At 40.5% G+C, this 288,358-nt stretch overlaps 7 protein-coding genes across 15 annotated transcripts in view; 4 read left to right on the top strand and 3 right to left on the bottom strand.

The window, feature by feature from the left end:
- The window catches only part of slc37a2 (solute carrier family 37 member 2), a 12,454-nt gene extending 6,943 nt beyond the window's left edge, over window positions 1-5,511 (top strand). For both annotated transcript variants that reach the window (XM_076101235.1, XM_076101237.1), the window contains 11 exons: window positions 244-281; window positions 456-590; window positions 1,302-1,392; window positions 1,505-1,567; window positions 2,476-2,561; window positions 3,024-3,072; window positions 3,501-3,574; window positions 4,075-4,153; window positions 4,636-4,733; window positions 4,889-4,953; window positions 5,251-5,511. In XM_076101235.1, coding sequence (XP_075957350.1) covers window positions 244-281; window positions 456-590; window positions 1,302-1,392; window positions 1,505-1,567; window positions 2,476-2,561; window positions 3,024-3,072; window positions 3,501-3,574; window positions 4,075-4,153; window positions 4,636-4,733; window positions 4,889-4,953; window positions 5,251-5,266 — 794 coding nt within the window. In that variant the 3' untranslated portion in view covers window positions 5,267-5,511. The remainder of the gene's footprint in view (window positions 1-243; window positions 282-455; window positions 591-1,301; window positions 1,393-1,504; window positions 1,568-2,475; window positions 2,562-3,023; window positions 3,073-3,500; window positions 3,575-4,074; window positions 4,154-4,635; window positions 4,734-4,888; window positions 4,954-5,250) is intronic.
- A 5,872-nt stretch (window positions 5,512-11,383) lies between these two features.
- Window positions 11,384-19,266, bottom strand: LOC142959955 (sodium- and chloride-dependent GABA transporter 2-like). The gene is made up of 12 exons (XM_076101479.1): window positions 19,080-19,266; window positions 18,178-18,336; window positions 17,722-17,862; window positions 17,402-17,489; window positions 16,709-16,841; window positions 15,668-15,802; window positions 15,481-15,584; window positions 14,842-14,970; window positions 13,062-13,189; window positions 12,776-12,876; window positions 12,229-12,399; window positions 11,384-11,503 (listed from the first exon to the last, which is right to left on the bottom strand). Exons 1-12 carry the CDS (start codon window positions 19,264-19,266, stop codon window positions 11,384-11,386), a joined length of 1,596 nt encoding a protein of 531 aa, XP_075957594.1.
- Window positions 19,267-28,063: 8,797 nt separating this feature from the next.
- Window positions 28,064-41,785, top strand: jakmip2 (janus kinase and microtubule interacting protein 2). 3 transcript variants are annotated; one of them, XM_076101737.1, is made up of 22 exons: window positions 28,064-28,192; window positions 29,583-29,837; window positions 30,152-30,394; window positions 30,804-31,013; window positions 31,816-31,914; window positions 32,067-32,213; window positions 32,348-32,488; window positions 33,368-33,424; window positions 33,686-33,808; window positions 33,978-34,106; window positions 35,012-35,095; window positions 35,537-35,599; window positions 36,037-36,135; window positions 36,719-36,820; window positions 37,070-37,123; window positions 37,211-37,276; window positions 37,374-37,442; window positions 37,855-37,932; window positions 38,254-38,304; window positions 38,999-39,151; window positions 39,239-39,304; window positions 41,132-41,785. In XM_076101737.1, the coding sequence occupies exons 1-22, from the start codon at window positions 28,064-28,066 to the stop codon at window positions 41,318-41,320; spliced, it is 2,607 nt and encodes an 868-aa protein (XP_075957852.1). In that variant the 3' UTR covers window positions 41,321-41,785. The 3 variants fall into 3 exon arrangements, with proteins under 3 accessions (XP_075957852.1, XP_075957853.1, XP_075957854.1); XM_076101738.1 differs by lacking the exon at window positions 41,132-41,785 and adding an exon at window positions 39,660-39,710; XM_076101739.1 differs by lacking the exons at window positions 35,537-35,599; window positions 41,132-41,785 and adding an exon at window positions 39,660-39,710.
- Window positions 41,786-48,699: 6,914 nt separating this feature from the next.
- On the top strand, window positions 48,700-82,735 carry dpysl3 (dihydropyrimidinase like 3). Of its 5 annotated transcripts, none has more exons than XM_076101826.1 (14): window positions 48,700-49,050; window positions 64,740-64,828; window positions 66,494-66,678; window positions 68,284-68,448; window positions 68,570-68,631; window positions 69,869-69,949; window positions 71,217-71,285; window positions 72,262-72,382; window positions 73,583-73,739; window positions 74,057-74,198; window positions 75,978-76,148; window positions 78,770-78,949; window positions 79,976-80,129; window positions 82,641-82,735. In XM_076101826.1, exons 1-14 carry the CDS (start codon window positions 48,700-48,702, stop codon window positions 82,733-82,735), a joined length of 2,022 nt encoding a protein of 673 aa, XP_075957941.1. The 5 variants fall into 5 exon arrangements, with proteins under 5 accessions (XP_075957941.1, XP_075957940.1, XP_075957945.1 ...); XM_076101825.1 differs by having other exon boundaries at window positions 79,976-80,147; XM_076101830.1 differs by lacking the exon at window positions 48,700-49,050 and adding an exon at window positions 54,874-54,912.
- A 6,952-nt stretch (window positions 82,736-89,687) lies between these two features.
- stk32a (serine/threonine kinase 32A) lies at window positions 89,688-139,095 on the bottom strand. 2 transcript variants are annotated; one of them, XM_076102248.1, is made up of 11 exons: window positions 139,044-139,095; window positions 134,302-134,357; window positions 132,519-132,670; window positions 120,910-121,083; window positions 110,005-110,042; window positions 105,611-105,700; window positions 103,337-103,440; window positions 100,847-100,963; window positions 99,586-99,711; window positions 97,719-97,847; window positions 90,173-90,241 (listed from the first exon to the last, which is right to left on the bottom strand). In XM_076102248.1, exons 1-11 carry the CDS (start codon window positions 139,093-139,095, stop codon window positions 90,173-90,175), a joined length of 1,107 nt encoding a protein of 368 aa, XP_075958363.1. The 2 variants fall into 2 exon arrangements, with proteins under 2 accessions (XP_075958362.1, XP_075958363.1); XM_076102247.1 differs by lacking the exons at window positions 134,302-134,357; window positions 139,044-139,095 and adding an exon at window positions 89,688-89,835 and having other exon boundaries at window positions 90,177-90,241; window positions 132,519-132,652.
- Window positions 139,096-146,166: 7,071 nt separating this feature from the next.
- stk10 (serine/threonine kinase 10) lies at window positions 146,167-181,918 on the top strand. The gene is made up of 20 exons (XM_076102431.1): window positions 146,167-146,628; window positions 155,971-156,135; window positions 161,579-161,627; window positions 162,286-162,435; window positions 164,577-164,649; window positions 166,473-166,667; window positions 167,263-167,344; window positions 170,917-171,051; window positions 172,498-172,821; window positions 172,905-173,318; window positions 175,509-175,633; window positions 176,413-176,536; window positions 177,037-177,216; window positions 177,369-177,461; window positions 177,682-177,811; window positions 178,213-178,337; window positions 178,610-178,798; window positions 178,876-179,001; window positions 179,146-179,259; window positions 180,148-181,918. The coding sequence occupies exons 1-20, from the start codon at window positions 146,470-146,472 to the stop codon at window positions 180,286-180,288; spliced, it is 3,093 nt and encodes a 1,030-aa protein (XP_075958546.1). The 5' UTR covers window positions 146,167-146,469; the 3' UTR covers window positions 180,289-181,918.
- A 596-nt stretch (window positions 181,919-182,514) lies between these two features.
- sh3pxd2b (SH3 and PX domains 2B) lies at window positions 182,515-216,792 on the bottom strand. The gene is made up of 13 exons (XM_076102432.1): window positions 216,406-216,792; window positions 213,586-213,666; window positions 205,883-205,958; window positions 199,958-200,034; window positions 195,880-195,971; window positions 191,461-191,486; window positions 189,402-189,533; window positions 188,946-189,047; window positions 186,658-186,775; window positions 186,237-186,445; window positions 186,088-186,134; window positions 185,832-185,957; window positions 182,515-185,696 (listed from the first exon to the last, which is right to left on the bottom strand). Exons 1-13 carry the CDS (start codon window positions 216,475-216,477, stop codon window positions 184,161-184,163), a joined length of 2,694 nt encoding a protein of 897 aa, XP_075958547.1. The 5' UTR covers window positions 216,478-216,792; the 3' UTR covers window positions 182,515-184,160.
- Between the last annotated feature and the right edge of the window lie 71,566 nt (window positions 216,793-288,358).

The following is a 288,358-nucleotide window of genomic DNA, read 5'->3' as shown; positions in this document are numbered from 1 at the left end:
TGGGGTGTTTAACCGAGCTACAGTACAATTACCTTGTTCAAAGCTGAGTGAACTCTAGCTCTGTGTGGCAAAATATTTACAATAGAGATTTAAAAGATTGGTTATTAATTTCATCCCTCTGTACGGACTTAGGTGTGAGAATTTGTCATATTTACATGTTGTATCTTGTTGTCTTAAGATTACATCTCTTGTCAAACCTAAACGTTGCTTTTATGTTTGCATATTTTTCTCTCTCTTATTCAGAACCTGAACACGTCAACTGCACTTCTCCTCAGCACTATGTGAGTAAAAGCAACAAACTTCCATCTACCTAATTCATTTTCATACAAATAATAAACTTAGTTGCATAACACCAGAAATGCAACACAAACTCAAAAGTATTTTGCTTCGAGTGCTCTCTCTACCAATCCTATAACAAGACTGCTTGAACTCATGCATATTCTTTGTGTTTTCAGAGTGAAAAGGAGGGCGACGAGACGGAGTCTGTCACGAATAATGACATTGCCTACGGTTCCATCACCGCTGATCCTGCGGAGGTTGTTGTGGAGCACACAAAGGCCATCAGCTTCAGTGGCGCTCTCCGTATACCTGTGAGCGGAGACAACTCTTTTTAACCATCCAAATGTCTTTTCATGTCTTTATTTGTATCGCAGGATGACCACAGCTCCAATTGGCTTAATATTTGCTCAGGCGCTGGAAGCTTCAATGAGTCCAAACTGATAGAAAGGAAGTTTGCTCACTTGGATTCTTACAGTGTTTCACTTTATTTTGAGCTTTCAGTCAAACAGTTATGCAGCCGTTGTTTCGTCCAGTGAAAAAAATCAACAGCAGATCTTCTTTACGGCAGTATTGCGGACTCTGTGTAAAAGGTGGAGGTGTAAATCACAAGTTTCATCCCGATATGATATTATATTGAGTCTTTGTACAACGATACAATATCTGCTCACAGTCTGCCGTGGTACAATTTTGATTAGAAACAACATCATATTCCAATTTAACCCAATCAGTTACATTTATATCAACTCACATAAAGCAACTTAAAAAAAAGAAAGTTGGTGACACAGACGTGCCATTGGAACTTTCAAAATTAAGGCGTATCTTAAAGATGATGTGTATTGATGTTTTCAGTTTGCATCGATGATAATGGATCGTTAATCATTGAATGGATATAACGACACCCCAAGGATACACCCCTAGTGAAAGAGACGAGACAGAGTAGGAGGGGAGGCAGTTGATTGTGAATTATAGCACTGCAACAATTAAGGCATTTTAAGATGATGATGTTTTAATGTCTCACTCAGGGAGTGGTGGAGTTCTCTCTCTGCCTGCTGTTCGCCAAGCTGGTCAGCTACACTTTCCTGTACTGGCTTCCTCTGTACATCTCCAACGTTGGTCAGTACTTACACACATACTTTATTATTTTCCAATGAGGAGAATATCAGACTTCATACTTTGTAGTTTTATCCGCATAAATTAAAGTTGATTAATTTTTTTAAATTTTCAGCACACTTTGACGCAAAAGAGGCAGGAGACATGTCGACATTGTTTGATGTAGGAGGAATCGTGGGTAAGCGTTAAGCCTCGACTGATCGGTCGTATGATTTGATCTGACAGGATTTCTTTTTCCAACATGTTTATGACAAAAGAAATAGAAAGATATACGTCAAATACAAAATATATGATGGAAATACATCTTGGCACTGTACTTTTGGTCTTCTCGGGAAGCAAATAAAGGCCTTAATAAACTTAATAACTTTAATCACAACTGAAAGATTTAAATATATATCATTGTGAAATTAAATCATTGAAATAGTTTACAATGCCGTCTATCTGAATTTGCTTGGTTTCAATCCCCCTCCGGACAGATTCATTCAATCCAGACTTGATTGCTCATCCTTAATAACTCAAATGTTGAAGTGCACATTTTTTAAATTTTATTTAGATGTTTGGATTTTTCAGCAACCATGTTTTTATTTTGTTGGCAGTTTGAGCACCTTGAATATAGTTTTTAGGATATTGCACACTTTAATTTTCTCTGTGAATTACTTTTTAAAATGAAATTGGAACCACATGAATTCAGATGTTTTTTTTAAAGTAAAATATAAATTAGGTATAACACTAAAGTATAATATCAATGGCGTAGATTCCTTTGTATTTAACCCGTGTGCATCCTTTTAATACAGTTGCTCTGGGATACGTCAATGATGAGCAACAACATTGATTTTGATGTATTGCATCAAACATTGCAGTGCTCCATGATACAGCAGCAATGCCCCTAGTGGACACCAGGAAGATAACATGGATTTGCACCATAGGGAAAATATGAGAAAATGGCTTCATCTGGTGGAAAATAGTAAATACTACAATTTTGAAGCCAGTGCATTTGTCCGTCAGGGTCTGAGTGTCTGTATTTTGGCTTAACCGTTTATTAGAACTTTATTTTACTTTTTACTTGAATGCGCTGTGTGTCAACAGGAGGCATCATGGCGGGCCTCGTGTCTGACTACACAGGTGGGCAAGCGACAACTTGCTGCGTCATGTTGCTCACTGCTGCCCCAATGGTGAGTGTCATCTAATAAATCTAATTATTTTCATGACGGCACGTTCGCAGTTATACGCTACAGTTCAAAAGTTTGTGTTCTCCGGCCACAAAAGCTTGATTGTGTCCAGTCAGATATCTGAGCGGGCTACTCTATATGTTTGAATGCAACACTGAGAGGCCATGGACTAAATGGAAGTTTCAATAATCGAATTCTCCTTCTTTTTGTGCTAAAACTATTTCAAGTGTAAATAATACATTTGGTGTCTGAATGATACTATTTTCATTTCTGTTAAAATAGTTATTATTGAAGGAAAGAAGAACAACACCAGTATAACAGCCGATTCCAAACTCTTCAATGGTAGTCTAATGTAATGTAATGTAATGCTAGTGTGTGTGTGGATATAGCTGATAAAGGAAGAAAAAAGGACATACAAGCAGTAGACTGATATATGAACGTTGTTTTGTTTTGTTCATGTTCCAGCTTTACCTCTATAATTATATTGGACAAAGGAGCATCGGTACTACAGTCGGTAAGACACATTTGTTTTTTTCTCGCTAGAATGAGCCAAAGTTGAAAACCAAAACCGTGTTGGATTTTTAGGAAGAAATGTATCATGCAAATGTGCGTTGGCAGTACAGTTAAGGGTGCATTTCACCCGTTGCAGGTGCAAAATCCTTATGTGAATTAGCCTCAGAGTCTTTGGTTGCTGTGCTTGTGATGTTCGCAGCAGTCGAAGTTGGATCATCCTCTCCTTTACATTAACTTGACAGTCATTTCATTTCATTCATTCACCTTCACCACACCTGTCTGATGTGAATCTGAACTGAGTGCAGAGTAGTCCTGTTTAAATATACAAAAGTCGTCAGTCATCAGAAATGACTATGAAAGTCTTTCTATTTATATACAGTGTAGTTACTCTTTCATAACTGTTTGTTTTTTGCATTTTACCATATGTAGGTATGCTGCTATTATGTGGAGGCCTGGTGAACGGACCATACGCCCTCATCACTACTGCTGTATCTGCTGACCTGGTAAGACCTGAAGCATCATGGGAAACCCCCTGTTTTATGCCCCCGTCGTCTGTCAACAAATCATCCGGCTAAGGCACGTCTGTTATGAAATAAACACAGTTTGAGGATCCTGACGACATGTAGTGGACATAGATTAAACATTTAAACCATGTTTTCTCTACTTACATTATCTCTTTTCACTGTTGGAATGTAAGTACAGTTACTCAAGTCCCGAACTACTAGGTACTTGTATGTCCATTTTATGCTACCATATACTTCTACTTCACTATTGTACTGTTTGCTCCGCTACATTTATCTGGCAGCTTTAATTACTTTGCAGTACATTGAGTAATTAATATGAGCTCCACCTACTACAGCTGCAACATTAAGGTGGTGAGCACAATATTGCATCAATAATAATCCAGGAGTTTTACTTGTAACAGAGTATTTGTACATTGTTTTTTTTTACTCAAGTGAAAGATCTGAGTACATCTCTCACCACTGTGTCTTTGTTGCAACAGGGAACACATGAGAGTCTGAGAGGAAACTCCAGGGCGTTGTCAACAGTGACGGCAATTATTGACGGGACTGGTTCAATAGGTATGTATGTATGGAGAGCTCTTTTAAAGCTGCTGGGGACCCAGGCCGTATTGCTGGGCCCGCTGGAGGGAAGGGAGGCACGGGAGAACCAGGACTGAGCGGGGTACATAGTCAGACCTCTGCTGCAGTAAAATGAAATGTTCTCGAGAGGGAATTTGGTGTTCGGAAACACTACCACTTTTGTCCACAAGGATCACCAAAATCAACACAAAATGAAAATTCCTTGTAGTAGCTTTAGATTGAAATGTACAATTGAAAAGGAAACTGAACATAAAGTATAAAAGATAATTTTAACAAGAATGAAATATAAAGATTATTCAATCATCTTTGTTTTCCCACCTTCCTCCCTTCTTTTTGCATTTAACATTTCAGCACATTTCAGCACTTTTTAATGTTTTCTGGTAAAAAGGTCCAAAAGGTTGAAACTTTTTCATGTGCCATATTAAAAGAAACTGTCAGTGATATTGGTGTGTTCTCTATAGGAGCTGCGGTGGGTCCTCTGTTAGCTGGTGTGATCTCTCCCACCGGCTGGAACAACGTCTTCTACATGCTCATCACTGCCGACCTCTTAGCCTGTCTGGTCAGAAACACCTTTCTATCTATTGACTGACTTCTTTAATCTCTTACACTACAATATTAGGCTTAAAATGATCTGAGATCTTTTTGTCATTACTGCTTATTCCAGTCCAGTAACAGACACCCTGACTGACACACTGTTTGTTTGTCTGTCTTCAGTTTTTGTCCAGGCTCGTTTACAAAGAAGCTCATGGTTGGTGTCGACGTATCCCCCGAGCCAGAGGGTGAGTTTAACCACCAGTAGGGCTGCACAATTAATCGTATATTAGACAGAGATGCACCGACACCGATACTGATATTGGATATTAGTCCGACACTAACTCAACTAGCTGGATTTGGGAATTGGTGAGAACTGGTCGATTTGGTACAGGATACCATTGTTTTTTTAAATAACAATTCAGTACATTTGTATGTATGTATTTATTTGTAGCATTTTGTTTTACAAAGTTACATTCATAGGGTTATTGTATTTGATTGCATTTTAAATGTCGAATAGTAATTTTCCAATCTTTTTATTCCAGGTACAAAGAGATCTGAAATACTCACACAATCAAACTGGGAACCAAACAGAGAAAAGAGGGAGACGATGCTGAAACTGACCTGAACTGATCTGAATGGAAACCAGTGGAGGATTCAAGGCAATACAACTGATGATCGAAGCCTTCTTCTTATTGTAAAACAGAGAGAAATATGTTTTTATGGAGACATCACTTTTTTTTATGACTGATCTACTCATTCTAACTTGTTTTAATATTCTTTTATCATTAAACGTGTACATACTGTGTGCATTTTCTTAATTTACGTCTCCTTAGTTACTTACAATACAGTTTGGTAGTACCTGCTGCTGCCAGATTTTACATTTTGTATGGTATTTAATAATTAACGAGTGTTGAATTGTGATCCATCTTTGAAATAGTTCAGTTCAACATTCTGGGAAACAAGATCCAATTTTGTTGAGGAGATTCTTCTCATGTAAAATATTGCAGGTCTGAAAAAAATGTTTAAAAAGTCAGCAGCACTGTTATGCAAAATTAGGAATATCTAGCATAATGCTGTGCTTAAAATGGGACGGGTGTCGGCTCATCACAGGGTTGACGGTTCGATTCTCAGCTCCTCTCTCTCATTGTCAACAACTATAAAGGTAGTGAATGACAATAATAAGAATATAGTAAAACACTGTTGCAGCTAGTAGGACAGTGAGAACGCACACCTCAACTCACAATGTCATTGAAAGTGAAATAATATGTCTATCCGCCCTGTGATTTGGATCTGCTCTGATGTGATTCGGTTTCTTTGTGTCCCATGCTACTCCCTTTTTTTCTTTTTTTTTTAAATTCTGCTGACAAACGAACCAAATCAGATAAAAACAAACAAAACCTCCACAGTGCAGTACATAGCGAACAGCTAGGCTAGATACTTCAAGGCAGATCATGTATGAAATGCAAGGAAAAAGAACGAAAGGAAGTAAATAGATTTGTGTCACTTTCTCATCACCCACGTGAATATTGTTATATCAAGTGCCAGTGAAATATATCATTCAAAATTCTTGATGGTTTTCTCTAGCTGGTCTCCATAAGTATGGAACTGTTTGTGTCACTACATCAGTGTACTACAGCACTGTTAGTAATGAGCAGACATGAGTCCCCGTTTCAGCAGTCTGACTCCCTATTAAGGAGTTTAAATTACCTCCAGCAATAATGCACTCAATTGCACACTTTCTTCCTGCAAGAAGAATCTTAATCAAGTCAATACTAAGGACACCCTTTGTTTTCTGTTGATGTCATTTTGGTCCACGATGCAGCTTTGGTCCTACATGAAAACGACCAGGATGTTTCATTATATTCCCTCATCCTCCACAAGGGGGTGTGCTCTTTCTACTATCCGCTATGTAATTCCTTCAGTACCTCAAACACTAACCAAATGACATGAGAGAGACACTAAAGATAAACAGTGCTGTCTTTATTAAGATTATTAATGTAAGTACAAATAGCAATACCACAACATTATGTACTCCAGAACAAGCAAGCTAAAGTCTGAATTAAAAATGTTACTCAAATAACAGTACTGAAGTAGAAGCAACAAAATCTACTTAAAGTATCAAAAGTAGGATGGTTTATTTTTATGACAGAAACTCTTTTGTTCTTAATTTATTTACAATTGACAGATAGATCATTTTTATATTAGATTGGAGCTTCAACAATGACACGTGCAATAAATGCACACACAAAAGACACTTTCACAAAGCTGGAACTGATTTAGTCAAACAATCATGAAAAGAAAACCGGCTTATGGACACATATTTACTGCTCTCTTGCATGTGGCCAACCCACAGAGGGTGTTTTTTTTTCAGTTATTCTATATGATTAGAGCTTTGTTCAGTTTGAAGTTGGGATGAGTCATTCTGGGAGTTATGTGAGGTTACCCAACTCTATTGAGAGATGTTATTGGTATGAACTGATTCACCTTTAACAAGTGCAATAAAGAGTCGAGGAGAATTGTTGCTGTCTCTACATGCAAAATTACGTCAATACCTTCTATGGCAATCTGTCATTTTGTGAAATGAGATTTCAGCAGAGGAGGGGAGTCCCCTTAAATCAAGCCTCTCTTAATATGATATTATTTTCTGTTTATCATGTACGTTTAACCAGAACGACGCAAGGCGCAGCTGTTTGTTCTGATGGGAGGAGGGAACCCTCGTCTCCTGCTGAAAAACCATGAAGGAGTGACAGCCCCCACATCAGACGATTGTTATCCTGTCAAACAAGGAGATTAAAAGATTAAGGAGCTGGCTAACCCAGGGTGACACGAGAAGAAATAAATTAAATAATAATAATTACTACGGAGTATAAAAAAGAATACTTATTATCCTTATTAGAGCAGAAAATGTGTACTTTCAACATATAGAGTTGTTTTTAAAAACAACTCCATGTACTTTTTGTGTCCAGTATTCACTCTACTGTGTGCTTACACACGTGGACATTTTAGTTTTTTCAGTGCATGGTGGGAAGAAGTGGTTGAACCTGTCACTGCCAGGGTCAACCAGAGAACAGATGACAGCACAGGCCTCGCATTAGACACAGCAGACTGACTACAGGTAATGTATTACATGCTCCAAAATTTACATTAATCATTACATCATGTCCAATATTATACAGAAATCTGATATCCATTATTTTATATGGACATAAGATAATACTATTCACACTCATGATAATGAAAAGGATATATACAACATGTTTGAAGAACATTGTGTGTCAAAAGATATGCAAAAAAGACAACAACATTCAGACCTCTAAGTAATGTCTTCATTAACAACATGAGAAGAACAAAAGCACTTACTCTGCCTTTGAGATTTGTTTACTCACCCCAATGGAGGTGAACAGAATTTGGTGTGTGGTGTTCAAAGCATGACAGATTACATTTGAAAACATTCTACCTTCTACCAACCTCCTCAATTTCACTTTCCAGACATGTTATAGTTAACCCAACACAATCCTTACTTTCTCCTCATTTAAAACAACCAACCACATGCTTCCTTGACTCATTTGCAAGGATAAACGAGGAGTGAATGAGATGCAGGTTGAAGGTCCAAGGTCCAGGAAGGGCCGATGACAGAAATGGCAACAGGTGTGTCGGTGGGAGGAGAGCAGGACTGACAGGAGAGTCTGAAGGCATTTGGTGGATGGTTAGAGGATGGCAGGTCCGGGGATTGAGAGGAGGGTTCGTGGCCTGGGGGAAGTGAGCTGGAGACGGAGACAGCGAGCAAGGACCATCTGTCCCTTGCTGCACATGTAAACAAGAACATTAATTGCGCTATTATCACATTCAAGTTACTAAAAAGCTAAATATATCTTTCTTTGTTTGTTGAGATGATATCTATTGCTCTATTAAATAAATGTAATATTTTTTGCTAAGACACAAATGCAGATGTGTGTTTTTTTGCCAATCCTTTGAGGTTGGCAAACTCTGACTGGGCACAGATGCAATGATTGATGATAATTATAAGTGATGACTGACTCAATCAAATATCATTTAAGTTTATTACAAACAGGCCAAAAATGTTTGTCATGTTTAATGTAACGCTATCAACAAGAGTTCACCAAATGCTTCATCTGTCTTCTTCAACTTATATTCAGCCTTGCAGGCAAATTCCTTCCCAACACCTCACTCAAACGCAATACTGGCCATAGCTGAAAAGTACAGTTAAAAAAAATAGAAGTTTGGTGGGTTCAAGGTTCGGATTTCTTTGTGAGCAGGACATTTTTTTTGCACACTCTGGCTCCATATGTATCTTTATTATGAGGATGTTTCGTCCCTCAGGCCTTAATGCTTATACGTCAATATTGTCAAATTTAAACATGTTTTGAGTTGCTCTAGAGGTCACATTTTTTCAGTTTTGATATAAACTCCACACTCATCTCTCTCACACATTTCTTCACACCTACTTTGCACAGTTTTAATTTTGCAACATTATCGCCTATTTAATGTGATTGCTGTTGACGTGACTGCTTCGCTTCCACCCAGGGGGACTGTGGGCTTGGTAAGTTTACAAAGTAAGTAGAACTACTGGAGCTGGAATGTACCGGGTGTCATGGGGACACGATTGGGTAACTTGGGGTCATGAACGGATTGGGGGGGAGGAGCAGCACCAACGAAAGAGCAAGGTGGGTGTTAATGTATTGCTCCGTTGACGTTTTAATTGGCATTTAGTTCTCGCACACACCCTTTCCAAAAGGTGTTAATCTTTTCTTGTCCCCTGGAGCTATACTGAACTTAATGAAAACTGACATCAGTTTTGATTTAGTTTATGTCATGCTATGTAGACAGACTTTTATGGCCAGGTACAAATTTACAGTATATTAAAACATAAAGATGAAATGATGGACACATACTTTCACTAAATGTTAATTGTATGTTAACAGTAAATTTGTTTTTTTGCATAAATGATGTCTGTACGTATTAAAAATAGTAATTTTCAAGGTATAGTGACCTTAGGTAGAGAACTTGAATGATCCCAGCCAGCAGATAATACAGATAATACTATTATATTTATAGACATGAGATGATCAACCTGGCAGAAGTGAATGGTATCCCTGTGAAGACCACAATTACATACCCAGGTGTTGTCATTGTGCTGTCAAGGTGTTGACAACTTTGCAGTAACTTCAACTTAAGCCCTGCATGTAATTGAACAAAATACAACAAAAAAAAAAAAAATATATCATTATGTTGTTGATCTTTTATTGATTTGTAGAGTTCTAATGTATAAAGCTGAGAGAATATCCACATATTTCTATGTCTCCTTCTCTTTGGAAATATACAAAAGTTTGATAAGATCTTCCCTCATTACACGTGTACAGCATTACACAAGGAGAACGGAGTACGGTGAAGCACATATTATTACACAAAGGCAAATTGTTTTGGTCACTGTCGCTTGTGACTTCAGGGTATCCCATGCATTCCCATATGCTGCAACGATAATGCAAGAGTCGTCGCCTGGTTAGTGTTTCTAATTGTGCAACGACAAGCGCTACAAGATCAACGCCATACAATAAATCCATTGTGCATGTGTTTTAAGTCACTGGTATGTGCTTATGTGCATGGGATTTAAGTATGTACACACTGAGTACAGCGTTAACCTTTCCTTTTTCAGCTCTGAACTTGCATACCATACAATAATGACTAGGGTTGGGTCACAGGGTTGGCGGTTCAATCCCCACCTTCTCTTCTCCATGAAGTGTCCATGAGGAAATGCTGACTCACTGTCACACGGTATTCTGGGGCACTTGAATAAGAACTAAGTCATAGTTAATGCTCAATGACAACTGTGCTTTTCCTGCTAAGTCACGAAGGTTAATGCTCTTTCATTGATAGCAAAAATACTTCAACACCATTGTAGAAATTAATCGGTTGCATGTACCTTTTATATGACATAAAAAAAAACGTAATCATTTTCACCATCTGCCATCCTTTTTAAAAATTTGTTTATCCATCGTTTGCATGCTGTACAAACCTACAGTTACAATATTGTATATCAAGGTGAAATAACCTAAATGTGTTGTTGTAAGGCACTTACCATAGTTTAAAGAGGTTATATAAAAGCGTGTGTATAGCATTATATAGGGTGCATACATTCCACATGATATTTAGATCCAAATATACTGCAGCACTACACAGGATAAGGTTATCTAAGCATATGTGTAGGCTTAAATGGTGGATCTGTTGTACCTCGGAATGAATTGCAGCTGCAAAACCTTTCACAAGCCAAGTCCTGTTCTTTAGAAACAAAATCCATCTTTATAAAATGTTACCGTTTCAATATTCCTGCCTAATAATATTGAAAAACAATTGATATGAAAAACGTACAGGTAGACCAACAACTTTGTTGTGGTGATAAGGCCAGTGCCTTTATCTATCAAGCATCTTAGAGGGAAATTTTGGATTAAAGTGAAAGATAATAATCTATATTATTCAACTTGACTCCTATTCTTAAACTGAAGAACTAAAGCTATTTGTCAAATTTTTTCTGTCAAAGTTGGTTAAGAGTAGTCTGTCAGCGTCTTTGCTGGCTACAGAAACAAAGGCAAAAGACATGTTTGGGAATGACTTCACAATGTCGCATTACTCATGACGGAGTACTACAGTTTATGCTCCCTAAGTGAGATCCCCATTTTGGGATAGAGGTTTGAGTTCTGTGACGGCAGTGGGCTCCATTGTGGGAAAACATTTTTGATTCAGGTTAAGGTCCACAGGCTGGCAGAGCAACAAGAACCGCTGAGGAAAAAAACAAAACAGATTCAAGAGTGAAGTGAAATTCAGTTGAGCTGAGGATAAAACACATCGTGTTCTTCATTACTTTGTGCATACCAGGAGGGATTCTTTACACTATTTCTCCTTTATGTCAGTATGATGATAGTGTTCGGTAAAATTAGTCTACCTTTTAAAACAATTTTGCACATCATTTATCATTTTTATAGATTTCTTCTGTATAATTAAGTTGCACATTTGAATATTATTGTTGATGCATTAATATAAACAAATCACTTTAATGTTGCAGCTGATAAAGGTGGTGCTAATTTACTTTATGAGTGAATTTTCATGAATTTCCCCACAGGACACAATGTTTTATCTTAATCTATAATATTGACCTATATCATCATTTATTTGTTGATTATATTTTGTATTGTTAATCTAAATCAGCAAAGTAACAAGTAACCAAAAAAAATCAAAAAAATGTAGTGGAGTAAAAAAGTACAATATTTGCCTCTGAAGTGAAGTTGCAGAACTGGAAATACTCAAGTGCAAGTACCTCAAAATTGTACTTAACTACTTGAAAATATGTTTTCTACAAACTGTTCTTAAATAATAGGTTCTGCCAACAAACGCAGAATAACCATAATCTATATCAGAGGTTGAAGGATTTACCAAACATCAGTGAGAGCAAAATTTGCAAAAAAGTACTTTTATAATTCAGAGTGAAGCATGAGGAGTATATTCACCTGTCGGAGAGTGCCTTTTGCCTGCATCATTTTGTATACCATAAACAGAGGGATGAGGGAGAGGGCGACAGTGGCTATGAGCCAACCCAAGATGTTAGCCCAGAGTGGATAAACATAAGTGTTACTGAACTTCAGCGGGGTGTATTTGACGATAGAGAAGATGAAGGTGCCCTGGGATTAGAGGAGACAAAGTGGATTAGTGTTGAATTTACTAAGTCTGTACTAACGTAACTGTGGAACTCAAAAAGACAAAATTAACCTCTAACCTGTGAAGTTCTGCTGGGAGGAATTGCTAATTAAATTAAAGGTTCAAAAGAGGATAAGGTAAAATGAGCGCTTTACATACAAGATAAAGATTCCACATTTATTATTTATGCGTGTGTTCTCAGCTATGTGCATTGCCTGAGATTTATCTGCACATAATTCTCGCTGTGGTTGGTTCTTCCTTTTCTCTCATGAACTCGTATCACATACATCTAACAGAACAGTTGGAAGACAGATAGCAACATACATGAAACACCCGTGAACGAAAGCACTGAACTCTTACAAAACAGAAGAAAGGAGTGATGTAGCGCCAGCAGTACTTCATCAAAGGGTACGGACGATAACCGATCATGTCGGTGATGTTACCATAGAACCGGTCAGCACCTTTCGGAAGAAAAAAAAAGACATTAGGTTAATCTCGTCTTTAGGGGAATTTCTCTGCATATCAAATGTCCATACCGTGTTTTTTTTGCCCTGTTGACATACTTTGTAAAACAAGTTTCTTATAATCCGAGTTTCGTCAAGAGGATAAAGACTTTGTGTGGTTGGTTGTGTCGTCTCTGACTTACCGTACACCCAGGCAATGCTGATAGACTGGAAGAGTGAGAGGATGAGCAGGGTGGTTCCACTGCAGACATGATGGTCCAACAGATGGAGCAGGTACATCCCTCCCTGAACACAAGGGCATAGGTAACCGCTACAACAGCAGTATTGTTGTCGTTCAATGTGAGTGTGAAACACCCGCTGCACTAATGTGAGCTGAAGCTCTTATGTATCATGTAGGTAGGTTTAACGTGCGAGAGATTCATTTGTTTAACGCAGCAACATCAGAAACTGGCAAGAAAGAGCATGCTCAGACTTTCCTGAAAGCCCTCTGGCAGAGCGACAGGGGGAGGCTGGATTACAGAGTTTTCTTTGTGTAAGTACCTTGGGTGTCTATTCGAAAGTATTGAGAGTATTAATTGAGTCTCATGATGTCTGATGACTCGCTTCAATGAACAAAAAGTACTCTACATGCAAAACGTGCTTGTCTTCTTTTGAATCAATTACCACCACGGGGCCAAGTTAATACAGGGAGGCAGTGCTATTTCACTGTTGTCTTGCATTCACGCTGAGTTTCACAATTGGTGAAAAGTTGTAGTTTTCCAATTCTTTAAAAGTTTTATTAAAAAAGATCCATAATAAGTGACAGTATTTAAGCTCGATTGAGTTCACGCTTAAATTGAAACTAATTCCAATCTTTCTTAAATGTTGTAGCATTGTGACCAGACAGTGAAATATATTATTTAGATATAGAACACTGGATTCAGCATGGGGGGGACAATATATATAGATTCAAAGGAATAGAAATGAATTAACGCTTATTAGCTTTCTTGCCAAGAGCGAGATGTCCCTTAAATATGAAGCTTGAGCCAGTAGCTAGTTAGCTTAGCTTAGCATAAAGACACTGCCTCCAGACCACGAAATAGTCCAGCACATAATCCCCCATAAAAAACACAAATGTATGTTTTTACACATGTGAAATATAATGTGTTGAATTGTGCACTTTAGAGGTGCTGGTGAATATCATAGGTAGGACAGAGCCCTATTTCCAGTTGGTGTTTATATCCTCTTTTCAGTCACTTTATGTTACTTGGATTGACTTATATTTGTTCGTTTTTAATCGTTTTATGCACTAACTTTCTCTGCTCTGCTTTTTGTAAGTTTCTGAAGCACATTAATTCATTGTTAGAAAACATTAGGAAATTTGAATGTTTATCATATGACTGAATTTGAAGACCTGATGATAGCACTAGATGAAAAGTCAATCCCAAAATGAGTTAAAATTCATCCTTAAGGGGACAGGAATGTGTGTACCAAATGCCATGGCAATCATTTAGTATATGTTGAGATATTTCATGCTGCATTCACGTAATATTGGCAGCCTAGAGTATAAAATATGACATTTTGAGAAAGTGTAAGTCACTGCAACTAGAGGTCCTTGAGCATGCAGCCGTAACTGGTAAGAAAAAGTGAGGCTCAAACTCACTTAGTCACGGACGCACACGGTCACATACAGAATACATAACCTCTCCCAAGGCGTACGACTGGAGGAGATAACAAACTCTGTATAGCTCTTATAAAACTAGCTGAATTGTTTGCATTCGTGTTAATATTGGATTTTATTCTGATGCAACGGCCTGGTGCATTTGCAAATGTCTGCACGTACGCTGACAGTTGAGGCTTAAAGGAATCCTCTTGGACAATTTATTTGCACCAAGAGGTGACGTCGCTCTCTGATTTTCTGGATGCCAGCAGCAAAGCCAGTCTGTCTGCTCACTATTTAGTTGAATTTTGCGCAGTCAGTACTTGCCTGATTGAGCTACTTCGGAAATATCCACCCCTTGTTCTTTGGTCATGAAACCCAAAATAGAGAAAATGGCGAAGCCTGACACAATGCTGGTGGCACTGTTCAGTAGACACAAGTAGAAACAGTCCCTGAAAGAACAATGAATACAGTTCAAAAAATGCGTAAGGAGTGGATGCTGATTTTACTAGCTAATGTTAAACCTGATCATCAGATGGTTTATATCCTTTGGAAGACATTTCACGTACTCCTCCTATTGTGTTCATTCCTTTTATGGTGTCTGGTTTTAAGTGTTCATAAAGCATAAATTATGTCCAGATGATGTGGAACATCTTTAACCAACTTCATTCCTAGTCATTATTACAAGTTCTACACTTATTTTTGGAATTTCAGGTGTATAGACCTGAAATAATACCACTTGCTTTTCAGAAGAAGAAATACAATTCACATGTTATTTCGACTAAAGTTAAGACCAGAGGAAACAAAACTAACTGATATGATTTTATTAAAAAAGAACCATCATAACAACGCATTTCTAAATGAACATTTACTTCAAAAATGTAAATTGCCCCAAAAACAGGTGTGGGGAGTGTTGGGTGTTTTACATCTCGTTGAACATGATACAGGCTCACAGCACTTACTTGTAACAGTCGTTCTTGTAGGTGTTGTAACTCCCAAGAGAGGTTAGGAATCCAAGGCCGATGGTATAGGAGAAGAAGATCTGAGTGCCAGCATCCATCCACAGCTGAAAGGTTTTTTTGTGCATGATGACTCTGTAGGGAAAACACTCCCGTGGTTCTGCTCCAAAGGTCCCATGTGTGTTCTTACCTGGGGATCTGAAAGGCGGGCGATGTCAGGGTAGAGGTAGTAAATGATCCCGTCCATTGCTCCCGGTAGTGTTACACCACGTATGAGCAAAACAAACAGCATAGCAAAGGGAAAAGTGGCTGTAAAGAAAGCTGCCTGAAAGGAAAAATATAAACAAAGACACTTATAGCCAGTTTGCACCATCCTGTGTAATGGATCAGCAACATCTGGAGGGATTTAGTTATGTTAGACATCGTGGCTTAATAAATGACTTTGGTTATCAAAGTTGCTGATCAATTTTCCACCAATCCACAAATCAATTAATGGACTAATTGTTTCAGCACTCCTGGGGTATATTGATCTTGAAACAATCACTTCCCAACATATGAATGTAGATGAGTTCAAGCCTAGTTAATTGGATAATAGGCAGCTAAATCTTGTAGTTTATAATGTAGCATCTGCTTTTGAACCAATACATTATTTAGTAAGAAATGCAAAACTTGGATTATTGCAGTGTACTAAGTGTGTATTCGCTTCAGCCACTGTAAACCCCCCACGACACAGCTCCCAGGCTCACAGGGATGCACAAACCCCTCCACCATAAAAAGGTGGTGATAATGTAACAACTGCGAGTAGTGGGAAATAAAAATGCTGATGTAATAACCTGCCTACAATGTCATGAAAACACATATATGTAATATCTTTTACCATACAACGTACTACATTTTGTGATTATTAACAATGATTTCAGTTGCATTTTTTACCCACAAACATGGATTTGTACATCTTAAATTGCACACTGCAGAGACCTGGTATCAGTTGATGCCAGGGGGGCTGCAGCTGTGAAAGGCATTGTAACCAACATAACTGTTTATGGTGGGAATCCATTAAACCAGTGAGGGATAATGTCCTATTGAAGTAGATGTGTAGATGTCAGATTTAACAATAACTTTAAAATAACTTGACATTGAGTTTTAAATAACTTGAAATTCATAACAAAAACTTAATTTATACCAGTGTATAGGGGAGATTTGTACGTTGTTTAGTCTTAAAGGAGCTAACCTTTCCGGTTGACTTGATGCCCTTCCAAATGCAAAAGTAGCAGATGACCCAGGTCAGGATGAGACACAAGACCAGCTCCCACCTCAAGCTACCGACCTCCTCGATACCACCAGAGATTTTCAAAACCCGGCGCCTGAACAGAGAAGGTGCAAAGGGAGCGGTGTTTGTGAGAGGGAGAGCAAAACATGTAATTACAGGTGTAAGGGAAGGATTAGAGGGAGACTGGAAAATGAAGCACCAGCACGAGATGGTGGATGAGTGACAGAAAGGAACAGGAGAGAAAACCAGAGGTGGCCTGTGGTGGAGGTAAAAAAAAACCCACAGCAAGTGTTCTCTTGGATGTATATGGTCGGAAAAATACGATAAAGTGCCCACTAAAGGACCTCTTTCAAGTTGAGAAGTATGATAAAGTGCACTATTAGATGCCTCAATGGTAGCTAAAACGTGCCCTTCCACAAAACGTGATGTAGCGCCTTTCATAGATGCCCTTCTAGTGGCAAAAATATTTGAAAACGTTCTGCAAGCTGGTGCACTTTTTTTTTTTGCCACCCCTGTCCCTCCAGACCAGTGGCAGACTCAGGCTGTCTGACTATTGAGAAAAGAGAAAGAGAGCGGAGAAGAAAGAAACGGAAGGGATTTGAAAGAAATAATTTGCATTCAATTCAACTTGTTTGAGTTTGACAACATGCTTACTGCCAGAACTCCACAACAGGAAGAGTAGTATTCTGTCTGGACGTCATGCTGAGGCTCAGATTTGGATGGTTGATGTCCAGACATGAGTCTAGTATAAAAAACAAAAGGCTGCGAATAAAAAAAATGCTTACTTTCAAAGTTAAAGGTAAACTTAAAACATGGCTTGTTGTTGTACATAACGAAAAGAGTAATCAATTCCGTACTTTCAACATCTCCGCAAAGAGGAAAGTCTTCATACTAATTTTGAGGTTAATTTTATAAACTACATTTTTCACCTACAGGTGTCTGAAGCCCTCGCCAAAAGTTGGAGGTCAGCCTACCTGTGTTCCAGTCGTGTCCACATGTGGCCCAAGGCAAATCCGCGCTGAAGGACGAGAACAGGTAAAAGAATGCCCATGCAATGATGACAATATATGAGGTGGCACTGAATATGATGATCAATTGACTGGCATAGCCCATGCCTGAAAAAAAAAATACAAGTGAGTTTGGCGCACAGATATTCTGTTTTTACACTCAACACCGTCTTTTGGGTACAGAGTGACCTGTGCAAAACGTGAATAACTTCGAAAATAAACATTATGCTATTATATAAAAGACAAAGCACAATTTACCGTATTTGCTCCAAGACAATCGGGTGACAAAGGATATGGTTAAAAAAGACTTCGCGCGTAATTACGCGCGCCGTTTACATAAGTGTCCGCTTAACAATATAACAAGCCACTTGACAAATAGGACGACAATGTTTGCGAAGGAGAAAAAACAAACATTGTATTTACCTTGAAAAAGCGGACAAATCCTTCTCCAGCACGTGACACTCCCCTGACTTGTGTATTGTCCTAAGGCAGTCTCAAGGAAGAACAAGGGGATTCCGCATGTAATCATGAACAAGGTGTATGGTATGAAGAACACACCTGCAAAAAAATATTTTTTACTTCCTAATGCACCGAGAAATATATATGTATAGTGTGTCTATTATTATTATTTTATATAAATGGAAACAGGTTCCTGTTTCAGTATCATGTGCACATAATGCCTATAAAAGCTGATATTAAGAGGCGTGTTGCTTTACCAAAGCTATTCTTCAAACTTCACAATAGAGAAGCGTATAGTAGGGTTAGCATAATTTAAACTTCAATCTTAGACTATAGAGGGCCCAAAGAGAAATGGATTCAAAAAATATGTACAGCTCAGCTGCACTTTTGTGGTTCAGTAAGGATCGAGAGTCACTTACACTTTTGTGGACTGGAAAACCAATTCAAAAAAGTTCCAACAGTATTCTGCCCTGTCACACAACACTGTGGGGTCATCGATTAAAGGGAAGTCTAAATAGTTTCATTCTTCTTTTGGTGCTGTAAAAATTACATTTAGTTTTGAATGTGTCATTTAAAAAAAACAAAAAACAACTAAGATAAAGTAGTCATTATTGAAGGAAAGAGGAAAAATATATAAGGTGATTCCAAACTTTTGTGAATTATTTCACTAAAACTACATCGGACAACTATACCTTTATAATGAAATGAAAATTAAAGACAGTGTTGCAAATAAAACATTACAAACGTTGCAGAGACGTTCTCCAAAAGAAAAATATGAAAAAAAAGAGCCGACAACACAACATATTCCGTTGCAGGAACATTTTAATGTTGTAATAGACACGTTGCAATGTTTCCCTTTAACATACGCAGAACCCCAGAAGAAACGTTCTGGAGACTAATTACGCGTTTCCCGTCAAGATAGGTGGGTCTGTGTGCTGACGGACTGCGGCTGCACAGGAGCCGGCTGAGCTGGAAACCAGTGAGCTCATTCGGGCTGCTTATGGAAGAGGGCGGGGCTCCCAGCATCATCACCACCGGCCATCGCTGCTTCATTGTACGGGGGCTGCTGCTGATGCTGCGACCGTAGCGAAAAGGACGGGTTTTTTTTTCTCCCTTTAAAAAAAAAGAAGAAAAAAAGCATGTCATGGACACGGTTTCACGGCGATTAGGACTCCACGCGCGACGAGAATCGATTTCGAGGTACGGTAAGGAGAGATGTTTGTAAATACGGCCGTCGGTAGGTTTAACATTGTCTGCACTGGGAGTTACTGGGACTAGCAGGCCCGGTGGTTGGTTCATCTCAGCAGCTGTGCGAGATGCATATTGGGCTCGGGTTTTTTATTCCGCTGGAACCCAAACATGTAACACTGCAGCAACACATACCATCATCGTGTAAAATAGCACAAACAAGAAAAACGAGCCCCCCCCCCTTTTTTTTTGAGCGTGTAGCATCGACTCAGCCTGCATGTCGGAAGTGGCAGAGCTTGGCCTGCACGAGCAAGCCCTCCGAAGATGACGAGGATAGAGCTTGTGTAGGCTATTTTTTTAAATGATTTTTGTTATCGCCGTGGAGGCGCCATCGTGCACACGACGGATGCTCACGCTGCATCGAGCATCATCTCCGTGTCTGTATTTTCTGCGGCTGGTGGGGCTTATGGTAGCCGTGGGCCTGGCTACTTGTTGTGCGGTGAAGCTCCCAGCTGTTGGTGATTGCGCTCCAGGTAAAGCCTGGTGCGCATTGTGCTTCTCCACATCAGGCCTGCGCGCGGTATGGTTTGCAGGAGGTGCATTTTGTTTCTGCTTGACAGGTCATCACACATTACTGGCCATGTTTTTTTTTTTTTTTTGAAAGGATGCTGCAGTGATGCATGCTAGTCCACAGTGGTGAGCTGGCAGGGGCCTCCAGACTGAGGCACAAGGGTCTGCAGCCTGCAACTGCCTGAGGGTGTTACACTAACCTGATTTATCACACATCACCCCCGCTGGGAAGGCATTTGTCCCACTACTGTTTTAGGGTCAGCACAGATGCAGGCTAAAGGGACTGCCCTCAAGTTAATAGTTTATAGATTGACTTACATAAGAGTTCAATAGCACACATCGATGGAGCAATGTGAAACAAGAGGATACAATTTTAAAAAACGACCGGGATAAAGTTAGATGGATCATTTTGAACGGGAACGGGAGCTCAATTGTCACAATAGTGACCCTGATTCAGTCGGGCAGTTTGATTCCCATATGGCAATGATGTTTCTCTTCCCTTTCGTTGGAGATGTCGTGTTAATGTTGCTCCACAAAATTGTCACAGTTCGATTAGATCTTGAACTATGGCATTAATCTTTTAGTGGTCCTCTGTGATGGCCAGATGAGCACATGTGTCAGTGTTTATTCTGTATCTACCGGCTATCAAGTGTTTTTGCATTGCTATATATTGTCATACAATTCCATATATGCCACTTCATCTGTTACTGCTTATCTACCATCAGTGGACAATCTCCCTCATGTAATCGGTTGTTACATGATTTACATTTGCACTTTACTGCACTCCTTCCTTAATTAGTAGAGCCTTGTTTGTACGCTGTGTTGATATTTTGACCTGAGACGGATGGATGAGAAGTCGTTTTGTTGCCTGAACCAAAAAGCAGTTGACGTGACCTTAAAAACAAGCAGGAGAGTTCTGTTTGATGACACTTTGAACCAACTTATGTCACAACCAGACCCCAGACTGATTAAACTTAAGTTGCTCATTGACATTGGGGCTGTGTCGGGGCCAGTCTGACTTACTTTTGCACACTCGTCTTGCGTAACCTGGATTAGTAAAAAAAAAAAGTTTCCTAGAAATGTAAGATTTTGATTGCTGGAAAAAACAAACAGTAAAATAGATGAAGTCCCTGCAGGTTGAGCAGTTATGGACAGATCTTTCTGGTATATAAGGGAAAGTTTGGATGTAAATTCATGTTAATTATTCAGTGTTAATATGATCATATCATATATTTTTTGATAACGGTTTTGATAGAGTCAAAGGTTGGTATAAAACAATATTGTTATGTTTGCATCATGCAGAGTCATTTACTGTAGGATTTATTAGACTGTCTGAGTTTCCAGTTTTTATGTAATACATCAAATCATAATCAGATTACATATTAAGAGATACTTTGCCTTTGGACTTTTTTTCCTCAAAATCTTCCCAACCCTCACTCTTCTTAAAAAATAAAAGCTCTGCAGCCACATTTGTTGAATTTAAAATGAGTTTAAATTAATGATAGTTTGTCTTTGATAAACATGATCTCATTATTGAGGGTTTGTCGAGTGAGTCATTGACGTTAATCTTGTAAACAATCAAAAATACTGGATGGAAGATGCATCGTTTCTCTTTTTTTTTTATCCTGCTGATCAATTCTGACCAACATTTTGTCAACTGCTTCACTAAAGAGCTACTTATGTCTTGCCTGGCGGCGTGTATCCTCAACACAGTTCTAGAAGGCTTATGGAAGCTCCAAATATGATCCCCAAAAGCAGCCAAAGCTTATCCTAAACCTTTGATACTTACCCTAACCCAAGGCAAAGTATGGCTTGTACAATAGTTTGAGTGGATAGTGGATGACAGATGGCTGGTCCTGATATAAACAAATGTTGGGTCTTGGTTGAAAGGATTATTTTGGGAATGAAAAACTACAGAAACAAATAGCCTCTTGTTTATGGGCAGAAATAAAGATGTGCACTTTTGTCAAATCTAAACTATCTGCTGAAAGTGACCATTTCATGGCAGAACATGGTAGCTGCCTCTTTCCTTTTTTTATGACAAAATAAATTGAATGGTAGTGAATGAGCCCGATTTGGCAAAACTGATATGATATTGCTAAATGTAGCATTGGCATAAAGTCCAAATTATCATAAAAATGATTTAGTCTTTGAAAAAGAGCTAACGTTTGTCATTAACACCCAACAAAAAAGCCTCCATGGCTTCTACCGTAAGATCCTAGGGGTCCATCAGACTAAAGCCGACAGGCAGCAGCACGGCTTGCTTTTCTCAGAGTACCCTGCTTCACTCTGTCTGGAAAATCCAGCGCCAACACCCAAAATCAATGACTAAGGAGTCAAAAGTGGGTCATGGTTCCAGTTCTGTTTGATGTGGAAGATAATCATCATTGAACTCTGCAGTTCCATTGTGCTTTTGTCTTTCATCTTTTGGATTGCAATTTCACCGTATCACTGCTCTAATCAATCTACTTTCTAGCAGCAGTAAGTAGGTGTTTTCAGTGAAAAAAGCTCTGATGACACCCAATGGCAGACGGACCGAGTTAGCGACTAGCTGCTGCGGAATGTCAAATATCTAGCAGCTTGAGACTCAATTATTTATTCTCAGAAGTTAATTGAAACTAAAACAGAGCAAAAGGGAGAGCAGGTATTGGTCTTGTATTGTTCAGGTGGCCAAACACATGACTCAATGTGAATGATAATGGTCCTTAGTTTTAGCTATAGTTGTATAAGTAGGCAACTGTTTGCCATCATGTTAGCTATATCAACTTACCAAGGCGATAATATGCAGCAGCAGCTGTTTCCAGTGAGGAAGATGCTACCTGTCCAGCACCAAATGGCAGATGGACAAAGTTAGCGACTAGCGTTTAGCATCTGAAAGAGCCAAATATTTCCCTGAGGAGTTGGTTGAGACCAAAACAGAACTAAAAAGCCTGGTTATTATTGGACTTTTATCAGTAGTACAATGACTCCAAATGAATGCTAATGTTGCTACGTGTCTGATGGATGTGTAGGCAACTGTTTGCTAACAATCTTTTCAGATAGTAACATGTCAACTTTTTAAGAGCTTGCTCCCAGTGACCACAGGGAAACAGGCATCTCTACTGCAGACATGCAGCTAACTTAGTCATACCAAGAAATAAAGACACGGTTGCGTATACAACAGTCAAGTCAAAGTGTGTAAATCATAATAGTTCAGCGTTCAAGCCCCTTTATGATTTCTGAAAACCATGCAGGTAATGAATGCATTGTTTTGCAAAAGTTCCCATTTTAGGGCAATTTAAATTATTACAAGTGACGACGGTGTTGTGCATTATCTGCTTGACCGGCTCGCTAGTTCTTAGAGGAATAACGTAACCAGCTTTTGCAAGATCCAGTTCTTCAAACCCTTTCTGGCACGACAGGAGCAATTTCATTAACTTGTCTCAGTCTTTGAGATTTCTTCAAAGTCCATATAAATTGAGTTCTGTCAGATGGTGCCATTTCTTCCTGGAGAACTGTAAAAATAGGAATATGACTTTTTTTACTACTACAATTCATCATTGTCTTAGTGTCTGATTATATGTTTGCTGCACATGTTTAGTTGCTAAATGTTTGCAACCTCTAAAAGGAAGATACAGTCTATTAAACTGCAAAGAACATTATTGCAGTGTGCCTAATATGTGGCTGAGGTTGATCAAGCTCAGCTTGCAATGTAAGATGCTTTAAATCCTTTCTTTCAAAAAGAGATATCTCCTGCTATAACTTCCTGTGTCGAGATTAAATCTCTTCACATGCACAGTCTGATGAGTGAAGAGAGGGAGTGATAAACGGTGAAAGTAATACATTTAAAATAGAAATGGAATTAAAAATAGGTTAGATAGACAATTGAGGCAACATCCTCTGGCTGTGTTACGTTCATTTGACTAGCCAGCGGATTATTTCACGGTGCAGGCTGAAAATGGAATATGACGGTAATAGGATTGACTCAGGCTCACAGCAAATTCATTTCTAGTTTCTCCCTTCAGAGCAGTACCAGGCTGCTGCGGATAGTTTGTAGGTTAATATAGTATTAGTAGTCATCTGTGTTGTGGTTGGCTTCGCATGATGGTGGTGTATTGAGATGGTTGTGTATCAGTGAATCATCACTTTTTCTATGCTAATTTTTGTACATATTGTTGCGTAGCTTGACCAGCCACAATGCAAATGAAAATACAATAATAATAACAAAATATAATATGACTGTGACTAACAATTAATTTCATTATTTTTTAATTCGCCAATGACTTTCTCAATCGAAAATGTCATCCAATCAAACGCGACCTTGGGCGACTAGCTATCGACACCAGTCATTTAAAACCACTCTTCACCATTTGTGGATCATAGTAGCTGAAGTAGCATTATGGAGAGATAAGAATAGATTTGCGTTTTGCATTTTTAGCAGTCCAATCAGATTTAAATCCATCTCGTAACTGTACAGAGCTGAAATATATTCCATTTCACAATGAAATAGGTCACAGTACAGAAGTTAAACACGCTCTAACATTCGTCTCACTAGGACTTTGAGCAGTTGTTAATGGATTTTCAACATTTATGAAGCAATTGTTACTAAAAAAGAAATGACAAATACCAGCCAAAGGGCTTTTTCACAGCCTTTTCCAGAATTACTAGATGAATTCTCAACCAATAAGAAACCATTAGTTATATATTTTATACCCTTTATAAACGGCGCCTTACATCAGAAAGTGGTACCAAATAATAATTTGTAAAAACTGATCATGTATTTTTAGAATTAGATAGTTGTATAGTATTTTATGTATAAAAAATTAAATTGGAATACCTACAATTTAAAAAGAAAACTGAATTATGGTACTACATCAGCACCAGTATTGAGCAACTAAAGTCACTCTCCTGTATGATAGCTTTAGCTATTTGCTAAACCTCCTCTTCATGGAAGGTTTGCTTTGCGTGTTAAAATATGAAACCAAATGTATATTTACAGGCAGTCAGGTGGGAGTGCTGAGTGAAACACATGATTAAAGCACTTCTCTCTGGACTCATGCCAATGCTGTCACCATATTCATTATTTAGAAAGGCCTGGCTATCCCTTTCCGGATACTTTTAAGTTTCCTGACTAGATAAATCCCCCCCCCCCCCCCCCCTTTCTTCCATGTAGCTATTTATATATGGTTTCCTCTATGTCCTTTATTCCTCTACACTACATAGGCCCTTGTGAGGCTGACGTGTTTTGCGTCCTGGTAAATGATGAGCTATAATATTGTGTTCAACCATTTGAGTAAGTATGAAAAACACATTTGTTCCATAGAGAATGCATCAGTCTTTCTTATTATTTGATGCTATGCAAATCTACGACAGCATTAGGAGAAAAAAAGATGCAAAATAGCAGATTCGTAGCATTAATAAAGCATCAAACAACTATTCGTAACGTAAAGACATATTGTAGTAATGTCTGTCATTAACATCGTAAATAATGTTCAACATTGTTACTTTGCTCTTTTTATTCCGCATAATGTGCTGACAACTACAGCAGCCTGTTTACAGTCACTGGTCCAGTGATATTCATCAATACTTCCTTGAACAACCTCCATTAGTGATGCTTTAAAAAGTCCCCCATGACGCTGCAGCATGATGAGCCTGTGTGTACTATATGTGATGTTCATTTCTAATCGGAACCTTAAAATCTTCTAAGCTATGTTATGTCATCCCTCCTCAGATTATGACGGACACCATCCAACTCCTTCTGAGTCGTCATGGCTGTGCATGACTGTGCACGTTCATATGCACGTGCACTTTTGTGGCTAGTAAATCAAAAGTATACAGTAATATAACCCGTCATACTTAAGACACTGAAAACAGAGTCACACTTTGGGAAAATTGGGAGATTAGCATGCAAAATCATTTCTGATTTTAAATATTACAGCACACACACTGTATTTGTTGTGTGTGCAAATTCCTCAAACAAATGGGATAAAGCAATGAGCCTTTTTACAGTGTTAGACATTCAAGTGGTGTGGAAGTAGACAGTTACTACAAACGAAGTCATTTAGATTTGACATTCAGTCAGTCTACCAGCAGCACTCTCAGCATTTATGTGAATTGAATCAATTGCATGACTCTAATGACAACGTAATGAATGTCATAATGTGCACAAATGTGTATCTGCAAGAGCCTTAATACAGAGTCTTATGAGTTTGAGTTTTCTTAATATATTTGTTCCTTAGCTGGGTTCATATGCAGTTGTTGATTTATAGAAGAATTCCTTTGAATTACTTCTTAATTTAATTTCCCCTCTAGTTACTATCAATTTACACAGTCCTTTCCAGGAACCCTTTCTAGAAATTATATCAATTCCTTTCTTGAAAACTATTGTGAATTCATGGGGCATATAAAATACATCGTTACTGCTGTGAGCACACATTTATTGTTCCAAGCTGTACGTTTTTCCAGTGTTCGTTCTGTGAATCAGTTATCAGATCACAACCTGTTATTCAGAGATGATTACAATTCATGCAGATGAACTGTAGGTTGTGGTAAAGCATAATGTTGATGCCAAGTGTCAGTAGAGATCGGTTTGTCATTTTGTAATTAATCAATAGTAAAGTCACATTGTGTCTAATTACATTAGCTTAGTCAACCAGCAACAAAAGGATTTCTGGTTCGATCCATGACACGAGAGTGGCAGCAGCCTCTGCTCAAGAATGCATTGCCAACACAAGACAATCTAAATTGAATGGTGCAACACCAACTAACATAATAACATCCTCCATTTTTTCAATCATCAAGCATTATGTTGACTCAAAAAGTAAGTTTACTGTACGATGTGCATGTTATGTCTATTCCTGAGATTAAAGACACCATGTGATAACACATTTCTAATAACAGAATTATATGCCAATTAGATACACAGACATTTAAGATAGAACATTAGGTTATGCTATTTGTGCTGACTTAGTCGTTTTGATTACTTTTGACCCCATCCATTCATTCACTTACAAGCACATTAATTCTGTTATTAATGAGGTAAATCAACCATATAGGCTCTTTCTGCAGGCCACGCGCCACGATCTTGTACACATTTAATCTTCTTCCTCTTACACTGTTCCGATGACCAGCTTGAGCCTAAATGCCTTTCTGAATATATGTATTGTTATTTTGCATTGAAGAGCTTCACTTATTTACTTCACCCCCGGTTTTATTGGTCAAGCTAGCGGAATGGTTTTAGGTTTGACAATGTTTGTCGGTCGGTTGGTCCGGCACTTTGTTCCAGGCTGAAATATATCAGCAACTGTTTGCTGAATTGCTGTGAAATTGGGATGAGATTGGGTTCATGGTCTCCAGAGGGCCACTGTGGTGATCCCTTGACTTGTCCTCTGGCAACACCATGAGGTTGACATTTGTGGTTTTGAGTGAGCTTTCACTACAACTATTTAAACATTTTTACGATATATTTTACATTCCATCCGTTCTTCTTCCTCGTCAAAACCTTGTGCCCACATTCCCCAAAATGCAACTGCAATGCTGACAGGTCAGTCAGAGATTCAGGTGTGTTATGCTATCAGCGGCTAATGTAGCCTTGAGCTTCTAGCCTCAAGCAGAGCTGAGTAGAACATCCTGAACTAAGATGGTGAGCTTGGTGAACATTATACCTGTTAAACATCAGAAAACAATTTGAGCCTATTAGCATGCTGACATTAGCATATAACTCAAAGCACCGATGTGCCAAAGAACAGCCTTCCAGGGCCATGCTGGCTGCAGGCTTTTTGTTGTGTTCACATTTGGAATTATAACCGTCAATCTGCTTGTCATTCGTCGCATCAGTAATCTTTCACTATCACCTCTTCTCAACTCACCCTGACAAACACACCCATACGTGTGGAAGCTAGTCCGCACATACCAAAAGTCTCAAATTGTGTCACCTCTGCAGCCTGCACTATGTCTCATTCTGTCTTTCTTTGTCTCTCCTCCACACCCAAGCCCTTTTTTTCTGATAGGAGAATGAGGAAGAGGAGGAACTGGAAACCACTGGGAGCGCCTTGGGAAGTTTCTGTGAAGTCTCAATGAAAGCACTAGAAGAGCCTCTCTAGTATTCGACTCAATGGCCAAGAAAGGGCGTACGAAGAGCGAGAAGCCCGAAGCGCTCATCTCTGCCCTGCAGGCAGCCAATGAAGATCTCAGGTCCAAGTTGACTGACATTCAAATAGAGCTACACCAAGAAAAATGCAAGGTACTGTAGGCTACAACATCAAAATACATACATTTGTCCAGAATATTTCAAATATTGTAATTACAATTTAAGCTCAGTAGATTTAAACCTTGATGCTGCTCCAAAGTTTAAATCATACTGGCTTATAATCTTTTTTAGAAAGCTACTTAATAACTTGAGGTCCCAAAAAACTATGAAATTTAAAATGCAACCTTTACAGCAGCCTTTGGACACTACACGTTGCACAGAGTTAAGCTGGGTCTTGAACGTACATCTTGTGACTTGTGACACCATAAATTACATGCTTATTTTCAAGGCGTCCTTCATGTCAACAGTTCAGTTAATGGTTAAGCTCTTTAGGCTATTTGTGTACTGCATTGTACACTGTGCATCCATACAGTTAACTGTATAATGTCCCTAAAGGAGTTAATTCACAGCCACACTAAATAACACACTTGTAATGTTAAATATTGATGTTGTACAGACAGTAAAGCACATGTTGTACAGAACAGCATGTTTTGCTCAGTCCGCTGTATGTTACGTGTAGAAAGCTGTTAACATGTCACCTCACCTCACCTCACAAGAAGACACCTCTTTTACACTTGGTACATTATCATCGTCATTATCACAAACATTGTTTTGATTTTGTGCTTTGATTCATGGAAGTGAGTTATCCTCAGGGGAAATGATGATTTTTGGCCCTTTTTTAAAATGTTATTTGGACTTCACCGCACTGGGAAGTCTGCAAGTGCCGCAGGGCTGTCCAAATGCACAATTCATCAAGTCTACAAGGGGCCCCAAGCAAACTCTCTGCAGACTTTCAGAGAGTCTGCTTTGGGTGCAGACTTCACTAGACCATGCTGGGAAGATTACCCAGAGTTAGTGACGTTTGGATTAAGCCTTACTTGTAGAGGTTGTTGGAGGACAACACGGCTTGAGAGGAACACAGCAGGCATTACTCAGGGCTGATAAAATCATTTGGTCTTTGTTTTATTTCCAGTTAATGTCATAAAAATTTCAGTCAAACATTGGGTAGTAAAGGTACAGCATGAAGTATTAGATCTCGATCAAGAAAACTAAGCATGGTTGTAGTGTACACAGCATTTATTATTTTACCATTATTATTGAATGAAATATTATTATACCGGTAATTAGATATTTCCCAGATTCATTTAAATGCATGTTATTGCTTTGTCCAGGAAGTCATGTGAAAGTTGGTTCTCAAAAACACAACAAATATTAATAACCTTTTAACCACAACTAAATCCGTTAATCAAGGGAAATGAAAATAAAGATAAACCAGAGAGTCAAATCTTCAAAAACAATGACTGATGGCAACCTGCAGTTGTATGCTGGTCATGTAAAAATATTCTAATTCCTCTCTCATCCTCCTCTGCCACTCCTCTCAAAGGTGAGCAAACTGGAACGCGACAAGCTTCAGGAGGTGAAGCGGGTGCGAGAGCAGGAGCAGCACCGTCACACCGCCATGTTGACAGAGCAGCGGGCCAAGTGGCACGAGGAAAAGCAGAAGGAGCTCCAGGCTCTGAGGGAAAACCTAACACGACAGCATGAGCAGGAACTGGCCCGCCACGCCAAAATCAAGGACCAGGAGAACCAGAGGCTCAAAGCCGCACTGAGCGCCATGCGCGATGGCAGCGGAGAGAAGGTGAGGTCAACAGAGGGCAGTGAAGCTCGAGTATGATTCTGCAGTCGTGACACAGATATACAGTAATAAACAGATACTTTCCACCCAAATGAAATGTCGAAACAGCAGCTGTGGATGTAAACCAGGACAGAGCGGACAAGGCAGTCACCTTCACTGCTGAGAAAAAGCTCCAGATGGGGGGGAAGCACTAGAAATAAATTCTCATTACTCACCTTTTCGTCTCCCCAGATAATCTAAAAAAACAACCTTGTAAGGGTTGATGTACACAAGCTACATCAAAACCCTTCACCTCTCTCTCCATCCTGCGTCTTCAGGTGCGCACAGCATTGACCCTGGAAGCCAAGGAGGACGCACGCCGCTTCTTTGACCAGGAGCGAGTGAAGCTCCTGCAGGAGATAGTGGAGCTGAAGAGCACAAAGAAGCAGACCGATGAGGCTCTCAGCAACATGATCCAGTCCGACAAGATGAAGGCTGGCGACCTGCGGGTGGAGCACCAGCATCACCAGGAGCAGATCTCCAAGATCAAGTGGGACAGTGAGAAAGACATCCGCAGACTGGTAGGCACAGTCACTGCGACTAAATTCTTTACAACTGACACGATTGTGACCATCGTATTTTTATATCAAAATCCAATCACTTTTTTTTTTTCCAGTCCTCTGTACCTTTAAATCCCGCTACATTCTAAGGCCACTCACTTTTTAGCGGCCCAATCAAATGCAAAGGATTAGATTTAAATCCCTCTTGTAAATGTACACCGTTCAAATATTCGGTTTCACTGTGAAATACGTCACAGTACAGAAGTTAAAGACACTCTAACTCCCGTTTCACTGGGACTTTGATGGTATACTACTTGTGTACTACATTGTACACTGTGCATTCATACAAAAAAAACTCTTCACAAGAAGCGAGTAATGTCCTTTCAGCAATTTCTGAAACACACCATCACTTCCTCCTCCTTCCCTGTAGGTGGATGAAATCAAATCTAAAGAACGCACCATCTTTGGTCTGGAGAAGGAACTGGAGTCAACGGCGGGTTTCCTACAGAAGCTGCAGCTTCAGAAGGACGCGCTGGATGACCAACTGTTCCTCGTCAAGGAGATGGAGTGTGGCCTGGGGAGCCCGAAGAGAGAGATTCCAGGCAGAGCTGGAGATGGAGCTGAGCACTGTAGTAGCCCAGTAAGTAGAGAGGCTTATCAAGGAGAAGATCCACTCATATCAAACGTTAATATCAAATTATTTACTTGAGAGAAGAGAGAGCCTTCATACATCTTAAGCCCCATTTTTTTCCTTTGCTTTAGCCCTTGAAGCTAAAGCGCCAGTGTGCCGTGACTAGTTTTCTAACGCATGATTTGAGCAAAGGAGACTTGTGTAACCACATTTTAGCCATCACTCATATTTATCAAAGCAGCTCATGCTGACTTATGGCAGTCGGAATCCTGAACTAAAACTGAAAGCACAGCGTCATCTCAATCGTCGTATTGTCCCCTTACAGAGGAGCCATATGTACAAACGCTGAGCTTTGTCCTTGTGTGGACAGCTGGAGAGAATTGAGAGAGCAGACTCTGAAACGAGTGCATGCATGGTCTGGATTGCATGATTAAAGGTTGGTTAAAGCGTGTCAATTCATCAGCTGTCCCACTGTTAATGTGACCACTCATGGGATTAAGTTATAATGTCCATGAGATGTGAGCACATTACAATTAAAGTTTACAGATATGGTAATCATGTTGGCTTCTCGTGTGTGAAGTCCACTTCTTGGAACATGTTAGTAACGCTGAACTCCAACTTGATTTGGTAGTTTTGTTACAACTAATAGAATTACTGAACAAAATATTTAGTTGTTGCACTGTAGTTGTTGAAAGTGATGATGCAACATTCTTCATGGTATTATACTTAAATAATGTATTTTTTCCCCCCTAGTTTTTGATTGAATTAGTGAAATGATTGATAGTTTTTTTTGTTTATTTGTTTGTTTCAGGACTTGAGGAGAAACCAGAGGCGCCTTGCTGATCTCAACTCGACCATACGCAAATTAGAGGACCGCAACTCACTGCTGGTCGATGAGAGGAATGAACTGGTACGACCAAATTATTTCGTTAAAGATGGATCTCCTGCTCTGTCTTCCTTCTGTCACTTATCTTTTCCTCAAATCTCCCAGACTCAGTGTCCCCCTGTCCACCATCCTCATGTCGGTAACAATACATCCCTGTGTCCATTTCTCCCCACCAGCTGAAGCGAGTTCGGGAGACAGAGAAGCAGTGTAAGCCAATGCTGGACAAGAACAAGCTGCTGTGTAAGAGGAATGATGATTTGACTCAGACGATCCAGAAGCTGGAGGATAAACTCAAGAACCTGGCCAAGGAGAACCATGAGATGGTCAGCACAAAGTCACATTGTCATCATAAATAAGTGTAGTTTTTTTTTTGGGGGGGGCAATAGGGACAGACTGATTTATAGGTGGATATTGTAACTTTAGAGGACTTTCCTCTCTTTGTGCTGTTTGTCTGCAGAAGGAGAAGATCAGCTCCCATCCTCCGCTGAAGAAGCTGAAGTCTCTGAATGACCTGGACCAAGCACATGATGACCAGGAAATTGCCTTTCTCAAGCTTCAAGTCCTGGAGCAACAAAGCATGATTGATGAGCTGACGAGAGTATGTTGTTGTTTTTCATATAACGTGCAAATTATCCGGTTTTTGATCAGGCAGTTGGTCATGGTGTTTGATCCTCTTGTGGACATTGGATGCTTTTGTACCCTTCATAAAACACTGTAGTAAAATATACACAGTATAGTGTGAGACATCTTATTTCCATGTTTTTTTTGTTTGATTAATGTATAAAAAAGTGTAAGAATTGAAGTTTTTCAGATGATGGGCGACTGTGATGATGGGCGACTGTGGCTAAGTGGAGAGCAGGGCCGTCCTTCAATCAGAGGGTCGGCGGTTCGAGCTCCGCCTCCGCTAGTCCATGTCGATGTGTCCTTGAGCAAGACACTTAACCCCAAAGTTGCTCCCGTAGCTGTGCCTACGGTGTATGGATAGCATCTGAATTGTAAGTCGCTTTGGATAAAAGCGTCTGCTAAATGACTGTAATGTAATGATTAACCGTCTTAAAATTCGTAAAATTCAATTTTTGGATGTTATTTGCATACCAGTGATATTCTGCAGCCGAAGACAACCTGGACTATGAATTACCACCACTTTTGCTGTACCAACTAAATGTACAATGCACTTGTAACCAGGTACCCTGTGTAGCTTATTTTACAAATATGATATAGTAATATCCTTAATGATCAGACCGTAAACACAGAGCTCATGTTGGAGAACCACATGATAACCTCTAAGCTATTGACGTATGAAATTGGAGTTAGAAAAATCAACATCATATGATGCCTAACGTCTTTAGTGAACTGTGTGAAAGGTTGTGTTGTCATTGAGGTTGTTTTCTTTTATTTGATTTAAAAGAAGGAGAAGGAAAACAAGGATCATCTTACAGTGGTGGGTTGTCTTCTTTCCATTTGTCTGTTTTTCCAGGACCGAGAAAAACTACTGAGAAAGAAAAGGCATAAAAGAAGTTCGAGGCCAATAAAGGTAGAAATAATTATATGTGGTTCAATCTATTTATCTTTGAGTGTACTCCTTTTGGTTAATATTATATAATACCAGTAAACACATATTCAATGTTGATATCATTTTTCTAGGCTCTGATTGTGCCACAGAGGTGTGTTTAGCTGAAAACAATAATGGAAAAGGAAAAAGCTTTGATCTGATGTTAACAAGGCATATTGATTGTTGGACCTTTACCATCAGAAATTTCTAGACCTGTAAATCTTTCAACTTCTTCTTCTGCAGAGGCACATCGTAGTAGACACCTTCTTTGGGTATGATGAAGAGTCTATGGACTCAGAGACGTCTTCGGTGGCTTCGTTCCGGATGGACAGAACTCCTGCTACTCCAGATGAAGACCTGGAGGAGGTGAGGACTTGCCTCATATTCGTCACAGCAACTACATTTGCAATCGTGTCGACATGTTTTAAACTGTTCTGTTTTGATTCAATATCCGTTCAGCTACATCTGCAGAGGCATATACGGTCAAACAGTTCAGCCATAGACTCTGACCTCTAACCTGTGTGTGTCAAACAAGGGTCTAGCCAACGAGGAGTCGGAGCTGCGTTTCCGTCAGCTGACCAGGGAGTATCAGGCGTTACAGCGAGCCTATGCCCTGCTGCAGGAACAGAAAGGAGGTATTCTGGATGCTGAGATGGAGGCTAGGGTACATACACAGTGAGAAAATCACTGTTTTTTAAATTTTGTATTCCTGTCCAATCTATATTATTAACTCCTATTGAGTTTGTGTCAGTTTGTTATTGTTATTATTTGTTGTCTTGCACTGCGGCTCAAATTTCTGTGAGCTGGAGCAAGTTAGAGACATGAAACGTTGCCCAAGAACTGGAAATAATGTGCAAGTGCTTCACAGGAAATATCCAATTAAAAGATCATATAAGTTCTCCTGACTAGATTTTACACCTAAACCATAGGTCCGATTGCTACCAAAATGTCTGTGGTTCATCAGCACATAACTAGACCAAAGTCAACCACCATTTGGCCAATCATCACAAAACTTGCAGGATATGTCCACAAAAGTTTCATTCAGATCGATCATTAGGGACAGTAAATCAAAAACAGTTAGGTTAGGATATATCATCTGACAACAGTGAACCACGTTTGTAAAACTATTGTGAAATCGCTTCATATTTTCGATTTGGCGATTGGAAGTGGTTATCTTGTGTTTGTCATGTGTTTTGTCCTCATAAAGATACATTTTGAATTGATTATGTAAATTTGGTTAAAATTGGATCCGTGCTCTTCAGTTTCTTCCAAATACCATATTTCTCTGCGTATTAAATCCCCACGTGTACTTGAAGCTGCCAAAGGCTTAGAATCTGTAACGTTATCAGGGCTGTCCTGATAGAAATGATTAGTGTAAAAGTCTAATGTTGCGGGCAGGTTGATGGTACATTCACAGTCAGATCATAGGGCTGCTTTAAGGCTGTGGAATTGAGTATACATAAATATTTTTCCCCTGCAATACCGGCACAGACCCTATGGGTTCATGGACCCCCACTTGAGAAACAGTACCCTAGTGGCTAATGGAAGTCCTTGTTACTCATATTTCAGGCTCAGGAGCAGCTCCAAGCAGAAGTTCTCAGGTATAAAGCCAAAATAGAGGACTTGGAGAAGGAGCTGAACCTGAAGGGACAGGTAGGACACACAAGTACACGCGTGCATGAAGGCAAATTACATGTAGGGTGGTGGACAAAACAACAGGAATACCACATAATATATAATTATTAGCAGCACACACTGAAAAAATGATATATAAGAGGGCAGCTTGACAGAATAGGGCAGAATTACAATGTTCACTCTTTGAGTTGATACAGAGGACTGGGTTATGAAATGTGTTGTAATGTGTTGCATTTCAGTTCCTCATTAAGGGCAAAATATACAGCAAGAAAAAGATTGATGGAGAGACACAAAATGTTTATTTGTTATCTTTTAATTCAATGCCTTGGGGTTCCTCCTGTCCTCTAATGAAAGTAACACGTTGTTTCACTGCCACGCCATCACTGCAAATGTTGAGTTTATTGTTTTGCTTAACGGGGGATATCTGTCTATGCATTAAGTGTCTCTGTCCTCTGTCAGGACTCCAAATGGGTGGAGGAGAAGCAGCTCTTCTTACGAAGGAATCAGGAGCTATTAGACAAGGTTGGACTTTAACCGTAGTTTTATTTCCAATAATCAAACGGCGTCAGTCTTCCTTAAGATGTTTGTGATTGCACCGTTCAAAAAGTATCATTCAAAGAATTTTGATTTGTCAAAAATATATTTATGTCATTGTTTTTTCTCGTGATTAGTTTCTTTCTTCTGTGCACAGCACTGGTATTATTTTAAAGTAGCATTAAAATTCCCTGACAATCTATGATTTTTTTATCAGTTTGATTACACCTGCTACAGGTGGTACATTTGGTGTTTAGCATTGTTTAAAGCCTCACAGCTTTGAGGTACTTTCCTACAGTTATGCCTTGCCTAATTGCCACTGTATCAACAACATATTACATAACATACTGACTGTAGCTACAGTCTAAAGTTCCGGACAGCTGCCTCTTCCTGTCTAATTAATTCTGTCTCTCTTTGGTGTCCAGATGGAAAAGATGGAGTCAGACTGCAGTCGACTGCAGCAGGAACTGCAAGACTCCAAAGATCAGAATGAACTGTTAGAGTTCAGGATACTGGAGCTGGAGGTGAGTGACCTTTCCTTTGTTACAGTAGCTAAGTGGAAATCCTATCGAGCTAGCCATTCAGCCATGTGGACAAAATGCCCGCTAGTCTGTCAGTCAGGCCGATTATTAGCTGACAGTGGTCTTTGCTTTTCATCTGTGCTGCAGTGCAGATACTGACGGCAGCTTGGGAGGGCCTAAGCTGCCACCTAGTGATCAGAGAGGAGAACAGTTCGCTCAGATGTGCTCAGTACACTGGTACACTGTGATTTATCCCTAAATGATATTAAAGGCTGTCATGGCTGCTTCTTCAGAGTAGAAATTTGTCTGAAATATGGGTAGTCAGCATTTTCAAGGTTGAACAAAGCAAAAAGCAGCACCTACTTAAACTTAAACATCATCATTAAGAAATAAAAAGTGCACAAGTGGGAACAAGGATTGTTCAGGGAACTGTGTTGCTGTCTGAAGGGGACAGTCCAAAACAAGCCAGTGAAAGTGAAAATACAGTTTCATCCAGGTTTAAAACAGAGTCAAGAGAGACTCGTGATGAAAGTTTCAGTTATAGTTCATCCTTTGTATCATCTAATGTCTACTTTTGTTGTCGCAGGAGCGCGAGAGGAGGTCCCCTCCATTCAACCACCTGAGGATGCATCCTTTCTCTGAGGGAGTCAGTGCTCTGCAGATCTACTGTATGAAGGAGGGGGTCAAGGTACGCAGTGAGAGGGACTCGTCTGCTTTAATTATTGTAATTAATCATAAAAGCAAGAGATACCGCTGTGACAGATCCCACAATTCTTATGGCCACAGCAAACTACAGGCTGTGAAGATTCATGTTTTAATTGCATGCAGTGTCTTTTGTTTTAGTAAAGGTTTAATATCAATGGACTCTGAACATTTATAGTGTCAAGAAATAAAAATGAAAGCTAAAGGCCTTTTTTGTATTCTGTTTTCTTTACAGGACGTGTGCATACCTGATCTCATCAAACTTCTAGATATCCTGGGAGACAACGGGGTAATTCATTTGGAATTCACAAATCAACATATGATGCCAAAACAGACCCGTTATTAATAAAAGTTGTTTTTTTCCATTTTTGTATAGAATTTAAGAAATGAAGAGCAAGTGGCCATTATTCAGGCCAGCACTGTTTTGTCGCTAGCAGAAAAGGTACGTTTGGAAACCACATCATGGTTCTTCATACAACATGAAAACACACACAGAATAGTTGGTGCTGACTCAGGTTTTGCTGTTTGTTGCCCTCAAGTGGATTCAACAGATTGAGGGGACGGAGGCAGCGCTGCACCAGAAGATGATGGACCTGGAGATAGAGATGGTGAGTCAAAACAGTCCTGTGTTTTTTTACAGGATTTTACCTCTCTGATGTCATCAGTAGCCTCTGCTTCAATATAATATTACTTTTACTGGCTCACATCAGCTTTAGTCCAGTGTGATATGATTGAAGCACTTAGACCTTAGTTATAAAATATTGTATAATATAATTATAAGAAGTTTATTTTGTATAGCACCTTTCATAGTACACAATTTAAAAAGTGTTTTACAAAAATATGATATTATGAAAAGAAAAAAACAATAAAAAGAAAAGAAAACAATAAAAAATATCAGTAAAACAGATGTTAAAAACACACAACAGTTACACACACTGTGCAGCACAAGGTGACACAAAGGCCAGTTTAAATAAAGGAATAAAAAGTAACCACTGTCTCTGACCTGCTTGTTCTGCACAGGAGATGTTCTGTAAACAGAAAGGGTATCTAGAAGAGGAGCTGGACTACAGGAAACAGGCCATGGACCAGGCCTACTTGGTACGTGTGTGTTTGTGTATCCTGTATGCATCACTTTATAGGGACAAAATCTATTCACGGTCAGATTGTTGGAGGTCAATTCCTATATGGAGGAGACTCATATTCAGGTCCTCACAAGATTTCAAATTTATTTTCCAAGTTAAGACTTGGTTTTAGTGTTGTGGTTAGAATCGTGACATGCTTAGGTGAAGGTTTGGGGTTATGCATGTAGTAGTTATGGTTAGGGTTGAGCCTGCAAGGAATGTAGTAAAGTTAATACAAAGTTGTACATATTTTTGCGTGTCTGACCTAACAAGCAATCCTGTCTTTTCCTCTCTACAGCAAATCCAGGAGTTGGAAGCAACGTTATACAACGCCCTGCAGCAAGACAAGGTGCTTCCTGTCACCACATATTACTGACTTATTGTTATGAAAGCTATGGTCAATTTCAAACACAAACACAAATTGTTTTTTAACTTGTAAAACATCAGTGCGAGTATCTTAAGTACTAGAGGGGTGAAGTTAATGAAATCAAGACATCAATTTAAATATCAAGAAATGCGTCATAAAATGTTTTTATTAATGTCCTTTTGACGTACATCCTTGTGATTATGCACATCTGGAATATTGAGTCCACGTGACCAATTTATGAGGTTTATTGCAGATGAATTCTCGAATGATTATAGAAACTTTACAATCATAAACACAGATCAGAGAAACAGGCTTCCAGGAAACAGAACAGTCTTATTTCTTTAGAGCCTCTGCTGACACAAGGTGTGTTCACATAAGACCATTAGTACCCGAGATAACTGTGTTGAGAAGTGTTTTTATGCCGCAGACAGCAGCGGGCATTATGTTAACGGTCATCCGTTCTCGTGAACACTATATCTCAGGAACGCCTTCTTCAAGTTTGGCTCAAACATCCACCAGGCCACGAAGCTGAACTGATTAAATTTGGATTTTCTTTTTACCATAATTCAAGAATTTATATGCTATTTCTGACAATGTCCTATAAATGTCTAATAGGATAAAGTGGTGAAGTTTATTTTGGTGTCCACTGTGTCTGATGCCTGTCTTCTTCCCACAGGTGATAAAGTACGGCGAGCCTCTGGATGAACTTCAGAAGGACGAGCTGCGGTCGTCGGTGGAGAAGCTGAGGAGGCAGATGCTGAGGAAGAGCCGGGAGTACGACTGCCAGATCCTCCAGGAGAGGATGGAGCTGCTGCACCAGGCGCACCAGGTCCGTCTATGTCTGTACCGGTGATTTATGTGTTTTGTGTGTTTCATTTGAAATCTCTCTGACAGTTTTCTCTGTGAATATTTGCAGAGGATTCGTGACCTTGAAGACAAGACGGAAATCCAGAGGAGGCAGATTAAAGACCTGGAGGAAAAGGTAGACCATGTTTCATGTCTTTCTGTAAAAATAAAATAAAATACGTTCACTAATTAAGCTTGAACACAAACTGAAATGCCACCAAGTTCATACGTTTAAATGTCTTTGCTGATAGGCAGCCAAGATAATGGAATTGTGAAATCAATCTCAAATTTAATTTTGAGTGTATTTCTGTTCTATTTCTTCTCACATTATGTTCATGAAAGTACTCTTAAAATGAAATATGAAATTCTATTCTTACATTCTCTGTACAGTGAACTTCTGCTTCTGTCTCTGCTGTTACTAACATCTTGAGTGTGCCTCTAATCCTCTCACTTTCTTTGTCCCTTCTTCATCTCTTTCTGTCTCTCTCCAGTTTTTGTTTCTGTTCTTGTTCTTTTCTCTCGCCTTTATCCTTTGGCCTTGAAGTCTTTGGCGTGTCCTGTAGCAGAGGTGAGTCCTGAGGGCTTTGAGTAGAAAGTTCAGTCCACGTCCGTCTCTCTTCTGGACCTCGGTCAAATACTTTTCCATTAAAGCAGAACCTGCGCACCAAGTGTTTTGGCTTTGTAAAAGCTGGGAATACTCTGGCTGCAGAGCCTGACTCACAAATGCATTTCCTTAGCATTAGTAAGACTTCCTGATATGTGCTTATGACCTACAGAATATAAGCAGGTCATTTATTGTTATTTTTAAAAATAGTTTTAAAGTAATCTAATTTGGTATTTACTCATCATAACGATCAAATGAAACCAGATTTAAACAAAAACAGTCATTGTTTATCTGTAAATACTGCAAATCATCAAGTGAGAGATGTATTGATTGTACAATAAAGTCGACACAAACCATGTGTCAAAATACTCATCTTGGCCCGTACTTAATCCTCAGAATAACAGTGAATATGTAGTTGTTTTGAAAAGGAACAACAAACCGACTAAAAACTGTGCAATGGCGACATTTTGTGACAGTCTGCTCTTTTGTTGTTATCTCAATGTGACCACTGGGAGGATCCATGCTCTCCAGAAGCACAATTTATTTGACCCTGGTCTGCTCACTCTCCCTCCTACACATTTAGTAGCTTCACCTTGCATTCACTTTGAAATACTCAACTGTCATTCCTTCTTTATCTTTGCACTCTCAACATATTTCCACTGTGGCATTTCTGTTAACCTTCATGTTTTCTTTTCCTGTATTTCATCAGCACATCATCTTTACTTGTTGAAAGGTTTCCAGGCAGCTCAGAAAGCAAGCAGTGCCATCAACGTCATCATCTCTCCCTCTCTCTATTGCATTTGTTTGTTGTCACCTCTTGGCTTTTAACCCATGTTTCTACATGTGATTTTAAAATGATGCATACAGTCTTTGGTGGTTGAAAATGGTCTTGCAGGAAAATTCTGTCGTTTTTATTTCAGCCACTTGGGGGCAGCGCAACAAGCTTTGAGAACAACACGGGGAAGTTATTGTGTTATTGCTAATTTGTTTCACATCCAGCAGCTACAGAGGACCACTTGTTTTCGCCTTTTAGCTCTGGTTTGGTCTCCAACAACATCTGAGAAAAATATCTGGTGCTTTAGCATTCAGTCATGTCAACCCTTTGAAGGAACGTAAGACTGTAAAGTATGAAAACAGTATAGATTACCTCAGAGTATACTCTACCAATTAACTTCCAGTTGTTTTAAAGATTGTGGTTTGCTGAAGGATTTGCTGAAAAATTGCTAAATACTAGAATACTACAATATGAATTTTAAACCGAACAAAATCTGCAGTGTATGTTAAATTAAATTAGCTTTGTCACAGTACTTTTGACTCCTAACTCGTTGTGACCTCTCTCTCTCTCTCTCTGTCTCTCAGGTGGTGTGTCAGCTTGGAGATCTTGTTTGTGACTGCAGTGTTATTTATTTTCTGGACAAGTGTGGAACAAAGTGCGTAGCAGTGGCTGCTAGTGTCCTCACATCAGTGACTGCTGTCAGTATAGGTGGATGTGTCGTGTGTTGGCTGTGGACGTTCCACTTCAGATTTTATTCTTTTGTTTGTTTTTAAATGGGGCTGGGGTTCTCAGGATACTGCACAGGATGACGTTTTGTTTTTTTAAGAGCGGTGTTGGACATTAAATGTCTCTCCAAACAGCTGGGAGTATACTGCACCAGGCTGCAAGAATGACACACAATTAGTGAGACACTTCCAGTAGATGCAGAGACACAGACACACATATACCAACGTACACACAGTTTACAGACACGCATGCATATACAGACGCATGCAGATGCAAACACACTCACACACACATGCTTTGACAAATCCAAAACCAAAGCCTGGGAAATGTTCTCTCTGCCATGCAGGGTAATAATATGTCATTCACCAACATTTAGCCACCGCGGGAATACAAACGGAGAGAGCTACTGATAGACAACGAGACAAACAAGCCACCGGACCACAACTTCTCTCTTCTTCTCTTCTTTTTTTTCCAAAACCCGGAAGGACGTTCTTCATGAATGCAACCTCTTGGTGAATAGAGGCGAGCCAACTCAGGGGCCACGAGTGCAGAGGCCAGTACTGGTCTCAGGTCAGATTATTATGAGGAACACTATGGGACATGGCGAGTCACCGGGCTGGCCTGCCCTTGCTGTTTTCAGAATGGTGCTTACACACGCTGCTTGAACTCTCCAGAGGTTAAACCTGGGGAAAGGGCAGAGCTGCGCTGCAGAGGCTGGTGTGTAGAGACACTAAAAGGGGGATACAGGACACTCAGGTTGACGCGTCTTCACTGGACAAACATGACTTGCGAGGAGAGGTAAAAAGAGAACAAAAAAGATCACGGTGGGAAACGACAACGTGGATGTCCACAGATTGTCAAGCCACTTCTTCATTTATCTCAAAAACCAGCAGACTGTAAGAGCTTTACTCTCTGGTTATCTTTCTTTTTAAATTTGTTTTTTTACACCTCCTACCACCAAGATACTGTGTCCCAAGATTTCCACTGAACTACATGCTTATTCTGTACTGTAATATATACATTTGTTGATATGTACATGTCGCTGAAGTATTTTATTTAGTCTCCCCTTTTCATTTCTGTGAATAGTTGCAATTCTATTTTACTCTCTGAAGCAGCTTGAACAGTTGATGTAGTTTATAAATGACTAAAAAGGGTACGCATTGCTCTGTTATATTGTGGTGACGGCTGCAAAGATGAACTTTATTTCCTTGAAAATTATAAATGAAAAATCGCCTCCCTTTTCTTTTTTTTCTCCCTCTATCACACACATAATACTGTATTTATGAATCTTCTGTCTAATAAATGTTCTGCTCTGTTTGGCCAGCAGTGGGTGCTGGTTTCACCTGAGCGACTTTCCATTCACCCTTTAAAGTTACACAATCTTTTAACAAACTTGTAAATATTTTCAAACTTGCTTGCAAAATATCTTTATCAACTCTTGTCGGATGATTGACAAATTCAAATCTAGCAGTTGTGTCATCAGTACTTCCTTGATGCACAAAAAAATGGATACAATTTAAATTCAACAGTTGAATTTCATATGACGGAAAAGACGGAAACAATCATAACGCCACACATTTTTCTGTCCCAAGACCACTGCAGGTTCCCCTGTTTTTTTACTAACAAAAATGTCTTTGATACTAACAAGCCTCTTTCACAAAACACGACTTGCCACTTCCCCAAAATGAAACGGGAGAAAGTGAATGCAACATAACACCTGCTCTCCTGTCAAGCCAACTGCCCAGGCACTGCAATATTTACTAGTATAGGCCGTCCTTCTTCCCTATGTACCTGAGCTGGTGTATCGTCCACCATACCACCCCTCCATTCACAGGTCTAGTGGATCAAGGCATCTCATTACATAGCGGACAGTAACTATGACCCACTCCATTCACTTTACCAAGGGGAATGACTGAGACTATTTTTGTGCAGACTCAGCTAACTAGCAGTTGCCTTAAATGCATTCCCCCCCCCCCCCCTTTTTATCCGCTTGTATGTTCCTTTTTAGTGATTATTTTTTCAGGCGGTTGATATCATCATATAATGTTATGTATATATATCTTTTTTCTTTATTTCACAGAGGAGTTCTTTTTATCTTTACCCCATCTGTCTTCCAGCGAGACTTCAACCCTTCCTCCTAATTTTGTCTAGATTATTACAGAAACAGAAAAAAGGAGCAATGCTGTAAAAAATAAAACAAAACATGGCCTTGGACCTTAAAGAATAAATTGTCTTCTTTTTGCATCTTTATTGCAGGTATGCTTGGTAGGGGTTTTGTGTTGAAGGTGAGCATTTCTAACTATAGTTACTAGTTAAAGTTAAAGAATAATAGTAACGGTTTGAGACATTTTTCTCATTTAGTAATTTGTCATATCTACAATTTATTCTTTAAAGAAATATATTTTAAACTTTTTTAGCAAGTGGATTATTCATGAGCTTGTATTTCAAAAGTCTCAACACAAAGTCCACTTAGTAGCTTTCCTGGAGGTGTCAATCATATGACATGATCTTCAGCAGATGAAGTTGCACCGTGTTATTGTTTGTGTTGCATCTTATTGCTGACTCCTGTCATTGTCTATTAGTGGTTGTCATCGGTTGTCCCTAATGGGGCTCTGCTTTCTTCAGGTCAGGAAGAGGGAAACAGGCTATGAGCTCAGTATCTGTTATTCTTCCATCTGATGTGCGCTGGACACGTTTCACTCAATGCACAGAAATAGCAATAGCTAGTATTTACTGACACGGGTCAATAGTATTCTTCAACGCAAATGTCATTATTTTCTGTGATTCATTCATTCATTCATAAAAACATCTCAAACATACTAGGGCTCAGCGTTAAACATTTTAAGACTTGTGATACATTACGAGAATCATAAAACCTACACTGAAGCAGTGAAGGCTTCAGTAGTCTCACAAGCTTGTTTTTCTTTTCTGTAATGCAGGACACAGAGCTGGGTCAGTCCAGGATAACAGTCGGTCTTTTCACTTTAGTCCTGACTCTCCTTGCCAAGCCAGAAGAGAACAGGGGTCGAGCCAGGTTTTGAGTTTTAGAGCAGTCCAGCCAAAGTATGTCTGTTCTGAAAGCACTTCTATCTGTCCTCAGCACCCACACGGGTCACTCTCAGAGGTTAAAGTGTGCACTGAATATCTGCCTTTTCATTTTAAAACGCATCCTGTGAAAAGAGTTTGTGTGACATTTTTATTCTGCATGTTTCTCAGTTTCTAAACACATAATACCAAAAGACATTGATGTGTGTAAATAGAAATAGCTTCCTCTGCAGAACATCTACTGTAGATGCTTTTTCAGCACAGAACCTCAGCTAAAACCCTTTTGACACAACTCAGAAAAGGGTGGGCAGTTTAAAACCCATGTTTTATCTATATCGGTGCACTCAGTTGAATGCAACAACCACTGCTGTATTGTGTGATTTACTGAATACAACCCACAAATGGCCAACCCCTCGTCTATAAGCTAACGTAACAGACACTTCAATCAAACTCAAAAATAAGTGGCGATGTATGCAGGCAAAGATACATTAAACTCAATAAGCTAATGTACAGCTGTGTGTGTACGGCTCGTTCTGTTGGCTGTTAGAGGTTAGTCAAACGAAATATTTTTGCTGCAAGACAATGCAGGATTAGCAACAGACACTCACTCATGGACGCACGTGCACACGCATCCGTTAGCATGATCCTCCTGGCGGAGATGATTATGAGTCATATTAGATGACATGAAAACCCTTGTGTCATAGTTTGTTAGGAAAGCCAGCCTCGCTGTAAGGGATACACGATTGAAATGTCTGACAGTACATCCTTGGAGGCTCTTAACCTTATTTCAGCAGCAGCTGGTCGGCAGCCAAACCATCCCAGGCGGATGCAGCTGCCCAATCTGCTCTGTTCAGCTGCTTAGCAACATTGACTTCATGGCTCATGTTAGACTGGTGGCTCGCTTGGTTTCTTCTCATCTTTTTGAGCAAAAGTGAGAATAATGATGCATTTCCAGCATTGAGAGTAATAGCGCAAAGCAGCTGAAGTGTGTTTTCTCCTGCAGCTTTGACCTCTTGTTTTCCATTCCTTTATTATTTGGCTACATCAGGCAAGTCTTGAATGTAGGCCTTTGTCTTCGCTCTCTCCTGATCACCCTGTGCATGTTGCCAAAGGTTCACTCCTGCTGGTGACTGTGTGCTACTGCCCTACTCCTGCTCCCCACTGCTGTGAATAACAAGAGAAAGGTTTGCAGTCTGGGTTTCCCAGTTTCTAATAATATACAATAATAAATTAGTGTCATATAGAGGCCAGACAAAAATTAATAAAATGTGAGGGCATGTAGTTGTACCCTATTATTCAACTGGCAGACTGGTCTGTTGTGAGACTAAACATATTTATGGTTGTTTCCCTATAAGATAAATCTTTCTGTGTACCTATAACCAGGTGAAAAACTAATTATTTAGACAGACATACAATACTCAACACATAACAGATACATAGAAATAACACAGGAAGCAATGGGACCATCTGTGGACGGTAATCTTTTTGTCTTTAACAGTTGATAACAATACTTTCATTTCATTTCTGGAATTGGGTGCACCGATGCATGAGCTCACGTGGAACTTGTCAGACTTTATGCATTTCCTGTTTGAATTAACTCCTATCGACTTGCCTGTGGAACAGTGGCCCACTTACCTACTTCTTGAAAGGTCTCGCTCGCTCTTGCTGCCAAATCTATGAAGACTGGATTCGCCAAATCTCTGTGCTATCTGCCATCATTCCATCATGCCTAGATGCACATGCACTGAAAGCCAGTGGAATCGTTAGAGCTGTATAGTCTTATGGGGGACATTCATTCAACTAGCCGGCCTACCTTACATCCATTTTTAATATGTAGATGGGGGGTTGTCTCCTGCTTTCTTCCAGCATCGCTGCTGTAATTGCTTTAAAAGCCTCATTAGGTCGGAGCAATTTCCTCTTAGTGAGCATCTTGACCATTCATTCACTCAGAAGGTGCAATGCCAAATCTTTGGTCATTGTTGGCTAAAAAATACTAGACGACTTACCCTGAATACATTTTCTTGACTGAATGTTTTGTTTGTCTGGTTTGCAGCTATCATGACACCGCTGACACTGAGAACCAGACAGTGTGAGCTGATGGCTCCACTGCCTCCCAGTCGGTCTGCTCTGTCCAGACCACAGTAAAACAAACATTTGCACTAGCCTCCGAGCACTGTCCTTGTTCTCTCACGTAATATTTAACCCTTTTTCAAGTCATCCGAACTGGTTGGTGTCAGTGTATGACTGCGTAGCCAGCCAAAGCACAAAGTGTTGACATGTAGTGTAATGATGTCATGCAGTTCTCTGATGTTCTGACCTCCTTCTCTCAGCATGATTTACTGTCTAAACACAACACACTGGAGGAAAGAAGGACAGGACAGACAGCCCTAAAACACAGAAACTCTGTAAGTCAACATAGAAGTAAAGAGGCAGGGAATTTTAGCGGGCTCTTGGCATCTCCGCAAACCTTGATGCTTTAATCACATTCATGTTGGGGGAAATTTCTGCCAGCCCGTCAAGTTGCTGCGCTGGATGCCAACAGAGCCACAGGAACTGACAGTGGTATTCAGCAAGGAATGTGTGGAAATAGAGCTACTTATCATATTTTACTCAGCTTCAGTCCCCTGGAAAATATCCCCACTAAGCCATCCTTTCAGAACATAGTGCTTGATCACCCCCCCCCCTTTCCCATCTGCATCTCGTGTGCTTTCTCTGAACGTCAAAGAATCTGTAAAAACAGGCAATATCAGCCACTATGACACAAAATAACAACAACACATGTAATGCACAAAAGATCAGAAAAATAATGACATCTTCAAAGCAACTTACATTTGAACTAAAGGGGAAATGGTGTGCGATACTGTATTTATTTATAGCTTTAATTCCTTTCCTGCAAATTAGAATTTATGCCGGTTAGATGTTCCCCTTTGGCTTATAAAATACATTTTTGAAAGTTGAAGTTTGGTTGCCATGCATGGGCCTGCAGAAGCACGATAGGAAAGTCCTGGATGCCGGCTCAGACTGACGTTCCCCATGAAGTGGACCTCTGTCTGAAAACAACCAAGGCTTCATATCAGTTGCTGACAACCTGTTAGGCGAGAACTGAGGCTGTGGCCTCTGTGATTTCTCTATAGCCTATACGGTGGGACTGACCACTCGTACACATCTCTGTGGACTCACACAGGCACTTGATCTGAAGTTTGCTTGTTATTTCTAATCAAGCTGATGAAAATTCTCACCAAGCCTCAACCTCACAGTGAAACAAACGCATCCTCTTACTGTAGACTAAACTAAACTGCCATTATTCTTTCAACTTTTAATCCATATGCAATTTGAAGTGGGATTTAAACAGTACACAAGGTAAAAAATTTGAATTTTGATGTGATTCTACTTATGAAGGCTAGTAATCAGTGGTAACCTAGTATGGTTGAAGTAATTTTAATTTTAGTATTTTCTAGCTGGTTTGTACAGGAGCAAAATTCAGAGAAATACCGTGTTTCTCCTTTTGTTTTTAACCTTTATCAGTGGAAAGAGGTAGGGAATGTTCTGGAGGGATAATAACACAAACAAAAATACCCAGTGAGTATACTTTGACCCCACTCAAACTTGTGAAACGTGCTGATATATGGCCGTTACATAATTGCATTCCTGTTAACTCAGTGACGGTGTTGACTCCTGCTGACTCAGCAGTCTCTCAGTTTGAGACCCGCTGCCTGAAAGCTGCTCGTCTCTCCGCGCTGCTGACAAGATCCTGTCTCATTTGTGCTGGCACGTGAGTGAGTGAGTGAGTGATCCCCTCGGGTGGTGTCGTCGTGGAAGACCCAGACTAACACACACGCACGCGGAAACATCAGCTTTAGCCTGCTTTGAGTTAAAGTGCTTCCGCCTATAGCCAAGAGGTTTGAGCGGAGAGAGCAGGTGGAGATGTGGTTACATGCCAGGCGTCTTTAGTGGTGCTGAAAGGACAGCAACGAAGTGGACAGCTCCGGCCGCACCTTGGAAACTTGCGCTTCCTGCTGAGTGCGCACCTGAAGCCAATCAGTTGATTTCGATATCAGCTCGCAGATTATTGGAACTTCTGGACATTGGGCTACTTTAAGGACGAATACAATAGTTTAGCTTGTATCCAGCAAAAATAAACTACAACAGAAAGGAGAGGTTTCGGTATTCGCAGTAATCTGCCACCTCTAGCTTTAAGTGAACTCCTGTCTGCCTGTCAGCTCAGGCTTCTCCACAACACACACACACACACACACACACACACACACACACACACACACACACACACACACACACACACACACACACACACACACACACACCACTACCACTTCAGCACTAGTTTAACCGTCTTTCTCGGTCACTTGTGCAGCGCTCCACCATGGCGGAGCGCAGGGGAAACCGGGACAGGGCAGAGGACGACCTGCCGGTTTATCTCGCCCGACCCGGCACGGCCGACCAGGTGCCTCGGCAGAAACACGGCGGCTTGTTTTGCAGCGTCGAGGGCGCATTTGAGAGTAAAACAATAGACTTTGATGCCCTGAGCGTTGGCCAGAGGGGCTCCCGCACCCCGAGGACCGCCAGACGAGAGACCGGTCCGGAGGCGCAGAGCCCGGCGAGTGACAACACGATCTTCCCTGGTGTGGACAGGCGAGGAGGCAACGTCTCTCCTCGGGTTGAGATCAGGACCAGCGGCGGCAAAGAAGTGCTGCAGGACCTGGGAGATGAAAAGGTAAGAAGACTGCTACTTAGCAGACTGATGCAGTAGGCTAAATGACAGGAGTGGTTCCTACTGTCACTATTGTGACTGTTGTACTTTTTCTCTTCTGGTACCAACCTTTGTTTTTTTTTAAAGTGTGGTGTTCAATGCTTTACTGCTGAGCAAAATAGTTAATTAGTAATATTAGAGAATAATATTAAAGTCAATGAAAGATGGAGAAGTAGGACTGTACAGTCTTGCAACCTTTTGAAAGAGCAAAAACACAGTGTACACAGTGCCTTCCAAAATGGCTGGGAAATGAGACAGTGTTACCATCCACTGCCAACTTTCATCAAAATGTGTTTGGCTTGTATAATTCTTAAACTCTTGAAGATTACTGCAGGACAATTCAGCCAACGTATATACACATTATACTGAGGGGAAAATGTGTTGCCCACAAATGTAGCAACATATTGACAACACCTAGGCCCATTAGAGCAACAAGCTAAAATGTAAGACAGTGACATAAGCTAGAAAGGTACAGAAAGAAATCATCATATAGCAATGACATCCAAGTTTGTATTTTATTGCGATGCATGCATAGAGAAGGTGATATTATTTACACACCAAATGCAACTGAGAAATATGAGCATGTCCTCTCTTTAAAACCTGCAGTATATGTGCAGTATAAAAAAGAACAAAAAGGTTTCTGTAGCATTTACATCTTAGTGGCGTACTGTATGTTTGTAAAAACAAATTCAGAACAGCTTAGAAACAGCTGGTGCATCTGGCTACCAAAGGAATGCAATCAAACTTGAAACATGGCGTGTAAACAACACGAGAGCAGATTGGCACAATAGATACAGGTTGTTGTACTGAAACAAAAATCCAACTTTTTAAACTTTAACCTTCCACTTTATTGAATACACCACTTTAGACTGTTGTTCGAGGTTTTTGATATGTTGCATAAAGCCAAAATGTGTTTGACGTTTTGTTTTCCTTCATTTTGAGTGAAGGGTTTCCGACTTGTTCAGAATGTTGCCATTTTGTATCCAGCTGGCTGGAACGGTCTTCTTTAGGTGATGCTAGTTATGTTCCATGGTGGTTGTGGCTGTTTCGAAGGAACTGCATGGTTTGTAGGGTGTGCTTTTTACAAGTAGTAATAGCAGATGTAATGGTAAGGAGCAGTAGTCAGTAGTATCATTAGTAGTAACACATGCTCAGTATCTAAACTAATAATGTTCAGTGTGGGTCAGTAGTGTTGTAACATGTTAAATACTGGAAACATATATACTGGATAGGAAAAGCACAGGTATTGATTATTGTTGATTATTGATTATTGTATTCAAATGCCCCAGTAAGTCATGACAGTGTGACCTGGACCTTTGAAACTGAAGCAGCAAAATGGAATCCAACCATCAATAATTGTAATCTTTGCTCCTGTGCTTTTCCTTCTGTGACATGTCAAAATGTCTTCTTAAAAAGACAAGGTTTAAAATGTTATTTATTCCTGCAGAAAACACATTTCACAATCCTTCCGTGTTGAAATCAAGAGTAAAACAATTTTTTTAAGCGGTTCAAGGCCGTAAACTTTGTGTGGAGACACTTTTAATAAAGATAATAGTTCAAAGTACGACAATGCCAAACCTAACCTCCACTTGTCATCATTACACCAGTTGTGACTATGACATTTGTATCTTATTCCAAAAGTGTAGGTTTTAGGAGTTTTTCGGCAATTCTTTTGAATAAGGAATAATAAGTATGGGCTATGAAGCAAGCATTAAGTATTTACTACACACGCTTTGAAAGGGCACTTGTTTTGAGCAGGAAAGTTATGTTCTTCTAAAGTCAGACTGAGATCACTGTCTGGGCACCAAAAATGATGATTCGTGTCTTTCTGGCTCTGGCACACACACTCTCACAGTTTTGGCTCAGAGGGAACTGACATAAAAAGAGAGACATCAATTACAAAGATCATCAATCTTTTTTGTTGAATGCTTAAATACTCTTTCATGCATGATGCAAGTTAATGTTTCTAAAACTTGAATACTGCTTGCTCCAAGTCTAACCACATAAGCAAAACAAGCCTGCTGCTGTTTCTGCTGCAGGGGCAGATCTGCTATCGCCCTCTGTTGTCTCCCACCGTTGATTCATTGGAGACACAGCTGCAAACAAAAGAGTGACAGAGCTCCTGTGAGACAACAAGGCTAATTCTAGGGGACTGATTGAAGCCACGAGACTGTTTATTTGAGAATATTGACACATGATCTAAAGTAGAAATGACAAATGTTTTTTTGTCTATTTAGTTTGAAGGGTTTGTCCTCATCATTTACACCTCAGTGATTCCTGTGCTCATATTGATTCACCAGCCTGACAGAAGACAGTTTGGAAACTGGGCTGTGCACGCACCCTACCCGACCTATTTGAATCCTTACATCACCCCCCCCCCCCCCCCCCCCCCCCGAGGTTTGATACTGAACTGCAATATTGCACCTCCTGAGGGACCAGATGATTCAGCTGAAATCAACAGACGTAGTTAGACTGTGCACATTTTCTGCTTTGTTTGGAAACTGTTTGATGACATCAGACTGACAACAGAGTCAGGACATGCTTACTCTTCTGACATTATAGTCTGGATGCTAATTTGGCTTAACATGAATCTCTTTTTGCAAACTAATGACAAGTGGAAAAGATGACCGTTTTTGATGTCCGACAAGAGTGTCTCTTTTTCCGAGTTTCAAGTTCACCAGTTTCAATTTAAAGTTAGTTGACACTAATCAGCTGTAGTTGTTATGTTTGTTCATTGTTTGTGTTAATGTGTGGTTATTTTATGGCTTTGGTCGAATAATTTAGATATTCAATAAGCTTGTGTTGACGTTGTAGTAATCAGGTGACAACCTCTAGTCCTGAAAAGTGAAGCCAATGCTGAAGTGCCTTTAGGTTGCATTTCTTCTGACAGCCAGCAAGGGGTGACAAAGAAAATGAACTTCCCACTTGATTTATTACTACCTCAGTAAACATTTTACACAGGAGTTTATGGTCTCATCACTAGTTTTTCACAAGTCTTCTTCAATACAGCTTGATCTTCATTTAGTAAATGATGGTCCCATTAAGAGTAAAATAGACAATAAAGCAAGGTATGCTTTAGGGCGTGGCTACCTTGAGATAACTTATTTTATGATTCAACGCTAAATAAATTCATTGCATTTATTGGTGGTAATAAACAATAACTATCATGACTGTTTCCTTCTGTCTGGTCAACTGATAAGTTCGATCAGCTGCTAATGGACTGAAGAGTGGGGAGTGGTTAGCCAGGGTCCCAGGGGAGCTGGTTGGGGATGGGGATTGGGGGGGGGGGGGGGAGATAACATCCCCTTTGTTATCCTGCAGGATGGCGGTCAGACGGGGAGGAGCCCTTTATACACTTACATTCACGCTGAACCACTCAAACAGTAAACCACATACGCATTGACACATTGAAACTTGCCCATACACATCTATACATGTGAGCCACAATAATACGTTATGTAGGCATCCTTCGAGGTAATTATTAAAGCTGCAGTAGTTAAAACATTACCTTGTAATCCTGATTCACAGAAAGAATCTGGAAGAGAAGAGAGCATCAGTAGTTTAAGGTCCACCAATTTTACACATAATGGTCAGTTTTGGAGTACTGCTCAGCCTGTAAAAACAGTTATTACAATGTGTTCTGTTTGGAGGAGCTTTGTCTGGTCTGAGAAAATAACCCTGATGATGTCATTGTGATGCCAAAATAGCGCAGTGAGAAGCTGCACTTACCATTGTCACTTACTAAGTTATCTGGCATCCTTGCAGTGATCACTTGTAAGTAAACACGACCATGCTAATGAGTATAGGTGAGAAATGCCATTTAATATGATTGCAGGGTATTGAAGGGAATGCTTATCAGTTCTCTCTTCCATTTGGGGCCACCTAGGTGCTTCTTCTGCCGGTGCAGCTTTGATGTCTTTTCTGCATCCTTGATCTGTCTGCCCCCTGTCTGTCTATCAGTGTCAGCTGGTTAATGCGGTCTGCAGTGGTAGCAGGTCTGCGAACTTGATGTGAGTTGTTGATGCATTCTCCAAGGTCTGGGAATGCTGAGGTAATGCCTTACTGCCTCACGGCCATGAAAGGACATGTCAGCATGCAGGCGCTGCGTCGTCATGCTGCCAAAAGCAGGAGGAAAACAATCAGTGGCAATTAATTGACATGAAAAATAGATCAACTTTTGAAACATAGCTTCTCCCAATATATATAATGTATGATTGTAGAGTAAAGTTCAGGGTGAGAGGGTATGGCAAACACACGTTTGCACACACACTTAAAGCATCAACACAAAGAGATATTTTATATAATGAAACCTAAAAAAAAGACAAATTATTCAATATCTCGTTTACAAAACAAATCATTTAAAATCTTTTTAATAAACACTTTTTATAAGCCTAAAGATATGAGATGAATCACAAATAAAATTATTTTTCAATAGAGTAATACAAAAGGGGATGTTTCATAGCTCAAATATATTTAACTACGACTATCTATCTTTCTTGAAAACAATGAAAACTAAACGAGAGTACGGTTTTCTAGATGATGGTTGTAGTACACACACACACACACACACACACACACACACACACACACACACACACACACACACACACAGACAGGCACACCCTCACATGCATGTCTCTAAACCTCATTATGGGTGCATTAGTGCTGAGGAGGGGAGTGGTGGAGGAAACGGCCGGTGGAGTGCAGGGGATCCACTTTAGGTCCAAACAATAGAGACACATGGCTGGGTGGGGACAAGCAGAGGGTGTGTGTGTGTGTGTGTCGTGGTGAGTAGACATATGGGGTGTGCAATGTGGTGGGCAGTCTCTGTGACAGCTGCTACACCATTTTGCGCCTCCTCTGTGTGCACAAAAACAAAATCTATAGGTAATTATGTGTAAAGATTTACATTACTACTTGAATCTTATATTTTTATATAACATTTCTATTCAAACAAAAAAAAGTGATCCTGAATTTATAAGGAGTTATGTACATGTTGTTTAAAGAGATGTGCTTGTGTTGATGAAAAATGACATCTGGACATTTTTAGATTTTTATGTATTTCTTATTTTCTTCTGTTTTTATTCAAACATTTTCCAATTTCAAAATCCCCTTTACAAATGTATTTATTTTTCTTAAAAGTCTATTCATTTAGTTTATGGCTGTATGTTGAACAGTATTACATTGAAACAGTAGGATTTTTAAGCAGCCATTTAATTTTAGGACCTAATAATAATAATGATACCGAGTATAATGATGGTGATTTCTAACCTGCACGGTGAAGGGAGTCCTGCTTTCTATTCAATCAATTATTATTGTCCTACTACTCTGATCAGTTCACTGCTTAGGGACCGTGGCTGTGAAACACAGATGCAGATTAGACCACAAAATGCTGCATTTGAAACCAGACAGTTCAGATTAATTTGCTGTTTCGGCAAGAAAAACATCTGATTGGTAAATTTGTTGTCATATGTGCAAGAAAAAAGAAAGAGGTGCGACAGCTCAGTAATGCAGACAACTGGCTGCAGGCTGTTCAGCAGCTGCTCCGCTGCGCCCTCCGGTGGAAAGATTGTGTCATCGCTTCTTTCCAATTTGAGCCGATCGAGGGAGGGGCCGGGCGACTGAGCCACAGACGCTCCTGTAGCTCTCTGCGAGGCACTTTACATCGCACTGACAGAGTGGCGACCATTCCCTGACTCTCCCATCCAGGCGAGGGCCGCTGCAGCATCCGAGAGGGAATACCGTCTTTTCAAAGCTTGAATTTTAAAGGTGGAATCGTACGAAAACATGTCTTACCAAGGAAAAAAGAACATCCCAAAGATCACAGTGAGTAAAACAGTTATTTATGCTTCATTGGCTTTGGGAACTTCTGATGCCTTCTGTTGCAACAAAAAAATAAAATCGCTGCGTTAGTGCTTCGCGCTGCCGTTTCACAGCGATGTGTCAGAAACATAAAAAGCAGCCACCAGCGAGACTCGAGGCGTGTCAATTTTTCTTTGTATTGACTGCTGGAAGTCGTTGGAAAAAATACGCACTATGAAATGGCATGACTGTCTGTTATAGTGACGGCGAGGCAGGGAGATGAGGCGTTTTCTTAAAGGTGTCCTGCATCTTCTTTGTTGCGCGGCTCCATGCGTGTCGCGAGCCGGCTCGCCCATAAAGAGAAATCACTGTAATGTTGTGTGTAATCGATGTGAGTTTATGGTGCCCGATCGTTCTTAATTATTATTAATAAATGTAGTTTGGTGGCATATCATTATGATATTGCATTTATGTGCTATATGCTATATCGATTCTCCCTACATAATATTTACATTTAGCAATAAATAAATAAAGAGATACCCATCATTTCGTGCGCGTGAAGCGATTCAAATCACGTTTTAGCCATTTTAACAAGGAAGGCCCTTTTTTCTGTTAAGGAGATTATTTGGGGCCTAATTCATCACTTGAATGGGAGGCTATTGATCAGTGACGTTAGTCTACCTTTCAAAGAGCTTCACTCGCCATTTTGATGAACAATGTTTTAGTGACACACTTCAAAGTATCACAATGATACTATAACCTAATTATATAGTCCCGCGGATATTTGTTGGCAAACAATTGCACAAAAAGGTAGACAGAGTAGCGTAAATTGATTTGCAATTCTTGTGCATGAGCTCATTATTTAAAAAAAAGGGCCGTTTTTTGTATTTTAATGTGAAGAATGGAAATGTGCCCCTGCACACTAGAGACATGGGCTACTGTTCATGTTGCAGGCTGGTGCAGAGGAGAGCGAGGGGAGTAAAAAGAGAGAGGGGGGGGGGGATACACACCCATTTGTGATGAGCTGTGATTAGCTGGCCTTGTAGTGGGGCGCTTGTATTCCTGCATCATGGGAGGGAGAAAGATTCAGACTCCAGGCAGAGCATCAAGGGGTGGAGGTTGGGGGCAGGCCGGTGTTACTCAGCCAGCCAGCTGGGTGCTGGTTTGTGATACTACTGCAGAGAAACCTCTCCCTCTCCTTCTGTGTGTGTGTGTGTGTGTGTGTGTGTGTGTGTGTGTGTGTGTGTGTGTGTGTGTGTGTGTGTGTGTGTGTGTGTGTGTGTGTGTGTGTGTGAGTGTGTGAGTCTGAAACGCCTGCCTTCCAGTTTTCATTGTTGCAGCTCAGGCTGCAGTCAGGGGTGTGTTGCTCGGCTGTGGGAGACACAGCCTTTGTCTCGTCTCCTCAGCTGATATTACACCAAATGGTTTTTTTCTGGGGGTACGACCGCGTAGAGGTCTTGTCTGTATTCTGAGCATACTATACGCACATTACTCTTTAAGTAGGCCATGTCTCTATAATATACTAAACTGGGGCAGAATTTTCCATGGCATGTTTTACACAGTCATTATAGGAATGAAAATGTTCATGTGACCAACCCCTCAACCACCAAGGTTGGGTCCTTTTTTTTTCTTTAACCTTCTTCTATAGTGGAATTTTGGGGTGTCAAATCTCATAAGATGTGATATTTATGTCCAAACACACATGTCACTAGACATAATCAGCAAGTGATGCTGCAGCAGAGAGCACTAGGCTCACCAAGAAAAGATCTGTCTCCTCTCTTCATAGTTTGACACTGAGGCGAGAAATCACAGACGAGAAAAATGCACAACATAAGTCAGTTTGATGGCCTCAAGATACATGCAATCTGGGTACAGGAGTTACATTTTTCAGTTGGAGATTGTTGTAATCCTGAAAGAAAAGCTCCATTGAGTGGTAACCAACATGTTAACTAGACTGACATTCAGCTGTTGCCACAGTAAAGTATCTCACTGATGTCCTTGACCAAGAGCAGAGATAATGTGGCGTCACACCGCTTTAGTTCACAGGAGACTTATTCATTGGCTTTCAAACATGATGTAATGAACAAGTACAGTTTTTACACTGCTTTACCCCTCAAATCAGTATTTTACTCTCAACATATCAAGGTAGTCCAGTATTTTTTCTCTCCAACAGATTGAAGTTATGCTACTTTAATTCCTTGCTGATTTGGCGACACCTGTGGTTACTTTTGGTAATGACAAGAGTGTTTTTATACAACAGGATGGTATTCAGTTCAAAATGATTCCTTTATCAACCACTTGGATTTGAATCCGAAACATGATCTTTACCCACAAGTTGTTTTTGAGCCTAAACCTAACCAAACATGAATCATACCGCTGCCACATCATAAAACAGAATTTATACTTCAGCAGTGATTTCTAACGTGGTTTTGAGGGTACTGACGAATGATGTCATCAGATAACAGTTCTATGTGTCGTTCTGGAGGGTATGGACAGAAAAACGTATTTTGCCGTTTAATTAGTTCGACTTGTTGAAAAACAATACCTGTATCCACCACTGGGGGCAGCGAACACACTACAAGCTTCTACTCAAAAACACAACAGCAAAACGAGCTCATCTGTTTACAGTGCCCCCAAACAAACTGAAAGGATTTGATCGGGTCACATTGAGAACAAAGTCATAAGTAATACTCAATTAACAACTAAATTACATCTACGTTACATCCAGTAGCCTACATGCATTCATCCGTTTCCTGTGAATCTCTTTTGCGTCAAAACACAATTTGAATGCTGCACAGGAAGGCGGACTCTGCCAGTAACAGTGAAAACACCTATATAGAGGGGCTATAACACAACGCAAACACATTTAATGGCTACAGCTGAGAAAAGTCCGTAATAGTATCCATAATGGAGTTTGATACATTGAGCATTTTAAGAATTAGAAATGTCATTCTGCAAACCTGAAGACATATATACTGTAGTAGTGGTATATTGTCAGTGACATTTGCGAGAGAGAGAGAGAAACTCAATACCAGTCTTTTGACCATAAAATGTGAACCACATCTAGGTTTTAAGAGGTGGTTCTGGAAAGCGGCAGCTTGCTCTCTTACTTTAACTTTGTAAAAAATCAACACTCTACCACTATTTCATAAAAGAAAAACCATACTAAAACTTGAACAGAGTCATCAGCTCGTTGAATGGACTAACATCTCCCCAGTAAGTTTTGAAGTCTTAAATGATTTAGCGTACATATCTGCTCATAACCCTCCTCCCCTCCCAGACTCTCCTTCTGTATTTCCATCCCGGCCCGTTCTATTCCAGCTGTTGCCTTGCGTCCGCTCTCTGCCAGAGTGGCTCCGTCAGATTTCTAGGCGTGGTCCTTCCCTTCCCTCAGACCCGCTCACAGCAGCCTCAGTGTTGTTCCAGGCTGGTCCATGTCATCAGTAATCCCCTCCAGCTGTAATGGGCGTCTGTGGGCACGGCCCCTAGGAAATGAAACCCCGTCGACGGACCACAAAACCGGGCTCCGCCAGAACCATGAGTGTGCCATCACCATGCAGGCTGCAGCAGAGCGGGCTCAAGTGCAAACAAAATACCCCGTGGCCACCCAGGCGTTGCCGTGCGACTCACCATGGCGACCGACATACAGTTGTGACGGCAGGGAAACACAACCGCTGTTTGGTTTGTCGTGCGGGGATGTGATTCGACACACACCTCAGTCACACACCAACACCTCTCAGACCTCTTGACTGAGACACTTTATAATTGTCTGGCTCAATCAGATCCATATTTTGGGGCTTTTGTCTTTTTGTTTGTGTCGCCGTGGTAACATTGTTGCACTACTCCGGCCTATCACAATATCAGCTTTCAAGACGTGCCGGGTCTTTGTTTGTACGACCGCGGCTGGCGGGAGTCTTCCGCAATTGATTGAGATTGATAGGTCTCATTGTTTTCACTTTTGCAGAATGTGAAAGAAAAATCCCTGTGCAGCTTTGGGGTTTAGGGTAAATATTTTTTTGCGTTGCTAGGCAACAAGGCTGAAGCAGAGGCACACTCAGGATGACTTCCCTCTTCCACTGGTCCCTGCCTGCCTCCCTCCTGCTCTCTCCCGCACACAAGGATCTCCCTCACAGCTAATGGAGGTCTCCTCTAATGGCCTGTTTCATAGACGTGTACCATCCCGACTTAATAAGCATGGAGGAGGGGCTGGCAGTCATTTGCATCCCTGTTTATGAGGAAAAAATAGTTGTCAGTGCATATCAGCGTAGTAGTACAAGAATAACATCCTGTCGTCTATTTTCGATTACTGCCGCGGCCTTGTGTAACAGAAAATGACAGCTTCCCGTGCAGCGAGAGGTGCTTTATTGTTGGTGCTTTGTTTCTCCCAAGAGTTGAATGACGAGATATTTTTTTCCACCTGAACTTTACTCTACGTCGTTGCCAGATGTTTTAATTTATGAGCTTGTCAGCTCTAGAGGGAGGATGCGGAAGGTAAAATTAGATTAATGACTTTTTTCCCCAATGACTTCAGATTTAAATTAAAATGCATCAGAACAGTAAAGCAACTGGAAGCACTCAGTTTCCTAAACCGTGCATATTTCTAGCATCAGTTTAGATTAATGACAGACATTAGTATACGTCTCTTTGATCGCAGCAACTCGGATAGGAGCTTTTTATAAACATTTGTGGTTGACCTCAGTTGTGATTGCGTGATGTGTGTTTCAGCTAATCCTCCTCCAACTGTCGGAATTGGTGGAAACACCAAATCCTCTACTGTTTACCCAGCACACGCTGTTTACAGTCACGCATGCAATCCCATATAAACAAGTACACTGATGGAAGTGAAGATGAAGAAGAAACATTTGTGGAGGTTGGAGCCAAACAGTTGTTTGCTTAAATTGTTTGCCCCAAGAGCAAGGCATCGCTTTTATTGGATCTACGGTGAAACATCATTTAATTTTTAGATATTTTATTTATTTCTCTCTCCAGCTGTAACGGTTGTGTTGGTTTGACCTCTTCATTTTTACCACACAGTTTATCTTTATAGGCCAGTACCCGCTAAGCTTAGTGCACTAATCTTAGTGAATTTATCCTCATGTGTTATTTTAACATGACTCAGACATCTTAATGATGTATGTGATAATGTTGAATCGTTGATCATTTATTTAGTATTTAGATCCAGATCAATGTGTTGTTACACCCCTAGTGTGTACACGGCTAGTTAGCCACCTATAGCTAGTTAGCTACAGCTAATATCCGTCGATATATTGGCTGTTTCTTGGCGAATAAACACAGACTGCACAAACTACAATGACTACATTGTGCAGCTCATCCAGTGAGATTATTTTTCCCTTCCAAAAACTGGGCGCTGTAACAGAGACATGATTGACAAACGAGGACATGGTCAGTGACCCTGGAAGGTCAGAGCAAATCAGGATCAACAGCATTATTGCTGCCTTGAATGAAAATGCAAAACTGTTGAGATAGTATGAATCTTTGTGGTCTAATATCATTTTTTTCATGTCTTTTCACAGCTGCCATTTTGACATTTCATTGCAGGGTGAACAAACAAAGGTGTAATGAATAGCCTTTATTATGGCGGCTTTACATTTACGTTGGCCCGGGCCTTGGTATTGTGAAAGCTGGAATGACTGTGACACACTAAATAAAATGGGACCTCAATTAATTCGATTCATTACGCCTGTGTTTACCCTGCTATGTCAAAATGGCTGTTATGAAAAGGGCATATTATGTTACTAGATTAAAATTGAGACATGTTTAAAGTAGATTAGTAATGTCTAAAGGAACTCTCTAAAGAAACCTGGTTGGGTATGAGATTTGAGACGATTGAAGCATGTTGTGTCATAGCTTTAAATCAAAGCTTTCAGATTATAAGATTTGAGCGTAACAATTTGTAGCAAAGACTTTCTTTTGTTGGAATTTATTTTACATGTAGGCAGGATGCCTGAATTGAAGAATGCCACACAGTGTACCAACTATTTCACTGAATGTCTTTAAAAAGAGATAGATATACAAAGACTGTTCAGTCTGGTTGAATCTCCACATGCTCTGCTGCTGTTCTTCTACACTGTAGCTGCTTATTCTGGGAAACCCAGAAAAAAAAAAAAATCACTATTTTTGGTCAATGTCTGGTCAATAGGTTTGTCCCGGTTTGAGAGTCGCCTCTGCCAGTCCAAACCAGAATCATAGAATCTCTGAATGGATCAAAGTCTTTTTTTTCCTCCAATCCCAGTGCTCAGATTAGGGCAGAGCTGTGTAAAACAAGTTCTTTCACAGGATTGAATACTTCAAAATGCAAGAACAGAAATTGTTATCTAACGTTCCGTAAAAAGCCAGCTATTAGCATAGGATGGACACTTAATGCAATTCTGATCAGTCTCATCTGAACGTCTGAACATCTTAAAACAAGGTAGAGATTCCATTGATTTAAGTGGTTGAAATCAATATCCAAAAAGGATTCAGGAGGAAGTGTGGGCAAGAATCCGTTTAAATCAAAATCCATTGTGGTTAAAACAGCAGCAATAGAGAAAGCAGTAGCAAGGCTTCAGTATCCGTGGTCAGATCCGACATGGAGGTAGAAAACAGGCAAAATTACAAAACAAAGTTGAATTTCATTCTTGCCATTCAATCGTCAGGCCTGCAACAAAAATTCAGAAAGCATTTTGATTGATTGTTCAATATGTGGATGGTGTGGTCCCATTAATGTTGTAACAAATGGTTCGGGTTAGACCCGTTACCAGCATCATAAACAGCGCAGATGGTTTTAACTCACACAAGATTTTGAATTCTGATGCATCATTTGTTATAATTTGAAATCGTAAAAACATAATGAACTGAGTTGATGGGAGGACTTCATTGCTATGATTGGCAATAATACCACTCGCAGGAAAAACACGTTTTTCCATGTGTCACACCCCTCTATTGTCCCTCTTTTCCTTTTATTAATAGTCAAAATAATGCAGAAATGCTGAGATTTTTTTGTTGTTGAAAATGACAGAATCATGGATAAATTCTGAAACAATAAACAGTCTTTTGGCACACATTGACTGCTCAACCGTTGCCATATTGGGAAACGGCATGCTGCCACTTGTTAAATTTTGCATTAAATGTTGGAAGTGTCCTATTGCTGTAGGTGGTCGAATGAGCTCTGGGAAATGTTGCCATCTGTCATAGATTCCATCAGAAAAAGCCACAATAAATGCTCTGACGGCTTTTAGATTTATGAAGTGAGATTAACAAGTGTTAAAAAAGAAGAAAAAACGATGTGTCGTCACAGTTTGGTCACCCATAATTCTTAACAGTTAACATCTAATTTTGCACTGACTAGAAATAACTGAAGTCGAGTCTCAAATACAGTCCACAGTCATAGTAATACATTATGTATGTCACTAGCAGATGCATTAACTGAAATGGAATACTGAAACCAGCTGACTGACAGTTGCTGGGTTGTGATGGAAATGCTATTGATTGTCAAATGATTGCATGTTGTTAAAGGCCAGTGGGGAGAGTGGGCAGAAACAGACAAAGGGGAATATGAGTGTGTGTGTGTGTGTGTGTGTGTGTGTGTGTGTGTGTGTGTGAGAGAGAGAAAGAGAGAGAGACTGCTGAAGCACTTCAGTAAGGCACACATGCATGAGGACACACCTCTCACTGCAGTATTATAAATCAAATAAAACATCTTTATTAGTCTGATGCAGTCGATGCAGTCTTTGATTTTTTTTTTTCAAAATAAATATTCAACTTACAGTTATGAATGTGAGAAAAACAAAAAATCCTTAAATTTAAGAAGCTGGAAACGTGAGCGTTTGGTGTATGACTCCATCACTCTTAAATGTAGGCGGTTTCTTCCAAGTATTGTCAACGCAATTTATTGCAGTTGAGGAGAAAGGAGAGGAACAAGCTTGACAGATGCAGTAGTGCTACTCGGTCTGCCTCGCGATGCCTCTTAGAATTAAGAAATGTTCACACCTCTGTAAGGTGCTGACTTTGATTATTTCCAAAGCATCCATTTTATCCACAGAACTGTATTACAGTCATCCCAATAATCTCTGAGCTACTGAGCCACAGATTTGCCGACAGAGCCGACAGCTCCAGCTGCTGATGACTGCGTGTTGTAATGCGTTGCTTCAGGGTGTGGTTTCCAGGGAAAGCTCTGGGCTCTGTTTCACACCACTCCATCACCACCTAAATCACATACACACAAACACAAAGACACAAGCACACACACACATTGCGTGTGATTATGAGCTCAGCAGATATTGAGCTTGTATCATCTGAGATGCATACAGAACGGTATTATTCTCTTTTTTTCCTCCTTTTTTTTCTGTTGTGTGAGGGAGTGGCTGCACTTCATTATAGTGATGCAACACTGGGTTCACCGCCAGGGCTGTAAATCTCTGCACACATGTGCTGTCGGGAAAATATGGAAGCAGGGCGAATAACTGAGAATGTTATAGCATGTGAATGTATTTTAGAATCCATGCTGTTTAGAATACAACCTAATATTATTGATTTAGAAAGAAAATAAGTCGTTATGTCATAGAATTTGACTTTTTCGTTTCTCCAGAAACTCCAGATTGGTCCTCTTTTTTTAGATACTGCTCATGATGGGCTGTAACTTATGATTATTTTCATCATTGATGAATAGATTTCTCATTTAATATATTTGATATACAGTTTATCTGTTACTTGTTTTGTCCCCAAAATAGCAGAAAACCTCATAACATTTAACCTAAAAAGCCATAACAGAGAGTTGCTGCGTATCAGACGTTTCAGCCTTCGTCTTAATGTGGCCAGTCGATTAACCGCCATCTCAAGCAGTTTGCCCACAGATTCCCAAAGCAGCTGCACAGTTGTCCTTTTTACCAACTAACAAACTCCCCTCTATCCATGTAGACCTCCACCGGGTTCGACAGTCATGAAGTAGTCAGCTAAACCATGCGCCCAGTCTCCCATCCTCTCTAGTCTTTCTTCCTGCAGTCAACCGTCGCCATTACAACGCCCTGTCAGTCCGTGGTGCAGCGGCAGCAGATTTGATGGCAACGCCCAGATGCCGATGGCGTTTTTGGTCCATGGGATAAATGGATTAAACTGAGAAAAAAACATCCACAGTTGTTGCGTAATGAAATCTGGATAAACATGGTTTTAGATGTTAATCCATGATCAGTCCTTAAAAGCAGCTTCAGTTCTGCGACCAGCAGCAAAATGTCAGCCTCTCAAATGTTATCATCATGAGCGGTCATTCTAATGCAGGGGAATATAAGTTACAGTGAACGCTGCCCTGTCTTCCTGCAGGAATACCTTCTCCTGAAATTCAATTCTTCATATTCATCATTTTATTCATTATCAAACTGGCACTCCCCGATTCAGTTTTTGCACCAGTTTACTACAATTACTGCACATTTTCCATTGAGGAAACAGTGCTAGATAGTCCTCGCTTTAATTTGCTGGACTCATTTAACAACGATGTCAAGAAAATGTCATTGCAAATAGGGGTCCACTTGCATGAGACCACAGGGAGAGGTCCCTAGCTAAACTGTATGTGGTGTGTTTACATGGGACAAGACTGACAAACATGCCCTTTCTCTTCCTTGCCATGAATGAACGAATGAATGAGACATTGTTCATCTCCTCTGGTTGAAAGAAGAAGGAAATGATCCAAGTAAAGAGAAATAGAACAGCATTGTCCAGCTCTAAATATACAGAAGAAATGATCTGGCTTAGTAGATCATCCTCTAATGAAGCTTGCTTACTTGAAAATGTTTCAAGCCAAACTGCATCTAATCATAACGATCTATTTCTTCTTGTCCCTCCCATCCCTCTCTCTACAGAGCGACAGGCTTCTGATCAAAGGAGGGAGGATCGTGAATGACGACCAGTCCTTCCATGCCGATATCTACTTGGAGGATGGCGTCATTAAGTAAGTCCTCCGCTGTCCTCCTTTCTGCTCTGCTCTTATTCATTTCCATTTGCTTCCATCCCCCACTCGCTCCTCATCCATTTCCTGTCTTTCACTCAAGTTGTACAGCATGTAGCTCATCTGTAGCCTCTCCCTCATGTTAAAGCATATGTAGAAATATACACATTTTTCTCAACATGTGAAGTAATCTGGATTACATTTGATGGGTCGGCTAGGTCAAATTTGTGAAAATGTTAAAGGGGAATTCGGATTCCTTATTGCCATATTTTTGTCCATTTTGACTTTTCTCCCTGTCGTTCTCAAAATTTGGGACATCTGCAAGAATGACTCATCTGTGCAAGGAGCACGAGCCTCCAGCTTTCCAAAAGCTTCAGTGTCACAGAGATAATCTTAATCTGCCTGACCGAACGTAAAGTAAAAGTAAATGCAGAAACTAATCCACTAGAAATCCTTACTGTAATGTATATAGTCCATGTTTCTCAAATATCCAGTATAAATAACAGATCTTTTTTCATTGCATGTAGTTGCAATGGACAAAAATCAGAGAATAAAGAATCTTAATGGTCTCAAATGTTCCCTATAAGATTTGATTAATTATTAATTTGTTTCATTATGATTATAATCCGTAGAAGAAGGGCAGGTGACAGGTTAAAGGAAATGTTTTGAGCTTGAGACAGGTGACGCTAGGAGGTAAAATAGGTTGCATCACTCTTTGTGACACAGGAAAACGTAAAGTCAAGTGCATTTATTGCAGTGCAAAGCAACCCAAACTAACTACAGCAGTCTAATTATAAATGAGTGGTATGGAAACTTCAATCAATAAATGCATGAGCACAAGCTGCTTTATCATGCACACTGTGTCCTACTGGCGGACCTGAACCAAAAACAGAGCCTTTGTTCCATTGGATCAAAGACAAGCTGTGGTGATAGCAGCCAGTCTCGTCCTCTAGTATGAGGATGTCTTCGTCCCACTAGACAAGGCGAGGGTGTGTGAATTCCTCCTTCTGTGTCTCCCTGAATCAGCCGGTCCCCTCCGTCACTCTCTCTCCTCCCCGTCCTGTTCTCACTTGGTTTTCCAGTTATAGGCTCTTTGTCCCCCCTTGTCCCTTAGTGAGGCAGCTCAGAGAGAGGCACCCATGGAAAGCCTGGTGTTGCATAATAAACACCCTGCCGGACCATTGGGCTACTGGCAAACTCACAGAGACACTGGCTTCTGCCTGCCTCTCTGTCCGTCTGGCATGTCCCCTCTATAAAGTCTGAACAACAGGGTTTTTCTTTTAGCAGGGGTGAAGTGTTGATGAGTTGGCATGGTGACAATGTGCTGCTTCAAGCGTGGCTGACGTTGTTCTGGGGGCCAGTTTAAAGTTAAAAACATTTGCTTATGATTTAAATGTTCAAGAAAAATGTCTACTGATATCAAATTGTGACTTGACATGTTTATAAATCAGCCACCTCCTGCCCATCGGTGTTTGGGAATTGCTTGCTTTATTCATTTGTTATCTTGATTTACTTGAAAGTATATCAGCGTGATTTAAATCAGATTCACTTAATTGGCACATAGCCCAAATAGTTATAGGCCCAGTAATGTTCTGCTGTCGAAACATCTTTTATGAATGCAACATCACATCATCATACAATTATGACAACATCTACTTCCCTCGACAGGCAGATCGGCGACAACCTGATCGTGCCCGGTGGGGTGAAGACCGTCGAGGCCAACGGGAAGATGGTGATTCCCGGTGGCATCGACATCCACACCCACTTCCAGATGCCGTACCGGGGAACCACGACCGTGGATGACTTTGCTCAGGGAACAAAGGCTGCGCTTGCCGGGGGCACGACCATGATCGGTAAGGGCTGTAGGAAAGCTTGCTCACACAGTCCAGCTGAGTTTGAGATAGAGACGGTAGCTAAAAAGAGGGGAAAAAAGAAGGCCGAGACCTGAACAAAGGAAGAGAAAAAAAAGAGACGGGAAGCGGTTCTGGTCTGTTTTTGGGTAGCTCTCCAAAAGAGGACCATACAAAAGACTGAGTTTAAAGGGGTAGGATCAGGAGGGGGGGTGTATACAGCACCAGTGTCTGTCTGCATGTTCCTTGTCTATGTACAGCATGGGGGTATACATGTGCTTCATGTAGCTGACAGACCAGACGCTATCACAGCTAACAGCTGGTGGGTACCACAGTCTCATTAATACCATTAACTTCTTTTGAGCTGGCTGCTACGCTGCCAGTGTGGCGCTGTGTTCAAACGGAGGCATTCACGAACAGACCTGCTACTGTAGTAAACTCTATCCATGGGCTCCGTTCATTGAGGGATTATATTCCAGTGGGTGATGTGTTGGAGAGAGCATGAAAACATGCACTGTGTTTGGTATCTTACTGTATATGTCTGTCTCCACTGATGATGTTGTGTTGGTGTGAAGGTGAACACAAAAGTAGTTCAGATGGTTTACATAATAAACAACAGTACGGTTTTTATTTCTGACTGCCGTTTCCAGCTCGATGCTATTAACATGCAAAGACCAGATAAGCAGATTGGCACATCTTTAATGAGATAAAGACGTCAGTCAGCTGGTGAGCCAGCAGGCGGTCTTATGTTATTACAGCTGAGTAAGATGAAGCAGGATCATTTGTGCTGTCCTGTTGTGTACAATGAGGATTTACTATTTATAATTTTAGTGAAAACAGAAATCTACCTTAGGCAAGCAAAAAGGCAAGCATGTACTCTCTGTTTAGTATACAATCTAAATAATAGAAAAATTCACACATTTTAAACGTTGTCTTTTGTTATATTTGTGATTTCAGGTGCTTGAGCATAATCTTGCTTATCGAATTTGATGATGATCTAAATTATATGTTATATATTATTATATAAAATAAAAATATATTCACAGTTATGCTTCAGCGGGGAGGTTTGCATGTGTGGGACTATTCTTACTTACATTTCCACTAAATCTTACTGGCAATATACTAAAAGCTGTAACACAAGAACTTTAATGTTTCAGCCACCAAAAGTGTGGGTGGTCCCATCATGAAAAATGCCTTGTGTGCCAAACTCTGATCGTGGTTACATAACCAAAAAAACAACAAAAGTCTGAAAATATCCACTGTTGAAATGGCCCCCAAATTTATCAAGGACACCCGCACCCAGACAAAGATGCTGAAAATGTAATCTGACAAGGTCGGCCCCCACTGGCTGAGCACTGCAGGAACTCAGACAGACAGCTGATTATGCAAGATAAAGAATACAGGGAGAAAGTTGAAACCAGCAGACAAATCCTGACATCACCCCGTCTGTCACACACTCTTAACACTTCTTTGTCTTTCCAATCATTTCATTTCCACTGCCACCTCTCCTTTCTGCATCCATCTCCCTTCTCTCCTAAAACCCTTTTCTCCATACAAACTTCTCTTCTCCTTCCCTCATCCCTCCGTCCTCTCTCCTCTACCGTCCAGTGGACCATGTGATCCCAGAACCCGGCTGCAGCCTGATGGAGGCCTATGCCCAGTGGAGGCAGTGGGCTGATGAGAAGACCTGTTGCGACTACTCCCTCCACGTGGACATCACCCACTGGAACGACAGCGTAAAGCAGGAGGTGGATACCCTCATCAAGGAGAAAGGTAGGCTGTGACATCGTAACAGAACATCTCACCATTTTTATATCCGTCTTTGATCTTTTTTAGGAAGGTTTCAGTATCATTGCTCATGTTTTCTTCCGTATGTTGTTTTTCTTTGTTACAGGTGTGAACTCGTTCCAGGTCTACATGGCTTACAAGGACTATTACCAGATGAGCAACAGTGAGGTACACAAACTTTAGCATAGTGTACACTTTAAACTAAATTTAAAGCAGCAAAGAGATAGGGGGGCAAAATCGACAGTTCTTTTTTTCAGTTAGCTGCATCCTTTTTTTTTAATGTTTGGTAGGCAACCACCAAATGAGTGCTTACGCTTAACACAAACCACCACAAACGCTACCCTATAGTTAATAATATAGTTTGAATAAATGAAAAACAACTCACCAGAAATCTCAAGTACCGCACTAATTTGCCTCCAGGCCTGCTGTCCCTGTTCCGATCATGGTTACTAAGGTTGGTTAACTCATGTAGCTCCAGTCAAAACAACAACCAGGCAAAACAACAACCACAAAAAACACTACTGACGACGAAAGCTTTTCCGCTCTGAGTTGAATTCCTTAAAATGGAATTGGGTTGTGGCCAGTATGAACAGCAATGACCACGCCCACTTTGGAGACAAGAAGTGTATACCATTTCAAACCATTGATGGAGCTTGTTATGCATCTTATCTTTGTTATAGAGCATCTCTGGCTGCACTCAGTGTTTCACTCAGTAAGTGATTTAGATATTATTATCTTATTTAGGTAATCGAATAAAAGCAATTACAATTATTTTAAATCAGTCACTGCTGACTTGCACAACAGCAGTGTCTAAACAGTAAGTAAATGCTGACCTTTGGTTTGCCTTCACTTTAATACACAAAATATCCAACTTACTGTTACATTTTTTAGAAAGAATGAATCTTTTCTTCTCCCGCGACACACCCTGTCCTTATGTAACCTGTAGCCCGTCATGCACAGCGTAGTGAGTTCATACTGTAAGTAGAGCTGGTAAATGTAGAAAAACAAAGTCTAAGTCCAGACGATGTGAGGTGAGACTCTTCGTGTTTCTCATGCACAGCCATAGCTAATTTGGTCGCTCAGAGGAGCACATGAGGCAACTGAAATAGTCCAGCTTGAAAACTGATGTCATGCAGCTCACTAAGGAAATGTGGTGCAGCAACATAACAGCAACTGCAGGTCATCCCACAAGAGTTTAACCATTTCTGGAGACCACACACAATAATTGCAGCGTGTCGTAGTAGAGATCATGCAAATTGCGGACTTCTTGTAAACTGCGGCTTGAGGATGACCCCCAGGATAAAAAAGAAGCGTCTGATTCTTGTGTAAACAGCCATGCAGGATTTTAAACATACAAACAGTGCCACTGTGACTTCTCACCGTTTTCTGTGTCTTTCTCCTCCAGCTCTATGATGTTTTTTCCTTCCTGGCGGAGAGGGGAGGCATCGCTGAGGTCCATGCTGAAAATGGCGAGATCATCGCTGAGGTAAAGATAAATAAACGGACAGATGCAGCTCTTCTTCACATTTCCCCCCTGCCTCATACTCGTCACTGCCCTCTCTTTAATGACTTGTCTCGTGGCCAACTCTGCGATTTGTTTTGGTTTCGTGTGATTTATGTCAGTTTAGTTCACTTCATGTCGCCGGTCTGGTCGAGCCTTATCGCCGTGCATCTCCACTACCTACAGACTAAACACGCTGTCACTGATGAGATGGAGAATGTGTTTCCTGTAGGACCGTAATGTGTGGGTGTAGTTTACACAAATGAAAGTGAATGACCTGTAATAGTTGGTGGATTGAGGGGGTTGGTATTAGTCTGCAGACCATGCCTGGATTCTGTCACTGTGTGTGTGTGTGTGTGTGTGTGTGTGTGTGTGTGTGTGTGTGTGTGTGTGTGTGTGTGTGTGTGTGTGTGTGTGTGTGTGTGTGTGTGTGTGTGTGTGTGTGTGTGTGTGTGTGTGTGTGTGTGTGTGTTGGATCTGATTCATTACAAATCCCAGATCTCCAATCCAGTCTTAAACTACAACTTTGATGGAGTCTGATTCCCTGAACCCCAGATTATGTCATGTCCTGATTTTACTTCAGAGCTCATGAGATAGAGAGGCATTGTTTAGACCAGTGTGTGGATTTTAGTGCTGGTGCAGAGGAGATGTTGTAACCAAGCAACAACCACCATGGATACGTGCTGAAACCATCACGAAAGTGTCTCAAGCTGCAGTTCCTCTTATGACCACTAGATGCTTGCTTGAGGAAAACTTAAACTTCAATTTTCTCTCCAGAAATACATAAAGAAACAAACATGAAGTGCAAAAAATTCAATAATATCCTTCCTCACAAAGTGTAAGTCTTATGTTGACTCAAAGTGGTCAAATTCTGAGAATAAAACTAACTAACTAATTCGCTATTAAGAAAATATGGTAATTAAATATGTCTTTTTTTGGGGAAGCATGCCATCATATAGCATCCATGGTGACATGACAGACGCTATGCCTAAGTGTCTCCATGCAAAGGGTCGACTCTGCACTTACTGCGACACAAAAGAGCAGCCTCTACAGTCCTCTGTGTGTGGCCTGACCCACATGATAAAACTGCTTCTCATATCATTCGCACAGGCAGAGAGAAACAGAAACAGAATATCATTTTGGAGTGTGAACAAAACTTTACATCAATCCGACCACACAAATCACTGAACACTCAGAAATAGTATCACGCCTCTGAGCTAAGCAGTCAACTCTTTGCGTGTTTGTTCAACAGGAGCAGGCCCGCATGCTGGCGATGGGTATCACCGGACCGGAGGGACACGTGCTGAGCAGGCCAGAAGAGGTATAACCCACACACACATCTATACACTGATTACAATAATTAACATTTTGAAATAGCCAAGTACATTTGTTTAGATACAAAGCCTTTTCATTGAGATATTGGCTGTTTTAATGTGTTTTAGTGCCGGTTTTTTATTTTACGAGGATCATACACACACTCACATTGTCCACAATGACGTTCTTGGACTGCTCTTGACACACATTGTTCTTGTTACACACATGTGGTTTCAGACACATACGAGGCGTTGGGGGAAAACTCCCTCGTTCCGCCAATTGTTGGCGCAAATGTTCCTTTAACAAACAGTGAATGAAAGCCACGCTCTCAACTCAGCAACTTGTCAGCCTTTAGCGTCACTGAGATTTTCCACTCTGTGGTGCAGCGCGGTGGAGTTGTCCCACCAGTCTCATTGTGTCATGCAGTCAAGTGGCGTCTTAAGGATCAAAAGCTCGGTTACATGATTTAATTGAGCAGAGACAAAGTTGGATTAGTGCTTTATCAGTGTCTGGTGTCCTGTTTGGTTTTAATGTATTGGTTATTGGACCCAGGTTGAGCTTGTAGACGAGAGCACAATAATCAGCTGAAGTGTTTGCACATGAAGAAGACAGTCGACACATCTGGAAGCATACACTGGCATCTCGTTAACCATTTAGGAAGTTGTTTGTTCTTTCACAAAATATTTTAGCAATTTAATAATCACCAATGGGTAACAAAAAACAATTAAGTAAATGAGCATGTGGCACTCTTTTCTGACCTCACCAAAGTTTATTTAGCATCTGTTTGCTAATCTCATGAATTTACTTTTATCTACCCTAACTCGATGTAATCCATTTTATGATTTATCAGCCTCCACATAATTCAAATAATGCGGTTCCGAAAATACATAGTTTGCTGTGGTTTACATATTTGAAGGTTATTTGAGAAAATCCTCATGGCAAAAACATTCCAAGTCCACCACAATGTCCTGTCCCCTCTGTAGCTGGAGGCAGAGGCGGTGTTTCGTGCCATCACCATCGCCAGCCAGACCAACTGTCCTCTCTATGTGACCCGAGTCATGAGCAAGAGTGCCGCTGACATCATCTCACAGGCAAGGAAAAAAGGTAAAGAGCAGCATTTAGACGTCTCCGCACAATGCAGAATATCTTAAACGATGTGTTTGTATCTAATGAGCGATTGTACTGTACTTAGATGTTAGTTTGTTTTTTTACATGCTATTTACATAAGAAATGTACCTTATCCTATGTACCTTATCCTACTATGTGATGTGAATAACAGCACATGTTTACATCTTATACAATTCTTTACAATACAATTACATGGATTTATTGTTCAGTTTAATTTTTGTGAAATTATAATGGTGTATCTAGGGGAAAAAAGAGATTAGATCTGAATCTTAGAAATTTCTTCTTTTTTTGCTTTGAATTTTTATTTGATATTTTACTTCTGCTCATTGGTTGCCATCTTTCTCTCTGATTTCTGAGACGTTTGAAATGCACATACCAGCACTACACCTATGCCCTTATAAGATGATTTTACTGTCCGTCCTGAAGCTGCTGATGTACACAGAGTCTCTGCTTGACATAGTGAAAAAAGAGGCTCTTCTCAGAGGAATTTTCAGATTTGTCATTCAGGTTTCTTCTGTGGTTCAGCTGTCACACAGCCCATTCCTCACAGTCCCAAGAAAGAGCAGAGGTGAACCGAGGGGCTGTCTGGCTGCGATGGAATGCGAAATATACAATTTTTGAGAATGGAACAGGAAAACGGGGAGAGGGCAGAGAAGAAGAATGTGTGTTTGGATGTCTTTGGCAAAAGGCCACATGAGGTTTAAACAGGCTGACCTCAGAAAGACTTGCAGTCTTGTACACCATTTAGGGGCCTTTATGGGCTTGACACCTTTGTTTGGAACTATTCCCGAGCATATTTCCTGACATTTAAACAAGGAAGGACATCCAACGGTGATTTGTGAGAGCAAAGGACCATGCAGAAACACAAAAATGTTAGTGGCAGGAATTGAACTCTTAACTCATCATGCATGGAAGAACAAGCTCAACTACAATTGACTCAACATAAACATTTGCTCATTTCCAAGGGTGATGTTTGGTTTATTTAGAGATTAGGCATGATTCCTCTGCTGCAAACAGATGAATTACCAAAGCTCTTAGTGGGATTTAAACTGCTGACATATCAATCAAGCTTCATCGATGCAACTGTTGATTGCCAAGAACCACTAAAATTAATCAATTTGATACGCTTTACATTTGATACTCTGAACAGAATTTTTATTGTTATTTCTTTCCCAGGAAATATTGTGTTTGGGGAGCCAATCACAGCCAGCCTGGGGACTGATGGGACACATTACTGGAGCAAGAATTGGGCTAAGGCAGCTTCCTTTGTAACATCACCTCCTCTCAGCCCTGATCCCACCACTCCAGACTATCTGAACACAATGCTGTCCAGGTACGTATCACTGCACCTCCCTCTGGTTGAGTTGTTTATCATCAGACAATCAGACTATAATCGAACTAGTATAAATTAGATTAATGTGTTCTGGTGTGCTTCGTCTGGTAATTGAGTTTGAGCGTCATCTGGAAACAGGAAACACCACCAAATGTTTGTGCTTTAGGCATATTTTAACTCACAGTCCTTGTTTTGTTTTGTTGTGCAAGTCCTGCTAAAGTAAATATACGTCTTTACTTGTGATTCACAGCTTGTACTATGCTGTGCTGGTATAATTCCATGATAACTCTGTATTTTCATGTTTCTTTGTCCCCCAGCGGAGACCTGAGTGTGACTGGCAGCGCTCACTGTACCTTCAGCGTGGCCCAGAAGGCGATTGGCAAGGATGACTTCACTCAGATCCCAGAAGGTCTTAACGGAGTGGAGGAGAGGATGACCCTCATCTGGGATAAAGCTGTGGTGAGGACTACGTTTTTGAACCAAATAAAAAAACTGTACAAAGAAGCAAATTTATCTTTTTCGTTTTGAGAGCTACCACTTCTATGAAAGGAAATCGCTTTTTTTGCCTGATGGCATTGTAAACGTCAATATTGTTGTGACCTTTATTTAGCAAATTCTGTATGTTGTCTTAGACCCAGATGGAAAGGAAACATCGGACTTCTGCAGAAGTTTAAAACAGACTACATTTTTGCATTTGAAATGGCTCTAAAAGGCTCTTGTTGTCTGGCTCCCTCCTTTTGTTTGTCTTTCACTATTTTTCTCTAAATTATTCTCTTCGGTTATTACTCTCTCTCTCTTTAACTCTCTCAAGCTTTATTTCACTGTCTTGATGTCACTGTCTCTGCGTTGCTTTGTCATTTCCTTTTCTATCTCCACATCTGTCCTTTCCTTCACCCTTGGATACAGCACTCTGCCCTCATTTTTCTCCCTTCCTTCTCTCTCGTTATCACTACATCAGTGTACTGCTAACAGACACACAGCATGTAGCTTTCGACAGCTGTGGACTGCTGGGCTGCCTGTAAAAAGTCGACGGGCTTTTAATAAGTTACACGGAATCTATTTCCTTTGGGTAGTTACTTAAAGCCCAAGCTCACACCATACTTGACTGGACTGAGTTAAGCTTCCTGCAGTGCTGGTAGCTGTATTTTAAAAGGTATTTAGCAATTTCCCCATTTTCCAGTCTTTATGCTAAGCTAAGCTAGTCGCCTCCTGACAACAGTTTATGGACTAAGGATACAACATTCCTTGAATATCTTGCTCATAGTATCTGATTGATTGATATCAATGATTTTGACAAAAACACACCTCAAGACGACAAGGTGTTCAGTACAGTTCTTTATTGTCCCACTGGGGGGAGTTTGGCTCGCAGCAGAGCACAGATAAACAGTGACAGTACACACATAACAGCACAACAATAAAGACTATACAAATATGTTTAAAAAGGTGATGGTTAAAAAATAGAATTGGATAAAATGAACTGCTACGGTGCTCAGTAACGATTGCTTTTGTGCAAATTATGCATGTTTATTGCACTGGAGACAAAGGAAAATGTACATTTATTGCACGTTGCCCGGGAAAACTTTTAGTTTGGACATTCAAAGACATTCTGTAGTTTGTAGTCAGAGAGTAGCAGGTCAATCGCTTCATTCTCCATGCTGTCATCTCTCTCACATCTCTCTTACGCTGTTGTTCTGTCTATGCACGGTAAACAATCGATTCAATTGGCTCAATCGAGTGAAGCTATTGCCGTATTAACTGGATTAGCTGTCGTGAAAAGAACATCACTCTGTGGAGATCATTATTTAGTCTCATTCATTTATCAGGAATTGGTCACAGGCCCAGATTGATCCGGCACTCGGTCCGGACCAGAACAGAGGATGCAAAGTAAATCATCTCTGTGTTGCTTCAGTGGAAGATAGGCACTGTTTTGATACAGTGCCATTAACCCTGACCCTTTCGGGAAATTCACAATGCTAATATCAACATTAAAAAGTAAAGTGGCAACTCCTCTGTTGGTTCAATAGGCAAATTGCACTGGGTCTAGTAATCCCTCAACCCAAAAGGAGAATGTCATCTTAATGTGATCCAGCCAGACCTACACATATCCACAAAGTGAATCCATCTATATCTAGGAGCAGAACATATTTCCCTACGAGATGAAGGGCACCATTGTATCCTGTAACCAATCTTTTTTGACAAATGCTTACTATTCCCCGTTTATGCTCGTTCGCCCCCCAGACTACAGGTAAGATGGACGAGAACATGTTTGTGGCAGTCACCAGCACCAATGCCGCTAAGATCCTGAACCTGTACCCTCGTAAGGGTCGGATCGCCGTGGGCTCTGATGCTGACCTGGTCATCTGGGACACAGACTCCATCCGCACCATCACTGCCAAGACACACAACTCGGTAAGAACGGTGTGCACCCGTCAAAGGTCGTGCTTTTTTTTTTTGTTTCAGTCAAATTCAACTCATAACTTTCTGCGGCTCAGCCTAGTTTGAGTTTGAGAGTTGAGTTTAGAGTGCATACATGTAGAGGGGAGTACCAACAATGACGGGACTCTTTCTTGAGTAATGTCTGTGCTGTTATTGTTACAGTAACCCTGATGGCATCCATCCATATGCTCTGTGGTGCAAACATGTGATTTGCTGTATATATAAAAGCGATACGTGTCCACATCTGTGTGTGTGTATGTGTGCAAAATACAGAGAGAGAGAGAGAGAGAGAGAGAGAGAGAGAGAGAGAGAGAGAGAGAGAGAGAGAGAGAGAGAGAGAGAGAGAGAGAGAGAGAGAGAGAGAGAGAGAGAGAGAGAGCACATTTTTGAACAGTTTCCAGGGAGTTCTCAGTTCCTCTGAACGGAAATGAAGTCTCAGTGGATGTTCAGCACTACTAATAATCTCATGCTGTACTTATCACACGACCAGCTCTCACTGTTAAGTTGAGCCTCACTAAATCCATAGAACTCTCAGCAATGACCGGAGTTATGATCAGGAAACAAAATGGATTATTAAAATGTACAAACATTATGTCAGTGCTGCAAACATTGTCCAAAACAGTCCAACTGCAGTTAATCAACAACAAAGATATGAGCTGTATAATCAAGAGGTATTTCCTTTATCTACATATGACATTTGCTTGAACACATCATCTGAACATTTTTTTCATGATTGGACAACCACCTCCATCCTCTGCAATTACAATCCACATTGCTTCTCCTTCACTCAGATTTTGTTGCGATTTGGGATCTGTTGCCTGCTGGCGCTGCTTTCTTTTTAAAAGCACATCACAGTGAACATTATGCAATTCATCAAACAAGTGAAGCTATATTAGAAATATGTGAAACTGTATTATGCAATAGCAGATTTTTTTTGTACTCACTCTGCGGGTCAAAGACAAAGGCCACACACACATTTGACACATTTACATAATGAGGTTCCTACCATTAAGCAGACATTAGAAGATCCCAGAGAGCCCACTCGGCAGCAGAGGAAGTCTCTCCACAGGAAATTAGGGCTTTACTGACCTATAACAAATCCTGCGTATATACAGAAATACAGGAAAGACTTAATTTACTAACAACATGTGTGAGTTGGTTTCCGTAAGCTTGTAGATTTTATTTTGCCTTGCTAAAAGACTTAATGGCGGCTGTTTAGTAGGAGAGACGGAACATTGTCTCTGTCTCCAGATGGAGGAATGGAAAGAGACGGAGAGAACTGGACTGATAATACGCCTTCTCCAAATGTGGAGTACATCCACTGAGGATCCTTGGGTTCTTACGTAATGATGTCACCTTTTCATTTCCTGCTGGCCGTCCTTTCCAGATAAATCAGAGGAGAGCAGAAGAGCAGAGGACGGCAGCTCCCAGTTCCAATAAATCCACCTTAATGGATAGTCTGAGGCCAGGCCAAACAGCAGCGGCACTGTTTACCAGCACACAGTGTTGGTGAATGCGTTGCCCTGCAGAGTAAATAGGATTTACACTGTGCTGTGTCTAAGTTTGTCAACACAAAAATACATAGATGGTAATAAGGATATTCTGACACATAAACAAGAACAGGCAGCAACACACACACACACACTCCGAGACACACTCTGTTCAGTCATGACATCATGTTTGGCATGCAGTAAGTCTTAGTTATGTCCTGTTCAGGCCTGAATTTGGACGGCAGCAGAAAACAGGACCGTGTGCAGAGGAAACTAGGAACAATGGAGTAAGGGGAGGGGGCCATCACAGATCCCAAACATGTCGAGCAAAGAAAATTGGCACAAAAAGGGAAATTGGACGAGGGTGAATAGGGCACAATAATCTTGGGATCACATAAAACAAGCAAGAATGGGTGAGGGGGAGAAAGACAAGAGGATAAAAACAGACAGAAGGAAGGATAAATGAACGAAGGAGACAGACAACTGGAAAGAGAGTGAGAAGAACAGAGGCCTTAAACACCAGCTGGATGATGGCAGCTGTTTGTACATGCCAAACAAAAAGTGTAAGAATCAAGGTGATGAATGATAAAGAATGGGAGAAAGCGAGTGTGGGATTCAGAGAGAGTAGAGGAGAAAGAGGCTTTATGCCTCCACTTCCTGTCTCTACATCCATCCTCTCACAGCTCCCCCTGTTATTGTTGTTGTCTCCCTCATCTCCTCCATTCCTTCATCAGTCCTTTAAGGGAAGGTTACAGGAGGTTTTATTTTGTTGGGGGGGTTTTCTCTCAAATGAGATGAATCGGATTTAAAAAGTCAGGCTTGTTTTGCAGAATGCTCTATTGAGGGCTTAACAGGATATGATTCTTCTTCTGTGTGTTTGTATGTGTTTGTGAGAGCATATATAGTGTATGCATATGTATCTTAATATGATTGTGGTTCACATTTACTCAACATTTGTATTACTGTCAATTTATCTGCTCTTCTAGTTTTCGCATGATTGATCTACATATTTCTATAACTTCTTAACTTCTTTGTGCTAATGTATTCTGTTCTATTGCATAGCTTTTGTCCTAAGTATCTAATAGATTTATTTGTGTGCTTTAGGCTGCTGAGTACAACGTCTTTGAGGGCATGGAGCTGCGTGGAGCCCCACACGTGGTGGTTTGCCAGGGGAAGATTGTTCTGGAAGATGGGAACATGCATGTCATCTCTGGTGTGGGCCGCTTTATTCCCTGCTCTCCCTTCCCCGACTTTGCCTACAAGCGTATTAAAGCCAGGAAGCAGGTAAATACTGGTTCTACTTCTGCCCAGCCTACCATTTACACTTCATACAGCAATAAAAAAAATAAGCGAAGATGGAAGGTAGGAGTCAAGATCTATTGGATTGGACGTTAGAAAAGTTAGGGCTGAAATAGAAGTTTTAATGGTGGGGAGAAAAAAGGGCGGGAAGGATGGAGGCAGTGAAGTAGGATGTGGGGGAGATACAGTAAGTCTGACATCAGCCTCCAAGGTTCAGCCTCAGAGCGCTGGCTGCAAAATGTGCACGCAGTGAGGGTGGTCGAGGCTTTGTCGTCATGGTTTTAAAGATGATACGGTGAGTTTGGATGTGTATGACTTTCCAGGGACCTACCACATACAGTAGAAGAGTCTACAGTTACAATAAGTTACTGTAGTCCCACAAGAGCTCTAACTCACTGTCCAGTAGCTGTACCTCATCAAGGAATAAAAAAAGGTAATTCCTATCTCCTTCAAAGTATTAAGAGTTGACCCCATTCGACCATTTGATTTACAACAGTTTAAACTCAAAGCAGACCCTGCCGTCTGCTCTCTTGCCTTCTTATCTCATGGGCCAAAAATCTCATTGTTCAACAATTTCCTAATTTGCAGCTGGCTGGTGATGAGAACATGTAGCTGCAGTAACAGTGCACTGTTTGTCTTGGTAGACGCTTTATTCGTTCACAGATGTCTCTTTTTAACTCTTCACAGAGTTTCCAAGAGTCCTCTGAGTCATGCCACTGACAGACAGACTGACAGACAATGGCTTGTTCACAACTTGCTGTAAAATGGTTTTGCTTACTTGTGTTTGTATGTCTGTTTGTGTTTGTATGTGTAAATCTGGAACTGGTTCTCGGCAGGAAAAAGGCTCTCTGAAAAATGCATATATAATTCAGACACAAAACAACCGTATAATGCAAAACAGTTGTGGACTTGGTAACATTAAATCTGTCTGTGATACCAAACACCATAATGTCTGCTTCTTTTTTAATTCTCCCCTCGCCGCCGTCATCTCTGCTCTTGTTTGTCCCATAGCTGGCGGTCCTGAGGGCAGTACCCAGGGGAATGTACGACGGCCCCGTGTCTGAATTCTCCATATCCCGTGGTGGCACCCCCTCTGCCTCAGCGCGTACCTCTCCCACCAAACAGCCTGTCAGAAACCTGCACCAGTCTGGATTTAGTCTAACAGGTAACCCTGCACAATGCAGTGAGCTCAGCTTCCTAATACAAACCCCACCCCTCTATCACCCAGCCCTTCATCTGTTTATGGTCTGTATTGATTTATACTGTATGGAGACACATCAGAGACACATGCATGTGCATCAGTCCATCCACCATCACGGCCCCCTTTTATTTCAACTGAGCTACAACATGCTGTGAATGAGTCATGTGATTTATTTTTGCATGTTGCTCTGAATGATCCCTTGGCGATAAGCTTCAAGCCTGTGAAGTAACCTAATAATCTCCCGTTATCCTGTTTCATGCTTTATGATGTGCAAAGTATGGCATGCGTTTGTCTGCAGTATACCAGGCTCCTTTCGAAAAAAGGGCAATTTGTCTGTTAATGCATGTCATTAAGTTGCCCACGTAAGCTCCTTTTGAGTTTTAATGAGCCAGAGCGCAGACGGCATGAAGTTAAATTTGTGTACGCAACCAGGTAGCTGTTTTGTGGTTTACCATGAAGTCAACATTACCCCAAATTGAAACCATACAAACTTTACTTTTGACCCATACGCATCTAGGATGGTAACTTTATTTACATTTTTAGATGAATTAGCATTCGAGATATGAGCTCAGTATTTCTGTATTATGTACATTGTAGTAAGCAAATCATGGCTTCTATTCTCCTGCTTTCACATGTATTTTGCACTACTCAACATCTTATTTCCTAACTCGGTTAAATCATTCTCTGTCATGACTCATCTCTAAGAAATGCACCTTAAATCCCTTTCTCCCGCTGAATTACTCTCTTACAGTATCTCACGCCTCTCAAATACAATCTTTTTTTATTGCTCTTTAGGACACTGTGACCTCTAACTACAGCCTTTTAGTAATGTCAAGCTACATAGTTTCAAGTGTTTTCCACAGTTACACTTGCTCTTAGTCACGCTGGATATGCATTTTGGCTCAAGGCCTAAAACGCACAGCGTACAAGATTTCAGTCCAGGCGTCTGGACATGGTCTAGTAAGAAAGCCTATCTAATGTGAGAGATCACAACACTATGTATTCACACTCGACATCTGTTCGATTATGCAGAGCTGCTGAGTGACAGTCTGTTTATGCCCATATGTAAGGCATTGGATTAGCTTTGATTTACAAAACAAATGTGAGAAATTGTTTCTGTTATGCTGCCAAACAGTGAAACTTTGTGCACATGGTAAAATCGTGAATCGGATAGTCGGTGTTTCCATCCATTCCTGACGGAGTGAATATGTCCATGTAAATCAATGAGAGCGACCCCTTTTTTTTACCTGGACAGCACACAGCTGTTCTCACAGGGGTATTGGCTGTATTTGTGAATGCATGTAGTATTTTCAAATAGTGGATAAATCATTTTTAAACTCCACAGATTGGTGTTTAGTTGGTTTTATTGAGCAACCTGTCTTTACAAGAGTAGGTTATGTGTGATACCTCATCGATGAAATACGACGGTGACCTCCGCCGGAAAGAATTTCCACATTTGAGTACATCAATTTAGAGGGGAGTAAGGCTGCTCTTGGTTTCCCAGGCTTTGTAATGTTTCTTTGTGTTTTCGTGTGTATGCGTGCGTATACAGTACGTGTATGTACTCTCAGAATGAGTCAATCTATTTTAGTTTTTCCAGGGCCACCACCTGCAGAGTGTATTTACTTGTCTGGAATGAGATGGGAAGGATTGTTTGCTTAGATACCGTGTATCATAGTCTGACATCCCTCTACTTTCCATTTATATGCTCGCTGTTAATTTGTTGCAGCGGAGGCCCTGGCTCATCCTTTGGAAACACGGTGCTTTATGACAAACTGTCGCTTCTTTTGTTAATGTTTCAGTAGCACTCATACAGGGCATGGTCTGCTGAAATATGAATCACCCTGTCGTCTCAGTGGCAGGTACATATATCATAGACAATGTGTCCTGGAAAGTAATAATGCGAGCGTATGACAGCAGGTATTTGTGTCCTGTGATGAAGTCTGAAAGGATTGACAAATGGGACAAATTCTAGTTTTAAGAGCAGACAGAACCTAAAGTAAAGTACATGCTAACCAACGATAACACTTTATGAGGATTTGGAGGTTTTATGCATGAGCTCCACTTTGCCATACACATTAAATTCACTTATTTTGTCCCATTGAAGGCTCACTTATGGAGTGTTCTACAGTGCACCATTCATTAATTAGCAGGTGGGGATATTAATACATAATTAGAGACTAGCATTACAAAGGTGTGTATCTGTAAATCCATGTCTTTTCTCCATTTCTTACCATTGGGTTTTCTGCAAAGAGAAGATAATATTGATTTGCAGCATTTTCTTGAATTTTAAATCGTACTGTTGCATCTGAAGCGATTTGGTCTGATTTGTAAGTCTTTTAAACGTCTCTCTATAATTCTCTCTTTGCCCTGGTTTTCAATTTGGCCCCTTTTTTCACCCTTGATCTTTCTTCCGACTGCCTCTTTGCTCTTCCATGTAATTCACTTTCTGTCTCTCCTTTCCTCTCTGTCCAGGCCCCTCCATCCCAGATGATCTCCCTATCAGGCCTGCTGGCCGGCGTATCGTAGTGCCCCCTGGTGGTCGTTCCAACATCACATCCCTCAGTTAAACAGCAGGAAGACGAGGGGGTGCGTCCAGAAGACGACAGCAGCCAGAGTGCAGGAGTGAGGGTGGGAGGAAGGGAAGGAGGGAGGGAAAGGGGGAGGGAGGGAGGAGCAGATGCAGAGGACCATGATTAGTTAAAAGAGCCAAACACTGAATCCTCATGCCTTACCTGTCACAACGCTACCATGCTCAGATGAGAACAGCATCCCTTTTCCTGGGGAGTTTGTTTTGAAGTGGTTTAGAATCGCCACTAAAAGATACCAACAAAGCACAATACACATGACCAGTCTTTAGCTTCACTTCTTCTCAGTATAGAATACACCACACTACAGTGAGAACATTTTCACTCTGTTATTTGGCAATGGGAAACTACACCAGTAAAACTGCATACCATCACATACAAACAAACTCTGCTCTCAAAGGAAAATGGATAGCGCTTTTCTCAGATTGATGCGATGGTTCTTTCACCCTGTTTGGCTTTCAATGTCACCCCCTTTTCAGTAGCCTGCTTCCTCCATAGTCAGCAACACTAGATCCCACATTAGCCATGTTTTATCATGCAGTACCATTGATTAGCTCTAGATGGCATTGTATATACGGTAGATGTAATGTAGCGTTGTGAGTGATGTTTGTTGCAGCCCGTTTGGGTTTACTGGACCAAGTAAAAGGTATTTATCAAATCTCAGAGCAGGAGTGCAGTTGGACACGGAGCTGCATGGGCCACAACATCATGGGTGACGTGATCCATGATCCTTTTGCCACCCCCTCTCCTCTGAGGTGCTTGATGAATACCATCCCCATGTTGTATTGATTGGCTAATTATTGATGTTATTAAAGGAAGACAGACACATGAATAGAAAGGGTTTTAGCATTCTGTATCTCCCAATTTTAAAAAAAAATGTCCTGCACTCCATCATGGCTGTATTGAACGTTGTAAGAAACCGTCCTTTGCATTTGCTTCTAGCTTATTGGCTGCTAAATGTGCTCATCCTAAAATCATCTTGAAAGCGAAAAAGAGGGGGAAAAATATTAACAAAAAAAAAAAAGCTGTTCAGAAGAAGTACAAATACACTCCCTTGAGGGCAATGAAGAAAACCAGATGCAATTAAATGAATAAGTGACAAACACCTGCTTTCAAATAACAGCACTTCACCTCTTGCTTGACTTTTTCATTCCTGACTAACTGGGCTCTCGTTTTAGAACAAGAGGAAGACCATCATTCCCTTGTCATCCCTACATAGCCCATAATGCCATTCTGACCAATGCTAATTCAACACCAGCCTGAATATAACCATGGGCCCAAGTTAGTTTACGTGAATCACTCTGGATCTGAATGTTCTGAGGGGGGCTTAGAGCTCTTTATTTCTCTGCTGTATTCTGGCAACGCAGAGGATCGCGGTGCAGTAAGGGAAGTGTTTTATTTGGTTGCTGTGGGGCAGAGTCTGGAGCAGGAACGAGTGGTGGTTTGTTGTATTTATGTTAGTTTGACAACCTTTGTTATTGTTTTTAATGTTGATTCTTTTTTACTGTTTTATCAAAACCCAGAGATGGCAGGTAAAAAAATAAGGTGTGTTGTGGAGGTATGATTTGTTTCCTGAATAAACATGAGTTGCAACTGACTGACTGGGATCTCTTTTTTTCATTGAGAAGTATGCACTAAAGGTGGACATAAGAAAATGAACGGTTATAAAAATGGTCTTAATTAATGAGAAAGAGACCTAAGTTACAGAGAGTGTAAAAGTAGGCTACAATTATTTTATGGTAATCAAATCTGACCTTCCTCATGAATTAACGTCGCACATTTTTACAATTTGCATTAGCATTACATTCACATTTTAGATTAAAAACGGCTTCATCGGGTTGAATTTTCTTTATGAATTTTTGAATTTGTACCTGTGATTCTTTTCTAATGCAGATATAATTTGCAAAAGCAACCCTGTCATTATAAGGGCAACGCCATGTACAGTATTCTGAACATATCCAGGTGAGCTTTACATGTTGAGTGTCTACTTACTTTGTTTTAAACACCATTATTTATTTCTCAATAAACCAGAATTGCTTAAAACCCCAGGGCACTATATATCAGTATCCACATCTTTGCTGGCTGTTTATACGCCTAGAGTTTCCACTTTATTGGACACTATATCTTTCCTTTTATATGAGTATGAACTGCCCATTTATTCAGACAGTGAGTCATCGTGGCGGTGACTGACTGTGTAAACAATTCAGACAGAGTTGAGGGGTTCAAGTTGGATGAACAACATGCGTAATAGAAGCATGAGGTTTGATTTACACCAGCATCTCTGGGAGACTTGACCTACTATCACAGAAAGAAAAAGTATATATTTACTGTATATATATATATAAATATTCTCCTTGCTCTGCATGTCAGATCTGTAACAATTCTAAAATGAAAAACGATACCAAGATAAATATTGAGTTTAACAAATAAACATTGTTACCACTGGATCAACAGCTCATGCCCCACAGCTAAAGTCTATATGCTCCTCTTCTGATGTAATCCATCTCGTGGCCACCAGGGGCAGCGCTGAGCGACACTACGCAGCTCTAAAGTGTAGTAGATCACCTGCAATCAATTAACTAAATGCTGACTATTTCACCTGGCCAGCGGTTGGTTCTCTTTTTTTATTTGTTCAGTTAGAGGCTTCCTTCAGGCAGCCCGAACCTGTGACAAGTCCTTCAAAAAGTTCAGATATAAATGTCAAACTAGCTTTTTTGCTCCCTGACTGCTACGTCAACATTTGGTGACACCATTAACATGATCACACACACTCATGTTTATTATGAAAGAACAAACGCAAATCCCACCAATAGAGGAGGAGTTCCACTTTTAGGTAATTTTTTTCCCCATAATTACAGAGTTGCTGTGTTTGAGATAAAGGGAGATAGTTTGGCTGGCTGCTAACATTTTCATGGCATGCAAATGCTGCAGATGCTATAACTACGAATAAGAATTTGAATAAGAGTATGAATTTGCCTCAGAATGTTTAATTCTAACCAGTTAAATTTCAAGTACAAGTACTGTAGGGTTAGACTGCAGGTAATTTAGGTGTTTGTTTTTTTTGTTAATATTGCAGAGAGGGATGGTAAAAGAAGAAAACTGTCAAAAGACATTGCAGTCAACTTTAAAGAACCACAAACACACAAATGGCAGTTTGGGTGAATGTCAAAACTCCAGCAGGACATAAAGGTAAGTCTCACCTCTTCCCCTGTTGTAAGGATAAACATTAGGGCTGTTCCTGCATCACAGACTGATCATATTTGCAGGCTGTCGTGGATCCAAACTTTGCCAATTTAAATGATTGGTAAGGAAAGTGCACTTCATGAAAATAATTAATCACATTAATGACACTCGCACTGTGTGGTCAAACTAATAGGATGACTAAAGTACAGTCCCATTGTGTTCCCTAGCCGTGGGAGTTACACACACATTTACCCTCACTGTGCGGTCCAACAGTAAAAGTGCTGCAGGGTCCCTCATGCATTGTTTAATGGTGAGTCTAATGACATCATAGCAATCATGCCAAGTGGCATTGATGACGATCGTAAAATGCACACTAGGTGTGGAACAAGAGATGTCAGCAACCTCAGTCTAAACTGGGGTGGTGTGTGTGTGTGTGGTGCTTGTTGGTGTTGTAGGTAACACAATGAGAAAGTGTATGCCTGTGATGAGAAAACATTTCCGGAGAGGATAATGTAGATTAGTTGCTATCCAGTCTGTGTGTGAGTAGATAACAATATATTTTGTTAACATTCATGTGATAAACCGAGGTTTGCTGCTTTTATCATTGGGGATTCCACATAGCATATTGGGGAAGCATTGATCAACTGAAAATCTCCCTCCGATCTGCCATTAATGTGGAGATGTGCTGCCTCAGCTCATCTCCACTGTGGAGGAGAGAAGGGGCCGTGCCTTCTAGATGACCTAGGGAAGTGGTGGACACAAATGTGTTCACTGTGGATGTGTGTGGGAGAGAAAGAGTGAGAATAGGAAAAGCACATCAGCATTATCACAACAGCATTTCAGATGCTGAGGGTGCGTTGTCAAGGAAAAGCTCTGTGACCCATTGGGAAAAAAAAGAGTTAAGAGACTATTTTGTCAAATCAGACCTGATTTGTGTGAAGATAAACAACAGCCATTGTAGTTGGAGACTCATCCTTGTGGCTTAGTTATATCTTTACATATTATTTTAACCATGGGTGTTCATACCAAGTCCATCTACCCCTCTGTCGGTTACTAACTGCACTACTCGTCAGTTAACACTAGGGGGCAGCATAATATTTAGGATAGTGGAGAGCAACCTGCACATTAAATACACATCATATATGCAAGTTTTATTTAGGGTAAAATACCTTTTAGCCCGATGATTTAACATTGTTTTTAGATCTTTCCACTTTCCTGATTTTGCTTAATTGCTTTCACTACTGATGTCATTCCATGTCCCATTTTACTTATAATGCTTATTCAATAAAATATGGTAATTCAGAAAGACGTGCAGTGAAATAAAGCACAAGACATAGTCATATTGGTTCAGAAAAAGAAAGTCATTTTTTTAAGGCACACCTTAATAGTTTGCAACTCCATCACATTTGAATACAATAAACACAAAGTGACAACTGAAGGACAACAAAACCTTAATTGGAATGAAATTCACAGGTGAGGAACAAATCTGTTCCCAGACTTAATGTCTTTTTAGGTTGGTAAGTTTTGTTGAACATTTGTATTACCTGGGTAAAATGCTATTTGTCAATTATTATTTAAATGTTTACTTTTTGAATCAGCCACATCATATGATTATATCACAATAAACCCAACTCATCTGGTACCTCCTATATATGGACAAAGTAAGATAATCATTCACAAATATAATTTACCCCGACTATACCCAGGATCTGTTTAACTATCCCACTATATCTCACAACTTATACAGGAAACCACCTTTGGATCTGTAAATTTACATCAATGACAACAACAACAACAACAACACAAAGTTAAGTCAAAACCAGTTGTACGAATTTCCAATAGAAAAGTGCCAACAGTAATGAACTGAATAGAGTGAAATCTATTTTAAATATTATAACAAGCATCATAGACTTGAAAGGATTGAGTTGTATTGCACATAGATAAGATCGAGGTCAATAGGACGACTAGACATTAGTAGAAATGACATTTACTTTCTGATTTTGAAAAAAAGCTCAGGTTTTTCCTACCTACGTTAGAACAGTTTGCGGGATAGAGCTGTGTGCCATATCTACGTTATAAGGCATCCCTCTGAAACTTCAGAGGCAGGTGTGGTTTCTTAGACATATAGTTTCAGACAAATCTTAAAATATATTTAAATCGTATAAATAAGGGGGTAATGTCTGGCCTGTTTTTTTTTCTGGTAAACAACATTGAATGTGAAAATCAATATTACGATTTTTTCCCCACTGTGTTATTCAGTTGGTGCTAAATTACTGTTGAATACCATCTGCGCAACAACGTTGTCGCAGAACGTATTATTCTATGGGAGCAATTCATTTCGAATACAAATTTACAGACTTATCTGGTGGCATATGTAATTGGTTGTATTCAACACAAAAGAAGAAGGGCACGAACATTATTTGACAAAAAAACTAATTTCAGTGCATACAGCAACTGAAAATAAATCTTATCTAGGACTCAGCTTAATCCTTGTCTATAAAAACATCCCTAAGGGAATAAGTGTTCACTCACAGCTTTAGATTTTTTTTGTCTCTCTGTGCATAAATGCTACAGTTGATGAAGAAGCATGTGCAAAGCAAAGTTCAATGCAAAACATATAACACCTACCGTCTACCTTTTTCTATGTTTTCATAGCTATAAAACTTTATTTAAAGACCCCGCTGGTCATTTGCAGATTGATCAGTAATCTTGTGGTTGTGCCCGGAGCTTTCAACCACACCGGGTGGCCTTAATTCAGCCACTTCATACAACTTCCAATCTCAAGAATGGACCTCCAAGATTAACCTTAAAACCAGTGTTTGTCAAATGCATTTCAAATTTCAGTTTTGACTCAATAGTAACTTAAAGCGTACACAAGGGAAAATAAAACTTGCAGTTGCTTATCTGCAGTAGGGACATTGTACAAAATGTTGCAATCCTACCGTCTTTGTTAGCTCGACTAGCTAAGCTAAGCATAATGACCGCTACCGCCGTGTATCTGCTGCTATGTTAAAGTGAGCCATTCACGCCCAAGCCTACAGTTCAGCTCTTCATTTTCTATCTTAGAGGAAACTGTGGTTGCGTTCTTAAAATAAAAGGCCTCATTATACCGTAGTAACCCCTCCGTTTGAATATGTTGTACTCTTAGTGTCATGCTCAAGTCATGTGGATCACACGGGACAAAGATGTCCACCCTCATGCCAATTATTGTCGAGTCCATTTCCATAGCTGGAGAACCATTGTGCTGAAATAGCTGTAATTAACCAGAAAATGCACGGCTGACAATAGACAACTGAGTGTCCCGCCCAGGTCAGCAGCAGTACATACAGCTTTCAGCCAATGCTAACCACGTCAGACTTTATTACTGTAACAGCTGAGCAGGTGTGGCATTGTCTCCTTTTTTTTTCTTTTTTGGCAGGGGAGTGACCTCCTTTCCACTTCAGCACGCTGCCCAGAGTAGAGGTTGAGCAGACCGTAGAGCACCAGAGTGATGTAAAGGAGCATGATATGAGTGACACTCTGCTGAGAGTCAAAAAAAAAACCTCGGCCTGGCACGACTGCTGCTCCGGGAGTCCATTTCACTCCTGCAGGTCCGCAGATCTCGATGTGGTTTTCGTGGGTCGAACGGTGACACACAAGTACGTGTTGTGGTGCGGGGAACATTGAAGACGAGTGCCTGTGCTGATAGAACAATAAGTGTCTTTGTGTAAATTGCTGATCTACAAGCTGTGGGCAGGTGCAAGTGGTAAGGGACTACGTTTGGGATGTCGGGTCCCCAGACCTATCCCGATAAGTAGGCAGCCGGTTCAACGTTGTTGTTCTGTCCGTCCTCTATTGCCTTGTTCTTCTCACTCATGGACAGCTCAGAGGAGTCTGAGTCCACCACTGCTTTCTTTGACCTGGTGAGTAAAGAACGTCATCATTAGGACACACTATTGACATTTTATCATTTTACCTTAACCTCTTGCCTCTGATGGCCAAGGATAGTAGCTAATAATAGTTTCTATTTTTCATCATTTTAACTTTGAGATGGCCAAAGTTAGCTGTTTTTACAGACATTTAAGAATTTACTGTGGCATTTGGCAAGGATGTTTTTTTTTAACTTTAAATTTTGCTGCAGTTTAAAAAATACAATAATAATATTGATTTTATCCACTGACACTATATTGCAACTTATTTCACAATGAGATGAACAGTATTGGTTGTACAGAAGGTGTGGCAGGTATCGGAGGTTCCTTACTTTTCTCTGTTGAAGACAATGAAGTCTCTCTGGACATTATCCAATCTCTGCTGCAACTGACCGTTCTGGAGGAGAGACAACCAAACACAGACCTTCAGTAACTCAACTGCTGGCAATCCTGAAAAAGCGATAACATAATCTGGGCCGATCATTAGTCTTTATCAATCCCATCTACAGAATTGATTACATTTAATGTACACACAGTTATTTTGGTGTCACTGGTGGGAGACGGGCAGTAGACTGCACTCACTACTTTCCTCATACTTATTCTCTTTTAATAAGATGCCAGAAGAGGAATTTGCCCTAAATTTAGAGCAGGGGTTCTTAACCTTTTTGACCTCGGGGCCCAACTTTTCAATTACAAAGTGTCCCGGGGCCCATTCAAATATTAACACTATTAGTTTAACTAATTGATCTCACTCTTGGTTTGATTTGTATTCAATAACTATATTGTTACCTGTTCAACTCCACCCCTATTTTGGTGCAAAACCGCCTAAAATGACATACCCAAATTAAAATGGCTGTAGCTTCTGAACCACTGTGACTATATGCATCAAAAGTGTCAGAAAACCTGTAGGTCATATAGAAACAGAGCAGTGGGCCTTTGGAGTCAGTAAAAATTGAAGATTTTTGTCCGCATAAAATAAAAAAGTATCTTTCAGTATAAATAACTGCCTGTGGCTGTATCTGCACAGGTAAATGACAGTATATGGCTGTAACTACACTATCAGTGAACAACTGCCTCAAATTTGAAGAAGATTGGACAAAGTATGACGATTCTACAGTGTTTCTTCCATGAAGAGATCCAGGCGGAGCTCTAAAAGGATATTCGGAGACCCAAATGGACACATGGTAACCAAATGATATTCTGACACACTGAAGGTGTTTCTCCCTTTATATTTTGATATTATATTATTTTCCTTTTATTTTTAGCCTTTGCAAATTGCAAAAACTATATATATATGGTCGAAGATGTGGTATGTAAGTAGCAGACTTACTGTGCGTAATGGCTGCGACTGAGCGCACGATCGAGTATGAGGGTAGCTCAGTTACGCAAGGTTATACGCTGGTTGACGGCTTATAGAAGAGGAAGATAAGGTTTGTACTTTAAGTAATAGCGTTTTCTGAAGCTACTAGCTCCATGGTAACATCCGCTAGCACATTGTTGTGTCTGTAATGTGTCTTTTTCCGTCGAAATGCTGCAAGATCCGACTTGCAGCGGTTATGGCGACTTTGTACAGTGTGTGTTTGGGCTCCTTTTGTGAAAAATCCATAAGAAATGAAAGAAAATCGATGATTTCTTTGCAAAGATGAGGGTTTTGGGCATGCTGGGATACGAAACACGGCCATGTTTTGTGACGTAGTTTGCGCAAGCAAGCCGTAGGAACGGAACGGAAGGGGAGGGGATAGAGGACGCCGGTGTCCTCGCGGAGTTGAACAGGCAAAACCCTTGTCAAATAAATGAGATGATACAATGTGATGATCACAAAGACATTTATTTGTCATGTGTATGTAAACCTGCATACACAACAAGAAGCCCAACAGGCTTTCCCACGAGCGTTGGATGTTCGTCGCTAGGTGTCGCTTTATTTTAGTGGTTAAATCGTGTAATGTTTATGATTCATTAAATGATTTAACACTGCTGCCCTCTAGTGGTTAAATCGTGTAATGTTTATGATTCATTAAATGATTTAACACTGCTGCCCTCTAGTGGTTAAATCGTGTAATGTTTATGATTCATTAAATGATTTAACACTGCTGCCCTCTAGTGGTTAAATCGTGTAATGTTTATGATTCATTAAATGATTTAACACTGCTGCCCTCTAGTGGTTAAATCGTGTAATGTTTATGATTCATTAAATGATTTAACACTGCTGCCCTCTAGTGGTTAAATCATATAATGTTTATGATTCATTAAATGATGTAACACTGATGTAACACTGCTCCGGTCTGTCTTTGTTCATCCTGCATCGCTCTGTTCTGTTCTTTAATGTAACGTTACTGGAGCGACGGAGCCTCTCCCAGCTGTTAGCAGACTGTTGTGCTAGCAAGCAGGCTCGCTCGCGAGCTGTACCCAGCATGCAGTTCGGCGGTGAAATTTTATAAATGTACAATTATTAGTGTTACAAATTGTTTATGTGTCACAGACTGTTGTGTGCTGTTGTGTTTTTCTCTGCTAAAGAGCATTAGTTGAGGGTTGTTAATTGTTGTGTTATAAAGTTATGACCATGACTAGGGTTCCCTCTCAATACATATAAGACAACTAGCGCTGACCGCTGTGCATTAGCAGCAAAGAATACATTTAGCTGCCTGTTGAAAGCAGACAGCAGTTGTTTTTGCTATGCACCGGCCGTGGGCCCCATGGTTAAGAATCACTGCTTTAGAGGACACTTGTGCTCTGATCTCTCCACCTGCTCCACGCACTCATACATATTTGGCCCACTTAATCATGTGAGAGCATCTGGCTCTGTCATGGCAGACTGTTCTCACACGACTGTATAGCAGTAGACAGGTGCTTTCTCACTCTCCCTAGGAGGCAGTGACAAGAGAGATTATAGAGATACATCACCATTAGGACACTGCACTGTGTGTGTGTGTGTGTGTGTGTGTGTGTGTGTGTGAGACAGGGAGACAAACTAGCTGAGACACAATAACATAATAGAGAGAAAATGAACAAATGCAGAATGGTTCGTTCATTTCCTTGTGCAGATGAGGGTTTTACCTACCAATATTACCTCTCTGTATATACACCTTACCTAACCGAAATGAAATACAATTCACAAAATTAAACTCCAAACTGGCCACTTTGGTCCTCCATAATGTCTCTACTTTGGAGAGTATCCTTATGGAGGTTAGGGCATCCAAGGACACGCTCCTAATCCTCAAGAAAGCTGCTTCCCAAAAACAGCCCTCCAGTCACATCCAGGTTCACGGAAAACCCCTCCAGGAGAGAAGTGGCTGACTCTCTGCCCAGAGCAGTCGATCACACAGCCCAGCAGAGAGGGTCTGTACAGGTGCTGTCACAGTGGGGGAGCAGCCCCTGGCAGACCAAAAGCCATCAACTAAATTATGCCAGGGAACCAGAGAGAGAGGAGAGGGAGCTGCTGTGTATATACACTTGAGAAAGTGAATGAAAAGAATAGAAAGTGTAGAGTGTGCATGATGCAATTATCTTGCATGCGTGCAGTGGCAGTCAGTGTCTTTTTTTTGTGGATTTCTGGGTAAGGGACCCTTTCACAGCGGTATCACAGAGGAAAATGACAAATTCACTACATAACTACATAAACACCAATCATCCAGACAGAGATGGGAACACAGGGTGTGCTTGTGTGTGGCTGGTGCAGACTACTGAAAGGAAAAAGAAGCAAACAGGCAGACAAAGACAGAGGAGGAATGCTGTATATAACTAGTCAAACATCAGTGATGGATGTGACTGATGAGACGACAGTGTGATGGAGGGTTTCTCATTTCACAATGAGATATTCTTAGATCTAAAGGCATGATAGAACCTGACAACAAAAACACCACCTTTGCATAACCTTTTCCCCAGTTTATTTACAAAGCAGATCTCTTGTTTGAAAGATCCAGGAAAAGACTTTGTTATTTACAGCAATCACAGTTGCAGGAGGAGGTTGAACACAAATTGCACTGCTTAAGTGCAACCTGTGTTTAACCTCCTGGCCTTGCAGAGAGAACGGTAACATTAACTCTAGGCAACCACCTCTCTCTCTCTCTATATTTATTTCAAATTTCACCAGACTATAAATTCATACATGACAAATCAAACCAGTGCTATGGATTTTAGAAGAGAAATATGGCGAATGTCAAAAGTTACACAGCATCATTTTCAGTTGAGCATGCTGTTTAGTGTAAAATCTAAAACAAGTTCTTCTTTTTGAGCTACAACTGTTTGACTGCCTCCGATGCTATTCCTGCAGTCAGGACTAAACTGAGGACAAGCTCTGACTGCACTTTTAATTAGTGTCACACATGGAGCTGTATCCTCAGATACACATGCAGCTCTCCCTCTTCCAGTGGCCCATTGATTTACCTCACTTTAATACTAATTAAGTGATGTTGCAATACCACGCAGCGTCTATTTGCCTAGCAGCAAGCACATATACATTTTTGCCACAGTGTGAGGAGAAGGGCTGAAGCTGGAGTGCAGGAAATCTGTGCAAGCAACAATATATCTGAATGCAAGCATACAGTTTGAGCACGAGCAGAGCAAATCGAAGTGCAAGCAAGGGCTATTTGAGTCCGAGGACGGAGGGAAAGCATTGCGAAACCTAAACTTTAAATCAATGAATCATGCTCTCAAATTGAAAGAACATGCTCTTGAATAAAGACAGGAGTGACATATAATAAACAGCATTGTCTAAAGAGGGTGACGACAAGGGGGGGAGAAATAAGGTTGGAGTGGAGAGGAGGAATATGCCAAAGGAATACAGAGCAGCCTCAGGGTAATGAGTAAGAAGCTGGCCGGGACAGCATTAGGGCAACTAGCTTACTTCATTCAATATTGATCTGCTATGCTTTAGAAATGCTGCACAGACCATCTCCCTCTCTCTTTTACGCACACATACACACACGCACACACACCAAGCATCAAGCTCTCTTATGTGCATCCATCACAAGTGGCCCCACAGGTTCCTCGTAAATTGATATGGAAAAGCCTCGCACAAACACAAACCGATATTTATAGAGCTAATAGAGATATTTATAAAGCGGAATATTCTCCCTCACAAAAAGAGCAACGCATGCTGCAAAATACGACTGCTTGAAATTAATAATATGCATTTTAAACAAGTACATTTCGAAAGAAAGATGAAAAATGTCAGTATTGCATTTTCCAGTATATGTATATATTCAAGTTCATGGTCCCTCATAGAGGCAAAAAAAAGTGAAAGGGTGATATTTAGCTGATTAGCTGGTTGCCATTTACTGTTGATTATAACATGCATACCAATATGTAACACGTTTCTTTACAAAACAGTGAGATAAGAAAAAGGACAACAAGGTCAGAGTAACAATCAGAAGGGTCAATACAGTAGCAAGCCACGGACTAATGTTAAGATGCCAGAATGGGATCAGTTTGGCTACAGACAACGGGAGACACAGGCGAATTACAGAATACAGCCTCTTAAAATAAGATGGGGAGATTTAAAGGTAGTTGGAAAGGCTTTCTCAAGGTGGGCCAGGACAAATACTACTTCAATTTTGAAACGCATTCATTACCAAGATATTCTGAACAAACGTATTTATCAAAACCACCTTCAAAAGTGACGCTGAGGTTTTGGGCAAGTAGTCTAAAAGCATTTGCTGATGTTATGCTGCCAAATTGGCAGGTCTTCAAAAAATGTTCTGTAATCCTGTTTTTTACCTCTTCAAGACAGTTCATCAAATCATAACCACTATTGCTATTTATAAACCTCACTGACCTGCATAAAACAAAGAATGCATCACAACATCAATCTTTCTTTTACTATATGATAATCATTCATTGTTTAAAATCATTTTAAAGTTGCTTTCTCCATTTTCATGTGAAAGACCTTTTCCAAGCAGAATATTTCTAATCCTGGTTTCAGTCAAGCTGCATTATTCAAACATTGAATAAATTATACTAAAATGAATAAAGTGATTTAATCAGGAAATGCAGGCAACCAAAGTACAAACCCATTTTATTGACTGTTTAGTGTGTGCGTGTGTTAGTTTCCTGTTAGTCTGACCATTCGCTGTTACGTCATTAACATAAACGTTTCCCTGAAAGGCTACTATCATTATTTCATTAGAATAGGAGACTTTCTCTTTATCTGAGTGGGCCAAAGGATGACGAAGGTTGCCTGACTGCACAGTGAGATATCGCCGATATATACACATAGGCAGGTCTCCATAAGCAGCTGTCGGCTTTCATTAAACATGTCGTACTTTAGGCAAGCGCTGCCTTCTTATTGCAAGCTGACGGAGTATGTGCTCCAGAATCTAGACCACACAAATTGTTCCACTTCTATTAGAAAAGAGTCCCATAAACTGTTCTAACGTGCCAAAGAGTGGGAGAGGGTCCAAACGTATTAACTTTGTAATGACATTGGTTGTATATATGTGTGTGTGTGTCTGTGTGTGCAATAGGTTAGGTTGCGCATGTGCAAACTGTAGTGTGCGAAGGCAGGTTTCAACAGTGTGGTGAAATATTGTTGGAACGTGACCAGACCCAGCACACACAACTGCACTATAACTGGTAAGAGCACATGAGTGAAACCATGAGCTGTTTGAATCTGCTGCTGGTACTTTTACTGTCACAATAGAAAAAAATCCAAAGATAGAAAATTGGACAGAATCCCTAGAATTCAGAGTGGCTATTGAGTCCTGTACCGTAAATACATTTATTCTGATAAACGCACCTTACTATTGGTTTTAAAGGTGTATCACTAAAATCTCTCTCGTGGCAGGAACATGTTTGAGCATTATTACTGTATCTCTTCCACACTGATATATCAGTGGAGCATGACTATCGACACAGGACAGGCAGTGACACACCCCGTCACATACAGCAGCAGATTTATTAAATACTATGTGATGTCCCATTGGAATTCTTTAATCAGAAGTATAATGTATTTGTGCAGAAAAGTAAAGTGTGGTCAAAACCAGTAACATAGTCAGTTGTGACAAAGGAACATGTTCCATCAAGTCACAGATTTTATTATCAAAATATGGTAATAGGGCTATGATTATCAGAAGTAAATAGTAGGGCTCACTACAAAATCTGCCCCTAAACTCTTCATTTTATAATACCAGTTTTGTATATAACCCAAGAAGAAGGCCTTGCATAATAACATGTCAACCTGATTTCTTGCTACCTTGAGTTTTTTTTCGAACTGCAGTTATCCTCCAAACAAAAACATGACAGCACTTATCAGGTCCCACTGCAGCACTAGACCAAAAATGAAATCACTGCTGCTTAACCGCTTTCACTCTGGCAGTGTTTACGAGTGTGTACGTGTGTGTGTGTGTGTGTGTGTGTGTGTGTGTGTGTGTGTATGTTCCTCCCACGTCTCACTTGACCAGTTGATCAAATTAACCTTTCAGTGATTTCCTCTCTGTTTTCTATAAACACACAGAGGACAGCAGCTGATTTATGTAGATGGAGCGACGTACTAAAAGACTGGAGCGATAGCCATAGGTGATTGCACCTCTTCGTCTTCCCCCATACACGCGTCAGGCGAACGGACGATTTATTCTGATGAAGGTGAGGGAGGACAGAGCTCTAAAAACGTGTCGTCGAGATTCTCAATGGCACTCCAGACACATTTAAAAGACAAACTAAGGACAAACGTAGCTCCTGTAAATGAGCCGAATGAAACCGACGCTCATCTTTCTTTAATGAATAATGATGAGCACTGAGGGAGAGACACCTTTTAAAGGGCTGGTCGATTATTCTATTTTTTTAAAGGTTTTTATATAAATCGGTAGCTTCCAAGTAGAAGTAAAATCCGAACATTCTGTTGTATTATTGCATTCGATGTTTCGAGTCGAAAGTCTTACCTGTGGAGACCCATCAGATCCCTGGTCCTTGTTTTTTCTAGCAAGCCTTTTCTTCTTCTTGTGAAGTGGTTTGGACTCCAGGATCATTTCCTCCAGCTCAAATGTAGGGTCACAGTTCAGTCTCCGCCTCTACAGAGACGCAGACACACGTTTAAAACAAACAAAGAGATCCATGGGTATAAATATTACATCTTGTTAGTATATAAAACTCTGAGACATAACCTACATGCCACACCAACACTTAATGTAGTCGTCGTTTGTGTCAAATTTTTTTAGGCGGCGGTGTTCTGTAGAAGCAAGATGATCGTTGTTTGTATATTTTCTTTAAAAACAACTTTGCCATTGCTTCAGAAAAGACACACTTTTAACATTGTCTGATAACAGCAACAGCACAGTGCCTTCATGAACTGTTTATCACTTACTATTTTCTTATTGTGGCATGTTTCTTTGCCAATGTTGTAAACTTAAAATTAGAAACTAGCACTACTAAATGTCTAAAACAAATATGCAATGATCAAGGCTCAAAACGCAGAAAGCCAATAAAGACAAAAGCAGACTGAATGCTGGGAAGTTAGGAAACAAAACAGAAGGGCCTGAGATCTCTCTTCCTGTTGAGACATTAACAGTCTATAAGGCACTGAAGACAGAGGATAAGCCTATAATTAGATAGAGACACACTGTCAATTCCCCATCGATCCTCTGTGCTTTTCCTGTGCTGTGCCAGCTCGGCCCGCTGGGGAAAACCTGCTGCTCTGCAGTCGCAATAGACTAAGAATTTGATAAAATCATCTAGTCATCGTTGCACTTGCAGCAGTCATTATTCTGCATGAGCCCTGACACGAAGGAGTGACAATTATTGTCACCTTGCTGCTTCACTAAAACTATAATTGTTAGAGCCATGAAAGTTGTCTTTTACGCAAAAAAAAAACAGAAGCCAAGACATTTTCCTGTTCCAGCATCTGAATTGTCAAAATGTGCTGCTATTCTTCTAACCATGTGATAGTAAACAGAAACAGGGTTTTTGGATTGATCTGTCATTAGTGTAGCTGAATGAATATAGTGAATTCATAAAATTATTAATTCATAAAAGTGAATTAAAGTGCTCCATTGACAGCTATTGTTCTTTTTTTTTTTTACTGCCAGTTTTATGACACTGAGTCAAATGAACTGGACTCTTGACATTTGCTGGCTCTCATTCAGATCTTGTGTCAGATCTCTCAATCTGTAAACTACCAGCTTTGAAACAGGGCACAGTGAATCAGTTCAGTAAAAACCTGACAGGACAGAGAAAGTCAGTTGGCCAACCAAGCAGCTACACTTCCTGCCTAGTGATAGCATTATGCGCCAACACCATCTTCACTATAATGATCCAGAGACGACATGTAGGTCTGCAGGTAGATGTTTTTCTACCTGAGGCATGTATGCATGTGCTTACTATGTCTGTCTCTGCATCAGGGTGTCTAATACACACTCAGTGGGAGATCCAGCTCAGCCCAGCAGAGGGTGGTGTCTACAGCTCGGCTAGAAAGGATTAGATAAGGAGTTGGTAGTTCAGACTTAAGTCTCCTCCCCCCCCCCCCTGCGTCTTTGTCCCCTTCGGGAGATATACTGTTATGGGAATAGCTGTGAGAGAACAGAAGGAAGGGGGTTTGAGGGATCGATGGTATTTTTTCTGAATGTGAGAAAATAGCAAAAATCATGCATCATCATTCATCCACAGATGGCATATTCAGTCATTTTTGGTCATGTTGGTTGTTTTGTTTTTAAAGCATTTGGCAGCACTTTCTTTTTTTTCTAAAAAATTGTATTCAGAGCATTTTGTTGGGTAGCATACTGAGGCAGTAATCACTTTATTTCGGAGACTCACATTGGGAATAAAGCCGGGAGGAAGCTGTTTGCTGAGCACAGGGTCCCAGTTGACATGTGACATGTAGTCCAGATCCTGTAGCTCTGCTAGACAGGAAATGCGCTTCTGGACATCTATGCACAGCAACTGAGGGAGACAAAAGGATTAGAGTAAGAACAATTGTCCATGGGGAGGCATGGCTGAAAAAGTTGGAGGCTGAGTGCCACTGAGACAGGAGCACATGTTTACCCTAAAGGATGTGTCTGAGAATGAGGATACAGAGACAAAGGGGTTGGGAGGGGTGGATGATATTGAGGAGTGAACATGAGAGGATGGAGAGACGAAAAGACAATGTGGTACATATAGGAAGCAAATGGTGATGAGGAAGATTCAAAGGGTTGTGAGGTGTGAAGGACAAATATATTGACCATGGAATTCTCCCCTTACATTCTCACTTTCTTTACATCTCTCTCTCTCTCTTTTTCTCTCCCACACACACACACACACACACAAACACTCTCTCTCCCACACATTTACACATGCGACTGGAATGCCAATGAGGCACGAGGAGTCTGAGCACGAAGCAATGCAACAGTTTGACTGCAGTGGATTGCTGCCAAGACAAAACCCCAAATGCTACAGCGACAGTGCATCTGGTAGCTTTGTAAGTGGCTTAATTGCAACACCTTCTTAATTTTAATTAACAATAGACTGTTAAGATGTAATAATATGGGATTTACGTGAAATGGAAAAAAACTCTTGTTATTAAGGAGCATGTATAGCTTTATTTCTTCAGTGCCATGGTATGTGCTGCCATGTGCGTTTGTATAGTACACCATCGATTTATTTACTTATGTACTGTGTAACTTTTACACTGTGAGTCACAACACAACTATTCCTGTTCTTTCCTGAGGATTATACTTCCAAAGCTGCTCTGCAAGATTTGCATGTACAAATAAACCGCTAGGATACAAAGTAAGGCTGACATGAAAGTGACCCTCTACTTCAGATTCTATAGATGCACCTTGTGAAAGTGCTGGTGTAAGGGAAGGATCGTTGTCTTCCCACAGGAAATAAAAATACAAACCGACGAGCAACCCACCTAGAAAAGATACACTCATCAACTATCACTACTTTGCCTCTCTTGTCTGTATTTAGGACAAGATCACACCAGTCAAATTGATATGATGTTGGCAGTTTACTGGTCATTATGCATTGGGGTATTGTGATATTGGAGTTTTGCCAGTTGCCATAATCAATGTGAGAAGTACCAATAATTTACCTTTCTGAGTAGAGACTTCATCTCCAAAGACCAGGCTGCCGGGTAGCTGGGATGGACCTTGTGGAAGGTCTGAAGGATCTCATTAGCCGGTGTACTGGATCTCATCACATATGGTCTCTGCAAAGAGGAGAGGAGAGCAGCATGTTACAGAATACTCGTATTCATAGCCATGCGCTGCCTGGAGGAGTTTCTTTGATAAAGTATGTGTTTCGAAGTTAGTTGGCCCTCTCTACACTCGTCTCCTTTTGCTCTCCTTCCGTAAACCCATATCCTGCACTGTTGAGAACAAAATGATAGAGGAACAGAGAATAAGGGACTATTCTCAAAACAACTTAAGCCCTTTGGCTTTCAGTGAGAGAGGGCAGCTTGTTGACACTTTTCCACACCAATCCTTCTACCACCCTCTTGGTCTTTTTCCGGGACAGTAAGACTCCTCTCAGACTGATGGACTGGAAAGAGGAGAGAGAGATGGAACGACATGCAGCGCTGCGCTGCAGGCGCTCCATTCCATGTTGTTTTGGATGCATGGTGTCAATTATGTTCCCCATACAGGGCACACATAAGGTGTCAGACAGACAGTTATATATTATTTTAGAGTCAGATTTTCAGATGACAGAAGGCAAAAAATTGGTCCAATATATTTGCACTATTTTGGAAATGTACCCCTGCGTCTCTTTGTTCCCTCTCTGGGGTTAATTGTTGTCTAATTTATAAAAGCTGAAGGTGGAGACACTAAGTGACAGTGACTGATTTGCAGCTCTGGAGAGATGCTGAGTTGCTTTGATCTGTACCTGCAACCAGTGGTCAGGCCCAGCAGGGAAGCCTGGTCGCTGTGAGAGGAGATAAATGATGAAGTAAGATGTGGTTGGAGCTTAATACCAGTTCTGAACAGGGCCTTCTCCCACTAAATAACCATTTGTATGTCAATTACAACGGCTTGATGAATTGAAGTAAATAGGGTCCACGGTTAACAAAAGCAAAACTATATCAAAACATCCGTTTTCAAACTCTCACACAAGACCTGCAGTGTAACACTTCTGCATCTCATGCTTGCGCAGCCGCGCTACTCATCTGTGCTTCAAGTGTTTTAGATACGTTTTGGTGGAGATGCATGTGTTTGGGGAAATCCTGAGCATACGACTGCATTAATGAGACTTGGATTATACCGTACGAGTTGTGTGAGAGTTTGTAAACGGATGTTTAGATAAAAAAAAAAATTTCTTCCAAAACACGTTTTTCTTCAAGAATTCAAGGTGAACAAGTGGTGAGTCATTTATATGAATATGCTTTTTAGAGAGAGATAAATGAAAGAATCGAAAGGTGCCTGGAGCTGGAATAATAGCGAGCTAGCGCTCGGTTTTCAACAGCCAAATAGTTCTGCACATGTTGTAATATGGCAGTCAGAGAAAGGTGTATCTCAAAGTCTCCTGGAGACAGAGGGATGAAGTGAAAATTACATTTCAAGGAGCGTGTGAGGGCGGCGTGCAGAGAGAGGGGTGAAGGAAAGTTTAGCAGAGGGTTTGTAGAAGATGCAGATTATACAGGAACTTTGAAAAAGGGGCTCATGTCTAAGTCACTCTAAGTGAATTCTGGGTGAGTACATGTGTGCTCAGCAATTTCTACCTGAATGAGTGAAGGTTAAAAGTACACAGGACACAGCTTTGAGGTAAGAGAGAAGACTTCAGGTAAACGGTGCAGGTAGGATGTAGCTTTGAGGTCAACGAGAGGACAGAGCATATTCTAGAAGGCTTCAAGGAAGGTTTGGAGGTGAGATAAAGTTTGAGCTCCAAATATATTCAAGTGGGAGTAAGATGTAACTGGGTCAGAATGTGTTTTAGAAAGCGAAATGGAAAGTTCTGAGGTAAAGTAACTCAACAGTTTTATGGAAGAGGGTGAAAGGGAGAGCGTTGAGATGTCTGAATAGAGGAAATGGTTTCAGGAACAATTAATGACAGCATCCAGATCAGTTTCAGGTGTTCTGGGTCCTTGTCAGTGTAGACAGAGGTTACTGTAGTTTGTGTAATCATCACTCTGAAATATGAGAGTAGAATTCTGCAGCTGCAGTCTGAGCCGCTGTTAAATCGAAAGACCCGGCCTTATATAGCGAAGGGAGTGAGTGAAAGCATTATGTCCCGTGTTCATTTCCATGACATCGGGATAAAACTTCTCCAGATGGGAACCAGCATGAAATTAAATAAGTAATATATAAAAAAATCAATTCCTCTCTCTTAAAATAACTCAAATTCTATTTGCTCATTCTCCTGCACTGATGAGTCTCACACCGTGACTAAACATTTAAATGTGTTTCTCAGTAAGGTCAGCTTAAAATTCAATTATAACCCCCCCTCTTTTTTGTTTTGTGAAGGCTGAGGTCTTGCTGTATGTCTTCTTTCCTACTGCCAGGACTCTTCTTGTAGGTGTCATTATGTATTTTCCAGTGCAGTAAAGTGTGCCAGACGGCCACGCTGAAGTGAGTTAAGATGGAGTCACCTGTCCTCTCAGTAGCTCATATGCTGTGATGCCCAGCGACCACCAGTCGACAGAGAAGGAGTAGCCAGGGTGGGACCCCTCGAAGGTTTGGAACAGCTCGGGAGCTGATAGACAGAAAATACAACAAAATCAAATGTACATATGGTGTGTGGTGATACTATCTTTGCTCGGTTAGAAATATATATTTTGTTGGTGTTTGTGTGTTATTGATCCCTATTCCTCGTTTTTTTGGACATTTTAGTCAATGAGAGTTTATTTTAACTATAGCCCTATTAAAGTCATGTCTTTTTTGTAATTCAGACATTGGTTTTTATTACGTAAATGTTCCACAAAGGCTTAATTCAAACATAGTTGCAGAAAGAGCTGAATCATGGTGGATTTTAAAATCTACTTTTGCAGTTGAAGCTTTAATTAATGACCATCATCACTGCGCGGGACACTCGTTCCCTCTTCTCACAGCAAATGCCCTCGTGAATGTTCTCATCAACTTCATCACTCATTAGATGCAATTGGCATGAATACAAACTGAAATAATAGCGAGGGAGTACTGCAAATGTTGGAAGTGCTTCGGTAATGTTAGCAGGTCTGACCCAGTCAGACCGCCGTCGCATCTTTGGGTGCTTATTTAGACATGAGACCGACATTTGACATTAGCCGTCATGTTTACGTACTCAACATGTCTGAAAAGGGGTTTGTGTGACAGATTAGCACATGCTGTATACGTTATAAATGTCTTGTAACAGCTGACTTTACAGAAGAGGTTGAGCTCAGGTTTGTTGGGATTGTGGGATGATTAAATTCCACTCTTTTTGCCGGAGGCGAGTATTAATTATTGGGATCTAATTTGGAGCCAGAGTAGCATCAGAATGTATTTGTCATGAATAATCGACCAAACAGGTTTTATGGGTGGGACAAGCCATCAAAACTCAGAAATAATTTTTCCTCTCCAGTGAAAAGGAATAATCTACTCTAGGGAAAGTTATTCAGCTGTAATCTTGTTTCAAATGGTTAAGATGAATTTCCATCATTCATCACTTCTTTCTTCATTATCTGGATTACACTGTCAAAATCCAGACTGCCATGACACATACTGTACACACACACACACATGTCCTACTCCTCGTTGTTATTGCAGGTTTGCTCTGCTCTCTCACTGAAAAGGTAGTTTAGCTACTAAAGCTACAGAGAGATACATGAATAATATATCACACCACTGAGTATTCACCTGAAATCACACACACACACAAGATCATTCTCCATCATGAGCACACACTTTGTAAGGATAAAAGCAGGCGCACGCTAACACGCTCAGTCTCGTCATTCATATCCCCCTGAAATCCTGTTAAGCTCCTATCTGATCTTTCAGGAGCTGAATCCTCATCGACCTGATCACTACTGGACTTAAGAGTCATGAGGAGGGCGATTGCACCGGAGCTGAAAAGATGAATACTGGTTTCTAAAGGCAACATTACTTTCTTTAAAAGTTAACACTACTCTCAGTTTTTGGACTCATGCATCAAATCAAACAAAGAATAATATACTACAGGTACTTTGTTTTACAATTAGGCACACATTTAGACACAGAAAAGGTTGTAATGTCTCCATATTATAAATATCCAAGCTAATCATTTGTCACTTAAAACACCTCAGCAGAATTGATCATTTAGCTCCCTGAGCTTTAAACCATCACTATGTACCTCACAACAAAGTACTGCCATTTATTGGTCAATAGCCGTCCACTTATTTTTAGCTGTATCTTTTTCCTGGCCGTCAGGCAGCTGATATTGACAAAAGTCAAACTCTGTGAACTTGGCTTTCGGGGCTTTAAGGTACAGGAAACAGAAATGTACAAAAATGATTTCTGGTGTTGTTTTTTTCTGCATGAGTCCCTCAATCCATATTTCATTCCTTCACCAATCATTTAATATCTCTTGTATCATTCATTTAGTTTTTTCAAACCTACTCTAGAAAGGGTTTTATGTAAGAATTACAACCTGAATCTCTATTTGTACCATGTGCTGGGTGTTGGCACTTGTCTCCTCACATCGAGGCTGTAGGCAGGGCTTACCAAAGTTAGTCTCTAATATCCCTTCAATATCATTTGGAATTTGGATTAGCGAACGTAAGCGCGCTCTGTGGAGTTTATATGAATAACGTTCCATAATTTCTCTAAATTAAAGCTAATAGTTTCAAACTGCTTCCTCTGGCCTTTATTTGATGTCCCTAGTATTAAAGTTTTCTTGTGAAGCATTAGTCAAAAATAAGTTTTCTTACCCATGTACGGCTTGGTCCCGGCGATGGACGTTGCTTTTAGGTCGTCTTTTACAATGGCTGCGATGTTGAAGTCTGTTAGATGGACGTGTCCTGTAGAACAGAGGGGTTATATTACCTCAAAGGGACACGGCGCATGCTCACTTGTGTGAACCCTATAAATCCTAAAGTGGCACAGAGCTATACGATCACAGAGCTCTGTTTACGCCATCAATATAAACTATAAACTGTTTCCCCAAAGCGTTGAAGCTTTTTCCCTTTTTCCAAGCACAGCTTACACAGAGCAGGTATCCCAATAGGCTGCCTATGTGAGGATCAAAAGGATTTTAATACACAACATAATAGAAATAATGCCTTGTCCTTTATGCATACTTACAATCATTGCATTGAGGACATTAAAAGGCATCAAATGCAAATGAACTGCGGCTTTATTGATGGAATAAAACACGTGTGCGTTTATATTGTGAGTGTTTAAGCAGCAACCTCAATGATTTCTAAAGTCAAAGTCAAACCATTGACCTGTGTCTCACCATGCTGCAAGATGGCCCAGAGTCTGCAACATGCACACTGAGCACACACTAATGAGCTGTGTGTGTGTGTGGATGGGTGTGCGCGCGCGTGTGTGTGTGTCATACTGCGTGAGAAAGAGCTGGAGAGTTTTTGCCGCAGAGTGATTGTTCGGATGAATGGACGTCTTCAATCACCTCACAAACAAATACAGTACGTCCACCATAAAACAAACAAACAGCCATACTGTACACAGTTCAAATCTATATAAATATGTATTTTATCTCAACCATAAACTGGTAACTGTGTGTGAATACAAAGCAGACACAAGCTGGCCAGCTGTGTTTATTTACGCTTTAAAGATAAGAGAAGTGCACATAGAAATCTCTTCTCCTCCTTTATTTTTCTCCCTCTCTCACTCCTCCCTCAATGTTTTCCACCAATCTCTATTAACACACCTTTTCTTTCTGTGTGCCTTTTTAATCACCCTCTTCTTCTCTTTTCCTGTTTACCTTCCATATGATAGCTTTCCTCTGTCCTCTTAATTATTCAGGTTTTCATTTTCTTTTCCCCTCCATAAACCCATTCCTGTTTTCTGTTTCTTTAGCGCTTTACTTTTTTACCCCTCCAGATATTCTCACATACCGTATTCTAATCTGCGGTGTATGACTTTAGCTGTGTAGTGATGCACAGAAGGGAGATTGGGTGGTGCTTTGCAGGTAGAAAAGGACCATTGTTAATGCAGTCTGATGACTGTGACAGAGGTGGAGCAAAACATCAGAAGTGGATATAAGTGGAGCTTGAGTAAGAGTCGAGCTTCTTTCATGTTTTCATATTTAATGATGTCTCCTGTCTCTGTCAAATACAGTACTTATCTCCCTTTTTTCCCCTTTTCTGTCTTCATCTCTCTTAGCTTTGCAGAAGACATATTTAGGACAGGAGTTTTACACAGTAGCCAGCGGGAATAAACGGATAACCATCAGCAAAATCTCGGGCTGCATGGAAAAAAGTATCTAGTTGCAAAATAATATGTAGAACATGGTAACCAAAGTGTCATTCTGAGATCAGTTCAAACCTCTCTGGTCCAGTTAGGTGTAAGGAGCCAAACGGCCTCTGGTGTCCAATAGCAGAGGCTTTTAGACTCATATAGGTTTTGCTCTTGAATAATAATTGTTAGTGTTTCTATAGAAATGATGAGAGTTAGGTGTAGTTTGGAGTCGAGTTAGTGTCGTGATGTCATAGTCAGAGAGAACTGGCATAGGTCAGAGAGAGATTAAGAGATGAGCTATGACACAGTTTCCAAATCTGCATTATGGAAAATGTACAGTGCATTGCTTTGGGGTAACAGAGCTTTGTCATCACAGTGTGGACTTATTGCTGGGTTCAGTGGATGGATGAGATAGACAGTGGGTCCTGACTGGTGAATCAAAAGTGGATTCCAGGGAGAGAAAAAAGGGGCTTAAGGGCTCAACACTGACTTTTAAAAGTGGTTGCCATGCTGACAACCAGGCATCAGCTACTGGTTGCCAAAATGTGCCATTTTTTAGTCACCTTATATTTTTATTATTAAGAAACTATGCAGCTATATTCATATGCTTAATGATGGAAATGTGACATAAAAGAATAAAAGCTTTAAATACAGTAACGGACAAAAGTTTGTGTTTTATCGGATACTTTAAAGAATTTGAATCTTGAGTGTTATCAGTTCACACTCAGTTCCTGGTAAACAAAATACCAGTAGTGCAGCTGTTGTCATGTTCTTCACTGATCCCTCAAAATGAATCCAGCAAGTCCACTGGTTGTTCATTCGTTCTCCCCCTTTTCTAGTTTTGGTTTTCTGGACCTTTTTGCTGATTCCCAACACAGATCCACTGTCCCATCAGCTTTCAAGTGTTGGATTGCGGGTCTCTCAAGGGACACCAGCATCGGCTTGTCCATCATCGCTACTTTCAGACCTCCAATCTGTCTTGGTTGTGCTTAGACAACTGAATCCCCCCTCACATACACCTGAAGAGACTGGGCACGTTTTGCTGTACCTATTTTTTCATGTTAAAAAGTGGTTGCTGTTATTTTAAGATACCAATTTCCGTAGTAGAGTGACTAACGTAACTGTTGTAGAGACATAGTGGAAGCTAATCAGCCTTCGTGACATAATATATATTTAAATTAGTGAACATAACAAAGCAGCCTAACTTTAAAATGACTTTCCTTGTACCTGCTACTCTTGATCTTATTGACATGTTATGCTGGGGATAACTGGGTATATGACTGAATTAACCACCGTTGCAATGCTTTTAATATGATCTGTTTTAAGCCACAGTTCTTCGTTGCATTTTTTCCCCTTTGGATTTTAAGCATTGCACTAAATGAAGAGAATACAGGTCAGACTTAAATTTGGTGAATATAATGCATGCAGTCCAGAGTGCCAGTATTCCCTTAAAATTCGAATATAATATCTTGCTCTAAAATCATCAGATTAACTCCCGTTTGTCACCAGTCAAAACTGTTGTTGAAATGTGAGGTGAATGAACAATGGTTCAGCAGGTTACTTGGTGGCTTAGTTATCTAATGTGTTTCGCTAGGATTACCTCCTGTCAAGCTGCTGCATGTCTCTTCTATTTTTTTATTTCTCTTTATTCATACACAAATTAGTTTACTAATGGTCCCAATCTGGACGTCTGTTGGTCATTTTAAACACCACTACACACACTTTAGATAGAAGCTTTATGTAACATGACTTAAACTACATTGGCCTGTTTCACGAAGCAGGAGTAATGAAGCCACAGCAGAAGTTCGGCACTCTCCATATTAGCTTGCAGGCTTGTATTGTTCCTATACATTTCCAATATGAATTTACTGACTCTGTTCCTAAAAACACTTAACTGATATTTCTGATCAAGAAAGATCCTATACTGTACTTTTCCAAAGAGTCCCATGGGTGATGACGTGGCGGACATATGCACCAGAGCTGTGGTTTCCCCTCACAATGTCGCCTCTCAATGTAGTGCCTACTTATGAAGCATGCATACGCACTCCAAGAGAACCCAGAGAACCCAGAACCCTCTCGGAGCTTCTCCCAGCATCCTGGGGCGATGCCATTTAATAAAGCAACATCGCACATGCGTGAGTAAATTGTTTTTCTCTCTATGAAGCAGCTCCCAGAGGAACACAGGAGGAACAGGTCGATTCAGGCTTGCAAAATTGACATGGTGTGCATTTACAATGGCACCCCTCCCTCTGACATGTACACACACATACTGCTCTCTCTGTCTCTTTAGTCATTGTATGTGTGTGTGTGTGTGTGTGTGTGTGTGGATTTGTGTATGTCTATTTGTGTCACACTGAAACACTAAAGCCTATGAGACTTGATCAATCATTCAGAACAGGCAGCGAAGGAGGCATCATTAATATCACCCCGTCCTCCACAGCCCTATGACATCACTCCATCTTATTTCAGAGAGAAAGAACACCGTGTTAATGTCACAGTGCTTCAACCAACGCAGTCTGGCATAGTGTGGACAGAAAATAAAAATTCACTTGTGCACTCCTCCTCTATGTTGCACTTGTTAAAACAAGGTATTGGATGCTTTTTTTACTTCATGCTGCAAGGCCTATCTAGGCACCGACTGTGAAACCTGCCTCTGAGCATTGCTCATTTTGATCTGTGCAGAAGTGATCCCAGAGGTCTGAGGTAAGGTGAAATCCTCAGCCAGATGCTGTTAAGTCTTGAATTTGGGATGCTATGTCAAGTCAGGTCACCATGTTAAATGTTATTACCATTCACAATACACAATTACAAAAACTAAACCAAATTGTGCTGGACTTTAAATTCCAACCCCTCAACTCCATATGAATGAATGGAAATATAATAATTAGGAAAGGGATCTTACCATGTTCATCCAGTAGTATGTTGTCAGGTTTGATGTCTCTGGAAGGGAAAACACAAACAGTACAGTGGAATTAGTATGTCTTTTTGTGTAGTGAGTAAAATCAGGAACAGATGCATGTCATTTCTGTGCAAATATTTAAAATTCTAATTTGCAGTATTGTTTAGAGAACAAGCAGTCGTGGGATTTTCTGAATCTGAATACAGTTAGTGCCAGAGTCTTTAGGCAACAATTGTTACTGTAAATAAAATACGTTGAGTAAGAATATAAAAAAAGACAGTCAAGTGTCATTTGCTAAAACATCTTTACCACCTAAAGCTTTGTTTATACTTTCACTTGGCACTTTACCACGAGCTCTGAGCATGCAAAATCGGCAACTTGCAAAAATTTTGAGGTGCATGACCAAGCGCACCGGCCGTGATAACGTCATTTTCTACCGCGTGTGTCTCGCCCCGGCTTCATTACGTCCTGTTTAAACTCCTGATATGTATCAAGCTTAAACCTAGAAGCCCAGTCTAGTCTTCTTTACATTTTCTCATGACCCAAAACAGATTCTAGAGTATTTAGTATGATGCTACATTGCAATGCCATGTCTGTGGGTATGTAATAATGCGATTATGTTATTAGTTGATCAACCAGGGCACAAAAATGAGCTTTCCAGTGGTATTCTACAAGATCCTTGATTTTAATTTGTTGTAAAAAGTGAAAAAGCAAACGGTGTTTCAGCACCCCCACAGTCCACCTGTAAATAAAACCGTGTGGGTGGTAGTCGGATGTCTCATTACTGCTGATGACGCTTGAGTTTCTGTAGGTGGCACTCTCCTCTTTGTCCTGCCAGGGAGGTTACATTGCTCATATCAGTTATCCTGTTCTTCCTCCACCTATTCTACACAAGCCCCTGTTTTCAGCTGCTGAAGTCTCACAACATAACACTTCCTGTGTGTCAGAGTAATACCCAAAACTGTGTGAACAGATCATCAAACGTAAAAGCTTCCCAGAGATGAAGTAGGCTGACTCACTATTGTGGTGAGTCATTTCACTTCAGTATGTGACAAAAGTTGACATATAATACACCCAGATATAAACTTTAAAATGGCACTCTCATGCAACACTGTACCAGGTGTGTGACGAAAACAGATGGAGATGAGATTGGACAGCAGGTTAAGCTGTGGGAATAGCTGAGACACCTGAGAAGAGGAACAGGTGTAGACTGAGGCTCTTACTAAAGTCACAGCTTCTGCTTGTTCCTCATCACTCCCATTTTCTAACCGGTGGTTGTTTTTCTGCACCTATCTTTTTTTCTTTTGCTCTGATGACACATTAATCCTAATGGCATCCAGAAGGATGCAATGTATACGACGTTCCGTGCTGCACTCATGGCGGGCTTCACTGTGCGGAAAGAGGTGTGGGGCCATGTGCAAAGTACTGGCTGGTGGAAACATGTAGAGCTCAGGATGGGAAAGACACTTCGATTTGAGCAACCAGAGCATCTGTCTGAGACATATCTGTAGAGATCTGATTGGAATCGCATTTCAAAACACCTCCGAATATGATTTAGAACCGATTTTCATAAATCAAATTTTCATTGATTTGTCCAGAAAATTAATCTGGATACAATTTGGATGTGCCAAAAAAAAAGGATTTGGGCCTTATTTTTTTTACTTCTACCTTATTGGCTACAGTGAATACGGGCTGTATTTTCCTGCTACTGCAATTATTTACTTTCATAGAAATGACAATGATGTGATTTTCCCAACAAACACATACCTAATGTCTTTTTGTAGTTGTTTTAGCCAGGACAATGAGCCTTTTGCCAGCCTAGATTTTCTTCTGATGCACTGTACTTTCACTGCACTGCATTTTTGAGTGACGTTCAGCCACTCATGTCTCTTGTTGTTGTTGTCTTGTTGACACACATTTGTTGATGAATGCTCTCCTCGCTGAATCACCATTTCTTCTCATGACAGTAATGCACTATGGCTTATAAACTACTCTGCTCTGTATTGGAACCATTGAAAGGGAATTTATAGAGAGAAGTCATTTTGACAACAGATGTCAGAGCAACACAGACTGCGGATTCCCAAATTTGTTATACAGAGTCACAAAGGCACGAGCGATATTACCAATGTCCTTGATGACAGTCAGCCACTTCAAAGAACAGTTCGGTGCCCAATGACATCCCTCCTGGCCATTTATTTTTAATTCAAAGCGAAATTATTCATTTCTTTCTCATCATTTTCACTGATCTGTATCTGTCCTTGACACTTTCTCTCACTTTCATGACATTGTCTGTGCCAATCAGATTAATTCCTAATAACGTGCTTACATACGTTTGGCCCCCACCACTGCCCATTTACACACAGAAACATAGACTCTCGCACACACAGACAGGTACGCACATCCACACAAACTTAAAAGTATCGTGCAGTGTCAGATTCTCAAAACTGCCATCCTCTCCTAAAACAGTTTTTTTTTTCATCCAAACAGTCTGTTTCTTGATGCATGTGTTAAGCTGCAGACCGAAAAAAGAGTGGAAGGGCACAGTGTGTTCTCGGCTTCTCTCTGTTCTCTAGTCTCTGGAACGTATCCCCACAGCTCTAAAGATGCTTTGAACTGGAGAGACGATATTCAATATTCAGCGGCCGTATCAAATGTTCCACTTGTGCATGATGGTCAAATGCAGCACTCGTTTTGAGAACTACCACACCCTGAGATTAACATCTACATTGCAGAATTAAGACATTTGAGAAGTACCTATTTTTGAGTTTATTACCAGGGTTTGTGAGGTCAATGTTCTACTCTCAACATTTGACTTGATCTGCAATCAGGCTAGCAGGAAGTTTCAGAATGTTTGTTTGAATAACATAATACACAATGTAGGTAGAATGGGCAATAGTTGGGACATTCAAGAGGACATTAATGTGTATTGGCGAATCACAACAGGTTGGAGACTGTAGCACTGTAACAGACACACATCATCTTTGTGGCAGACTCATTGTGCATCCTCAGTATTAGACAGCAAGTGTCTCCTCTAATTAAGTCCACTGCCCTGTAGGAGCCCAGCAATATTTAGCATATCAGAGGCCACGCTGACCTGTGTTTTGTGTGGAGGATCGAGTGGTGCGGGCCCATGTGGGGGTGAGAAAGGTCGACCATGTAACCCTTAATTAGCTGACATTTGCCTCAAAGGATGGCACTAGGGGAGAGAGGAGGGGCATGTGTAACAAAAAAAGAAGAAAAAGTAAACCTCTTTTTATAGCTAAAGGCCATGCTGCCATTGTGAAGCCACGGGACGTGGAGGGGTTGAGATAACTGGCGTAAAAGATGAAGCAAAGCAGCAAGGCTCATTAGAAGGCGGCGCGTGGTAATAGCCAATCTGCGGATGTAGAGGTGATGATGATGGCCACGACTGATCTTTCCTTCTGACAATAGACATTAAAGAGCTAGAAAATGCTCCTTGATCATTTTCCAAAACTGACATGTTCTGCAGCCATATTAGTTTGATACGCTAGCTAACGTTATCAAGGGGTGCATCAGAAAAAAAAGGAAGAAAATTGACAGGAAAGGAGTGCAAGGCATGTACATTTGCTTCAAATACGTACTCCAGTTCTACACTGTCAGCTGCTCCGCTTGGTCCCATACTCTTAAACTCCTGATGTATTTGCAAATTATTATTTCAAACTCCCCACAAAGCTGAGAGTTGATTTTTAAATCAATGTATCATCGGTCAATGGCTGCATTGCTCATTTTTCTCAGTTTAAAAAAAAGCAAAACAAAACTTAACATTGGGAAAGTGACCATTCAACAAAAAAAAACTGGATTTAGTGTCAAATTCTAGTTTATTTTGGCTCTACAGTATAACTTGCTCTAACACTTGCCATCTCCATTGAGATTCAGATTCGAGGAAATGAGAACTTGGGCAAAACAACTGATATCAGGGCACGTTGCACATTTCAGATGATTCATGTCTTTTGTCTCTGTCTGACCGAAAGTAATCACAGAAAGCTGCCTGAAACGGCCGTGATTACTAACTGCATTAGCCGTATGCCAATTGCAACCATACAAAATGCTAAATAATTATATGTATTTAAAACAAAAAAGAAGAAATGAAAGGATAGTCTCAGATCTCCTGAATGTGCTCTGTCTTGTAGTGGTTTTGCACTAAAAAATAGTCAATACTTTAAAAACCTCAGAGACTTATAAGGCCTATTCTAGAAGTCACAATCAATACTCACAGTTTCTCAGTTGCAATCAGTTTAATGATCTATGAACTTAATTCTATTTTTGAATACTTAATACTAAGTTGACATAAAAGAGTTACCCAGCAATTACCAACTAAAGTCGTTTTGTCAGAAAAAAAAAAGTCATAATGAAAAGTAGGTCAGACGGCTCTGCTCTGACGGATCATGTCTAGGGAAAGAGTAGTGCTATTATTCACATTTATTTCCTTGACTCAGTAAGAGACTTTTAATGTGTTTCAATGTTTTTCATGCAGTGTGTATTGGATGTAGTCACCTGTGGGTTTTTCGTACTGTGTTACTGAAGACAATGTTACTGATTTGAATTAACTAATCCTTTGGGATTCAAGGTCCATTTCTATTGTAAAGAGAAGACTTGAGAGAGCACAGGTTTGGGACCTGCATATTTCAGCTGGCAGTTTCGCTCTGTGTTCATTAGCGTGGATATGCACCATCTATTGGTGCTGAGAAACAGATGGGTCTGTTGCAGCCCCGGTCACACCTGTGCTGTGTGAAGATGGGACTGCTTGACTAGGTGACCCCCCCCCCCCCCCAACCATCTGCAAGCGTTTACCAGTTTTAATGGGATGCTCTTAGAGGTAGCACAACAGAAAGCTGTACGAGGTTAAAGAGTTACACTGTTGTATCAGATGAAATGTGATGGAAAAATAATTTGGAGAAATACTTGAATTCAGCCTCTAAACTCAGATCATGCACTCACCAAAATATGAGTTAGCAATTTATGATCATCAGTCATTCTTTGTAACTGCAGTCGAACGTAAAATTGTAGAACTTTTACGTTTTTTTTCTTCTTTATCTCAGAGTAAAAAGAAAATATTATGATAATCAAAAGTGCTTTACATAAGAATTGACAGCTGTGTATGAATCACTTGACCAAACAAGTAGAAGAGACGCACAAAGACAGGGAAGGAGATATAAAGTACATGTACAAAATATATGAGGAGAAAAAGGTAGGAGGAGATGGACTGAGTAAGTCAGACAGCTCTGCATTTATTGAGTGAGACAGATAAAGAGTAATAGGAATAGGCATACATTGGGAGATAAAGACGGGACAGTGACAATTTGAGAGAAAACTAAATGTGTAGTGCTCTTCTGAATGAATAAATTGAAAAAAAGAAGTGGAGAGCCAATGAGATGACTCGGACTAGAAAGAAAAAGGCGAGGGGATATAGAGAGCGACGGGTGAATTATGAGAGGGAGACAGAGAGCACAAAGAGCAAGTAGCGTAAAAGCAATGAAGTAAGCAGTAGAAAAAGGGAAGAATGTAGTTAAAAAAAGTGAGGCGAAAGGCCAGGAGAGCTCGGCGCAAGCGGATGCCCTCGGCTTTTCTCGCGGTTGACTGACCCTACAAGTCATTAGCAGGATCTAATGGCCTCATTACAGCCTTCTATTAGGGGGAGAGGGGTAACTGAAGCCTGTACCTGGTCATAGGATACTGCAGTGATACTGGAGCGGGCCAACACACCTGAGAACTGCGGCTTACACACACACACGCAAGTCATGCAACCACGCAATCACACTACGATCATTGAATGAAAACATAGGCCTACACATGCCTACAAACATTATGCTGAGTCCAAATAAGAACACACACGTGCAAGTGTGATATATGAGACTCAGAAAGACACTCACTTGTTTGTGAGCCTTCATTTTAGAAATTCGACGACATGTATCAAATGTAAAAACGAAAATAGTAAATAATCCAAGGTTTCTTCCCGCATGTTTAGTCTGACCAATGGTAAAAAAAATGGCTTGCTATCAAAGAAGAAAACCAGCAAATCTTCATGAAGGCATTTCTGCTGATAAAATTAAAATGATAAAATGTGTTGTAGATAATAGTAGTAGAGACTATTTGATTAATTGACTAATCGTTTTATCTCTACTCAATCGTTTTTTTATGACACATTTCAACTGTTCCAGAAGTAGTGAGATGTGATACCCAGCCCTAGCTACATGATGTCTGGCGTTTCTGGCTTTGGGCCAATTGACAAATGAACGAATAATTCTCAGCTATATTGAAATCTTTAACTAAGTGGATACCCACTTTATTCCATTTAAAAATAAAAAACCATAGCTGCTACAGTGAAATTGGTGTTACTGGTTTCCTGGGTATAGATTGCAGGCAGTTTAATCAGAGGCTCCTTCATAACTTTGCTGCTTTAGTAACTCTCTTCTCCCCTCCAGAATAAAAGCAGAGAGCTGTTTGAGATTGCGCCTCTCCCTCTCTGTCACAAAGGAGGAGCTCTGGAAGCCCCAGACAGCCCACGGCTCAGCTACATCACACACACTCAAAACAAGCAATGCACACACATAAACACACGGAAACACAGTAATACACAGTCTGTGCACAGAAACTCACAAATACACACAGTGTCAAAATCCCTCAGTTCTAAGTACCCACGCCCACCAGCCACTGAGGAGCGAGTCAGACAGCCGCTGCCTTTGAACGTGAACTGAAAGCCCAACTAGACACACAGAAGCTAGCACACAGAAGCTAACAACTCCAACCCAGCAAACTGCTGCGTCTCTCGCGCACCCTTTCTTCTTGCCGTTAAAAGAAAAGCAGCTCTGACAGGTGGGAGACCGGCGCAGGTGTACATGCGTGTGTGTCTGTCGCCGTGTTTACTCACATGGGTAAACACTGCGTGTGTGTGTGTGTGAGAATGGCAGTAGCTGGGAGATGTTCATTCTTTATTCATTCACAGATACTGAGTGCGTCTGGTTGACGGAAGTCGGGTTTGACAAGTCTCTGGTGTAATTTGGAGCTGATTTTTGGGAGACAAGAGAGCGCAGAGCAGACACTGAGAGCAGCCAGTCGGCACTAAAAAGCCAAGGCCAAAAACTCACATCACAATTACCAGTGATGAATAATTCACTCAGGGAATGTTACAAAACATATCAGCTCTCCTCACAATCTTTGACTTTGTATCGCTGCCTGTAGCTCCTCCTGTCTGTCTGCATGTCTGCCATTCTGACTGCTTAGATACATTGCTCTCTGCTAAAATCGTTCTCCTCCTGTCACCTGCAGGCAGACACGTGAGTTAGATACACAAGCAGGCAATTAATGATCCTTCTGGAGCACACTAGCTAGTAAACAATCTATTATGTTCACAGCGCAAACCTCCTCCCATCGGCTAATCTGCTGTTGTGAGCTGGGTTGCGCTCAGGGAGATTTCCGACAATGATAATGCTCAATTGACCATTTTGTGGTAGAAATCAGAGTGCTGGCACCAGCTGGCACCTTAATCTGCATTTATGAAATATGAGTGCATAATTTCTACCCACCCTACCTCTTGGTTCTTCTTTTTCTTCTTCTGCTGGGAAATAAAACATTAACACACCCCATGAATAAAGAATACTTCACTTGAAGACATGACAAACGCTTGCCATTTCGAGTAGTTGATGAAGAGTACGAGTAATGACTTAGTCTTAGCCTCCATGCAATCTCCGTTTTAAGAACCATCCATAAGAAGACCCACTGTGACTGTTTTGTTATTCTTTCACCTTCAATTAACCAGAATTAAGACCATATTCCCTTTCGGCAGCTTGGAAAAAGGCCTCTAGAGGAGAAGGGGATGAATGAGCAATTTAGATTATTTTAGGGGAGCTATCCTTTGCCACTCCCTCAGAGGAATGGAAAGATCGGGCACAACCGAGACTAAGAAATGAGGCTGAGGGAGAGAAGAGCAAGGAAAATAAATAAGTTCAGTAGGTGAATAAAACAGCATGAGGGAAAAAAATCGGGAGTCATAATGAAAGAGATTATGAGGGATAAGCACGATATTGTGTGTGTGTGTGTGTGTGTGTGTGTGTGTGTGTGAGAGAGAGAGAGAGAGGCGGGGAGAAAAGATGGGGTAAGGAGATCATAGCTTGCAAAAAAGAATCCTCCTTGGATGAAATAGGCTTGCTACTGGAACAGCTGGGTCTCAGTACACTTCAGGAAACTGAATAAATAGATTGGACAGTTTCCATGGAAAGACCAAAACCAACAATGTCTTAGTCTGTCTCACAATTCTTCCCAACTTCCAGTGGCACTTAGCCCCAAGCCCATTTGTTCCAGCTGAAGAGGAACATCTTTAAAAATGTGTCACAAAGTAGTCTTATATTTACCGCCAAGTGAATTCAGATGGACACTGTAGTTTTTAGCAAACTTTACTCAAACCAGAGTAAATGGTGCATTTTTTGGGGACTGTTTTCAGCCATATAGGCTACACATTTGGCACCCTAGTAAGTATTTACAGCAGCTCGACGGTGCATGTGGCATTGAGTCAAAATAAACTACAACGCCATGTTCATGGTCATGAAAGAACCTAGGACAAAGATGTGGCCCATTGATGTTTTTTGTAATAGTTTGGGACAACAATTAGGATCTGTGGCACAGAGAAATAAACTACTTTACATCAGCCTTTCGTTACACAGACGGTACTTGTTATAGGTTTAAGTCTTTTCATTTCATTTGTTGACAATAAGAAAAATGTAGCATATCGACAAATAATTGACAGAGTCAAAGTCACACTAACCACCGATTAGCGTGTTATGAAAACTAAATGTGCATAGTTAAAATTACCGCTTTTCCTCTTTGAACGATTACCATCAACAAATATGAAATGCTTGGCACAACAAATATTCAAACAAGTGTACTGCTAAACCAGTGTGTGTGTATTTTACATGGTTCACTGTGAGACTCACTTAATGGACCTCCATTTTCAATGTAAACTGAGGTCTGTCTGCAGGATCTCTATCCATCTCTGTTAGTTTGACAGGAACGATTAGCTCCTTAACTACTTTAGTGGGCAGTGTGTTGCCAGTGAGGAATATCGACTTGTTAAGAGCGTCTGCTGACTGTCAACATGCAAGTCTTTCCATTATGAGCAATCCAGGAAGCAACAAAATACACCTGAGGATTCAGCCTCAGATTATTGTTGTTGACGTCAAAGAGGCTGTGGTGAGGTAGACGCGCGCACACACACACAAACACACACTTACACATGCACACACACACACACACAGATGCACATAAATATGCCTTCCCCTGTCACACACTTGCCATTTACCTTTCCACTTGTTTGGAGAGACTCATGAAGTCTCTGACGATGTCATCTAATTGAGACTCATTCTGTTGTCAATAATTCAAAGAGTTTAGGGTTAAAAACACTGACTAACCAACCCTGAATAAGCTAAACCAGATATATGACACCACCGCTGAGGTTGATCATGTTCTGAGCATGGTGTCTCAAAATACAAATATGCACTCTACAATATGTTCAACCATCACCATTATTTAGACAAGAAAAAGGACTGTAGTGTGACGCATAATGTGATGATTTTTGTTAATTTAAAGCATAATAAAGCATCATTGCAACAATGTTCTTAGTTTTGACCACCATTTCAAGTGGTTGATAATAACATTTTATTTAAGGGTGAGTAATATAAAACTTCTAAAATACTCCCTACTTTGTAGGCTTCAAGTAAAATCAATTCCCCCTTGATAATAAATGGGAATTAATTTAAATAAATATATACATTTACAGTACTGTAAGAGTCATTACAAAGCAAAAAGTTATCATGTTGTGCCTGCAGTAGTTTGAGTATGTGTCTTTGTATCTTATGTCCTAAGTAATGCTCATTTAAGTTTTTGTAATTTCGCCAAGATTCTACTTTTTAATAACATTGTTTTGAGCATATCAAAAAAAAACAATCAATGCATTTAATTCGTTTTTTCTATGGTATACGCTCCTGGGGTCTCATTTATAAAACTTTGCAGACATCCACACTAAATGTTTGCATATGTACAATGTACATATGGGACGAAAGACACAAATCCTGGACTCCGGTGTAAAAATCCTGTGCTTTGCGCAACCACACACGCTGACGACCTTCGTTTGACTTGTATGTAACATAACAATGACACACTTGCAGTATTGAAAAAAAAAAAAAAACAGCAGCAAATATGTTTCCTACTAAATATATTTGGCATAGTAAATGAGAAAATATCGAGTGTGAGACAGGCTTGCTCTATTTGTATATTTTATCTGCATTGTCCCTATATGAGTTAGAGGAAAGAGGGACATATTTTGGCAGCATCATTGGCTGTAATAGGATATCCCAAGCTCTTTGAGTCACTTCAACAACTTAAAATAATAACATTGGGCTGTAGCCATGTCTTTCTTGGCCAGGTGAGTCGGTGGCTCTGCCATAGCAGCAGATATGTCTGCCTAAAAAGCACTTAACCTGCATTTTACAAATTAATTTAAGTCTTGACGCAGCAGTGGGGACAGAACTGGTGCATTTTGGGATGGCCGTAGTCTGCAGCTCAGGATAAACTGTTGTGTCAGGTGTGACCTCCATGTCAACACAGCTTGATCCTTCTGCACAGTGGTGGAGCAGTCATATTAGAATATAATATGGAAGTGGACAGCCAAGGAGAAAAGAACACCGGGGTAGATACTCAAACTTGGTGGTGAAAAACAAGGTAGAGAGACAGAAGGGGGACATGTACTGTAGCATGAGGAGAAATAATGGGGCAACCAGTCTTATGTTGTTTGCATATAACCGTTCTCTGCATTATTAAAGGTTTGGTAATCAAACTACAATATAGTAAACTACAAAAAAGGATTCAGAGGAAGGAAATGAAGAGACAGCTTCTCACCTGTGTATAATGCGCTTTGTACGGAGGTATCCCAGCGCCAGGGCCAGTTCACAGATGTAGAGTTTGACGGTGCTCTCTGAGAAGTGGACGTTCTGCTGGAGGTGATAGCGCAGGTCTCCTCCTAAGAGCAAGTCCACCACCATAAACATGTCCTCCTCATCCTGGAAGGAATACCTGCAGAGGAAGGCAGGCGGTCAGGAGTGTAGAGTGACAAGGCCAGGTAGTGGCAAGGACATGGGGTGGAGACGAAGGAGATTTGGAAGAAAAAGATTGAAGTGGGTAGATGCTTACCAGGGAGGTTAGAAGGAAGAGAGAGACATGCAGTAAGAGGGGGCGGAAGAAATCAGAAATGGAGGTGAAAATAAGAGTGGTGACAGAAAGCAGAGCAGCAGAGAGGGAGGTTTGAAGGGAAGGTAAATATGGAGATGTCGAAGTTACAGAAGAAGAGAGGAGAGGGGAAATAAGGATGGAGTTTTAAGAGGCGGAAGATGGTGGAACATAATATCATAAAGAGTGTATAAGAAGGGTTCCCAAAAGATGATAATAACACAAAACACGTTTCATTTTTAGATGGGGGAACCCATGCTGGATGAAAGTTTAACCGAGCAGAAGGTTGACTTTTTGCATTGCTGCAATGTTGAAGATGTAACAATTATACCCGTCAGCAAGAAAAGAAAATGTCAAGTGCAAATTGAACTCATTGTGCTCCTCAGGCAAATCAACCTTTATAAGACCGTGTGTAGGACCTGAGTACAAAAGGTTTGACACGAAAAAAAGGTTCGACAAATTTACCCATTAGTGTTTCAACCCCATGATCTCTGACAAAACAGCCTCAGGAGCCACTCGGTGTCTCTGAGGGTAAATGCTGCTCTACTCTGTATGACTAACGGTACAACAAGCAGAAGAAAAACACTCATCACATGTTACATATCGCAGGTGGGGAGCACCTACATGTTGGCTAAATCATGCCGGGGGATATGCTCATTATCCTGTCTTCAAGGCTAGCAGGCTAAGAAACTATTTTAATATCTTGTACACAAGTGGCTATGATAGTTGGGAGACAGGAGAGACGGGTAACATAGTGTTCCTATTTGAACACATTTTAGACGTCTTAAAAACACACATTTGATAGGATGTAGACTGTGTAGACTATTTGAAAATGTTCCTTTTATTCTTCTCTCTTCTTTCTCTTCTCTGTCCTTTTTTAAATCTTACAATTAATGTTTTTATTGTCAGTGTTCAGGTCTGCTGAGACACCTTTAAATCTTTAAAGTCAGGTTTTTTTGGCCCACACTATTACCAGTAATATTATCGACATTCTTTTTTTTAATAAAAATGGATTTCACCAATGCAAATTATGAAGGAAAGTCGGACACAACTGTATTCTAAAAATATTTCACGTTGCTTACTAAAGAGCCTTGTACAGTAGAATAAAATCCAATACTTTATCTGCATACTTAAAAATACATTGAGGACTATAACATCATCAAAGTTGCATCCTCTTTTTGTTGCTTTCTGCTTTCTGTAGCAAAAATAAAATGGGAATAGTTAACACAGAGAAAAGATAATCTCTGTTGTGATTACATTAGTGATCAGCAGACAGATTATCCCGGCTTTTTTTCTTTTTTTACAGTGATGTGCACGGTGTTATTGAGGATTTGTTCCTCTTCAATTCCATCAACATTGGCGGTATGAAAATCTTATAGCTCATTTATTCTGCATCCAGTCAGCAACATCGTCCACTCAGATGCACTGCTTCTATCTCTGTTTAGGGTTAACATGTTTTTCATCAGACTGGTGAGTGTCTTGCCATTTTAGTAAAGTGGGCCATTACATATATTACATAATTCTTTATTTCAGTGTGTGGTGTAAAGATTTGGCAGGGAAAACTGAACTGTCTGCTGAGACAACTTAGTTGTAGTGCATACTGTACGTAGAATTTGCTTGCATATGCCTCAGCCAGTCACAATCTTTTATGGTGCGGGGGATGTTCTGGGTGGTAATGCTACTTGTGGTCACCCAGCTATCATCCATCCATCAAGTACTGTCATGCGCAGCAAGCCTTTATCAGCATGCGGCCCACTGCATTGCCATTTGAGAAGCTGTTGCACAAATCATCATTGATTTTTACATGCTGAGTGGGGCCACGGTTGGTGTTTTTTTTCCTCCTCTCTAAACGTCGCGCTAATTAGTTTCTCTCCAAAAAACAAAAAAACGTTAAAGAAATATTGCAGCAGCCAACATTTTCCTGGCTCGCCTAAAGCATCCTACATCTGCAAGTTCAGCTCTTCCACAAAATACTACACTACCGCCGTCCGTCCTTCAACACGTTCCTGATCTGCAATTTCACTTTTGAGAGGTTGCATTTTTTCACCCCGGAGTCCATTGGGGTTTCTTCTGGCAGACACTTCTCTGTCAGGACCATCATCTTTGCTTAAACTCAGTGTTCAATGACCGGGTGTAGTTTTTTGCCACGTTGGTGAACTCCCCTCCTCGGGGTCCTTCTCCAATGAACTGGAGGTGGTGCTTTTCTGCACAGGGTGAACGGGGATTGATTGAGCTGACTCAAAACTGTCTGCTAAGGCTCAGAGTGTGGAAAGACTATCTGTAGATACTCGTCCTGAAGATACACACACATTTGGCAAAGTCACAAAGACGTGCATGAAGAGATGCACACACGCATACAGTACAGTCCAAGATTCAGTTAAAACATGCAATCAATATTATGATGTTTTATTATAAAATAAACTGGCAAAAATCAACACACCATCTTGAACACACAGATGCACAATCAACCAACAGTTCTCCACTGATGAATATTCGTTTTAGGGGGAAAAAGAGAAATGAGAAGAGGCCAGCCCTCCCCACTTAAAGTGTCTAATACAGTAGAGCTGAATGGATGGGACCAGCTGCAATGCTATCAATCACTCAGACAAGCAGAAATGACTTAGCCACGCTTTTGGACACCAAGGTTCTCCAAAGTTTTCGGCAAAGTTTTTATGTGTATGTATGTGTGAGACAGCATAATTGGATGAATTTAAATGGTGTTCCGAGTAAATTTACAGTACAAAGCTAAAGATCGTTGAATCAGCATGTGTTATATATTCTCAGATATTATACCATACAGAGAGACACAGAGGGAGGAATGCATACAAAACCCATACAAACCTTTTTGGGCATTTCTGTTTTCAATATATTCACAGTTATTTGAAAGGGGACATATGGTCATTTTCAGGTTCATGCTTCTATTTTGGGTTCTACCAGAACATAAAATGTTCAAATACACATGATTTTTTCTAAAACTGTCTAAATATCACCCTCAGATCACCCTCTGTCTGAAACACTCTTTAGTGCCTAATTGTATTGCCTATCTCTTTAAGCCCTCTTAAATATCAATGTATTTGTAGTTTTTGGGGCCAACACAGCTCCGACTGAGCTCATAGATGGTCAAAACATTGCCTCCCGATTACCCGCATGCTCTGCTTCTGTGCAAAGCTGGAATTTCTCTAAGAAGTCAGGACACTTATTATTTTGAAGCTTTCACTTTAGGGTGGAAATAACTTTAACTTTGCAGTACAATGCTTGCCATTAGAGAGAATATTCTAAAATATTAAGAAAATAAACATTAGGGCAGCAGTGTGAGATGCAGCATGCAAAACTATATCCAATATATATTTTTTTAAATGCAAAGCTGCTGAATGTTTGTGAAATATTCATGACTGTTATTTGAAGCTCGGGCTCCAAACTGTAAACCAAGATGAGCTTCTCAGTGGTGAAGCTGTGTGTGTTTGCTGGATGGACTCCATTTTACTCTGTCTATTAATCATTTGATTAACTCTCTTTGCCTCTCATTCTCCCTCTCTTTACACACACACACACACACACACACACACACACACACACACACACACACACTCGCGTGTAAATACCTCTCACCCAGCAGAAGTAGTTAAGGTGGTAAAGACTCCAAGAAGCTGCTGCCACAAGCATTTAGGGGATACAAACGGGACTCTATTGCTCTTTTTCTTGATAGATAAACAGTGGCTTCTTCAAGGAAAAGTGCTGTTTACTCATATAACTGCGATAGTATACAATACATGAGACGATTTCTGCAACTTCAGTGACCCTTTCTAGACTTAAACTTTCAACTTTATCATGAATTACTTATTTTGATAAGTATTATTTTGTCAATCACAAGTATTCCCTGTTTAGTATTTAATTATGTAATTAATTTAGTATATCTGCTTAAATGAAGGAAACATCATATTAGCTGATATCGAATACTAAATACTCAGGATCTGGGATGAAAAAACCATTATCCCTAAGCTTCACCTTTTTCATTTATTTCAAATTAATGTATTGAAAACTGTAACCTTTCTTTCTACATAACTTTATTTTGAGGTGAAAATCCTCTTCAAACAAACTCCTTTTTGATCATTTTTTCTTGCAACAAATGCTCCTTGTTGCTCTGCACTCACCAATAATTGCAACGGGTTAGTGGAATATTCACTGACAGAAAAAGTCAAAATAGCTATTAATCTGAAAATGCAATGTCATATAACTTTATCATACGTACTTGGTGATTGGTCGGGTCAAGGAGGATCAAGGAGGGACTGCAAGTCCATCAAGTCAATCGATAGCACACTTGAGTCCTCCGTGAAACCGGTGTAATCGAGTAGAAAACCAGCTCTCATGCTTGGCTGAGGTTTCCGTGTTTCCTGTCCCACAAGTCTTTCCATCAGAAAGCCAAGGTGGTAAAAACCAAAAGGGCTTAATTGTCATTTTTGGGGGAAGTTGTTCTGTCTTAAGAGCAAACAAACTGACCGACTCACCGCAATCGCTCACATGGTTGCTCAAAAACAAAGCTGGCATACAAAGGGTATGCACTCTGATTACTGTAATGTACACACACAGATGCATGCACGTGTACCCAGGCAGGCTGTTCTCATCCAGCATTTGTAGAGATCCAAGAAATAATTCTGTATGTTATCCACGTAGTCATGAACTAAGAAGTATAAAGATCGCAAAAGCCCTCGCCAGGCGGGCGGAAGGGTCTGTGTATGGGTCCAACAAACACCGATCTTTCACACCAGACACCGCTGTTTGTTCCCCATGTGAAACTTTCGTAGGAAAAGGCACGAAAAAACTAGAAGCTTTTTGTAAGATATCATTGTATGAGGCTACGTTGACCAAGCTATGCTTATATTGCCACCCACCTACCTGTTGTTTGAGTTAGCTACTTCTGAATTAAACTTTGTTTCATAAGTCTTGAAAAGTACATAGGAACAGACATAGGTCTACACATATGCAAGCAGACATTTTTCCAAGTAAAAACACACACTAACACACACACACACACACACAGTACATAGTTGAAATTTGTAGATATATACACAAAGTCAACACCTCCAAGTAAGTGTTGCTTCTTCAGCACTTGACTATCTGCATAAGTGAACATTATTGCACGTATTAATCCTTTTTTGTGCTTTGTACATACTACATATTAGATATCATAGCAGCAAATCAACATCTGACTGACCCGGTGCTAATTCAGCTTGTTATTCTATGCTATTTCAGCAATATCTCCACTCTACTTAGAGTGTAAATTGGTCTACTATGACAATAAAAGCCCCATTTCTTCTGAAAGCAAGTGCTCTCTCTCTTTCTCTCTTTTTGTGGTGACACATGGCGACTCAGTATTTAGAAGGTGTTTGAATATGAATGAAGTCTCCACTGCCCTGCTGCCACTGCTGTCAAAATAAATTAGACAAAGTTGTTTGTCACAAGTGAGCGCAGGGTCACAGAAAGTTACCCAAGTTACCATTAATATGACAACATATACGTGCTCTGTGTGACTAATGTGATTTAAAAGAGTCTGTTTCATGTTGAAGCTGTGCATTTACCTCCACTCAATACTGTGCCTGAATGCATCCTGTGTGGACACAGACAGAGCACTGAAGCTACTGCTGCTGCTGCTGCTGGTGTTGGAATGGAATTGAATATTTTTATTTTTTATTGACAACATTTTAAAAGAGAAATATATGACTTATATAAATCAATAGTATGTTCACAACCTCACCAGATGGCATCATGTCATCGACTACATTTTGTCCAAAGGATAAAACACAATAAAGCCCAAGAGCGTATTCCCATTTTTATAACTAATAACTAATGTCAACAACATCATAACAAGCAAAATAATAAAGGTTCTAGAAATAAACAAATAAAAACGGATGAGCAACTATGAAGTGGAAAATAATCTACATTGCAGCACTACATTGTTGACTGTCTCCATTTGTATTTTGCAGCTGCAATGGGCTAAGACAGACAGCGACAGAACAAGTTCTCAAGCATCATTAGCAGCTGATGCCTCGACCAGCATTTTGGGTGGAGAGTAAAGAACCAGCAGTCAGACTGCAGATTAGCACTTGTACATTATGTTGAAATGGTGCAGACTTTGTATTAGCCTTGCTGGCATCTGCTTTCCCTATCCCTACAGCTAGCTTGGTCACTCTTGTCCTTTCTCTGTCTCTCTTGTCCTCTAGTTGTCCCACTTTTTCCTCCGTCTCTCTCTCCGTCTCATTTTGTCTTTCTTTCACTGTCTGTATCTGCTCCGCCACACATGCGTTTCAATGTGACCTGTTGGCGGCCTCCAGGCAGTCAGTCTGATGGAAGAGCATCCTGCATGGAGCTTTTAGAGACACAGGCACCCCCAGGCCACTTCAGTAATGGAAGTCTCCAGAAACCACAGGGGCTCAGAAGCTGTTGGTACTGTGTCCTTACAAAAATAACTCCTTTCCCTCTTTCAACGGTAGCAGTTGTGACATTTAAGGCCACACGGTTAATTCAAATAATAATAAAACTGCTGCAGTATAAAGTTATAAAAATGTAATGACTTGTAATAAATTCAGTTTCTCTTCAGACATGCAAATTATTCTATTCTAAAGTAGATTACTATCCTTAAATCAAGAAAGATAGTCCTCATAGCTTCTTTAAAAGTAATGGCAATATTGGCAATATTCCTAAACATATGCCCTATCTGAAAAGAGAAGTCATTCATTAAATCTAGTGATATTGTACTGCTTGAAGGGGACATATAAAAAAACTCACTTTTTCAGTACTTGTGCACTAGAGATGCGCGGATTGCAGTTATAGCCGCACGGATCATAAAAATGAACATTCTGATTAATAGTGGATTGGTTGCTGCTGGATGAAATAATACATAATTATTGAGAAAAATATTGATTTCACTCTCTAAAACGTGAACATTTTACTCTGCAGCATATTGCTATTGACACTGTGCGCGTTTACGCACGAGGAACAGCAGCGTAACTTCTGTTTCCTCTGTCAAGTTCATAACTACAGTTGGCTAATCATCTCTAATCATGAAAGTAAATTGTCAAATAGAACACCCATACATCAATACAACACCATCATTTCAAAAGCAACAAGAGGAGTGAAGTGTCCATGAGGGGGCGGGTCTCTAAATCAGAGAAAATAATAATTTGGGTGGATGGCGTGTGGTTGATACGTGACTTTTTTGTTTTCCCCTCTCAGTAACCTATCATCCATAACCTGAATACCGTTTTATGAGGTAAAATAACAAAAACCTGCTCAATCTAAACATGTTACTTAGCATCCATTGATTGAATGCCCACAGCAGAAAATCAACATCAGTAAATCTCAGTAATAAAATCACGACTATGTAACACAAGCTATTGCAATTAGCGTGATTAGACATACATACATACGTACTATCCATATACGTGCACACACGTTTCCACACGCACGTGCTGACCAAAGCCCTTTGCTGAAACGGACACAGCCAGCCAACGGCTCAAACTGTGAAATGTTGGATCGATGCCGACAGCCCTCCGACCTTCCTCCCACCCCCATCTCCCAACACCTCCATTGACTGACAGCTCCCATCAATCTGTGTCTAATGCTGCCTGAGAACACACACGCACGCATGGATCCACTCTCTTGCAAAAATACACACACGCATCCCAAACAAAGCACGGGATATGAAGGATCTTACATATAAAATATAACTCCAGTTATAGTTAACCAGTAAGCATATTTTAAAATATTTACTTTTTGCTTTTACTTTTGCTTTTTTTACTTCTAATATGGTAACATAACAGCTTAATAACAGTAGTTAATCATGATGTTTACTTATTCTCAGCACTCCTGATAATGATCTTCCATTATACCGGGTCACCTTGATATCGGGCGATATACTTGACATGCTGACGTGCTGCTTTCTAGTGTGAGGCTAAAAGTAAAAGTAGTGCGATGTGCATATTTTACAAATACATTAGGATATAGATTGTACCTTAGGTACAAGCAGATCTTACTATTGTTCATATCTGGTGAACTAGAGCTTTTATGTCAGGACGCTTGGAGGGAGTCTTCTCTCAGTTTCTTAAAGAAATCATCGCCTTTGTGAGACATTATGTCACTTCTGTTTGGTTTTCTGAGGAGAAAATGCACATGAATGGGGAATAACACTGAAAGATGTCTTGCTCTGCATAGAAATGAAATGCATTAGTGAGATCACATAACAACTGAGCGAAAAAAAAGGGACTCCCTAGAGCAAGTGAAGCTTTTACTAATGTGTCAGACTTTTGTTAATGTACTTGCTTTTTTTCCTTTTGACAGTTACACAACGGCTTTTTTACATTACCACGTTGCATCATGGCGGTATTTGTCACAGAGGTCAGATGTGCAAGATGCAGCAGCAATGAAGTGTTCTATAGACTTTGTTCAAAGCAGGTTTAGTTGTGAGTTCTTAACCACACACTAGATAAAGTTGTCAGAGATCACTATTATTCTGTGGTCAAGTTTGTGCAAGAGAGCATGAGGAAGATATTGAAGATCTACATAGTTATGTCATTGACTTAATCCGTGCCAATCTTTTTGGTGCCTGCAAGTTTGTATGACTCCCATCTGTTTGGCTGTGTGTTTGAGTATTAAATCCAGCTCAACAAGCAAATTCCTGGAGTAACAAGATCATTTATTTGTTAACATTATGAAAATCTATAAAATTGTAGTTGTTCTTTCAAGATCCGAACTGTATTACCAGATGGCATTTCAATATGTCAGCAACTTAGCAAACAATTTTGCAGTGTTACTGCACTGCGAACGGTTTGCTCTCTGCTTGAAAACAAACGTGCTACTCTCATAGCACACATTACACAGCCGGTGATTAACACATTCATCACAACAAACAGCAAGTATGTAGTTTCATGAAGTACTTCTTCTGTGACATTTCCTACACCAACAAACAAATCAACTGCAAAATCCACAGTCAAAGAGGCCGCACGACTGAAAGCGGAACACAGCAGTGTCTGATGCTGGTTGCCACCTCTCCCTCTCTGTGTCTGTCTCTGATATAGTGCGAGCATATATCTGCCATTGCAGTACCAGTAAGGGCTCCCCTTACACAGTGGGACTTAGTGCAGCGCAGGCAAAACGGGCTGTCCTGCCAGTGCTGGCACATCAATACACTGACCGTACCACACACTTAATGCCAGAGAAGATGCTTCTAAATCGGTACTCCATATCATACTTTATAGATTTGCATGGAGGGAAAATAACTTATTTAGAAGTTCATACTGACTTCCAAGTGCGTTGTTGTTCGGCTGCACACAACCAGCGGACGCATGAGGTCATGCGGTAGCAAGTGCAGTGACAGCAAGAGGAGAGTGAAAGGAAGACAAGCAGGTGGTGAAGGAGGAAAATAGCAGCGGAGGAGGACGAAAAGGAGGAAGGTCAGAGGACAGAGGAGGACGGCCAGAGGACAGGCCAGGGGACAGAAAAACAAAGCCAGGTTTTCCGCATGTACTGGAGCTGTCTCAGTGCGGTTCATATGCCTGCGGTAATCTCTCCCCGTCTCCGACCTTGAGCGCTTACCTCAGGACAATCATAACTTACGCCAACTCAACACAGTGAGAGAGACAGGAAGAGAGAGAGAGAGAGAGAGAGTGGGCATAGCGCTGACCCAAGCACATCTCTAGAGGAAATCACCCCCACCCAGGGGGATTTACACTGCCAAATGCATTAACTTCCAACTGTTTTTTTTGTCCAACACAGCATGCAATCAGGCAAGAAAGCAAGCACTGGCATTGTTTGTCTGATGAGTCTGTACACTACACATCTCTCTATCCTCTGTTAACCTCCTCTGTTGTTTTTTCCTCTCTGCCTTCTCTCCCTTTCCCTGCACCTTGCTGTCCTTTCCTTTCCTCTCCTCTCCTCTTTTGACTGTGCTTTTAGTCTCTTCTCATTCATTCCCACAGTGGATGGATTTAGTTTTGTTCCCCTCAAATTAGTAATTAAAAATCGGCTGCTGATTTGGCCAGAGTAGTAGTGTTTCAAAAAAGATATGGAAATAAAATGGGAGAAAGGGGAAGGAGGGAACGAGAGGATAGAAAAGTGGCACAGTGGACAAAGGGTTGAGAAAAGCTACTTGGAGAGCATTGGTGCCACAAGTCTCTCTTTTATTATCACATTTAACTGTTCACATTTCCAGAGTTGCTTAAAGGGAGCTGCCTAACCCCAAAGGAACAAGAAGCAAACCTCCAAATCAAAAGGAGAAATGATAAATAATACTGAAATATCAATAAATATTTTATTTTTTAAAACTGGACCACATGACTGTAGCAATTATTCTTCATCCCTGCACAGACATTCCCTCCTCTCTGCCTTTCTGCCTGGCAGAAAGAAAACCAGGGTGGCTTCCTCTCAAAACGTTGCAGAGTGTGAGTGCCTATCAAGAATTAATGACGCTTTTCAGACAGAAACTTAACAAGCCATACTTATCAGGCATCTCAAAAGTACGACTCCTGCTGCTCAATAAGCTCGGGCTTTCAAATTATGATGAATGAGTTGCTGAAAGTACCTGATGAGTCATCTTAGATTAGCACTCGCAGTTTGATTTGAGATATACAATGTTAAGGCAAAAAGACTTCCTCTACCCCCAAATGCGATGAGGCAAACGAGAAGCTGCTGAGAGGAGAGTTGAGCACATAAAAGTTGAATTTAGATCAGTGAGCAAACTACATTTTCCTTTTAGCAATTTCAAGGGGTGAGATGACGCGAATGGAGGCTTGACAGTGTTCTTCAGTAGGCAACACTTTTCTGAATGCACCTGCAAACACAATCCGGAGCTTTCTTTAATGGCTGACGGCCTCCCTATGGGTCTGTGCAGTCATTGATTTAATGGCCAGGATACAATCACCATAAAAATCAAATGGGTGACACCGAGCGCACTACAAAATCATTCAAAAGGCTGCTATGGCTGATGGTAATCACAGTGTTAAATATAAGCCTTTGTGAAGACGATATGCGGCAGTGGAAATCATTCATAGTGTACTTAAAAGTTTACACAGCAGCTTTTTGTTTACATATTAAGGAATGGAGGTGCATATTTGATCAAAGTCACTCAGGGCTCAATTTAGGGCCGTCTGAAATCAGTTTGAATTCAAAGAGTAGCTAAAGTAAGTACCTAAACACTGTAGAAGTTTATTTGCCTTTTACAGGAAACCTTATATAGACTTAAGTGATACACAAACATGTGCTGTGGAACCACACGAAGCACATCGGCTTACCAGAAGTTGACCAGGAACGGATGCTCAAGGTTCTGCATTATCTGCAGCTCCTTCAAGACATTCCTCACTTCGTTCCGCTCCACGCATTTCAGCTTGTTCATGTACTTCATGGCGTACATCTTCTTAGTGTCCTTCTTCTGTACAATGCAGACCTGATGATGAGATCACACAAGGGCAGTTTTATTTCACTGCAGTGGTCAAAATGGTCTGAATAGTTATTCTGTTCTGCTTGTGTCTCAATCTTATGCTTCAATACTTTCAAGGTTGTTAATAGTGAGTCACATATTGCTTCCTGCAAACTCTAAACAGATGATATATCCATACAAAATGATAACGTAGTCCTTACTGCCAATGCGATAACACATTAAACATCACCACTCCTCTGCATCATTCCTTCATGCTTTGTCCGTACATGATCATTGGTAAGTTATGTTGCATGACACATAGAAAAACTGCTGCTTATCAGCATGCTTTTAAAGATGCTTCAACAGATTTGTGAGATTTATCATTTCACCAGATTTCAAAGAGTAATAATTGATAAAATGCCGATATTCTGTTTTGACACGTTGAAAAACGATGTACTTTTACAAACTGTTGCAATACAGTCGGGTATTTTCCATCATTCATCCATGTTTGTCTTGAGCTTTATCGCTTGTGACACATGAAGTGCTATATTGCAATAACCATCCAACAAGGCTGGAAGGAAACTTTCTCTTTAATCTCTGCGATCAGGAATGTAATCCTCTCTTAAGGCGTTAAACTTCTCACACCCGTATGTTTTGCATCTTAGAGATGGGAAACGTCATGCTGGCATTCATTAGAATTGCCCGGTGCGTGTCAGTCATATATATATATATATATATATATATATATATTTCAAAATTGCATAAAAAATGCTTTCAAACAGCACTCAGTGTATTTATGTATCAGTGGGAAAAAGTAGCAGGATTCTGATGTGACGCAGCAAAACACAGAATATAACACCTGTAGCAATCTGGGCAGCTGTCATTACACGTATGAATCAAACTGTATGTGATTACCCCCGTTCGACAATGTCTCTGAGAATGGACACTATTTTCAATATGCCGAGGAGTAATATTCCATATTTATTGGTGGTTACAAGCATCAATAAGCCAGTGATTACTGCTATCTAAGAGAGTGATCTGTGGACCAGCTGGCACAGTTAATCAACCAAACCCCGATCGCATCACTCTTCCCAATGAACAGCTTGCCATCTACTGTGATTAGACTGCTTATCTGTTGTTGGAGGGTAGATGCCTTGAGGGTCTGCGATCAGAGTATACATGTGCGTGCGAGTGTGCGTCGCTATACGTGCTTCCATGTTCTGTGAGTGCTGTTGTGGATTACTCGGCACTACGTGTCTTAACAACAGGAGGAAACATGATCGCTATCATGTGTTTCAGTAGAGCTGTTGGTTAATCTCGTAGACGGGCAAACTAAGATAATATTGTACTAACGGAGAGGGGACATGGTATATTGTATGTAACATCTTGCGTCTAATGTGCAGCATCGAATAAGCGATGAACAGCTGTTGTCCCGGTTTATGTCTTCATTTGAGTGTCAGTGCTTGTATTGTAGTGTTAGAATGTCTATCAAATGTTTTTTTGACATGTTTGAGTTATATGTGTGTTTTGTAATTTACGACATGTTTTGCAGGGCATACTAAACCAGTTACCCCTTTCGATATTTATAAATATATCTATCATGAAGCTGATTCCAACTTTTGAGTAACATGAGGACACTATTGTAAATACAAACTTACTTTTCCGAAGCTTCCTTTTCCGATTGCCCTCAGGATCTGGAAGTGGTCGAAATTCACTGCGAGAGAGAAGAGTAGAAAATCTCTGTTCATTTTTGTTAAATACAAAACATACATTTGAACCTGAAATCTGTAATGTTCCTCTTTAAATTACAGTACATTTTTCAACTTAACAGGATCAATACTAGATATCAGTGGAGAAATTGATGGAAGACTAGGACAGAAGGACCACCACTTTCTTGCCCACCTTGCAGGTGTTGCTGTTGAAGCATTTTATTAGAATTTCTGTAATGGATCTTTTTCCAAAGAAGAAAGAAAAAATATTTTATAAATGATACTGAGATATGGTTTATTTTAACCAATATTTTTTTCTTCTTTCCAAAGTAGAGGAGCAACCTCCTCTGCCTCTGTGGACCAGCCTCCTCTGCTAGATACACATTATTTCCTGTAACGTTTGAAAAGTTACAGAGAGATCAGCTTTAAATACATCATCTGTATATGTATAAAATGCCACTTTAACCCCTTTAAAATATAAATTTCATCTATTTCTATAAATACAAATAGATGAATGCTAAGTGTCAGTACAGTTACAGTAGGTTCACTGTGAGATTACCAAGCTGAAGCCAATGGAGGTATCCACACTTATTGAACATGATCACAGACATACACAACCTAAAACGGAGCTTAACTCCCCATCTCACTCCCCTCCATCTATCAGCAACATTTATTGCCAATTGGAGGCGGATGGGGCTGTTTATTCCTTGCTACCATGACTACCAGAACAGAAGGTTTTCCCTCCCTGTCATTTCCCCGAGGATGGAACAGCTGGTGCCCACTTATCTGACCACACACACACACACAAACACACAAAGAAATGCACCCATTTATTCACAATGCATTCACAAAAATACACACACATAATGGACATAAACATGACCTGCTTCTCTTGCAACAGTAAAGCGTGCACACACACAAGCACACACACAGACACACACACGCCCATTTTTCCTGCAGTCACTAGATCTATTGGATGTGACAGTTAATGTTATGCTCTGTTAGTCACGTATCACGGGCACTTCCTCCTCTCACACTATCTGTGTTGGAGTGTTTACACAACTAACTCTGAAAAGGACCATATGAGGCCCGCTTTATAATGCACAATCACACACACATGCACGCATAGACTTACAGATGATGTATAGCTTACATACAGACACACACTCCAGATAAACATGGTCATTTTCCTGCTGAGCTACTCGGAGATTCTACTCTGATGGGTTTTTCAGAGAGACAGCTGTGGTCGTGGATCAGAGGGCAGAGCTCTGTGATCCCAGAGAGAGAGAGAGAGTTTGAAGCAGTCATACAAGAGAGAGAGAGAGAGAGAGAGAGAGAGAGAGAGAGAGAGAGAGAGAGAGAGAGAGAGAGAGAGAGAGAGAGAGAGAGAGAGAGAGAGAGAGAGAGAGAGAGAGAGAGAGAGAGAGAGAGAGAGAGAGAGAAAGTGAGGCAAACAGAAAGAGTGGGAAAGAGTGAGATGGGGAATGTCATATTTTACCAGCAGAACTCTGAATGGTTTAATGCGCTGTATTGAATGATGGACACATAAGTAACTGAGCGTGTAATGATTGAAATCTGCACATGAGTGGGATTGACACATTGACAGTCTTTCCATGGCTTGAACTAATTGAGGAAACCATCTGACTGAATAACTAGTCAATTTGAATTTGACTGACACATGCTAATCGGTTTGTATTGAAATAATCAGCGTATCTCACGGCCTCAGTGTGACTGCACTGTACCGTATGTCTATGCCTGTCTTTCTCTGTCTGTCAAAAGTAGTCTCTGTCTCTGAGTATGTCCACACTACGCCAACACAATTTTGAAAAAAGCTCTCCGTGTTTGCTCTCTGTCAACACTAAACGCTCTGATATACTCAAAAATGGGCACACGGGTGGTTTTGGACATTTTTTCTTCTGTATGTGAATCTCTGCAGAGACGTCCACATGGGCCCTTGCGAACATTAGCAAATGTCACATCTTCTCAGACACGAGACTTTTAAGTTGAGCTTAAGCCGGTGTTGTTAAAACCCGGAAACGGTCTGCCGAGTATAAACCTGAAAATGACAGCTGCAAGTTTTCATGTGGACAAGAAAGGATGTTCTTTTGGGAAACTATGGAATGAGCCTGGTTGAGGTTACTGTAGCAATAAAGTCAAAATAAACTTTCTGTCTCCTCTGACCCTCCTTGCGACCACTTATTTGTAAGTATGAGGCTTGTGTTTTTCTTTATTTTTCTTACTGACAGTTTCTCAATACTTTCCAACTTTGCTACCCTGTCTGTTGCACTCAGCCCTAAACACATTCGATCCTTCTGAAGACATAAATCTTAAAAAAAAAGAAAAGAGAATGCTTTTAAAGTAATAACTAAAACCAGCTGGGCACTGTTGTGAGTATTGGGGTATGTGTCTTGTGGCGTTGTGTCACAAAACTTTACAATCATAAAAAAGGATTTTGATTGACGACACTCAAGTCACTTCATATTCATTTTGTTGTACAGAAACTGAAAAATATGTAAATGAGGGGCAAATAAATCATGGGTTTAGTATACTCATATAAACACAGTATACAAGAGGTGATTACAGAAAGCACATGGGAACTAAACAGAGTTGAACTAGCTGAGTTTTATTGTGTTGAACAATGAAAGAGATTTGGCCATTTTCCTGTTGTTTAAGTGTTTCTGTGTGAAAAACATACATGACGTTTTTTCAAAATTAGCCAGCTCATTGTGGTCGCACTGTCTCACTCTGTTTCCCACTCCCTATCCGCCTTTGTCACAGAAGCCACTTAAGGACCCACCAACGTGGGAACATCAGCGCTCACGCTGTTGCTCTGACAACTGAAACAGAACCCATGGGTCCATGTGCCACCGTGATGTGAATAAAGCATGATCAGCAGTAAACAGGGTCTGTCCATTAACCAGAGTGTCCTGGTTGCACAAAGTGGAAAATCTCTGTAGCACATTAGGGAGCCAATGTCGTACACACATCATTCTCAGAGGAGATAAACATGTCTTGACAGAGTTCACCTTCATGCGTGTGCCTTTCTATAAATCAACTAATATGGGTTGAACAACAAAATGTGCATCTGTCTCTGCACTGACTCCAGCAAGGAAAGCAGTCTGTACATTTATTCTGCCGAGAAATTCTGATTATTTTCTGGGAGAAATTTAGCTTTAACATTTGAAGTTTAGTCACAAGATTATTATTATTTTGTCTTTTTTCGACTACTTTTTTGCTGCTGCTTTTGATGGAATATTAATGTCTTGGTCCTTTTTTTAAATTTATGAGTAAATTTTTTTTACATGCATTTACAATGTTGACTACAAAATAAACACTAATGTATAAGATTGCCATGATTTAAAATGTAGCTTTAACTCTACAAAAGGACTTTTATCCACATCAGACTACAATATGCCACAAAAGCAGCATTAAATGATTAGGTGCATCACAATCTCTCTAAATGTGTTCTTATATTAATCTTTTGTGTGTAAAATATGTGAGCGAGGGAGGGGATTACTTTGTTTCCAGTGAGCCGGCCTTTTTCTAATTCATAACAAATGTGTCTCTGTTTATTATTCCCCTGCCCTCGGTGAAATCGCCCACGCTGTTTTGCGGGAGAGGAGTGAGTAAAGTGCGCTGTTGCATTAACTCGAGAGTTCAGAGACGCTCTGTTATGAGTGACATTTCCAGAACAGCACGCTAGATGACTAATCAGCAAGGTTAACCTTGAATAATGATTTCCTCTTTGACAGAGGTTTGCCTCCAGTGGAAAAGAGAAAGCCACAGATATGGATTTCATCAGGTGGAGTGAAATTTTCTTTGGAGATTTGTTTGAAATAACTGGAAACTCAAATGATAACGAATGGACTCCATCGACTGAAGCTGAAAACAGATATTTTGGTTTACAACTTCATAAAAAGAAACAAATGTATCAGGTAATTTGGGAAATACTATACAACAAAACATCTACAGTAAGGGAACACCAATGAAAGCCACCTGACTTCTGACTAAATCACTGTTACTCATGTAACACTGACTTATTAGAAGTCCTTGGGGGGCAGCCAGAGTGGAATTAATTTCAGAGACTGCCTCAGATCGACATTCACATTGTATTATCTACTCAAGTCACAAAGAAAAGGGAAATAAATTCAAACAAAGCTTTGCCAATCAAAGCCATAACTCTGTTTGATGCTGACCTTGATGGCGAAAAAAGAAGAAGATAATAACCTGGCAAGATTCAAGCAATTTTCAATAATCATGAATATGAATACTTCACCGTGGAAGCCAAATGTCCAGAAGAGTTTCATGGATATCTTTTACGCATTTTTATTCTATTCTATGCCCTCTACTATATGTTTATTTGTGTAAATACACACTGCTGTAGCTATATCAAAGGCAAAGTTAAACTGTGGCAATAGCAAGGGGTATCCCCTCGTTTACAATTGCTGAGGAAGACTCGTGGCAGCCCTGATCAGCATTACATCAGTCAGAACCGTTGACTGTAAGTGCACTTTACTTTCTTAGCTAATAGGAATAGCTTAACACACTGATAAGGCTGCAGATAAGGCAGTCAACTTGTCATTGTGTTTAACCCACGTTCCCTGTTTACCTTCACTAGATTCCAGGTCACACAAGTAGAGAAACAAAAAGAGGAAAAGTCCCATAAGAATGTCGGATGTGTTAAGACTCACCGTCGTCTGTGTCCTCGGTGACTGGAGCCTTGCTGGACTGTCCGAGCCCCATGGCTGCTCCTCTTACAGATTCTCCTGCTCTGCTCCCTTAGCTCAACTCAGCATTGAACGGCCTCTCCCTCTGAGACGCACTCATAGCCTGGTCAACACTAGCCCCTCACGCACACACACACACACACACACTCACGTGCTCAACTGCGTATCCCTGACACACACATACGCAGCAGCTGGCTTGGTTTTGCTGATTTGAACGGGTCCCGACTTCCTCTTAACTCTCCACCTTGACACAACCACACATCATTGCACACACACAGAGTGGAGGGCTTGGAGGAACACTAGAGGCACTGAAGCCCTGACACACACACACACACACTCAGAGGCAGTACCGCTACAGTGTAAGTTTCCCGTCTGTCGTCACTGTCGTTTAGATGAATGCAGGCAGACGTACGACTCTCGTCAGGCAGGAGGTGGGTGGCTTATGTGTTTGTGGCTTTGACCCTCTGTTTACTGAGAGTCCAACCTGTGAGGGGAGGCAGGAAAACATGACACCACCAGCAGAATGAGAGAAGGAGGGACAGGGAGGGAGGGAGGGAGGGAGGAACAAGTAGAAAGGTAGAGCCTCTGAGACATGAATGGTTTGTACAGGGCTTCTAATGATGACTGGAAAGACTGACACATAATTTTCTTCAATCTTAAGATATAAAAAGAAAAAAAGAAAACATGGCTCAGAAATTCATATCCATAATAGTAGCACTTATAGCAGTAACATTAATATTAAGGTCTTGATTAGTAATCAACTTGATTAGCGCACATGAGGGAAAATTACTTTCATTACTAATTTTACATATTAAGGTCCCCTTCCTAGTTCCTTTCCTCCTTCCTTCATCTGTCATTTATCAATTATTAAATTTTTACATTTTAATCAGAAACGCATCCCAGTGGAGCAGCGTCTGCAGTGCATGTGTGATGGATGATCGGTTTTCCCATTAAGAGCACAAAATGGGAGTCTTTTGATTTATAGTTTGCTGGCATTGTGTACAGTAAATGGAATCCCTCAGGCTGCCCTCTTCAGGATGTGACATTTCATGAGTTACTACGTTTTGTCCCAGTAGTGGACAAAAAACAAAACAAAAACAGAAACTGCTTGATGAAACATGTATTTATAGAATAAATTCATATAGTAAATTAAATAAATCAGGTGTACATCTTACAATGTTATATTCCTCTTGGACTGTCAGAAAGCAAGTCTGTTTTGAGCTTAGTCTCCTATGATAATACAATATTCATATCACAGCTTTACAATTAGGTTTACTTTATCCTTTAGAACTGAATGACAGCGCATCCCATAATATCTTACAGGACAATGAGTGACTGAACTGAGTAGCTGAGATGCATGCTAGGGTTCAATAAACAAAGTTCAAGTCATCGTGGCAACATTTAATCCGCTAGGGGAAACCCGTTCATGAATGTCATGCCCACACTGTATGATAAGGTCACCACAACATATGTCACTATCCCTTTTGGGTTAAGTAATATATTTATTAAAAAACAATTATAGTGCGTGGATCCGCAGTGCTGAGCTCCCCGCAGAGGACATTGTGCTCGGAGCCCCTTATCTGATCAAACGGGCCAAACATGCGCTGAATAGAAAGCCCCCCCCCCCCCCCCCCCCCACACACACACACCCCATGCACACACGCAGGACAGCTGTGGGCACCTACCTCTGAACGCCGCTGGTAATTCGAGCATGGGACCATTTCTAGCCCGGTTTGCTGCAGAGAAGCGAGGCGACAGGGGAGCAACAGTGCAGCTCAAAGCGTCACTTGTTCAATGTTCGGACGACGACGCACCGGGACACCTGCCCACCGCAACAAAAAAACAGAACCACACAGCGAGACGTGACTTGCGGGATGCGCCGACGGAGTGCAATGCGAAATCCCTTTGCTTCTGGAGGACAGAGGACACAGTGACGGGGGTTGGGGGGGGGGGGGGAGAAACTGCTCGGCGCGTTGCACTGGTGAGGGACTGACCTCCACATCGACGCCTGTGTAATGCGCTGGCCACCCGCGTGCGTCTGGAGAGGCACGTTTCATGAGCTGATCCGCTGTAGCTGTGGAGCCGAGGTTCCCCTGTCGTTAGCATTGACTCATCTTAAACAAAACAAAAAAGTTGCATCCCCGAATGAAACGTTTTACAAACACCAGCTTCAAAGTCTTACTGTAATATATATTTAAGAAATATCACGGATAAACTGCCAGTCATAGCCACAAGTTTACTGTAAAGTCAGTTAAACACCGCAGTCCCCTGTTGTGATTTTCTTCTGGGTTATGATCTAAGATTAAGAGACGATTATAAACGGTCAATCACATTTGAACATTTTTATGAGGGTCGCTGGTATAAAAAAAAACAGTCAGCATATATCATGTTAAAATTTCGCATATCCTCACAATACTCTGCTTTGTTTACATCTGCAGGGAATTCTTCATGTTAAAACCATGAGTCAGGGGTCATGATCAGCTGTAGCACAGCGCCCCCTAGAGCTGACCACTGCTTTGCCACTTTGCTTAAGGGCACTTCAGCATGGCAGATTGTCCACAATGGGCCCCAGATGAGGGACAGTCTCTTTATAGACGAGCTGAGCCTGCTGTCTCATAATAGCCTTTAAACTTATATGGAAATAGCAATTATACAGTAATGTCTCTCTGGTGTTCCAGTGAGTCTATACTGACCTTATTGTGCTTTTTTATTTGATCTCATTAGGCATCAAGGTAATATTCTTTTAATATTCATATTTAGCGAGATATGCCTCTGTATGCCTAATAGGCCCGTGAGCACAGATATAGAGTGAGAGTTGCCCAAAGTTATTACTTCTCGTCTCATAAAGGTCTGTGTTATATCAATATGACCGTGCCTTTCTATAAAGTTGGTATCAAAACAGACTGCTACAACTGAAATAATGTAGTAAACATGAAATATTAGGTTGCTCATACATTTTCAGAAGAAAATTTAAGCAAAAAGTTGAAAGAAAATAATGGTTGAGGAAAGTGGATGACTCCTTACTTACCTCAACAGCTACTGTTACTGTTGGGGTCCTGCTGAGCAAGGCACTTAACTCTTACTCTAATAGAGTATAATGCTCTATGTTTTATATGCAATACATAAAACCAGAAAATGTGTTTGCCGCATTGGAATTCGCTGTCTTTCGGGCCACAACTCTGTAGTCCAATCTGTCATCGTACATTAACTTCATGGCCATTAATTGTAAAACACATCCGTCCACGATAAGGACTGTCACTTCTGTCCCCTGTTAATTGAGCAGGTCAAGGTCGAGAGGAGAATGGCTGTGTGGTGGGACAGGAGACATGCTTGCAGCGCACACACTGCACTTTTTCTTCCTCTTTATGCCTCTCGGTCATGCCGTGACACCCTCGGTGCAGGCCATCCATCTTCACACGGAGGTAGGGGACAGACGTCCAACTCTCAACACAGAGGTGACGAGCACCACTCACAAGCAGGACAATTTCTTATCAGCAGTTTGCATCAGGAGTTGCACTCTTCTTTTAGACGAGACAAGTGTCATATCACACCTGGACAGAAACGGATTAAAGCTACATAGCATGCAGGAGGCCTCAGCGTGTGCCAATGTTGTCCTAGTTTTGTAAGTGAGTGTATTTTTATGCAAAAGAAAAAAGAAAGAGAATCGGTCATAGATAAATCCTGGTTGTATTAGATTAAGATTTTAATTAAGGAAAGAAAACTATTATATTCAACATAACGCTTGAGGACACTGGACTGGACTGCTCGGGAGGCTGTAAGGAGTTAAAATCTGTGAAATTAGCCCCATCTAGTGGATAAGTAAGATGTAACATAATGTGACAGCAGCCAGTGCAGCTCGGGTCTTATGGGAATATCATTTACAGCATAAATCACTTTCATGATCAATATTATATTAAAAGTATCAACACTACCCACATCCCCAATGCAGAAATGCTTTATTGTGGAAAACGTGCATCAGGGCACAGCCTTTCTATTTCTATATTTTCCATTTTCTGCCTCAGGGCTGTCTGGATTCTTCCCTGCAGGCAGTTTTATTTATATAGCACACTTCATTTCAATGTGTAAACTCAATGTGCTGCAATATAAAATGCATATGAGAATCATACAACAATTTCATTCCAGAGGCGCTATATGTGGAGTTGGGAGTTTGGGACTGTGGCTATTGGAGTAAACTAAAGTCACCGTCATGTTTTGTAAATCATCATGCAGTGTGTATGTAAACCATCGGTCGATACTCAATTGATACTAAGAGATGTATAGAAACACATCTGGATTGGTGGAAAGCAACAAAGGACATTAACTCAAACATTTGATTACAATTTTGAGGTATTTGCGCTTTACTTGAGTTTCTCCAATTCTTGTTTTTGTTTCTATAATTCTGCTTCACTACAATTCAGAGACAAATATTGCACTTTTTACATTAATATTAATATGAACATTAATATGAGGTACACATTGATGCATCAATATTTATATTCCAATATAATGATATACATAATTCTGAAAGGGTCCATTCTGCATAATGAGTACTTTTACTTTTCGTGCTGTAAAGTTGTATTGACATTACTTCTTTTGTACTTTTACTCTGTAAGTAAAATCATGAGTTTTACGTATTTCTATACTGTGGTATTGCTACTTTTAGCAATAAAAGGCTACTTCTGACTACTACGGTCACTGCAAATTTTGATTTTGGAAACGTGCTAAATATTCTTCTCTCTCTGATGGAATTACTAATTTATTTCTTCCCAGTATTAAAACATTTGGACAAAAATCACAGCTAGCTTTGAATACTCCACAAAGACAAGTGCTATCTTATCTGACACACTGGGTTATCGCCTGTCCTTCCTCTACAGTTCCATCGTTATTTTGGGAGTAAACAGAGGGTGTGTTAAAATCTGTCCACATGCATATGTGGCTGCGTGTGTGCATCGCTGACACAATGCGGTAGGTGTCAGGGGGTCATGGCGGTCTTTAACCACTTGTTGCTTGTTTGGTCTCTGGTGCCGCTGGTACTAAACTACCCTTTCTACCCACCGACGTGCTACACCAAGGTGCTGAGCATGGCGTCAGAGCTCACCCAGTGGGCTGCAGATTTGAAGGGGGACCCTGAAATTGTAAGTCAGCTGCTGCGTTGTTACTCTTAGAGATGTTTGCTTTAACACTTAAGTTGTGTTTAGTATCTATTCTTCAATGGTCCTGTGTACTATACTGTATTTTCTATTTGTTTGATGTTCAGCTAGGGTTACTGGACTAAGGGCAATATTGAAGATAATAGTTATTTTATTCCTTCATGTATTATCTAGATACAGTTACGCATCAATTTAATTTAATGACATCGAATCAAATAATACAGTAGTGGGCTAAATATGAACAAATTTTGTCTCGCTGTCCCAAAATGTTCTACACTGCTCTTCATCATCATGTCCGAGAAATGTCACGGGCTAAGATGAGACCAATGGTCGAAATAAGTTTAATGCATTGAAACTCAAATAGTGCCATCATGATGTAGCTATTGGTGCTATGAAGCAAGTAAGTCGAATTAAATACAGAGATTTATCTTTCGTCATAGGGGCTGTACCTTTGTTCTCGTATGCATTGCCTCATTTGTGCTCTGCAAAGTACACCAATGTCAAAAAAGTAAATATTTTCAATATTAATTCATGTCAAAAAAAGAAAACCACTTTTACATTAAATCAGTTTGCACATAATTCGTTTTTTGTACATTATCTGTACTTTCAATGGACGGCAAAACGGGCTTGTTCTGTGAAAAGAGAAGGTTGTAGAAGTTGTAGTGTTCTTAAAAGTTCATAATATCTGGTAATCATATTTACATTTAATTCTATGTGCGAGTTAATCCTTACTTTAAATAGGAAACATTACATGTAGTCAAAAAGCATTCAGCCAATAAACACAATTCAAACACATGATCAACTGCCAGTGCTGCTGTGATCATATAGGGCTGCAAATGATCATTTTCATAATTGATTCATCTGCTATTTTATTTATTCATTACTTTTTCTATAAAATGTTTCTATTTTCCCGCAGCCCAAGGTGATGTCTTCAAATTGCATGTTTTTTTCTGACATACAGTCTGATACCAAAGCATGATTCAATTAAAAATGCTTGATTAATCACTGCTTGATTAATCACTTAGGTGATTATGGTGTTCCTCGTCTGACTGCTTTGCATCACTCAGTGGAGGAATGTATCTAAGTACAATTACTCAAGTACGTACTTAGGTACAATGTCATTGTATCATGACATACTTGTACATCACTTGAGTATTTCCGTTTTCTGCTGCTTTATACTTCTACTTTACTACATCTCATTGATGACCTGCAACATTGAAAATGTGATAAAGACAGAATAATGTAATATTCTGTCATCAAACTTTGAAAGGGGGCCATTCTAACTACTTTTTCAATCCAGTATTTCTACTTGTTATGGAGCATTTTTAGACTATGGTATTTGTACTTTTACTTAAGTAAAGGATCTGTGGACTAGCCTCATGTCGTTTTCCACATGCTCAACAGGTACAAGTTCACTGCGCCAAATGCGCCACTAGAGGGCGCTATGTTACTGCCTGCACAGGTGAAGAACAAGTTAGTTGAGCCAGCATGAAGTTTGAATGAAAAGAGAATAACAGTGCAAATACATTATGATTTTAAAACTATTGATTATGGCGTTGAAGACTTTCAGGACACTAAACTGTAATTATGTATCACCCAAAGTCTGAGTCGCTTATTTATTGTTAAATACAAAGCTAAACTATAGACAATACAGTGATGCGGTAGGATGTAAAAGAGCAATAAACTGGGGTGGTAAGAGGTTAATAGCTGCATCCCCTAGAGCTCCACTTGAAGTTTAGTAGCGTTGTTAATGGCACAGCTGTTCCAGTTCTCGGAGGACACGCGCGGCACCAACCCGGACATGAAGTCCTCTTGCCTCATCAGCGCGATGGTGACGATTGCTTGTTCCTTGAAAGAAACTACATTTCCATGACGGCAGTGGGCGGGGTTGTTGAGTAACGAGGTGGGGCGTCTACGCACAGTAAGAAGCAACAAGTTGCTCGGGCGGGCTGTCAGACGGACGGTTACTACATCGTGCTTCCAGCGGCAGGTGGTCACCGCGCGTCCAGCACTTTGTGAATGGGATTACGAGCGCAGAACCTTCAGAGCACCTGATTGTTATGGACGGTGTAGAGTAACTTTTTTTTAAAGAACTTGCTCAGCTGTCTTTTCATTCACTCGTGAACGCGGAAAGTGAATATTGGTACATTTAGGTGATTTTGACGGCCGTGCGTAATGCTCTCCGTGTAGAGCCTTTTGATACTTTTTTATTTGTATTTTATGTTGTTGCGTTGTTAATAATGGCACTCTCTAGATTAAGCAGAATATTCCGTCTGCCTACTCTTGACATCAAAAAGAAAGTCAAGCAGTATGAGCACGTTCACCGGGACATCAATCCGAACGATCTATGGGAAATTATCGGCGAGCTGGGCGACGGTGCGTTTGGGAAAGTCTACAAGGTGAGTGCGATTTCAAAGACACCCATACCAGCGTAGTGATGCACCCTGTTTGTAGTTTTAATCATCTCAAACTGTATTGATAAGTAAGACCTGTCGCCAAGTTCAGTAACACTCTGTTGTGACAGAAACTATCTTGAATACTGAAGTTTATAATAAGTCACTCCTATGTCCTCCAAGAAAGATTGTTCGTTTGTCTGTGAAATATTGTGAATTCTATGCTACCTCACTTTACTTTTTTAAGTTATGTGCGTCACAATAGAAACACCATACCACGTGTACCCCTCTTTGTTAGCATATAGTTCACATTGTGGAGGTGTGAACAACTTCCGATCACCTGTGGATGCGTCACCATCCCAGCATTGCTGAGATTATGTCTAATGTGTCAAGTATGTGGTCCAGAGATCCACTGTGAAACAAACTCAGGTGGTCACCGTGCTGTAGAATTTAGGTGTCACAGAAAAGTTTACTTCTGAATTAAATGTTGTTCCTGTTTAGAAAAAAAGAATTCTTCTCCATGTTTGTCAAGGATAGTTCACATCCTCTTCATCTTCTGTTTTATTCCTTGTTATGGGTGTTTTTTTTTAAGTAACTTGTTTTGTCTCTTAAAATAATCATAGTTTAAGTAAAAAATACTTTTCTTGTTAAGGATGAGGTTTAAAAAAATCTCCATACACCCACCCGACTATACGCACCCCTTGCTGTGACTCCAGCGTGAAGCAGCCTCAGTGACAGTGAAAGCCCTCTTCATTAGTTCTATCCAGTCCTCTCCAGCAGCAGCACTTTTGGCTCAGAGACATTATTTAATCTGGATCTGTTAGCATGGTCAGTCCCGTCTCTGCGGCAATGCACAGACACTCTGTGTCTGCACTGGCCAGCGGAGCACAGTGAAAGTCTTTGACACAGCTGGGGCCTCATTGGAAGAAGTGATGCCTTACCAGAGGACTGCACTGAACAGAAAATGTAGTATTTTTTTTTAAATTTTATTTTTATTTTAGAGGACTCCACCTTATTTAGGTATTTTGTTTTTACTGGACAACGTGCAGTGGGTAAATGAAACAGGAGCACATACTGTACATTGGAAGAAGAGTCTCAGTGGAATGGTGACTTGTTTGCACTGAAATGAAAAGAAAATAGTTCCATCTTGCTTCTAGCCACAGGTCTGAATATTATCTAACTTGTCCTATAATGTGTCTTTTGAGCAGAGCGAGCATGTGAGGAGTCCTATGGATAGTTTTTTGACGATGTAGAGAAAATAAGTGAAGCAACCAGTATGCCATGAAAACAAACAAGGCTTTGAGTTGCTTCTAAGAAGCTAAGACAGGTCTGACTTGTCACAAGGTGCTTTAAGTTAGAAGAATCCTTGAAATGTTAGTTTGTAAATACGCAGGGATTCTTTGAATTGAGGGACACACTGTTCAAACTAAGGCACAGGTGATTTGTGGCTTATCGGCAGGTTGAACATGATTCCACTTGAATAACTGGCGAAGCTTTCTACATGTTTCGTGTCCCCACTATATATTTCCCTCTCTTATACAAGTGTCAAGCCTCTGCTTTGGCTTCTGTTTCCTCTCCTTGAGTGGGTTGGAGGAGGACAGCTCCAACACCTGCATCTGTCAGATGGAGGGGAGGCAGGCAGAGTGGGAGCAGATGATGGCCAAGAGAGGAAATCGTGGGACTGCATCGGGCGGGGCGGGGGGGGGGGGGGGCGACGACTTCCTCTCGCAGCTCCCGAACATCCGAGTAATCAGCTCGTCCGTGGGAGGGAAAGGTCTCGAGTGGTGGATCGCACATGTTTTCCGTTGTTAAAGTCTGTGATGGAGCAGGCGTGGAGGGAGTCGATACCTCCATCACAAGTGAAATCAGCTGCTTTTCAGATTTCAGATTATTATTTTTATTTTTATTTATATTATTTTATGAGCACATACCTCTTTAACTGTACAGCATTGGTTGAGACTACAGAGTGCTCCTGTCTAACTGACTCTCTAAAGGTTAATGTCCCTATTGGGACAATAACAACTCACTTAGTTGCGTAAGGAGAGTGTTACGGATGAATCAAGCCGAGAGTGTTTATATCACAGGATCCAATGAAATGCAATACCTCCCTCAGTTGTCAAATACCTTCTGCTATATTTCCAGAGTGTACCCTGTAGGAGCAACTGTGCTTTCCTACTGTTTACAGTCTGTATGTTGAACAAGACGGGATTAACAATACGTTCTCTAACTTTATCTGATCTTTGCCTTTTTTTTGGTTGTAAAATATTGCATATTTTTATCTCTTCAGACATCTGAAAGTTATTCCCATGAATTTTAACTTGCTCTTTGTTATTATTTTTTAAAGGCTCAGGTGCCAAAAAAAAAGGTTAAGTTGCATGATGCATCCACATCCTGAAACTCAAAGTTCATTCACATGAAAGAGTGAAACATGAAAAACTGATTTAACAGTGCACAATTTTTTTTTTAAACTGAGCATCCTAACACATAATGTGGCAGAATAAAGAAACCAAATGCAGAGTGTTAGTTTTTAAATGTGAGGTCAGTGTGTAAGAGAAGGAAACACAAATGGGCTGTTGTTGACATTCTCAAGTTCTCTGTTTCACAAGGTTGCAGTTTCACTGTTCACCATCCGTGTGGTGGTGTCAGACGGCACGGAAAGACATAAACGCAGTCTTGATAACAGTGCATCGTTTGCAGTTTTAGGTACTCGCTGACTGGCGCGTTATGATTGATTTGTACATTTAGGAAATGCAGCTTCCCCCTTTGACCCGGTTTAACGAGAATATTTAGCACGCTTGTCATGAATGGTCTGACAGCAACCCATTAACCTTACTAAAGGCAGCTGGATTTTGGCCTCAAGTGAACATGTCACAAATTGACAGCATCAGTCTTTTTTTGAAGTGCAACTGGTGCTACTTTTCGATTTAAATTGTAGTTTGATTTGATTGCATTTATCCTGTTTGATGCCGTTTTGGTGCAAATCCTCGACCGACAGTACTGCCTCGAAATCTTGCACAATGTTGTCCACCTCCCCTGTAGATTCTTCATTGTCATCATAACCACTTGAGTTACTTGTACGTGAAGTCATAGCACGAGAATGTCTCACTTCCTGTCTACCGGATGTGTCATTGGATGTTTTCTTTGTTTTTCTGTGCTTTCAGTCTATGCATGCTTGCACATGTTGGAAAGAGTGTGTGAAAGTGTGTGTGTGTGTGTGGCTGCGACTGAAGCATGAAACGGAGGGGTTGTATGGTTCCCCTCACTAATTAATGGGCCACGTGCCGCTGAGCCCATTGCCCTGCTGCCGCTGGCAAAATATTTCCATAGACACGAGCAGGTTGTACGGTTACGCTCCGTCAAATCTCCATTGTGGGGTTGAAAACCACAGTGTATCTTATCCCTGCTGGTCTGTGAGGTAAAGGACAGCGGACTTGCACTGTTGAAGAGGACTTCTTTTGTTTACTTAGCCACATATTGTAGAAGTATCGCATTACTCTCGAACATGATGAACATCAATGTGGCTTATGTACAAAATCACAACATGGGAAAACACTTTATTTTTGTTTGGAACCTGTGCTTTTTAAAAAAATAACTAATTCCTGCACCTACAGTTTGAATAACGGGACTTGTCTTCTTTGGCCTCTGAAGTTATTAACTACCAGATCAGATGTTGCAGGAAACCTGGATTGCTTTATGGCACAAAATATGAAAAGTGTTGACTTGCATTTGACAGACGGTGGAACTCAAAACAAGACTATCCTCTTCAGACAAGTGAAAGAGAGACGCACTGGGTGTCATGACTGAGGCGGTGGAGGCAAAGGTTGCAACATCCTCTTTGCAAAGGAAAGCCAAAAGGTTTACGTAAAAATGCCGCGGTCTCAATGTAGAACATGGCAGTGCCACGAAGACGTATGTTGGAGTGCCTTTAGTGAGACCACCGTCAGACTCTGGGTCTAATCTCCGGGACCAGATGGGCCCACAGCTACTGATAGGAGCCCTGTTGAGTGGGCGTGTGAGCAGCAAGCTGGGAGTCCTCGCAGTGACTTCATAACTGGCACTTGCAGAAAGCCTCTTAGTTTGAATTTCACATTGAAGCACATTGTAACTGCCATTCACCTGAAGTTATTTCAGATCAGCTCTAGATAGAGTTACTCTTCTATCGGGTACTGTAAGCTGTAGTCAGGAAGGGGATCTCATCTATCATGGGGTTCATGCTTTTGCTTCTCTGATTCATACATATTCTCATTTTATTTATTTATTTATTTATTTACGAGTAAGAATCATTGCAGAAAGCCGTGTAATCGTTTGTTGTTTTCTCTCAAGGCTCTTTGTGTCACCATGATTTCCTGCCTCACTGACCTTCTTCGTACCTTCACTTCAAGCTTTTCAATATGGGACGTTTTGCAATGTTGATCAAACCGTTCACATCCTGAAAAGACTCGGCGCTCTGTCTCGGGGTGTTGAGTTTGAACTTCACTTGGTGCTTCACGCCCATGCATAAATTCATGCTCTCACGCAGTCAGCGGGTTGTGTAAGAGATAAAGGATCTTGCTGTAGAGTTGATAGAAGCCACAGACGCATGCATTACTTTGATTTCTTTGTCCCGTTTTGAGGCTAGGGTTAGCCATGAGCTAAGATATGAAGGGGACTACTCTACTAGATTTCAAGTCTAACACTGTTTTTTCAGTCATTTAGGAGAAAACCCCATCCATGTTTCCACCCGTCCACATGCATGAATGCATGCTTTGCTGCCACTAGTGTGCATATGAAACCTTTTATTTATTACTTTTGCCACTGGTATAGCACTTTTTCATGATACATTTTACACTGCATTTCAGAAATTAAACTAAAACTTAGATGATCAGTGTTAGTGTCTTTTTAGGAGAATTATCTTTTAATCAAAACTCCAAAAATGCCCAAAAAAAAAACCTTTTTAGATCCAACTTTTACTGTAAAACAAATCCGTAGCTGGTCAACATGCTTGGTTTGTGCACCTTGTTCATCTAAGTGAGAGATCATCACTTCCACAGGCGTCTGCTGTCAGAGGTGAGGTTTTATTAGCTGCTGTCATTATGTGGGAGCTGAGAACCACATTCCTGTTCGCAGACACATGGGGAGAGCCTAAAGAAGAGGGGCGGGTTACAGGTTTATGACGGGGCAAAGGTCGTGTGTGTGTGTGTGTGTGTGTGTGTGTGTGTGTGTGTGTGTGTGTGTGTGTGTGTGTGTGTGTGTGTGTGTGTGTGTGTGTGTGTGTGTGTGTGTGTGTGTGTGTGTGTGTGTGTGTGTGTGTGTGTGTGTGTGTGTGTGTGTGTGTGTAAAGTATAACACTGTATACAGGCTGAAAATACACGTCAGCATGTGGTATGTTCATTCAACCTGGAGGTGACTGACCCCAGGGAAAGTTCTGAGTTACCAGTTTCAGGAGGTCGTCTGGTCCGTTCACTCTATGATTAACTATCCCTCATTCTTTTCAGTCTGCAGTCTAAATGGAGAAAGACTCCTTAATCTGTATTTTGTAAAAGTAAAAAAAAAAAAGATGTTGGGAAGCCGATTGTAAAAGTGTTATATTGAGGCTCGGCATGGTAACTCACTGCAGGCTTTTGTACCATTTTGAGTGTGATTCAGCTCTGCTTTTTAAGCCAACACAGCCACAGTAATCATTAATGTCTCAGTCAGCGCAGACACAGTATTAAACACTATTATTCCTAGCTTGATTTGTATTGAAAAGATTGTGCGTGCTCAATACCAAATGGCAAACACACCACACAAAGCAGGGAGCCGTGTGCTTTCATGCGTTTGTGTTTGCTTAGTCTGCCAGTACATACAGTATGTTTGTATGCACGCACACGGGTCACTAACATCTGCTTTTTCTAAAGCTCTTCTTGAGCGGCATCCGGCGAGCTTCTCGGTCATGGATTGGGGCCTTCAGACGGGACTGTTAGTGAAAACAGATGGATGAATACATGTGACCGATGAGGGGAGATATAGAGGCAGGGATAACGGGCATATTTGGTGAGGGAGACAAAAAGATGTGCAGTGTGGCGGACGATGAGTAGTGAGGCAGCAGGTTAGAGAGGTGGGCTGTACATATGCCTCACTAAGAGGAGGCTAAGAGGGGGGGGGGGGGGGGATATGGCAAAAAATGCATGCAAATAAACTGATGGATGATTGATAGAAAAGCATCATGGAAATAGAAAAAATGGAAAAAAAATGTAGTTGTTGGTGCAAGTAGTGTTTCCTTAAAATGTTATCGAAATGCAAATTGTTGTCTTTTTGGAGGTCCATCATTGTTTTGGCCTCAGGACTGTAATCCTCATTTGTTTATTTGGATATTATAGGTCCTTTCACACTGCAAGATAAAAGGAAACATCTTGGCATTTAGGTGGAAGTCAGTTGATTTATACTTCCACTTTTCTGTTTCAGTGGTCAATGTCACAGCTTGCATGTGGTCTCATCAGATATCGGATATATATAGCTTGGAATTTACAATGATATTTTAATATTTTGATCTTTTAAGGCAATTAGTTGAAGAGCCTACTGTCTGTTTTTCTGCCAGGTTGGGTCCTTTTTTAAGTAATCCTTTTGCACTTAACCTCCATGAAAGCCAAGTCTCCAATGAACAGGAAAGCAGAGAGCGAGCGACCGATACGAGTCCCTCTGATCTCCATGGAAACCAGACTCCAAACAAAGCCGGAGACTGTTGTTGTCCTCTGGAAGAGAGTTAGAGAGAGTGAAGAGTGAGTGGGTGAGACGCAGCGAAGCACAGCTCTCTCTCTTGGGATGGCTACAGCAGCGAACTGTTTCCCTACTTCTTCAGTGCTGCGGTAGTTATTGTGTAATATTAATAATCTGGATAACTCGGTGACATCTGCCGTCTCTCGGTGCGATCTTTTGTTTTGTCGTCACTTTATTTTTGTCATGTGTACACAGATTGAGAATGATGTATGTACCTCCAGGGCCAACCGGTAACAACTCGTCATCCCTCTAAATATGGAATTATGCTGCATGTTGGCAAATGAGACCTTTCTGTTCTACTTTTATGAACAACTTGTGTGACGTTGACTTTTCCTTTTCTGTTTTAATTTCCAACTCCCCACCAGAGGCGAATCAACCAATCAGCGCGGCGTTGACACTTTGAATGTGTGACTGTGCACGCTTGCTCCTCGACCTTCACCCATAACACCCTTCTATGCGTAGCTTTGCAGAGACGTTTATGTGTCTTTGGAAAAGCATAATTCCAGTTTTACTCAGATGAGTTGTGGAGCAATAATAGTCGTTAAAGTGTGAACATTTGGCTTTTGCGTCCTAGTATGTACAAAAAATGCAGTATCCCTCCCAGTTATTGCTTAAATCTGACTGTTTTTATATGAAATATAATGTTCTTTCAGCCTTTTTGGTTGTCTAGAAATGAATGCTAAATATCTGCTATAAGCGCCTGAAAGGTGGGAGTGCTTTGTCCGGATGTGAAGTAAGGTCAACAGTCTCTGAACTAACCACCACAACAGTAGCGGAAAGTTTGAAGAAATGAACCTTTAATTTCACTAATCTGAAATGACAGAACAGTGTTTGGAGAGGCTGCTGCTGGTCTTTTCAAGGTTGTTTAGATGCCTCGCCTGCAATTATTTCTCTCGCGTGTAAGTATCGAAACACGCACACACAGTAAGCATTGATGTCACACTTACTGTTAGGAAGTCAGGAGGTCCCATGTGAGGCACAATGAGGCATTTCACTGTAATTTCCTCTCTGTGTGCAGTGTATACACTTGGTAGGATGCAGACGTAAACAAACATGCTTGTTTGCATACTGCACTTGAGGACTCTTGACGTAATGCATTCCTCGTGCCACGCAAAAAAAAAAAAGGCACCACAAAAAAAAGCAGGAGGCTCAGTTCTCTCTCAGTGTACCGTCTTTGTCCACTCCCCCAACCATCTGAAGGCCAGAGGCACATTCCTCAGCTGTGTTCCCACTGAGATGTAAAGGTGTTTGTGTGACCAGTGTTTCACTGGAAAACGCCCCCAGATACAACATTTCAATACTCCTACTTGTTCAGGTATACAGTAAGTCGACCATCATTCTGTTGGACTGTAAACCTGATGAGTCAAAAGAGGAGGAAACCATGAGGACGCCTTTTGTTTGGTGTTCAGATGGGCAGACGGTAGATGGAGTTCTGGGACAGATAACATGGCTTTAATATAGTCTTGTTACAATAAACTTGTCGGAGAACCCCAACAAGCATACAGTTGGTGCATATACAGTCCCAGTGGGTCTGTAGCAACTTCTGCAGGAAGTCGGACCCCAGGCGGTGAGTTTGTCCAGGCTGACCGAGTCGGTGCAGGAGGGGGAGCCAATAGCAGAGAGCTGAGATGTTGGCGGAGGAGGGAAAGAGTCTGGTGTCTCCGTGTCTACTGTCGAGGCTCGTTAACTGTATGATGGAAGATTTGGTGGCAGAAGGAGACGTCCTGTTGACTCGCACTGTGCGGGGGCGGTTCGGCTTCTCCGGAGCTCTGTTTGACAAACGCACACAGTCACGGCGAACCGGAATGAGTTGACGAGTGTGTGTGGCTGCGAGCCTTGCTCTGTTTATTCAGATGTTTTTTCCCACAGCCCCTGTAAAAGCGTGGAGGCATCGGACCCCCCGCCGGGCTGTTTAGTCTGTCGTGTTTCTCCAGGTCACCGGGTGGACACGTGCACATGTACATCCTCCATTCCTCACCATGGCATATCACTTTCAAGACATATTTTCACACACACACACACACACACACACACACACACACACACACACACACACAGTATGTCTGCAGGCGTGCATTAATGTCGCTTTTGCCCACAAAACCCCATCAGTCTACTTTCACAACATTCTCTCTTACTCAAGGATGGACATCATGTGTTTGGCGCCTTGTGCCTCCCTCTGAGTCACCTTCATGGTCTGCATGTTTTGATGCGGCACTGAACAATCTGTTTACGTTCGCTTCCCTTTATTACTAGGAATCCAACGTCTGTGTGTGTCTTAATTTAGCCACACTGCTTTTGTGGTTCCTCTTTTTACCCCAGTTGCTCAGCAAGGGTGTGGAGTTTCCTTCCCTGTTTTGTCTCTAAATGTTAGTAAGTCAACATCTTAATTGCGTTTCTTGACGTTTCGGATTCCCTTTGGCTTCAGCTGGGCTAGAAGAGTCCGGCCCGGCAGAGTGATAGGCACATGCAAGAAGCTAGATGTCTTTAATTCTTTGGTGGTCTAATTAACTTTCTTTCTTACAGATTTATATTGTCAGTTTGATTTAGATATTTCCACCTTTTTAGAAAGAAAAATGTTGAATTTACTGTTTTTCCCTTTCTCCGTCTCTTCAGGCCAGGAACAAGGAGACAGGAGCTCTGGCTGCTGCCAAAGTCATCGAGACAAAATGTGAGGAGGAGCTGGAGGACTACATCGTTGAGATTGACATCCTGGCTAAATGTGACCACCGCTACATTGTCAAGCTGCTAGACGCATTTTACCATGACAACAAACTGTGGGTAGGTGTCACAGGAAGCTGGTTATGAAAACCAGCTTAAAGTGTAAACCACAGACTTCTACACCCTTCATTTCATTCTGCTCCACCTTCCCTCAACTGAACACTATTATACAAGTGTGCTGTAAAAACATAAAACACTCATAGGCTGAGTTTGGAAGAAGTTGTACTTGGAACAGACAGTATGTTGCAATGTGGGAACACTGTGGTCAAGGCTGCTGTTATATTGGACTGGTGCATAGTGTACCGAAGGAACCTTATCTGCTGTCCACGCTGTACCCTGCTCACAAGATGTAGCCTTGTCACTGTGTTGAGGGGTTCCTGTGTCCGTCCACTTTCTTGGCATCCTTTCCACGCAGAGCCACAGCACACAAACTTTAACGATCAGCAGGGAAGCGGAAAAACAAAACCTCCTAACCATGTATGTTGGCAGGCTCATCTCAATCTGTGACTGCCTTGTTGTTTTATTGCAAAAGTATCTCATCCAGAGTATATTTACCCTCCCTATGAGAGCTCTGGTGAATAATTAAGATAAGAAAAATGGATTGTCTCCAGGGTGACATAATGCATCAGAAATGACCCGATCCTCACCCTGATGCTACAGCAGGAATGAAGACCATGTTCAACTTTGTGTTTTCTGCTCTCAAGCTATTTTCCCTTCTCCACGCTCGCTCATTGGGTCAAGTGTTCAACTCCCCCTGTAATCTCCCTCTCTATCTGGCCAAGAAAAATAATAGTGACCTCATGCTGGGGCACGACCTAGAATATCTGAGGAATTACAAGGCAGCGTTAAGACTCAAGATAGTTGTGTTCTGTTTTTCGACCCTTCACTTCTATTATTATGAATAGGTTTACAGTTTAGATGCAACTGTTGTGTTGTTTTCCGGTAGTCACCCTTATTTAGTTATTAAAACAATAGTAATCGTTAAGTATTGTATAAATTGAAATATGTAAGATTTTAGTCCAGTGGATTGGGCAACACTCATGTTTCAATGGTAACAGCAGGTTCAGTTTACTACAGTGAACATTCCTTGAGCAGATACTTTGTCAGAAATACAATAGAAGAGCCACTTGTGTTCTCAGCCGAACAAACTGGCATTGTTTTGATAAAGCAGTCAATAATATTTGCAACCATGGTCTGATTTCATGCCATGCACAGCGGCAGTAGTCTTTGGCACAGTAAAGTTCATTACCTTGCTGAGAAGAGGTGTCTAAAAGGCTTTGATTTATTGAAAATCTTGGGGATTATAACCAGCAAAACATGACAATTACAATAGAAATGTCACAGTACTGAAACCAGACAAACCGATATGACCTGTCTCTGCCCACACACACACACACACACACACACACACCCACACACACATAGCTATGCCCCAGAGCAGAACTAGTTGTGGTTGTGTTGGCCACAGCTGGAATTCCTGAGTTTGGAAGGTGAATGTCCTCCATCAGTGAGACTCCATCATAGCCTGTGAGACTTTGTTTGTGCTGATAAATCAAATGTACAAACATCCCTTCCTGCAGTGGGTGTGGGGGGGGGGGGGCTTCAGGGTGTCAACTTTTACTTAACTATTTCCCTTCCAAGCTGTGCTCAGACACTAATATCTCCTTTTTATTTGAGGTCTTAGACATTCTCTCAATCTCTGCATTATCTGCGGATCAGCCTGTATTTTAAGAGCAACCAACTTTTCTGGGTTAGTATAGAAACTCACAGCAAAAATAGACTTATGAGTAGTAGTAGTCATGTTTTATAGAAATTAACCTCAGGACCTCAACAATTAGCCCAGTGGTTGGCGGCCAGGCCTCGGTAACCTCCGGTTGGGTGGACCGGGGAGGGGTGAGATGATGCATTCCAGTACTGACACACCCGTTCTGCTTTCTACTGAGTAAGCGAGGGATAGAGGAAGAAAGAAAGAGACGGCAAGAGAAGGGCTGTTTGTTCCCGTTCAGGAACAATCTGGTCTTGAGGCTAGAAGGTCAGCCGGGCCCACAGCGTGAGAAAAAGAGGGCCTTTAACATGGGGGACAGGACTGCTGACATCAGCACACCCAGCAGAACGAGCAGAGAGGGGGAAAAGGGAGAGCTGTTAAACGGATGAAAAAGAGAGATAATAAAGACAGAAGAGAACTTTCACACATCATTTAAAAGCATAGTTAAGCCTGCCTGAATAAAGGGTTGACAAAACAACACATTTACGTCTGTTTTATTTTGAGATTTTCCTCCCTGTGATTTATGCTGTCATCCAAATACTAATGGAATTAACAGGGACTATTTCTCTGGTGGAAGGTTATCTGAAATATAAAGTCTGCATTGTCGAGAGTAATGGGAGTAACGAGACTTTGTTTCTATGAGTAGATTTAACCTATCAACTTTTAAAATGTATATTTTCCATGCTTTGAGGAGCACCATGAACAAAATTTAATCTGCTTCCGTGAAAAATCCACTTAGCTGTCTGCATGGCTAACTATCACTATAAGTAAGTGACACGTTTGTGTTTGCCGTTTTGGGGATTCAGATTAGCGATCCAGCAGAAATGTCTAATGAAGTAGGTATAGTATAGTATATACTATACTATACTATAGTATGTAGTAAGTGTGTTTTTAGCTTTTCTACACCAAAACTAGGGATTTTTTTTTTAGATTGGCGGTATAAACTTTGTTTCAACCCATTAAATGCACTTTCAACATGACAGAAAGTGTAAAGTTGAAATTATTTTCAATATTTACAATCTTTTTTATTATACCTTTTATACCAATAATTGCTGACAGTGAGGTCTACATAATGTCACTGGCTGCGGTCACTAGGAGATCTTTCGATGGCACTGGAAAGCGAATTGATAAAAGTCAACATGTCTTTTTTTTGGCACCGCCTCATATACACAGATCGCTGAAGCATTAGTCATGTTCATAGTGTGACAATGTTTAACAGTCAGTGTGATTCAGATTTTATACGCTCATATTTCTTTCTTTATTCGATGCTGCGGTTTCCAAGCGGGTCATTGTTTGCAAATCGCCTTTTATATCCTCTAGTCTTCCGACGAAATGAGGTGGGAAATCATTGTGAAGGTACAGAGCTGTGAATCGCAGGAACACTGCAGTGTCAGCAGGGCCTGCTGCGTTTATTTGAAAGCTTTTTTTTTATTTTGTAGGCTGTGTCTAATTTGATTCAGTTTTTTTTGGGGGGGGGGTATGTGCATTTGTGAGATAGGCAAAGCTTGTGCTTGCATGTGTGTTCAGCCCATAGTAGGTATGCTTTGCATGTGGCTTGACCAGTCGGAGCACATTCTTCACTTCAGCACACCACGTCATCCAGAGTTGTTTCAGGCAGGGAGAGCAAATCTGACTGCAGAGACACTGACGGAAACACAAGCCAGTTGCTTATGACGGAGTAGTGTTATGTCCAGCTGTTTAGGTTGGGTAGCATAGGGTGTTACCACTGACGGGCAGCTCATTTAATTCAGTGGGTGTTTTTTAAACGGGGGACAATTGGAAATAAGGTGTGTTTGGTTAGCGGTGAGCAGGAATACGGAGCTGAAATCCTCACTCGGGGAGCGCTTTAAAACTAGATTATTGTATCAGTGTTTAAACAGCACTGCAGGGAGATATAGTTGAAAAAGACATTTTAACAATCTAAATTTCAATGTGTCAAATTTAAATGTATTGGTAAATACAAGGTAAATTGGTCCAGGTAATGTAAAATGTCTTCTTACTGTAAAGTAATGGGGTACTATATGAGCCCGACCGATGATGGGTTTTTGTGGCAGATGTTGACAAAACATAAATAACATAAACAACAATCTTGAACCAACTTTTCTTTTGAATAAAATCTTTCTGTGCTCTTCTTTGAAGTGGGCGTGGCTATGATGAAAAAAGGTAATTTCTAGAACAATCTAAATTGAACAAAATTAAAAATCAGAATCTAAAACACACAAATAATACCCAAATAAAGCAGAGCAATAGAGTTTTTATTTTTATTAATTTGCAACTTAAAATGTTTTTTTTTTTTTTTTACATGTGTAAATTCAGTTGTTTCTCATTTGGACACAAATATTCAGTGTTACAGAATAAAGTTTTCAGTGCTTTAATGGAACTTAAGTCATAGCTTTGTTTTAGGAAACAGAGGTCAAACTCTGAGGGCTGATCTTTGTGAAACAGTATGTTTAAAGGGTGGTAGCATTCAAGCGTGTAACACACAGGCCAAACTGTCTCCCTGCTCTCTGCCATTCAAAAGAGATGTTGAAGAAATGAAGCATACTTGATAAATGGGTGACAAAACACAAAACCAATGGGTTTGTCAATCCAAACTTCACAAAAGAACATTGTTTCACAGGGAGAGCTGCATACCAGGCTGGACATTCCTCATCTTTTGAGTGTGTGTGTGTGTGTCTTCATCTAACTGGGTGTGCATGGAGGTATGTAGAGTTTCTCACAGTCATCTGTACCTGGGGTGTTTGCACCTGTTGTACTTAATAATTCTTTGTATGGCTTTGTCAGGACTGAAACTCCACACCCTGTCCACTACCAGGTTGACTCTTTGACAGTGTTGTCATAGCAAGCAAGACTCTGATGATTAAATAAGAATGACATCACACGGCAGGTTTGCTGTGAACACAAACCTAGGATTGATTTTTGGTCTAAAATCCTGTGGTGGCTTTATTTTCTTTGGTCCCACTCTACCAGAATGAAACATTTGGAGGTTTTTCTAACAGGCGTGTGCATGTCAAAGAGTGGCTGACTATGTAAGGAGAGGAAATGAAATTGTTGGAAGTTGTTGTTTGCCAACAAGCCACCATTTAGGGAGTGTGTTCTCAGAATATTTTTCTATCTCTCTCTCTCTCTCTTTCTGTGTGTGTGTTTTACTTCACTGCAGAACTGGTATTTATGTGTGTGCCAGACAGTTCATCACACACTTAAGTCTCAATCCAGCTGTCCACTTTGCAAAGTGTGTGTATTGTAGTACTTTCACCACAGATGTCAAAGAGTGTTTAACTGATGAACAGCAAAAATATAAAAAAAATAGTAGTGGGTAGTCGCAGTCCTCATCATTGGTAGAGTGTTTATGCTCACGGTATTAATCAACTTGCGCTCATTTAACTGCCACACTTCATTTAAGGTCTTCATAAATTACTCAAGTTAAGTGCCAAACTTTTATGGTCCATCAGTGCTGAATGTTTCTAGCCACAGAATCACAAACAATTCATCAACAGTATCTAACAACATTTACAATTTGCATAATAGTGAAAGTGATGATTTGAGATATGATAGAATGGGAAGTATTTCAAAGATGCTTATGTGATAATTGTGTACATACTAATTGTTCATGTGCTGCCTATGTGAAGTGATCTGTTCTGCCCGTTGCTACATATAAATCCCTGAAAAAGAAAAGGTGCCAGCTGTCAATTTTATGTTTGTACTGTATATTCATAAAGCTCCCCCTTCATTCCTCAGATCATGATTGAGTTCTGCCCCGGAGGTGCCGTGGATGCCATAATGCTAGGTAGGCCTCTGTCTTTTTGATCTCTCTCGATATCTTTTCATAAGCACTTCACATTCCTCCCCTGTCACGAGAGTCAAGTTCCACACCTGCGGCGGTTCTGGGACTACACCTGCAGTGACTTTAAGGAAGTTAAATATGAGAGAATCAATGTTTAACTAAAGATCGTTCCGTATATGATCATGTACATTCTTCACCAGTCTGACATTGAACGATCTAGAAAGCAGTCAGACACATTGAAGTCCTCCGGTGTGGGAAAACCCCCTGGTCTGTTTTTACATGGTGATCCACATCCTCATAACTGTCTGTACCCCAACTGCAGCTAACCAAACACAGACACAGTAGAATAAAGTCTGCAGGGCAGGACTAGCTTGGATGTATGAAAGCTTCTCTGATCTGGGATTACCCCTCCAGCAACACCATCTGAGAAACGTCAGTGATATCATCAACAGGTTTACCTTTTTCTGTTTTCTCTTCAGTCCTCAAGACTTAGTGAATGAATGTGGAATCTGCGAGGTGTGCAAAATGGGTTTTGAACCCTCGCAGCAAGTTTTCTCAACTCTCCCTTGCATTTCCCTCTCGTTCTGACCTCTCTCCCCTGCTAATATATGTATCCCCTCCATCTCCTGACTCCTGCCTCCTCCTCTCCTGCGCTTATCAGAGTTGGATCGTGGGCTGACGGAGCCGCAGATTAAGGTGGTCTGTCGCCAGATGCTGGAAGCTCTGGATTACCTCCACAGCATAAAGATCATCCACAGAGACCTGAAGGCTGGTAACATCCTCCTCATGCTGGATGGGGACATCAAACTGGGTAAGAGTTTAGATATTTGTACTAGTTGTAGGTGCTTGTACACAGTTGACTTTGTGGGTTTGATTTGGATCAAATTAGTAAATCCCGGAGTAATCTCATCATTTACCAAGAAACCATTTGACCGCTAACATGACGGAAGTGGAACTAATTCTCAGATGAACCCCATGTTCCCATTGCACATCACATGTTTCTCTCTGGAACGTCTCTGTTGTTTCTTTGGCTTACATGCATGTGGCTGAGGTATATGGGCTGAACACACAAATACAGCCACATGTATGTCTCACACACACACACACACACTCACTCACTCACTCACTCACTCACACAAAGTTAGAGGCCCTGTACACCTCCTGCGGGGCTGTAGCAGGATCAAAAGTGGGCATTTAAAAGGAAAACTGCATTTTCAAAAGCATATTTGCATTTATTGGCTTTTTGAAGAGTTCTCCACATTCTTTGCATTGCACAGCTGAAGTTGTGGATCCAACCCATTGGCCAGCAATTATTGGTTTAGAGTAGTTTCCAGGAAAGGGAAAATTGTGTTTTAATGTGCTTTATGTAAGAGTAAGTTAAGGAAGTGCAGATTTTGTTTCTAAATGGCTGCTTGACATTTAGATCTTCAGACATAAAACTTTCAACAACAAAAAATATATATTTTGGTCTCTTTTGACTGCATGATGTTTTACTCTCTTTCACTCTGTGCTTTTGCACTCTGTGATGACCAACAAGCTTAAAATAATCAGTGGAGCGTAACTGTAAACTGCTAAGAACGTCATATTATGGAGCTGATTTCCTTGCGAAACTGGCTGCTTTTTGTAGTTTATTTGATACCAAATTGGTCCATTTATTCTTCAATTTCAAATGACACATTTTGTCAGCCACTGTGCTCTGTGAGTTGGACTTGTACTTCTTGTTGAAGTCCATTTCCACTGCCTTACATTCCTGCCTAAGACATCACAGTTCACTATAATCACTGGGAGTTGCCTCTTTAAAATCATTAAGTCATGACACTGACTCATTTACAATCTCCAAACTTATCTAACTACATGCTAATTCAAACAAGTTCGCAATTATCTTCCTCTGAGGCCCGGCCAAATGCATTTTATCCACCTCTGATACAAGGCATTTAACACTATGTACAGTTGTAAACTTTTTGGCTTATGTTTATAAAAAACTTAAGCTCATGCTGCTTTATCAATGCTATGATCAATAACAAAGGCAAATCAGTATGATAGAAATAATGTACTCCACGTAAAATTAAGATCAAATCACTGAATCCTTGTCATGTTTGAAGGGGTTTTCCACTGAAACACCTGTTACTGTGCACTCGTTTGGTTCCTGACTTTGAGTGGTGCATTATGGGAACCTTTAGGCGTGAATGGTAGAAATATTTGTGTATAATCAGAATAATGCTTCTTGAGAGACCCTTCGTGATTACTCAAAGGAACATATGTTAAACCCAGTGATACAGAATGTACTGAAGTGTATTTGAACCTCTGGCTTCATAAGGCCAACCCTTATTGGTATGATTCTTCCTAAATATGCTACCATCCTTCAGGGTATTAATGTTTTAACTCTACTTTTTGTGAACGATAACGGCGGTAGTGTAATTTATTGTCTTTGTATAAAGGAAACGTTCTTTCTGCAAAAGTTTAGACTGCAACAGTCTAAAATTATATATTTGACTGTAAAGTCAAAGATATTTGAATTGTAGTCTGCAGAAACCAAGACAGTCACTTAAGTCCCCGTAATAGAACATGCCAGTTTGTAATTGAAGCAGTCAGCCTGCTGCCTTGTGAGTATAGGCCTCTGCCAAGTACTGAACCCTGGGCATGCCACACGTAATATTCTTACTCGCAGAGAAAAACACATGTTCAGCCAAAGTGAAAAGAACACCCCTGTAATCTGAGGGTCATGTCAGGAAATGGAGGCAGCTTGTTTGGGAAACCTAACTGCTATAAATTCAATGATTCTGGCTTTGTGTCTCAATGGCATGACAGTTTTACAAACTATTTGTCAACTACAAAGGGAGAAAAAAAAAATGGAAGTTTTTACTTTTAGTCCCTCTTAAATGTCTCCAGTGAACTTCTTTCAACTATCTCACATCATCTTTTTTGTTTCTGGTGTTCTCTTCATTCTTGTAGCTGATTTTGGCGTATCTGCGAAAAACACCAAAACCTTACAACGAAGAGATTCTTTCATTGGAACACCATATTGGTGAGTAAAACATTACTCTACATCAGAGCACTAAGGGAAAGAGCTATGCATGGTCTTAGAATGGATTAAAGCTTCTGTTTTTTTTGATCCAACATCCTCTAAAACAGTCTAATTGTCTGCAATGTACTAATATATTTACCATGCAGCAAAATCTCTAACTGTAGACATATGAACCTACATGAGCTATATGAGTAGGGGATTATGGCTTTTTGGGAACAGATTTCCTGCCACTCACAACACATGATGTTGAATATACACACGTATTTTTGTAGGCCAACCCTGGAAGTTGGTATCGCACAGTTTTCCCCCAACAAAAAGCCAATTGGATTTTTTAAAACTGGATTTTGGATTACTGCCTAAAATGAGCTATAGGTGGCAAATGCATTCATGATACTTACACGCTTTGTTCAGCAAGATAATCTTCACAAATGAACACTACTTTTATGATAATAAAATAAAAACATGAAGGCGTTTGGCAGAAGTAATAAGTGTGCCTATAAACTAACTACACCACTAACAACGAGGCTGTAAAGGTGGACTAGTCGGTGTGATGGCGTTTTGTAGTCTCATTTAGTCCCTTGTTAACAATCCTCCTTTTTTTTTTTTAAGACACGGAAAAGCTTCAAACGTAACATTTGGGATACTTACTGGCATATTTTATATTGTAGACCAAACTGTTGAAACCTCCTAAGCTTGTGTTAAACACAGACATTTGTTTTAGGCATCTAGCCAAATACCCACCCAAAAAAAACCCCCATTGATTTCAAGTCGAGAGAACCGGAAGTACAAAAATGCTGACTTTTTTTTCAGGTTTTAGGACTCATTCCTGCAGCACTCGATTCAACCCAACACCTCAACTTAGTGCTTTAATGTTGTTGGTTCTCTCCTCTATACCTCCACAGAGAACCTTGTTCCACTGTCCCAGTTATGCAGCCTGTTAACCATTGACTACCACAGATTAGCATCCTTCAGGCATACACACCCCAGCTCAATAGAAACATAGCCGTGCCGTCATTTTTCTTTTGATCTTGAAAAGAATATTGCAGACGGGGTTGTTGTATACTTTTCCCTTGAATGCGCTGATTAGTAAAGTCAACAAACAATGGGGGAGCACATATTTGTTTCTTTGCACTTGAGTACATTTAAGAGCTCGGGGGTTAGCGAGCAATCCTGCAGATTGTCAGCAAACACGCGTTGATTGGAGAAGTGTGCTTGATGTTTACACCTGCAAAATAGCGAATAAGAGAGAAGAGGAACACTCCTTATCCCCACCGCAGTAATCAGCAGTTAGTCCCTCGCTGGCGCTGCTCAGATAAAACTATTGTAAATACCACACGTGTATCTTTATGATATCAGAAACTATTGAATCATATTGGGACTGTTTTATTTTTTTATACGACTAGCTGTGTTGATTTGGCAAAACAGATTTTTACAACATGATAGGTCAAATCTTAACAAGTTGAGTTACTTATTAGTTCTGTCACTTGTTGCTTTGCAATTTCTGCATGCATGTAAGACCTATGAACTGCCTCTAAAGGTCAGTGATCCCATACCCTCCTCTTGTAAACACAGTTCTACACACATTTCATCCAGACAGGTGACATACTGCTCAGGTATACATGCAAACATTAACACACGTAAGTTAATTTTATACTAAACGGCATGCTCGAGGAGAAAACTCACCTCTACAGCTTGACTATTCCAATTAAGCATGTTTTGAGGATAAATAAATGTGCAGTATGCCTTCACTTGTTAGCATTTTAGTTGAATTAATGATTCAGTGTCCTACACCATGTAAATGGTCCATTTTTTTTCTGTCTCAGGATGGCCCCAGAGGTGGTAATGTGTGAGACAATGAAGGATGCTCCATACGACTACAAGGCGGATGTCTGGTCTCTCGGGATCACTCTGATTGAGCTTGCCCAGATTGAGCCCCCGCACCATGAGCTCAACCCCATGAGGGTGCTACTGAAGATCGCCAAGGCGGAGCCTCCCACCCTGGAGCAGCCGCACAAATGGTGAGGATCCATTACAAAGGAATCTGAATTAGCTGCTGTACGTTGTGACGTAAATGTACCATATAATACAATGCAAGAGACAACAGGAATATTTTAACCAGGAAATTATAAAACGCTTTTACAATCCATGATTCATTATTCTCATAGATTATGATACATGGACCAGAGCTTTTATATATTTTTTAGATTTCCCTGTGTCACCTTTTTTTTAAATTCTATTACCACATTTTTGCACATTCTGTGTCCAGTAGTGTAGACACTCTATGTATCACATCATCCTCCCCCTCTCTGCCTGCAGCCCATTTAGCCATTTCCACAACTATAGCAACAACTCAGGATTTAAGCGTGTGCCAAACTGTAATTTTTCAATGTCATGAGCCTGAATGTTCCATAGCAGCAAATTTAGTGCTCCAAAAATCAGGTGCTGAAAGGGATGGGGAGCCCACTCATCATTCCCGTTGAATGCTTTCTTGTACAAAGCACAGCTGTGCACTAAAATGACCCACAAAACAAAAGTTTTGTTCACACTTTTTGTTATGTTGTAGTTATTCCTCCATCCCCCTTGATTAATACCGTTGTCTTGTATTCTCTCAAGGTCACAGGACTTTAAAGATTTCCTGAAGAAAGCTTTGGACAAAAACCCAGAGACTCGTCCGACTGTAGCACAACTCACAGAGGTAGGCCCTGATGCAATGTGCAATTATAACCTAGCAAATGTTACACAATGCTGCACTTTGATATATGATGGAACATTGTCCTCGCTCTGTCCTTATCTTGCACAGACACACATAATACGGGGCCTTTTAATCTTCTATTTTAAGACCTGAATGGAGTGATCTATGCCAGGGCAATGAGCGGTGCCCCCGTGGAGGGCACTGGCATGTGAGTGGGAGGGGAATAGAAGGTGGTGTACGAGAGTGGGGAAGAAATTCAGCAGGCAGAAAAGGAGGAGGATGGCATAAAAAGTTAAGTGACAGAAGAAAGCTAAAAAAAAAAAAGGAAGGAAGGAAGGAAGGAAGGGGAGTAAACTTTCAGGACCATAAGAATCGTTCACTTTTTGAAGCACCATTTTCATCTTAAGGACAATGGAGGTTTTTGCGCCAAAGATTTTAGATTGCTAGGATATTTCTGAGAGGCTGATGACGGTAAACAATAATATCTGAGGATGAATTCTGACAAAAGTTTTTCGAAGTACGGAGCAAGAAAAATGAGAGAAAAAGTGAACAGGGTGTGGATTAAAGCACAAGCACAGTGTCTATTCAAATTCAGAGCCACAGTTTCCTGTCTATGTCCGACAGCTGAGGAAACGCCAGCTATTTACATTCCCACCCTCAGCCAATACCATGTCTGGATTACCCTGAGCTCGCCACCTCTGGCCAATTAGAGAGAGGCAGAGATGAAAATCCTAGACCCGGGCCCACTGGGAATTCTGCATGTGCTCTCCAGTGGCGGGGGGGGGGGGGGGGGAAGAGACGGGCGCGGTTTGTTTTTTGGTGCCGTGCTGGAGGTTTTAGATGTTTATCATGCCTGCTGCTCCTAACGGCTGTTAGATAGTATTTACTGTAGATGGTTATGCAATGATGGCATTCAATTCAGTTTACTGGAAGTTACCATCGGTCTATGTGACAAGTTTTAGGTCAGACTTTGTTATTCGTTGGAGTGTATGGATATTAAAAACAGATGTAGTGCAGGAAGTGAACATGAGGATTACAATGAATCATATTTAAGGAGTGTAGGTGCTAAACTGTGTGAGGTGTGTGCGCAACTGACGACAGAGGAAATAAAAGGACAAAATTCATAAAGTCTTTGTCATCAGGCGTTTCGAAGATGGTATTTGTTTGAAACAGTTTGCCACTCTTGCCTTGTGTCTGTCCCGCATGTGTGCTTGTAAAAAATGTTTACAAAACAACATGACACAGTATCAGTCACTGTGGCTGGTGGGAAGCCATCTGGATGACTTTGTACTCATTACACTGAATATAGTTTCTACTCCCACATGGTTTCTCATGGCCAGGGTTTTCTACAGTGTTTTTGGTGTGGCTTCCATTCATGTATCATATATTTTCTGTGAGGTCTGTGGATTGTACAGATATTTCAAAATCCGGGCAAATAAAAGTCAAGTCAATATTATTTATATAGACCAAAATTACTGCTTGTCTAACACCAGAACTTGCCCCAAACCTATCCTAATTATAACCTTTACCTTAAAAGCAAGTCTTAACCTCTGAACCACCCTTTATGAAGTGACCAAAATGCCCTCACTTTCCCAAAAATGTGCTCACTCAAGGTCTAAAACTCAAATGTATCCTTACAAAAACAGAAGTACAACTACACACACACACAGTGCACTGTCAGTGGTTCACAGGTAATTCTGCCTTCATGCAGCCCCTTCCTCTGGTCCCCTAATGGGCCGTATTGTTCACGTTTAACCTTTTCACGCCTAGCCAAGCATGTAAGACCCAAAATCACAGGCCTCTTTGGGTCCAAAAGCAATGTGAAACCTAAAAGAGAGGACATAGGCTCCACTGATCCACATCTTAATCCGTAATGGCAGTCAAAAAAAACATAGCTAGATTTAACAGGGCAGAAATATCACACTGTTTGCCATTTTTTTCCTCTTTGATATGCCTCAAGGAAGCTGTGTTTAGCTTAGGCATGGGAGGTCTGAATTCACTTGTTACAATAAACGGTTGGAGGCTGAAATCTCAGACTACTGTTGGTTTTCTAATGGTGCCTGAGGGGTTTTTACTAAACAGTGTAGGCTTAGATCAGTAGTGGATACTGGACAAAAAGATCGTTCATAATCTGGGGAATAATTTACTATTCTCGGCTTTGAAGAATCTCCGTCTAAAACTCTAGCCTTAAGAAAGTCCTTAAAGACATTTTACTGTTGAGATCTTTGAGATAGTCCTAGAGTAGATGTGTACTGGATTGTTTATTTACTTTTGCCCTTAAATGCATGTACCCTCACACTCACACACACACCCTTACACTCATCTAAGCATCACACACTCTTTCAAGTATTATTGGAGCGTTCAGTGAAGCTGCAAATGTTGAAGTCCCAGCATTTGTTCACCTCACTTCGTACCACCACAGGTTCGTATGGCTTTAACCGTGTGATGGCTGATCTCTCAGCACGTTGGAGTGTATACTCAGGAAGTGGTAGTGTGGTTGTTGGAGTCTGATTCAAGTGAACTGTTTTGAATGAACCAGTGTAGCTCTCCTCTAAAACAGTTGCTGAGCTTGTTTTTGATAATCAAGCATAAAATGACTCTTCTGTAATAAATAAGGAAGGCCAAGTTGGAATTATTTATACACATATTCATATTTCCACTGGGGTGTAATAATTGGTTTGACCTGACCTGTTAGTCATTAGAGAAGTTAAAAGCTGAAGCATAATGCAGTCCTCGAGGACAAGCCCCTGCACACAAACAACTGTGCTCAATAAATGTGCAAACACACCCCGACTTATGCACACTTCATGGTCCAGCACCACTTGTAGCCTTTTCCCTTTGTCAGCTGTTCCAATTAAATTACACGGCAGTGCAAAGCATCTGAATAATTGATGATCAGCTGCACTCAACTTTTAATTTCGCTTTTTATTCTCCTTGCACTCGGCTTATTAGTGCCGCGTTTGCACTCTGGCAAAATGCACACTTTCTCTTTAGCAGCTGTAAAAGTAAAGCTGGCCTGCTTTTAAGGAGCATGATGTTAGAATGGAACAGTGCTACATCAGTGTGCCATTAAAAGGGAGAGTTGTATTGTAGAGCCACTATTGTTGTAGCTGTGCAGGAACAGGCAGGTGGCAGATAGAGTTTCCCCTGCAGTGAAAGTCTCCTGTAGCCGCTCGCAGCCCCATGGGCAACTTTATGTATCCGACTGTAATTACTGTTTGTTTCCATAGCCTACCTTCATCTATTCCTTATCTTATTCCTGCTTCGTCATTGACAGTTAAGTACTGGCAGCATCCCTCAAGCAATGGTCTAATGATATTCTGATCCATGGAAAATGTGTTGAGTTGGCCCCCAGCTAAAATTGTTTTATGGTTGTTAGTGTTTATCTTTTGGTCACATCTGGCCTTTTACTTTTCTTCCCTCGTTGTCGTGTTTACAAGCTGATTTATGCTCAGAATTTGATGCATGAAATGAACAACAAGTTGTAAGACACTGGTTTTGCTATTTAAGCACCAGTCACTGTGCATTTTAACTGTTAATTAATTAACCATCTCACCTCTGTCCCATATCCACAGCACCCTTTTGTGAGATCGGTGACGTCTAACCGTCCGCTGCGGGAGCTGGTGGCCGAGGCCAAGGCTGAAGTCATGGAGGAAATAGAGGACAATAGGGAGGAAGGAGAGGAGGACGACGCCATGGAGCTCACAGTGGTACCAAACCTCAACTTTTGTTTTCCTCTTTTCTGTCTATTCATTTTCTTCTCCGTCATTGTTTGTTTCCAAAAGGAGACTGGGCAGTCCATGGGTTGGGTTGTAAGAGTACACGTGATCGGGATTTACAGAGTCTATAATGGGACAGTAACTGTAACCGTTCAAAAAAACGAAATCGGACAAGTTGGAATTAAAAAAAAAAAAGGTCCAAATAATCACACAAAGTTATGCATTTACCTGCACATGCAACCATACAAACGGCACACATGTTCTGCCTTAACCATACACTTCCCCTGCTTTTGAAGTATTTGCTTGTTGACCACTTTGAACAGCATTTTCTGGTAAACCTGGCCTTCCTGCCAAACGACTGAAGGCCATCCATAACCCCACAGAGGGCATAGGATTAGAAAGTGACATACAGTAGTATGAGAGTGCAGTTTACCTCCTGCCCTCAGCACAAACAACGGAACAGAGACCGGAATACTGGCATTCATACACACCCACTCACATTTAAAAATAGGTGCTGCCTTCGTCCTCGCTCCTGTATAGAAACGTTGTCACCTAACGACCCCTGATGGAGTACATTATTTTAGGTTTCACATTGTTCTGTTTCTATTCTGTGTAAAAGAAAAAGACGCACAGTGATAGAAGACGCTAGAAATACTCATTCTATCAGGAAGCGGTTACCAGACAAATGCTGCTTCTAGATTTAATCTTTTATTTTGCCAGACATAATTCTTGTTAACAATGCCATTTAAAACACTCGTCCCTGGTTTTCAGTCATGATTTACACAGGCTTCTCACCCCTCTAATTATCTGTGTACTTGTTACAGATTAGATAGCCATCTTAGCCGTAGTGTGAGAAGAAGCAGTCCAAACAGGAATGACGGCATTCCTACAAAAGCAAAGGTTAAGGTTACTTCACTAAATGTGGGACGCCTAAAAGACTTTATCTGCTTTGTCTACTACAGCACACATAGCTGCTCTGTAAATCAGCTGCCATTTGTTCCCTTTTGAGAAAAATAAAACAGAAACCAAAAGGAGGAAATTTGTATTTTAAATGTTTTGGTTTTATTATTGGCGTACCGTATCTTTACATTTATTTGGCTAAATATCGTTCCAGTATCCGTCTAAGTAGATGGAGACCTTATTTTAAACCTTGCATAGGACAGTAACATTAGCAGTCGGTCACACTGAGCCAGCAGCTTGCTACACAACGCATCAAGTTAACACAACACATTAACTTTCCTGCTAAGGAAATAAGCATTTCTGATATTTACCCAAATACCTCTTTTATTCTTTTCATTTAAAAGATGTTGACATTATTTTTGACTACAAAAAGTGTGATTTCAGTTGGAACTAAACATTTGGTAGACCACCAACGACTTGGAACATCAAATGTTTTGTCACATGAGCGCATAACAACAATACTCTTCTCCTCGCCAGACCAGTCGGACCAGTTTGGAAGGAGACCAGTCTGTGGACACCCCAAACCCCACCACAACCTCCCAAACCACTCCAACACCTCTACCTACGAAGGTGGACGAGGCCGATACACCAACACAGGAGCAGCCGGGCCCCATCATGGTGGTCCCTGTTCCCCTACCACGGCAGAATCTCCCTCCAAAGGATCCAGAAGAGTTGGACGACAAACTGGCCGATGATGTCATTCTTGAGTCTGAGAAATCTGAGAGCGAGGCCTCAACCAAGACCTCCAGCTCAGATTCGGGTATCGAGGATGGGAAGAGTACCCCGACATCGGAGGAAAAGGTGATCTTTGAAGTTTTAGATTTAGAAAATGAAGTTGTATTGACTGTGGTGTATTCAATAATAATGTTAAAATTAATTTTAAGGTTGCTGTGGAGACCCCAGAGACGGAACAGCCACCATCTCTCCAACTGGAGGCATCTGAGGAACATGTCGACATCATCGTTAACTCAACAGACACAGGGCTGCCCCAGGTCCAGGTGACCGAGGACGAGAGCAAAGCTGTGGCTAACGGAGGCTTACCAACTCTGGGCCCAAGTCCCACTGTCACTCCTACAGCCACTCCTGCGCCCTCCTCTGCTCCTACCCCAGTGCATACACATCGTTCTGAGCGAAATGGTGGCCTAATAGAGCGGACTTCGACGCGAGGAAAGGCAGAGGCGCTCTCACCTTATATCGCTGGAGGGATTATAAAAAAACGGTACTCTTATTCAGACAGCATGGCGTCTGAGAGCATGGACATGTCGATCCACAAGGAGAGCATCTCTATGTCAGCAAGGGTGAGTCAACGTGAAGCAAAAGTCTCCGCTTGAAGCAGCCTGATCTGTCCTGTATTAGTATTCCTTTGGTCTTATTTAAATGTCAAGATGAATGAACCCGGATTTAGGCATATCCTTTATTTATTAATTCAAGTGTGTCAGCAGAGAACACGTCTTTGAGGTGACATAGACGAGTAAAAGAGCCAACTCCCTGCCTCTGTAGGAAAACCCCTCCTTGGAAAAACTATTTCTCGGCACCCACAGAGGAACTGAAACTGCATTGTGTTGTGTTTAGGGGTGTGTGGGTGATCTGAAACAGAGGATAGCCTGTCTTCCATCAGGCTTGCACCACCCATTGCATTTAGGGAGGCTGTGGAGAGAGATACTAGTTAATGCTGTTAAACGCCAATTCATTATTTTATTGGTTGCGATTCATGCTGAATATTGATTTATTTGGTGAGTCTGGGCTGAACTATTGATAACATTTTTAGTATATTAAAATAACTCTTTGAAGGGTGTAAACTAAATATCCAAAATGTCATTGTAAACAAAAACATTTTTCTTTTACACCTCATGATAATGCAACCAACATAAAAGGAGAATTTTCGTAATCACAAAATTTGTGCTTAGCCCGACAGACCCAGTGAGATTGGGAAGTTAGGAAGAGAGAGACTGTTTAATAATTTATCTTTATGTCTGAAGCAAAATATGCAACATTTTCCATTCATTGGGACCAACAGAGCCCTTTGTGTGGGCACAGTCCAGTATTCAGCAGCGTGAATGGCAGTTTCTATGCAGCTCATTGTCACTCTGCTGCTTCTGGAGGCTTATGGACCGACCGCAACTGAAATCCGATTGACTGCGCGTGGAGCCGTGTCTTGTTTGTGGCATGTAAAGTTTTTCCAGAACAGATTATTCAGCAGCAGCCTGCAGTGAGAGTGAATGGGCAGGAGGTCACAAGCATTTGTGTGAGAGTGTGTATGATTGAGAGCATCAGTGTCTGTGCATGTGCTCATGAATTCATCCCTGTGCACGGGAGAGCTGCGTGTGTTTTTGTGAATGACAAGTGATAGGAAATGACAGCCTTAAACACAAAGCTGAGCTACAGAATGAGCCGTATGTCCTCTGATTGTAGTGCCAGTGTGTACTTAATAACACACTCAAACATCGCATAGATTCATTGATGTTGTAAAAGTGTCAGTTATGTAGAAAGGGAATCAACAGTGCAACAGTAGCATCCAGTAGCTGTCATTCATGGCAACAGCCTCATATGTTGTCTATTTGCTCAGCTGTAGATGGTTCATTAGGAAGCTTTGTCAGAGGGGGCAACAGTATGCACAAACCAACTTAATTACTGCGTTTTGGTTCAGTTTCCTTTGGTTCAGTTTCCTCCTCTCCTCCTTATAAAAAGTATTTATAAACCAGGAAATGACGACAACCAGGGTTTGAGCTACCCAATGTTTGCAGAGTAAACCCGGCCATATCGGTCTTGTAAATATTGTCCGTAGAGGCTGATTTAGATAAGGGACATGTACTTTGTGAGACATAACAATTATCTTCTCTTCAATTCTAAGGGGGGTTCATGCTCTGACTCATATTAAACATTTAATGTATTTTGTATGATGTCCTAGTTGACCTACTTGAGACTATACACGGTAATGGCACTCCCCATGACCGTGACAGACAGACATCAACTTGTAGAACCAGATCAACAGGAACATCAATGCTTTTGTCAGCACACTAACGCACACAGCGGCCCCTCCTTCTGCTAGGTCAAAAGGCTGCATTGGGAGTCACAAAGGCACGCATATTTAAAGGTGTACTTTTAAACATCAAATTGGGGGGTGCTACTGCATATTTGTAAAAAAAGAGGTTGTATGAAGCTTTTCGTGGCTCCAGAGGGAGCTGCCTGAAATGTGATGACTTGCTTTATGTGATGTCACTTGAGTCGGAGCTTAAGTTTGAAAATAAAAATAAATAACTGAATGTAGATCCATTCCCGAACACTTTGACCACCAGCATGTCTCAAAACTACCCAACTGTCAACCAAACTACTACAATACCCACCCGGCAGAGTTTCAGTGCACCCTCAAACACATACGTAGTGATCCATGTCACTCAGTGCAAACAAATATATTTACTCAAGGTCTGATTTAATCAGATGTCATCCTTTTTGTTTGACCCTTTTGATCCTGTCTGTCTGCCTCTCAGAACTTCTCAAGTAAGACTCTGAAACGAACCAGGAAGTACGTTATCGACGGCGTGGAGGTGAGCGTGACCACCTCCACGATCATCAAGGATGATGAGAAGAAAGATGAGGAGATGAGATTCCTGAGGTATGTGAATCACCCGATCCCTCTCTGCCACAAATATTCACTTTCTGTTTTCATTCTCAGCGAATGACATCCATGAAACTCAGCGGTCTGTTTATTCCTCCGCTCACAGCGAAGTCTGTGCAGTGATGTGTTCCCTGTTGGATGTTGCTTTGTACTACACATACTATTTTAGGAATCCTGAACTCTTGGGCTTTAGCCCCTTAAGATTTGAGTTTACAAATACCCAAAGTGTTCTGGAAAAAGACTCATTTAAGTACTGGTCTCTTTCTGTACAGTCTATGGATGGAAAAAACAATAAAATGTCTCTGAAGTTACTTTTAGATCGGGGGGAAGGTGAGGTTAACTGTATTGTGAGTCTAGATGTTCAAATAGAATGATCAATACAGATTTATAATTGTTGCCAACCATTACTGTTTTTTTTTTGTGTTTATTAATGAACAATTTGTAAAGTTAAGTCTGGAACAACTTGCACTGCCTTTTGAAGTCATAAGGTGCATTACTCGTGCCATCTACTGGTAGTAATATAACATTGCATGTGTGACCACAGGACCTCCAACAGACTATGGTCACATTTTTACAAGGAGACCGACATGGCCCTTCAGGGGCTGAGAGAAAAAATAACTTTTCTGATATTTGCCCGACAAAAAACTGTATTAGAGTAACCGTATTAACGTAAATATTATTATTTACCACATTTGCTTGTCTGAGAAGTTGTTAAACTTAAAATAAACTTTTAATAAATTAAAGTTCTGTGTGTTTGTGTTTGTGTTTGTGTTAAGACGTCAAGAACTACGTGAGCTCCGTTTTCTGCAGAAGGAAGAGCAACGTGCTCAGGCTGGGCTAAATGCCAAACTGGAAATACAGAGAGAACAAATGCAGAGACGCTTTGACCAGGAGATGAATGTGAGTCACAGGTTTCACATTGCTACTAGTATTCTAACTATTTGTCCGAAAACTTCCATTTCCCCATTAGCTTGGTAGTTTAAGGTGACCTGCGCGTAACGTCATCAAGCAACAGTTAGTCAACAATTTTCCTTTTTTTTTTTTTTTTTAATGTCAAAGCTAGCTAAAGAAAATCCCACTACGTATCTACACGATGATTAAAATGCAAACTTTAGCATAGAACCTCTTTGTACAAATATACAGTACATACAGAAAACAAGCTACAACATGTAATACCTCGGAAAAATGCGTTTTAATACTTTTTAAGGGCCTTAATTGGCGCTAAATTGATTTATCAACTTTTATACTTTTTAAGACACTGCATACGCACTGCATTCTCTTATGTCTTAGTTATATATAATGTGATTGCTTTTGGTGGTGTAATACAAAACGCGGTAATACTGTTTTTTAAATGTTCACCAAAGCCAACATTGTGCTTGTTTGTTCTTGGTGCGGCCCAGGCCAAGAAGAAGCACTATGATGTGGAGCTGGAGAACCTGGAGAAGCACCAGAAGCAGACCATTGAGAAGATGGAGAGTGACCACCATGTTAAACTCAAGGAAGAGACCAAACGCATCAAATCAGAACAGGAGCGCGACCAAGAAAAGTTTCAGGATCAGATGAAACAAAAGAAAAAGGAGGTACATTGAAGACGGGTCAAATAAAGCTTTCACGCTTCAGCCTGAAAAGACATGAATGTCACATAAATAATGTTTTGTCCATTTTCACATTGCTTTGCTTGCTCCCTTGTGTACCTGTGTTTAAATCATGTGTCTTCTTTTGATATATTTAGGTAAAACAATCGGTTGATAAGCTGCCCAGGAATCAGCGTAAAGAATCCTTGAAGCAGAAGATGAATTCCTTCCAAGAAATTAAGATAAGAGATGTAAGTTGTCTGGTCAACCGTCATTTGAGTCAACTGTATTTTTATGCATACTTCACTGGACTGGTTTTGAAAAAATTCTAAGTACTGAGAAATTCATAAAATGTTGCTGAAAACGGAACATATCGCAAAATAAAGTCCAATCAAACATTTCCTCCTGTAGCGCTTTTTCCCGCCATTCCTTCATTCATTGTCTCCGTCCATGTCTTTCTCTACTCTGTAGGAGGATCAATTCTTGGCAACTCAGAAGAACCACCTGGACACAACGTTGAAGAGAATCATCTCCAGCAACAAGAGAGAGATTGCAGAAATGGAGAGGGGATGCCTTAACAAGAAACAGCAGCTAATCAGAGGTACAGTATATGTTAGGTATTAATTTAAATCAAATGCACCATCCGATGAAATGACCCCTTATTTATTGTCTTATTGATCTTGGCTTTCTGTGAAGTTTGCCAATTTCGCAGATTTTTGTTATTGTTTTGTATAATATCAATCAAATGCGCATTTATAAAAATAATTTCAAAATAATATATTAATTATTTTAAATTACATTATTTGATCGTATTTCTTATTTTTTTTGAGCCATCTCTCCTTGTAAATTATCATTTAATTCTCTCCTGATCTGACTTTTAATTCGGCTTCTTTTATGTTGATAGATCTCTTAAATAATTTTTACATGATAAAGACAAAAATACAATACATTTAATGAACGTCAGAATTTACTTTTCTTCTGCCCCCTCTTCACTTTGATTAGAGCGTGAAAGTACCATGTGGGAAATGGAGGAGAAGAACCTTTACGAGAGACACCAGTTATTGAAGCAGCAGTTGAAAGACCAGTACTTCCTCCAGAGGCATCAGCTTGTCAAAAAACACGAGAAGGTACATTTACAACTCTTCTTGCCACAATATGTTCACACCCACTATTCTACGTCCATTTAACTTTGGATAGCATGTTAAAGCAAAATAAATTCTTGAATCAGGAATTCATTTTATATTTAGCTATTCAGCCTTTAATTAACTTACGTTATTCAGAGCTTCCATCTGTTTAAATTGTGGTTTTTATATGGTCTTAGCAGTGTCAAAGTATATTATTCCATCTGCAAACAAATGAAATGAAAGTGACAATGTGTCTATGTTCTGTGTCACAACAGGAACAAGAACAGATGCAGTGCTACAATCAGCGAATGATTGAGATTCTGAAAGCTCGGCAGCAGCAGGAGAAGAACCGGCTGCCTAAGATCCAGCGCGGCGAGGCGAAGACCCGCATGGCCATGTTCAAGAAAAGCCTCCGCATCAACTCAACGGGCAGCTCCTCGGAGGACAGAGAGAAGATCAAACAGGTAGGGCTTGCAAGGGTTTTCTCACTCCATGTTTAAGAAATAAGTTTAATATATTCACTCCCTTTGTCTCTCTTTAGTTTTCTCTGCAGGAGGAGAAACGGCAGAAGGCAGAGAGGCTTCATCAGCAGCAGAAGCACGAGAACCAGATGAGAGAGATGATTGGCGAGTGTGAAGGCAACATCAGAGAGCTGAAGCAGCTACAGGTGAATGAGGGACAACACGGTCTCATCTTTTACACTTTTAGATCTTTTGGTTTGTTTCACAACTCCATCAAAGTTCCAAGGCTAAACGTCTCCAGTCGAGTCTCTAGAATGCAATTGTTAACAAGAGCTTGTTTTGTGCTTCAGAATGAAAAATGTCACCTGTTGATTGAGAATGAGACTCAGAGACTCAAGCATTTGGATGAAGAACACAACCAGCTGCTGAAGGACTGGAGGGATCAGCTGAAACCCAGAAAGACGGTACTAGTTTATGCACGACTCTAACACACAGAACTACACTCATTATGTGAGTGATATGTTATGTTTCACATAAAGTATAAATGTACATCTTGCATGTAATGAACTGATTTAAGTTCTTATGATGGACCAGATAGCCTTGAGTTACTTTGTATACATTAATACAAAGCGGATCATAAAACTAGACCTAGTTACACAAATAGTTCAACATTTTTGAGAAACATGCTCACTTGTTGTCTTGCTGAGACTTGGATGAGAAGAACAATACCACTCGTACCTACACATTAAGTAAAGAAGTAGAGCCAGCAGGCGCTTAGCTTAGCTTAGCATAACGAATGGTTGTGGGGAGAAATATCTAGCCTGACTCTTTTTAAAAGTTAAAGAACATGCATTGTGCGTCTCATTGGGCGGTGACTTAATGGAGTCTTGTCCCTATGCTAGTGTAAGAGAATCTTCTCTGGCTCCAGATTTATACAGCACTTCAAGAACAGATGTGAGAGTGGTGTCACCTCATCCTCTTGGCAAGAAAGTGAATGAGCATATTTCCCAAACTGTCAAATCTATTCCTTTAATTTAACAGAAGCTTGAGCATAAAAGAGCTCTTTTTCACAAATTACAACTAGTCTCTTACTGTCCATCTTTTGTATTATATATCTGTTTTACAAAAAAAAAAACTCATTACCGGACTATATATAGTCTACTTAGTCAACCAACTTCAATACAGACTGCAGAACACCAAGGAACACACTTTAATAGTTCATCCTGTGTTAGAATAGGAATATTCCATCTGTACAGCATTAGACAAATTAAAAAAAAAAAGTTTATATGCAAGCTTGGTCGGATAATCTCATACATATTCTGATTTCCACCCTTCTCCTCCAACCCCCTTAGGCCCTTGAAGAGGAGCTAAACTTGAAGAAAAGGGAGCAGGAGGCTTTCTTTAAGATGAGTGAGAAGTCGTCTTGCCCAAACCCAAGTTCTCCCAACAAACTCTCCAAGTTTGTGCCCTACCAAGACTCTTCCACAACATAAAAAACATCCTCTGTCACTTTGCACAATAGTTCCTCCCACCACACCCTCACTTGTACACCCACAGGCGTTACAATAGCCTGCTGCCTCAGTTTTAATTTGCTTCGCCTGCAATGGCAGCATACATATCCCTCCATTGGGTTCCTTTAATGTTTTAGTGAATATTTATGTTTTTACTAATGTTCTAAGGTTTTTCTTTTATTTTTTTTCTTTCTTAAATTGTTTTAGTATTTGATGGATTTAAAACTCTTCATGTGCTTCACATGGCCTGATTACATTACATCTGCTCCTATACAGTGTTTTGATTTCCTTTTTCTGTTCATGTTGGCTTCTTATTGCCCACCAGTGCAACATGAAGGTAATATGATGCTGTGGCATAGAGCTGAAGATACCAAAAATAATATTATTTGGTTGGGAATAATTTCTTTTTGCGTAAGGAGGAATAGTGTTTGTTCGTATGAGAACTGGTGAGCCAGTACATAAGCACTTTTTGTTTAATGATCAGTGCCGTCTTCCAAATGTTATGAACAGAAACACACCCAAAATTTGATAGTCACTGACCGTTTTCTTATTTTACCCCATTTCTGTATGCCTTGGCTCATTGACCCGTTTGTCCATAAGTTATATATCGGCTAATGTCTGCTTTTATTTATTTTCACTGACAAAGACAACCATATCCAGATTTATTACTGTAAATATTCATTTTGATGTATATTTTTTAACACCCCTGTTATGAAGAATGTTGGGGGATGGGGCTTAATCCAGATCAGAATTAATTAGTTTTTTTAATGATTACTTGGGTATGATTTTTTATTTTTTTTTTAACAGATGAGGATAGACTCGAACCGCGTTACTATTATTATTTGTTTTTTGTTTTCTGTTGAATTTTTACTGTAAATTCAGTCACACTGGATGGGAACCGATGAAGCCAAAGCAAAATACTGTTGTTCTTTGAGGGACGTTAGATAGGGGATTTAAAATCAAAGAAATGTACTATGTGTATAATTGTAATACCGTGTGCAGTAAACGCACTGCCTGCTAACCAAAGTGCAATATTACATGTATGTCTTTGCTAAGCTTAAAGATGTTTTTTTCTTAAACTTAGTCTTCCTTTGCACTGAGAGGGGGAATAATATGAAGAGTTTAACTCCAAAAATAGATTCAACAACTTTTTGAAAGAACCGGCATTGAATCATACTCAATATTTTGAAAGCAATGATTTCTGATTTTATAACTCAACTCTTCATATCATTTTATGGGAGTACAATAATTCAGCCTGCTGTAAGGTGGCTCTAGATGTTAAATCTTCAACTGAAACCTAAACTTTGCAGCTGAGGAGCTTGTCGGGTGAGAGAAAGTGTTTTTTGTTTTAAACAGTTTGGCCTGCAGATTTACATTGAACCAGGTCAGTAATCGGGTACAACTTTCTCTTCCTCTCATACGCTATCTCAAAAGTATTTAAATTAGTTGTAAAAATTCTCTCTTTTGCCATGTTTAATGGCTCCATGTATGCCTTCCTCTCTGCCTCAGTTTACATGATATTGTTTGTATGGAGGGGTTGTGAGTATGAATGAAACTGTAACAGAAGGAATCACTGTTGTAAATTACTCAATAAAGGCAGATTTTCTAATGAGTGGATTGTGGCGCAGGCTCTTTTTAAAGGTATCGGCAGTATCGCAATCAGCACGGCCATTTTGAAAGTGAAGGACGAAAGAGACAAGAACGGGTCATTGGATAGAAGGCAAGAAGATGATCACCTGTCTGGATATATGCAGGAAACCTGAAGCTTGTCAAAAAACATGCTTATGCAATTTCCCACGCAACTGTTTTTCATAAAGGAAGAATGTTTGGTGAGAATACACACATCTAATGCATACTTCAGACCTTTTCTTTTTACTGACAGAGCCATTATGTCTCTGTTGATACATTTTTGATTTCAATTTGCAAAGTTTGAATATGAGCACTATAAATTAATCATTAATAATGACGTTTTAAAAGGCCAAGTATAATGTCTAAAAAGTCAAAACAGAATGTTAAGAAAACGTTCTAAAAAGTCATCTTAAAGTGTGTCCATTGTATTTCCTCTAAAAAAAGTCATAAAAAGACCAAGTATAATATGTTGAAAAAAAGTCAGTGTAGTATGATGAAAAAAAGAAACTAAGGGATAAAAATTAATTCCAGCAGTGAATCATTTTCTACACATTAAAATCAGACACAGTATGACAGGTGTACTGAAAAATCAGAAACTTTTATTGACTTAAGGATTCAATGTAATGAAAAATACAGAGTAAAAAAGTAAATAAAACTACAATATTGAAATGACACCATCAACCCATACATTTGCCTTACACTGTACTGAACCTTCCTGCCTTTTGTCCTCATAAAATAATCAACAATACAATTTCTTCTTCTTCCTAGTTGGTAGCACACCATCTCTTTTGTATGAAACATGGGTGGAAGGTGGAATAACATTATAGCAACTAGAAGCAGTGTTACAGCTTGTAGCCTTGTCTGATTGTTTAGAGAGCATGGATGTGCATGCTTTTTCATTTAGTAAAGCGAACACAAGTGACTTAATTTTTATTTTTTTCATCTCAGAAAAAGAAACAAAAACACAACCCTCTGTATTACCTCCAACTAGCAGATCCCATTAACCAACCAACCAAAGTAATTCTTGGCTCTTTGTTCCTCTAATACCCTCATCAGTACAGTGTAAAATACCTGACAAATGGACCATCAAAGAAAAGTGACAACAGCAAAGATATGCCTCTCATTTCTGTACAATAAAAAAAATTATTTGCTATACTGACCATGCTTGAGACCAGTCAAGCATTAATGTAAAACATAATATATTTTACAATGGTCATACTTTGCAGTTATTTAAGCACCAAACTTCGGTTTAGAACAGACTGTACATATACAATACTGTACGTCATTGCACAAATCACTGTAGATCATCAATTTCTTAGGTCAGACATCTGGTACCGATATGCAGACGTGCTCTGCAAGTCACATTTCACTTATTATTTTTGGGTGTAACATGATAATGTTAAAATTCTTCTTGTCAGTCAGTTTGGATGTTCCAGGCTCATCTTAACATTGGTGGATAATTAGTATACAAAAACATAGCTGATAAAATGTAAAACAAAGAAATAAAATGCACTGTGGCATTCTTCCCCTTCCTTCAGCATGTGCAAACCTTAAAACGATCTCAAATGAAACGACGGAAAAAGTGCACAACATTAATTATGCAGTCGACGAAGAAAACATTACAATAACACAAAAACTAATATGCATGTCTCTCGTATAACAAACAACACTTCTACTTGGCACAGACATCTCTAGTAATTGCTAATAGCACTTTAACGCCCAGATGTAGTCATTGAACTCCCCCTGTGAGTTCATGTGCAGTTTTTGTCTACTGCTGGATTTGAACATCTCGTGTTTTGTCCTGGGATGTGGAGATGATTCCAACAAGGACTGTTGCATACAGTATAATAAGCACATTAGCACTTTGCATATAATATAGAGGCACCGTATCAAAGAAGGCATGGGTGGAGATACAGTTATGGTTGTTTTAACGACTAGCTTAAGTTATGGAACGACTGACACAAGCTGCGACTAGCATATGGCAACGAAACGAAAGCACTTAATGTTAAATTGAGATAAAAACAAAACAAAGAAACGTAAACATCACAATACCCAACAAGGTCTTGTGTTATTGCTGGTTTGGTTTAGGTAGAATATTCTTATCAAAATGCAACATAACAAAAATGTGTCACTATAAAAAAAAAGGTACCTTTAAATAAAAAAATGCTAATTAGCTACAAAGTAGTGATATTTTGTTTATTTTTTCCTAAGGTGAAACATTCACTCTAAGGTTTCTTGCTCAGGTAATTTGAGGGGATCCAGCTCTCAGCTTCTTGTCCTACATTCTTACAGAACCACCAGCCGCTGCTGTTTTTTTCCATTACCTCAAACACCGTGCCCACTTTGAAGCTGGATGTTTGGTCCTCCCCTTCAAAGTCCGCCACAGCTAAATACAGATCATCCTTACTGTGCTCCATGAGTAGAGGTGGAAGCTTGTCCTTGGGCGGGCAGGGTTTCAACTGGGGCTTGGGAGGAACTGGGACTTTATTCATTTTGGGCTCTTCTTTCTCTTTGTTTGCAGGTGCCTGAACAAACCCTTTGGGTTTAGGGGGAGGGGGTCTGCTGAGTTGGGTTGGTGGGCCCTTGGAAATGTCCAGGATATCTTTTAGAGCAGGTGGAGGTTTGAGCTCTGTCGGGCTGGATGGAACGGTCTTCTTTGGAGGAGGAGGTCTCCTTGGAGCCATGGTGGGGGGTCTCTGTGGGGGTTCTTTGTGGGGAGGCACTGCTGGTTTTGCAGGAGGTGATGAGCTCTCCTGGCTATGACCATTAATAGGTTTTGGGGGGAGTTTTGGCTCGTTGCAGTGCTTACCATTGTTGAGAGTAGGGATATGGATGGGGGGAGAGCTAGGGGGTGCACTGGGGTGGGAACTATTTACTGCTGCTGAGGTGTCATTCTGATGGTTCACCTCAGCTGACACAGAGCTTGGATCTGCATGTTTTGGGGGCCTCAGCTTGCTTCTCAGGTTGGTGATGTCTAGTTTGTTCTCTGCTGGAGGATCTGGCTTGGCAGCTGGAACAGGTTTAGGACGGATCACTGGCTTTGGCTTCATAAACACTGCTGGGCCAGCTGCTTCTGGTTTCTCCTCCTGCGCTTCTGATTTGGGTTTTGGTGGCTGTTTAGGTACGGGTTTCAGATTAAACTTCTTCACCTCTTTGGCAGAGATCTTGTGGCCACATTCAAGACCCATCTCATTCCGAAGGTGAAGAGCTTTGCTCTTATCTTCTTTCTTGGTCTCTGGCGGTTTGTCCTGTTTGAAGGGGGCTGCTTTGGGTGTAACCAGCGGCATGATGACCCCAGGAATCGGGGGTTTTGGAGGCAACGGTTTGGAATGATCAGCCCTTGGTTTCTCAGATACCTCCAATTCAAAGCTCTTATTAATGGACTCCCTTCGAGGTGGAAGAGCTGGTTTCTCCTCGACTGGAGGAGCTGCTGGAGCTGGAGGTAGAGGCCCAGTGATAGTAGGGGGCACCTTGTTGGCACTGGACTTCCAATCTCTCAGTTTAGGCCGGGCACAGGAGTCGAGGGCTGGGTTTGGCTCATCTGGCAAAGGTTTGGACCAGCTGTCATCTGTCCCTGAAACATTTGAAGGTCCACCATCTTCCAGTCTCAGCTTCTCCATTTCATTGGGCAGAGGGGCAAGGAAATTAGGTCGCAGGGCATTACTGGTCTTCTTGTACTTGTCAATAAAGGTGGCGGGGGCCCATCCCTCTTTGTCATCTATTTGGATGTACCACCAACCACCGTTATTCTTCTCAATCACCTGGTAGGTGAAAAAGGAGTCATTTAATTAAACTTTAACACTATAAAATGCATGACAACAATAAATGTAAAGACAAAATGTACAAATTCATTGTTTCACTGAAATCTTTACAACTTTAGAAACTGCTTGACCCACCTCAACTTTGACTCCGGCTTGGAAGCTAATACCATCGGGGATGGTGGTCTGGAAGTCTGATATGGTGTAGAACTCCTCCTCAACTTGAGGAGGAATCGGCGGCTTGGGTAGGTTTGTACCACGTGGCTGTGGAATGTGAGAGGGGCACATAACGGTTAACTCGATGAAAAACGTTTTTATGAGACAAACTGAGCAATTCTCCAATGCAACAGGAATCCACACTGTGTCATATAGAGATTTGAAGTGCATCTCTTACAATGGTAAGATCTCTGCGTGGTGGAGGTCTATGTCTTAATCCCGCTTCTGTGGAGGGATAACACATTAATTAATCAATTGTCTTGTACAACTCAACAAAATATGTGAAAAGCAAAAGGCAGCTTATTGTATTTGAAATTCACTTCCTACTTTTGTTGTCAGAAAAAAACGAGAGTCTGTTTTCTTTTTGGCTGTTGTCTCGGTTCTCTTTGGCTGCATTGTTTTGCTGGTTCTGTTTAGAGAACCCATCTAGATCATTGGTGCTGGCATGAGCAGCAGCACCTGCTGACTGCTTCTGGCCTTGGATATCAGTCTTCTTCAGGTAGGAGGCTGGGGCCCAGCCCTCACGGCCCTGGTACCTGAGTGGAGGAGAGATGTACAATCACTGGCTTCAGACGAGAACACCACCTGTAAAGTCTACTCAGTCTGTACCATGAAATCCGTCAGTTAAGCATTTATTTTCCTCATTAGTAACTAAGATATGATGTCTTTAAGCACAGTTACGTGTCTTGTTAGTTCTTATTGTTTCCGATATTTACTTTTCCAGAGTTAATGTCATTGATTGTATTACCTGATCTTCCACCAGCCCTCCAGGTTCTTCTGAATCACCTCTACAATCATGCCCCTCTCAAGGTCGATCTCATCCTCATCCCTGGCCGAGTATTGGTAAATCACTGAATACTTCTCTTCTGGAGTCATATAAAGAAAATATTGTTAGAGAAAAGAACATAATAAAAATCATTGTGGTGCAAATTAATGTGAATGTAGAGTAACGGCATTGGAGACAAAAACACATGGTGGCACACACGGATTACAAGAGCTTGACGCGTTTCAAACTGTAACTTTGTAAAGTGTGGTGTTGCTTTTATGAAATCATTTAAACTTGTTATGGTATGCAGTGAAAATGTCTGTAAACCTTTAAGGAAAAGGCTAAAATTCCTTTCTTCATCATAACACTCTCCTTATGTAATTTAGGACGACATACTACGATCGGTACAGAAGTGCATCGGCTTCACATTGGCTAACTGATTTATATGAGGCAAGGCTTGAGCAGCATCGTGTGGAGTGAGAAGGTGTAAGTCACAGAAGTGTGCAACACACAAACATACAGAACACATGTGTTACTCTGCTAGAAATAGTCATTTCTACTATTCTTAATATGTGTACTATTTTTACATATTATAGATAGTCTATGTAATGATATGGATCGATCAAGTGTTTAATGCTGGTTAATTAAAATGCTACATAATTCCTAATATGTTTTTATTTTATTTATTTGTATTAGACATTAATCCACCATCCACATTGCATGCAAGGATGCTTGGATATGTCATGCAACAAACATTTCATGCAAATACATGGACAAACAAACATGCATACAGTTGTGTATGCGCACCCACACACACACACACACACACACACACCCACACACAGAGAAAAGAAAGAGAAGAAAGGCATGCGCTCCACCTTGCCCAAAGCCTGTGCTGAATAGATCCCCTAAAGTTCTTCGACGACCGAAGTGCCTTGGCAGTGACCAGAATCTCCGAGGCACTGACATCCCAGCACAGTAAGTGGGGAAAATAGGAAGTGAACGTTACATATTCCATCTGGAGGATGTTTTCATCGTAAATGAAAGGCAGAATTGGTGGGCTTATCAGAAATCAGAGCTCTACTTGATGCTGTTTTGACCAAAGAAAACTCTAAATTCGTGCACATCTTCTGTTTTATTATTATTGTTATTTTGAAACAATAGGGTTACAGGTTCCACCTGTGCTAGATTGACTATTTATTTTCCTTTGGATCTCCATCGCAGTTTCAAACCCTCTGCTTGTGATACTACTGTAGCATGCTACTGTCACATAGCATAGCTTTATTTATAAGTTACTCTTTAAAATAGTATGACCATATAGTTCACCGTTAATTAGGATCTGTGGGATGATGTTGGCCCTCTTCATAGTCTTGGGACTATGTAATTAAATCTCTGTCATTACTGGAAGACTTGCTGCCTAGTATAGGGACAACTTGACCATATTTTAGTATCTACTTGCACAATTGCTAACTTATTTGCTTCATGTCAGTGGAATTGGATGCTGAATATGAGTGACTCTCTAATTCCAGGGCTCTGCGGATCGACCTGCCCAACGAAGACAGGGAAGCCAGCTCAATGTCCACTTATAAACCATATAGTTCTTAGGCTTGCCAAGACTTGAGATATGGTCTGTAATTTGCATATTGGCTGGCTACCCGTCTTTGCTTAGTAGGGCTCCTACCATGTGCTGTACTGTGTCATTACAGCATCGTTCTTTTAACATCTACATTTTATGGAATCTCACTAGTATTTATGCCAGTGATTGCTATTTATTTTATTTGTTTAAACTTTTGTCCAAGTTTTACTTTATATTGTATTTCTTACATACTGTATATTATGTGTATTAATCTACAGTCTATAGTATTAATGGTCTATGTCAGTCTATGAATATAACGCACACTGAAACACCCGCACCTGTTGTCCACACACTGGCAGTGTCTCTCCATCATCAAAGAGCAACTCACCAGAAAAGAAGCATTTCATCCCTCGATGTGCAAATCATACACATTTGACTACTTCTTCTATTTATTTTGAATGTCTGGCTACAGGGGTCAAATGGTGCATGCCAAATGACACGACACTATGCGTGTAGCACTTAAAAATGTTTTGTGCTATTGCCTTTCTGTCAACATTGCATAAAAGTAGAGTTTAACTCTCATTATTCAAATGGTAAGACATAACGTACACATACAGTTGGTTTGAGAGTAAATGCTATATGGTCTCTTTACATACATTTTAACAACAGCACTCAGGTTGAACATTTTTTGTACCTTCTTCCCCTGGAAGAGAGAAGTCATCAGGGTCATCCTGAGCCTCAAGGCAGGTGGCAGGGACCCAGCCCTGGGCATCGTCTGAGCTAACAAACCACCACCCTAAATGAGAAGAATGTTTCCATTAAAATCCACTTTCCAGAAAATGAATGCACAATTCCATCCACTACTTTTGTGCAAATATTAGGAGTTGGGTGCATTGAGATAAACACGTGGTGGCTCTGATTCTCCAGTCTGGTGCCATTAAACCATTGCAGAAGAAGAGGCGCAACTAGACGAGGTAATTATTTAAACACCAGTCAAACCTCAAACAATGGAGAAGTATGAGGGAAAACATGATGGAATTATAGTATTTCACAGATGAGGGGATTGTAACGTCCCTACATTCTTAATCAATACATGAAATGAACATAAATACACCGTATTTAAGTACACCGGATGCCATATAGAACTTACCAGATTCATTTTTCTCAATGACCTCCACCACCTGACCCACATGCAGGCTGACCTCGGAGCTCTCCTGCTTCTCATAGTCTGTTACTGCCACATACTGGTCGAGGAAGAGAGGGTCTGCTGAGGTGGAATCTCCTATTAAGGGGAACGAATCAGACACAAGCTCATTTAGCTCTTTTGTCCTAACTGCTCCTTTGTTAGGCAGACTAAGGATACAATCTCAATAATTTAAAAAGCCTCTACTCATTACCAGCTGCTTTTCAGTGAGGATCTTTGGTAACATTTGTTAATGGGATTATTAAATGAATGTAGACCATACGATTCATAAGATTGCATCTGTGTGGCTTTGAGATGTTGACCTTTAAAATGGCTTGGATCTCATTGACTGAGGCAAATATGACCTTTTAAAATGCCAGATTTTATACTCACTTAAAGGAACTTTACTGAAAAGCCAATTTAATCACGGTCTTTACAAAAAAGCCAAAATGCATTTAATAACCGAACAAGTCATTTTTGGCAAGAATAAATTCCAAGGTCAAAATTTGATCAAAAACTTGAGCAAAAAGGAGGCTTATCTAGAGTATGGAGATTCACCCAGACATGAAGCAGAGGAGGGAGCGGATGTGATTGGAGAGTTGGTGTGAGCGAAAGTGAGAGAGGAACAACAGGAGATTTGGAGAATGGGAGTGAAAGGTAGGGATTTAGTGTAGAGGGTTACGTCAATCATCAACATGGCCGTGACTTCCACACAGAAACAAACCAGCACACCAGCACCACTAAGACCCGCCACCAATGTTAGCACTGAGGAATCCTGAGAAACATCTATGTTAACACTTCAGGGCTCACAATACAACCAGTAGCACAAATATATATCACTATGGCTCATTTCTCTTGATTTGTGTACTTTAAATCTGTCTAAATGTCGAGACAAAACCCTGATGGATGAATTAACTTGATATGTAAAAAAACTATTGAAAACAAAATACCTTTTGGTTGATACATAGCGTGTTGTAATTTTAACAATCTTTGAAATCAAGTGCAGGAATGGTGAAGGGATATTAAAATCCGCCTCAGTGTACAGATCACTGAAGATGTTGATTGGACACATTTCAAACAAATGTGTTCACAACATACTGGCAGATGGAAAACTTTTAAAATCTCAAAAGTATAGATGTGGTCAAATTCTAATTGTATGGTGGTTCATAAAACAGCTTTAAATACCACAACTTGTCTTTACATAAGTCTTAAGAACTGGAATCAACACTAATATCAGCTTGAGTTTAATCTTAATCAAAGAACCACAGTTAACTCAAATACTTAAATACTTTGGGCATATGAATTAACAAATTGGATGAATAAATATGTCATAACTATAAATCAATTCATGCCAACAACAAATCGGTACACAAGTTTACCAAGGCCAGTTTTCACTTGGAAGATCAGTGGACTGATAAAATGACCCAATTGACTCAGATTAACTTTTACATTACCAATTAATAATAGGACTTTCCTAATACACAAAAGGCTACTAGCAACCCGCTGGTTGACACACAGAGCACGACCAAGGGTTTACTACCTCGCTTTAGGAAAGTAGTCGCTCTCTCCACAACCCCTAATGGAAAGGAAAACAACTTAAGAATATTAGATGAATGGAGAGAGTAGAGAGAGAATATGAAGAGAAACAGTGAAACGATGGCAAATACGGGTTCTATAATAGTCAACTTCCAGGAAAACATTCAAGTATAGACAGAATATGTGTCTTTGTTATGAAACAAGAGCATTTGGGCTGGTGGAATCAATCGATTGTTTTACCTGTGCAAAAATCTGTGCCCACTAGATGGAGACAATGGCATATGATTTACTACAGATGAATTGTAGGATGCTTGTATTTGTAATGAAAAGAAGTCATAGAAATTGGTGTCTCATAAGAGCAGTAAAGCTACAAAGTACCTGATTCTAGTTCTCCTCTACACTTTTGTTTTCAAAGACAAAATAACACACCATAGCCCAACATCACCTAACCCTGTTTAATTTCAAATACACAAATAAAGCAGCGTCTTACCTGATTTCTTCTTTCCAATGGGTTCCCTGTTAAAGAGAGGAAATCATCACGTTATACTAGGAAATATCAGATTGCAGAGCTATGGAGATAATCCTGACATACAATTAATATGATCATTATGCATACTAATTCACTTCACCTCATGGATGTCACGACACATCTTACAACTTGAAATAAGACAAGACAGCGGCCTGAATTACAGAATCTCTCATATTACTTTCACAGTGATTCGTTATCCTTTAATCCATACTTTATAGGGATGACCTTTAATAAAGAAAGGTATTCATGCATTTACTTCATTATACTACTGTTATTGTTACCAGTAGCATCTCTGTTGCTAATGTTTTCAGTTATCAACTTTGTGTGGCAAACTGGCACTACTCATACTTATTAAATCAACTTGGAATTTATTCAATTTTAACAGATTTTTGAATTGTTTGATTCGTTTTTTGGTTTCACAGAACAACACCTACACCGATTACTCCAGCAAAGATTTAACTATAATTTCTAGCATTATTGTTACCAGTTCATGCTATAAATATACTACAGACACATGCAAAAAGGATCTGCCTCTCTGCCTCCTTCTCCCATGCAGGTCCATGTGAATAACACGCCTCTATAGCTGATCTCTGAAATTAAATCTGATGTTCAATTCAATAATCTGGTTTGTCTGGTTTAGACATTAGCCAGATAAATAAGCCATCATTCCACAGCAGCAGTCAGGAGCTGATTCAATGTCCAGATGCCCCGAAAAGTCAACGGTGGCCAATGCTTAGCATTTCACCCTCTTGCTCAAACACTGTCTCTCATACTCTTTGTTATCTAAATATTACTCTCCTACTTAATGGCCTTCGATCGCCTTCCTTTTTCCATCTCACATCTTCCATGTCTACTTAACTCACTCCTTCATCTTCCTTGGCAACTACAGCCTGTTCCTTCTCCCTGCATCAACAGGAATGCTTTCAGCCACAAAAAGCATTGTTCGATCGGCAGACCTGTTAATTGCAGAGGCTTAAGTCTCAATGAATCTATACCCCATAAGCGTGCCCATTAATGTACTCTAAAAATAAATCCCTGGTCAGACCAGCAAAAGCAGTACCAATGATCTAGTTCTGAACAGAGGTGAAACCAGGGTCATGTTACGCACCAGACGAAGCCACTGACCTGGAGCCTTGGCCTAATATGATTATTTTACTGTAACTAGTTTAGAGTATCAAATCAAATCTCACACTCAGAGATGTTCATGTTACTCTGAGGCTGGTTATGAAAATAAAAAAAGCATGGGGCCAACTTCAATTTCAACTTTCTTGGGAACACTCACAGACGAGCCTAGTTGAGTCATATGGCGGCCACGTGATGAATGGGAGAACAAATAAGAACTACAGGGGAGTCGTGAGAACACACTTCACAGGTTTTCTGTTACAGAAAAGGGGGGATGTGACATATTTCCAACCTCCTACTACAGGAGATCACGTGGACATATTCACTCTGGGTTCTGATTCTACACTTGGAGCCAAACCTTTCAGTAAACATGTGTTTACCACAAGGACACATACAATATCGATTTGAATGGTAAATGACACCTCTCCTCTCAGAATGCCTCTCCCTTTTCTCCCACTCCTCCTTGCTTCACCTCAACCTGTCCCTTCATCTCCTTCTGTCCTTATATTACTGTATGCTCTCCTCTTTATTTTTTCTTCCCCTATGATCTCCTCTACTTTCCCTTTCCTTGCACCGTCCTTGTTACAACACTTCCTCTCTTCGACAGACTTCTTCCCCTTCTCCCCCCCCCCCCCCCCCCCATCTAATCTGGTTCTCTGACCCTCTATGTCCTCTTTACATTGAAGCACTCCTCTTCCAGTCCTCATCATCTTCTCCTCCCTTTTCCTCTCCTCTTAGTTAGCTGCTCTTAAGGAGAAAGTCTAAGATGCTCCTCTCAGTGCAGTAGATTTACAGGCCATGATAAATCTTCTCCCACATTGGCTGCTGTGTCTGTACACCAGCCCTGTTGTCAGTCAGCCAAACAACAGGCTGCACTAGCAGAAAGCAGTAATCCAATTTCAATAAAGACAAACCAAGGTCTTTCCTATATTCATACACCTCAAGCAAATGCTCCCCCTCTTTCCTACCTCTCCCAACACATGCTTGGGGTTTTATTGGAGTAAGGAGGTAGGTGTCCTTTGCAACCTCCTCTGATTTTAATCATACAACTAGTAGACAGCTCGAGAGTTCTTCTTGGCTGCGCATACTGACTGGATGTGCAAATAACATTGTCATTGCACTGTTTTATAGTAAGTGGTGGAAGAAGAAGTCAGATACTTTACTGGAGTAATAGTAGCAAGAAGGAAAGAAAGAAAGAAAGAAGAGTTACATATGGTTATAGTTTTCACACTAGTAAAAATGTCGGGATAAGAGAAACATCTCTGAGTGACACGTCCACACAATTACGATGTTATCATCACACGCCTGAGCAATACAGCGAACTCAGTAAACCACCTGACTGCAACAGACCACACACTTCAAAAGCGGCATGAAATCCATCCACATTACAGATGACAATATGGCAGGCTGGTGCAAGCACCCGTCTCGTATTCAATCCCCATAACAGCAACGTGTCCTGTTAACTGTCCTTGAGCAAGAACCCCCAGCTGCTCACTCAGTGCAAGTACACTCCTGATAGACATTACCTAATCACCAAGAATATTAATGCTGCTTTCCACAAGATGTGTTGACAATTACATTTGATAATGTTATTTGCTTTACTTTACAAGATTAAAAGATTGAAAATAACATGTAAAGCCACAATGTGTTTAAAGATTAAAGAATTTAAAGATGCTCGCTGTATTATTAAAACACTTTGGCAGACGAATAAGACACACACCTAGGTGCACAGTGAATGAAGAGCTGAAATTAACACACACTTCATCAACTGTCACAGGGAGTGTGTCCCTTATATACAAAAAAAAAAACAGACAAAAAAACGATACATTTTGAAAGTTGTTGCGTATCATAAAACATCTACACACAGTGGCGTTTCTGTCAAATGCACCAGGAGCTGCAGCATAAATAATGAATCTATAAATTTACATTTTGCAATTTATTAACTAAATGTCAAGGTGACTGTGGGGGACCCTTGGTATATGAAACAGAAACACTCACACCTGCACTAGACAGGTGCACAACTGTGGTTGCTTAAAGCCATTACAAAAACTGAAGAGTATGTGTTTTTGGTTATGGAGTGTATCCATGCTGCCAAATGAATAAATTATGTAGATTTGAAAATGGCGGCATGCATACTGAAGTCGCTAGACTTTTGAATGTGGTATTGTTCACTGTCGTTCCACAATGTAACATTAAGTGGATACTTGACACAACACCTTAAAAAACCCATTAAATTAAGTAAAACTTTAAAACAATTTGCTAGTAGTAGTAGTAGTACAACAACAGGCTGAAGTACTTTCAATTATCCTATAGTAACAGGGTATTGGTGCACACTAATGTTATGTTCAATGTTAATTATCAGTGTAGTATAGTATTATAGTGTAAAGTTTGGGACACAGTGATAGTCTCTCACTTCAATGAGCCAGATTTTGCAACCAAGTCTTACAAATTGAAAACCCCGTTCTCTTTACATGCTACATGCTTACTTGCTGGCCCTACATGCACTCCCGCCATACATCACAGGACTTATCAACTCAATTTCCTGCCGACTGAGGCAACTTCGCCTCAACTCAACGCCCCGGTGCCACACCTCAGAGTGTGACGACAGACCGGTTAAAACTAATAACTCAGCTGACACATGTTGGTGTAAAAACCATCTGCTGGGTCAAAATGTGAGCCCTGCATTATGGTCTCTATTAAACCAGCCACCCGTAACCCCGTAACTGCCCTGAAGGTGCTGGTGACCTTACTAACAACACATTTGTAACTGTGGCTCCCGTGTGAAGTTATGTGCTTGTCGACACACACTTTTGTGTGTGTTGGACCCTGGCATTCATTGCTCAGTGATGTCTTACTTTTGGCACATTGTAACCGTCAGCGCTGCGTATGACGCTAATGTGTTGAGTGAGATTTAAAAGAGTCAACAGAGCAGGTCTACAAGTCTTCAGAGCAACTGTGCAGCCTCAGCTGTCTGGAGCCTCGTGGCTGAACTGAGCTGCAGGGACATGCTTAAATGCTAACTCAGCATTTAAAAAGGGACCCGTTAAGTGCGTTTCTGCTTGAATAACCCTTCAGGAAGTTGTGCAACAGGATGACATCATATCCATTAGAGGGTGTAATGAATGCTCATTACCGGCAGGCTGGGGGTAAATGTTGGCAGGACATGACATGACACGACATCAGTCAGTGGAACAATGATGGGTGTTTTCCATTGTATGTGAGCCTGTGTCTATGTGTGTGCCCACGTGCGGTACTTACTCCTTTGGTGGGTTGAGGTCCTCAGGTCTGGTCTCAAAAAACACTCGGACTTCCTCGCACTGGGAGATGTAGACTGGCAGCTGAATGAGGGCCTGCAGGCACAAAAGACAGCGGGAAACTTAGGTAATCACATAAACTGTGTAAAATCACTTCGGTACACACAAAAGTTGGCCAGAGGTTATATACGTATAGTGTTCATTGGGTTCATTTGTCAAAAGTTTTTTTAAACAAATCTTCCTTGACAGCAATTGAAGTTATAGTGAACAATTGTCTTTCCTTAACTTCACAGGGAGATAATGATTTGGCAATATGAATCTGACTCCCTTCAAATTTTCAATTTTTTAATATAATTAAAATTAAGATTAAAACATTTGCTCTTATTAGAATAACCCACTCATTGGATTGTGCAGCCTGGACAGACATATGTGCCCTCTAGTTTTTGATTTTAATTCTAGTTTCTCATATTGTCATTGTCCCCACTGATGTTCAATTTTAAGATGAAGAGCAAAAAGTTAAACGATTTCAGAATAAAAGTGCACCAATAATAAGGTAAACAGTGTTTTTCCAATCACACCAGCTGGTTTTTCTCTGGTTCTCAGTTCATTGATCCGTCTCAACTACCTTCCTCTCTCATCTTACATGCATGCCTCTGTGGAGGATCACAAGCAGCAAGACAGATAAGCCCCGACAACAAGGCTGGAAATGAAAGACAAACAGACACATTCGGTTTTCTCTTTATTGGTGAGATCTCTCTCTTGCACGCCTGGTCATGGTATCGCAGCGTCTCCGTTTCCGGCCCTTTCTTTCTTTGTTCCCTCCTGAGTCTGTGTTTTATCTGCTTCTCCTACTCTTTCAACCAAACCGCTAAATGGCAGCAGTGAAACAGATAATCACCTCAACAGCTTGATGCCCCAAACCAGCAGACAGAATAACTGCCGCCAACAACCCCATGGTGACTCTCTCTCTCTTCCAGGAGGAAGCTAAGCCACTCCTTCTCTTCTTGCTGGCAGGCAAAGCTCAATGCTATCCATCAAGCTTCCTCTTCTGGCCTATACCTCTGATTTTAATACTCCTAAGTGTTTCAGTTCTGTCCTTTAAGGGAGCACAGTCTTTGTCTACCTCTCGTTCTCTCTGACACACACTGATATAACGTCAGGGCTGACGGATATGGAATGGAAGCCAAAGAACCAACCAAGGTGCCCTTGTCCCATGTGCCACATTTGCCTTGTCATACTTACGACCACACATCCAAGCCAGCAGCTTGTGTTGAAGGAAAGGAGTGGGACTACAGCCATGGACCAAGTATAACTAATGTTTTCCATTAGCCCCAAAGTCATACGGAGTGTGCTCACATGTTTGTTGATTAATGGTACATACAATATTGCTACATTATTACGCAACAACATGACCACAAAATCTCCCTTACAGTAGCTTCATTCATATCGTGCATCTTGAGACTCTGAAGCCAAGTAGCTGATTTAAGAGTCGTGCAGCCCACAACGCTGCACTGTGCCTGAGGTGAAAGTGCATCCTGAACCGGCAATCCTCTCCTTGGATTTATTCCTCTCCTTGTGTTAGCCTGTGGCCCAGCGGCTCATTACAATTCTCCCCAGGGAGGAGACGGGAGGGAGGCACGGGGTACATTACAGCAAATGGACTTTATGGGTGTTCTTTACAGCAGGCAGCATTAAGGTAATTGTGTGTGTGTGTGTGTGTGTGTGTGTGTGTGTGTGTGTGTGTGTGTTTTTCCTCCAAGGAAAAATAGGTAATGGAAATGAGAGATCTACTTTTGCACTCCGATAAGGTACAGTACATTGTGATTGTATGTGTGCACATTCACTTTTTGACATGTAGAGACGTAAAGCAAATGGGGATCCTCAGTCTTGACAAACATCACCAACAAAGGAGGCGTATACATGAATGTAAAATGAAAAGGGCTGTTTGTGAAAAATGTAAAGTTTGGAGCATTTTCTTTGCATAAGAAAGGCAAATGAAGGATAGTGGAAATTGCTTTATTACTTAAATACTTTTTGATGCAGTTCATCAAACTTTGTGACCTTTCTAGTCATCCTAGCTCAGCAGTCTTACGTTTATGCACACAATCCCTGACTCCAGGTTTTTTTTTTTTCCTTCTTTCTTCTCTTTGACTACATTTCCTGACTTGAATAAAAACACAACACTTCACAACCAGGGAAATTCCATATGACTCAGGTTCAAGCCTCAGCTGTACAACAAAAGGGCTGACTCAGCTCTTCCCCGAGAAAAACATGAAGTTTCACCTTGTCAACCGTGGTGCATGTGGGGGTGGATGAAAATGCAATTTCTGTGCGTATAATAAAGTCCAGATTTGTTTCAGCAATTTGCATTTAGATCAAAAACAGTCAGCCCTAAACCCTTAATCATTTCGACAAAAATTGGATGTCAATCAAAGACCGTTCAACTCCCCCAACAGGTCAATGCAATCTTTAGAACTTTTCAGACATTTCCACAAAAACAACTCGGACTATAGCAACACCACTGGTTTAAAGGTTACTTAGCTATTCCCATTAACATCCACACCCATAGAAACAAAGCAACAAGTCCCATTCCTCCCCCAAACTCTTATTTTTCACATAAGTGTTTAAAGATGTTGCCTACACCAGCTGTACATTCCTCTAACCTCAGACGACACTTGGTGGAGTAGAGCTGTACAGCCCCTTTAGTCCTCAAATTGTTTATAATACATACAACTTTTCTCTTCAGTCTGAAGCCTTGTGAATTGTTTTTATTTGTTCAGAAACTAATTTGTACAGTGATGGTTACACAAGGCTCTTTATGGAGAAGGTCTCCCGTGGTAAAATAATACAGTTGAAAATATAAGACGGTATGAGTAAGGGCTAAGTCGGAACTAACTTGTAAAAACATTTTCAAATTTCCTCTCTCAGAGAGACGGAAGGATGTGTGTGTATGGTTTAGAGGCCCTAAGGCAAGCTTGTTAAAGAAACTAAAAGTTTTAGACTGGGGATGTGCTTACTGGTGCAAGCTCAGCACCAGCAAGCTTTTTGCCTTTGGCCCAACTCTCTGAAGATAGTTACCACCACCACAACATGAGATACAACAGCAGCTCATTCTCCCAGGTATTTCTGAATACCAGAGTCACGGTTTTACACCAAAATCATGTGGCTTTGTGGTCAAGATATCCGTTTCAAGATAATAAAAAGTAATTATCCCTGGTTGCAAACAGACTCAGTCCTCAGAGAAACAGTTGGCAACCTAATTAAGAAAACAATTACATGTTTAAAGCACTGCTTTGAATTCATTTCAAGGGCACAAAACTGTGTCTTGTTGCTTAGAAGCTGAACATCAATCATAGTGTATTCAATTAGATTGCTGTGGTTACGTTTTTGTCAAATTGTAGCAATTAGTAGTTTGCTATTGGCAGTTTTATGGTTGCAGTTCTGCTACAGTGGAGACTGAGAATGTACAGTTGCATTTTTTTTCCTCTTGAGGCTAAGTGATTAATCTCTTTGGTAAAAAGCCATGTAATGGGCTGGATAATGCAGGTTTTACATTATCTCCGTTTTAACTGGTGGAAAGAGCTGCAGTATTTTATCATGTCTTTCTACAACTTAACTGCATAAAAGTACATGTATAAATACCAGCCAGAGTGATCCATGTTGGTTTACTGTACATTCGAGAGATACAAAGACATTGGAATATCTGAGGGATGAAGCTAAGGGTTTGTGATTTGTGACTTCTATGTCCACAATTTGTAATCCTAGACATGTATTCAACTATGAATAAGCTCTACTGAAATCAGCTGGGTCGCTTAGTGTACTCTTGAATGTGCTGAAAGAAACTGTGGCTGCTGCGCTCATATATACACCGAGGGGATGAAAAGAGTATTTTCCATTTTCCTGTATATGACTAAGTGGACACAACGTGGGTGGGATACTTGTTTTTCTACCACTGTGCTCTCAAACTTGATTTTAGTACTTTGTGCTGAAGATGTGAATGCTCAGTGGTCAGTGTAGCTTTCTTGAAACTACTACATATATGACCATAAGAGATGTCCAGGTTAAAAGGTCAATATACTCACCCTGCAGTATTCGTTGATGGGCCTTAGCCGTTTCATGGCCACATCTCTGATATGGCTCCTCCTAAAAAGGATCTTCCCTGTAACAAAGTAGGACAAACAGACTTAGAATTCAGAAAATCTGATGTCAGTGTTGTTAGCAGTATTCCACAGCAAAATAATATAATATATTGTAATTACTATTCTTGATAATTAGCATGCAGGTGTCTGTGATATACACACAAACAATATTGCCAAATAAAATGTTCGATTTTGGATGATGCTCTTATCAAGAGCTACATTGAAATGTTCAGAATCCACTGAGTGACAATAAGGACACAGTGGTTTCTACAAAACATACGTAGTTAGTGAATTAGCATGCAGACACAACACAGACGTGTAATCAATAACACTGACAGCACAATGAGGTGGGTAAGAAGCTAGGTGAATGGCTGGCCTTTCCAAGTCATGAATAAATGATTTAGGGAAAACAAATTATGTGTGCATGACAGCTTAAATGCTATTCCCCTGCTCTTATCTCCAGGCCCAAATAACCACAGGCACAGACAAGCTGGGTCGCCATAACAATAACAAGAAATGGCTACAAATAGGCCTCTTAAAACACTCCTCAAACTTAACAGCATGTTGGAAATTTGAGAGCCAGCATCTATTTTCTCCTTGTTTTAGCTGCCGAAGTTTCCCCGATAAATTCACTGAGACAGCTCTAATGCAAACATATATACGAGGCAGGAAGTCAAGGCTGTAACAAGATCCCTAACACAGAAAGGGACGCGTTTTGAGAAGTTACTGTATCACCTCCATCAAAAGGTTATGGGATTTGTTTAGAGAATATTTAAAACATGAATCTATCTCTGCTGAGCAGTCAATGCCCCTACAGTCTTATAAATACTATGTATGCCCATGTGCCCAGACTGCTCGTCTTGTGAATCAAGACTTAAGACCATGTAAGAAAAAAAAAAAGATACATGAAGGGAAAATAAAGAAATAAGAGAGAATCTGTAGAGAGGTGTAGACTGCTGAGTGGTTGGATTTGTGGTGACTTTCTTAGAAGACCTCAGATCTTACACACTTTATACAACAACCACAATCAAGTCCCCAACTCTGTACGCTCTGTGCCTCAGACTGAGTTGAGCTGACTCAAGTGTGTGACAAAAACAAAAGACAAAAATTACAGGAAATCATATTCATACACTTCCTAATAATGTGTTTAGTGCAGCTTGCTATAATATCAAAACAGCCAGACTGTAAATGTTGTCAGTGGGAGTAAAGAAACCTGATTGGTTTGGGGATTACTTTAACCTCCAGCAAATACTATATGCTGCTATAATAAGGCGTGTCAATTTTGAGAAGATAGTCAGATAGTCACAATAATGGCTGTCCTTGTAGCTCCTCTTCTTGCGACTTATGATTTGGAACTTTTTTCACAGTAAACTTATGTGTTCCCCCCGACTTTTCCTCTCACGCCGCCATAAGGTTGACCATTTCAAATTTGAATGGACGACTATTGAATGATTGTTTTATGAAATTTGGTACATATATTCAATGTCCCCAGTGGATAAATCCTGATGACTTTGTTTATCAGTAGGGTCAAAATTACCACATATACAGTGAAATATCCTAACTTGGATTGGTATGCAATTTTGTACAGGCACTCATGGATTGTTGAATAAGTATCGTAATGACTTGAGTGATCAGCAGGTCAAAATTTTTGGTTTAGAGGGAAATGTCGACAATTATTGGATGGACTGCTCACAACATGATACACCTATTTGATATAAGTTACGAAAGACCTTTACTCTGAAACTACCCTCTGGCCAATATTTGCACTTTAACACTCACACTAAGGCTCCACAGAGCCACTAGCATGGCTGGAGATTATTTTGTTCTTATTCTTTATTCTATTTAGTGCCAACTCACAACAGAAGTTACCTCAGGACGGTGTTCTTGACAACATGGCCTGACTAGCCTAATTTCAAGAGAACAGTATAGCACTACGTGAGGGAGACTATTACAAAGGAGATTTACTTTATTAAGAATGAGAGATGACATTCCAAATATCTAAGGTGTTGGCAAGTGTTAGGTGTTAGCAGCCGAAAGGACACACTGTCTGGACAGCTCACAAAAGCTAAAGAGATTTGAAAGTCGCCTACAGTAATTCCCCTCCTCCTCTCTCTCTCTCTGTGTCTGTCTTTTTCTTCCTTTCCTCTCCTCATCACTCCTCAAACAGAAAGCTTTCTTGACGGTTTTCCAAAGCTCTCAGGGGTCAGGAGAGAAGCACTGACTCAACACTGCCCACTCTGTATGCAGGGCAGCATGGGTGCAGCCGAAAAAAAGGGCTTGTTTGGGGAGGAAGGAGGGAGGGGAGGATAACTGCTGTCTTGGAGCCATGGCTGAGGCAGGGTAGACTTTATGGCAAATCTTATAGCCAGCAGTGACCAAGGGTATCAAAAAAACTTTTATTTCTTGAGGAGAGTGAGGGAGTTAGATGGAGAGAAGAGATGGATAGACATGGGAACACAGAGAGGGTCTTTGTTACACACTTTGCAAATAGAAAGCTCTCCTCTCACCTCTTAATCCCTGGACTCACCACACATGAATTCCTCTGGTATATTCACCCTATTTTGTCTATTTGGAAGGATTTTGAGTAACTAAATCCATTATATAACACCTTAACACCAAGAAGCAGACTCAGTCACAAAAGTGAGGACTTATATTGGACTTGACTACTGTGATACTTGACTCCTTGGGTTGAGATTTAAGGGAGAAAAAAGGTTCGACCTTGTACAAATCCATGAAAAATGAAAAAGTTACATTTAAAACTGATTTGATATCTAATTATTAGGCCTATGCATTGAAAGGACTTTGCCTTTGACAAAACCTGTGAATGGAAATACTTTTTTTATTACAAACATGAGACTTGACCAGAACATTTCTTGAATAATTTGAGACGACTTGAAACTTGCTTTTGAAAGACTTGACTTGGAGTCAATTGCCAAGTTTTGTACGAGCAAGGCTCTAGTCAATGGACTTCCTGTCTTACTTAACTGACTTGCAATTGTCTTAAATGACTTAAGACGTCCTCGTACAAGAGCTGAAACTTGACTTAACACTTGTTATAAGACTTCACTTGGGCTCGTCTCAAGAGACATGCCCCAAAAGGCTCTACATAACACTGCAGCAAGGCATGTGTGGAGCTTTTAAGAATGAGCCGTCTGTGTGTTTTAATTACTGTGTTCGTAGGCAAGTTGCTGTCTAAGGGCAGACAACTCCACAAGCCTGCTACTGGTACACCACATTCAAGTAGGCAAGAGCAATGATTGCCTTTCCCTCCAGACAAGAGATGAACGTGACATGAATGAGGCATAAGCAACAAGGTCAAAGTAACTGTTTGGTTATTTTCTGTTTTTCATAGAGGACCGACTCCATAATGTGTTATTCAGACCCACAGAAACATATTTGACCTGCCCACTATACTGTGCCTCCTACTGTGGCAGGCAGAGAGATCCCCAGCCAAACAGAGTAGCTGAAAAAGTATGTACTGTAGATCTATCATTAGGAGGAAAAGGGAAAACGTCAAACCAAAGAACAAATTCATAGTCTACTTGTATGATCAGTGGTCTTGAAAGCATATCACCTCTTTTATCATTCAGGGCCCCCCCCCAAAAAAAACAAACCCACATTCCATCTTGGGTTTTGACTCATAGTTTAACAACCACAACTTCAGAAAATTGGTATCAGCTCTTTTTCAAAGGCTGACCTGCTGGCACTGCCTTAAAGAGCATCGCTCAGGGCTGTAGGGTTAACATCACATTTATCACTTTTATCTAAATGTCATGTATGAACCTATCAAAAGGAATTTAGCACCATGAGAGATCGTCAGATGAAAAATGGCCTTTGGATAAAAAAAGAACAAGTTATGGGTTTAAATGGCCAAGTTTTAGACTCCTCTTAGATGTAAAGGATACAATATTAGCCCTAAAACTGCTATGAATGTTATCTTTATACATTTTTTTGTGTTTTTTTTTAGTAGTCTCCACAGAGAAGAATGAAAATGCAGCAGCCAAGCTTTTGACGTGTCCACCGAGCAAAAAAAGGCAGCGGAAATTCTGCAGTATCCACAAATGCAGACAAGCCACTTTGCTGATGTGGAGATACCAAAGAAGTAAAAACAGCTCAGGGCCTTGAACAAACCAAACCGTGAAGGGAAAACCACTTCCGTGCCTTGTTAGGTTGGTCTCAGCCAACGGGCCAGACTTTTACTTTGTAAGTGAAGGATTTTCTTGGCTGTCAGTAAAATTATTCTGCAAATCAGGCAAATGTTGGCTTGGAATTCATCTCAGAGAGGTGCATGACCTGACCTGACGGGACCTGAGATTCTCTTAAAACTTCAATTCATGCAGGCACTGAATAATTTTGGAAGTATGATTGTGTGACAAAAGCAAACAGTTTCAAAGTAGCATTCCTAGATGGTACCATGTCTGTGTGTCTTTAACATTTGGAGCAGTTTGGTTCCGTCCTCTGGGACACTTTAATGCTAAATCAGGAGAAGTGAAAGCCTCTACCAACACTCAGAGCTTCACTCTCGCAGTAGACAGATACTTAAGAGAATATCTAGAATTTCAGGGTGTAAATGTAAAAGCAGGGAGGAAGTAGACAGTGTTTAATGTAAACAAGAATTCATTATAGTATCCATGGTCAGTATGTTTATCCGACATAGAAAGGGATTGCAGGGGATAGAATGGACAGCAGTGTTTTTCTATCTTTCTTCCCTCCTCCTACTCAGAGTCCATCAAACAGTCTGAATGTGTGTGTGTGTGTGTGTGTGTGTGTGTGTGTTGTGTGTTTATTCTCTCAATGAGTTCCAGACCTGCATCGCCACAAAAAAAAAAAATCCTATCCCCCACTCTCCTGGTAGGGGAGATGTGGGTGGGGTCTTTGGTTGAGGCTTTCTTCCAAACTCTCATAAAGGATTACTTTCAGCAGGATCTTAATCTCCAACTATTTCAAAAGTTGGTCATGCACACCCAAAGCCCTTATTCCAAACAAACTTCATTGCCACTTGTACTTGTAAGAGAGTAATGGAAACTAAAAAGAAGAAACCATTGTTTTGGCCAGTCAGGCTTTACACAAGATGATAATTCAGCCGGGACAAAAGTGCAGCTAAACCAAGAAAACAGCCCATAATGAATGTTATGCATTGTAACCATTTAGTTTTATGATCACAGGTAGAGTATTCTCAGGTGAAATTGTAAGATATGTAATGTTTCCCCCGAAGGCTCCAACAAGACTCTGTATAATTGTCTAGTATGTCTATGGGCTATATGCTTAGTCAGGTGAACGTTTAAAGATCAGATGTAAAATTATTATTTCTTCATTCAGAAAGTTAGTTTAAGGCCAATGGTGGTTGCAGCAGTTTGTTCAGGTTGGTTCTTTTTTTTGTGAAACATATTTTGCTTCTCTCAGTTCATTTACAGCCTGTGAGTGAGTCATTGTTGTCCACATTTGAACCCGTTGCCTGCAAGTGTGTGATGGAGAAGTCAAGAATGAGGTAAAAACACAACACTATACAGCCAGGGGGAAATACAGAGCGATTGAATTGATAATCCAGGAGTTCACCATTCTTTGTGTTTGGTTATGTGCATGTTTTGGCAACATCTTATCATAAGTAGGTCTGCCACAAACAATTAAAGTGTAAGTTTTCAAGATAAGTTGATTCATTTTTTTTTTATCTTCGTCCAACCAACGGTCCAAAAGCCAAAAGGTATTAATATAAATAGGAGAAAGCAGTAAACCCTCAATTTTTTTTGACAAATTACTTAATTTAATATCAAAATAGTTCTTCCTCTGTTCACATTAAACAAGCCACTGTTGTATGCGTGTATGTGTGTGTGAAAAAGCCTTGGGGGACACTGTGTGTTTAACTCTTACCTGGTAGGAAAGGAATGATCCTGCGCTTAGGGTCTTTCTGGCCTCCTTCCACTGGGAATTTGTCCAGCAATTCCATCTGAAACACCACAATCAATTAAGACTTACTAGCCCACAAAGCATTTACACTCACATATATATACATAAACATGTCCTTTACATTACACACCACAGGATAGCTGAGGCTGGAGAGGAAGGGTTCACATTTTTACAAATCAGCAGTTCCTACAAGGAATTCGGCCAATAAAGGAAGTCTGCCAATGATTAGGAATGTCCTGAGCAGATGGTATGGTTTTTCCCCCTCTGCTTCATATGTTGTTGCAGCAAGGGGGCTGTTAGCGGCAAGGCACCACTGACATAGTGGAACATTTCTGTTTCTATCATTTTCAAGGCCAGAGAGCAGTGGTTCCTTAGATCTGCTGATCACCACTTCTCTTGATCATTCTTTTCCATCTCTTTAAAACTCCCTCTGTCTTTCGGAGTCAACCCTTTATTTCTACTTCAACACTTTTAGACCGTTTGATATAAAGGGACACACCATTTATTCAATTAATGGCTAGATTATTTGATCAGCTTTCGTTAGCAGTGTCAACCAATGGGCCAAAAAGGATCTGCAAGTTTTTGTTCCAACCAAAGACACTATTAGGGTGTTGTCAAAACTAATAACACCACTCTGTAGTGAGTTTTTAGCGTACAGTTTCCATCATCAAACCACATTCATTTATCAAAACAGGACATATACAGTCAGTCACAGTGATTCATTTTGTTTCAGTACCAGGTTTTGATACAAACGGCCAGACAAATGAGACAGATGAATGAGTGACAGTCTCATATGTAGACTTCCCCAGTTGAAGTTTGTCAAGCTTTAACTAAAATCGTGGCGACACCACAATGTATGATCTTGTGCCCCAAACTAAGAAAAACAGCATTGCATTGTTAAGGATTAAGCCGGTCTATAGTTGCAGTTAGAGCTGGCCCATGTGAAGGCTACGATGACAGGACTATCACATTATGAGATTAGCTGCATTTCTCACTGTGGTCTGTTCAATTTCAACCTGATACAATGATATCTATCAAGGCTGTGCTCCGTGAAGACATTTAAGGGTCACAACTAATTGGCACTCCAGTATTTCACGCCAGGGATGATTTTCACCCCCCCCCCCCCCCATTGTTAAATATCGCTGTACCTTGACTGGTATGAGATAATCATTTCTAGAATATGCTGCACATGCAATACCCAACAAGAATGTTCTAGAGTTGGCGTCTCGGTATGTTTACTCTCAATGGCTAAATTTCATTTTTTTTGCTTTAATTATTCATTAAAGTTCATCGCTGGAGATACAATAATGCCCCGATACAGTTAATACAGTAATACAGCATGCATTTGGATGGGAGCTGGGGAAAAAAAGGAAACATGATATATGTTCAAGCATCCAAGAGGATATATGTTTTACAGGTGAATGAATGCCGAAAGATTTTTGTTTTCCCTGCCCCACTTTATTTCTTCACTACCTCTCGCTCATGTTTCTCCATTTGTATAACTTTGAACATGTTGTGCAACAGCCTTATTCCATATACAAGGTAGTTCAACAATCTCATTTGAACCTAATCTTCAAGACCTCCTGTTGAACTATATGAGCCCCCAAATCTTCAAGCATGCCAAGAAATAGACACTGGCTTTAGAATCTGAACCTACTCTCCCACTTCAACTGGCTTTTGTAAGTTATAAGGCCTTACGCTGGCCAAACAATAATAACAAGTAGTCCACTGTCATGAGTCCAATAAATATATATATATAAAATAAATAATCCAATAACATTCTTAGATTTCATACCTCACAGACACGGGCTTTGGTACTAATTGCATTTCAGAAAACGTGTGAATCTCAAACCAACCGAGGTTGTTATTAATCACAACTTTGTCTTGGATTTGTTTGTAAGAAAAAATTAATTATGAAGGGGGCATGTAAAATACTTTGAATGTCAAGCCAGACACGGTTGCACTTAAATGACTTGTCTTTGGCTATGACTGCTAAAGCTCAGTTCATTTCCCACTGTGAAACAAAAGACAATAAAAAGAATGGGGGTAGTATAGTGAGCAATGAACCCTCTTTGGTGAGTCAGTCCACTTTATAGTCTTTAGTCTTGTTGTTTCTCAAGATACAGCAGAAGGCGAAAAAGGAATTCAGACAAAACAAAGCACTAAACTCACAAAGCAACAATCTACTTGGCTTATCAGTCAGATGCCTCAGCAATGACACAGTACCAACTTAAGAGACACAGCATGAGCAAAGAGACAGGCAGACGGAGGGACAGAGACAAACACAGAAGAGCCAATACCCCACACACTGTAATTGTTCCCATGTGTCTGACTGACTGTGAGTGCAGAGTAGACACACCCAGTCTCTGAGTCTACTCTAAACCTTGTATCTACTCTGTAATCAGAGCCACTCAAACAAGAAAAAGCATCTGGAGAGAGTAAAGACGTCTCTTCAAAATACCAGTTACATCATGCGCCCAACATCAAATATTCATGCTCTACAGGCAGGAGGATGACAGGCCAAGGTGGAACACAGACAAGTGGCACATGACTTTCCAAGGCTAAATTCTGAAGTATGTTATGTTAAGTAAATTATATCCTGCTGAGTTCATCTCAGTTGGAAGGAAATGCGTGCCACATTAGTACTATAGTAGAAATACATAGAATAGCGTAGAAAAATAATTTCAGTCTATGACGGCATCAGCTCTGGATATTCACTATATCTCTGTACTTCGTTGTACTACGTCATTGTGTCAGAATATTCAAAACTCAAAAGTTAAGTTTCAACACTTGAAATACAATAAAAAAAATTTCACAATTAATTGACTAAATAAATATATGTGTTGTAAATATGTGTCAATTGGCACACTTCAGTCATTGATTGACTACAGTTAATACATTTTCCATCTTCAACATGTCACATTACTAGTCTGGTAATATGCCCAATAATGTGCCACTGTACTGTACACTGTTGTGTACCAAATTCTTGCTGATGCAGAGGCTAACGCAATCTTCTAAGGGGCTGTAATTTGTCTAGTTCATATCCGCTTTAACCACATCATCAGCCTTCAAATAAAGGCATAATATAGAAAACATCTGAGACAGACAAGACTTTCTTGAATGAGGGTTCAAAAGGCCAGAGAACAATAGCTGCTCTCTTTGCAACATGCCTATCACAGTAGTCCTCCGATTCTTTTACTTTGTCCACTGTACATTCATGAGGTCATTTTTAACCCTTTGCAGAAACCATATTGTTAATGAAGGCTGAGCTGTTGATACACTTTTTAAGTATTAAGAATAAAAAAATATATTTGTGGCATCCGTAAGCAGGCATGGATAATGGCTGGATGGATGAGTAAATAACATCTATTTATCTTTAATATACATAAGACCTCAGTGTCCCTGTTTTAATACTAACAGACAGGTTTGATTAATACTACATGCTGATGTTAGCTTATAAACACGTAAGCCAATTTCTAGGGACTTGTGGATGATATTGGTGCCTAGTATTGAAAAGCCTTTAAACATGTACAGTATGTCTGGACTCCTTGTCTCTTTATACACATATGACACAATTTTTCTAGTTTCATGTACTGTCCCACCATCCCCACACTAATAAGGCACATTTTCCATCCATCCATCAATTATTACACTATACCCACTTCTTCTATTCTTGGTCTATCCATTTTATAGACAATTGCAAATCATGCTGGCCAATCCAAATCAAGATAGCTCAATGACAGCACATTGTTAAAGAACATTATGGTGAAAAACAAAACAGAGCGTGCCCAGCAGTTATAATCAAACACATATGAATAAGCAAGTTAAAGCAAAACAGAGCACTGTGGTGACGTTATGCTTTAGAACTTTGGTTTCCAATTTTACTAAATTATGAAGAATACAGTCCCAGCAATAGTTCATTTTCATCTGCAGTGGCAAAGGTGATTTCAGTGCATTAAATAGTTTTATACAAAACACTTAACATTATTGTTTTTTTCTTTTAACAATATTCAGTCCACACCATCTAGATCCCGAACACAAATACTGTTAACAGAACTTCAGTAAATTGTGTACCTATCTTTCAGCATTCCCTTAGAAAAAAACACATGTTGTGAATTATTGTTCCAGGAACAAATGACACTGCTTAAGGATTCACATTTTATTCTGAAAATGGCTGGAAATGACTGTGTACACGAAGGAAATGAGTACATTGTTGCTGCTTGGTGGAATGTGCACAACAGGCAGTCCCATTGCTCTAAGCAAAATAAACTGCCGCCCTTTAAAAAGTTTTGTTACTTGATTACTGCAGATGGAAAATATGTGACAGCTGTGTAGCTCCGGATAAGCAAGAAGCAATGGATTGGATTTTTTCCTACAGCTTTAAAGTAAAACTTTATCCTGTATCCAAAGAGACTGGGAATGCTGGAAGACTAAGCTTGTGAAGTTGAGTGAACACGTGTGCAGCATGGAAACTGTTCTTAGTGACATGGAAATAAAATTTACGACACCGTGGCAAAAAGAAAAAAAGAAAAAGGCTGCACTTTCCATCCTTCTTAAGCAAGAGATCGGTCTATTTGTGTTAACAATTTAACACACTAAAACAGAGAGTGAGAAAAGCACAGGTCTTATATTAAAGTGCTATTTGCACAGTTCGTTCTGATCCTGTCACACCATCACGTCCTGCACTAGTATGCAGAAATGGATGCAAAACCCCCTGAATATTTAGGGGTAGTAGCTACATAGAGACTGTGGTGTGGGGTTCCAGGAAAAAGGTGGGTGACAAGTAGCAGAAATATCTCAGGTGAGAAGAGTGTCCGGATGTTGGTCAAGTATTCTCAGGAAGTGACTGCTGTCAAACATGCAAGATGTCATGCACTAGTCTAAACATGAATGATCTGCTTGTTCCAAACAGTGCATTTGATGTGGTGGAGTTTATTCTTTACTATTTTTGGTTATCACCTCCATTTACAGGTGAATCAATACTTGGCAAGTTATCGCAACAGAACTGGTTTTACAAAAGGCAAAGGAAAGCAAATTAGTGATACGATTATTATTATCTAATGACATCTTCTGGATCACTTGGTCCAGATATATTGAATAGTAACTAATAATGTGCCATCCGATTATAGAATATGGATATATGGATTGGAACAACAACGCAGGTCTAGAAAAATACAAATTCCCTTAACAATTGTAGAAATCTTATTGAAGTCACTGAGTCAATAAACAGTCTGTGGTCAGTGTTCCACAAAAAGCACACGTTTCCTTGGTTGAACTACGGCATCAGCTGCTTAGTTCAGCTGTGTTGACAGGATGTGGTGAATAACACTTCCTGTCTGGCTCTGAGGCTTTTGGTACGACCAGTGACCACTTTGTGTACATTGTTTTTTTTACAGTATCATATTTTCTCCGTTTATATAAACCGCTCCTGAATCAAAAGACAAGACATCAGAGAGAATAAGACAGAACAGAGCAGACAGGAAACAGCCAAGATAGGGTGGAAAAAAGCAAAGGAGGATGACATGAGATGAAGAAATGTTAACGAGAGGAGCTGCATGACTCGGTCCTATGTCACTATCCTGGCCAGGCACCTGGGATGATGCATGATGATGTCAAACCACACAAAATAGCTCATCAAAAAGATTAGAAAAACTTTGAATACATTCTACAAACAAAGCTGGCACACAAAACATGTTTAATCTCTGTGTCATATCATTCCAAGTTGCCCCTTTTCTCTAAGAAATACCTTATCTTAAAGTAGCTTATAATATGTCAATGCCAAATCTAACAGGAGATAAGCGATTGGCTTTTAATCTCTCCAGCTGGGTTTATCTATATCTCCCTCACCAGTGAGAGCCCACCCACAGGCTGTCAGCAGGAAGCAGCTGCATGGCATGGCAGGGTGAACACCAGCGGGGAATGCCCCTGCTAAAAATATCTCACATATGCTCATCTGGTTCAATGCCATTGATCCGACACTGTAGGTCTTTAGCAATGCAACTAGCAACTCTGTTTTACAACATAGAGGGATGTTTTAAAGAGGCAACAGGAGAGTTTGTGCTTCCTAGCACATAAATATTTAAAAGTACGGTCAGCGATTGATTCAGAAATCTATTTCATCCGCTGCTAAGATTTTTGGCTTTGAAAACTCACTTACACTCACTTTTTGGAGACAGAAGTATTTGAAGGATTCCCAATCTCCTCCTCTCGCTTAGTCATACCAACAAGGTCTATAAAAGCCTTCATCGTGAGCTAAAAACATCAAAGGTAAAGCAGGGCTACGGCCGAATGATCAAACGGAATTTATTGAATTACCGAAATTGTGAATCTTTCACATTGTGTTGCAATTTTCAAAACATAAAGAAATACTTTGAACTCTATATATGTAATTGACAATAGCTATGGAAGCCAAAGACAGATGTTCAACCATCCATGCAGCCTGAATTCCAGTCAAAAAGTCGAAGAATCTTAACAGGTCATACATTACTTAATCCAGAAAACCACCACAGACAGACACAAACACACACAGCCCTAAGATCTCCCCTACACATGTCTCCTACTACCTTTAGATCAGCCATCATTCTTGTCTCTTTTAGGAGAACGCAACTTCAATTATGAGGGATTCTACTTCATAATGGAATGCCACAGATAATAATAAAAAAGAGTGATGGGGTCTGTGCTTGTGTGAGACGAGTCAAGTTCTTCAACTGTGTTTGACAATAGTTCAACAGGGCAGAGCACAGATGACTTAATACTCCTTTAAAATGTTATCAGTAAAGAGCAAATAGCAGCGTTTTTAAGCCAACATGTGTTGATTACACAACAAAAATGAGTGTTCAAAGCTGCACATGGACTTTTACTTTGGCATGGCCTCAACGGCAGAAAGGTGCAACGATTAAAAAATACAAAGTGTGCTATGAGCTGATTTATAAGTAAGACTGTTGAGAGCTTTTGAAGCCTACTAATGACATTAGTGTTGAAATAGCTGATATTCTTCCGGTTAACATGACACTTGCAGCCACGGGAAAAAACACGGTGGAGCATTATAATTCTGGATTTCATTGCTCATACTTTGACCATCCTAATCAATTAAAAGGAATTTAATCTAATTAGGGTTGACAGTATACTTCGCCTAAATTGCCTATGTGCTCATCAAAAGCAGTTGCCTTTCTGGGTTTGCTGGAGTCCATGCTGTCTAAGCTCAGCCGTGGCCAGGGCCTCAGATCCATTACCTTCGAAAGAGGAAGGGAAACCAGGATACTAATGAGATTCCCTCCTTGTGCAACACACACTGCCAGCGTGACGTTCGAGAGTGATTCAGACATGTCTGTGGTCATCAGTGTGGTCGTCGCATTCATCACTGTCCCCTATTAACTTCGTTGGGACATTTTCCGACTCCTCGCGCACAATTTAACCACCAGTGTCATATGGGGTGGAGCAGGGAGAGTTTGGCCTCAAGCCCTACGTCTACAGGGGGACAGTGTTAAATGGAGAGAGTACTTCCAGTCACTTCCTGATCTGTGCTAGTCTTCACTGGTGGAACAGTTAGACCTTGTCACACTCCTTGCTCTCTGAAACATGCAACTGCACACAAAACCACAGAGTAATAAGAAAATCTCAAACCAAGACACACTATCACACAGTTAGACATGCAAACACGTACTCACCTGGAGGTCAAAGAACTTGCTGTAGCGTCTGAAAATGCTTTCTGTACTGCCATCGCTCCAGGACACTTTGATGATGTAAACCTGCAAAATTAAAAGACAAAAATATGTTTAAACTTAAAAAAAACAGCCATTAAAGTCAACCACCTGATAATTGAAATCCCCTGGGGCATCACTCCTGACTCATGGTGCCAGTAATTGGCAGTGCTGTGTATAGGGGAAGCGTGAGGAAAGGCAGACAGCATGCTGTCATCATCCGTTCACATGAACATAATAGGGATATCCGATTATTTCAGTTCCCAGTTCATTTGCATTACTTCCTGCTGAAGAGGAAGTCATTATCCTGCATAGATGCAGCAGATTTGAAAATGACATCTATTCAAAATTGGTGCTCTTTGAGAAACATTGTTGCGGCAGCTATTGCCATAAAGACCTTAGGAGCAAAAGCAGCAATGGAGACGTCAGTTCATGAGTCTGATGTGAAGACTTCAATATGAAAAAAACATATTAAAAATGTCTGCAGACTGTCCCAACACCATTAGAATACAGAGATAAATTGTTATGCTTAGTTAAAAAAAAATGTACTTCTTGTAGCCAACATTAACATGTGCAACTGCAAATTCCATCAGCCACATATTAACAACAGTAAAACAGCATAAAGCAATCGAACCAAGAGCACCTAGCCTGATCATTGCAGTCTGCAGGCAACAGACACAGTTATTTATTTTGTCCTCTAAAGAAAAAGAAGAGGGGAGAGGCAGGGAGGTGATTGGAAACTCCCCGGTGGCTGACTGTGTCTGGCTGAATGCTGTTGGCGCCGCTCCCAGACCTTCTCTGGCCTCGCTCCCTCTTTCAGGGCAGTAGAGTCAGATACAGCCATGGATGGACCAACTACTGGAGCTATATAGACCAGCAGGGAGGCTGTCTTCATCAAATAAAAAGAGCTATATGTCACTGTGTGTAAACGTTAACCAATGGAGGGCCATCTACACAATAACATAAACTAGTGACAATTTTCTTCGGGTGTTGTCTCTGGCCAACATCTAATTTATTTGCTTCATTCTCTACATTAAGGAGAGAACCATTATTCAAAAAAGGTTTCCTTTTCCATGCTACAGTCTATAAATGTAATGAAGACAAATAAGCTTTCGAATCTGCAAGTACAACACCTATAATGCCAAATGAGGCTGAGGCCATAGCTCTGAGGAAAACAGAGAAAGCTATAACTTTAGCTATAAAAGCTTCTCATTGAAACACTAATTCTGGCAATAAAAGGCTCTTATATCTGTAAGTCTCTTAGGACTGTGATTTTTCAGGTGTTATTTTTCCCTTTCTGAATGATAGGTTCAACTCTGATAAGCAGAAGAGCTATAAGCTGCTTTTCGTACAATGAACTGCACCCTAAGGTGTTCTGGAAGATTTAGGGGTGTACGGCCTGCATGTGTAGAGAGAGTACCAGAGGCACAGAACAACATGGGCTGCACCAGAGAGCAAACAGACAGGTGGAGAAGACACGGGACCTCGAGAACTCTGTGTCCTTGACCACTAACACTCACAGCGGTATAAGGTCCGTTGGTCCTTCAACCCGGGCATCATTTTCACATACGAGTGCGAACCAACATATGCACACAGGCGCACACACACAGGCACACACACCATGTACACGGAACTAACACGAACACCTGCTAAGGCCTTGGCAGTAGCTCTCACTGCTGGCCCTCTGAATCATATGATGACATATGTGTTACTTATTAAAAAAACGAACCGTGTGCACTTTTCGCAGAATAATTCACCCACATGCATCCCCCAGAATGACGAAAGCTCCGCTGTTCGAGAATTGCAGAAAAGAGAGCAATGGATCTTTGTCTTCTTGACATTCTTGTCTCCCACACAACATTGCAGTACCAGTGGGGAGTGATTGTTGAAACAGGAGAAATATCCACACATCGACTCTTTTTCCTCCATCTCTCCCTTCTTTTCTCCTGCCCCCCCCCCCCCCCCCCCCAATAAAAACTGTACAATATACTGTACTAAAAAAAACTGGGGTAATAAAACTACAAACGCCACATGACATATGGTTTGTTATGTCTCGGCCCTTCCCTTGCTCAAACATTGCCTTGTGTTCACTGTGATGACCTCAGAAGCTCTACTTCCTGGTTTCCAGTGCCTGCAGTTGTGTTTTCTCTGAGTAAATTGGAGAGGCTGAGGCATGACAAAGCTGAAATGCTCAATTTGAAGTCTGGGGGATTAGTCTGGATGTTTTGTGGACTGGACTGATTTGCCTATTAAAATGTTTCCTGATGGCACACACGGGGCAGCAGGCATATGAGAAGCACTAGGAATTATTTTTGTTGGACAACAGAGTCTGGTAGAATTAGTACAATACCTATATTCACTTATATGAATGTGATACTAAATTGATGATAGTCACTTGAACGTATGCTGACTCAGACGGGGTCAGAAGTCACATGAGCCACATCCATTTAGGCGCTCCTTGACTTATCCAAAACAACAGTATTGACTGTAATCCCTCCGAGAAACAGACAAAAGTTTGAGGTTAAAGCTCAAATCTCAAACAAAGAACTGATAATACAGGTGACTATATTTTCTCCAGACAGGCTCTATTGTAAGATAATGCTTTACTATAAAATCATGAAGAATCGTAACAGTCCACTTGGTCTGGCTGTGTAAACTGTAATTTGATACTCTCTTTGTTTTTACTTCACCCGACAGGAAAAGAGAGAAGAGTCGCAAAATAACCTCAATCTGTTGCTCACTTTAAACAGCACAGCGGTGTTGTTATGATAATAAAAGTCGGCTTACGTAATGTTTGTTCGGATTTCTCCGTTTCTGGACATCTTGTACTATTACTTCTTGCACTGTGCGCCGTGGCATGATGTCCTCTTCTTTACGCCTCCGTTAAAACAGGAAAAAAACTGAATCCCCGGTTGGGTTTTACGAGCGATCAAACCCGGTTGAGAAAGTTTGCACGCAGACGCTTCTTTGTCATCCGCGCCGCTCAGACCCGTTTCCTCTGAATGCAACAAATGCTATTTTCCCGTAAATCTGACTACGTCAAATGTCCTGTCCTGCGTTCCGTCGTTTAGAAGCCAGAAGTTAACAGTCAGTCGGTTCTTCGTTTCCCCTCGTCGTGCGCCTTGTCCCGTCCCGCTGACGGCTCCAACCAAACTCCCAGCCTATCCCAGCTCGCCCACTCCCACTCGAGCAACTGGGACGCTTCAGAATGCTCCATGGACCAACCCCTCCAGCGTCAGAGCAGACCACAGGCTGCGGGACCACTCAGCCGCGGTTCAATCTATGCATTTAAAGCTGTCAACGAGACTACATGTATCAATGTCATTAATCCACAAAATACACAGATTTCAAGAGTGAAATAAATATTTTATACTGAAGAAAAAACAATTATTAAAATCTTTGAGGGCGCAGACAAACGCAGCATCCTTCCGGGCACTTGAGCAAGATACATTGTTTTTTTCTGAACTAATTTGACTGAGTTATTTCAGTATACTCTAGCTATATGCCATCTGTTGCATTCTTTAAGAGCACAGAAACCTTTTTTTGTCAGGTGACACTTATCCTACTGTAACCCAAACCATGTCTGATGAACTTTATGGACACCAAATATGTTCATTTGAATATTATGAACTAATCAACTAGTTATGTAATTTCACACACCTGAACTCAAATGTTCAGTCAAACCGTCAGGTCACAGCGGACTGGTGGACAGCGTCAGCGCTGGTTCTGACCTGTGTTTTGATATAATTTGGTTGGACAATGGTTGCAGCACTTAATTTGTGCCATACATCGGGCCTTAATTTTCCTGGGACATTGTCCCAGGTGGCAGACAGATTTGCATGGTAAAAGCAAAGAAACTTGTCTGTTGCCACTTTAAACTTAACCTATAAAACTAACTTCACCAAGGTCTTCTCTCCTCATTTGCTAGTTATTTCACACTCTCCACAACCTGTGGTGTTCAGGTGTTATGGATGGCAGTATATACATAGGATCTTTTTTTTTTTGCCAAATCATAATTTCTATTTATTTAGATAAGTTGAGCTTCTCACAATCTTTCCAGGCACCCTCTGGACTGAAGTAGGTTAACCCATAGCATAGGCAGACAAGTATCCCTGGTTGGTAGGCCAATACAAAAGACAGCCCAGGTTAAAGTGTCTAAAGCTATTGTGTTGTTTGTTGCACACACTCTTACTCAATATGAAAATGTCTAAAAGGAAATATCATACAGGTACATTCCAAGTTTCATGATAATTGGACAAACGTCTGTTAACAGTATTTATGGCTTATTTTATCATTTGCACACGTGTACTTATAGTTGCACTCTTGCTTGTGCATATAACATTATCTGCTTTTCAACCTAAATCCACCAAATTGCTGAGAGGAACTGTTGAGCTTGACTCACTGAGATTGCAACACATGATACTACCATGTGTTTATGTTGTTAATAGTTCTGTATCAGTCATGAGGTGATGGGATGGGTTAAACTGGAAGTGTGCTAATTTTGTTCCAGGAAAGTGCTTTGTAAGTAGAAAGTTGTCATTGTTTCCTTCCAATTAAAATTTCAGAGTTATGTTGCAATTTATAGTTTTAGATTTAACTGTTGTTATTTTGCAAGTAAGTACAAAAAACAAGAACAACAACGTTGACACTTTTATATACAGGTTTAAAAATAAAGAGCTGATGACCAAGGTTGAGATTTGACAGTTTTGTTGCTAAACAGCCCCATCTTTTGGTGTGTTGTACTCATTACAGTTAGACTGTATCTGTGGCAGTTCTCCCCAACTTGCCAAAACACAGGCCTTGCTATACAATTACAGCTGATTGATAATGATGGGTGCATTATAGGGGGATGTTGGGAGTCCGAATTGTCATAGCAAGTAAGTATTGAGAATATTTAACTTTTTTTTTTTTACAGACCAGTCATGATATTATGTGACTCCCAATGTGAACTTATCACATCCTACATTTTACTTCCTACTGGGGTATTAGAAATAAAAAAACATTCGAATCAATAGCAGAAATGAACTTAAGTCTTAATTGCATCATTCAAATGGATCTTTAACAAGATTACGTTAAAGGGGTACGACTCCATGTTTAAGGATGGAAAAAAATGTCAAGCGAACTTTATAAGAATAAACATGGCATTCAGTGGAAAGATGCTAATAATACAAAAACTGTCAAGAAAAATGTAGAAAAGGAGATAGGGGATCATCAGTCACACAGAAGTTCTCCATCAAAGACTGATGTGGTTAAATTGCCGGCATTAGGGGAAAACATAATTTAGTTCTCATAATGTGAGACAATACTGAAATACTGTCATTAGATAGATCATTGTTTTGTGTGGCTATATTCTATAAAGAATACATGATTAAGACTGTTGAATAATAGGCCATATTTTAAAGAGTGTATAAGATAAATACATTCTTATTGATGGCTGTTCTGGAAATACTTGCGACTTAGCACATATTAGATGAGATCATGCCTCATTTACATATATAAATCTACATTTTCAGAAAACTTATAATGTAAAACCAATTGTCTTAATGTTCTATAAGTAATCAATTGGGGAAGTTTCATTCCCCAATTGTTTCATCTATTAGTTATTTTTTTACCCCATTCCCCTGGGTTGTCTCCCCTATGAATTCCTGTTATTAAATTGTAAACGATGTGTACAAATGTATATTACACCTGTGTCAATGAAAATGTTACGTCCACCCAAGAAATATAATGTAGATATAATAGATATAATGTGGAGACAGCTGGCTTTTAATTGCTCATTTGTCATTTAAAATGGATCAATGTAGGCTCAGGTCTTACCATCTCCCTCTCACCATTCTCTTGACAAAAACATGCAAGCTGCCAACTTAGAAACAAACAACCTAAAAGTAGGCTAGCCCACAACACAACACCATCATTAAGAGCTACAAGCTCCTAATGATCACCGTCTCAGCATTAATGTGGGTATCATGGCGAGGTAATGCGTCTCTGTGATCTCTAATCATGTCTGTGTTTTACCCTGAGATGAAAGGAGCTGACAGTACATGTGTCCTGATAATGCAGTTCAATCAGGGGTAGAGGCAGGATGAGGACTAATGATGTTTACTCATCACTCCAGCGCCTTATCAACTCAGGATGCTCTCAAAATACACACACTCATGTACACACAGGCACATATATACTGTACTTTGCAAAAGCATGCATTGGCTCCGCTGCCAGGCTCCACCCACACAAACACACAAACGCTGATGCACTGCTTTGTTCTGTAATGACGCCTTAGTGGGGGTCATTACTCATAAACAGCCTTTGATGGGGTTTCACATGCAGCTGGGTCCTGGTGTTAGAGGCAACCAAGAGTTCAATGGAGTCCCAGCCCCCCCCTCTCCAACACCTTGACTAATCCCACTAAATCACTCCTTCTTTTCATTCCCACCGAACGCCTCCGCCATAATAACCTAACACCACCTTTGCCCTAGCCATGGCCCCCCCGTACACTATAGATTACAGGAATTTACTTGCAGGGGTAATAATACAAGATTACATTGGCTTAATAAACTCTGCTTATTTATGAGCATTTCTGCTGTAGCAAATATCAGAATAAATTCAATATGTAATTTCTAGAGAACTGAGCTGATCTGCCCAGCGATTTTTAGCCATGCTAGCTACGTGGCACTGGGGATGGCAACGTCAGTCAGTTGGTTGGTCCACCAATTTGATCCCGACTGAAATAATTCAACAACAATTGAATGGATTGCCATGAAATTTGGTACAGATATCCTTATTGCCCAGGGGATGACCAAATGACTTTGGTGAGTCCCTGGATTTTCCTCTAGCTTTTATTATAATCTAAAATGGTGATTAATAATCTCCAGAAGTGTCTTTCCCTTGCTGCACTGACTTTCAAGTACTGTATTGACATCTTGTCCTCCTTACCATTATTGAGAAATTTGACCCCATTATACTGATTCCCTGCAGGCTCTTTCCGCCTCACCGGACCCGCCAGAGAGCCTGAGAATGGAGCATTGACAATACCATAGTCATCACACACCAGGTCCACTGCTTTATGTAGGCCATTATCTCGGTAAAAAGGAGCGACAGAGAAGATTGGAATTACACAGATATTGTAAAAGGCCTGTTTCAATTAGTCATATTTCAAGGAAAGAAATTCTATGGATGTAGTTAGTACATTTCTGAAATAGTCTGCTCAGCACTCCACCCAGAGAAAGTTAGACTCATCATCTATATAACTTTGGTCTCTCTTGTGTCTTCAGTATGGACACAGATTTGGTTGTGAGGGAGATGACATCAGCCCTTACTAAAGTTATGATACTTAATCCATTTTCTCTGTGATGTGGAGCTGTCGTCATGTCAACCACATAACCAGATTGATGTCGAGACATGTCAGAAGTCACACAGTGAACATTTTAACAGATTATGCGACACCAGAAATGCTGCATTATAAAGTCACCTGCACTTGGAAGCTCTCGTGCTGCAGCTTGTGTAATCTTCTGAGGCTCAACGATCAGATCAGGATGAATCACCTGTTGGAGTTGAAAGCTCCACAGCCGTGCACATCACATGCCCTCACTCTGTTGTTGTGCTGACCAGCAACACAGGACACTCCAGGCTGCAACTACAGCGGCACGTAAAAAGAAGTAATATGTTGGTCCAACACAATTCTTCCCAAAATACACCATATTTATAGGGTGCTGCATTTCATTCCAGCATAAAAATTGCATTACAAAATAAATAAAGTATTCTCTACATGTTGAAATAAGGCCAATTAGAGCAGAAAGACACTATTCAAAGTCATCTATTGATGTCTCTTATATCAGTGAAACTGATACAGCCCCACACCCACTATAACACATTTTCCTGACTATCTTTTAATCCCAAATAGGCACAAGAAAAACCAGCAGTGGGTTTGTGTGACTGTCTGTGAAAGAAACAGTCCATTTCTCACCTTATAGCCTTTGTAATATATTCATGTTTGTGCTAGTAAGTGTTTGTAATCATGTGTGGCTGTGACACTATACCTGCCATACAACATTGCCGCGTTTTGGCCCCTGAACACTTGTCCTTTAGGTATCGGCCTCGGCAGACGTATCGGTTAGGCTGGCAGAGGCCTCCAGGTCTGCTGCAGCTGATGTCACTTCTTGGTCTCATGGAAACTCTCTTACTTCCTGGCATCTTAACCTTCCTCCTTAGCTCTCCCATTATTTGCTGTTGCGTAATTTTTCTTCACTTTGACGTCACTGTCAGCGTTCTTGTCAGGGCTTTGGAATTCTTCACCTTTCTTCTTTTCATGCTGTAAAGCACAAGTTAACAGGCAATCTTTAGGAGAGATGAGGTGAGAGTTATAGAGGGAGGATGAAAGATGAGAATTTGGCTTGAAACAACTTTCTGGGATTAAGGATTAGTCAAGTTTTCTGAGATTGATGTTTGGGATTACCTTCAATGTTAGGCTTTTAGCATTATCACCCAAATATTTTTCTCACTGATAATGCCACACAAATACTCAAAATAGAGTATGCCAAACATTTATCACAGAGAATCTGAGATGAAGATCTATGGGGTAATGAGATGATGTTACTGTCTGTACTCAAATTATCAATCTACACTTAAGTTTAATTTGCTTGAATTGTGTTGCATCATACAGAGATATTTCGCCTAACCGCGTTAAAATAATGGGGTGGACAAAATAATACAATTCAGCTGCACCACAGACTGCAGCCTCTAAACTGATCATACAGTTGAATCAACACCTCTCTAAAATAGTAAAAAAAAACATTAAAATCTTCATGAAGGTTGGAGACTTTTTGCCGGTGGCAACTGAGTGTTTGTCTAATACAGACATATTTATCTACCATACTTATCATTTCTATTCATCACAAGTGAATTTAGATAGTGAGAGTGTTTAGTGTTGGGTTGGAGTTGAGTGGAATCACTTTAGAGCTCAAAAATCAATCACAAGAAATTCAGTACTATTCACAAAAACGTCCTCATGCTGAAGCAAATTTGATACATTTTTGATGATTGCTTTTAAATGCCATGAAAACCAGTAATATAATAAAGAAAGCTGAAGAACTAAGACTTCAACAACTGATGGATGTTCATGGAAAAACTTTAACGACTTCACAGATTATTTCTCTGAAATACCTTTGTCAGAGGTGGTTATTCAGAACATTTTCTTTCATTTTGAACATAGTCCCTTGGCTCACCGCCTTGGCACACTTGTTGAGAACTGTGTTACTGTGTCCATATAGACAGACAGAGTCATAGTTCAGTTATTCATACGAGTTTTCAAATGGACAGAATACTAATTATGCAGCCCAGACATGAGTCTTTGATCTTCATTAACTCCATTAACCTCATGAGGCATAGAGAATGTTTCAATCACGCTGCCCTGGCACACGAACACATGCTGGGCTCAGTGATTGAAAGAAGCTGCTTATCACGAGAAGGCCTGAATGACTGGGAGAAAAGTCAGGCAGGATATCTGCCAGCAGCATAGAAAAGCAATTTTCCTCAGCATGTGAACTAAAATTAGAAAAGGACAAAATTGCATGACAAAGATATAAGCGTGCCAGTTTCCTTAGCAATATCATCTTGGAGTAGGGTTTTACTGGTGTTTTGCTAAATGATTGTTCGTGCATTGCTAGGTTGTTGCTACATTATGGGGCTGCTTGGGTGCTGTCTATTGTATCCCTGTTTGGGTTGGTTTTTAGGATGTCTAGATGTTGGTATATGGTGAATTTGATGTTCTGATTGTTTGGCAGGGTTTGGCCTAATGGTCGATAGGGTGTTTGCTGTGGTTGTTAGGACATTGCGAGGTACATGCACTGAGTTGAAAACATTTTTCTCGAACCAAGGTGCAGAAACCTTCAAACCCTAACTAATTTCTCTATCTCCCTCTTTGGTCCTTTTAATACATAACAAAATACATAATTCACAGTTCTGATTGGCTGGCGTGTGTCCAATAACTCCACTTGACATACAGATTTTTGGGTTCCTCTCATGGAACTGCAGAGTAGGAGTTGTGTCCATTGTGTGGGATGAATCATTTTTATATCTGCAACAAGTTGGCTGTCTCATTTTCATGTCGCTCAATAGCCTTAACTTAAGCGTTGCATGTTAGATGCAATTATGTAATGTTGCATTAAGCATTCAATCATGCCTCAAATGTCTCATCCGCTTGCGCCATCACACGTTCACTATAGCGATAGGCCCGAGAACCCCCCAAGGTTTACGTCTGCAGGAGTTTACAGTCTCCTAATAGGGCTCCGTTCATGGTTATCTCCAGGGGCAGGCGGGTATTTAGACAGCATTTATTGTTTCTGTAATAGGAATCTCATTAGTGAACACTGGAATGGCAAATTGCTGTGTGTGAATGTATGTCTACACATGCATCCCTGTGCATGCGTCCCTGTGTCTCTGTGTTTGTGTTAGTACACTTACTTTCCATAAGTACCACAAGCATACTGCCTATGTTTTGATGCATGTTAAAACTTGTATAGGGTACATTTCGCATACAGTAGGCAACTTACAGCATACCAGCAGAGCTGCAGTAAGACAGACCCTCAACAGCATTCTCATCATCAGGTCAGACTGCCAAAATCTGCAGAATAACGAGAAAAAACAAAAAACAGGAGACTTATTCCATCTGTGCATCTACGTTTCATTAAGGTGTCATTCCTATGTAAAACAGGAGGCTAACATGCTTTTTAGGGTTATTTATATATGCACATTTCACCCCATTAAAACCTATTGACCTATTCTTGCACACTAACTCACTCCATACAGTAGTATATTTGTCTCAAATTTTGAGTTCCAAACAGAAGCAGATCAATTACACATTTTCTGACTGAATGTTCAGATTTTCTTTTGAGGGTAAATGGAATTATAAGTACAAGATTTACGGAGTCGTTGTAATGTGGTACACCCGGCGCATGTTCCCCCACTGTCAATATTGGTTTTGGCCTTTCAAAAACACACCCATTTACTTGCTTGAAAAGGCTCACTTTATTGACTTTTTGTTGCACTGAAAGTTACAGAGAGTTAGTTATCGACCGCTGACAAAAAAGCTGCTGGAAGTAAGGCTTAAACAAATATCATCTGAAATGAGTTATGACCAACTGAGCAATAGCATTGACAAATTTCATTTCAATCTCTTTTTTTTTCTTTACATTGCAAATGTTTTGCAGATTACAAAATATGAATGATTATGCACTATCACAGCCTCATGTGACATTATGAATTTGATTCAGTAAATAATACGTTTTTGACTCAAGATTATTACATCTTTCTTAAACATATATATATATTAATGTAGTTTTAGTTCAGTGGAAATTATTCACAAGAATGTACTGCAATAATGTGATGTTTATGATATTATCAGGGAAGTCTATATTTTATTATAATGCTAAGCCCGGTGGGGCATTTTATTACAGTTTCTCAAGCAACCCCGTCTCCTAGAAATGATGTTTGTGTAGTTCTTATTTGATTTCCCAATTACATTGGTGGGAAATGTAATTACTGCCTGGATTATGTTCATATGCATGTAAGGCAGTTGACTACAATGTCAACTGCTATGAAGATGCAATGAATAGTTGTATTATATTACCAATTGTTTGTAACAGTCCAAAAATACAGAATGAGTTTTTCAAAATGTTTGTATTTTCACTTTAGGGTGCAGCAACTGTACAGTAAACATGCAAGGATGACTGCGACTCCTTTCATGGCACCCTTCCATATAAACTCATTAGTATATGCAGTGCAGTCATCAGGCATAAGACTGTTGTGTCAAGTCTCACCGCTGTGTGCCCTCATGCTGTCAACTCCAGGCTTCCCCCCCTTAACGAGACAAAAAAAAAGTCATTATTCTCCATGCATGAGCCTGACATCTATTATGAGATAATTAGCTTTAAAGCCTCACACAATGCGATAGAAGTCAATCAATGGTATAAATTTCACCCCCTCCCAGTGGAGGAGTGCAAAGTAGGTACATGGATGAATGAAGTAAAGCATGTTGGATGTAGGACCTGCTTTGGGCAGTATGTATGTGGTGAAAGCCGAAGACGGCAAATCAGATTTCTCCAAGGTTACGCGGATGCTAATCCAGTTCAAAGCTTGAGGGACACTGTGTGAAGGCAATCCTTCTGCTTGGTAAAACTATGTGAGAGCCTGTGTTGCTTACTCAAATGTCTTATGTTCAAGTGTATCTCACTTTACTGCTGTATTCTGGTGTGGAATTGAAATGCTTTTATTCTAATTCAGAGCCTGGTTACGCTCTCGGAATTACAATGTACTGAGTAGGGGAATGGGCTCAATAGTGGCTGGTGGAGTCTTGAGCATTTTGCAGCCAGACAGCTTTTGATAATCAAATATCTGGGCAAAGGATTACACTGATGGACCATATGGCTTGGAATCTGAAAAGGAGAGAGGGAATTAGGGAGCGAGGAAGACCAATAGAAGACAAAGAATAGGGGGAGAATAATGAGAGATGGAGTAATAGTGCTCAACTGAGAGTGAGGGAGTGAGCGAGCGAGTGAGCGAGTGAGTGAAGGAAGGGCTGAGGTATTGAGGAAAAAGCCAGAATAAGAAAACAAAGATGAAGAAAGACAGACAGCCAGCCAGACAAACAGAAGAGGAGAAAAAAGCAGTAGAAGCTCCAGCGAGCCTTCCTGCATCCTAAACACGCTCCGCTCCGGCAGAGGAAAGGCTTGTGTTGACTCCTTGAGTACCCTTTGATAAACATGGCTACTTAAATAGAAACGCAAGCCACATTCTTCAAACTCCTGGGAGGATGGGACTGACATTTCACTCCGGCGGCGTCTTTGTCAGTTAGTTCTGGCATTTCAAGGAGAGGGTGTAGAGATGCCACAAGTGTTTCCTAGCAACAGTTCGCTGCAAAACCTCCTCCTCCCCCCCCCCCCCCCCCCTCCCTCACACACACACACACACACACACACACACACACACACCGCCACCCCCTTAAACTCCCTCCTTCCCTGAGATGCGAGTTGCAGCAATGCACCACTTGTCTCAGACCTGAAATACATTCTAATTCTCCTGACTCTCCCTCCCTCTCTCTCCTGTTCCCTTCAGCAAAGTGCCAGGCCTGCATCAAATGACATTCAGGCCCCTGTCATCTGTAAGGGAAAAGCACACAGCGAGGCTTTCCACTGTGAAGGTTGAAGGCACTGCAACCGAGAACTGTTGGCAGACAGAATATCGAAAGAATGCAGCGATATTTCATCCCTTTACAAGCTGAGCGGTTTCTGGGTATGAGCCAGACTTTTACTCTTTCACTTCAGTTTCAAAGCGAGCCATTCTGCTGCTCAGGTGAAAGGAACGTCTCACAAAAACGGGCCCGTGAAAAGACTCTGTGGTCTGTCGATGGATCGGAACTGCTCAGTGGATCTGAATTCAGCTTTCTCAGCCCAGTCACACCCTCTTGGCTCTGTCGATTTGTAAACATATTCGTGGGGTTTGGGGAGCAGGTGTTTAGCCAGCCTGAGCAGGCAAACAGAGCGCCATAGGGCAGGGGATGAACTCTGCGACGCTGGTGGCAGCAGACAGGGGGCACCAAAGTCTGAATAATTTGTTCTACTAAAAGCATTTCTATGTCTGCCAAGGGAGGGCTTTCAAAGGGCGTTAGTGGATGGACTGAAGTCTGGTCACACGTCTCTATCTCCCTCAGTCTGCAGGGAGCAAAACAACAACATTTAGGCAGAGCATATCCTTAAAGATATACAAATGTCAATCCATGTCCTTCATCTCTCTTGTGAATTCCCATGTACAAGTTAAAAGCCAACATGAGCAACTAGCAGAGAGACAACAAAGAAGAATGTGACTGGAATCTGGAGGCCCATCAGCCTCAAAGGCACGGGCTAGCATCAAACCAAATTAGACCAGTTGAAATGCTATTCCATATTCTGATATTAGCCAATGGATTTGACACAGCTTGAGATCCACTACACTTATCACTGTTCGCATGTACAAACACAGTAGGAAAAGTAGAGAGGGAGAAGTTATGATTTAAAACTCAGACATGTCTATTTTTCGTCATCTATTATCCTATAATAACGTTGTTTTCTGTAATTAAAGTGGGCATTTGGAAAAAAAATCGCAAAAAAGGTAACTGCGGTGAGAGCTTACATTTTAAAGGACCAAAGCCTTTGAACTGCAGGAGTGGACAGCGGTGAATGTGATAGGCCAAGACAATGAATGTCACACATGTCACGGACGATGGTGTACGGATCAAAGCATGGTTTCATGACTGATGGATCAGTGCGTAGGAGAGTGAGAATATCAAACACAGCAGGGATGGTGGCTAAATCACATCCTTCGCTTTGATGAGGAAGAAGGCAGAGGTAGGCAGCAGAGGATGAGGTGGAGCAGGGGAATAAATGAATTAACAGAGCGAAGCCACTTCTGAAAAAAACATGGCAGTCTGCCTTGTCACCCTCACTCGTATCTGATCCCAGCTAGGGGGCAAAGAAAGGGAAAGGATGGCCTTTTTTTATTCTGCTGCTTTCTTAGAATAAAGCGTTTGATTTAGGTTCACTCCTTTCATGGAACCTTTATAAGCTGAAGATTCGAACTTAACCTTCCAGGTACATGGACCAGAAGTGCAGAACAATGTCATGGATTTACCTGCAGAAGGTGAAATGAGACCAAGGTTTTCTGCTCGGCATGAAGCTCATCCCAAGTGTTAAATATGTCAAAGCGCAGACAAAGCAGGATCGATTAGCCTGCAGTGTGAGGTTGCATTGATGAGTGAACCACAAAGATTGCCCACCCCGCCCCCATTTTGACATCAGAGACCGTCTTTGCACGCTCATATGGGAGAAGCAGACCTCTGCAAGTCAGGACAATACATTAGAAGTAAGTTTAAAAAGTCTCTCTGTCCTATTGAAGTCCTGCTCACATCCAAGCAACATCTCATTTAAAGTATGTTCATTAAGAAGTACCTAATTACACCCACATTATCTATAATTACAGTGTTTTTACACCACGCTTCCAAGATAAAACTCCTTCAATGCAGCTTCAATGTATAATTAGCCTTCGTAAGAACCTACGACACACATAATGAGAGAGAAATTGATACTAATACACCTGTCTACCAAGAAGAGAAAAAAGTAGTATCCACAAAGACACAAAATAAACCTTTTCACAGGGATGATTATTGTTTAACTGAATACTAATTTGATCCCCTGCTGGGATAATACTCTGCTGAATAGAGAGGCGTACAGCCAAAGGAAGAAGGCGCCCAGATATTAAAATTCTATGGACAATCAAGGCTGGACACTGTCTTGGGGCCTCAACAAATTGAGGGGGCTTCCAAAGAATGTCTGATTTGACTCCACAGTATTGGCTGCTGCAGCTAAATAGCCTTCGTAAAGTCTTTGCTATACCTGCCAACCTCCCTAAAAGGGCCCCGTTTCACTGTGGTCCACCTGCCCACTGTGACCTTCTGCTTCTTTTAAAGCAGCAATTACAATCCTGACATGCAAAATGAGGAGTTGTCCTTCCAGTGTACGTGGAAGAAGTGAAGAAAACAAAAACAGGACAGTGCTGAGGGTGTAGCAGCAACTGAGCAGTAACCTAAGTTTGCAGGTTTTTTTACTTTAACTATGAGACATTTACAACTGGGCGCTAGCTTGCTAGTAATCTAATAATAACATTAACAGTTTGCTAATTTAACTAGAATGCAATCTGACACAGATAAATAAGATGTATTAGGCTTTGCCTACACAGGCAGTACTTTTGATGTTTTCATTGGATTTGTTGTTAATAGGAAAAATACAGAGACACGGCGGTACACAGAGTATCTCCAGCCATATATTAAGCCATGCAGCATAAGTGAATTGAATAATACGTTTGGGAAACCAGCTTGTGCTGTCAAACCTATTTTTTTGGGGGGGGGGGGGGGGGGGGGGGAAATGTCATCCGCTTCCTCTGTCACATGTTTCTCTCACTTGGGATACCCAGGATTTTGTTTGGCCAGAAGATGGCAGTAATAATCCACCAGATGAAGCCGCCGAGACAGAGGAATCTCATAGGTTAATAATTACATAGCACTCTCATGCCAGGAAATGTGATCATTCAAAGAGTATCTAACTGGATAGAAGCATAGAGAGAGAGAGAGATCCGTAGAGAGAGATCAGAAGAAAAGTTGCGTAAGAGAGGAGGCAAAGTATAGAGAAAAAAAAGAGAAATATTTTGCTTTGCTTGTTGATAATTGTGTCACTGTGTTTGCTTTGCTAATAATCTGCACACATCATCTCATTGTGTCATTACAGTGTTTATTGCCTCTTTTTCTATTGCTGTCTGCATAATGACAGGTGGCCAGTTAAAGCAGAAATATGATCACTGATCTTAAGTATATAACTAAATCTTCAATATGTGTTGACACACACACACACACACACACACACACACACACACACACACACACACACACACACACACACACAGAGGAGGATTGTGTGCCTTGCTCATGGGGACAACAGCAGTCACTGTGAATGACTTAAAGCCGTTCTCAAAGTTTGTTCATCATTTTTAAATAAATACATATAAAAATAAAATATCAAAATCGATGCAGATTACAAGAATTGAGATTTCATGATGTTGATTTGAAGATAATGTACACCAAAAAATAAAAGTATGCAGTCTATTTCTAATTGATCATATTTCAATTATTTGTGAAAAACTGTCAGTTACTAGTTTAAAGGGTGTGTTCACATTGTTTCTCAAGTTTGGCTTTAGGTGGTATATAGGAGAAGACTTTTGTTTGAGGTTGGCCTCACTGTCAGGTGCTGGAAGCAGCTGGTTAAAGGAAAGTTAACTGGATGGAAAAGGCAATGGCAATTAGTGATCATTAGCTATGCGGGTCATTGAGAGGAGTGGTACTTTCAAGGTTGCTTGATTAGATAAAATGAACAAATTCAATTTGAGTTGAACTGCCGGATTGAATACGACGAGACTGACACGGGTTGCTGACGTCAATCAGTTGCGTATGGATGGATCCATCGTTTTGTAAGTTAAACGTCTTCAGCAGCTGCGGGTCATAAGTGATTTTTACTTAGCACTAACATGATGAGCTGCAGTTTACATCTATTATCACAATATGCTCAAATTGCCTCCAGGCAGGTGTGATTCATCAGTGAGTTTTGAAAGAGTAAAGTACAGGGTCAATAAAAAACTCTTATCAGTTCAACCTAAGCTAACATTTAAGGTTACGATCAAGACATGAGTTGGGGCGATTTAACTAAACCTATTTGTTTAAGGGATGAGTTTTGGTTTCAGTTATCTCTCTGACCTTTATTGCTCCCGCCCCGTTTTTCTGTGAAATGCCAGCGTATGAAACCGTTTCATTCTAAGATGGCGACTTCATGAATATCAATCTCTGCACTGAGCTCGAGAACCCTGCTGGTGTATGAAATCTTAACAGTTATCCTGGTGAATCTTTGATAAGACCTTGTGATTGCTTGATAAAACTCACTCCACACAGTTCTCAGGTTCTCTATAGATTCAGTCTTTGCAAGCAGCACAGACAAATGACGCAAAATAGTTTCAACATGCCCTTTTACCGAAGACTGCACAATAAAACGAATCAAACTTTGCAATGGAGTGACGGACAGGCAGCAAACCTACATCGTCACATAGATCTGGTATTTATCTAGTGTCCTTAACAAATCTTGACACAATACAATACACAATACAAGATTTTAGCATCATTTCACATCATTTCAAAGATTCCAAGTTGATGAATACAGAGCCCTGACGGCTTTAATCTTGTTGTGACTAAAAGTAATCATTATTCAATAACTTAAATGTCACTAAAACTAATAGACATTTTACTAAAACATCTGAGACAATAGCGAATTAGGGGATTTTACAATCATGAGTTTGCAGACTTTAGATTAAGCTTCTTATTTCAAAATACAGTTTCAACTGACTGATTGATATAATGCACTTTACCATTGCACATTGCAGGTGAGAGAAGGAACTACTGCAATGTACTTTACTGGATTTACAGCAGTCAATACAATTGCTTACTGCTTTTGGCCGGATGTTGTGTTTTGCAAGGAAACCGCTGCAAGGAAATTCTCAATTGGTATTGACATTTTCCAGTAATTATGTAACTTGTTCATAAAGGGCAGGAAAATGTGTCAACATTGTGTTTACATGAACACGAGAAAATGTGTTTACATTTCCTGCAGTCAATTGATGTAACGTAAAATAAGTACAACAATATAAAAAAAACAAATATGAAAGATTGCTGTAGACGATTATACGTGGTCATATTATTTTGTGTATGTTTCCGTGTTCATACGTGCATTTGTGTGTCTGTGTATACACTGTACATATCTAGAAAGAGAGAACAATGTTCAAAGGACTACAGAGCTAGGAAGAGAGAGAGTGGGCCTAAAGTCATCAGGAGCTGGATGCATGGACATTGTTAACAGGCGTCATTACTGTCATCACAGTCACATCGTATCGATCGATCTGTCTCCATCTGTTTTATAGTGTTACGCGACTGAAGAAAAGTCAACATGTGCACGTTTAAAGGATCAGTCTGGTGTTAATCTTTATTTTTCTTATTGATATTATTCTTACATGATTGTTCAATTATTTCTCCAGGCACCCACAAACCATAGTGCTGAAATTAAAAATTGATTAGTTAATTGACAGAAGATTAATCGGCAACAACTGTGATTATCGTTTTTTAAGCAAAAATGTCAGCTCTTTCGACCAACAGCTCGCTTTGGGTCTCTGTGTGAGCTTCTCATATCCAGGATTTCAGTGTCCCTCTGGTGGATCTGTTTCTCCACCTGGTTCACCTTCATCTGGTGCTCAACCTGAAGCGTCTCCGAGCTCTGTTCTTTCTGGTGCTTCTGTGACTTTCTGCTTCATTTCTCTGCATAGAGTGCTTGTGATGATGATTAAGTGTCAAATTAAGTAGATAAAGGCTTTAGAGTTCTTTCTGAGGGGAGAAAAGTTCAAAGAGACAGAGAAGAAAGTTATGTGAAGACAAGGGGATCAGAGAGACCTGAAAGAAAAGTCCAAAAAGAGAACTCTGCGATGAAATAACAAAATGCGAAGGGGCAGGAGTCGCTGTGTGTTGTGCAGTGTGATCCTCCTCACTTAGGAGTGTGCCAGCGGATGGGGTGGCGCGGTGAGAGAGACACCCAATAGGAAGTGACACACATCACCCAACACCGCTCTCCTCTGCAGCTATGTCTCCATCTTATTGTCCAAAACGTACTTTTTCGCTACCACCTAGCCAACTTTCCTAAAAAAGTCACTCCGACTCTGAAGACCGTGGTTTCCTTGAGCATTGATTGAAATGCTCTCAAAACATACTTCACCTATTAAAACTTTACTCAATCACTTTAAATACCACCTCTTTGCACAAAAACAAACTATGAAACCAAGTACAAATGCACCGAAGTTTGAATTGCTGGATGCACGGAAGACTGCACTGGAAAAGTGCCCATGAAGGCAAAGCACGCTTGTCTTTAAACCTACATTGATTGATATTTTTGGCTTATTGAGGGCATTGTGACTTATCACAACATGGACATATTATGGCTTTATAAAGGTGGTAAATGATCAAGACCCATGGTCACGATAATCCCTCCATGATTGTTGGAGAGCATGCTGAGAGAAGGTGGAGCAAATACATTGAAGTTGGCAACTGACCCATAAAAAGAAAGAAAAGTTAGCAGTAATGCCCTGTCTAATGATCCTCCATCTACTAATAAGAAATGCCAGACGGAGCAGCAACGCTTCATTAACGTTACCTCAGCAAGCAAATAGACAGTGATAACAATTAAAAGGGGCTTTTCAGGGACACACAGCTTGCTCCAGTTGTGGCAGACAAATGAACGTTCAAGGCCTTTCCAATCCCCCCCCAACACTTTCAGTTCTGAAGCACATGGTATTGGTATTCCTGCTGCACAAACGTGAGGTTACATTCTAGCTTTCACCACAGGATTAAGAAATCAGTTCAATTTAAAGACATACTAAATTAATTGTCCAATGTCTCTGAATACTATGACAGTTTGGAGAACTACGAGTTCTCCTTCTTAGTGCTCATTTCAGTGTGCCCAGTCTTTTGAATATATTAGAAACCAACAAAATGATTGATAACATCTGGTGTTAGATGTTCTGGTGGGCTAAAAATAGTTATATATTAAGTCTATTATTGCATACGCATTGAGTGAAAAGCAGGGGGACACATGCCACTAGTCCATCTTCCTGCCACCTGCCTAATGCATTCTGGGAAAGGCTTCAGGCCATGTGGCCGTGACAAGGATTAAGTTGGTGGGGGAAAAGAGCATGAATGAAGAAAATGAAAAGATATTGAGGTATTGAAAAAATGGATTTCAAGCACCATAAGACATCAAATCCTTCACAGTTGAGACTGCTACATCAGTGGTGAGCACACACAGAAACACACACTTATTCAGACATGCATGGGTATGGTGTATGCACATCACAGTAACATTCTATCATACATTTGTGGTCTTTCACTCAAACACTGACACACACACACACAGTGCTACATGTACACACAGAAGCATCATATCGCTGGTGTTCACCTTGACTGAGCGGAGGGCTGCTATCATAAATCCCTCCTTATCTAGGGTCTCAAATGCACCCAGATATATGACCGTGGGATCTGACTGAAATATGTAACACTATCAGCAGCAGTGATGGGCACACCTGTCACACACACACACACACACACACACACACACACACACACACACACACACACCACACACACACACACACACACACACACACACACCACACACACACACACACACACACACACACACACACACACACACACACACCACACACACACCACACACACACACACACATGCACAGGCAGAGGCCAGAAGAAAGAGTAGTTAAACCAAAGTGCCATAGAATACATTGATGAGGTTAAGATCTTCATGGTCTCCATAGAGCCATTGTCAGTGTTGGGAGAGTTACTTGCATAATGTTATTAATTACTTATTATAATTGATGTATTACTCAACAGCAAAAGTAGTTATATTACTTGTTTCTTTACCTTTGTTACTTTGCACAGCTCTGTCAAAGGATCCCTAAACTACTCCAAACTCTCTACTGCATTAAACACGTGTAGAAATGGAAAACAAGACATGTATTTTAACCTATGTTTCACAAGCAATCCTTGACCATCACCGGCTATTAATCTTAACCACAGTTGGTTAACATCACTCCAGAAGTCTTAACCTCACAGTGAAGCTGTAGGGTTCACATACCCTCTAACTCTAAAGAAGATGATTTCAGATTGTAGGCTTATCAAAGGGTAACCTTGGGAAGCCAGCTAAGAGCAAATACATCATATAAGAGAAATAATCACATTTCTCTTCTTTTGGTAGTGTCACGGTGAGGCAAAAAGACAACTGGGGATGGACCCAAATGCAGGGAGACACAGGGAGCAGGAGGATGATAAACAATGATTTTAATAAACGAATATCCAAAACAAAACTTACAAAGCAGGGGAGTCCAAAAATGAAGAGCTGAAAATCCAACAGGCAAAACGACATGACACAGTACCAGGTACATCGGACATGTGCACAAGGGAGATTAACACAGAAACAGGGGAACACAGGGTTTAAATACACTGGGAAAGTGTAGGTGATTAGACACAGGAGGATTAAATCAGGGGCGGGGCAGACAATTACAACGCCGGGAAAACATACAAAGGCAGGAAGTGAAGATAACACGGGACACAAGAAGCAGGTAACTTAAAAATAAAGAAGGAAACAAACTTAACCAAGGAAGAGGCTAGACAACATATGTGCCAAACCAAAGCAGTGTCTCCACAAAACTGAGAAAGCCCAAACTGATATCAATCATCCATCAAACTCCATAAGACAGGCAAAGTAGCGGAGCACTACTGGGATTAGTGACTGTAACAGAATAACTGAGAGATATAGATAGACAAACTAAATAAAAAAAAAACTTAATTAATCTACTACTGCTTTGATAAGCCTTATTTGGATCTATTATGGCTTACATAAATACATTTTGGGTAAAAGGTGTTAAATACAAGAAGTTAGTATTTTAAAGCAGTTTTTCAAGTTTGGCTTAAGGTGTCAGGAGGAGGCTTCTGTCAGGTGTTGGAAGTGGCTGGCTAGAGGGAGGTTAGTAAAAGCCAATGGCCTGGTATAATTCTGTTGGACGGTACTTTATCTTTACTGTCCCTTGTGATTTATGTGATATTCTATTAATGTGTGGATAAATATGTACTGTCATCATTCTAAATTGCAAATATATTGCATATGCGTTGAAGGGTGTGACGGACTAAGAAACGCAGAAGTACCAAAACATCCTGAGACATTTCTTAGCAAATCCCATGTTCCTGCATACATTAGTATACAGACAACCTGACAGACAATCAAACAGACAGTTACACAGGCATTTCCCTTCAACATCCTTCTCCCTTAGGGCCTGTACTAACAACTCTCTGCACAGAAAGGAGGAGATGGAATGAAGAGACGGGTGTGAGTGGATCACGGTTGGTGAAGACACCCGGGAACCAGAACATGTCAGGACTTGGAGTGCGAACTGGCTGATTGCTAATGCAGGTTCTGCTGAGTTTCTTAAAAACCAGAGCTACTGTCTGGGGAAAAGAGAAACATAAATAGGGTGGAAGAAGCCTGTATTGATGGAAAGAGGAAAAACGAAGAGAGACAAAGTGATAGGAGCAAAGAGTCAGACAAACCTGAGATGTTTCGGACTTTGAGAGAGGCAAGAGACCCAGCTTTTTAACTTCTAATTTCAAGTGATTGCAGGACTGACTTTCCCATTTGGTGAATTTCAGAGAAAAATTCCAAGGACAGGGAAAGAGGGTATTGGAGTTGGAAAAAGAAAGCGGTGTAAGTCGGATGTGCAAAGAGAGCACACAAGGAGAGCCACCTCAGGGCCGCAAAGCACTGAGGGATAAGAAGAGAAGGAACAGGGGTAGAACACCGAGGTTGGAGCCCTGGCAACCAGAGGGACAACCCACCTGCAGAGCAAAGCCATTGGGCATTGACACTGTCCCTTCCATGATTAATAGTAGCACTGTGTACGTGACCTACTTCAAGATAGCAGAAATGCAACATTCCTCTTTTGCCTGCTCCTCTTTCTCGCTTTGTAAAAGGAGGACCAGCTACTCCTTCTACAGCTGACAACTGTGACTGCAGAGGGAAGAACAGAGCAGATGTTCTGTGCCAGAGTCAAGCACCTTCTACCTGATACCTGATGGGTCTCCAGTAAAAGTTGCATTGGGTTAAAAAAAATCGTAGTCATAACAATACAGGTATGTGTAAAAATACTTTAGTCCAGTGCAACTTCATAATTAGAAACTGCAGGTTCCAAGCACATACCTGACAGTCTTATGAAAATAAAGGACTTGATACATTCTACAACTGAGCTTCTCCCGATTTCTGGGCAATGTATACATTTGTTTACCTGATGGAATACTACTTGATTTGCTGTGAACAACAAGCCACAAAAGCAGCCGGATCTCACAGATATAAGTGAAATGACCACAACCTCTTAACAGCGCATTGCATGGTTGTAGAACGTTACATTTTTAATTTCAACACATGATGCTTTTCCAAAAACTAACTAAGTGTGTTTGTTGCCTTAACATCACATTGGGTTTGTTGCCTGAATGTTAAATTGTTTCCGTGATGGTGGCACCACATAATGTGCTGTTAAGAGGTTGTTAGTCATTTCACGTATTTCTGTGAGATCCCGTTGCATAAGGTGAGCTACTGAGAGGAAGCAGTTTTCATAAATAGGGCCTGTAACTTTTAGGCTTTTTCCCAAGTGGTGAAGCTATATGCAGCAGTTCTGCATCTATGTTTAGTTTTGACACCTCTCTGGTTCTATGGAGCCCTCTGAGCTCAATATCCCACAGGGTCTTCACAGTATGCTGCTGGTACACTTTGTAGTGTTCAATTAATAAAATCTGGACTGCGTATGTCATTGTTAGAGGGATTGTCATTATTTATGTATTTCTTTATTTTCCCTCTTCATGGTTATATTTTAGAAAATTGGAGAAGGACAAAAACCTGCTCGGTTCAAACTTGTAAAGTTGGACGGTGTGTGTACCATTGTAGTAAACTCAGCACCCCGTTGCACACACTGGCAGCCTCAATGGAACAAGCTGCTTGATAGGTGAACACCTCATATGTATTCCCGGAAGCAGCAGAGAAATGATGGAAGAGGTGAAAAGAAGAGCACAGTCAACTTGTTGTAATGGGCCATTTGGTTTACTTGCTACAGTCTCTCCAGGGATTTGCTCCATCAAAGGTTACTCAATACAGCAGGAAGAACTTTATGAGGCTTTTTATCCTGTGACCTCACCATTCAAAGATGCAAGGGGGAAATTATTTGACCGTGAAATCCTTGTCCCCAAATAAAAGGGGTCAAATATGGTGCCATGCACTAAAGACACAGTGAGTGCAATTCTCTTTAAGAAATGATTGAGTGTTATGTTGTCAAATGCATAGCACACATGACAATGGTAATGTGTTGAGTCCTCGTTGTGTTAGTGTTTCCCCACTGTGTGAGTGAAGCATTGAATGCAATTGCTGATAACAGCCTTATTCATGAATATGAGTGTGACCCAAAATGTCTCTTTGTAGCAGCTGTAGGATGGTTGCTCATAGACTGAAGAACACCATTCACACTAGGTATCAGGATCTGCACTTTTATTCTATAAAAGTAGCACTGGGCACAGTCAATACACACACAGGCTCTCTCCCAGCCCCCGGCACAATAGCTGTCCAACCTTTTGTTTTGTGCCAAAATCTATGAATAACTACATATAATGCTATAAATAAAATATGTGCCCAGCATTCAAAAGTATGCCCTTACAGCGGTTTCTCATGAGTATTTGAAATCAGTACAATAAAAGTGAAAATTAAAGTAAGCAGTGAGGAAAATGTATATCCACAGAAACAAAATATCATATTTTCGTTAAATGTCATCCTCTACTTCACATGCAAATTTAGGCTTTTCATCAGAAGAAAAGTAAAAGTGCACATTGCTTGAGAAACTTATTTTCAAGTTGGTAAGCTACTCGTTCAATGTAGTCTTTTTTTATAACAAATAATGTTGCACAAGAATATTGCAAATAACACTATAACACCTTGACACCTCCAAAAGTAGCATGGCACACAGTGGCAGGTGTGTGTGTGTGTGTGACTGATTAGAGCCCCCATATTTATTCACCTAAATATAAGGTTGGCAATTCACAGACATTTGGACTTAATGGCAGAAGATATCACACAGTTATGAACAACGTATTGACTCAGCTACATCTCCACAGGAAAAAAAAAAAGACAACGTGAGTCACAGGCTGTAATATAACTCAGAGATGGACTTTCTCTGCAGGTGTGCTTAAACTGATATCAAGGTGAGTCCAGACAGGAAGGGTACACCAGAAGACATGTGGGAGGTTGAAACACATAATTTTTGGACATGCCTGACATTGTGGGCTTTTTCCGAGAAAAAATATGCTTGGTATAATAATTGTCACTTGTGTCCAGGAAACGTCAGCTGAGCTCTGTTGCTCTTTTCCAGTAGCACCCTGCTTCACATTCATCATAAAGCTAGTGAGTGAATATGCCGCAGATGCTCACCAGTCAAAACATGCCTGAATGTGAGTCCCACGAATGTCTAGAATGGAGCCATCCGTCAGCTAGGCAGCCTGTCAGTCAGCGAACTCACTGTCTACCTACCTTCTGATTCTGTCCCATGACCAGTTTGTATGTGCATGTATGTGTGTGTTGACGTCTGCACACACCCTAAACACGCACCCCTTGTCAGTGTGTCTGCTTGTATTGCATCACGTGTGAATGTCTGCAGATACAAATGTGCATCCTCGCGTTGTGTGTCTGTCCCTCTTTGTGACTCTGTGATCCTTGAGGTGTTTGTGAGCTCTTCCGGAGGAGTGTTTGCAGCAGCGGGGGAGGAGAGTGACAGCTCATGTCACCTCTTTCGCCAGACAGTGGGGCAGATCAAAGGCAAAAAAAAAAATGAAAACAAGGAGACAGGGAACCCTCGCCTTGGCCTGCTCACTGGAGGCTGCCTGGAGCATGACAAGTCCATTCACACGTCCTAGAAAGGGGAGAAAAAAAAGATAGAAGGGTACAAACTCAATGCACACACGTACACACACAAAGGGATACACTGATAGATAAGCACATATACAGGCACTCAAAGAGACTTATGACAAAGGAGGTCACAGGCCATAAAACTAATTACTCAACTTCAAAATATCTCTTTACAAAAAGACAAAACACGGCAAGTATTTTGACATGAGGATTTTTCAATTTTAAGAGGACACCTCTTCCTTGTATGCGTAGTGTTACCGATGACAACAAGTCATCAAAAAAAAAAAAAGAATGATACAAATAAATAATAAATGAATGATACAAACGTTCACGGTGCAGAATCATAGTCTACTTCCTGCATATTTTTAAATCCAAGGACGGTCACAAACTGCAAATGGGTTACATTCACACATAACCAGACACTTGTGCTCCTGTGCACAAATTGATCGATTTGACAGTGGACATTGGGGACATGTCATCATGGCTGTAAAATTGAAATGACTTTCATCACTTGCTGAGGACGCAGAGCATGAGGGATTTGGCTCCCTGTACTTTCTTAGTCTCTCAGTTTACACATTTATTTGGTCACTCACACCATCCCAATATAACTTTCTCCTATCACCTTCCTTCTCTGCTCTTATGCCAAGTCATGTGTCTGTACTCCATTTAGTTTTTCTCTTTTGTTAATTCATTTCTGCTAACAAAACCTTATTTCTGATCTCTCTCTTTGACTTCTTTCTCCCTTTCTTTTCCTCTTTACCCTATAATCCCTCACTTACAAATCTGTTCCCATTTAATCTTATGTATGCTGTAATCCTGCATTTATCTTCCACAATGTCATTGTACTAGAGTTTGACCTTTGCATGAGTGACTTTTGCATTAATTTGTGACTCTACATTTGAGAAGATACAAAGATACACACAGAGATACAGTTTAATATAATACATGGCAGTGTGGTACATTAGGAAACAAAAGAAGAAAGACTGTAATGTTGATACATTATTAATTATCTAACAGTAAAACTATGCATCAATTTGCTTCGCCACATTTACAGTTGTGTGCAAAGAGCACTCTGTGCTCCCATGGGTCAACGTTAGTGGAGAGGCATCCTAGATATTGCTTGGATTGTCTTTCACTATGACATACTGCAAGGATACAATGATTAAAAAAATGACTGCTTGACATTTATTTTTATTCTAGACATCCCGTGTCTTTCAGGTCAGGCCGCTATTGTGCAGTCTGCATTTGGAGTAAGAGGAATAAGAACAATTTGTTCTGCATCTGCCTTTTTAATTTAATTTGAATCTATTTAAAATTCACCGTGGATTGTTCTCTCTTTTACTTCTTTGTTCGATTTTTCTTCATGTGCTGTGTGGGACTTGGAATCAGGGAGGCCAGGTTGAAAATAAGACCAAAAATGTAACAAACCACAATTATCCTTTGACATCCTCTGTCACATCACAGGACATAAACCTCAGGTTAGCCAGTAATCTCAGTGAAAAGTACAGTGCATTGTCACTTTCCTAGTCGTAAGTGCGCATGTGTGGTTCTGTATTTTTGTTACATCTCTCAAGTGAGAGGCTGAAAGCTTTAACCAGGAACATAAGATTGATAACATGATGGAGAGTCCAATATCTCACCGATTTCCTCAAATGAAATCCATAAAAGACCGCAAACGTCTTCTCCCCAAGTGAAAGAAAAATGTCCCTTTGCCTAACACTTCTTTCTGCCTCGACGTGGATTGCTGGTGTGACATACAGATTTGTGATGTTCCCCATTTCTTCCCTTTCACATTTTTAACAGATAAAGAACTGAGAAAAACTCCATCTCTGTCTCTCTGTATCTGTTGTCTCACATCATCTCTCTTCTCTGCTCCTTTACCCTGGCACCTCTCCACCTCCTTCAATCTCATATCACAGGGAACTTTGTCCGGAGCAGACAGGGGAAGCTGTCATGATGCATCTTGAGAGACACATTGCAATGAGCACCGCTTCTGACATAGTAAATGGGTTTCACAAAGGCCCAAGGAGCGTCTCTTGAGCGATTATAATTGACTAGCATCGGGAACAAGAAATGTGACATCGGTGGACAGTTAACTTACAACATATACCGGGGGGTTTGTATGCACATAAATGGGCAAATGAAATGAATTACATTGGACAGGAAACATACAGAGTCCACTCATGTTATAAATGAGAGGTAGCATTGACGAAGAAAATATATTGCTGAAACCAAATGTTGACATACTGTTTTAGATGTTCTGAAGATGACTGCTCAGCACGACAATGTGAATTTGAAAGGGCACAGTGAGGTTGCATAAAAGGGCGGAAAGCAATAGGCAGTCTTTCCTTCATTGTTGCTATGGATACCATTGGTATAAAATCTCAAAAAGCTAGCAGTCATCAAATATGCACAAATATGTCACCATAACCACATTGATCTCATTATACATGCAATATTCAGCACCTGAGTTTCTTAGCAGTTCGAAGAGAGCTCCCGGTCTGCACCGGGAACTGACGAGGTCTTAACATGAACCAGTAGTAATACAGTTAACAGGTATTTTAATTAATAGGTATATATAATTCCAAGTCTGCAGGTAGTGAAAGGAAAGTCTTCACAACAAACATCAACATTGGTATTTTTTTTTTTAGCCCATCAGGTGTTTAAAAGAATTAAACCAAAATAAAACCCTGATTTGGAAACACTTACTCATCACACAGCCGGATAAACATTTAAATGCACCACTGTGGTCCATTCCAACTAATTTCCACATAACAATTGCAAACTACGGTCCAATAAATGCTACAGCGATAACCATTATACTGTGTCTGTGTGTGTGTGTGTGTGTGTGTGTGAAGGACGTGGACCAGAAAAGAATATTACAAAAAGAGTTTGAGGATTTGGCAAGCTTTTATTCATGAATTCTATTCAGTGTTATGAAAAACGGATTTCCTTTGAGGCACCAGTTTCGCCTGCTTTGTCAGCAAAGTGTTTGTCTGAAAGCTCTGTGGAGATGAAGTTGAAACACTGCTCCGAGCAACATGACATTCAACTGTCCTGCCTAGAAAAACGAGTTATGCCAAAATTTATTTCACAGGTTCTATCCTCTCATCTGACCCCCAAAGAGAGTCAAGCGATAGTTTGAGAGCATTCTCTGAAAGATTAAATATCCTTGTGTACTTTTTGATTGCTGAGGCAGAAAAGACAGAGACTGAATTCACAATTAACTATTTTTCTTTACCCAATTTTGAGTCATTCCCCAAGAGTTAGCATTCTTTAGAATACGGCAAACCATTAAAACTCTCATTAACTGATTGTTTGGCCACCTGGGCAGTGCAACACGCTGTAAACACATGATTGACATATTATCACAATGTAAACTTTGTATAGCAAATGTGTTAGCAAACAGTTATCTATTTATACGACCAGCAGAAATGGAGCAACATTAGCATTCACTAGCCGTGTTTTAAGCAAACTTTTTAATTGTCGCAAAAAAAGCAATTAGGCATGTTTCCATCAACTGTTTAGAAGCAAATTAAACTCGGCTACAACGTATATTCGTCAGAAGTTGGTGCTGTGATTTACACATGGCTGTGCTCCGCCAGTAAACAGAAGAGGAAGTAGAGGTTGTGAACTGGAAATAAAAACAAGTCGGCTTGGCTACGTCTATGGGAGAAGAAATTAGAGAGGTCTTCAGGAATTAGTTTCAATTGGGCAAGTTTTAATTGTTCTTTCATGTCAGCAAGTACTGGGCATTATTCATTATTTATGGCCATTATCACATGGCTACTGAGAATCTTGTTTCTGGCCACTGGCTGAAAGTAAGACACATGTTACTCTCCTTTAAGCTGCTTAATGCTCCATTACGTTATCCAGTTAGTCTGTCATCGTTTGTCAGCCGGCTGTTGCTGGGTAGATTATGTAAAGTGGGCTTATCAGAGCTTCTTTTTGCTGAAAACAAGGTTAATGAGGGCATTAAGAGAGAAACAAAACCAAAACATTTGAAATTCACAGAACACGCTCTTTAGAGTCAGAACTGAGAACACACAATCTAATAATAATACAATTAAAACTAAATATTTACTTTATAGTTTTCAGTTTATCAAAATCGGACTTATTGATTGGATAGGTAAAGACGTGATATCCGAAATCCACGGATTTGAAATAAACGTCCACATTACCTCCTGCTGCTTCTGTTGCAACACTATACAGTACTAACTGTGGTCACCTAAACCATTAACCATGTATTTTCCTTTGTCTTTAAGAATTAAATACTGGCTGTGACCATTTCAAAGACCATTAACTATTAATATACTTATTGTTCCATCTGTGCACAGCGCTCTGGGCACCTGAGGAAGTACAGCAATTATGTAGAAAAAGAAAGAAAATCGTTCTCACATGGTACCATCAAAATAAATCTACACCAGCATTCCATCTGTCTTTTTAATTTGTGTCAAAGCAGCATATGCACAAAGGCATTTCACCAAGAGATGGTTATAAAGGGAGTACATCTTTCTTTTAGCAGCAATAGAGAATGTTGTACCATCCGCACATGTGTCAGTATGAATGCTATCATGTTTTACTAAAAATATGCCTTTCATTTTGTTGCGTTCTAATGCAAGATCATATTTACTGTTGGCTACGTCTGTAAAATTCAGAGACATCAAATGGTATCTGACAATGCTCACGCAATGTTCTGTGTAAATTGTTGATTCATATGCCTTCAGAGGCAATTTGCCTTCAGCGTCCTTCAAATCCAGCAAAACATCTGAGATTAACTCCACTCAGGGATATATCAAAATCCCTCTACATAATACGTTCTGTTGCCTTGCCTTAAGTTAGACCTGACATTGGGACTTTGCCATGTAACAGCCCATGGTCACAATCCTCCCCAGAAATCAGCCAACAAAAGAACTGAAATGGAGGATCAATGTGAGTTAGTGTTATCTCCCTTACTGCCTGCAGCACGTCACACAGGGAAAAAATGTCAGTGAGGTAAACTGATTCACATTCAGTGTTGGATCCTCTACAGTACATGCAGTATTGTGATGGATTCAGTGCTGGTCCAGCTAGTCACAGTCATGAGTAAAAACAAGAGTTGGCCCAGAGAGGAGTATGGAATCACATATAATTAAGTTTTTTTTAAATCCTCAAACTAGTTTTGACAACTTTTGACCTTGAGCCGAGGTGTTAAATATGACCACTAAACATCCCAGTTGTTCATCAGTTGTTTACTGCTTCAATGAGTTAGCCTGCATAAAGAAATGTGTTGTTTTCAGTTTAATGTTATCAGTGTTGAGCTCAGCAAGGTAGCTCAGATGTCCCGAGGAACCTCCTCCAGCTCTTACCTGAGGTATTACCTGGCCAGGCAGGGAGTGTAATCCCTCCCTAGTGTTGTGGGTCTACCCTATGGTCGTTGGATACCTCCACTGAGAGGCATTCAGGAAGAACATACGTCCTGAATGCCTAATTCAGGAGGCATAATTGCAGACCTGAACTGTGACCAACAACACACACTGGGGCATTTTGCTAGTGGGTGTAGAGCAGTTGGCAGGTATTTTCAAGTCTGAGGCTACATTACAAAACACAGTAATGTGCACTAGTCAATGTTTTCTGCAGACAGACAATGTCAGCCACCAGCTGGTGAACATAGCGGAGCATTAAGCCACTGCAGAGTCGGATCATTTTCTCAAGACCCGGTGGAGACCAAACCTGAGCTAAAAGAAGAGTGAATATTGGACTTTAATTTGACTCTGGATAAATGACAATGTGGCTCCGTGTCACCTATTGTATAAATAGACAACTGTTTCTAGGTTGTTCACAATAAGAACTTTAAAAGTGCTAACAAAATTTGTTTTAATTTCAAAATACATAGGCCTACAACACATTATGACTACAATCTTTATACATCTTCCATACAACATCAACTTCTCCTCTGTTCTCTCTGGTTCAAACAGAGCGTCTGTTCCTTAATTACTTCCCACCTGCCTGAATAATTACCTGCCCACTACAAATCAACTGAGCATGCATGGAAGACAGAGAGGGGAGAGGGTTGGTTCTACGAAATGCCTGTCATACAAACAATTACGATTTTTTTCCTGAATGTGTTTGTACACTATATCGACAGAACTCTGAAGTGATTTTAATTGTGGGGGGTTTAAAAGAAAATCCTATACACGCATGCTTGCTAAAAAAGAGCACCCGTGATATTGATAATTTGGATAGATTGCCTGAAGCACAGAATGGCGGAAGTTTCTGTGTCTTAGTGTGGACCTATGTGATCAAAGCCAACATTAATAGCCCATATAGGGAACATGTGTTACAAGTAGTAAAAGCAGATGCTGTATGGACATCTGCTTATTCACAGCCATGCATAGATAAACTATGCATAATTTGAAAAGCCAAACATATAACTTGACACAGTTATCTTTGTCCTTTGAAATAAATAAATACCTTTATTTTGTACTCCAAAGTACGCAGAAGATAATCCTGTAACACAGACTTGACTTTCTACAAGAGGAATTATTGAAGCAAAGAGTAAAGCTTTAGTGAGTTGAGTAACTTTTTCCTTCTTTCAGATCCACTTCTTCTAACACATCGTTGGAGGAGTGAATGCTTTGTATTCTTGAGCGCTTTTGACATTTTAAGCACCCCTGGAACATCAAAACACAAAGAAATGTGAAGAGCAGCTTGTGAATGTGATTGAAGCCACCACTTCACTGAAAACAGTTGCACTGACACTTGAAAATGACAATTTGTTTATGGATTGTTTATGCATAATGTGCTGTGTGTGTATACGTGTATTTGCAAACACACCCCCATACCTAAACGATAGAATAGGCTGTTTTCTAATGACTCCCATAATGACATATATGAGCGTTCTGGACGGTCTGGTATTTGCTGTGTGTGTGTGCACTTGTGTCTGTGTGTGTGTGGAAAGTAAGGCCCCCTCCCTACGTTTGGTCTGTTACATGCTGGCATGCTAACGTATGGCTCTGAGCGTATCCATGGCTTCCATCTAATTGATTCCCAACAGGGAACATTGATGCTTTCATGCCTACCCATACTGCAATCACTTGCTACATCCAGCATGCCAGTTCATCTTAATCACACACACTACCAGACAAATGCTCACAAAAGCAAGCTTATTTGAATGTATACATGCCATATATGTAAATGGGAAGAAAATACTCAATCCCAATAAACATTTTCATTGACCAGTTGGGTTGGGTGTCATTTTTGTTTTTGTGAAACTGACACCTAACAGGACTATATAGTTGACATTCAAATCATTTCTGTGCTTTGCTTATCTGCTCTCCGTCCCAACACATCCTCTGGGATAACATTTTTGACAGCAGCTTGGCCTAACTCTCATCAAGCAGAAAGTTTCCCTTAACAAAAAAAATGACAATGATTTTAAGATGTATTCACTCCTATTTTTCATAACTTCAAAAAATATGGATTTGACTTTGTCATATTCTGCTTCTGCTGCCACGATAAATTACACTTACTGACAGCGCAAGAAAAACAATGAGGGACAGCATCCCTTGTGTGAGCTCTTTACATTGTTTTATTGGCCATTGTCTTCTGCACCCTTTTTTTATACCCATTCACTTGTACTATGTGTCCCCTGTATTGATTGGCCGCCACGGCTCTCAAACCCTATTTCCTCTGAAAATTCATTTTGTTGTGTTAGCAGGATTATTATCCTCCAGAAAGTCACCTGGACTTTCTATTCTGCTTATTAAACTGTCAGCTGCTTTTAAAGGGTTGACAAGGAGTAGAAGGGCTGATGTCATTGGAGCTCATTCCAACTTTCCTGTTGAAGTGTATTTAAAAATGTCAAGTGTTCAAAAATATACTCATGCACACTATTCTGGTTAATTTGCATGTGATGCATTTAATAGTAAATGTGCTGCACATATGTATGAAGCTTGTATAGTGCTGTACTAGTTGGCCGAACTACTGTAAAATGTTACCATAGTCGCTACCAGCTTAAACCTATGCCCTTACCCAAAACTTAACCTAAACAATTGATTTTCATTTTGTGCAGTATGAAAAACTAATTTCTGCTGGAACCTTGTGGCTCTCCGGCATAATTCCCTGCCTGAGTACATGACGTGCAAAGTAAAACACAACGCAAGGACCTGTAATTATGTGAACCATCAAGATCAAAACCCTGAATGTCATGTGATGATTTCTAAGACCTTAGAAATGTAATTTCAGGAGAGAAGGGCATGTGTGTGGTATCTTCACACACCCAGAATGGGTCTACACACAACATATATATAGCACTCTGTATTATAGTTATAACTGCATAACTTCTTCAACTGTGTGACCTATTTTTACCTTAAAATACATTTTCTAGGAATCAAGCCATATGAGAATAAATTGGGCTGCCTGTCAAAATGCTGCGCAGGTTTGACAGGTGGATATACGTAGGCCGAGTTACAGAGCTGAGACGCAGCAGATGGTGAGACATCCATATGGGGACTCAAAGACACTGAGATTGTCAAAATTAAAGCCAAGGAATCTGTGGAGGTAAAGAAGAGCACTTTGTACAAATTATCAAGGAAGTCTCAAAATAAGTTGCATGTTTTTTAAGATACCAGGACTATAAAGGTGCCTAATACAGAATTTCGGAGCACAGACTATCTATTTCCTCTACACGGCTCTCAACATGGCAACGGCTGAGCTGGCGGCTAGCAGCTAATGGTGCTAACAGCACGAACAGTGCACACAACATCAACAGTGTTTACAGTGGGGAACTGGAGGGTGGGCTCTACGCACATTTGGGTCGAGAGAAAAAAGGATAATACTTTTTCTGTGAAGAACTGTCTTTCAGCCAAGGACAACTGACCTGCTTCAGAACAGAATCATCACAATTGAATGATCACCTTAGATAATATGGTTGGCTTTTAAACAAGCTTAATGAATGTAGAAAATCTGCATTAAGTTATTTATTTAAGTTAGTTAGTTAAGGATTGAGCTACAAAAGAGCATGGTTTCTATAGTTATATTTGCATCTGGCTGGTGTACTGCCTTCCTGTAGGCAAGCCTTGGATGGGAGGATAAGAGATCGATCCGTAACCAACCGCCTCTTTTGAAACACTGATTAAGTTGGGTTGTTATGTGTCTCCTCCACTTGTAAGGCAAATAAATTGTAGTTGGTTCGTCAACAAAGGCCAGAAAACATGGTGAGTGTGGGCAGGCGATCGATCCCCACCAGTGCCAACATGTTAATGTGGAAGCTGATTAAGGCTGACAGACCAACTGCTGACCTTAAAACCAAGGAGGTGTCCTTCGGTTCAGAGCAACTGGAATATTCAAATACCGACGCTTGGTCAGTGCCCCCTACCTACGCACTCCAATGCAAACCCACACCCGTCATTGTTTAACTATACTATTAACTTCTGAAATTATACTACAGCCCAAAAAACATCTAGAAACTAGCACAACATCTACTGCAGAATAAGATTTTCAGCAGGTTGTAAACTAATACTGGAAAAAAGGAAATAAGGAACATTATTATAGCATCCATAAATGCTTTTTAATGAAATAATAAAATATATGTCAGATTTAAGTCCTACTCCTCACAAACAGTTTCAATAAAAAAAGGTTAAACGCTTTCCCATAAACAGCTTATAGCAAACATAACTCAAACGGAAGTAAATAGTGCATTTGTTGTAGACTATTTTCTTTAGCTAATTAATACATTTGGTGCTTCAGAGGGTATTTACAACAGCAGCACAGTGTAGGTGGGATGCACTTATATTAAACTACACTGCCCATTTTTCATGTGAATAAAAGAACATGTCACCTTGTGTAACAATGTTGCTCATTCATGTTCCTCTAATATATTTTGGACAACATTGGAGCTCTATGGTGCAGAGGATCAAGTCACTGTTGGGTTTGGTCTTTTCATGGGATGTCTTGGACATCAATATATAAAATGTAATACAGACAACCTTATTCTTTAAAGAAACATAAATATTGCTTAATTCTCTATATTTCTGAATATAGTACACTCATACTGCTAGCGTTAACGGTGTGACTAAAGGACAATCTGCAGCTATCACATTTCCTTTAGTCCACAGATTGGTTAAAAAATCACGAATCCTAATGACTTTGGTAATCACCTGACTTTTGCCATAATGCCACCATTAGGTTCAGATATATGGTTTTTAGTAAAATGCCTCTATTGTTAGTTATCCTGTCTGCCATTATTTTTTCAGTCACTCATGATTTTTCTGCACAAATTTGTCAGCATGCTGTGTTCTGTATTGTTTTCTTTAGTGTGAAGTAAATTGCAGTAATAACACAACAATCATCTATGCAGAATGTCAATGAGCTGTGCAGGCACTTCTTTTCTCTGCTGATTTGTTGCTCTAGGCCAAAACACTGACACTGGTAACAGGTGGCATAACCGGAAAGCAGTTGAGTAAACAAGTGATGCAAATTGTGGTAAATTCTCATAAATCCTGTCTCATGTTTCGCTCTCTGCATCTTGAATACCTTACCTAGACTTGGACAGAATACCAATGTGAAACATGTAGTCACAAAGAGAGCTTGGGTGGAACCCAAAGTGTAAGCATTTCCAGTCACAATCAATTGCTTTACAACAAAACCGCTTAGGACTTAGGACTCAAAAATGTGTCTGCACCTTAGTTATTGCAACTTGCAGTAATTGAGAAGCATTCTCCCAGCAAGTGGCATCACTGTAAGCTACAACATATGAGCCAATGCCATTACTGTATACTCTATATATTCTGCAATGTTAATCTGTGCTTTAGTTTACACAGCTGTGATTGAAGCTGGTCTTGGGAGGACTGACTGACTGTGCAGGAACTCTTCATTTGACATGGAAATGCACAAAACACCTTGACTTGGACAGGGCCCTTGCAGACTTTTGCAGACTATGGTTGTATGTCTTATGCAAGGCAGCATTAGAGTAACATGGGCCACAGGGCTACACCTTTATCAAGCCTGCCCTCACTCAACCAAGCTCCATCACAATTATTTACTCATGCCCCTTCCAACCTGCACAAACATCAGCCACGCTTCATTTAAATACAATAACACATTAACATTATAACATTATTATTAACGCATTAATTGAGGTTTTCGACGAAAGCATCAAATGTTTGTAATCATATTTTATTAGGTTATCAGCCTAAAAATGGGAAAAATATGATTTTTGTGTTATAGTGGTTTTACAAATATAATAAACGGTGCTGCTGATTGCTGTTAGACCACCCTGTGTGCAGGAGAACACAACGTTTTTTTCACAGGGAAAATTTTGTTTTTGAAAGGCTAAACGCCAACAAATAGATTGAAGCAGAATATTTTGATAGATAAACATGATTGTAATGACTTGAAATGATTACATCCTTCTTATTTTCATTACAATTTAGACTTTTGGACTCATTACTGAGACAATAACAAACTAGACTGAGCATCGTGTGTGTGAGAGAGAAATTGGAGGGTTTGCTTGCAAAGTTTCTGTGAATTATTAATTATAATTTGAATGTCAACCTAATAAATGAAACTTCAAACTATTCGGTACAGCCCTACTGTAAACCAATATTTGTTTTATCACACATTATGCACGCATATATGCGTTTACACAAACACACACAGAGAGAGAGAGAGAGAGAGAGAGAGAGAGAGAGAGATAGAGTGTGTGTCCAAGAAAAAACACTGTCTCTTCGGGAGCTTCAATCACCTCTCACCCTTTACTCAGTCAGTCAGTCAGTAAGAGAAACAGATCCCAGTCAGATATACAGCTGTGTCTCTCCTGAACACTGAAATATACCGTACCTTAGTTTATATGAACTATAACTACAGTAGCAACTTCCAGAGAAGCCTATATTTTCCTACTACTAAAGTCTTATCAAATCCAATTACTTTTTCTCAAACACCAAGTCTATCCTATTCAGTGGCTCCTTCTTCTGTATCACTTTTAATTGCTGATATCCATGAATGCAATCGATATCTATTGAAAGGAATATGAAGATGCTTATTAAAGGTTTTATATTTCTTCTGGGAGTGCATTTTTTTTTCACAATGTATTTCTGGTATTGTGCCGGCAGTAGGAATACTTTGTTTTACGTCTGCCACTGCACACTTCAAAGGTACATTACATGCCTGTAAAGTGTGTGAGTCTGCAGAGTCTTGTTTAGGGAGCTTTCTCAAACATTGGCCTCTACATTTATGTACTTTCTGAAGAGTGTGCAACTGCTTTTTACTGATCTGAAATAAAACTGTCAGAATGGATTGTTCATTGCCGCCACAAGGAAAGTTAAATTTGATTGTCTTCCTCTGAACATCTGCTTTGTGAGATTAAACTGGCACCCTCATGCACTGACATCAGAAGGAAGAGTGACATATCCAGTCAGGAGAAGAACATTAGCATGCTGGTGGCGGCTATGGATCACAGTGTTCTCAGCAGCTTATGAATTGCCTGGTGTCCCTGCCTCTAGTCCACTCCCTCCCAGAGGGCCAGTTTCTCCCCAGCTTAGCCCTCTCTCTTTCCGCCTCCCAGTAACCATTCCACTCCTTTGCTTTGAAATGCCCTCACCAAACTTTAATTTGTATGGAAATAGACATTCTGCGTACTAAGATAAAGTCTACATTTGCAGAAATGTTCAAAAAGGCAGAGAAATAAACAATTTCAAAAGTAAAGTGGCCGTGTAAAGAAGAGACTGTGAGGGCCATTGAGCACAATTACAGTGTGGTTACTGAATATGAACCGAAAAGCTCGGGTTGGGTGTGGGAAGGGATCATGGCCTTTTTCTTTTCTTTTTCTAGAGGGCTGTGTAAGCTTTAATGAGTGCAAAGGACACCACCTGCAGATGCAAATGCAGTGCCTTTCTATAATCTCCAGTGCTCTCCTCTCCAAATCCACTTTAATAGGAATTTGGTGGGAGATGACCTCACAACTATGTCTGTGCATGGGAATAAGCTAAAACCTCATTTCTAATCTGTGAATGGGCCTTGATATGACTTGGTATTCAAAATATTTCACTTTTTCTCTCATCATCACACTCTCTATCACACACACACACACACGGACATGCTAATATTCTGAGATCAGCCGAGATCACCTTGACATATAGTTTCACTCCTCAGAAGAAATTCAGAGGGCCACAGATAAACTACTTAAATGTACAAAGGGAGGACTGCACATGTTTTTAAATGTGAAACCGGAAATCATTTAAGTCCACTTGGGAAGTATCATCATGTGTTACTGCTCACTCCAGATAACAGAATGATGTATTCATTATATCAGCATGCCCTTGGGTAAGATGATATAGAAATAGAAGTGAATGCCTTTCTTTTTTTGGCTTATCCCACTGTGAGCTGTGAGCTTCAGAGACAGCTTTCCCAAAATACCGATGGGAAACAGGAGAGAGCACACACTCAAGCATGCAAATTCACACACGCACGCGCGCATCAACAAATACACACACATTCAAAATATCCAAAGCTTGGCGTGTGAATGTGCGATCTTGCTTTTATCTCTGGAGCACCTTCATTGTTTGGGGAAAGCTAACCGGTCTCACGGTGAGCGGCTGCGCCAGAAGACTGGTGTTTGAGAGCTGAGGCAGAACAATGATATGGAGGTAAGGATGTTTATTGTCATTGTACGAACATACAACGAAATTGAGTTGGCGACTCATCAGTACAGCAGCAACAGTTAAAAAGTGTATAAAAACATTAAGACAAGACGATTTAAAAACAAGACATTAAATAAATATATACAAGATAAAGCACAGGCATCAATGGCTTCAAAGTGAAAAATGATATGACATGAGAAGGTACCTTGTCCCCTGAAACAGGGGCACACAGAGAGACAGCTGCCACCAGATACTGGAGCTAGTGTACCAGCGGTTTGCTGAGACTAGCAAAGCAAGACACGCAAATATGCATATGATTTCCAACATGCTTGCATACGCTCACACAAGGCACACACTAAGGCATGCTAAGACATATCTAATCATGTATGTCAAACAGACACACACAGGCACACAGGGATGGGATGGAGGAATTACTAAGAGGATACAGTATGAGGAGCATGAATGGACAGATTAAAACAAGTCATGGGATTAAAGCATTAAGCGACCACAGCAGGAGAATAAAAAGACCAATTGTCTAATTGCACGTTATTGTTCAGGATGCCATTGTATAAGAAAAGGGGCTCCCATTGATGTTTAATGACAAAGATGAAAAGAAGTCTTAAAAGGGTTGCCTTGTATCGAGTCAGTGTATCGAGTCTCCACACAAACAGAAAGCAGGGTAGCGACATTGGAGGCTCTTGTCATAATCAGGCGTCAACCTCCTGTTCTTAAAAGTGAAGCCAATGTGGAAGTGCCTAACACTTGAATTATTTCTTATAGACAGCGGGAGGCAACTCCCCTGTTATAGAAGTATAGAACACTTCTCACTTGATTTATTACCTGAGTAAACATTGTAAACGGGTTTATGGTCTCAATCTCTAGTTTCACATTGTCTTGGTCCCATTTAAAGTAAAATAGACCAGGAAGTAGGCTATGCTTTAGGGCATAGCTACCTCGTGATTGACAGAATGTTACCATTAACCATGACAGGCGTTCATGAAAGTTAATTGTGACATTTTCATCGCCTAAAGAGTGTCTTTCAGTGTTCGTTTGTACTTGGCTACACCCTCTCGGATCACTTCTGGTTGCAAAAATACAAGATGGCGAAGGACAAAACGTTGGATGACTTCAAAGTGAATACATCACTTCTCTTATAGATGGTAATAATACAAATCAGTCCAACAGGGCACAGCATAGCACTGATGCTTACCTCTTTATAGAAACAACAAGGATGTTGCAACTGTTTCATATAGTGAAAAACACACATAAAAAAGGAGCACAGATACATTTAGAGTTGTATTATTTTTGATTAGCCTCATAATTTACCCACACTTTACATGGAAGTTGAGGGACTGCTACATGCAAGGCAAGAGTCACAGATAGAGGCAGATGCAGAATGCATTAATGGTCTCTCATTTGCTAAGTTAGCTTAGTTACTTTAACAGTCAGGCTTGTACTTGTATAAGAGGATAATGCTTGGATAGGCCATGTATCTCTAAAAGTTTGTAAGATCCTATACTTTGTCACAGGAAAAGGAAAAACGTGACTGCTAGTCTTCCATGGTTGGTGCATTGATCCCTTACTCCTCCTGTCCTCTTGTTGCAGTGTTCTTAAATGTATAATATGCAACAATTTCCTGAAAAAAAATGTATTGACTTATACAAAAATAATCTGCCTCAATCATCACTTATTACCCACTGGGAGTGTGTAGCGGTGTCTGTATCTGTGTAAAGGAAACATAGTCGCACACTCGTAGCCTGGGTTCAAAAGATATTTGATCATTTACCAACGTTTTGACATGGCTTTCTTCAGGATAAAGAGGCAGTCAAGGTGTCTGTATGTGCACAGATCCTGGGCTTTGCCTGTATTTTCTCCTTTCTTCTTATTTTTTGTGTTTGGGACGTTTCAGCAAAGAGCATTTGGACCTCACATGGGGATGTAACCCCCAGCCAATAAGCAAGGTGTGCAGCCCATTTTTATTCCCAGGTCAAACACTGCAGCAAAGAACAGGTTGTTAGATCAGTGTGGGTTTTTATGTGCTTCTGTGTGTGTGTTTCCCCTGTCCGTCTCTCTCCTCTGCTGTGTGCTGCTATTGGACTGTGTCAATGTCAGTGCTGAGTGACCGAGCGGAGCCACACACAGATATTGAGAGAGCAGACAGGCCACAGCAGGAAGAAGCGTGCCTTGGGCAGCATTCTTTCAAAAATTATGCACCTTCCGACAGTGAACATCACTGACGTGAAACATCCAGAAAGTCTCTCTCTCTCTCTCTCTCTCTCTCTCTCTCTCGCAGGTGATAGTGGTCTCTTATGAGTCTCCATAGTACACAGCTTTCAATGCAACACAGTATTTTTTTTTTACTTTAGATACTTATAGCTAATGTTGTCATAGACATTGGACAGCTGTTATTCTCTCTAATGCTCAAGGATGGATGAGGTTGTATTGTACACTTAGGAGTCATTTTAGGTAGACAGATTATTTATATGACAATGTTCAATGTGAGCCTATGGCTACGTTCACATTACAGGGCTTAATGCTCAATTCAGATTTTTCCCCAGATCCGATCATTCTGCCTAGATTGATCACAATGGTGTTTGAAGTGACCCATATCTGAAGTCACTGTGAATAGATCTGTGCACTGAAACGTCTCACACGCAACCAGTAAAGTCACACACATGGGGATTGCCGGGCAACAGCCCATTGTTCCAAAAATACACATTGGAGTTTTTTAGGGTCCTGTGACTGCCAGACACCATTAACATATTGCTCAACTTAACAGATCTGGGTTCCCAGTTACACAGATGATACTCCTAAATCATAACGTACGACCCCTGAATAAATTTGTATAACATGTGATTTCATTAAATCAGAGTTCTGCTTTGTGAAACAGGACAAATTCATCAGAATGTTTGATAAGTTGCTTTATATGACTGACAAGACAAGTACAGTTGAAGACTGAAGACCTCCTTCAACCTATTGTTAAAGTTAATGCAGCCAAGCTTACCGGGAACATCTACACCTTCTAAAAGATAATTCATGATTTCTTATAGACAACTCATTCAGCGTAAAGTGAATAAATGTAATGCTGTGCATTAACCACGCAGTTTACACATTGTTGTGACTGCTGATTAATAAATCGGAATTCTTCTGAGTGAAACATGATGCAGAATATATCAGAAGATATAAAAGTATTTTTTTGTCCTTTAACAAACTGTTTTATAATCCCTCACATACTGTCATTTATTTCTGTTGCAAGGGAGGTTCTTCTTCTGTAGTTTCAATGGACAGCTCCGACTATATGGTGAGCGAGCTGCACCTCTGAAAAAATCAGACCCGTTTCACATAAGAGCAAACAAATTGGATTTGGGCCACATTTGCTTGTAATGTGAACATAGCCATAGATAACTAGCTATACAGTCAACAGCCAGATGATAAAATATTGTACACTCTACTGCATCAGTACATTTTCACATTATAATGGGAGATGAAAACTGAAGCATGAAACCGATTTGCACTATGGGACTATCATATGGACTTCTCCTCTATCTATGCTGTATAATCTTGCAGTAATGACCCAAAATCTCAAAGCCCACCAGGCCAGAATGTTTCAAAATATTACGCCGCAAGCTGCATTCAAGCTGAAAGCTATCAGTTAAAAGGCAATTAATTCTGAGCTCCGAGGGAATACAAAGTTACTCAGGTTCCGCCTTTTCATCAAAATCTTGTGACGGCTTATTAGCATCAAACAATTGATTCAAATCACTTGATTCAAAAGTGCACGGCAGTGGAAAAGGAGGGCAAAGCTACGCAACTCAAACAACGAACAAAGCTGACAGAGAGAAAGAGCAACAGCAGAGATAATTTAATAAAAAGGTCAGCAAGGCACAGAGTTAGAAGCCGGAACATTTCTTTACATGCATTTTCATGTGAATTAATTTCAATCTTTTCAACTTCCTGCTAGAAGGACAAAAGTTTTCCACTACTCCCCCCATGTATTCTCATTAGCAGTTGGAACAAGGGGGGAGTTAAAAAAAAGCACTCTTCATTACAGTGAAAAAGAACAGATTTAAATCAAGATGACATTTTTCAGAACATGGTCCAGCTGCAGTTGGCGCAAACGTATATCGAGATCATGTCCTTTAAAGTGAAATACCTGCTGCAGGAGAACTCATCAGTGCAAGTACAGCACATTGCCTGATATGGAATTGACAGATTGACTTCAACCGCCATGTACACTTTATCAGCATGAGGCCAATGATTAGAAAGCTTGTCCCACTGGATCAATATGCTCAGACTCCATATAATTAGCTTGGCCCTTACCTTTTTCATTCACATGGCCTACAGCAGTAATAAAGGCCGGTGATGGCATGCTTTAAAACTGTCAAATCGGACGTTGGCTTCAAATATCACACTCTATGCTTAACATCCTATTAAAACCTGGACTCATGCTGAGATGGGTGAACGACTTGCAATACACTGATGATGTTGACCTTTGTAGCGTGACCTGTAACAGATGAGTCTGCAGATTTAATTGGCCCTGCATGGCCACCGTCTGTGGGAGTCAACCCGCTGAGGGGGATGCACTTTATAAATAAAATATTGCCATTAAAGGCTTGTTACCCAAATTATTATTTGTATACAAGTTAACTGTGTAATCATGAATTGCTCCATTCTGCAATCAATCTATTCAAATTCTGACTGACAACATTTTCATTTGGCCGAAAAAAAAAATTCTTAGAGTGTCCAATTTATTATTATTTTGTCAAGCAAAGTCAATTTATGCTATTGTAATGGCTTGGCCCCTTGCTACTTGCCTATTCCTCATGAAGGCGACGGCTGGCCACGAGCCATTGCTAAGCTTGTAGCTCATTTTCACAGGCCAAGCCAGGGGGAAATAATGTGCCAACTAACAAAGACTCTAGGTGCCGCAGCAGAATCAATACTACTGGACAAATGGCTACATTTGGATATGCATTACTCTGTGACAGAGCAACCTCAATCACGTTTTACAAATGTACTGATGGATTTGCAGACATATAATGCTGAATTCCCTCATATAAGCATAACGGTATAACTTTTTCAAGGGTCTTTGCTAATATGTCAGTTTTGCATCACGGATTTCAATTAATTATGGCAAAAGTTTAATATAGAGGCTGAGTCACCACTACTCCAGTTTCAGCCCTCTTGCTTGTCAGTCTTTTTATTCAGCACAAGACTGTGGGCGTGAAAGGCAGTCATTAGGAGTTGGAAGAGTTTACGGTGACTTTGAGTGGGAGATGATACATATTTTTACATACAGTACGACTCAGTAGTTTATTTCAGTTTTTAACATTTCGTCCCAGTTTTAATGAGATTTTCCAGGCCTCTACTTTTAGAAGGAACTTCTCCTGGGTTCTATTTATCAGACCCATATGCATACCACTGATGTGGAGACATTAATATTATGCAAAGACAAAGAAATAGGCTGCCATACTGACTACCAAATACATACTAAATTAATTAATAAAACAAACTGAAACACAAATAAATAACAACAATAACAGAATAACATTTTGTCAGAACAGAGCACTGAGTTTTTTTGTCTTTTTTTTTCATTTACAAATCATTTAGGCTTAATAAAAACTTCTACTTATCTGAATATACACACTGCTGATGTCTCTATGCTAGTGCCATCATTCCTGAAAATGTAAATTGTTCACCAGCATGTAATTACTTGTAACTGACTCTAAGCCCATACGCAGAGTTCTAGAAATACTGAGGTCCAAAAACTAAAAATATAGTTATTTCCCACACAGGAGCTATGCTTATGTCTGGGGATGAATGACATTAACAAGCAGTCCTCCAGTAAAATTCTCTATTACCTGTATCACGCTTTGCATGGATTCAGCTGCACGTCCGGTCAAGTTGTTGATGTAATAACGTGACGTAATAATTTTTATAGCAACAAGATCATCCGCCTCAGCACCCACCAACAAGCATTAACGGTGATCAGATGATGAGCTGGTAGTCTTGGTGTTGTACATTATCTTTAGTACTGGGGTGAAGTTATTTTCAGGTAATTATTTCCCAACTTATACACCCCGAAAAAAAATACCAAGTTTCGGACCTCAGTGACCTCAATGGTGGTTATACAGCCATGACTGACTGACCTTTTTAATGGCGTAGAGGCTTCGTTGGTTGAAGTGCCTGTCTAGAAAACATGAGACCCCAGCAGTGCCTTAACCTGCTGGTATAGATGGTTATTTCATCTTATCCTAGACGACTGGCTAGTCCACAAAGTAGGTACATTACTCTGTGTGATACTCCACTTTAGGCTGCCATTAAAAATAAATTGTTCAAGATCTGATATCTGAGGAGGTGACATCTCTCAGGTCTGCCTGACAGTCTATTCCAGTTCTTAATGGCGGCCCACTCAGTTAAATTATCAGTCTTAGTTGACATGTCTGTGTAATGGCAGGGGGCGTTTCTCTAAAGCATTGAGAGGGAAAAGTCTGATTGAAAAAAAGTCTGAGTGCTACAGACTTACACTGTTCTGGTGCAGGCTTTTCCTCTAGTTGCAGAAAGCTCCACAGACTTTGTTGTGAGCAGTTTTATGTAGGAACCATAGTTCCATGCAGAAGTTATCCATAGTTTGTGCAACAAAGAGAGAGGAGCTCCAGGTACTGGCAATATGGATGGAAGTGAAACATTGTTCATTTGCATGAACACACATTGCAATGATACAAAGCTGTTTGGAAGTCGGCAAAGTTTGCCTTTAATTAGAAGTAAACAAGTATTAGCAGCTAACTCTACTTCATGTATCACAGGTAAAATGACTCATTAGACAGCAGTTGGCCCCCTGTGAGGCTGTTATATTACATTAGTGGATTATTATTATTACTAATGTCTTACTGTGTAAGCAGTATTTCAATGTTTTAGCTAAATGCATCATACCGATATGTTTGTAGTTGATCAGATGTTGTAAAAATTACAATATTTTCCTTTGCAATGTAATATAAAACAACATAAAATGGAAAAAAGTAAAGTACAAGTACCTCAACTTGAACAACAAGTAAGTACTGTACTTGAGGGAAACGGCTCAACAAAGTGTGTGCTTCAACACAGAGATGCAGTTCAGTCAAAGATAGTTGATTTTATTCATGAGGTAGCTCTAGTTGCCAAACTTTCTTCAGACCTAAACCACAGCGGTGGCAGAACAGCAATATTCACATGCGCTGTTTGGAACAGAACTGATAAATAACTGATTTTGGTGTTTATCTGTTCTTCTGTTTTTGATATTTAAAGCTCTCTCTCTCTCTCTCTCTCAATGCATGGATGAGCCGATGAATAAGCTCCACGCCTAATTTACAGATGATTTCTCCCATTAATCTGCAGTCTGCAGATGTTGTTAATTTATTTTACTCCTCTAACCTCCTGTTGTCGCAGCTGTTGGAGGTTGGGAAGGGACACTTTGTGAGTGAGCGTGTGTGTGACTGGGAGTGTGTTTGTTGGTTTGTGTGTGTACAAACGTCTCTATGGGCATATGGAGGTGGTTGCTTGTGCACATGTGTTGAATTGTGAGTTTGTGTGTGCGTGCATGCGAGTGCATGTTTGTGGGTGTGTGTATATGCGCATCCTTTGCCAAAATAGTGTGGTGTTGTTAGGGCAAAGGAACAGGTGGAGTACGAAGTGAGACATGCACAGCAAGCAAAGCCAGTTACATCTTTTTGAACTGCAGCCACCGCAGGACGTGACCAGAATCCGGCTCTGCTAAATTCTACACACAAAACAAGGTGACAGTGGGCTCTTCTCATTCTCATTTTGTGCATCCTAGTCTCCTCGGTCCTTGATCCTTTGGCTTGTGACCCGGAAATTGATCTCAGTGCTCCATACTCAAGGACATCTCGAGTCCTAAAATGCATCTCGAGGACAGAGGAGGTTTGCCGAAGGAGTTATGAGTGCGGACACACCAATGTAACCTTTGCGTAAGTCTTTCGGCACCTGTGACATATACAAGACACTGATGCAGCTATATTTAATTGATATTGTTTTAAGTGGCAGTAAGATGACGATGTCTTATTTTGTTAAAGGCCTATTGCCTCATCCCCTCTCTCCTTGCGTCTCTTCCTGACTTCTTTTGATCGCATCTCCCACGGGCGGGACTAAGAGACAAGAAGAGGAGACGAGGGAAGGAATCAAGGATGTACGAACTTGGAAATAGGAAAGGGCCGCATGTGTGTTTGTGTCCATAGATGTTGATTGAGGTCATGTGATTTTGACACCAGTCAGACTTGTGTCACGAATATGATGATCTAATTTCGTCAATAAAGTTTAATTTTTAGATTCTCTTATCACTCTCTTGATAGTACTGAAATGAAAACCTCATTTGGAGAGGAACTTCAGAGAACTACATTTTTCAGCAGAGAGTGGCAGACAGAGCTGTAACGCGTACAGTACAGACTAAACAATCCCTTAAAACTCTATCATTACTTGAAAGACAAGATACTTACTTCGTCTACCTCCAGATCATTTTTCCAGTTGTTTTGAACTGACTTGGCACCTATCATATTAAAAAGATAGTTTGGTGTTTTCACGTGTGGTTGTACGAGTTCTTTTCTCTGTAGTCAGTGCATTAGTAGATGACAGTTGGCACTCCCCCAGTTTTGAAAGGCAGACAGCAGTTACGGCACAGAAGCAAAGCCATGTACTGCTGTGGACAGGGGCAGCAACACATTTGATTTCTGGCACGTTGTGATGTTGTTATTAAAGTATTGTTGAGCTTTTATTTCTTCGTGGCACAGGAAGACATGTTTGCAACAACAGGTGTGAAGGTGCTATATACGCCCAGTGACTGCAGAAATTGAGTTCAAATAACTAAAGTAAAAATGTTGTGGTTGATGCTTAACTGAAGACACCAGGGCATTGTTAGTCTTTCAAAATAGACTGAAAGAAACTGCTGCATTTCCTGTATTACATTCGAAAAACAAAAGAAACTCCTGTGTGCTCTCATTGATCCTTCCCAACCTCTAAACTGAAAGGTTAAGAGCTAATCATATTGACAACTCATTGGCTCCATCGATCCTGCTCAGGAGTTAATTGGCTGTTACTCATTCAAGTTTACACCAATTAACTGAATTAGAAGCATTACAGTATAAGCTTTAGCAGTGGCAGAGACCACAGTTGTTTTTATGGACTCACTAATTGCCTCTGGTGAAGCCTCCTCATTACCACCAACAGCCACAGAAAGCCTGCAAGGAGCGAGCGAGCTCGGTTGAGCAAAGGGCACCGATGGGTCAAGTCACTTTTTATCATCACAATCAACACTGGCTGTTTGTAATCAAAAGGCACAGCGTGGGCTCAGCCAAGGTATGACAGGACATCCTCTAAATGTGCACTAATTAGAAACAATGACTGACACGAGGAAAACAGCTTGAGGCTTCATCTCACAGTGTGTGCTGCTTTTATGTGCTACTTTTACCTTCGCTGTCTTCTCTGGATATATGATGTTTGCTTTAGCTTACTGCAGCACGTTTCCATGGCTGTATTGACCCTCTCATCCATCCCCCTTGATAGCTGTGTCTAAATTCATGCAGATCTCCTGAAGTGTAGGCACACCATCAACAGCATTATACATTCATGCGATAAAAAGACATCAAAAACACATCTATTGTTTGTGTTTGTATGATAATGCTGTTTTTAACAGATGCTCTATAGCACATACATCTCTGTATGACACGTAAACATCAGAACACTATTTTTCCCTTTGTTGTTGATGGAAAATTAGTATTTCTAGCACTTGACTGACTCATTGAGTTACACAACACATTCCATTTAAGTCAGGTGCAGCATGATTTATGTTTGAGACTTCAAAGCCAGTGGAGGAATTTTGTTTAGGCTTGGTGAATAATTAAAGACAGAATGTGGCAAATGCTGAAAATAGCATAGATGATTGTATGCCTGTTCTTCAAAAGATCTTTCTCTAACTCAAAAGCAAAATGACCTGAAAAGAACACAGATGCTTATGTTGCTGTCATACAGTGCTTCATACAGTGTGTCTCCGTCATACACTGTTTCACACCAATTGCACAACCTGCTGCGGGGCTGACGCCTGAGGCAAATAAACGAAAACATGACAGAAACTGCGTGAGCCAAAACTGCTCAAAAACAAACACAGTTTCCATGCTACCACAGACCTCAGTGACATTGTGTCTGTGGGTGGGAGTTACCTGGCAGTGAGCAGGATGGCATCAGTGGGAAGTGCATCATCTGAGCCCAACGGAGCCAAGGAGGCCATATGCACAGACTGAGGGGGGCAGAGCCACAGAGCCACTGGTCCTGCGGTCAACTGCTAAGGCTGAACTGGCAGACCATATGGAGATGAATAATGTGTGTTTTTTCAAATAAACTCTGGACTCACTTGGCGTGGTTCAGTGGCACGTTAACAAGAATTGATAACTTGACTTTGCTTTCCAAAGCTGCTTAACTTAGCTGCTTAACTTAATTCTGAAATTTGTAAGAAGTTTTCTTTGAGCCAACATTCTTGAGCACACCATCAAGGTCATCTGGCTTTTACAAAACCCAAATTGTCTGCAGAGCTCACAACAAAAGTGTCAGGGATAATCCAGTAAAGGCTGAATTTTACAGTTTGGCGGCACTGAAAGCAATGCATTTTACCTGGCCAGTCACCTCTGCAAAGAAATACCATTTGCATATACTGTTACATTTATTTGTAACAGTCACAAAATACTGTGTGCACATTGCACACACATGCAGACAAACGGTCACAGTGCAAGAGCTGTGACAGGCTCAAGCAGCTCTGTGTTAAGCTCTGATATCTAAAAATGCAGAAAAGCTAAATAATCAAATATGACAATATTTACTGGTTACAGTAATAAACCCTAATAACCTTACACCCTTTCATCAGATTTAACTTAAAATGTGACAGAAAATTGACCTGGCATTGTGGGTAACAGAGTGTTCCCTTGTGTTACTGTTGACCTCTGCATTGAGTCCTGTTTCATCAAAAGAAAAAATAACAGTGCAAGAAAAAAAAGGCAGATTTAATTGTCATTCTGTGCTACAAATCACAGCAATAATCTTTGCAGGCCAGTTGAACTGGTGTAAGAATACTGCATGATAATAAGTGGCCCATTCGGAGCATTGGCGAGAGGTACCACGCTGTGCCGCTGTGATAGACTGAATAATCAAGATGCCCGCTCTGGCAGTAATGGAGCTTTGCTGCACTGGGAAAATAGTCTATTCTGAATTAGATGCTCATCTCTATGTGCAAATGTGTGTGTGGCTGAATAGATGGAATTGCCATTTCCAGATTGGGGGACCATATGGACCTCATACCTTCAGTAAAGATTGGATTTCTGGTTAGTTATATGCTTTAATTGCTTGTAGTACATGATGGACTTGTATAAACTGTACAGAGCATGAACTCCAAGACTGTGAAATATATATATAGTGTTTTTGTTTTTAGAATCATGGTTCACCATGTCTGTCTGCATGCTCCTAACGGGCCGAAAACACATTTCGATGTGATGTAAAACCGAGGCTGACAAATCCGAGCTAGTCAAGCTCATGAAGTCAAACATACATGGAGCTACTGATGTTAAGTACAAGCAAGATGGCTGAGAAAACCCTGACAAAAATCTGTCCGACTTATAATGACAGTACTACATAATTGAATGTGTTGACCGCTATAAGATTGGCATTATCAGAGCTCAGAATAAATAGAAACAGGAGTCCAAAATCAACATTTTAAGCAAGGAATTTCAAAGACAAGTGTCAAATGTCACAGCATTTAAATACAATTTAATTGGAGTGCCAGTGAGATGGAGAGGATTGAAGCCATTATTCATGAAAGTGCAAGTACAAGCATTGGCATAAATGTTTTTGTATTGTTGGAGCGTATTTATCTGGGAAAGTAATCCAACCATAGCTGCCATTTCCAGGGGCGATTGAAAGATTCCTATTTCAAACTCACAGCCTGTCAGTATTCTTCCTTTGGCTCGTCAGTATCTCATTACCGCACATTGTCTGAAAAGACTTTCTGCAGGCATGGATCATTTAATCTGGAGGTGTGGCTATAAAGGATAAGTCTGCAGCTGACTCTGGCCTGGACTCCCTGAAAAGGTGCGAAAACCAGGGGAGAATGGTTTCCCAGAAATCAATAAAGTAATATAATTTTATTAGCATTCATGTAAGAACTCAAAGCTCTATAACTACAATTCTGCAGTCGTATATATCTACCATGACCAGAGTCAAAGCACCCTGTTGAAGCAGTTTAATGGGAATTGCTGACAGTGTTTGTTTCACTTCACATTACATTCGTTGCCAGCAACAGCTTAAGCTTCAGCAGATGTAATGACAATAATACGGTACCCATCACACTCTCCTGCGGCGGTTCCTTTTGACCCACTCGGGGTGTTATTTTGCAGTGCATAAACAACTCTGGCATACATAAATAATACCTCTTTCTGAGTAAAAGAGACAGGCAGACATGAAGCTGTCTGGCAAATGCCGTCATTTTCAGTTGGTACCCTGTGAGTGCAGATGTCCCCACTTTGTCTCTGACACTGTGACTGACTGCTGTGCTTGGGTTGTAAAAGGTAAAAGGCATATAACTCCTCCTGCTATATATCATAGCTGTTTTCATGAATAATGTTTCTTCTGCTAGATTTTCAGTCCATCTATCTCAACACTTTGGCTTGTTGATCATTTTGTGTTCATGTGTTTGTGGCCTGTAAATACGCAACATAATTACATTTAAGGAACAATTGCAATGAGTCTGTGTGCGGGGAGTGTCAGACTTAATCTTCCTCTGTTGTGTTTGTCTCCTTATCATTGCTCACCACTATACCAGCTCCTTGTCAGAGTCAACCAACGACAACAACCCCAAACATGCTGTATTGTTCATCTCAGTGGAGGGAAGGTAAACGCCATCGTTGGTCATGAAGGAGACTGGTTGTCACAGGAACAAGAAGATTTGCGGAAATCTACTGCTTTTTTACTAGCTGTGTGTCATTGTCAGATCCACACATCTCGGTCTTCGCGGGGCTATTATGTTGCTCAGCAAGACTCTTTCATCCATATGCATGCCTTGTTCAAGTTAATACGATATGACACTCCTGAGTCTCCTGTGCTTCACTGTGCATGCCTAGCAGTTATACGTGTGAAAATTAAAATCAATTAAATTTGTAAGGGTTGAGGTATAGTCAATATTTGTAATTTTTATTGACTAGTGCATTGAGCTTGTCAAAGATGAGCGGGCCGGGTGAAATTGTTTTAATTAATTTGGGGCCGTCCTTATTGCACTGCGGTTTGAAGTGACACATTACGATGCAAAGTGAGTGTGCACAACTATTTTGACAATAAATTAATCTTCATATTAGCCTTTTAAATGTAGTGGATTGCTGTTTTTTCCAAGCTTCATATCAAATTAAATTGAATACCCTTGGGTTTTGGGCCAGAGATGATTACACTGCAAAAAGACGGAAATATGGTTCTATACTCACGAGAGTTTAAAGGCCAAATTCCATCATGTTGTACTTCTGGTGTGACCTGCTCTTGCTCATACTTGCCAGAAATAGCTGCGAAGTGAGAGACCCATCCTGCACTCCTCATAAAAGGTCATTTAGAGGTCTGCATCAGAGATATGAAAGGTCAGCGCGATTTACCCCTGAGATTAAAGTGACCTGTCTCCACCCCAGGAGGGAGTGATTAAGACCATGCCACCGACAGCTGCAAGGCCCGGGGTGCTAGAAAGTGATGGACAATGTGTGTACGTGTGAGTGTGCTCATGCTTACCATCGCTGACACCTCGATGATGGCCACAGAAGTGTGAATTACCACCAACTAAATGAGGGCATGGCACACTTTTGCACTTAAAATCCACTGGAACAGTCAATCTGTTCTATAATTAGAGAAAGGAGAAAATAAAGAACTTGTGTGTGTGGTGTTGACTTTAAAAATATGTCTATTAGTTTGGTAGCGTGTGAGGAAACTGGGGATATGCAAGAAATTCTGTTCTGTTGCATTGTATGAAAAAAAACATTGAGAAAAAAAGTATAGTTTGCTAAAGGCAATATGGAGAGAATGAAGCTGTGTTGTCATATTAACTGAGACCTTTCTAATTTCATAGCAGACATTGCTGGCCCTCATCCTAAAGTGATGCCATTTGAGGTTTCTCATCTACAGACCATGTGCTCACATCAAAAACAATTCGCCCCTGACATCAGCCAAATCAGAATGTCACTTTCATCCCCTTCCTTGGGACGTCGGGAGGTCTGCCCTGATGTGCTCTGTCAGTTTGTAGATGCTTGCCAGCCAGTGTCTCGCAGCCTCCATCAGTTTGACGGCTGGACACTGAGACAGGTTGTTTTGCATTCAGAACACACTCCCATCGTGTTTGTGCCAGAGACGTTTCCATTACCTGACAGGAGACCCAGAGTGCTCAGCTATGATTCCCATGGCAACGTGACACACAGAGAGATTAGACCAGACGGGATGATAAAATCTCGGTTCTCCTCAGAAAAGTCTTTCCCCAAAATATCAGTTTTGCTCAAAGATTATGTTTCTACTATCTGAATTATGATGGTGGGCCATGTTGACAGACCTCTGATATTTAAATTCTTAAAAAACGCACAAATGAATTTGCATTCTTTTATTGAGATACTGTTATTTTAATTGAGCTGTTTCATTCCTGCAATGCTCGAGTCATGCAGTTCACTTGCCACCAGGCATATTTGCCTTAACATGAATGATATGCATTACACAGTGTCCAGGGGGTGTAAAGCATATTCAATTTGAGATTTGCAGGGTACTGATTGAAGTTTGTTGCTTCAAGTGAGCACATGATTAAAGTATCGAATGAAAAGAAAAGTAGAAAGAACAAGTTTAAAAGCCAGGTACTTAACTCTGCAATTTGCATTTTCATGTTTCAAAAGCAGCTTATCACATATTTCAATATGCCACTTTTAACTTTCACTCATGCTTTCCTGAAGAATGGGAAGCATTAGCTACAAAGCAGAGCCATTTCACATATAATACACGCAATGCATTACCATTTCTTTTTCTCAGTCAAACGAAGCTGAAACCATTGGTACATTTTATAAAAAGTATTGAATCAAACTCAATTGTTACAGGTTGGAGGTGTGATTTAGGTAACACAGTATATTATGCCGCTGTGCCCGCCTCAGGTAGACTTACTGTATGTAATATCAGCCCTCGTTCTTGAGTTTCTTACCTCTTTCTTACATTACATTTCTACATGTCAATCACACAGTTACACGCCAGTGTATTCATCAGGCCCAAACACTGATGGAATGGGAGGTGAAGTGCGGGTGAGTAAGTTGAAAGCAGAAGAAGTTGGAAAACAGAGAATGAGACGATAAGCACAGATAGTGAATAGAAAGAGACGTGAAGGAAAAGATAAAAAAATAGAGGGGCATCATCAAGGTCATAACGTTTCAATCAGTGAGCTTTGCTGTTGCAGATCCGGATTTGAATGCAGTAACAATTCAAATGCAGATCACAGGACTGGGAGGCTTTGGGAAATGAGGCGTTTTGCCAAGACACACTCTAATAAATTCTATATGCAACCCCATTCCAGCCTGCTGCCTCCCTGCAAACCAGAGCCGCGTCTGTGGGCTGATTACAGAGTTTGTCCATGGTGAGTGCTTAGACAGACAGTCCATTAGTCCACTAACATTAATCTCCATCACTGCACTCCCCCTATCCTCCTCGTCCCCGAATCCATTGTTCCTAAAATGAAACCACTCACAACATTTTAGTGGATTGATTGGGGCTCACTATCGCCATCTAGCAAATTGAGGTTTGACCTAGTGATGATCCATCTCTGTTAATAGAAAATGAAACCAAAATATAAAGTAGACTCATAGACTGTCTCGCTCACTCATCCTGCCTCACTCTTTCATACCCTGCCACTTCTCCACAACTCCAATTATCGACCTGTCCCTTTGATTTCAGCAATACAATAAATACTTTGACATTAAAGCGGAATCACATACAGTATTCTTGAGTGACACCGACTCTTAATACAGAAAAAACTTCCAATCACATTTATCTCATCCAGAACGTCATAACCAGTATTGTCTCAACATCCAACTGCTCTCCCATTGCACTTCCTGTTCGTCTAAATAATCATGGATGCTCACACTTGATTCAAAAGTCACTTGCTGGAGCTTTTTAACCCCTCTCTCTTTGCACCGTCCTTATTCTCTGTCCATTGACACAGAATTTCAAGTCACTTGAAATTCTCTCCACAGCTAAAAAAAGCAGCGCTTAATTTAAGAATCGTTTCTGATCCAAAAGTGCAGATGAAGAGCGTTGTCCTTAAAATAACCGATATGAACACCTGTCATTAATACACACTGCGTCTGAATGTCATTTACACATATTAATGAGGATCTGTCCTTTGCAGTCACATAAAAATGTGATTGTCTTTCCCACCCAAAAGTCAAATCGGCAACTTTGGCGTTGTACATCCTGATATGCAGGAGGGGAAAGTGGTTCCTGGCAGCATCATAACCACAATGTAATGCAATCAATATTTAGATCATAAACATAATAGAAAACTGCCAGCTGTGAATGGATGGAAAAACAAATGTCAATGAATGCCTCATGTTTAATTTCAACTGTCATTCTACATCAGCTTCAGTGGTTAATGCGCGTTTCGCATGCGCACACTCGCACCCATTAGACAGTTGAAATCGGCTGACTTCCCTCCCATCTGTGAGCATAATGGTTTCCCTCCATATTTACATAACATTACTGACCATCATTGCAGAGTCGGCAACACTTTCCCAATACTGATTGCTGTGCGGAAAGATATGTTGTGTTGTGACCTCTCTCGTGCAGTACTGAAAACAGGCAATCATCTCTCCCACTGTAAACCCCACTGCTGTTCCAAAATCTATTTTCCAGAATTATTTATTTACCCAGTTCACTGATAGCTTTACCTGAAAACATGCCGTCTGTGTTTTGTGTTTTTTTCAGTAAAATACACTACTAGCCAAGAAAATGCTTAGTTTTCTTCTCTTTTCCTCTTACTGACAATGTATATCAAGTCAGCTCAACATGTTTCTAGGTCTACTTCAAGTGTTAATAAAGTGGCCATGTGACAGGAGCATCAAAGGTGTAAAACCTAGTCCAGCATGGGGGAAATGAGCAGCTGTCACATGCCCTGGAGCAAAGCATGTGGTCAGAGACTTGCTCCAGAGAACCATTTTATCATCTGTTTTTCCAACCTGGCAACCAGCTGAGACAACACTTTATCAATACAAAACACAGCCGGACCAACATTGCCCATGCAGTGAAATGCAACGAGGTATGTAGTGCAGTCTTACGACCTCCGAGTATGAATGCGAAATATGAAATATTTGGCTCAGGGCCCGATAGTCACTTTATGCCACTCAACTGCATGTAAAATAGATCTATGAAATGGCTCATGAGCTTAACACCCACAATAAATCTATAATAGCACCAACCATAGGAGAGAACATAAACAGATCATTGTCTTGTAGTTTTGTTCCTAAAGTCCTCATGTAATAAAACACTCATTCTACCAGTGGCGGGCCGTCAGGGCCAGCAAGGCCTCCTCTGCTGGCCTAAACAGAATCACAAAGTTATAACTATTTTAAAATTGAATAATTTTTCTTAAATCAGCTGTTTTTTTTTGTTTCTGTTCTGGGTTCAGAGGTCACACAGCCCGTTGTCTCCTACGTGAGTGCAGAAAACATTATATTTCCTACAATTTAAGCTTCTGCATTTTCCAAATGCACTAGTATTATTCAAAGGTATCGTTCGGTTTGTAAGCCTCGTACCGAACGGTTAAATTTGAATACGTGTATTGTTGCACCCCTAGAAACAAATAACCGTAGCTGTGTCGTCATAATGAGGTTATTAGGAGGTGGCTCAGCTGCAGGACAGCAGTGAAGGCCCAGGTATAAAATGCACGGCCCGCCACTGCATTCTACTTAAAGGGGAATGTGTTAAACTTACAGCTAGCATTTATCAAAGCTGCTGCCAGAAAAGTCCCTATTAATAGTAATAACCATGCTGATAACCTCTGGAGCTCTAACGTTTGGATGACAGTATCAATGGAAATTATGTGCTATGAGGAGTGAGAGTCCTGAAGGGACATTTTGAAAGGTGTCCTGCTGGTTTTGAACAGTGCTTACAGAAAACACAACCTCCCCAGACATTTTGAAATGCTAACCACGATATAATATTCAGCACTTCTGCACCCCACTGAGCTGTGAATAAACTGACAGTTTTTCTGGCAAGTCTTTAATTGCTTTTGAGAAATGTTTTTGTCCCATCCCTAACCATGAAAAAAAGAACTTGAATAGGAATCCCCTGCGCTTCTGCCTCCAGCAGGAAATTCTGAAATTCTTAAATCCGCATGTCTGCCAATGGAAGAGAATCCTGGAAAAATCTGAATATGAGAAGAAGAAAAAGACTGAACCTGTTTGTTGAAGTCTTGAATAAATAGTCTTTCAATGGAGACCAAAAGACAATGTTGATTTAATCTATATCTGTATTTGTGCTACGGATGGGAGTGTTTGTTTCTGACTGTCATTGCTCCTGGAGGAAGCAATATTATTCCAGCAGGGAAAGATTAACATCCCACCTCAGAGCAACAATATCATACAGTTGGAAATTAGCAAAAAGGTGCAATATTGTGTGCAAACTTGCACATCACCAAAAGTCATGAATGCCTGAGCTTGACAAATATGGAGAAATTGTGTTAGTTTTCAAGCAAACGTTTTGTTTTACAGATTAACAGTTTATTGTAAATGTTCAGCTCACAATAAACTATAGTGGCCACATTCGTGGCAATAAAGGAACATATCATCTCGTGCTACAGTGTGGCTTATTAATTTGATTTTTATAACTTTTGGACCACAATGGAGGTCAATGTGTAAACCGGTAATTGTTTGCTAACACGTGGGCCATAACAACTTCATAAGGCCACGTGTTTTGGAGTTATTCTGCACTGCGGTGACCAAAGAGACGAATGCAGCTTTAAATAAGGCACATTACAGTTGCTGTGCTTGATTTCTTTCTCTCTCGCACATTGTCTCCATATGCATTTCAGTCTATTTTCTCCTCCTCTCCCAGGTCTCTGCCCCCACATATGGTTCAGCCGTGCCTTGACAGGCTCAACATATTACAAGCTACCAATAGACAGAGGAGCAATTAGAGGCTAAATAAAACATCTTGTCATGCGTACATGTGCATGATGTGTCAATCCTACGTCATTCTCCGTTTTACATCTAATTTGAAAACGCTGGCAGGTTAAATTTAGACATGCATTTGGATTTCAGGCATAAGGTGTGGAGGAGTGATGTTTTTTTCGCACTCATTAACACAGCTTGTTTTCATCTACTTTTCACAGAAAAAGTTATAAAAGCTTCATGTGTGGAATAAACAGCCACATATGACATGTGTGTCACTCCGCGTAGGGATGACAGTGTTGTGGTGTATTGTTGTCATTGCAAACAAGATATGTGTGCAGGCTTGTCAGGACATATGACACATTGGAGCACAGTTTTGCCACAGGCCTTAGTGCAGCTGCCGTATTTAGAATTAACATAGACACGCTTTGAAAACACGCCTAAGGCTGCAAAGTCTGTTCATCCAGCTCTGGTGTAGGTTGCAACTGATTACCGTGACTCACACCTACATGGATATGGGGAATGCTGTATTCATTTGCACCTCATCAAATCAGTATTAATCACAGAATGAGCCAAATATGTATACGCAACAAGGATCATGTGATTAGCTGTTAACATATCTGCAGACTGTAACCATGTAATTGGAGTACAATTCTGTAATTCTCCTTTCATGTGGATTAAAAGCCGTGCAAGTTGTATAGAAAATGTGTGATACAAGCACACACAGGTTTAACATAAATGGACTGACCGGAACAGCAAAGTTTCCGAGCAGTTCATAATTTTACCTTGCATGCCAAACTGCTACTTGCAGGTGTGTCTGTTTGTTTTAGGGTGTGTGGCTTTATTAGTGTGCATGTGTACACATTCGTCTTGTTTTTTTCTTTCCCAAGATGCAGACTGTGAATATCACCTCTTTTGCATAGCCTCATGGAGGAGCCTTAAAACCTTGTCAAGTTTAGCTCCCAATTTTTGAAATCATAATAGTTATTATGCTTATTCATAATGCTGCTACAAGGATGGCTCAAAAGTTATGCCACAACCAACTGTTATTTCAGTTATATAACATTAAGATATTTTTTCATATAACTGCTCTAATCAATTAATTGTTACAATTAATATTAATTGTTCTAATATTACAATGGTTGTTAAACCATGGGCGTGAACTGGAGAGCTTCTTGCGTTAGACACGGAGCACTTTGAAGTTCGGGGGTTGAAAATGTCATATGCCTTTGCTGAAAGTTGCAAACTCGTCTCGTTTCAGCCAAATTGGTGCACTGAAAAGTAAAGATGAAAGAAAAATACATATATTCTTCTTGCCATTTCTTCTTTTTGTTCAAAGTGGAACTCAAATGATGCTATATTTGACTCCAGAGTCAAAGTGAGGAGAATGTGGATCACCAATCTTGAATTGTCAGATCATGGTGTAACAGGATGGGCTACGTACATCCTGCCACTACATTTATAATGCCTAAAAACCAGTGGTTGGAAATGCATCTATCCACACAAAGGGAGAAGAGAGAAGGACACCATTCACACAGAGGCAGAGTGGGAGTATAAGCATATTTTAGACTTTTCAATTTTTGGCAGAGGCCGAAAGATTAGAGAGGGAGACAAAATTGAAAAGAATGAGTGGGTGAGGAGATGTGTCAAACCTCCAGAGAAACAGCACATTTCTATAATTTGCATAAGTGTATGCAATTATCTCTAATGAGGCACACAATAAGGCACACAACTTGCTCTTCTTGTGAAACCCACTGGGATATGGTCATCTTCCGGAAACATTAACTGGATTCGTAGATGTATGTTAATGAAAGACAAATATAGTGTTAGAGAGAACCAGTGGCAGACGATTTTTTAGATCTTGGATGAACTGATGCGATTGAATAATGGTCGGGATTACAGGCGGACTCATTTGAATACTGGAGAATTACATCACATTTGCCACAAAATGCCATTTACAATGTAATAAACAAACACTGCACCACATTGTCGTAGCATAAAACGCCAGTTACTGTTTTGGCATATGCTCAATCGTCCATATATGACAACAAGCTATTCTGGGTGAGCAAGGGATCCTAACCGCCCTATCTAAATCACTTTATCACGGAGTGGATGCAGCGCTAACCTATAAACGTGCCGTGTGAATATAATGTGTGAACACTTTTTTGTGCATAGGCTTGTTTTGGTCTGATCAGCTTTGCAAGACTACATTTTCAGAAAGCATTCATCCACATACTGTGGTATGAGGACACATGTGGATGTGTCAGACAGCTGTGAATCTGACAGCCATGAATTAGCTGGTTATGAGGCTCTTCTCTGTAATGGTGGAGGCAACCAACGGTTGAAAGGAACGAAAGGTCAAGCTGTGAAAGCTACCACAAAGTTGTTAAAAGGTCAAACTCGACGTTGAAGCATTCTTCAAACTAAAATCTTTACAGGTTATGAAAAACATACATATTTATGTAGGTGGACTGTGCATGTGTGTGTGTGTGTGTGTGTTTATCTGTGATGGTTGTAGAGTGGGGGATTGATTGATTTTTTTTTTTCATTGCCATTGGAGGCTTTGTGCAAAAAAAACTACTGGCTACACTGCTGGTCTCATAAATAATGCATATTTGACATGTGATGACATCATCGTTAACCTCTGCGTTAATTCCAGGGTAGAAACAGTATGTGGCCCCGTGTATGTGAATCAAGATACAGTGGGACAACACTGTTGTCTGTTTTTATTTTTCATATAAGTATACAGCAGGGAGCAGCTGCTGTCCCCTTTAGCTGCTTTCATAATTTACAGTGCACATTCTAAATCACTGGGCGTCACTCTCAAGTCTCCTTCAGGCCTCCACTATCACAATAGACTGAGTGAGTTTTATTTTGAAATATATATGAACATAGCTAGGACTGTGGAGTAGTAATGATACATTTTTCGCTGGTTCTCTAGGAAGGAACACACCACTGACGGTTGGTTTCCTGATTTCTCAACACACCGATTTTTAGTGCTGGACACTAGATTAGCCTCGCCAGGATATATAAGTTTACGGTATTGGCGAAGCTGTCATGGCAAACTGTAAAATGTCCTGCTCAGCACAGTTCAGCATCTTGGTCACAGATGTTACAAAACTAATTATTAAATATGACTTAAGCAATGCCAATCAAAAAGCCTTCTGTTGTGTGATTATCTAAAAAGACATTAAATAATAAAAATGATCTTTGATATTTTTAATTATTCTCAACTGCCGTTTCTGAGGTCAAGGATACACTAAACTGTATACTTTTATTTTTTTAATAATAATGTAAAATTTAAATAGAATACGTGACTGAAAACACATTGGGGCTGTCTTTCCAATGTGAACTCTGAGGTAGATTACTCTTATTAGCACTGAAAAGAGATTTGCAGGTGAGAGTCTTGGATAATGCTCCCCATTCATATCCTTATCAGACACATTCAAACAGACGGAGGGTGTGCGTGCATCGAAATTGTACGTTTGCCAAGCCCTCAAAATCTTTCATTGGGTTTCAAAACCCTGATTCTTTCTGCCATGATGGATTCAGTATATTAATAATAGACAGGGCCATTATTATTCTGGGATATCCAATTTAAAATGATGAAAAAGTAATACACTGAAGCTTTAGTAAAATGAGAAATAGGAGAAAAGATATGTAAAAGAGTTGCCTAAAAAGGGAAGATGTGCAGAATACCCAGTTAGTCCAGTGTAAATGACTCTTGTGCAATTTACTAAGTGCTCACAGTATTCAAAGCATTGGCTGGACTTCTGGCACCAGATACATACAACTTTATAGATTCATGATTAAAAAGCCTGTGTATGCACAAAATCAGAAATATGCAATCTGTGCCACATTTATGAACCTGTATGTACAAACAGTTCATTGTCATACATCTCAGTCACTGTGAAACTGTGCAAACATGCACAGGCCTTATAGAAACTCCCATAACTCTTTTTCTGCAACACATCTAAATATACTACTTCCGGGTCCCACTATCATACAGCACCACAACTCTGCCGTCCGCGTATTAAAAATGTGATTTTATGCATTTGTGATTTTTCAAATGGGGCGAGGTGGAAGCGTTTCATGAGTGCTATTAAATGTTCATGATGTGCAGAGTTCTTTCTCGCAAATTATTGCATAATTTGTATAAAAACATGTGCCTGCCTTTACCAATGGTTATATAAAAGCATGCTTACTCAAAGAGGGACATTAACATGTGAAAGTGCATTTGAAAAGCTGCTGAGAACTACAAAGTGTTCTGTTGATGAAATGCCCTACCTGCTTATGTTTCATCCACACGTGTGTTTTCACTTATTCCGCCTGATTAGAGCTCTTCCTAAAGACCTTGATCACACACACACACACACAGGCTTTCAATTATTCTGTATTGTTAGACCTCAGGTTGAAGATGGCCACTGGACGCCTTGTACTGATAACAAATGCTAAAGGTGTAATTTGTCCCAACCTAACAGGTGTGATACAACTAAAATAACTAAAACTAAAACAGTCAGAGAGATGCCAGTCAAGTGAAGGTTGTACACACCCACAACAATCCTGAGAAGAGGTCTAATCAGCCTCAATAATTTAAATGTACCATGACTGTGCAGGGCCTTTAGGGTGAACAGGAAAAACACAGGCGTGTGAGTCCTGTGAGTGTATTTTGCCAAACTGCTGTTTGCAATGTTAAGAATGAACTACGATATAAGGCCAACACAGTCAGTACGTCCTAAATGATCTATGGATGGCACTGAACTATAGTGAGTGAGCTGATATGTGAACATTTAAATCTCCATGACAACTGAGCGAGCTCCATCTGTTGATGAAGACTGTGCAACATAGTTAAAAGCTTCAGAAAAGGCCAAGAGGCACTGACCAAGCGCTGGTATCTGATGAGTTGGAGAAAAAAGCTAGTAATTGGAGCTTGGATAGTGATCAAGCACACTTTTTTTCTGTTTCACTAATTTGTGTCTAAAAGATGGCACATGAATAATTTGTGTGTGGGTTTATTGTTTACATGTTGTCCATGCCAAATAAACTTGGATATGATGTCAGTAACCTTTTTAAAAACAGAGTTTACAAAGTGCTTTGACTGGCAAAGCAGCAAAAGCAAAGCAATAACAACAGAAAGCTCAGTGAGACAGCCGATACAATAAAAACAAACAAATAAATAAAATACAATAAAAATAATTTAGTAAAATCAACAAAAATAAATAAAACAGAAACGCGACGACATCACATAAAAGCCTGTCTGTAGAAATATATTTTAAGAAGTGATTTAAAAGAGAATACTGATTCTGCGAGCCTCAACAGTGTCCTGTAACAGAAGCCACTGAACAAAAAAATGTAAAGCTCCATACATCTCGTTTTTCACAACTTGTCCGTGTATTCACATTTTAACCATTTGATCTTTTACAATAAAACAATGTAAGAAAAACATCAAAGAATGAGCTTTCGCCAATCAATGGTGTCCATATTGGTTTAGAAGAAGTGCAGAGGCGAAAGACGGGATAAAGAGAAAGTGACAACATGTGACTTCTTCACTTGATGTAAGATGACGTCTGACAAATTGGCCAACAAGGGGAAGTATCCTAAAACATGTATTCACACCTGTCCCACACTGGGTGGATGAATTGAGCCGATTCATCACAATGACTGGATCAATTTACCCTTTGGAGGACACCAGCCCCCTTTATACAAAATTAAGTGAATCAAATTTACCAAGCTCTTATTTTTTTTCACTCTGTCGTCTCCCTCTCCCCCTTTACACCTTGTGCTCTCTTTTTCCTTATCCGTCTCTTCTCTCTCCACCTTTTCTATATTCTACCAAAAGCCTCAGGGGGAGGGAGAGAGAGGGTGTGAGGGATGTAAAATAAAGAAAGAAGCGCTCACTGCCAGAGAGCCAAGCCAAGCTCAAGCTAATGGAATGCAAAGACATTGTCTCTATAATTTTTCAATCCAATTCTTTTGTGATTAATGCTTTGGGGAGGGGCACTGCGGTTGTCACTCACTTCACCTGATTAAATAGCCAGTGCTTTGCCAAAACAATCAAGAGGCAGATTTGGTGCTGCTGCGATTGTTGCTCACGAGGTGAACAACGGAGGAGACAATCAGGGATATTATAATAACATTGTCATGCAGATTATAGATACCGTCTAATGTGCAAGGTCTGAGTGTGTAGGTGCATGTGGAGGGAGCCCTTCCACCTCCCTCAGACATTTTTATTTCTTTCCCTGTCACTTGTCAGAGAGGAAGCGAGCGGAGGATTTATGGAAAACGTTTGGATATGAGCCTCTGGATCATTATCAATGAGACAAACATTTTGTGATAGTTGCTGCTCATGTTGAACACGCATGGGTGAGCAATTCCGGAGATAACGATATACAAACACAACATAATGGCTTTTTTTTCGCCCTGATGATTACGTGCTGCATTGAGAAGCAGCCACAGTTTGCATTCTCTCCAAGGCCTATCAACAGAGTGCAATTGACTTTGCATCCTCGAAACCGACTTCATTTGATTTGTGTGATGATAAATTCTGATGTTTTGCATCAAGAAGGGTAAATTTGTTTGACAAGCTTAACAGCGATGGGCTGTTTCAAGCGTGTAAGTGTTAGTTAATTAGCGTGAGTGTGTATTTTTCTTGTGTGTGTGTGTTAGTATTGTATGACCTTCAGCTGTATGGATTCGCCTGGTTTTCCCCACACACTAATCTTCAAGCATTTTTTCAATGCATCCTCAAAGTCCTTTTTTGTCAGTCCAAAACTCAAAGATACACACACACACACACACACACACACACACACACACACACACACACACACACACACACACACTGTTGGTGCCATGTTGCTTGTAATAATGAGTGAACATGTGATTTCACCCATGCAGACCACACCATGCTGCAACATCATTGTGACAAACTGTAGACCACCTGGGCCATCTGTAGTGGAAAACACGAAAGCACTAAGAATAAACAGCGAGATAACCCTGCACTGCAATCAAGAGAAAGCAGCTATACTGTAATGGGCTGTTTACATGCCTTGAAGCTGTGGTGAAGTGTCATTATATGGAGAGAGCACTTCATTCTTCAGCCAGGTCTAGGCAGAATAAAATAACACACTATAAGGCTTGGCAAGGGCTCGTTATGGCCTTAGGGATCATTTTAACCATGTTTGAAAGGTTGTCGTTGCTGCATTATTTTAATTCCATCAGTTGGCACCTAACATTAACATCTACTTTGTATTCTAAGTCCTAAGATAAAAAATATAAATATTTTACTTATGAACTATATGATTTTTTTTTGGCAATTTGAAAAAAAAGTGCACATACTATGTGTCGTATAGTCTACTATGTCAGCAGGGTCTCACAAAATGGATATATATATATATATATATGTATATAACGGCAATTTCATTGGCAATTTTGCGTGCTATCACAATGTCATTCTTGCTTTTAACGTGTCATTTCACACCACTTGCAATGTAAACCCATATGTGTGAATATACGCTAAGAGATGGCAATGTAGAATAATGATCAATGCTCAGATTTATATATATATATATATATATATATATATAACATAATCACTATGGTTTGGGGGAGGGGTTCATTTACGTATTTAATTATTTCAAGCCAAACCATAATGCTGTTCCTAACCCTAGGTAAGTAGTTGTGTTGCCTAAACCTAACTGCAGAAGTTTCACGTTAACAACGTAATGACATGAGGATGCTTGATTCACAACCTTAACCCTTTGGTGAAATGACACACAACAAGTTAAACATTCTTTTCATGACAGGTGGAATCTCCTTAAAAGTAGCTTGCTATTTTTACACTTGCCCTTAAGATGTGTGTTGAAAATAATAAAAGCTCTCAAACCATACATTTCCTTTTATAAAATACCTTTTTAGAAGGGATATACATCTTGGTTAAAGTTTAAATTATGCATATTGTGCATGCACAATCTCCTTTTCATATTACCTACTACTGCTATTTATTAGTTGCTCGCAGGCCGCTCCATTATATGACTTTGTGAATCCTTTTCTGATGATTAGTCAATAGAAAGCACTTGTCAGCACTCATCCATTTATCTATCACACTGCCATTGGCAGGACTTTAATGAATAATTCATTACTGTAATAAGACTAAAGAATGACAAATTGACAAACAAAGGCCGGCAAGAAATCTTATTTAATTCTTGTTCAGTGAAGAGTATCAATTGCAGAAATAAAACATATAACAACAGTGACATTTGATATCAAACCAAAGAGTTGTATTTAACAAAAAACGCACAAAGACAGATCTTCACTTTCCAGTGCAAAGGCAGGCTCGCTGTTACACGAAGATGCCTCTTGGCTGCATTGCAGATATAAAATTCATATTCTGTGGCCGAAGCTTGATCTTCTCACTGCAACAGGGCCTGAACAGAATAATCATCGGAGAAACAGGGGATCAGTCTTCTGTTCTACCTGCCATTCTGTATCTCTCGCTGCAACAATTAAAGAAATGTGTCTGACAATTTCAGAGCCGGAATTTTATTTACCTTTTGAGGGCTGAATACTATGGAATACTAGAATACTTGCTTTGGTGACAATTTTAGGATGATGGATCTTACAGCTCTGAAAGAAAATCAAACATTTGTTCACATGTGCAAGAACAAGAATAAGAATGCCACATAGTCGGTCTGGTTAATGTTAAGTTTTAGTGTACAGTACTAACTTGTGTTAAAATAAAATCAGGCTGGAAGTGGTGTGAGAATTATCATGTTCATTTCCAGACGTACAAAGCACAAGCCAGGAGTGTTACTGTCAGAAGAAGTAAATGCTTTCCACCTTGTCATTCTGTTGAAATATCAACATCACCTGAGGTTGTTTCTGTCCTAGAGAGCACTCAGTCGTTGCTCAAACAAGCACTTTTGGCTTTTCCCTGTGAGGGCTAAAATCAGCTGAAGCATTTTGGAGGAGGATTAAAAAAAAAAATAGTAACTTGGCCCTGTTTCCCCTACTATGTATATGTCTATCTCTGTATGCCTTGTGCATGTATGTTGTACAACACGGCGAGGGTAAAACAAAACAAAACTGCCTGAGTGAGGAAGTAGCTGTGCGATCAACCGAGCAATTGGATGAGTAATTCAACAAGAGTGTGAGCTGGGGGACTGATCAGTCGACTGACTGACAGTGAGACAGCTGACTGATTGTCTGAGTGACTGATGTCCCGGGTGAAGCTTTACTGGTTCTTAGCATACTAATCATGACATTGCCCGGGCAGGTAGAGAGGGTGAAAGGAAAGAGAGAGAGGGGAATAGAAACAGAGATAGAATAGCAGCAGGTGAGCAGAGGGAGCTGCGTGAGGCTTCGCTGGAGTGCAGCTCCAGGTTGCTCTAGATAAGACTCCAACAGGAAATTGCAATATGGAGGCACAGTGTCTCAAGTGGAATACTAAGAGACTCTCTCTGTGTCTCTCTCTCCCCACATAAGTCTTCAGCAGAGGACAGTATGCCATTGAAATCCTGAATACAACTGTTTTATGATTATTACCATGGCACTAAACTTTGTAATAGGCATATGAAAGTGTTTATTGCTGTAATTGTGCCTTACTTTCTCTCTATCTACCGCAGGACTGCACACAAGCAGCAGGATGTATTTCAATAGGAAGATTCTGGAACATGATCGGAAAGAGAATACATTCATAGATATTGGCAACAAAAAATGCTTGCGTTGACATCTATGATTATATAATGAAATAACTAAATAGACAAAGACTCTGAAGATGACTTTACTTATATTTACTTAATATTTTTCTGCATAAATCTTTCGTTGTGCTTCTACTGTGTGTGTGTGTGTGTGAGGCTTCAAAGGACACACTGTAATTCCAGCAGGTCTGCAGGGCAGCCAGCAGGGGGGAGTGCTGATCTCTGCTAAATGTGACATAAAACCACGCAGCACACACACACACACGCACACATCCACTCGCAAAATGATGTATTTTGTTCAGAAGGTCATTTTGAGAAAGACTACTTATGCTACAAAGTAAGTTTTGAACTCAATGTTTTATATTTCTTGGCCAGTTCTACCACCCACAGAAGAGAGTTCACTCTTCTGAATGGTGGCCATCAAACTACACTTAAATCAAAGAGAAGGTGCCAGCATGTTCCTGCTCTACTGCTGACAGACCAGGCAACATTTAATTGTGCAACATCCATTCAGAATCTCAATCAGTTTTGCCCAGTACAATTTCAGGGAAAGGAATCTGTTGCTTCGTGCTAGGAAAACTGTAGATCGAGAACCATAGGTAAGTGTACCACAAATGATATCAAAGTTTACTTCTCTCCACAGCCCACCAGATATGTCCGAAAGATACCAGAGCAGCTAAAATGATTGCCACAAAATTAAGGCCAGCAGCCGCTGGTGATTATCTATGGGTAAAAGCACAGGCACTGAGGGCTTCTGCTTACACACTAGGTTGTCTAGCTTAGTGCATCGGACTCAGACTATAGATGATTGTTACATTTACTCAGCAACTGAATCAGCAAACACGCACAATCGAAAAGCTCAGCTTGCCTACTTACTTGATCTGTCCCTTTTCACATCGAGAAAACAAAACAAACCTAGGACTTAGAAATGTCTTCTTTAATTTATATATTAAAAGTCAACATTATTCCCTGAAGTGATGTATGGTTGTCATACTCTGCTTAAAGGGTGATTTTGGTATTTTTCAGCCCTACTTCCCCATGTATTTGTGTCTAACTGACAGTGTTGACCGAGAGCGCTGCGGACGGTAGCCAATTACGGCTGCATTGTAATCCTTTCAGGGCAAGCATGGATCATTTACATCCACTAAAAGCACTTGTTTTTGACATGTTCTAATAGTTATTATAAGTGTCTGACATTATGGAAACAGTCTCACTTAAGTAGAAGTCTTGTTCTAAAATCCTGTGAGGTGACATTTTGCCGGAATACGATGGTGGAAATGCGAGTGCTGGCCCCGGGTTTGTTGTTTTGGACTACTGAGAGCGTACCTTAGTGTTATCTAAAAGCTTTTCAATGTCATGGCTAAATATTAACATTATTTTGACAATGTGAATGAGGTCTTTGATCTGTTGCTGCCTGATATTCAGATTTCATATCAAGACTTCTCCTTCTCCTTGAGCGGGAAACAAATAGACTGGATCAAGCAAACGGTAAGGAAAACACATTTTATTCCACTGAAAGATCGTTTCCATAATCAGTAAGACACTGATAACATCTGAGCATATCAATGGAAAAAAACAAGCAATTGTAGTGAACGTAATGTTACATTGATATTGCACAATTGCCATTTGCGGCTGCTGTTTACTGCGTTCTGCTGCTTCCAAATGGTCAATGAGAGTTAGACCTTGAGGTCACAGTTGGGAAGCTGATTGCAGATTGAGAGGGAACAGCGACAGAGAGAGAGAGAACAATACTCGCGCACGCTCAGTTAGCCAAGAAGCTAAGCTATGTTGCCCTTGGGACTGATAGGACAGACAGATAAGGGCAAAAGTCATCATGCTGGTTTAAGGTTAGTGCATGAAGATTGTAGGGATTAAACTGAGGCCAGGGTCATGGGATGAACCAATACATGCTAGTCCGTAATTATGGGAAGTGCCTGCGGGTCATCCCCCAAGAAAATTTGAGAATTTAACGCTTCATTCCCTGCATTAGGGTACATTTATGGTGGAAATGTCTTTATTTATGTCAAGGAAAACACCAAATTCAGGTGCCAAGTATGGGTTCAAAATATAGAAATATAATGGGATACCATGCAGTGGCCCTCGGGCATTCTTTATTGCTTTCAAATATTCATTCCCCTTTAGATCAACTTTTCTCATTAAATGTTATCCCCGCTGAGTCAACACTGATGTATGCATGATTTAGTCGTCCCTCCTCTTTGGGGAAGTAACCTCTATGAATGTGCATATGGCACCTGTTCATGTGATTAATAATTCTTATTACATTGTTTTATTATACATGTAAACTTTTGGACTAGCTCATATGTGTTTCAGCAAGATTTCTGATCACATTCAAACATATCTCACATAACTGTGTTCTTTTAGATTACCTGAATAAATTTGTAATTTAATGAGAGTAAAGTCCTAATATCTTCAGACAAAATCTGCCTGCCCTATATTCTGCTGTTCATTAAGTTATTGCTATGCTGATAAGGTAGTATCCTCACTAGACTGTCTGACAGACATATAACCCCCTTTGGGACTCTCTGGATTAGACAATGTTTAGGGAAGTGACTGGGAGCTGCTCTTCAATGGAGGTGGAAAGCCAAAATAAACTAAAAACCTTTACACTTCTGATCAGGCATACAACTCACCATTGCATGGCTTATTATTCACATACACTTCACCACCTCCGATTAAATGCAGCTCACCACGGTTTGCCCAACTTTTTAAATGGGAAGCATCCTAGGGTAGCAAAGGTGCCTATACGCAAGTGAACACAAAGACAATGACACAAAGATGGATGATACGAGGAGGTCAAGGGTGGAGAAGAGTTGCAATGGAAGAAAATTTGATTTCTAGTGAAGGCTCAAGAATAATGAACCAAAGAGAAGAGGAAGCTGGAGTTGGAGAGCAGCTTGCCTATAGAGTCAGAGAAGGAGGAAGAGGAGAACATAAATGCATACAGATGACAAGAAGAGGGGATGGATGTGTTGATGGGAGTAGTAAAGGAAGAGTGCAGCTTGTTGAGGAGAAGACCAAAAGGAAGAGATGGTGGGGAGTATATAGAAGAAAGAGGAGAAGAATAGGAGTACATAGGAGGAGGCATGGAAGAGGGGGAGAGCCAGTTGAAGCGTTGGACTTCAAGGCTTCAGAAAAGCAGCAATTTTATCACAATTTTCTTATGACAATTGTTTTACTCCCCAAATCGGTCTCATTCATCGTACCTCAAATGCTTCCTCTGTCTGTTTGGTGTGTCAAATAATGCAGCAAATGATTTCCTCAAATAAATAATGTCTACACGCAACAGAAAGGTTGACGACAAAATGTTACACCCATAAGTGATTGTTGAATATGTTGTTCCTAAACCATGGGCATTACAGTAAAATGCTGCCACAACAGCTCCCGCTCCTCCCTGGAAGGCTTTCCACAAAGAGTTTCTGATTGTGGTTGCAGGCATCTGCGCAGGCCAGTCATGTCCTTCCACATCAAACTGGGAAAAACATTTCTTTATCAACCTTGCTTTGTGCTTGGGGGTATTGTCGTGTTCAAACAAGAAACAGCCTTCCACAAACTCTTGCTCTATGCTTGATTACCACTTAGCGATGTATGGCTGAGCTCATAACTAGATAGGGTGGGAATGATATAGTAATCACCCCTTTGCAACACTTATTGTATTTATCAAACTCACTCAGGGTTATGAAGTGATTTCTGAGATGCAAAGAATGTAACGGATTGTCATCCGCAATGATGTACTGATATGCATATCACATACCAGCAACCACCCCACTCCTAATCTACTTTTAGCACCTTAAACAATAGCAACTATTCTCCCATATAACGTTTATAAATCAAGAAAGAGATGAACACATGTAGAATTATAAACAGTGTTGTTCATTAGGAAATTGTTACAATTATGACATTGTTTTATAGTGGTACACGAAAACAAAACTGGAATTATAAACACACCGTATATGACTTAAAATAAAGATAGATAGACTAGATAGTCAAAACAAAACAAAAGAAATTGCACTTCACTAGGCAAGCCGGTAGTTACTTTAAAGTCCACAGAGGGAGGGTTTCCTAATTATTATCTTAGCAGCTTAAATGTAAGCTGCATATCATTGTGGTAGATACACTTCTTAACTCATTGTAGGTTTGAACTGTTCACTTTATTCTTCGTCATGGTGTAACTCACTGTGGGGTGGATGGGGAGTATCTATATGAGTTTCTGCCATTGTTTTTGGACTTCTGTCTCCAGTGACCTCAGATCCATCATAGTGACATGATGTAACCAACAGCACATCCTAAGGTAGACACATTCCCAGGCAACAAAATGTTGCTCTTCTAATTCTCTGGAACTTCAGGGACTGTTAGGTAGAAAGAAAATAGTTCCTATACAGTATTTACAGTATATGGTAGCATGCAGTGAAAGGTGACGGCAGGATGGCTGTGTGGTGTGAAAGCAATCTTCTGTAGCTCAGGCAGGGGTCCATCATCCAGTGTGGCTGATATGATTCATGTCTTATGTCTTGGATTCTCATTTTTACCTGCATGCTTTTCTTTTCACAGAGTTTCTAATAGCATTGTTTTTGGGAGCCTGAAAACAACAATGCCACTGCCAACGACTGCTCCACTGTAATTGTTATGCATGTGACGAATAAAGAACCTGACTTGATGACTCGGAGCTTGGCGATCCCTTGGAGCTCTCAGTCTTTGTCATTCAGGCAGAAGAAGAATGTACAAACAATCAGTCATACCATTTCAATTAATAAAGGAAGAAAACAATTAGTTTAACTTTTTATGTTGCTCACACTTCACACTTGTGTTGTTGACTCGTCATTGGGTGTAGCCATGGTAACACAGTGGCATCGTTTGGTCAACTCTTTGTTGTTATTATTGATAAGTTAGCAGCGCCGCTTTGTGGAGTCTGCAGGTGCACGTTATTAGCGTTAGCTGTGCAGCTGCGGCGACGCCATCAATAAATCACCACGGCTCCTAAAATAATATTTAGGAGTGGTGCTCAAGGGCAGAGGAAAATAAATGTTGGTTGTGTGATCACATTTCGAGCAGGCCGGAAGAGCTGAACATTCCCCTCCAGAAGGCAATCATACGGCAATGGTGCCAACATGAAGGGCAAAAACAAAAGACTGCAGGCAAGGCTTCTGGTATGAAAAATGGCTGTGTGTTTTTCAGTGATATGAAGATTAGGTTTGGGGTTAAGGTGAAAGGGCTGCTTGAAGATCACAGCTTGTTCAATTAATTGTGTAAAAGTTTTAAAGTGAACCAAAAAACTGACACGCCATCTAATCACGCCCCACTGTCTATAAAACCAGTGCTCCTTGACGAAATGTTGCTTGCAAAGATTTTGTTGCAGCATGTTCAGGATTTGTGTATACATTCAATTATAACTCACTCGCACAACCCCTGTTGCAGGAAACCAGTGCTCTTCATGAATATCAATGCAGACCTATTTGCTCTCAACCTAAGCTCACTGTACCCATCATCGGCTTTATCCAGACCCTGGAGGATATGGCAATGTGGTTTGTGGAATCTTTGTTTAGTTGTAATAGCCCTAGACCCTTAGAATATAATCTGACTTGAAACCAGGATGCAATTTCACCCCGTTGGTGTAAATTGGAGTACGGTGCTGCTAAAATTTGATGGTGGGCTATCAATAGGAAAGGCGAAGTTTCCTCAACTCGTCACCTCAACTTGTGAGAAATGTAGTGGGCTATTTCTAGGTTAGCGCAGGTGTGTTAACATTTCTGCCAGGTAAGTGATTAACATTTCTATGCACATTTTAATCTCCATCTTTGTAACTTGCTATCCAATGACCTGGGCCCCCTGCTAGATTGATCATGGTATTCAAGGTAACCCTTAATTGTGATAATTACCAGGGGATAAGTGTAAATAACATGCAACAAAGCAGTATGTCTATGTGCTGAACAATAGACTGATGATCTAGTACAAGCCATTCTGGGAGCAGGCAGGAGACCAGCCTAAAAGAGATTGCATTGCAATATATTGTGGCACTTTGGCTTTTAATGGGCTATTGTGTCAGAAAGAAGG

This window comes from Anarhichas minor, unplaced genomic scaffold (genome assembly GCF_050575085.1).
Source record: "Anarhichas minor isolate MPS153535 unplaced genomic scaffold, ASM5057508v1 ptg000027l, whole genome shotgun sequence".
Lineage (NCBI taxonomy): Eukaryota > Metazoa > Chordata > Actinopteri > Perciformes > Anarhichadidae > Anarhichas > Anarhichas minor.
Note: the sequence above shows the minus strand (reverse complement) of the source record. Positions and strands in the feature narration are given on the sequence as shown.

Excerpts from the sequence above, each read along its gene's own strand:
- LOC142959955 (XM_076101479.1), bottom strand. The coding sequence starts at position 19,266 with ATGAAGCAGCGATGGCCGGTGGTGATGATGCTGGGAGCCCCGCCCTCT. Across the intron at positions 17,863-18,177 it reads GATTTGTCCGCTTTTTCAAG|GCATGGGCTATGCCAGTCAA; the intron begins GTAAATACAATG and ends TTTTTTTTTCAG. Across the intron at positions 13,190-14,841 it reads GAAGTAGCTCAATCAGGCAA|CGGTTACCTATGCCCTTGTG; the intron begins GTACTGACTGCG and ends CTGCTGTTGTAG.
- jakmip2 (XM_076101737.1), top strand. The coding sequence starts at position 28,064 with ATGGCCAAGAAAGGGCGTACGAAGAGCGAGAAGCCCGAAGCGCTCATC. Across the intron at positions 37,443-37,854 it reads TGGACCTGGAGATAGAGATG|GAGATGTTCTGTAAACAGAA; the intron begins GTGAGTCAAAAC and ends TGTTCTGCACAG. Across the intron at positions 39,152-39,238 it reads TGCTGCACCAGGCGCACCAG|AGGATTCGTGACCTTGAAGA; the intron begins GTCCGTCTATGT and ends GAATATTTGCAG.
- dpysl3 (XM_076101825.1), top strand. The coding sequence starts at position 48,700 with ATGGCGGAGCGCAGGGGAAACCGGGACAGGGCAGAGGACGACCTGCCG. Across the intron at positions 72,383-73,582 it reads CTCACAGGCAAGGAAAAAAG|GAAATATTGTGTTTGGGGAG; the intron begins GTAAAGAGCAGC and ends TTTCTTTCCCAG. Across the intron at positions 80,148-82,640 it reads AGGTAACCCTGCACAATGCA|GCCCCTCCATCCCAGATGAT; the intron begins GTGAGCTCAGCT and ends CTCTCTGTCCAG.
- stk32a (XM_076102248.1), bottom strand. The coding sequence starts at position 139,095 with ATGGGGCTCGGACAGTCCAGCAAGGCTCCAGTCACCGAGGACACAGAC. Across the intron at positions 134,358-139,043 it reads CACCGAGGACACAGACGACG|TGAATTTCGACCACTTCCAG; the intron begins GTGAGTCTTAAC and ends TCTCTCTCGCAG. Across the intron at positions 103,441-105,610 it reads CGGGACCAAGCCGTACATGG|CTCCCGAGCTGTTCCAAACC; the intron begins GTAAGAAAACTT and ends TCTGTCTATCAG.
- stk10 (XM_076102431.1), top strand. The coding sequence starts at position 146,470 with ATGGCACTCTCTAGATTAAGCAGAATATTCCGTCTGCCTACTCTTGAC. Across the intron at positions 177,812-178,212 it reads GAAACAGCAGCTAATCAGAG|AGCGTGAAAGTACCATGTGG; the intron begins GTACAGTATATG and ends CACTTTGATTAG. Across the intron at positions 178,338-178,609 it reads TTGTCAAAAAACACGAGAAG|GAACAAGAACAGATGCAGTG; the intron begins GTACATTTACAA and ends GTGTCACAACAG.
- sh3pxd2b (XM_076102432.1), bottom strand. The coding sequence starts at position 216,477 with ATGCCACGGCGCACAGTGCAAGAAGTAATAGTACAAGATGTCCAGAAA. Across the intron at positions 195,972-199,957 it reads CCATCAACGAATACTGCAGG|GCCCTCATTCAGCTGCCAGT; the intron begins GTGAGTATATTG and ends TTGTGCCTGCAG. Across the intron at positions 186,446-186,657 it reads GAGGGCTGGTGGAAGATCAG|GTACCAGGGCCGTGAGGGCT; the intron begins GTAATACAATCA and ends TCCTCCACTCAG.